The 288,358-nt window shown below is 44.1% G+C and overlaps 1 protein-coding gene across 1 annotated transcript; it reads right to left on the bottom strand.

Moving 5' to 3' along the window:
* Positions 1-93,797: 93,797 nt before the first annotated feature.
* KLHL13 (kelch like family member 13) lies at positions 93,798-286,384 on the bottom strand. Its single transcript, XM_030209395.1, is given in 11 exon segments — positions 93,798-95,534; positions 98,508-98,621; positions 131,054-131,849; positions 145,743-145,939; positions 163,608-163,740; positions 177,530-177,567; positions 177,570-177,639; positions 177,641-177,671; positions 233,952-234,064; positions 234,559-234,603; positions 286,250-286,384. Coding segments are annotated over 9 exon segments (1,965 nt in total). The 5' UTR covers positions 234,050-234,064; positions 234,559-234,603; positions 286,250-286,384; the 3' UTR covers positions 93,798-95,046.
* Between the last annotated feature and the right edge of the window lie 1,974 nt (positions 286,385-288,358).

Below are 288,358 nucleotides of genomic sequence, written 5' to 3'. Positions count from 1 at the left end.
GGCACTGGGGACAAAGAGAGGGAAGAAGATGGACAGAGTAATATAGGGACACAGAGAAAAGGAGATACTAAACATGGAGGAAGATAGAGGTACAGAGATGGAAGAAGATGGAAGGATGGCAGAGAAAGAGGGAAAACAGATGGAAGGATGGCAGAGAAAGAGGGAAAACGGATGTATGGGGAGAAAGACACTGGATGGAAGGATGCAGAGAGAAAGGGGAGAGACTGGAAGGATGTGGAGAGAGAAGGGACACTGAACAGAAAAGGGTATAGAGATAGACACTGGTTAGAAGGAGGGAGAGAGACATTAGATGGAAGGATCAGGAGAGAGGGTAGATGGGTAGAAGGATGGGGAGAGAAAGAGGGAAGACGCTGGATGGAAGGGTAGGGAGAAAGAGGTGACACTGGATGGAAGGATGCAGAAAGAAAGAGGGGAGACTATTGGAAGGATGGGGAGAGAAAGGGGAGACACTGGAAGGATGGGGAGAGAAAGAGGAGAGCTGCTGCATGGAAAGGGGGAGTAGTGAAAAACTGGAGAATAAGAGGAAGGGGCATGGGGAGAACAAGGGTGAGAAAAAGATGAAAAGCCATAAGTAGATGAAGGAAATTAAAGAATGGATAGTAAGAATGAATTAAATCTGGACATAGAGAGAGGCAGAAAAATATTGAAGAAAGCAAAGAAAAGGAGAGAAAAATGACAAATGCAGAAGAGATAAGCGAAAATGAAGGAAAGCAGAATCTAGAGACTGGGAGCAACACAATGAGAAAAAGTAAATGGCCATACAACAAAGGTAAAGAAAATAATTTTATTTTTAATTTAGGATAAAGTAATATGGTGTTAATAAAGTTTCAGAGACCAATACTTCCTTCCTTAGGTCAGGAGAGGATACCGTAACAGCATTATACTGACCTGAGGCAAGAGGTTTTGGCCTCTGAAAGCTCACTGAAAAGGATTAGGCTATTAAATAAATTGTCTGAAATCGGATGCACTGAAAAGCAGCACTTTACCCTGTGTGACAAATGCATCTGATTGTGACTAAATTTTGCTGGGGGGGGGGGGGGGTACAGAGAAAATGTTGTGCCCACCCACTTTGGTGGGTTCAGGCCTACCCAAAATTGTCAGTCTGGCTACGCCACTGCTTACCACATCCTAACTTGGGACTTTCCTGCGCACTAAACCCATTTCTGGCAGAGCTGTAAATTCGGCCTTTTTACCTTTTTCTGGCTGTGCAATAATTTTAGTATAATTTTGGCATCCGCACCATCACCAATCTGTGCATTCAACAACATAAAAATTTAGTTTACTCAGTCAATTGATATTGAAAACTATTAAGTAACGAATCTTGGCCGCAGTTTTATGAATACTAGAATTGCATGTATTACATTATAATCACTTCTACTTTCATCCTGGGGAACTGAGGAACTGAGTTCGATTCCCACTTCAGGCACAGGCAGCTCCTTGTGACTCTGGGCAAGTCACTTAACCCTCCATTGCCCCATGTAAGCCACATTGAGCCTGCCATGAGTGGGAAAGCACCGGGTACAAATGTAACAAAAATAAAATAGATACTATTGGAGATTCTACATGGAATGTTGCTATTTCGCTAGCAACATTCCATGTAGAAGGCTGCGCAGGCTTCTGTTTCTGTGAGTCTGACGTCCTGCACGTACGTGCAGAACGTCAGACTCACAGAAGCAGAAGCCTGCATGGCCACATTGGTGATCTGCAAGGGCCGACTTCTACATGGAATGTTGCTAGTGGAATAGCAACATTCCATGTAGAATCTCAAATAGTAGCAACAATGGAGGAGTGGCCTAGTGGTTAGGGTGGTGGACTTTGGTCCTGGGGAACTGAGTTCAATTCCCACTTCAGGCACAGGCAGCTCCTTGCGACTCTGGCAAGTCACTTAACCCTCCATTGCCCCAGGTACAAATAAGTACCTGTATACAATATGTAAGCCACATTGAGCCTGCCATGAGTGGGAAAGCATGGGGTACAAATGTGACAAATTAAAGTGGAGTGGAGGAGTGGCCTAGTGGTTAGGGTGGTGGACTTTGGTCCTGGGGAACTGAGTTTGATTCCCACTTCAGGCACAGGCAGCTCCTTGTGACTCTGGGCAAGTCACTTAACCCTCCATTGTCCCATGTAAGCCACATTGAGCCTGCCATGAGTGAGAAAGCGCAGGGTACAAATGTAACAAAAATAAAAATTAATCACATCAACTCCTCTTTTATTCCCAGCCTGTGGTGATGCCAGACTGCATATCACGCCAATCACTTCTCCTTCCTTCTCCCTTACCATGTAAACATGGCGGTGTTGCACATGCCCTAGCGCCTACACTTCAAGTATCTACCCCTAACAATTTAACCTAACACCTGAGCAGCAACAATTCGTACAATTCCCACAACCAACCAACCTAACCACAACTCCCCACTCACATGGAAGGTGGTCGGGCAAATTACTTATTTATTCTTATGAAACCTAAACCCGCTAAAGAGCTTCCTAAACCATTATTGTGTCAGCTCTGCGGCTCCCTCAAAATTCGACATCCTCACACAGATACCTTCTCGCCTTTCCACGTACCTCTCCCACTTCAAGCAATCCCCGTTTCCCTCTCAAAACGCTATTCCCTTTAACTAATGCTAAGAATAATATAATAATATAATAGCACAACTCAGATTTAAATGGATGTGCTCAGCCAAGTTATGTGCCCTTCCTTCAGTTAAGTTGGGCTATCTTAGCACTTGGCCCCTGAAATAATTAATACAGGAGAATTTGCCATCTCCTATTTAGGAAGAGCTAAGAGCTCCCGAGTTAAGTCCGCGTTATTGGATTATAATTAGTGTTTTAATTGTTGTTTTCCTATTTGTTTCTCTCCTAGACTTTTTCAGCTGAAAATGATCATGTTCACTGCTGTGCTCCATTGTGGATCTGCAGCCATGCTCCACTAAAAGATTGCATTTAATCACACCTTGATTCCCTGTGGGATTCAGCGACCTGTGGGATCCTGAAAAACAGATTGCTGAATCTTGTGGTAAAAGAATAACACTACTTTCAAGTCACCTCACAAGTAACTTTATTCTATGTGCTCAGGGACATCAGGCCACAAAGACGTGTCCTGATGCTTTAGGGCTATATGTAACACCCTATTCAGCCCCCTCCCCCCAAGCACTATCCTCCTTCCCAATCCCCCTAGGCAGCATTCCCTCTTCTGATCTCCCCCCAGGTATCATCCCCTCTTTTGTTTCCCCCCACTTTCCTTCCTGATCTGCCCCCCATCTCCATGCAGCATCTTTCTATCCCCAAGGCCTCCCTGTCCCCAGAGAAGGTTTCAGGGTTCTTAGCTGGTGGTCCAGTGGTTGTCGGGCAGGTCCAGTGGTCCAGTGGTTGCCCCCCCTCACTCCTGCCCAGCCAGTGCTGCATCCAAAATGGTGTGACTGCTGCTAGGGGTCATATTTCCATATAAGACCCTCTCTGGCCTTGGGGAGACTGTGTAACCAGCAGTAACTTAAATATTGCTGCGGTAGTTTTAGTCAAGTTGCTTTAGGACCATTGAAATTGCGTTAAGGACCATATAACATGATTTAAGGCCTTAACGCAGCTTGATGAATTCCCCCTGAATCACACAGATTTTAAACAAGGCAATGCAGTGGTATCAAATGGTAAATTGCCTACATTTTACTGCAGCTTAGTAACTACACTTCTAAATATTTAAAAGTATTGAAGACACTGCAGATAGTGCAAGAATTTAAAGGAGATGTTTCTAGGCCATCTTGTGTGCTCCTTCATGAAAGATGAAAAAAATTATGAGATACCGGTACAGAGAATGAGAGGTCTCTTTAAAAACATAAATAAATAAAATTGTTGTATCTTTAATGCTATGTATCGCCTGGTTTCTGTTTTCATAGTGAAAACCATGCAGATTGTCTTTATAGTATAATAAAATTCATGCTGTCCTTGAAAAGAAAGTCCCACTAGATATATTTTGATAACTGTGGTTAGCGTCATCACTTCAAGCATCTTACCCAAGGCCCCAGACTTCTCTTTATTTCCCTCATTATTAATTCTCCATTTCTCCCACTAGGGTTGAAGTCAGACAAAGTATGTGCACCTCTGAATAAACGACTAATTAAAATTAAACTTTAGAAACAAAAAGGAATTAGTTTCAAATTATTAAAAAATATTAAAACAAGATCTATCACCTTGGGAATATTATCTGGGGAAAGGAACAATATTAAGATGGCACAGAGGACAAAATATGTCATCGTAAAAAAAAAAAAAAAAAAAGAAAGAAAAAACACAGAACTGCTGCAATAATGAATGTTTTTCATATTGTTTTTTCTCATCCTCCTTTTTGTTCCCTTTGCACCTTTTAACTTTACATTGTACAGGGCCCTGGGCTAACTTTTGTGGATTGGCCTCCCCAGGTGCGGCCCAAGCAATCTACTGCCTGAGGTGAGAGATGGGATGGTGGCCCCCCCCCCCATTACCAAGATTGGGGGGGGGGGTTCTTCCTCAGAGCGTAAGAGGGTTGAGAGTCATAGATAACAGCAAAATTAAAGGATCCAACATCACCATAGTAGCTAACGAAAACGGAATGCAAAGCTATTATAACGAGCTAATTACTATACAAATGTGCTAGCGAGGCAATGCACAGCCGTTTTCTGACTGGATGCACAGAAGCAAACCCTACCGTCAGCACTGGAATCTTAACGTGAGGTCTGGAGCTGTCGGTCCTGACAGTTCCACAGCCACCTTTGCCACTCTGCAGGAGGAGAAGGACCCTGGAGAGAGGAAACACGACGGAGCAGGGAAGGCAGGGAAGTGTTTGGAGCCCGGAAGGATAAAAATGCCTGCTAAAGAGTGCCTTCCACCTGTGTGTGTAGCAAGCAGTTTAATCACCACTGTTCTCTCCCCCTAATGGAACAGTTTGCTGCCCCTCAAACACAGCAATTTAAAAAAAAAAAAAAAAAAGTTTTGCAAGGCTCAGCTACAAAAATCCCCCACTCCGGAGCTCTGCTGCTTGTTCCGCCTCCTCGTGTTCCAGCAGCCAATCACAGCGCGTTTAGCTTCTCTGGTGTCAGCTAAACTCGCTGTAATTGGCTGGCAGCAGGAACTTCTCATTAACAACCGGAGGAGTGATTTGCTGCCTCGTCTGTTTGCAGCACAACAGTTCCCCAATACTGTATGCTGCTCAGCAGTTTTCAAGAACAGTTTTCAAGAAAAATAGAAGCTTTATACGGCTTTCATACACGCAGCTTCTGTGCATGTATGAAAGCCGCTCTGAGCATGTGCAGATCAGCTGCGCTTAGCAATTGGTTGATCTGCGCATACTCAGCTGATCGACTGGCTTCTCCCCCAAAGAAGGAAATCGCATTCAAATGAGCTAACAGGGAACAGCTCATTTGCATGCGATTTCCTTCATGCATGCCCAGCTTTCTCAGAATTGGTTCACAGCAATGAGGATCACTAAGGTAAGAGCTTTTTGCGGGGGTTTTAGTGCATCTGGCTCTAAATGGGGTCTTAGAATGTTTAAAAAAAAGGATCAAGACACTACTGATAACATTGTTTTACTAGTAGTGCGCTGCAGAGATTGCTTCTTGATATGGTTCTCTAACATTTTTGTGAGTAATATTGCTAAGGTAAAAGCATTCTTCTCCTCCAATTCGACATGTCGAGTGCATTCGACATGGTAAACCACAATACAGTGGCGTACCAAGGGGGGGGGGCGGTGGGGGCAGTCCACCCCGGGTGCACGCCGCTGGGGGGGGGGTGCCACGCGCCGGTCAGTGTTGTTCGTTTCCATGCTCCCTCTGCCCCAGAACAGGAAGTAACCTGTTCCAGGGCAGAGGGAGCATGGAAACGAACGACACTGACCGGCGCGTGGCACCCCCCCAGCGGCGTGCACCCGGGGGGAGGGGGTTCTTTCACCGGGGGGATGTCCTTTCACCGGGGGGGGGGTCGCACTGCACGGGGGGGGGTGCTGCACCCGGGGGGGGCAGGGCGCATCGGCGATCCGCCCCGGGTGTCAGCGCCCCTAGGAACGCCACTGCCACAATATACTACTAAGACTCCTTGGCCACTTTGGGATTGATGGAAATGTACTTAACTGGATCAAGGGTTTCCTAACCACCTGAACATACCAAGTAAAATCAAACTCAAACATATCACCACCGTGGAAAGCAGCCTGTGGAGTACCTCACCATTATCACCAATACTCTTCAACATAATGATGATCCCACTGGCAGTCCCTATCCAATCGAGGCCTCAATCCATTCATCTATAAAGATGACGTTACAATCTACATTCCCTTCAGACATGACATGACAGAAATAACCAATGAAATCAATGACGGCCTGAACATCATGGACTCTTGGGCAAATTCATTCCAACTGAAACTGAACACTGAAAAAACACACTGCCTCATCCTCTCATCTCAACATAACAAGTACAAACCCACAACCATAAACACCCCAGGACACATCCTCCCTATCTCAGACAGCCTAAAAATACTTGGAGTCACAATCGACCGCAACCTTACCCTTGAGAGCCAAGTAAACTCTGTAATAAAGAAAATGTTCTATTCAATGTGGAAACTTAAACGATTAAAACCTTCCTTCCCGAGAGATATTTTTTGAAACCTAATACAATCAATGGTCCTAAGCCATGCAGATTACTGCAACGGAATGTACGTGGGATGCAAAGAACAACTCACGAAAAAGCTCCAGACCGCCCAAAACACAGCAGCCAGGCTGATTCTTGGTAAAACATGATTCAATAGTGCTAAACCCCTCCAAGAAAAGCTGCACTGGCTCCCAATCAAAGAAAGGATCATCTTCAAAATCTGCACCTTGGTCCACATAATTATCTACGGAGTAGTCCCAGGATACATGATAGACCTCATAGATCTACCAACCAGAAACAGAATCAGATCATCACGATCATACCTAAACCTACATTACCCAAATTGCAAAGGACTTAAATACAAAGCAACTTACGTATCCTGCTTCTCCTACATAAGCGCACAACTATGGAATGGACTCACAAAAGCTGTAAAAACAATCCATAACCACCTAAACTTCAGGAAATCACTAAAAACCAACCTCTTCAAAAAGGCCTACCCCACCGATCCACCGTAAATCCCCACACCCAGCAACACAGCATAACCAATGATCGTACTGGACAATATACAATCTTCATTCCCTCGACCCTCATGATGCCTGATGCACACCTACCTCATTCGACCACAATATAACCTTGTATTTGTTATCAACCGATTTGGCGAACGCCATTACGGTACTATGTAAGCCACATTGAGCCTGCAAAAGGTGGGAAAATGTGGGGTAGAAATGTAACAACTAACTAAATAAATAAATAAATAAAGGGCTGTCTAGTAAGTAAGGTTTACCTTTTTGCAGATGGTGCGGATAACATGGAGAAGGATCTAGCCAAGTTTGAAGAATGGTCTAAAATACATAAACCACAGATATTGTATATATATTATATGCATATAAAACCAAAGTTAAACAATCTGATGGACTCAAACCTTACACAAGAAAAATATCCTGTCCATTTCACCAGGTTGAATCCTCTGGTGCTGACAGCTACCAGGGCATAGCTGAACACCTGCAAGGCCTGGGCTGAGGATCACAAGTACTCACAAAGAAGTGGGAGTGGAACTGTGGTGCTGGGAGAGGCTTGGATGGGCCAGATTAGGGAGTAGTGGCTGCTCTGCTCTGTTCCAGGCTCAGCACCTCCTCTCATCTTCCCTGCAGGCTGGTTGGAAGGGATGGGACACAGAAGAAAGCCCCTGCAGCACCGGAGTCTGAACATAACTGGTGGAACTGTGTTCTAGGCTATTCCCCCACAAATTAAGCCCTGCTCAAAGCAGAAATTAAACTACAAAAATGCATCAAAAGGGTCTCTGTGGTAGCAGAAGGGGTCCAACAGTGTCTGCAGCTGCCAAAAGAGAAGCTGCAATCCAGTAGCAGAAAACCCATGTCTGATAGCTACGTCTTGCAAGGTTCCGCGTTAGGAGTTACGGATCAAGAAAGGGATCTGGGTGTCGTCGTCGATGATACGCTGAAACCTTCTGCTCAGTGTGCTGCTGCGGCTAGGAAAGCGAATAGAATGTTGGGTGTTATTAGGAAGGGTATGGAGTCCAGGTGTGCGGATGTTATAATGCCGTTGTATCGCTCCATGGTGCGACCGCACCTGGAGTATTGTGTTCAGTACTGGTCTCCGTATCTCAAAAAAGATATAGTAGAATTGGAAAAGGTACAGCGAAGGGCGACGAAAATGATAGTGGGGATGGGACGACTTTCCTATGAAGAGAGGCTGAGAAGGCTAGGGCTTTTCAGCTTGGAGAAGAGACGGCTGAGGGGAGATATGATAGAAGTGTATAAAATAATGAGTGGAATGGATCGGGTGGATGTGAAGCGACTGTTCACGCTATCCAAAAATACTAGGACTAGAGGGCATGAGTTGAAGCTACAGTGTGGTAAATTTAAAACGAATCGGAGAAAATTTTTCTTCACCCAACGTGTAATTAGACTCTGGAATTCATTGCCGGAGAACGTGGTACGGGCGGTTAGCTTGACGGAGTTTAAAAAGGGGTTAGATAGATTCCTAAAGGACAAGTCCATAGACCGCTATTAAATGGACTGGAAAAATTCCTCATTTTTAGGTATAACTTGTCTGGAATGTTTTTACGTTTGGGGAGCGTGCCAGGTGCCCTTGACCTGGATTGGCCACTGTCGGTGACAGGATGCTGGGCTAGATGGACCTTTGGTCTTTCCCAGTATGGCACTACTTATGTACTTATGTACTTATGATACCACAGAAGTTTTAAAAGAAAGCCAATGGGGAGGGGGGAACACGCTGATAGGGCAGCTCTAACCCCAGCTCCCACCAAGATTTACACTTAGACAATTTTATGTAAGTTATACAAGGGATACTTTAGAGCTCATCATACAAACTCTGATTTCAAAGAAGTGATAGCATCAAACTTCCTCTATTACCAGACACTAACAAAACTTTGCCAACTAGAAGCCTACCATACTATTCCATCACCAAGATAAGAACTCTAACTACACCAACCATATCCATAAAAACTGAGAGAACAAGAGGGGCCTTTGCTCAATCTACCATGCCAGACATGCTTTCTTTGTAATGCAATCCGACATGTAAACTGTTAAGGCGAATGCCATAACGATACACTGTAAGCCACATTGAGCCTTTTATTTGTCAGACGTGCTTTTATTTGTATGCTTAACTCTACCATGCCAGACATGCTTTCTTTGTAACACAATCTGATATCTAAATTGTTAAGGCGAATGCCATAATGATACACTGTAAGCCACATTGAGACTGCAAATGGGTGGGAAAATGTGGGATACAAATGCAATAAAATAAATAAATAAATAAATATAGGATGCATAACAAAGAATAATGCATAAGAAAGTAATTTGTTGTAAGAATCCAATTTTACAATACAATACCATAAACGTACTGAGATAGCTATGGATGTTTAACATTTAGAAAATCTATTAATGAATGAGAAATTGTACATGAAGCAAAAGAGAAGGTTAATGGTAAATAGAGCAATAACCAATACAGGTAATAATTAGTTGTTTGAGATATGGTTGTTCTTTGTGAGGGATTCTTTGAATAGGAACAATTTGAGAATTTTGCGGAATCTAGTATATTCCTGTATATTTCTTATTTTGGGTGGTAAGGAGTTCCACAATTTGGTTTCTAGGTAAGTGAAGTCTGCAGAGTGGACAGTTTTGTAGATCACTTTTTTGCAATTTGGGAAGTGTAGTCTGAGATAGTTTCTTGCCTCATATTTAGTGTTTCTTTGAGGTAAGTTTATTAATGGTCATATAGTCTGGAACTGTTCCATTTCGGATTTGAAAGATAAAGGTACATAATTTGAAGGCGATTCTCGCTTTGATAGGAAGCCCGTTTAATTTGATTAATAAAGGGGAGGCACTTTCAAAATGAGAGATTTTGTATATGAACCTGGCTGCAGTGTTTTGAGCTGTTTGGAGTTTTTTCAACAGGTACTCCTTACAGCCAACATAAATGGCATTACAATAATCAAATTGGGATAATGTTAATGATTGTACCAATGGTCCAGATGTTTCTGATGAGAAAGTCTGATCCTTTTTAGTTTCTAAAGAGACCTGAAAGATTTTGTGATTACTGAGGAAACTTGAGTATCAAATGTTAAATGTTTGTCTATAATTATACCTTGAATTTTCAGATTATTGTCAATGGCGAATGAAGTGTTGTCAATTGTGAAACTGTTGTAGTCGTTTTGGTCAAAAAGTTTGATAATGACCATGAATTTAGTTTTCTCTTTATTTAGCTTTAGTTTGGATTCTGAGGCCCAGGTTTCTATCAAATTTAAGCCAAGTTTTGCCTTTTGTAAGATGTCTTGAATGTTCTTTTTGAAGGTTATACATATGGTAACATCGTCAGCATATATGAATGTTTTGAATGCTGCTATTTCTAGTCTGTTACCTAGTGGTGACATCATTGCATTAAACAATTTGGGCAATAGTGGAAAGCCCTGAGGGACGCCACAGTCCGGTAACCAAGGAAAGGATAAGGTTCCTTTTATTTTCACTTCGTAAGATCTTGATTTCAGGAATTCTTGAAACTATTTTGTGGACTGTACCACATATGCCAAAGTTGTCTAGTATGTTTAGTAGGATATTATGATCTACTACATCGAATGTGCTACACAAATCAAACCACATTATTAAGATCTTAGACCCTAAGCTAATTTATTTTCTGAGATTTGATACTAGGGTAGTAAGGACAGTCTCGGTGCTATAGAATGGTCTGAAACCTAATTGCAATTTGTGTAGTAGGGAGAAATGTGAGTCCATATTAATTAGAAATAAGGGACTGCCTATGTGTGGTCCTTCTGTAAAAAAAAGTCAAAAGCTATTCTAGTTGGATAGGCAGCACCTTAAAAGATGGAAGACAAAGAGGGGCATAATCGAACAGAAACGCCTATCTCCATGGGCGTTTATCTCCGAGAACGGGTCCGTGAAGGGGCGGGGCGGATCGTATTTTTTAAAAGAAAAAGACGCCCATGTTTTATTCGTCAAGGTGTGAGCTGGGCGTTTTTGCTTTTCAGCGATAATGGAAAATGAAATCGCCCAGCTCAAAAACGAATAAATCCAAGACATTTATTCGTGGGAGGGGCCAGGATTCATAGTGCACTGGTCCCCCTCACATGCCAGGACACCAACCGGGCACCCTAGGGGGCACTTTTACAAAACCAAAAAAACAGGTAAAAGAGCTCCCAGGTGCATAGCACCCTTCCCTTGGGTGTTGAGCCCCCCAAATCCCCCTCAAAACCCACTGCCCACAAGTCTACACCATTACTATAGCCCTAAGAGGTGAAGGGGGGCACCTACATGTGGGTACAGTGGGTTTGGGGGGGTTGGACGACTAGTAGCATTAAGCAGCACAATTGTAACAGGTAGGGGGGGGATGGGCCTGGGTCCACCTGCCTGACGTCCACTGCACCCCCTAACAACTGCTCCAGGGACCTGCATACTGCTGCTTGGGAGGAGGGTATGACATTTGAGGGTGAAAGTAAAAAGTTGTGAAACATCATTTGTTGTGGTGGGAGGGGGTTAGTGACCACTGGGGGAGTCAGGGGAGGTCATCCCCGACTCCCTCTGGGGGTCATCTGGTCATTTAGGGCACTTTTGGGGGCCTTATTCGTGAAAAAACAGGGTCCAGGAAAAGTGTCCTAAATTCTAGCTCAAAACTGTTCCATTATCGGCGAAGGGCGCCCATCTCTGTTCGCCCGATAACCACGCCCCAGTTCCGCCTTCACCACGCCTCCGACACGCCCCCGTCAACTTTGTCCGCACCCGCGACGGAGTGCAGTTGAAAGCGTCCAAAGTTCGGCTTTCGATTATACCGCTTTATTTGTTTTTGTGAGAAGAACGCCCATCTCCCGATTTAGGTCGGAACTTGGGCGTTATTCTCGTTCGATTATAAGCTGGAAAATATGTTTTTTTTTCTTTTGTTACATATTTGACAGCTTTTTAATTTATTGGAAAGTACCCCTATATAGATATAAATAACATGAAATAAAAAATTGAATATCACTATAACAGCTTTAAAAATATATATATAGCTGGTAGAAACAGCAGTTATAAAATCTGTATTTTCTGCTGATCTTTCTACACTGTTATATACAATACAGATGGCCAAATTTCAGTGAGGATATCCTGTTTACTGATGGGTTCATCTTAACTGTTGTAATCTGCCTTGAGAAGCTTGGTGTTATAAAAATGAAATATATTGGCATTAAATGGAAGTAAAATTAAACTCTCCTTTCATTGGGGCACATGGAATCACATCATCATCTGTTTTGTAGAAGTTAACATTTTAGATAGATTTTTCTGTTTTGAACATGTATCAGGGACAAGTGGTTTAATAAGTCAAAATAAAAATAAATATTTTGTTTCATGCAGATCTCTTTTGTTGAAATATGGGAGCAAATAGCTGGATATGTCTGAAACATTTAACAAAGCTGAGATTAGCATATATACCCAACTGGGTGTTTAAAAGTCTGTCTAATGATGCTGCATGTTCAAAAATCATAGTCATAAGAATAGACAGTTATTCAAATATTATCATTTGCATACATCAGAACAGGCATCCATACACACATTGTACATCCATAATTTAATTTGTATTTCTCATTTTCATCTTCCAAAATTCTAGACAGCAGATGCACAGATCAGTAGTACCCAAAGAAGTCCAAAACAAGTAAAGTCAGAAACACATAGTTTATACCTAATTATTCAACCACCCTTAGGATTCACCTTTGGGTTTAAAAAGCAAAAGCCATGTGCATGTAAAGACTGGATAAATGAGTTAAAATAAAGTTTAAAGCAAATGCCCTTAACATGTAATACTTGGTAACAATAATGAAACAGTGATGGAATATTCATATATGGGTCCTTTTACTAAGGTGTGCTGAAAAATGGCCTGCACTTTTGTAGGCACATGTATTAGATGTGTGCAGGTCCATTTTTTGGCGCACCTGCAAAAAAATGCCTGTTTTGGCTAAAAATGGATGTGCATCAAAATAAAAATTGGTGCGCGTCCATTTTGGGCCTGAGACCTTACCGCCACCCATTGACTTAGTAGTAAGGTCTCTTGCATTAACTGGCAGTAATCGTCAACACACGTACACAGCCGATTACTGCCTAGTTAGCACCACCACGCGGTAGAAAATAAAAAATATTTTCTACCTCATATATTGGATGCACATAAAAAATGGAATTACCGCCTTAGGCGGGTGGTAAACAGGCAGTAGTTCCAAATTGACGTACGTTGGATGCACATAGGTGCCTACGTGCCTTAGTAAAAGGGCCCCATAGCAATCAGCCTGAGCCAACAGATTTATTTTCCAATGAACATAATTAACTTTGTATAAACTTGGAGGCTAATAGTGTGCTGAACTGGACAATGTTGGCACATTTAGACTGACTCTGGACAGAACTTCTGCATGAAAGAAACCCTTCCCTTATTATTCAATATCTGGCTGTGAAATAGTAGATTAAAAAGGCAAGTGCATTTTTAGAATATTTCACTGCAATACAAAAAACAAAGGAGCAAGTTCCCACATGCCATCTTCTTCTTTTGGTGTAAGCATGGGAAATAAAGATGTTAAATGCTCCCAGGTTTCAACCTAATTAATGTTGTGGTTTTTTTTTAAATTGTACTTATGAATAGTAAGTCCATTCTCATAACATGTCTGTTTTGGTGGCCCTTTACTAGGTGAAAACATCGCTGTGTGAATACAAGGAGTCCCTTTACTCAGCCCCTTCAAATGACACGATTTAAAATTTAGAACTAATTACTATTTTAACCGATGAAACCAATACTTACTCTGTGTATATCCATATGCTGCACAAGCTGGCATAATTTAAAATATAAGTGAGATCAAATAAAAATGCTATCAACAATAAAGAACGGCATGTGAAAAGAGCAGCTCAGAGGTTTGCTGGGTTTTTTTTTGGTGAACGGGTTGACGACTTCATGGAGGAGAGGGAAAAGCAAACTAACCTAATTGGCTTCAACTTTTTGATGTCATCCCATCTCTGGTTATCTAACCTCCTTGTTCTTAACTGGCAGCAGTGATTCCCATACACTGGCTTCCAGGTCTGGGATTAGTCTTCTCTGTATGGGGTCCTGCTCTCTGTGATGTCATTTCCTGTTTCCTCAGGGGCGGGACCCTGTATAGAGGAGACTGATGCGGAAGCCAACAGCCTATGGGAATCTGCCAATTAGGTAAAAAGAAGGAAGGAGTTGGAGAGCTACCGGACCTTAAGGGGGGGGAGGCAAGAGTAAGGACGGAGACTTGCCATGGGAGGTGGGGTGGGGTGGCAGAATTATGGTCACGGGAGGGGGGGACTTGATGATGATGAATTACCATCATCACAGGATAAATATCATGGGGGATTGACAGAAGGAGATCTGTCAGGAAGGCAAATTATGAGACCTCTCACGGGGAGGTGAAGCAGCAGCAGCAGATACTCATATGAGGACAGGCAGCAGCTGGATGGGGCAACAGAAAAATCAATGGGCTACAGCCCAAAACTTGCCTGGATAGCTTTAGAAGGCAGGCAGCAGCAGCTTCAGAAGGTGGGCAGTGAGGCAGCAGTGGCAGCACAAGGCAGACAATGGCCAAGCTAAAGCAAAGCAGGAGCAGTGACTGCATGTATTAGCATGTGTTGCATCTGGCTCCTCCTCTTTGCTTGCTGCTCTTTTATAGTCTCTTTGTGCACCTTTCATTTTGATTGGCTGATGACTGCCTGTGATGCTGCTCCCTGAAACCTGCTGCCTGAGGCTATGGCCTCAGTTTGACTCATTATAGGGCCGCCCATGGGCGCCCCCCTTCAGTCCAGCAACTCAGCTTCCTTAGTCCCCTGCCAACCAAGCCACTTCCTGCGAAAAAACAACCCACAAGCATATGTGGAGCCATTGTCTGGGTCCCCCTCATCTTCCTTTTCTAGTACTGCCCTCTGGGTCCACATCTCCTTTTTCCAGCATTGCTGTATGGGTCTCCATCATTTTTACTCATGTATCTTATATAATAAACCTGTACAGTGCAGCTCTGTGGCACCATTGGCCAAACTACACCCATGAGTATCTTACACTTTTTTCAGCATCTCCCCTCTGTGGCCCTGTCCCTATCCCCCCACTCCCATGTCCACCACCTGCCCTTTCAGTGACCCTACCTCTCCTCCTCCTTTTTTTTCTGCATTACCCCTCTGTGTCCCTATCTCCACCCAGCATTGCCCTTCTTGCCTCCCTGTCCTTATGGTCCCTGTTTGCCCAAACACTTTTCTATGTGTGTGTTTATCCCCATGTCCAGCTTCTCCTCTCTCACTTCCTTTTTTCCTGCATCCTTCCTCCTCTACACAAACCCCCTTTTGTGATCTTTCAGCTTTGTCCCTCTCTTTTCCTCCTCCACTCTGGCCTCTTTTTTGCTTTGTCTCTCGTCCCTCATTCCCCCCCCCCCCCATCACAACTCCTGCATCTCCCACTCCTCCCCCCTTGGCGGTCCTCTGTACTTCAATTTCACAGGCAGAGCCAGTGATTAGGACAGGCTGCCGGTGTTGGGGCCCTTTCACTGCCACATTCTCCCAAAGCAAATCAGAATAGGTAGGACGTGGCAGCAGAAGGATTCCAATGCCGGCAGCCTGTCCTTATCATTGATGCCATCTGAGAAATTAAAGAAGTACTGAGGAACATGGGGCGGGGGAGGTGGCAGAAGCAGGACTCACAGGGTAGGAGGGAGAGAGACAAAGTAAGAGAGAGAGACCAGACTCTGAGCTAATCTCACCAATGGGCAACTATGTAGCTGGGACCCCTCTATGTAGGGGCCCATAGAAACTGCTCCCTTTGCCCATTGGTAAAAGCAGCCCTGATTATATTTGTTCACTGGTTCACACCCACACTCCACCCAGACGCCACCCATGTATGTGCCCACCTTCAAACTACACTCTATCATATTTAGACACCATTTTATAGAATAGTATATAGCCAAAGTATTGGAATTCACATACATACATACATGCCCACATACATGCATAACTGCCAGTGTTCTGTTCATTAACATGTGTTCTTGAATGCTAAATGTTAGTGGCTTCTTTACAGCATTATATCCTTTGTGCTTTTACAATGCTACCTTGAATTCTTTTTTTTTTTTTTAGAAGCGCTGGCAGCTTCCTTTTGCTCTCTTGTGCTTTCAGCTCAATCAGAAACAAGACTGGGGATCCATAAGCATGAACCATCTTCACAACTATCTGTTAATTATTCTTCTGTTTTGTATTCCCTACAAACTCTCCTAATCCAGTTACTGTAGCAATAGTCCTCAGTCAGGGGCTAGGATCTTCTAATCATGGATCCCTCCTGAGGGTTGTGAATATTGCCTCTGAACCATCCCTATATTCAGCCAGCCCACAAACTGCAAGATCCAATTCAGCAATCAAGTTCACATCTCGCTTCATAGCCACGGAACCACCGGGCCATCTGGGCTTGCTTGATTCTATTATTGATTTTGCCTCAACTACCTCTACTGTGAGGTCATTTCATGCACCCACCTCCTTTTCTGTGAAGAAATATTTTCTGATCTTGCTCCTGAGTTTCATCCTGTTTCCCCTTTCTCCCACTCCACACCCCAACTGTACTTAACAAATCCTATTCTTCATGGGCAGGGTACAGGAGTTCACAACATTTGTGTGGAAGAAACATCTAGTAACTATAGAGGAAATCTGAAGAGAAATAAAACTATATTGTAGGCACTTTGCTTTAATAACAAGAGTTCTTAGTGTGCCGATAATACATGTTTGTTCACATAGATATTGAATAAGCTTTGCATAACTAATTGACCTTCTTAAAGATGAAAGAGGAGATTGCATTAGCTTTTTCCCCTTTTTCCATTGGAACATTTATTTATACAATGTAGAGTTAGTTTTGGTGTAATACATAATTTAAAATTGGCTGCCCTTTAGCTTACAAACTTTTCTAGGCAGATACACGGTAATTGTAAATGATTTTTTTACAGTGCTGTGTATATTGGTGACCCTACGCATACCATGCAGCAAATTTCGAAATGCCAGCAATCATATGAATCCTGTGGTGTCCTGAAGTTGCCATGGAAACTTGCATTCTGCTCCATAAAAGGGACAACCACAGATTGCTTGGCAGTTTTGAATAGCTGGATCTATATAAATAGCAAATAATTTAATAAGACAATAGGACTGGTAGCTGTACCCATTTTCTTTTAGTTTATGTTTTGTATCCAGGGAGAAATATGAACTGTAGCGGTCTTTCCTATTGTATCGGTACACAATGAAAGGTTTAATGGAGCTGCATGTTCTACAGAAAAGTGAAAAGAGAACTAACCCAGGGGCTCCTACTGTGTAAACCTGAACGAATGTGTGGTTGTCACATCCTGTTATTATCAGGGAGGTTAAAACTACTATGGCAGAACAACCTTAATCTATACAGAACAGTAAAGCACGCCTAGGAAAGTAGCTACAAAAAAAGTAAAGATTGTCCATATCTTCACTATGCAAATGATACCCCTTTTTAATGTTTCTGCTTTCGCTTCACTGATTCCATTCTCTACTCCGTTGCCTTTTGTTTACCAGCTGTTTCCTGATTGGTATCATAACATTATCTTAAATCATAAGCTGCCATAGATGTTTTCCCCATGCTACATCCACTTTCTTTTTTTCCACCTACGGTCTGGTCCCTTGTTCATTTGCCAACAATTTGTGAATTTTCTTAGATCCTTTTTCATTGTCAGAATCAGAACGCTCTCTTCAACTGACACATGGAAATCCTTGGTCCATGCCCTTATAATATCCCAAGCACTGGCTGGTTTCCCTGCATCCAAGGTCTTCCTTGTTTCCACATTAACCCAGTAAATGATAGCAAATAAAGACTTGCATGGCCAGTCTGCCCAACGAGGTGGCCAGAGCCACGACTGCCACTCTGTGCAGCTCCCAGTCAACCAAGCTTAAATGCTGGTTGTCGAGTCTCCATGATGCCAACCATATAGGCAGCCAAACAGGATGAGGATGATATGTGGTCATAACCAAGACTCCAAGTATTGCTGACAGTATTCAACTTACCAGCTAAGTTGTCTTCCCCTCCCCGCTGAGCTGCACAACAATCTCACTTGCAGCATGTGACAACAAAGTGATCTACAATACTGGAGTTGCCAAAGCTACACCAGGGGAAGGCAGTCGGAAATTAACAACTACTACTACTACTTATCATTTCTATAGCGCTACTAGACGTACGCAGCGCTGTACACTTAGACATGAAGAGACAGTCCCTGCTCGACAGAGCTTACAATCTAATTAGGACAAACAGGACAAACAAGAGATAAGGGAATATTAAGGTGAGGATGATAAAATAAGAGTTCTGAACAAGTGAATAAGGGTTAGTAGTTAAAAGCAGCATCAAAAAGGTGGGCTTTTAGCTTAGATTTGAAGACGGCCAGAGATGGAGCTTGACGTACCGGCTCAGGAAGTCTATTCCAGGCATATGGTGCAACAAGATAAAAGGAACAGAGTCTGGACAATATTTCTGCTATCTATTCATTAAATATTGCAAGCGTTCTTCCTCAGTGCCTAGAAAGTTAATACCAACATCTTAAACTTTACTGGCCTCCATAGGGAGCCAGTGCAGCACCTGTAGCAAAGAAGTCACTTGTTCTCTTCTTGCTTTATCCAAAATAACAAGTTTACCAGATGCTGACATCAACAGTGCATTGCAGTAATCCAAGGGCAAAGCTTTTACATCAACAGCTGTTCCCGCTCTCCGAGTCGGTGGAGCAAGGACTCAGTGAGAACGCTGACAAAATGATAAAGATACGTTTAAGTTTACAATTGATTGATTGATGGATTATGCTAGTTTAAAATATTGGTGTATCACTATAAGACACGAATAGCACGCACACAAAAGAAAAAAAACAGTAGCCCGATGAAAGAAGTGCTATACCACTGGGCAACAGTAAATCTGGTAGCCTATAAACAGTGGAATTTACTGAGGGCACTCTTATACAAAATTCATTTGAAAAAAGAAAAAATATATTAGTATGTTCTAGCAGTGTGGTTTTGAGAAATTGCCAGCTATTTGTCTAGGTAGCGGTAGTCTTGGTTCTAGCAGAGCACACCTGTCTTTTGCCATTTGCAGCCAAACAAACAAAGGGAATCCAAAGTACAGACAGTGAAAAGAAGTACAAAAAGCACAATGGGCCTTCTAAATTGGCTACTGTCAGAAAATATTTATTCATGAAGCACCCGACATGGGCAGTGTTTCAGCAGATTCTTGCGTCAGGGATCTAACAAAAATATTTATGTAACAAATTAAAAAGAAATCCCACGTAGAACGTAATCAGTAGACAAAAGTGGGAATTGTTTTTACACTTGAACATTTCACTCTTAATTTGACCACAAACACAATGTGAATCATTTTATGGTAGACGGAAGAAGTAGAACATTCTGTTTTTCAATACTTTTCGAGTATAGTCCTCTGTATTTTTTTTTCAGGTCAGGAAACGATATACAGATGCTATTGGCATCATTTATATATATATATATATATATATATATATATATATATATATATATATATATATCTTTATTAAACTAGCCATGGACTCATTCATCCATTCATATATGAGTTAGAATTGATTTTCTTCCATTTTCTGTAAATAAACCAACACCTGTCACTCCAAAACAATCACATAAGTTCTTACATAGCTTTTTATGACATTCAAAAAAATCGTTCTATCACGGATTTTATTTACATATGTATTATTTTTCAACACATACCATCTATACACAGGTCCAGTTACATCCCTCTTGCATTATTATTTTACTAGTAAAAAAGGCCCGTTTCCGAAACCAATGAAACGGGCGCTAGCATGTGGTTTTTTTTTGTGTATGTGTGTGTATGTGTCACAGAGTTATTTTGTGTGTGTGTGTGTGTGTGTGTGTGTGTGAGGGTGGGGTGTGTGTGCAGGTTGTTGATGTGTGTCTTTTTTTGTTTGTTTTTTTGCTTGGGGGGTTGGGGGATGTGCTGTGCTATGCTGGCAAAGTGGGATGGATTGGTGTGTGGCTTTGAGGGTGTGTGTCTGTTGTATTGTGTGTGTGTGGTTTTGTCTGTCAAGGAGGTTTGTGGAGGGGGGCTTTCTGTTGGTGAAATGTAAACGTGGTTGTAGGGGGGTCAGCCTTTGCTGAGTAGTGGATTGTTTTTCCCGTTTGTTTGTTTTTTTTGTGTGTTGTGCTGAGGCAGCAGTGTTGTTTTAGATGGGCGGAAGGTAGAGGAGCACGTTCTTGGTCTGTCGGTATTTTTTGGCCGTTTAAGGGCTGCTGTAGGGGAACACTGGAAGAGAAATGTGCTGTGGGAAGCAGCGCCGTCTTTTTCCGTTGGGCTGGGGTTCTGGGCATCCTGGAGGTGGGAGACGGCTTGCCTGAGGATGGGGATGGTTGTTTTAAGTTGGCAGAAGGGAGAGGAGCACGGTCTCGGGCCATCGGGTGGTGATCCGGTATGTTCGGTCTATTTCAGGCCGGCTGCAGGGGAATGCTGGAACATGCGCTGCGGGAAGCTGCGCCGTCTTTTTCCGGGTGCTCAGGGAATCCCCGAGGTGGGAGACGGCTTGCCTGAGGCTGGGGATGGTTGGGCACGGCCGCTTTGGCAAAAGGGGAAGAGGAAGGGGGTGGGGAGTTACCTGTAGCTGCGTGAGAAAACGGGTATTCTTTGTTTTGTATTATTAGTTTGCATTTCTGTTGAAGAAAGAGTGGATGCCTTTTGAATGATGGAGGTGGTGCGTCGGTGTGCGGTTGTTTCATTAGTTTGGCAGCCAGTCTCCAGCGATTCCTAGGCAGGGGAGGAGTAGGGAAACACGCTCCGCGTGTTTCCCTACTCCTCCCCCTTCCTTGGTCGCTGTTTGCTGCTGGCTGGGTCGCGGGTAATCCTTCCAGCTGGGCCGCAGCTTGTCCTGTTCGCCCACGTCCCAGATGGTGACGGGCACGTTGTTTTCCGGCTCCTCTGACTCCATGTCAAGCGATCCCAAATATAGTCTTTGCTATGGGCCCTCTGGCACTCTTCAGTACTGGCATTAGGCATTTAAAAATTTCTCCCCCCCCCCCCCCCCCCCGGTCTATTTTTGCACATACCCACAGCAGGAATATTCTTCTCTCGTTCCAGCGGTGGTTCTGTGCTCTCCGTGCTGCACAGATAATGAGCCATTCTGCTGGGGAATGCTCCTCCCTTATTGTCACGTAGTTTCCTCTGATTGGTCCATCTTACGTTGCCTAGTGTTGCCTGGGAACGGTGTTGTGATGGTCCTTTGTGTTTCAGAATGTTGAGGGTGTATTTTCTGATTGGTCCGTCATGCGGGGCGGGGCAGAGAGACATGGTCAGTGTTGTGGCTTCACCACCATGAATCCATGAACCCTTCAGGGAGTGACTGAGTGACTTCAGAACGTTGTCTTCAGAACGTTGAGGGTGAGTTTTATTATAGTAGATGAAATAATATGTATGTTTTGTAAGAGTGATTATTTATTTACATATATTATTATTCTTCAACACATACCATTTACACACAGGTTCAATCATATCCCTCTTGGATTATTATTTTATGTAATAATATGTATCTTCGGAAGCATAATTTATATATTGTTCATATTTACATTTTGTCCACTTGTATTCATTTCTTATCATTTTATATTTTTTACATTTTTGATGTTTTATATCATACTTTATTTATGTTTTATGTCTCATAGACCCCTGAGGCAGGCACTTAGTGCTGAAACACGGTGCCGTGTCAGGCCTTGCATGTATTTACATGTATCAGCAATAAAGTGTTCTGATTATTGATGGACATCTCGTGTCCCTGGTCTTTCTCAAGCCTTCTCCAAGTTCCCACTAAAAGTCCCAGAAAACAGATGGGCAAGTGATCTACAAAATCCAAGATGGACAACAATACAGCAGATTGATAGTGCAAAGAAGGGTCCAAGATTATTCACAATGTGAAAACATAAATAACTAAGGAGTCCTTTTACCAAGCTGCGGTAAAAAGTGGCCAGTGATAGTGTGGGCACGTCTTTTAGGTGCGCGCTGGGCCATTCTTTTACCATTGCTGGGAAAAAAGGCTATTCTTTAATGGGCCTGCGCTAATATTTAAACAAGTGCACACCTATTTATGGCCTGAGCCCTTACTGCCAACCTAGCGGTAAGGGCTCACGCAGTAACCATGCAGTGCACGCCAATGTGGGCATGCTGCCGTTTACTGTCAGGAAAGCCCCTGCAGTAGAAAATAGAAAATTCATTTCTACCACGGGATTTGACATGCACCAAACTTGGAATTACTGCCAGGTGCACGCGCCACCCCGGTAGTGTCGATTGGGTGCGTGCTATCTGTGCATTAGCCCTCCCGCTCCTTTGTAAAAGTGCCCCTAAAAGCCCGACACAGCCATGTTTTGCCCTTTCCAAGGGCTGCTTCAGGACCTATAAAAACTGGCAATAAATCCATGTTTCACCTTTTCCAATGGCTGCATGCAGAAGCTGTAAAAACTGACTTATGATTTTCCTGTTTATTTATATGTTATATTAGTTTTATTATTTATACTAATATATGTTTTCCTATATATTTATTGGCAGTTTTTATAGCCTCTGATGCAGTTTTCAGACTATTTTTTCTAGCTAAAGTAGTGGAAACAGTTGTTTTTGATCAACTCCAAAATGTTGCTGAAACTACAGTGCTCTACATCCTCGACAGTCTAGGTTTAGGCTTGGTTTCAGTATGGGAACGGTACTCACTGCACTACTGAGCAAACTCCACAGTAATCCAGAATATGGCAAGGTAGTTTTGGTAGTCTCATTAGACCTCTTGACAGCTTTCAACCTAATTAATCATGACCTCCTTTTGCATCAGATGTCATTTTTAGGTATTGCTGGTACAGTGCTTGACTGGTTCACTTCTTTTCTCACACAATGTTCTTTTAAGGTTATTCATTCCTGTTCACACTCTGCCTCTTTCTTGTTATCATGTGGGGTACCCTAGGGTTCAGTACTCTCACCACTGCTCTTCAAACTGTTGGTCAGTCCTCTAGCCCTACTGATCCAGTCCATTGGGATTAGCGCTTATTCCTATGCAGATGACTTTTTACTAATATTGTATACTTATTTTACTATTGTTATGCTGTTAACAAAATTGTAACTTTGATGTTAAACTGTACCTACTGTACACCGCCTTGGGTGAATTTTTTCATAAAGGTGGTTAATAAATCCCAATAGAGATAGATAGTGCACTCACCATTGATTTACAGCCTTTGCAAAATTGTCTTCATTCAGTAGCACAATGGTTAAAGGACCATCACCTTGTCTTAAATCCAGAAAAAAAAACTGTGGCATGCTGGATCAGGGGCTCAGTGTCTCCACCTTCACTTATTCTTGTTTTGTTTGATAGGCAAATTGCACCAGTGTCATCATTCAGATATCTTGGAATCATTCTTGATTCAGCTCTGTCGTTTTCTCTGCAGATCTCTCAGGTAGTCATGACTGTTTTGTTCTTTTTGCGAAGAGTACAATCTGGTCGGTCAGTACTAGATTTTGTCTCTTTCTGCACTCTATTCTATGCCTATGTACATTCCAGATATGATTACTGTAATATTATTTATGCTGGCATTACAAAAACTAATCTCAGATGACTACAAACTTTGCAGATTACAGCAGCATGTATTATCTACAAGGTAAGATGTCATGATCACGTCTCTCTGCTTCTTCGTCATTTATACTGGCTACCAATTGAGTATAAAGTTACATTTAAAGTTCTCACTTTGACACACAAAGTTCTATATAACAATATTCATGTGCATTTGTCAGCTTTAATAGTTCCATACACTCCGGCATGCACTTTACGTTTCCTAAGAGATAATAGACTGGTGATTCTCAATCTCGCAAGGGCAAGGTGGGAATCTACAAGGACTACTGCCCTCTTTTTTCTTGCACCTGCTTTATGGAATTCACTCTCACAAAACCTTCAACTGGAGACCTTCTATTCCTCTTTTTGCAGTGGATTGAAGATGTTCTTTTTAATCTTGCTTTTGAGGCATGATTATGACTGCCCCTAGTCTTTGTTACTTTGACTACGGCTTTTCCTGTGACAAGGACAAATGTGCTTAGATCCACTGATTGGATTCTTACACTCCTGTCTACTTAGTATGAATGAGTTACATATAGGGTACTGCACTGTCGGAATGTGTGTCTCTGGTGTGTCTGCTTCTTTACTATCTTACAATATGGAGTTCTTTTCTATTTCTTATCATTTTTGGTAATGTAAACCACTTGTTTTACTGTTCTGGGATCTTGCCAGGTATTTGTGACCTGGATTGGCCATTGTTGAAAACAGGATACTGGGCTTGATGGACCTTTGGTCTGTCCCAGTATGGCAACACTTATGTTCTTCTGTTCATATGGAGTATCCCCCTAGTTTCTGTACTTTTTGATTGAGTAAACAATCAATTTGCATTTACCTGTTTCACTCTATTCAGCATTTTATAGATCTCTATCATATCATCCCTCCTGCAATGTTTCCCAGACAGTAAAAATATGTTGGACATTTCAGCAAGACCACCATTTGAAACATACTTCAAAATGAACCATGAAGTATTTACAGGAAAGAAGGAGGAAGGCTTCTGAATTGCCTTCAAAGTCCCCAGACTTGAAGGTTGAAAATAATTTGGGAAGTCTCATATATGTAGCATATATAAGGAGGTATCAAACTTCCAACCCTACCCCACTACCCCAATCATATCCTTGTATACCCCCCCCCCCCCCCCACCCATCAACAGTGTCAACACAGCACATACATAAGAACATAAAAATAGCAATACTGGATCAGACCAATGGTCCATCTAGCCTAGTATCCTGTTTCCAACAGTGGCCAATCCAGGTCACAAGCACCTGGCAGAGACCCAAATAGTAGCAACATTTCATGCCACCGATCCCATAGCAAGCAGTGTCTTCCCCATGTCTATCTCAATAGAAGACTATAGACTTTTCCTCCAGGAACTTGTCCAAACCTTTTTTAAACCCAGATAGAATAACTACTGTTACCACATCCTCGAGCAGTAAGTTCCAGAGCTTAACTATTCGTTGAGTGAAAAAATATTTCCTCCTATTTGCTCCTATGTCTTTTTTTCCCCACACAATCACCCATGATGCATAGTGCCTAATCAGTCTCCCACTAATGCTAATTTAATCATACATTTTCTATGCAATCTTTTCCAGTTTTTCCATTAATGAATTCCTCTTGTTTCCAGATAGCCTACATCCATTTTCCATGCTATTGCACCATTAATTCTTTCACATCTTATGAATTGGAATAATGGATAAATACCCAGCATAAATTTATAATGCAACTGATGAAATAATAGAGAAAATGAAATGTTTCTGAGAAAATAATTGTATTAAAATGTACTTTTTAAACTGCTAACAGGGTGCCTTCATATATAAACAAATGTTATGCCTTTGTTTAGAATCCCTTCTTTAAAAAGGGAACATGTGTGGTGTACTTACAGCATCATAAATTTATTGGCAGTCAGTTATTCCTTTTGTGTTCTATCTCATCAAAGTCATGAGTGCCTATTAAATATAATCACATAAATTATTTCCCAGATGAGGGTTATTTTAAGAAGACATTTTTCCATTCTAATATAATTCCGACTTGCATTCTTTAGATCAAACCTTGCTTATATAATTTATTTTGATGTTTATATGGCACTCTAACTATGATACAAATATAAAAAGTGTAAAAAAATGTGTAACTGAATGAAGCAGGAATCTTAAATAGATTTTATCAGAATAAGAGAATACACCCTTGATGGTTAGCGGTTCAGGAAAGTTTCCTTGGACAGATGGGTTGTGATGTGAAATCAGTCCAACATAATCCTAAATTGTTAATGCAGACACTAGAAGCCAGACTAACACTCCCTGCTCATTTTATATAGGTCACTGGACAGCACTCAGATAATACCTTTTTATCAGCACTCTCAGCTCGATTTGAACTACTGACCCAGAGACGAAAAGCTCTGAGAAGCATATATTGTTCTACTGAAGCATCCCATCCTCTACAGCAGGGGTTCTTAACCCATGGTGCTCACACTCCCAAAGGGTGCAAGAAGAGGTCAAACAGGGTGTGGGGAAGGGTGTTAAGTTTGAGAAAGTTATTGAAACTTTCTAGTCACCACCTTGGGTGAATCTCTTCATAAAGGCGGTTAATAAATCCAAATAAATAGACATAGTGAAGCATTTGTTAGGACAACTATTGGCAGTATAGCTATGTACTACTGTAATTTTAGCAGCTCTGTTATCCCTGGATTCTATATAGTGCACCTAGCATTACATGCCGAAATACAAGCGTATTCCGTAACAATGCAGGTAACTTAATTGGCTTAACAAGCCAATCAGCGTTGTTAACAACACTTAACAAGCAATAAGGAGCACTATTTGGCAATAAATAGAATTTACGTGCACATTTCCCTAAATGTATTCTGTAACACCCTGCACCTAAATTTTAATGTGTGCAGGCAAAAAGGGGCATGGTTATGGGTGGGGGAAATGGGCATTTTTAGGGGGGGGGGGGTTCCAAAATTTACATGTGTTGTTATAGAATATGGCCCTCTGTGCCCAAATCTACGTGACAGGATTTACATATTTTCGTTGGTATAATTAGAGGTGCGTGGTTTTAGGCGCTAGGATATCAACTAAGCGTATTTTATATACCATACCTAAATCTAGAATATAGAATACGCTTCAGGGGAAATGTTTTCCACTAGGATTTTCTAGGCACCATATATAGATTCTGGCCCTTAGTAGCTAACAAAGACATATGTAGCTGTCAACAGCCACTAATGGATATGTGGTTTAGGAACAGGGTGTGGATGTTTCATTGATCAGTCAATGGGGTGCAGACCCAAAAAAGGTTAAGAACCTCTGCTCTACAGTAACGGAAAAGTAGAAATGAAACAGTGGCAAAAGATACCTAATCCTACTTAGGGAATTAGGGGCCTGGGAGGATCACTGATTTTTAACATATTTATAAATGACCTACAGATGGGAGTAACTAGTGAGGTAATTAAATTTGCTGATGACACAAAGTTATTCAAAGTCGTTAAATCACGGGAGATTTGTGAAAAATTACAAGAGGACCTTACGAGACTGGGAGACTGGGCATCTAAATGGCAGATGATGTTTAACGTGAGCAGGTACAAAGTGATGCATGTGGGAAAGAGGAATCTGAATTATAGCTAAATAATGTAAGGTTCCACTTTAGGAGTCACTGACCAAGAAAGGGATCTAGATGTCATCGTTGATACGTTGAAACCTTCTGCTCAGTGTGCTGCGGCGGCTAAGAAAGCAAATAGAATGTTAGATATTATTAGGAAAGGAATGGAAAACAAAAATGAGGACGTTATAATGCCTTTGTATCGCTCCATGGTGCAAACACACCTCAAATATTGTGTTCAATTCTGGTCACCGCATCTCAAAAAAGATATAGTGGAATTAGAAAAGGTGCAGAGAAGGGGGTGGGACGAATTCCCTATGAGGAAAGGCTAAAGTGGCTGGGGCTCTTCAGCTTGGAGAAAAGACGGCTGAGGGGAGATATGATAGAGGTCTATAAAGTAATGAGTGGAGTTGAACGAGTAAACGTGAAGCGTCTGTTTACGCTTTCCAAAAATACAAGGACTAGGGGGCATGTGATGAAGCTACAGAGTGGTAAATTTAAACGAATCAGAGAAATTATTTCTTCACTCAACGTGTAAATAAACTCTGGAATTCATTGCCAGAGAATGTGGTAAAGGCGGTTAGCTTAGCAGAGTTTAAAAAAGGTTTGGCCGGCTTCCTAAAGGAAAAGTCCATAGACCATTATTAAATTGGACTTGGGGAAAATCCACTATTTCTGGGATAAGCAGCATAAAATGTTTTGTACTTTTTTGGGGATCTTGCCACGTATTTGTGACCTGGATTGGCCACTGTTGGAAACAGGATGCTGGACTTGATGAACCTTTGGCCTGTCCCAGTATGGCAATACTTATGTACTTATATACTAAAATGGAAGAAGGAGATTGGAAGCTGTCACAGGAGTGTTCAATGAAAACAAAATGAAAGAACATAAACCAAACAAAATTTATTTGGTTTTATTTAAGTGGTTAGTGTGTAATTTAAATGTTGTGACTTATTTGTCATCACATCTCCAAGATACTTGAGATGGTGATGTTGTTTTGGCTGGAAAAAGAAATAAAAACAAAAAATGTGGTATTTTCCACTTTTCATTTCAAACAATAGCACATCCCAAGCAGAAATTGTCTCCTTCTGCTCAGCTAAAAATACATGCATGTGGGCTTCCAAACCTTGTGTACTGTTAGCCAAGTTTAAATGAGGCATTTCCACAAGCACTCAAACGCACATACATAAACATAAAACACGCAAGTGCTGAAATACATGTAGAAACATTCAAACACATACAACTACAAATATACACAGACACACCAGGCTTTTTTTCAGGGGGTATTCAGGGGTATTGAGTTCCGGCACCTTTTCCATTGCCTACTAAAATCGACCCATTGTCCTCAAGAATTAATGAAAAATCCCAGGCTCTGCACAACACTAGATTCTGTGACTGGTTACAGGGTCTGACTGTTGTGGAGTGGGTCCCTCAGTGATTACCCCACTCCTGAAAGATGGCTTGGCATTTGAGTACCAGCACCTTTTTTTCCCTAGAAAAAAGCATGCTGCAGACACACATAAAAACATGAGCAGATGCAGGGTAATTCTGTATCTATGGGCCTGATTGGTTCATATTCTATCATTTATGCATTATTTATGTGCCTGCTTTCCTTTCTAGCAGTGTTTCCCAAGTCCGATCCAGAAGAACCCAGGTTTTCAAGATATCCACAATGAATATGCATCAAAGATATTTGCATATAATGGAGGTAGGGTATGCAAATCAAGTTCATGCATATTCACTGTGGATATCCTGAAAACCTGATTGGCAAGGGGTACTCCAAGACTGGACTCAGGGAAACACTGCTTTATAGAAAACTAAAGTAGCTGGGAATGTATACATGAATGTGCTTAGGTGTGCCCACTTGTGCCAGCCACAAAGCTGTTGTAAATGTTTGCACCCATGTTCTGAAAATAAGTACTTAACTTACAATATTGTATAAGTTATGTGTATAAGTATGCACCCCACCTACCCTACAAACTATGTGCTATAGGAAATATGTGCTTAGTTATACAATAGCTTCGAGTAGAGATGGGCAAACTCGGTCCTCAAGGACAACCCACATATTCTATAATTTACATAGTAACATAGTAGATGACGGCAGAAAAAGACCTGCACGGTCCATCCAGTCTGCCCAACAAGATAAACTCATATGTGCTACATTTTGTGTATACCTTACCTTGATTTGTACCTGTCCTTTTCAGGGCACAGACCGTATAAGTCTGCCCAGCACTATCCCTGCCTCCCAACCACCAGCCCCGCCTCCCACCACCGGTTCTATATTCTATAATTTATGCATTATTTATGTGCCTGCATTCCTTTATAGAAGTGTTTCCCATATACCTGGACCCATATGTTTAAATTGTTTTTATTAATGCTACATTACTTACAGCAACCAACAGTACAAATGCCTGGATCCATATAATAGTCCTGCAGAGGTGATAAATAATTTAATCTTTCAGCCTTTAGATATTCCTAGATCACAAAGGATTAGGACCAGGGCACCTTGCTGGAATTCACAAAGTAGCTTAGATTCCATCTTGAAACTGTGCCCCATTGTATTTAGGTGCCTTTCTATAGAATTGCACATAGCCAGAATATTGGGATTTATATACATATGTGTACAAATATGCATGTATATATCTTTATTCTGGTCATTTATAAGCATACTTGGTGCCTAAAAGTTGGTGCTCACTTGATAGAATTACCCCCGATATGCCTGTTACAGTATGCATGCAGTGGCATTATGCCAGTTTGGGAGGACATACACACCTATTCTTTTTCTTTGAGGGTTATCAGTACCGGTTAGCATCACAGCTGATACGGAACTACCCAGGCTGTCATTCGGGGTACACTGGGATGGAAAGCACAGCTGCACAGTTAGAGGAAAAATAGCAACCTCTACTGTAATGAAACATTTTTCTCCAGTGAGATTTCATGTAGGTATCAATTATCCATGTACTTATCTTTGCTATTACAGTGAAATGTCCTATTCAGGCAGATTTACAGCAGCTGGCAGAGGTCGAATAGTTGTACTGGGGAGTGATTACACTGCAGCAATATGTGGCTGTAATTCAGAAAGGAAATTCTACAAGTTAATCAAAGCTATAAATGCACTTTGTGTTCACATACAACGCTAAGGGAAATAAAAAGAATTTCCTACATTGTTTCCGTATTCAGCATGCCAAACAAACTTAGGACCCCGTTTACAAAGGCATGGTAGCGCACCTTTGTAAACAGGGTCCTTATTGATTTGTGTGTTTTTTATCTGCATGCTAATTTAATAGTGTCAACATATACTATGTCATTATTTAATCGGTGTTGTCTTAACATTATTTTGTTGTTTTGTATTTTTTGTCAACTGTAGTGTTCTTACTTGTTGTTTTAATGGGCCAGCAACTTAAAAGCAAGCTTAATTTACAAAACTCTAAGAGAATGCATTGGATTCTTTGAACGCAGTGATTTCCAAAGGTTCAGTGTTGCTTTGCAAAATGGTGCCTCATCCACTCCCAAACAAGATTAATTTGGAGTGTGCTATAATCGGAGAAGAACTGCAATGCACTGTATCAGGTTTTAATGCAAATCTTGGAAGGCACTGAATGATGGCTCAGTCCTGAGCAAACAGGCTCATGAATGCATTGCCTAGGGACACGGCCTAGGGAGCCAACCAATAACTTTACGTTTCTGTACTGCTATTGCCTTATTCATAAAGCTGAGCAGAAAACTGCTGATTTGACACTTCTTTGTTGAGGGGCAGCTGAATTTATACACCGTTTTCTTCATTAAGGAAAAGAAAAAAGAGCAAAACAAGAAAAGTGCAAGCTACTTTAGCTTTTGTGATGTCATGATTTACGTTTCGCATTAATGAATTGTGTACTCCCACTAAGCAGAAAATTAGAGTGGCATTTTCAAGACATGAACACTTGTTCCAGCTTTTCTGTCTAAATTAGCCATAGGACCCTCAGAGCTGCCAGACTTGACATGGTGCACTTAGAAAATCATTATTCATGCCAGCACAAACTTTTCACCTTGAATGACAGGGATAAAGTACCAGACGACATACACACAAACACACACACACATAAAAAAAAAATACAACACACACCGAGCTTAATCATATCTGCCTAAGGAAATGAAATTAGCTCTAACAGATTTCTTTTAATATTGAATCAAAGGTAGAATTGAGTGCTATAATTGAAAATGTTAAATGCAGCAGACCAGAAAAAGAACACCATGGAAAGCACTTGCTCATTAAAAATACAGTTAATGGCCTGCCATGATGCCTTCACTGCTTCAACCCAGCACTGAAATTAAATTATTTTGTTCCTTTCTCTTGCACATTGGCATTTTTACATACTGCATGCTAGTTAGCATTTTCCAGAATGCTATTTTTTTTTTTACTTTCTCTTTTCATAGGATTACCAATGAGTGCCTTATGGCAGTTCCAACTGATTCAAAATACTCCTGAATGAATAAGATGCATCAAGAAAATCACAAACAACCTCATCAAAAAAAATGGAACATAAGAAATTTGTTTAACCAATGTAATATCTACCAATGGTGGAAGGAAAGGTTTGAGCCTTGTTGGACATTTATAAATTAAAGGTTAGGACACTTGTAGCCTTGGTTTATGGGAATATGGAACGGCACATTGTAATGATATCCACGAGTGGAGGTTTATTTCTTCCTGTGATGAAACATGTGAAGTACAGTTGTGTAATCTAAGAAGAACTTTGAGGCTTTTTCCTCCACCATTGGTAAATATAACATTGGTTAAACACATTTCTTATGTTACGTTTTTTTTTTTTTTGTGAGGTTGTTTGTGACTTTCTTGAATTATTTTATTCCTCACTTCTCATTATTTTTGTTTGCAAATAAGATGCAGAGGGATCATATTACCTTAGTGTTTTGTCATCTTCATTGATTGCCTGTCCCTGAAAGGTCAAAATTTAAGGTTATGAGGGTAATTCTATAACAAAGTACTCTTATAAGCACTAGTTATGGTGACTAAGCCTATTCTATACAGACAACTAGCCTCCCAATATTTAAAATCATTTAACCAGCCAAAAATGGCTCCTGGCCAGTCAAATGGCCCTTAACTGGCTATCCAGCAATATTTAGTGGGAGGTAGCTGGTTATCTCCCATGGAATATTGCTGGTAAGTGCTTAGAGGATAACTGGTTATACTGTGCGATATAACTGACTATCCATTAATATTCGGTGCATCACCGGCTAAGTCGGGCTGCCAAAATAGCAGGAATATCTTTGGCCCATTTAAACTTAACTGGCAAGTGTTGAATAACAGCTTGGCCATTTAAATTTAAAGTGGTCAAAAAAGGTTTAGTTTTGTGTCATACCTGGGAGGGATAGTTCTTTGGTAATAGGGGTGAGAGCATAAGAGGGGGAGGGTTGAGGGGGAGGGAATTATTGAACTGTTGTTTTATATTTTTGAGATATTGATCCACAGAGTCCCCCTACTTGATTAGGCTCTATGACATTTCTTTTCTATGTTGTTATTGTGCCTTACTTACTGTTCATGGGTTCTTTGAAATTTCAATTAAAAAATACTTTGCAATAAACTGGTCAAAAAACACCCAGACATTCAATGCCGGTCACAGAAATGGCTTTTACTTTCTTTTACTTTCTTTGGATTTAACCACCACAAAAAAAAATGGGCACTAAGTCTATTCTGTAAATGGCGCTCAAAGTTGGGTGCCATTTATAGAACAGCACTTAGAAGCAAGATCCACACCCAATTTTGAGCATGAGAATTTATACCCACTGAACCCTTGTGTAAATCCTCACACGAAAATTAGGCATGGATCTCCTGAATTCTATAATACTGCGTGCAAATCCTAGAAATGCCCCTGACCCAGCCATGCCCCTCCCATGGCCACACTCTCTTTTCAGATCCACACACACGTCTTTATAGAATAGCAACTATAAAGATGCTCACATTTTTGCCAATTAGCACCAAAAATTGATTGTTAGCACCCAATTATCGACACTAATTAGCTAATTAAGCAATTAAATTATACATACAATTTTGAGCATTATATATAGAAACTAGGAAAAAAGGCCCGTTTCTGACACAAATGAAACGGGCGCTAGCAAGGTTTTCCTCGGAGTGTGTATGTTTGAGAGAGTGTGTGTGAGAGTGACTGTGTGAGAGAGAGTGAATCTGCGAGTGTGTGTGTGTGTGTGTGTGTGTGTGTGTGTGTGTGACAGAGTGAGTGAGACTGTGTGCGAGTGTGTCTGTGAGAGAGAGTGTGTGTGCCTGGGGCCCCTCCCCCTCCCTCCCAGTTCCAGAGTTTTTCTCCACCCCCTCCCTCCCAGGGTCATCCCCCTCCCCTACTCCCTCCCAGTTCCAGGGCCTCCCTACCTCCCAGTTCCAGGGTCGCCCTACCCCCTCCCTCCCTCCCTCAGTCACCTTTGGAGGCATACCTTACTGCAAGTCCCTGCCTCATCTGACAGGATTCTGTGCTCTCTGCTTGGCTCTCTCATTCTCTCCTCACTTTGAAAAAAAAAGAAAAAAATCTGCGAACCATAAAATTTATTTTAAACAAAGAATTTGCGGAGAGTTAGGGAGTTAGTTCCTGTCTGACTGACTGCTGCTGTTTTCAGAGCCAGAGCATTTCCTTTGGCTCCCACTGTCAGTGCTGCGCTGCAGGGGGAAATCAGCTGGTAAGTGCCGGCTTTGGGGGGGGGGGGGTTGTAGCGGCGGCATGGCGATTCGGGAGGGAGTCGGTTGGGGAGGAGGGGGAGGTCCGAAGTCGGAGAGGAGAGGGCGGGTGTATGAAGTCGGACAGGAGAGGGAGGTCTGTGGCAGTGTGCATTAGTCCGTTGGTGTGCCTCGTGCTGCTTTCATGTGGTTGGTCAGTGTCTCTGGTGACGTACCAGGAAGTACTTGTTGGAATGTATTGTATTTTACATGCATTGCCTGTCACCAATTTTGTCTCTGTGATTACTCTGTGACCTCTGATGTGAATTACTTAGAGAGGTCACACCCATGCAACTTCCTGTGGGGGTTAGGCACAGCACATGGAGCTCATGATCTCTCCTAAGCTGAGAGGATCTATGGTGGTGTGAGCATCCATTACCATCTAAGCACATGGAAAGAGCTGATAATCCAAATGTATAGTATTATGTATATATAAGCCTGTCTGAATATAATCTAACTACAAACTGTGAGTAAACAGATGTTTTGTTACTTCAACTTTAAAGTGACTCAGCAGTGAATTATTCTGGGGTGTATGAGAGAGATGAAGAAAAGAAATTAACATTTCTAAAGCTGTAGCGGTGTGTATAAAAATCTGCTAATTATTTACTACAAATAATCCAACAAAAGGGTTATGGGCCCAGGGCCAGGAATTGAAAAAGAAGAGAAATATTACCAGGCAGTAAAAAAGCCACATTTTTCTCTTAAGTTTTAAAAGAAAGATTCAGTCTGTCTCTCTCTCCCCCACACACCAGACAGAAGGCTAAGAAAATGGCTGAGGGAGGAAATTCACCATTTTTCTACTCTCTCAAGGTGCCTAAATTAACTGAATTTAATTATCAGCAGTGGGAACTAAGATTCATATGTCTCCTTCAAGCAAAGAAATTAAATATATGCTTAGACCAAAACAGAACAGCTGAAAATATGGCTGAATGGGACAATGCAAACTATTATGTGAAGTGCATGTTTTTGGAAGCTCTCTCAGAGAAACAAGCCATATTAGTGGAGGCAAAAGATACAGTGAAGGACATTTTACATAAACTGAGAACTATGTATGCAACTACATATGCAAAACAGCAACCAATTTTGTTAGCAGAGTTGAATGAAACCAAATTAAGGGATAAAAGTAAATGTAATGATCACATTATGCATCTTATGTCTTCATTTCAAAAGCTAGAACTTTCTGGAATTCCCATGTGTGATGCATTGAAAAGAGCATTTCTTTTTACCTCACTATCAAAGAAGTTTGATGTTTTTAGGTCTGTAAATGAAGCCATTGAAGGGCAATCTTTTGAACAGGCAGCATCAAAACTGAGGCAGGAATGCATAATTAATGATTCTGAGGAGAAGTGTTCTCAAAGTCAGTCAGAGAGAAATGAAACAAATTTCTTGGCAAAGAACAGAGGAAGGCGGAGCTATGGGAAAACTCCACCCAAGGGCAAGCTGATTTGCTACTCATGTGGAAAGGAGGGACATGTATCTAAATGGTGTAAGGAAACACAAAACACTCCCTCTAGCTCACCTAAGCCAATGGAACAAAAGAATTCTCCAACCAGGAAATGTATGAAAGACAATGATAAACATAAGGGCTTTCTAATGGCAGAAAAATCTTTGACTATGGTAAATAATAATTCAAATGAAAGTACTTGGATTTTGGATTCGGGGAGCACATGCCATTTAACCAATTCTAAGGATTTCTTTCAGGAAATGTGTCCAGAAGAAGGTATTCTTCAAACTGCAAACGCAGGGACTACTCAGATCCAAGCAAAAGGCATTGGATTCTTAAAATGCAAAGTGTCTAATGAAGTTAAAGAAATTCCTGTAAGTGATGTCTTGTATATTCCCCAAGCAGTTTGCAATATGCTTAGTGTATCTACATTAGATAAGAAGGGATTTGTGATTCATTTTGAAAACAGTAAGTGCACAATCTCTAAAAATGATGAAGTGTATGCTGAAGCTTTTATGCATAATGATATTTATAAACTGAGCATTTCAGGTGAAGCCTCACATATGGCGCAAGTAAGGAAGAATGATGGTAAATGTATTCTGGAAATCTGGCACCGCCGCCTGGGACATCATGATTTTAAGGTGATCCAGGATCTTCACAGTGGGCAACTAGCCACTGGCATTCAAATCAGTGCAGGTACTGGTAAAATGGAGAAATGCATAGACTGTGTTACTCAAAAAGGTGTGAGACCCTCATTTCCTGCATACACAGGAAATAGGAGTAATAAAGTACTGGACTTAATACACAGTGACTTATGTGGACCGTTTAATATCCCATCATTGGGAAATAACAGATTTGTGCTAATATTCTTGGATGATTTCTCTAGATATTGTGTGGCCTATTTGCTGAAAGAAAAAAGTCAAGTCACAGACATGCTGAAGAAATACGTAGCCATGGTGAGCAATAAATTTGAAAGAAAACCAAAGGTTCTTCAGACCGACAATGGTGGTGAGTTCACTTCACAAAGCATGCGCACATTTCTAGAACAAGAAGGCATTCAGCATATCACAACAGTAGCTTATACACCAGAGCAAAATTCTGTTGCAGAGAGAAAATTTAGGTCACTTGTGGAAATGACCAGATGTATGCTGTCAGATAGCAATCTCCCTAAAAGACTATGGGGGGAAGCCATTCTCACAGCAGTGTACCTACAAAACAGAATGCCAACTAAAGGCGCTGAGCGCACACCACATGAGACATGGCATGGTAGGAAGCCAAACCTGTCACACATAAGAACATTTGGAAGTACAGCATATGCTCATGTACCAAAGCAAAGAAGGCATAAGCTGGATTCCACAACAGAAAGGGGCATTTTAGTTGGCTATGCTCCAGGACACAAAGGATATAGAATTTTGAATCTGAAAACTGGCATTGTTGGCATAAGACATGTTACATATTTTGATGAAAACAAAAGGGTTGATAAAGGCTGGATTATCCCAGATGAGCCTTATCATCCAGAATATGAAACTAGAACCATAATAGACATGCCAGTGTATATAAATGCCATACCAAGGCAGATGTCTGAAAGCAACTCATCTGTATCTAACGAGGAACAGGCAGAGGAAGCAGACACAGAAACGATCATCGCAGGAGACAGTACAGTTGGAGAAGGGGAATCAATTGGAGAAGGACTCTCAGATTTAGAGGATGCGGAAAGGTCAGACCAACCTGTTGTCAGACGCTCATCCAGGGAAAACAAAGGTGTTCCACCCCCAAGACTGTCTTACCTAACAAAGTCAGCAGAAGCTCAAGAGCCCTTAACATGGGATGAGATTGAGAAAATGCCAGCAGAAGAAGCTGCTGAATGGCATAAAGCAGCACAGGAAGAAATTGATGCATTGCATAAAAATAATACTTGGATTCTTACAAAATTACCTCCTGGCAAGAAAGCTATAGGATGCAAATGGGTATTCAAGTTAAAAAGGAATGCACAAGGAAAAGTGGAAAGGTATAAAGCCAGATTAGTCGCAAAGGGATATCTTCAAAAATATGGAGAAGATTTTGATGAAGTGTTTGCACCTGTAGTGAAACACACGACAATTAGAACACTTCTGAGCATTGCAGTCTCAAAAGGCATGCAAGTCAACCACATTGATGTGAAAACAGCATTTCTTCATGGAGATATAACTGAAGACTTGTACATGGAACAGCCAACAGGTTTCATAAATACAAAACAAAGACAGCTAGTGTGTAAATTGAACAAAGGTCTTTATGGATTAAAGCAAAGTGCAAAATGTTGGAATGACAAATTGCATGAAATATTGACAAATTTAGGATTTAAGCAAGGTGAAGCAGATAAATGCTTGTACACTAGGTGCAGAAATGGACAATATGCATACATTTTAGCTTTTGTTGATGATCTGCTCATTGCAAGCGAAAGTGAGCAAGAGTACAAGGACATTGTCAAATATTTAAACCTGAATGTTGAGATAAAAGAACTTGGTAATGTGTCATACTATCTTGGTATAGAAATTGAGAAACAAAATGATGGTTCTTATCTTCTAAGCCAGAAGCAGAAAATAAATGAGCTTATTGAAAGTTTAGGTATGCAAGATGCCCAAGTTGTAAGCACTCCCATGATCACTGATTTTCTGAAGGATGAAACAGTAAGAGAACCTTTACCAGATAACATCCAATATAGATCAGCCATAGGTAAGCTTTTATATCTGACTACCACATACAGGGCTGATATAGCAAATGCAGTAGGAATTTTGAGCAGAAGGGTCAGCTCACCTACCAAATCAGATTGGACTGCAGTTAAAAGGATGGTAAGGTATTTAAAAGGTACCATTGATTGTAAATTAAAGATTTCAGCCAATAGTAATCCAAAACTAATATGTTACTGTGATTCAGATTGGGCAGGGGATCATTCTGATTATAAATCCACAAGTGGATATGTGTTTATGTATGGAAATGTACAAATTTCTTGGGCCAGTCATAAACAAAGTATTGTGAGTCTGTCTTCTACAGAAGCTGAATATGTGGCTGTATCAGAAGCATGCAGAGAACTGATGTGGATTGAAAAACTTTTGCTGGATTTTGGAATAGCTGAACAGAGACCAATCCAGATAATGGAAGATAATCAGAGCTGCATCCGACTGTCACAGAATGACAAGGTTCAGTCACGCACCAAGCACATCGCAACGAAATACCACAACGTGCGAGAGTTGGCGAAAGAAGGGGTCATCAGTCTACACTATTGTCACACCAGTGAGATGACAGCTGACATCATGACCAAACCGTTACCCAGAGAACGTTTTGAGAATCTGCGTATAAAGCTTGGACTTTGTGTGAATTAATAATTGCATGACAGTTATGCATGAGAAGGGGTTTGTTGGAATGTATTGTATTTTACATGCATTGCCTGTCACCAATTTTGTCTCTGTGATTACTCTGTGACCTCTGATGTGAATTATTTAGAGAGGTCACACCCATGCAACTTCCTGTGGGGGTTAGGCACAGCACATGGAGCTCATGATCTCTCCTAAGCTGAGAGGATCTATGGTGGTGTGAGCATCCATTACCATCTAAGCACATGGAAACAGCTGATAATCCAAATGTATAGTATTATGTATATATAAGCCTGTCTGAATATAATCTAACTACAAACTGTGAGTAAACAGATGTTTTGTTACTTCAACTTTAAAGTGACTCAGCAGTGAATTATTCTGGGGTGTATGAGAGAGATGAAGAAAAGAAATTAACATTTCTAAAGCTGTAGCTGTGTGTATAAAAATCTGCTAATTATTTACTACAAATAATCCAACAGTACTGACGTCAATTCATGAGATGGAAAGCACGAATGCCTCAAGGTTTAAGTGCCACAGAGTCAGCTTCAGAACGTTGGAGGTGCTTTTTATTATATAAGATAGGTAGCTGATACTTGCAGTAAAATGTAAAAAGAGAAGCAAGACAACCGACCACTCCTTGGCAAACCAAATGGAGCAGTAAAACCGGAATAGGATTTTGCTAATGAAAACCTTGTCAAGCAAACAATGGATCGTCTCATCTTAAATTTTGCTGTTCAGGGAATACAGCCTATGAAACAGTAGAGTTGCCTGTGTTTGTTGAACTGGTTACTGGTCTCCAGCCAAACAGAATAGTGATGATTCGGGCCACTTTGAAGAGAAGATGAAGTTGAAGATGGTTGTAATTCTTGGTGAACAGACGTAGCCCAGTGGTAGTTCCAGACTGGCACACACCAACCCTTTAATAAAAAGGGCCCCTTAGGGGGTACAAGTTGTCATTTGGGTTCAGGTTGTGATCAGAGAAATTTAGGTGGTTTGCTGCAGCCATACCCACTCTTAGGGTCCCTTTTACTAAGCTACGGTAATATTCTAGTATTTGCTACTATTCTATACGTTTATGAGCATCATGCATGCATAAATGTGAGCACCTAGGTTAAAATGTTTGATAGCATATCAACTGTTGCTTTTTAGAGCCTATTGGTTGCCAGTGAAAGCACATAAGTGTGTACTGTGGTGTTTAAGATTCTTTATGGTCAAGTCCTACAGAATATGATAAAGATTGTGTCACTACCATCATCTCAAGGTATGTTGTGCCAGGGCATGATAGATATATCTGACATCCAGTTGTTACACTTTCCAGGTGGAAAAACTTATGTAGAGGCAGAATTTTACATCTACATTCTCTTATCAAGTAATAAAAATTTGGAATGATCTTTCACAGAATATTAGAACCTCTGTTGACTATTTGCAGTTGAGAAAACACTTAAAACCTGACTATTTCATAAATTTGTATTCTAGAAAGATATTTTGATTTATTCTGTATTATACTTTTCTCTGGGTATACCTGGGCTCTTATAGTTTGTTAACTGTATTGAACTAATTAGGTATATGCAGGATATAAGCATTGCATTAGCATTAGAATTAGAATTGACCCCCTAAATATTCTTTATTATACAAGAACAAGTGGTCCTAATACACATACAAGAAGGTAATTTCCCAGTGATGAGATGTCCAAAAACAAATCCAAACAGTAGCCAGCCAAGGCACTACAATTAAGCACCAAACAGGTCATATTTTGACATCTGAGAACCAAAGGAGGTACTGCATTAATGTGTAAGGCAATCTTTCAACTGAACACTGGGTCCTTGCAAGGTTGTTCCACAAAGACTTTCATATGCGCATGTTAATTCTGGCCCTGCAGCTATTCTTATGCAGAACATGAATTTAAAGTGGAAAATATGCAGCTAATGAAGTAATGAGCATACAGTGCCAGTATTAATAAACATGCCAATTGAATAACATGGGCAAATAATGTTAACATTAGCTCAAATGAAATTTTCACACTGCATTAGTTTGAGAGGAGGGGAGGTTTCACTTACAACATAAAAGATTTTCAGTTTTGCTTATACATTAAATTATTGGCATGAAAATCTCCAGTATAAAACCAAAGTAACATTTCTGTAAAATAATCTTAATTTTGAAAAGGAAAGTATTCCAGTGCATTAGTGTTTTAGAGCTGTCAGAAGAACTAGTCCCCACCAGCGCTATGTTGTAATATTAACCCGATAGGGCAGCACAATTTAGAATCACTCATGTACCATTTACCAACCACATGGGTGGGGTAATATGGGCCTTGGAGATAAGGGGAGGCTTCAGTTTTCAAATTTTGGGTCATCATAACTGGTTAGTTTCTTGACAGAGTGGAGGGAAAGGAATGGATAATGTAAAAAGAATTTAAATGTTGTCCATATTTTTTTTTAAAAGATGAAATAAAACAATGGAAAATTCCATTGAAATGTCCTAGTTTGTGTCAACAAATGCACATCCCTAGCAAACAAAGTATAGGGTCAATATTCAACCTGCGGAAGTCAGCATTTCTGTAAATGCCAGCTGTCATGGGCTTTTTTTACCCAGATATTCACTGCTAGTACTTGGATACCAGTCAGGACTGAATATTTGAGTATAATTAGGGCAGTACTGCTGGCAATATTCAGATCGGTAACCAGATAAAGTTAGAACAGCCTTGTTGCTGTCCTAACTTTTTCTGGGCAGTCACCATTAACTGGTATCTCCAAGCTCTGCCTGTGGACCGCCCTGGCACTGCCTGGATAGTGCTGAGGTGATCTGACCAGATTTTCAGCAATACTATTCAGGTAAAAGCCACTGAAAATCTGGGTACAATCCAGTCAGTAAAAGTTAACTGGTTAGGAACTGTTCCTATCTAACTCCCACTGAATATGGACCCCAGTATTACTACAGCTGTTGTAATCCCTTGCTAGGTACAGTAGTATCATGCACATGCACTGTTAACAGATTTGCAAAATACCTTTAATTTGTCTAAAAATGTATTTATTTTAAATAAATATTTCAGGATTAAACGCTTTGTAGTCCTGGTCTCACAAATAGGTAAATACCACGATAGAAATACCTAACAAACCATTTTGAGGAAATGCCTTTCATTTAGATTTTTCTGACAATTACACATAGAAATTTCAGTTAAGGTAGCTATCAGAATTGTTTTGGTGAACATATGGATTGGTTTAACTTTATATTTGATACTCCCTTTAGACTGTGGCTGATGGAAGAAATTGAAATTAGTTTACCTCCTTCTACATTGTGGCAGTTACATAATCTTTAAACACACCACAGGTTTAGAATTAATTTACAGAGCAAGTGAAATGGTAAACAGCTCCATGGCAGGTGCTGCACATTAATGCACTGTTTCTGGCATTGCCCTTCAGGTTTCTGATGCTTCCCACCAGAGTGTCAGCAGGAGAAATTGAAAAGAACATGACTTTGTCATTGGCAGTAGACTGCACTACTCAAAGATAAGAGAGGAGATTAGTCCAGAAAGGCAGAAGAATAGAAATGAAATCTATTTCCATACTGTGTTTTAGTTTTTCACTTACCGTTTTTAAGAAACAATGGAAAAAAATGCTTCTCAGTTGTAGATGTTTTAGGGGGGGGGGGGGGGGGGGGGTTCCAGTGCATTTCAGAAATTCAAAATGTGTCATTCATGTTTATGTAATCATCTGTGTATCACAGGAACTGTCCAGACCATGGTGCTGAACAGCAGTGAAAAATGTTTAAATAAACCCCTAGGTTATAGCCCCAATTTCCTGTGGAAGTTCAAGGGTCAATTATGCAGCTACAGTTGGAAAATTCTGCAGCAATTATGTAGTACATGCATATTAAGCAGTGATTATGTCGCATATTAAGCAACAATTATGGCAAATGCATATTTGCATACTATGGGGCCTTTTTACTAAAGCTTACCATTTTGTGAACGCTAAGCTTTTGTTATGTAAAAACAAATCAAAGTCATTCTCTGATATTTCTTCTGTTGCCAGTTAATTTCTTTCATCCTTTTTTGGAAAACATGAATGTAGTAATCAGTGCTGAGAAGGAAGGGGTGGACTAGTGAAGATGGAAGGGGGAAAGGGTATAGAAGCTGAGAGAGATCTCAAAGGAAGGAAATGGAGAAAGGATCTCAGGCAGTGGGGGAGAGGAATAGGGGATGGAAGGGTCCCCCCGCCAGCAAAGGTAGGCGGCGGTGGGGGAGAGTTGGCGGCTGGAGGGGGGGTCGAGAGGGTTGTCGGCGGGGGGGGGTCAAAGTTGTTGGTGGTGGTGGCGGCGGTGGGGGGGTCAGCTGCACCGGGGAGCTAAAATGTGCCCCCTCACCTCGGGCTCTGGACCCCCATCCCACCGAAGTCTGGCTATGCCCCTGTCAGACTATGTTTCTAGACATTTAAAGTTTAAACTAGAGGGCAAGGGTGACAAAAGGAAACAAGGTAATTCAGAAAGGTGCAGAGAGAAGGAAGGACGGGGGAATCAGAGCACACAATAACCAGAAGGAAAGGAATCAATCAGATTGTTTGGCAGAATTTGGTAAAACCATGTGCTTCGGATCCTTCAGCAGTGACTCCATTATATTTCCTACCACCAAGGTGAGGCTTACTGGCCTATAGATTCCCACTTCTTCCCTGTCACTGTTTATGTGAAGAGAGACCACATTCGCTTGTCTCCAATCATGCAGAACCTCTACCATCTCTAAAGATCTGTTAAATAAATCCTTAAGAGGTCCCAAGATTTCTCTGAGTTCCCTCAGTATTCTGGGATGTATCCCATCTGGCTCCATAGCTTTGTCCACGTTCAGATTTTCAAGTTATTTATAAATGTTTTCTCCTTTCCCCAATATATCTGAAAAAAGTCCTGTCACCTCTCTTTATATCCTTAACCATTTTATCTTGTACCTGAACATTTGCTAGTCATATTTCCATCTTCACTTTTTTGAGGTTAATCCGTAAATCTATATTTCTTGAACGCAGTCTCTTTTGCCCTTATTTTTTCAACCACTTCTTTGGAGAACCATTTAGGCTTAATTTTTCTTGTTTTTTCCTTATATAAAGATGTGACCCTATTTATAGCAGCTTTCAGCTTGCACCGCTGCGCTTCCACTTCTCCTATGCCTACCCATGCTGTAAGCTCCTTTTTCAGGTATTCCCCCATTTTACCAAAATCAGCACATCTTGAAGCCAGTACTTTGAGTTTTGCACATCTGCACTCTGCTTTTGCTCTTATACCAAACCACCATATCGTGTGCTGATCACTATTGCCTAGGTGGACACCCACTTGGACATTGGAACCACTTCCTCCATTTGTGAGCACTAGATCCAGCAGCACCCCTTCCCTCGTAGGTTCCGTCACCATTTGTCTGAGCAAAGCAAGTTGGACGCACACCCATGATTTCTCTGCTTCTTTCTGATGCTGCAGATGGGACATTCCAATCCACATCAGGCAAGTTGAAATCTCCCAGCAACAGCATCTCCCCTTTTTTTTCCAAGCTTATGGGTATCTTCAGTAAGATCCTTGTCCATCTTCTCCTTTTGTGCCATGTAGATGCAGATTCCATCTTCTCTTTCCAGGATGATCCATATTGCTTCTTCTTTTATTTTATTTTTGTTACATTTGTACCCTGCGCTTTCCCACTCATGGCAGGCTCAATGCGGCAGGCAATGGAGGGTTAAGTGACTTGCCCAGAGTCACAAGGAGCTGCCTGTGCCGGGAATCGAACTCAGTTCCTCAGGACCAAAGTCCACCACCCTAACCACTAGGCCACTCCTCCACTCCAGGTCCCCTGCATTTCAGCTACTTTGATATTGTTTTCCACATACAGTGCCACTCCTCCACCTCTTCGGTCCTCTCTATGCTTCCTAAAAAGATTATAGCCCAATATGGTTCTATGATGAACCATGTCTCTGTAATACAGTGGCGTAGCCACAGGTGGGCCTGGGTGGGCCGGGGCCCACCCACTTAGGGCTCAGGCCCATCCAACAGTAGCACATGGTAATGAAAATGCTGCTCTCCACAATACTGGCACCTTCGCATGCTCAGTTTTCAGCGCATGCCTGCTACAGACTACCAAGGTGGAGACCGGAGAGAAGCATTTTCCCACCAGCTGAGATATTTTTTTTTATGTGGGGGTGGGGGAGAGAACATTTTGTGCCCACCCACTTCTTGCCTAGGCCCACCCAAAATCTGCTGTCTGGCTGCGCCCCTGTTTTAGGATTTAAAGTAGTCTGGAGGTTAAGGGGAAAAATCCTATGTAAAAGGGAGAGGAAATTTCTGTTTTCTGTGTGAGAGGAGAAATGTTAGAAATTAGAAGTCAGATTCAGTTGGTGAAAAAGCTCTGAGAAAGGTCTAAAAGGCTTAAGAATTTAGCGAAACTATATTCCACTAAGGGACTAAACAAAGGGATGATTTTGAAAAGTTATTTATTCCATGTTTCTGTACCAGAGGGAAGCTGGGCTCTTAAGAGGCTGTGTTCTAAGAAGAGCCTTTAAAACTGCTTCCAGGGAAGTGAAACTTAAAAGAAGAAATTGTGATTTGAAAGAAAATTCTAGTGTTTATCCTGAATTTCTTAAGGGCTAAAGTAGTTCAGAGCTGGAAACAGCTTCAAAATATTGAGGGCTGCATAGAAGCTACAGAAATAAAGAGCTGAGACAGTTTGGAATTTGTGTAGTGCAAGAGAAGTTCAGCTGCTTAGAGTCTGACAGTGCCTGAGACTTGTCATCTTTGCTGAACTCTGATGCAGAATTCAGACAGCAGTAGCGTAGCTACGTGGGGCCACGGGGGCCTGGGCCCCCGTAGATTTGGCCCTGGACCCCCCTGACAATGACCCTCTCGATTCCCCCACGCCGCCAACACGCCGTCACCACAGCCTACCTTTGCTGGCGGGGGACACCAACCCCCGCCAGCCGAGGTCCTCTTCTTCCGGCGCAAGGCTTCGTTCTGTACGTGCAGAATGTCAGACTCAGAAACAGAACACAGCCTTGCGCCTGAAGAAGAGGACCTCAACTGGCGGGGGGTTGGGGTGTCCCCCACCAGCAAAGGTAGACGGCGGCGGGGGAGGGTTGGCGGCTGGAGGGAGGGTCGAGAGGGTTGTCGGCAGGGAGGGTCAAAGTTGCTGGTGGTGGTGGCGGTAGCGGGGGGGCGGCTGCGTCCGGGGGGGGGGGCTAAAATGTGCTCCCTCACCTCGGGCTCTGGACCCCCCTCCTGCCAAAGTCTGGCTACACCCCTGTCAGACAGTATGTTTCTAGACATTTAAAGTTTAAACTAGAGGGCAACGGTGACAAAATGAAACAAGGTAATTCAGAAAGTCACCTCCAGCAAAAACATGACATTAGTGGGATAGATAAAGTTAATATAGAAAACCATCTAAACAACTCACTTAACGCATGGAAAACATTGAGCACAAACTTTGCCAGCCCTGGTGTTTGAGGCAGACTTGGATATTGTTGCTATTAAAATCAGAGACCTTTAACCAATTTTTCCTTTAAATACTGTTAAAACCCACGCTGCACTCACACTTGCCTCTGTCTCTCTCCAAGTCTTTTCCCAACTGTCTTAACAGCTATTTTCTGGTGACATCACATGTTCTAATCCAGGTTCAGACGTGAAGGTTCCAAACATTGCAGAAGTAATCACACTCATACTTCACAGTTCTGATTCATACACTCAACCAAATACATACACATACAGTTTTTTCAGCTCCTAAGCCTTCAAAGTCTCCCCAGCTCTGGCCATCCTGCACACTCCAGCTCTCAGCCCACACACTTCAGCACTGCCTCCCAGCCATCTCTCTCACACCTCTCAACACTGCAGTAATAATGCCCTGCAGCATTTCAGCCAGCCACTGACTGCTCCTGACTACCCCTGAGCCTGGTAAAGCTTAAGGGACTTTAAAAAAAAATCAGCTGCGCTGAGCATGACTTGTGTTAAGCTGATAACCTCCTTTCCTGCAACTGGGACTCTGGCTCCGTGCATGCGCATGGCACTCACTTGCCTCCCCCTTCCCCCCCCCCCCCCCCCCCATTGCTGCGTGCTCTCATGCCAGTCAAGGTAATTTATCCTGGCGCTTTTCATGCCACTGACATCCAGGGCTTTTCTCTGCCCCCTTCTTAATTGTTGGGCCCGGCTCCCTGCTCTGGTGCTTTCGCACCACACACATCCAGGATTCAGGCCAGGTCCTGCTCCTTACCCCCTCCCTCGGGGCCTCTCTCCTCCACAAGTGCATGTGCCAGTAACATGACTCCCATGGCCCCGGCACTCAGAACCACCATGGCCCTCGCTCCGCTGCTACTCTGGCTCCCCTCACTGGCACGGGAACACTTCCAGTTTGCAGGTACCCACAACTCCGCCCCCATGCCAGCACTAGTGCAGCCTGAACCCCCAGAGCTCAGGTGAGCACTTCATTTTTTACCCCCATATAATTGTTTAAAGTTAATAAACAATAAAGCCCAATATAGCAATTTAAAGCTGGATGGTTGCAAACTTTTTTCCACAACTGTGTTTTGTATTTTGAACTTTTATGCATATTTGTATGTTATATTCTTTTAATTAATGTGAATTATTCCCCCTTTGTAAGACTTTGCTGCTGAAACATGGCTATGTAGGATTTGTATTTTATTTTACCCATTTATACAAATTAAAGTGGTCCTTTTACTAAGCTGTGATAAGCACTAATGCATGCTTACCACAGATTAAAATGCACTACTGCAGGATGCGCTCGGGGGGTCTTGCGGTAGCTTTTGCATGTGGGCACTACCCATGTGCTAAAATATAACATTAAGTTTTTAGTGCTAGGGGTATGATTGGAGGTGGAGAGTGGGCATGGCTATGCTAAACAGGATATTGGCATTGCCACCCACTAACTGATTAGCACATGATTAGCGCATGAACCCTTACCACCTACAAAACAGGTGTTGAAGTGCTCACATGATAATGGGAAAATTAGCACATGCTATCAACAAATTGAAGGAAGTGATATTCTGTAGCACATTCATCAGAATCAACTATATATTTTCACAAATTTTACTGACATCAAAAACTATTGAAATTCGCATGGAGGAAAAAGCCTCAGCAAACCATGACCAAATGTTCCCAATGGGCTTAGTTGCAAATCATAGGCACAAAAAAAAACTCCAGTATCTTCTCAGTAGCACTTTAAATCAATCTGTGGTTAGTATTTTTAATTTATTTTTATTATTATAAAATAAACACTTAGGACTCTGTTTACTAAGGTGTGCTGGCATGTTTAGTGTGTGCTAAAGTTAGTGCTCGCTAAAGACACCCATACATTCCTATAGGTGTCTCTAGCGTTAGTGCATGCAAATTTTTAGCACAAGCTCACAACGCTAACATGCCTACAGTGCAACTTAGTAAACAGGGTCCTTAGCTTCTTCAGAAGTGGCCATAGGCACAGCAGCGCATCTAGCATGGAATCCGCAACCAACGGTGGCCAGCGTTTCGAAAAACTTCATTAGGGATTAGCAGAACCCTTTTCACTAGGAGCACATTATTTACTCGCTCAATTTGCATAGCTGTCCTTGTGAAGCAGTGATGCAAGTCAAGCAAGTAAAAGAATGTGCTCCAAGTGAAAAGGTTCCGCTAATCCCCGACACAGTTTTTCGAAAAGCTGGCCACCGTCGCTTGCAGATTCCATGCTAGATGCGCTGCTGTGAATATGGGCACTACTGAAGAAGCTAAGGGGTCCTTTTACAAAGGCATGCTAGCATTTTTAGCACACACTAATGATTAGCATGCGTTAAATGCTAGAGATGCCCATAGGAATATATGTATCTCTAAATACTCAGCTTCATAGGTAATGTATCAATATCTACATACGAAGATCTAATGCATCAGTAGCGTTTTAGCAGAATCGTCAGATCAGCGTGCCTGCCTCTATAATGGCTGATGATTGTATGAGCCAAGCATATTTAAGAGGCAGTACCGCAATCCTCATTGATCCCAATTTTTTGATTTTTACTTAATTTCTCACTTTTCTTAAGTTTTCCATATTTATTATTATCTTTAAATTCCAGATTAATACTTAGCTTTCCAGCCTCAGTAAGCAGTATACAATGGAGACATAAGTACATAAGTACATAAGCACTGCCACGCTGCGAAAAGACCAAAGGTCCATCAAGCCCAGCACTCTGTCTCCGACAGCGGCCAATCCAGGCCCCAAGAACCTGGCAAAAACCCAAAATTTAATAACGATCAATGGACTTTTCCTTCAGGAATCTGTCCAGACCCCCTTTAAACTCAGCAAGGCCAGCTGCCGTCACTACCTTCTGTCATTGTATACCACTACCCAATGTCATTGTATACTGCTTACTGAGGCTGGAAAGCTAAGTATTAATCTGGAATTTAAAGATAATAATAAATATGGAAAACTTAAGAAAAATGAAAAATTAAGTAAAAATCAAAAATTTGGGATCAATGAGGATTGCTGTACTGCCTCTTAAATATGCTTGCCTCATACAATCATCAGCCATTATACAGGCAGGCACGCTGATCTGACGATCCTGCTAAAACACTACTGATGTATTAGATCTTCATATGTAGATATTGATACATTACCTATGAAGCTGAGTATTTAGAGATATATATTAACTGTACACTCCCTTCTCCATCTAAGTTTTACGTGTGCCTTCTGAGTACTGTCATAGGAATATATGGGCATCTCTAGCATTTAGTACATGCTTATTTTTAGCACGCGCTAAAAACGCTAGTGTGCCTTTGTAAAATGACCCCTGTTTATTTTATAATAATGAAAAATAAATTTAAAATACTAACCACGGATTGATTAAAGTGCTACTGAAAGGATACTGCAGGCTTTTTATGCCCATGATTTGCAACTAAGCCCATTGAGGACTGTGTTGCATTTGGTCAGGGTTTGCTGAGGCTTTTCCCTCCATGTGAATTTCAATAGTTTTTTTGATGTCAGTAAAATTAGCACATGGCCATTATTTCAGAAGTAGAAAAACTGCCCGTTTGCCGTCAGCGCTAAAAGTGGCCTTAGCGCACGGGAAAGACCCATGCTGGGGACAGTGCAAGCCACTCTTTAGCACTGCTTAGTAAAAGCGCCCCGAAAATGTTTATAGAACACCACTGATTTATTCAGTTTTATGCTTTTAAGTAGCACATTATAGAGTTTTGGAATTATATCATATTTCAGTTTCACCTAGTATGTAATTTTCTTTCCCATCACTCTGGAATGACTGATGGCTGGGGGCAAAAGGAGAACAGTAAATAGCCTCAGGGGAAGATAAGAGAATTCTCCTTAGAGCACTGAGAGGAAAAGTCTAACCTGAATACCATTATAATTAAAAAAAAAAATACTCTTTAATTGAACAAATGGGTGATATTTAAAAATAATAATAATTTATTTGACCCAAGATCTGATTTAAAAGTGTTGTAATAAATGGGTCCAATCTAAATGTAGCAAAGCTCAGAATTAAACATATCGCTGATGTATTTCTTAACAGTTATAATGACCTGTGTTTGTGCCTTTCCTAGTAACATCATGCTGAGTTAATAGGGTCTTTTGTGCTAAAATGCTGGAAGGCTTTTTATAAACAGGTATAGTGTAGTAGATTACCACACAATAACAACCTAAGCTAGCCAACTGCTTAGTTTTGAATTGTGCAGTTTTCCAGCCAGTTATACTGTGAACAACTGAAACAGTTAACTCAACATTGTAATCTCTGGTCAAGCAACAACACAGGTACACATCCAATAGGAGCCTGTGGGGTTCATTTTCCAAGCACGTAGACTTACAAAGTTCCGTAGGTTACCATGGGGCTCATTTTCAAGAGAGAACAATGTCCAAAAAGTGGCATAAGACTGTATTTGGATGTTTTTCTCACAAAAAAACATTCAAATTAGTATTTTCTAAACCAATTTTTAGATGTTTTTCTATGAAGTCCTCCATTAGAAGTGCATTAAAATCACAAGAAGGTGTGTCAGGGGTGTGTTAAGGGCGGAATCTGGGCATTCCTAACACTTGGATGTTTCTCTGCCATAATGGAACAAATCAAAAACATCCAGGGCTATAAGTTGGATGCTTTGGTCTAGACCTGTTTTATTAATAAATAATCCATAAAAAGCGCCTTAAATAACCAGATGACCACTGCAGGAATAAAGGAATGACACCACCTTACTCCTTCAGTGGTCACTGACCCCTCCCCCCCTCCCACCCACCCACCCACCCCGCAAAGATGTAAAAGAAACAGTACATATCAGCTTCTATGACAACTTCGATGTTATGGCCAGTCCTATTACAGCAGCAAGAAGGTTCCTGGAATAGCCTAGTGGTCGGTGCAGTGCACTGTAGAGAAGATGACCCAGGCACATAATCCACTCTAACTATTACACTTGTGGTGGAAAGTGTCAACCCCCCTCCCCCCCCCCACAAAAAAAATAACAAAACTTACTATACCCACATATAGGTGACACCTGCAGCCATAAGGGCTATTGTTGTGGTGTACAGTTGGGTACAGTAGCTTTTGTGGGTTTTGAAGGGCTCACCATACAATGCATGTCAAAAAGGCGGCGTATGGATACTCATCAAGTCACATCCTTCTCGTCCTCCTCCTTCTCTACCACCAGATATCAAGTTGCTAATTTGAACCTGTACAGTGCAATTGTTGTGGGGGAGGGGGTGGGTGGGAAAGAACACACAAAGGGGTTTTTCATGCATGAGGGTGGGTAGATAAAGGGAGCAGCTGAGGGGATTTTTCTGGTATGAGGAAGGGGAAAGAAGATAAATGATGACAGCTGCTACTGGTTATGCTGAAGTCCTTTTTCCAGTGCAGATTTCTGCACAAATTCTGCCACGGGCAGTTTACAGAATGCCCCTAGGAGTAGCAATCAGTTGGATTTTTTTTTTTTTCTAAGGCAGGGATGTGACAGTTAATGCTGATTGCAGATCACAGCTGCACTAGTCTAATCTGAAGTGTTTCTGTTTTGTTCCAATTTTAGTCTAGTAGAACCAAAGGAAAATTGCTTGTTGTGTTGTTTTCCATTCACCCCCTCTGTGCTCCCTAGACTGTCTAGGCTTACAGATTCTTTTTTTCCATTTCTCTGTTTTTGACTCTTTTATTGTCTGGTACACTTTCTATTTTTGTAATCTGCTTTGATGTTCTTCATTGAATGGCAGTATACCACACAGCACAATAAGTAAATAAATAGAAGGTTAAAACAGAAGACTTCAAGCCAATACTTAGACCTTATCTGCTGATTCTGTAAATTACTATTGTGCGGTATCAAATCGCTCAGAAATAACTTTATTAAAAGCATTCCTATCAATATTATCTGTTTCATAAGGACCTTTAAAATATGGAGTAACCCTTAAAGGACTCACAATTCTTTCCACCATGGCATTAATTGCCAAGCAGTGGCCTTCCTGTCAGTCATTATTTCAGATACACAATACAATGGTAATTTTATAAAAGCTTTTTCACATGTATATACATGCAAAATGCTGTTTGCAAAATTATCCTCGTGTAAGCACACATATAAATGTACACAATTTGGATGTACCATGATTTACACAGACAATTTATATTAAACATGCAATTGGGGATATTTATGTGAGAATATTTACACCTGCTTCTGAGCAAGTGTAAATGTCCACAGCTTCATTTTGAGGGACATTTTCAATAAGACATCCAAATGTTGAAATAAACATTTATATGAAAACATTTGAAAACGTGAGTCCATAATGGAATAAATAAATGTGTTCCGATATTTGAAAAAAACACAAGAAAAACATTTAGAAAGAGGACGCATTGCAAACATCATAGATGTTTTAAGGTAAATGTTTCTGTCAATCAGAAATACACTATACAAAATGTACAGCAGCTATGGCAGGGTAATTAAAGTTGTAACCAGAAAGACCCACTGTGAGAATCAAACTCACATCCGCTGAATTGAGAGCCCACAGACTTAACCCCTACACCACACATGTACCTGACAAAGGAGTGTGCAAGGAGGACATTACACTGACCACAGAGGGCTATGAGAGCACAAGTTGCCACCTAAATGGATAGCCTTGCATGGGCCAGATGCCACATTGATTGTATATCTAACAATCAAAACAATTGGCCCGGCGTCTTAATTACATAGAGTAATTAAGTTCACTTCATAAAGCTAGCTTAGCAAAAAAAATTGTTTTATATATAGAACTCTTCAAGCAACTGGAAAATAAAGAACTTCTTATAAATTATAAGACGCTGGGCCAATTGTTTTGATTGTTGGACATATCATCACCCCCCCTCCCCCCTCTTTTGAATGAGATGGATCTTTAAGTGTATCCATTAAAATTTGATTTACATTGATTGTATATAGCATTGTGATGTCCAAAGTTAGGTATGCTGCCCTGTGAAACATCAATCAAGGCCCAAGCTGAGGCCCTTCAAACCTCTACATGATAGTGGCACACAAACCCCTCCTTAGGGAAACCCCGGCCAATGTGTACCTCTCCCCACCCATGCTCACCCCAAGAGCATGCCCATGAGTCAAGGGGTAATGTGCATCTGAGAGGGCCCCAAGCCAGTGAGCCTGATTACATCACAGAAAGATGCCCCCAAACCTAGGTTTGCTACCTTGCAGTAAGTAAAATGCCTTTCTCAAGGGGGTCCAAGCATAGGACCCCCTTGGCCAGAAGGATGGGACATCAAACAGGGTTCCTTGCCATTTGCCACTCAGCTGTAGGTCACATAGGCATGGAGACTCACAACCCCCCAGATCCCTGTAACAATGACCACAGCCATGCAACAGAGCAGTGGCACACTAACTCTAAGCCAGTGCCTGGTCACCCATGGCCCTCTAGCATGGCCAGGACCCATTTTGCATAATATAAGGAGACAATCATCTACCATACCCTTGGCTCTGGGGTTCCCTGCTATGTCATCTCATTGGTGCCACAGACCAGAGATGTCCCCTGGGTAACAACCAGCAGCCCCCAGTTGTCCCTGTCTCTGCCTTCTGACAGTCAGTTGCATTATTATGCAAGCCATGTAGGATGTGTTGATCTCAATTGCAAACATTTTAAACACACAGGTCACCCTCCAACTGACCCACAGCCTGCTCTGGGCTCAAAGCAGCCAGCCCCAAACCACCCTGCAGCTGAGAGGGCCTGGGAGGAGGTGGTCTTGGACCCTGGCTCCTTGAAGGTGCCTGTCACCACATAACAGGGCTATACCAAAGCAGGGGGACGTTGAGCAGGAGGAGGATCCCTGGAAGGACATGCCCCCACTGGAGGGAGACGGTGGAACAACAGACCCACCACGCAGCATAGCACCTGCCTGCATCTCAGCCCCCCTCTCCCGGAAACAGCTGACACACTTGTTGCCAAGTCCACTCTCTCAGCCACTAACCCCCTCAGCCATCCTAGGCCAGTTCCTGCGGCAGGTCACATGCCTGCACACAGACATGCAGTAGGAGCCGGGAGCCATAAGAAACATACAGGAGCAAATCCTCAACAAGCTGAGGATGCACTGTGAAGAGCGGCAGCAACCTGAATGAAGGCCATGAACCGATGTTTGTTCACATTAATACTGTCTGCATTTTTATTTATTTCACAATGTTCACAGTTATTTACATTCAAAGATCTTTGCCTCTACTCTCTAAAATAGGTGCACATTTCCTGATCTGCAAGGCTAACAACTGCTGTGGTTTAAACAGCCAAGCCCTGGGAAAGGGAGACTGTAGAATGAGGGAGGGGGGAAAAAGGTGTCCAAAGGGCCCTCGGTGGACACATTCAGAGCAGCTCCTCCTTAATGTCAAATGCTCTATCAGAGGGCTGCCTAATCAAGAGGGATCCAATGTACTCTGTATCACAAGAAGGCCCAGTGGGCCTTGAATCTCCAACCTCCAGGATGCCACACCACACCCCAAACCATTATGCCAAGCCTCCAGTAGCCAGAAAAAAGGTGACAGGGAATGTGTAATGGGCTGCCATAGTCAGCAATAGCTTTTGAGCCTAGGTTGCCCACTCCAGTATTTGACAGATGTGTAAGATATATGGAAGCTGCTACCAGGTTCCACAGGGGGGGGGGGGGGGAGCAAGCACACATGACTGCATTCTCCCTTTCTACTCTCTTCTCCCAGAACATGGCTTTAGGGCACCTGTGAGTGGGGCCTTTCCTGAGACAAGAACTTGGGCCAGATATTCCCATGCCTGCACATCTCTCTCAGGCAGATTCTTTGGTCATCTCCTCAGGAAGGAGGAGCAGCTACTGGTGTCACCCAGATTTGGCCCAACCTAAGCATTACCATGTCTGTGCCAATCAGCTTGCAGTAGGTGTCCAGCCCCATATTCCCCCTCCACCCTGCAGACCTACACCCATTTGCTTGACTGCATACAGCTAATCTTAGTAAAGGTTTGTTGTCTTGCACTAGCCGCCAATGTGGTATCAACCAGCTGGTGTTCCTAGGCAGTGCCCAGACTAAAGTTCACTCTCTGTTCAGCATGCTATCTTGCACACAACCAGCATGGCTGAGGGCTTAGAAAGATGAGCAAACAGCTGCTTTCTATCTACATATTTATATTTTAAAAACAACCTATAAAATTATAAAACACCTGAAATCGCCAAACCCATCTAAGAATCTTTATGCCATTTACCATCATCTTAGACATCCTCACACTTCACAAATGCCAATTTCTACACCTTCGGTTGACACACTTTCTTTATTCTTTATTAATAAATTTGACTCTTTCACGGTCTCTCACCACAATACCTGGCCCATCTTCTACTGACTAAGTAAGTCCATCTTAGCGCTACCTTAATGCCATTCAGGAGCATCCACCTGGTCTTCTTTTCAACCACAAACTCTATGTTCCTTGCAGAAGATTCTAGCCAAAATGAGAACCAGCTACAACCACTGCAATCCCCTTCCCTCCTTTTGGATAAAGTCATCAGAATTAGGTCTACTACTGACTCCTCTGTCCCTAATTAACCTCAGTTTATCAACTGGCCAATTCTCAGATCTACTGAAATCTGCCGTAGTCCATCCCATTTTGAAAAAGCCTTCTTTGGATCCCACTATTCCTAACTACTATCATCCTGTGTCAAATCTCTATTTCACATCTAAGGTTCTGGAAAAAGTAGTATTCGACCAACTCATCTCATTTCCGAGAAAATTCTGGCCCTTCACCCTCACCAATCCAGTTTCAGAAAGTATTTCAGTACAGAAATAGTGATGACACAGCGCTGCGTATGTCTAGTAGTGCTATAGAAATGATACGTAGTAGTAGTAGTAGTACACTCACACTTTGAGGATCATAGAATTGTCTTGTCTCTTTAGATCTAGCCGCAGCTTTTGACATTGTTAACCATTCCTTTCTCCTTTCCAATCTATTATCTTTAGGTATCTCAGATTCAGATTTGTCTTGGTTCATTTCCTTCTTATCATGTCGCTTTTTGCAGGTTATTACTACTGGTGCAATCTCTGAGAAAAGGGAACTGCACCGTGGAGTTCCCTAGGGTTCAATTCTCTCCTTTTTAATCTTATTTCTAAGTCCTCTTGCTACCCTTATTTGATCCTTTGGTATACCTGTTCACATCTATGCTGATGATATCCTTTTGCTCTACACTACTTCCCCTCTCTCTCCCTCAATTCGTCCCCTTCAAACCTGCCTTGAGTCAGTCACTACTTTGCATAAGGATCACCGGTTAGTATTAACACTAACAAAACTGTCACTTAATTGTATTCAAATACATCGGTCATTCCTTCCTCCCCCATTTAGCTTTTTGGTACATCAATCACCCCAGTGCCGAGCTTCCACTGCCTTGGCATAATCCTGGATTCTTCCCTTTCATTTCAACCTCAAATCTCACATTTGTCTATGGTGAGTTTTCTCGTCGTTCTTCTACCATAATCAGTTCCCTTCATTTATTCTCTCTTTCTTCACCTCATAACTCAACTATTGTAACATAATTTATGCTAGTTTACCTCATTCATCTTTAACTCCAAACCCTTCAAAATTCAGCTATAAGACTACTATGTTCTGCGCATCGTTTTGATCATACAACCCTTTTATTGAAAGAATATCACTGGCTACCTGTTCAAAACTGCACCATTTATAAAGTGGCTATCCTTACATTCAAAGCCTTCAGATGTGGCTTTCCCGATTATCTATCCTCTCTTACTATCCCCTATTCACCAGCCGGAGTTCTCCGGACAATCAACGATGATCATTTGATCCTTCCAAGTCCTAAATTTGCTCGTCTTGAATCTACTAGACATACTGCCTTCTTTTTCTTATCATCAAACATTTGGAACAATCTTCTCCTTCTTTGTAGTAACCTCTCTTTTTGTAGTTTCAAATCCGAACTGAAGATGTGACTATTTAAACAGGCCTTCAGAGACACAGACTGACAGGAGTCACCAGCAAACACCCTCCCACCCCCACTAAGAACAATTCTTTACCTTCTCTTCCCTCCCACTCTCTCTCTCTCCTCCCTTACTTCCTTTATCCCTGGTTTTACATTCCTTTAGTGTGATAGTTTTATCTTTCCTATTATTGATGGTGTTCCTTTCCTTTTCTTAATTGGTAGTATGTAAACCATTCTGCTCTGCCTGTCAGTTAGGGAGGTATAGTAAATTATAATAGGCTATAACTATAAACTATACAGGTAAGGGAAGGGAAAACAACTATATACAAATATGAGGGATATATACATGGGGAGGGAAAGGAACTATTATACACATGTCTGTTGTCTCACAATAGTGACCAGTCAAGCACAAACCTGCAGGCCTCCTTTGCCATCACACAGACTAACATCTACTCTGTGTTCAGTAGGCCAAAGTGAAGGGAATAGTCTAGGCACAATGTGCACACTGAGGCCTTGTCCAGCACACTCCCCCACCCCAAAAGGTGCATAACCCTCCTCACTGGAACCGGTGAGGCCTCCACAGGTATCTGCCACCTCTGACAGCGGATGGGAACCAAGTAGGTCCTATGTTACCTCAGCAGCAGCTTCAGGGAATCCTAAAGTTAGGACAGGGGCCCTGACCTCAGGGTCTACTGAATGTGAGGGCCCGAACAGGGATACATGTACACGATACTGAACATTGTAAACCTCAGTGCTGAGAATGGTTGACCATATGCCCCAAGCTTAGTGGAGGTTTAACACAAATGGAAATGTTGAGGACTGGTAAAAAAAAAAAAAAAAAACAGGATGCAGCTGAAGAGGTAGGTGAAGGGCAAAGCTGGAGAGAATCCACCGGATGCGGACCCTGTAAACCTCAGCCCTGAGGATCACAGGGTGCACAGACCCATTCCCAGGCACTCCAACACTCAGCCAGCTTTGAAGGCAGTCCACTGCTGTACAATCTGCATATATCCACACAGTTACTTTGTTTCAATCTTAAAATAAGAAATACATAAATAGGATAGAACGGTGTGTTGCAAAGTTCACTGCTGTCCCTTGTGTTGCTGCTGACCAGTGCCTGTGCTGCAGGGCCACCAAGAGACACAACCGGGCCTCGGGCAGGACTGGACCGCCACACATGTACATGCATGCAACCCCCATGCCCCCCTCACCTGGGCCGCCACTGCTGCACTGCCCTCCCCCCCTTTCTGTCTGCTCCCTCACTCTGTCCTCTCCTGTCCACACAGGAGAGGACACACCTGGAAGCAGGCAGAAGAAGCTTGCAGGTGCCAGACTTGAGGCCAGGCCCATGGAATTTTGCTCCCCACCTCTCGGGCAGTGCCTAGGGTCTCTGGCGCCCCCCTGCAGACTATCAGTTGGCGCCCCCCCCTGCAGACTATCAGTTGGCGGCGGCCCCCCTCCCCCGTGAAAATGATCGCTCACCACTTGCCACACTGACAGGAATTGTCAGCAATATTCTTAGAAACAAATTGCTATACATTGCAAAATAAGATAGCAGATGTAAATTCTCAAAGTGGACATATTCCAAACACTAAAATGAAAATAAAATGATTTTTTTCTACCTTTGTTGTCTGGTGACTTTCTTTTTCTGATCATGCTGGCCCAGTATCTGATTCTGCTGCTATCTATCCTCTTAACTCCGTTTCCAGGGCTTCCTTTCCATTTATTTCTTTCCTTTCCTCCTTTCTTCTTCATTTCTGGTCCTCAGCTTCTGCCTATTTTCTTCATCCATTACGTCAGAAGAAGGCGGAACACAGCGAAGGGAAGGCTAGAGACGTCGGGAGCGCCGCCTCCTTCACTGATGCTGCGCTGCCATGGAGGTAAATTTAAAAAGAAAAAAAAAAGAAAAGGGATGTTGGGGGGGGGGGGAGAAGAGGGCAGGAAGTTGAACAATGGGAGCGGGAGGGTGAGCGAGGTGAGCATGGTGCGGCGGCACCCCCCAGAGGGAAGCGCCCCCCCCCCTGCCATGCTTACCTCGCTTACCGTGTTGGCACGGCCCTGCTGCTGTGCTGTATTTTGTCCAGCAGCCAAGTCCTGCAAAAAGGAAGGAGTCCTTGGTTAACAGAAACATGGAGCAGGCCAGATCTCAGGTCCTGTTCCTAGCAGAAGAGGAAGGGTATATTCAGAGGTCTTTGCTTACCAGGATACAGTGGCAAATGGGGACTCCAGCTGGCTCATGGCTCCCAGGGTTCAGCTGCCTGATGCGGTGGGGCAGAAGAGTCAGTTTTCCAAGTGTTTAGAATTCCTGGCTGACGATAAGCCACCTCTCCCTTAGCAACATTAAGGCAATGATAGGGTCAAAAATGACATCCAAATTGATTTGATTAGACACTGTGTCTGGTGTTGGAATAAAAAACACTGACTGCAATGTTTAAATATTGCTCTGCACAGCTGAAGAAGGGGCCAGTGCAGTCTGGAAAGCTCATGTCCAGTATCTTTTGGACAATTAGTAGTCTGCCTTTTTAAAATCTATCAAACAAAATAAATTCACTGTCAAATATTCCTCTATATTTTCTCCTAGACCATTGCTAAATATTGCTGTCAACATATATTTCTACAAATAAAGCGAAAAACTTCAGAATGTAATGGTTTAATTCAGAAGGTGCTCTCACTGTTCCTCTGCAGGGGTAGATTGTAGTCAAAAATCATGAGGATCCTGAGCTTGACCCCTCCTTTCCCCCTCAGTTTCTCTCTCCTCTTCCCACCTATCCCCGATGATGCATCCTCTAGTACTGCAGACCTCTTCCCTCTACCTCATCGGTCTCATCCCTGCATGAACCATAGGAGACAACTTTTCCAAATTACTAGGGGGTGCTAAACTCAAAACAAATTGCCCCTCGTTGAACACAGTGATGGGGTTTGCTCAATATTGGGGGTGCTCAAGCACAGAGCTGGTTCCTATGGCAAGAACTACTACTACTACTTAACATTTCTAAAGCACTACCAGGGTCATGCAGCGCTGTACAATTTAACAAGGAAGGACAGTCCCTGCTCAAAAGGAGCTTACAATCTAAAGGACAAAGCTTCCTGCCTGCAATTGATGTAAACTAACAGCAGCAGGTCCTCCGAGTCTGCCTTCTTAAAGGCACAGGGGTTTATGGGTTGGCAGCTATTTCTATATTGCTGGCCTGCAAACCTCTGCATCTTAAAGCAGACAGACTTGAAGGGGACCTATTACTGCAATTTGTTTACATCAGCAGCACATAGCAGGATGCCTAATCTCCCAAAAGGGCAATCTGTCCTGTTACTCTCACATTAATCTTATTAATCTTTTCAGCATCAGCAGCTAAATTGAATTCACAAGCCCCGATGGCAAATGGCTAGAATTAACTGTGAACAAAGGTCACAGTGCCAGCACAAGATTGTGCTAGTGCAGTTTCATATAAAAGTTCACTGAACTTCCAATGCGGCCCTCATTTCGCTGCTCACAGTTGCATCTGGGTGAAGGCTTTTTTTTGTTTGTTTGTTTTTAAATCTAACCAATAATGATAACAATTGAGAGTGAGGGCCTTTAATTGGTAATATTAGTTATTAAGGAAAATAAGACACTGAAATTATAACAAAAACAAATCACAATTTAAAAGACTCAGTTTACTGAATCAAAAATGTGTTAAAGAGAAATGTTTTTAGGTGTCTTTGAAAAGAAGAACAGGAAGGTTGTTAGATCATGAAGGAGCAAAAGGGGCACTCAGGGAAGACAAGGCCATTCTTCACTTCTATCTTTATGGAAGTAGATGTAAGAGATCTAGCTGTAGCAGAAATGGTTTTCAAGGGCGATGATGCGGAGGAACTGAAAGAAATCTTGGTGAACTTTAAAGATGTACTGAGCCAAATTGACAAATGAAAGAGTAGTAAATCACCTGGACCAGATGATATGCGTCCAAGGGTACTGAAAGATCACAAAATGAAATTGCTGATCTGCTGTTAGTAATATGTAAACAGTCGTTGAAATCATCCATAGTATCTGAAGATTGGAGGGAGGCCGTATGTGTAAGAAGAAATCCGTCCAAAGACGGAGAACTCAGAACGCCCCATGGAAAACAACAGTACAACAGAAAAAGTGGGAGGGTGACCAAGGATACCAAAGACTGGAAGATGTATATTGGTGAAAGGAGTTTATTGAAGTAAGAAGACTCGACACAACATTGTGTTTCGGCCGTTAGGCCTGCATCAGGAGTCTATAAAATGTGTATTTACAATAAAAGTTAAAAACAAATCAAATACAAAACAATATACATGTAGAATATACATAAATATATGCAAAACTAAATTCAAAAATAAAACAACTGTATTTTTGAAAAGGGTTCCAGAGGTGATCTGGGAAATTACAGACAGGTAAGCCTGACATCAGTGCCAGATAAAATAGCGGAAACTATCAAATAAAATTACAGAACACGTAGATAAACATGGTTTAATGGGACAGAGTCAGCATGGATTCAGCCAAGGGAGGTCTTGCCTCACCAATTTGCTTCATTTCTTTGAAGGTGTGAATAAGCACAATGGATAAAGGTGAGAAAGTTGATGTAGTGTAGCTAGATTTTCAGAAAGGTTTTGACAAAGTCATGGGTTAGGAGGCAAGGTTCTGGTGTGGATTACGAATTGGTTATTGGACAGAAAACAGAGGTTAGAAATAAATGACCATTTCTCTCAATGGAGGAGGGTGAATACTGGAGTGCTGCGGGGATCTGTACTGGACTACTGCTATTTAACATATCCATAAATGATCTGGAATACAGAACAACAAGTGAGCTGATTAAATTTGCAGACAACACAAAACTATTCAAGGTTGTTAAAACTTATGTGGACTGTGAAAAATTTCAGAAAGACCTTAGGAAATTGGAAGACTGGGCATTCAAATGGCAGATGAAATTTCTTGTGGACAAATGCAAAGTCATTCACATTAGGAAGAATAATCCAAATCATAGTTACCTGGTACTAAGGTCCACCTTGGGGGTCAGCACCCAAGAAAAAGATCTAGGTGTTGTTGTAAACATTAAGCTAAAATCTTCTGCCCAGTGTGCAGCTGCAGCAAAAAAAAGCAAACAGAATGCTAGGTATTACTAGGAAAGGGATTGTAAATAAGACCAAGAATATTATAATGCCTCTGTATCTCTCCATGGTGCAACCTCACCTTGAGTATTGCATTCAGTTTTCTGGTCACTCTATCTCAAAAAAAGATATAGCGGAATTAAAAAAGGTTCAAGTAAGAGTGACCAAAATGCTAAAGGGAATGGAACTCCTCTCATATGAGGAAAGGCTAAACAGGTTAAGACTCTTCAGCTTAGAAAAAAGACGGCTGAGGGGAAATATGTTTCAGGTCTACAAAAATCCTGAGTGGTGTAGAACGAGTAGAAGTGAACTGATTTTTTTACTCTTCAGAAAGTACAAAGACTAGGGGACATTCAATGTGGTTACATGGTTATAATTTTAAAACAAATAGGAAGAAATATTTTTTTCATTCAGTGAATAGTTAAGCTCTGGAACTCTTTGCTGGAGGATGTAGTAACAGTGATTAGAGTATCTGAGTTTAAAAAAGGTTTGGACAAGTTCCTGGAGGAAAAGTCAATAGTCTGCTATTGAGACAGACATGATGAAGCCACTGCTTGCCCTGGGATTGATAGCATAGAATGCTGCTAATATTTGGGTATCTGCCAGGTACTTGTGACCTGAATTGGCCACTGTTAGAAACAGGATACTAGGCTAGATTGGCCTTTGGTCTGACCCAGTATGGCTATTCTTATGTTAATATTTGAAGGTAAACTTCTGTATACTTGCTGCCTGATAAGGGAAGGAACCCTCTAAGATTCATTTAAATCAAGTTCTCTTAGCAGATGGAAATGTCAATAAGAAACGATCCAATGAGCTTAAGACCATTATTGTGGAACATAGAAAATCAGGGGTTTGGCCATAACATATTTTCCAAACTGTACATGCCACCTTGAAGATAATATAAGTCTGTATAGGCAGTCAATGATCTTTTTAGCTTGTAAATCAGCCTGGAGGCTATAATCTCCAAAAGCTGAATTTTTTTCAGCAATTTGATGGAAATACCAGAATATAACGAATTACAATAATCTCAGTTGTATAGCTATTAATGGCCTTAGGAAGAGCAAATAGATCTTCTCAAACGTTGGAGCAAATGGACATCAATCATTTTAACTTAAAATTAATTTTTCCTGTATGAATTATTCACTTAAGGTTTCATAGATATTGTATAAATCTAAGAACCTCCAAAACCTAAGATGATTTTTTTACTGGTAGTAATTCACCCTTGTTTACCAGAACATAAGATGGTAAAACTTCCAAGTTATTATTAAACTAAAATAGATTACTAATAGACTACAGATGGCAATGTTAGATTTTCAAACCAAGCTATGCTAACTGCTTTCACCACATCTCTGGCAATGAGTTCTAGAGCTTAACTATTTGTTGAGTGAAAAAATATTTTCTCCTATTCATTTACCCCCCCCCCCCCCCCCCCCCATTTACTAAGCTGCATGCTAATGCCAACACAGCCGATTCACTTTGAATGGGCTGTCAGCATTGTCATGCGACTTAGTAAACTGGGGGGGGGATTAGTCTGTTTTCTAAATGTTACAGCACCATCTGCTTAAATGAAGGGAAAAACCTCAAATTTTAGTGGGTTAATTGAAGAGGTTCATTTGGCACAATTATGTTAGACTGAGGAGAATGATTTTACTCTTAGCCAAATGATATTTTTGTTTTAGTGCCAGTACCGTACGAGTTATCCCACCCTTACATTTGCATACAGGACTGCATTGAAAAAATATGGATATCTGCCCATTTATTGAAACAACACAGAAAACTAAACAGCACGTTGCTTAGTAAACAGAGGGTAAATGAATAGGAGAAAATATTTTTTCACTCTACGAATAGTTAAGCTCTAGAACTCATTGCCAGAGATGTGGTGAAAGCAGTTGGCACAGCTCGGTTTAAAAAGGGTTTTGATCAGTTCCTGAAGGTAAAGCCCTTAAACTATTAAAGTAGATCTGAGGACAGTCACTGCTTATCCCTGGAGTGGGGAGCATTGAATCTTGCTACTTCTTGAGATTCCATCAGATACTTGTGACCTGGATGGGGCTACTTTGGGCTAATCCATTATGTCAATGCTTATTTTATTACAGCAAAGGTTAGAGGAATTTTTGACAGTAAATTTATATTTTGTTTCTATCATATAAAATTTCACTAATATCTTTTTGAAGATTAATTCATAAAAGAATTTACCACAACCTGCCAAAAAAAAAATCAACAACAGTTTGCACAAAAGTTAACACCTCATTCAGCCAATTCAGAACAGCTGATATGAAGTATTTGAAATACAATTACATGAATAAAAGCTTAAACTAAGATTTTGCATTATATTCAGATTTCTGAGTATATCCATCAAGAATCTAACATTGGTTGCCATCTGTAGATTATTAGTAATCTATTTTAGTTGCTATGGATACCAATTCAGCACAGGCTGATAAACATCTTTATTCAGGACATGGTTCATGTTTCATTTCTTAAATGTTGAGTTTCCAAGAGTCAGTCACAGTAGCTCTCTGCTCTCTCAAGGAGTTGGGGGGGGGGGGGGGAATGAGGCAGAAAACTGTATGAGAATTAGACGTGGTAAACAAGGAGGAGAAGAAATTAAATGCCTTTTTCTAGGTTAGTCTTGGAAACAAACTTTGTTTTACTGTAGATGCTCCATGAAAGTTAAATATTAGGGCAAGGTACTTCCAAGGGCTTGAACTGGGAGTCCTATGCTTTAGATCAGATAATAGCCCGGAGCATGCTGAGGTTAATATAAAAATGTGTCTTAAAAGGGGGTTGCTAGAAAGAAGATAGCTTTACTGCCATTTTGGCCCACTCACCACTAGCATACATCTGATTACTTTGCCACTTCAGCCCCTTCAAAACCAGTACATATCTAATTGTGCTGCCACTGCTGGGGCATTTTGATGACAAATCAGGACATTTGGCCCCACTTGAATTGAGCCCCATAAGTACCACAGCGGCACAACCCTGACACTATTTTTGATCTACAGTCTTGTATTAATCTTTACCATAACCGGAATCAGTATAGTTTGGCTGACTGCAACAAAAAGTATATGTTAATATTTTTTTTCAACTTGAAAACATGAAGAAGTACTACCCCCAAAACAGTAGTGTAACCCAAGTCTCGCCTCCAGCACAGTGTCCTGGGGCACTGACTAGCTCACAGGGTTGGGCATCCCTGACCCGGGCCACAAAACACATCTCAATCACACAGAGTTCAGTCTTTCTTACTTGAGCTTGGGCGTAGGCCAGGCCGGACTTACTCCAGTAGGCCGTAGGGCAATAAATTGGGCTCTACTGGGTACTCTTTGATAGTCCTGGAGCAATCACTTTACCCTCACTTCAAAGAAATACTCGTTACTCCAAGGTTTGTATTTTATGCAACAACAACTTTACTAACTTCTGCAACAGGCAGTACAAATCCTTCATCTCCAACAGTTACATTGTAATCCAACTCGATATCAGATGCAAACAACTTCAGCGGCAACCAGTGCCGTACCTCAGGGTGGGTTGCCACTACATTTCCCCCCCCCCCCCCCTTGGCACATCACCCCCTGCCCCCCAAAGTGCATTACCCACCTCCTCTTCCAAAGCGCATCATCCTCACCACCTGGCGGTACACGGAGCAGTTGCGGCTGTCAGCTCAGTCTGTCCCCTGCCCCGGAACAGAAGTAACATCAAGGGGGACAGGGAACTGGAGGAGCCGACAGCCTTGCGACTACTCCATGCACCCCCTAGCTGCCTGCACCTAGGGCAGACTGCCCCCACCGCCCTGCCCTTGGTACACTACTGGAGCCAACTAAGAGATATGGTATATCTTCAATGCAATTTATAATCCTACAGTATGTACATATTTACAGCTCCTCCTGTCCATACCCATGCCTTCTGGGTGTAACAATCTAAGGCTGTGCCTGCAACACTTGTGCAACAAGTACATCTTCCTTTTTGGACCAGACCTCCCTGTCTGTCCACACTCTCCTCCACAGGAGTACCTCGCCGAGCTACCATCTTTGGATCCAGACAGATCTTTCCTGTTCCTGCTCCCGGGCTGGGATCCCCTATTTCTCACCTGGAGCATTCCTCCACTTCACGGTCAATGCTTCACGGGTCCCTCTTTGGTCAGTCTTAGATTCTTGAACCCATCTATGACACACCCCTCACCACAAGGGTCCTAGTGAGGATTGGGGCAACCAAAGACCTCATGTAAACCCGAACAACATTATTTATTAACTTCTAACTCCTCCCCTATTGTCATTCAACAATCAGAAATATTTTCCTCTGCAACTTACCTAGGAACCCGCCCCCTTGGGCTGGATTCTTTCCCACCCAGAACCTCAGAACCTCTGGAGAGTTCACTCATGATCTTTAGTAATCTCCATTATAATGGGGGATTACACTAGCATCTAACATATATTTGCTATAACAATTTATTACACACTAGTAAAAAAGGACCGTTTCTGACACAAATGAAATGGGCGCTGGCAAGGTTTTCCTCGGAGTGTGTATGTTTGAGAGAGTGTGTTGAGAGTGACTGTGTGAGAGAGAGTGAATGTGCGAGTGTGTGTGTGTGTGTGTGACAGAGAGAGAGTGAGACTGGATGCGAGACTGGGTGCAAGTGTGTCTGTGAGAGAGAAAGTGTGTGTGTGAGCATGAGAGTGTGTGCCAGGGCCCCCTCTCCCTCCCAGTTCCAGGGTCTCCCCTCCCTCTGAGTTCCAGGGTCATCCCCCCTCCCTCCCTGCCTCTGAGTTCCAGAGTCGTCCCCTCCCTCCCTCCAAGTTCCAGGGTCATCCCCTCCCTGCCTCCCTCCGAAGTTCAGGGTCCCCTCCCTCCCCTGCATTATGCTCTCTCCCCTGCATTCATCCATATACAGGCAATGTCCTCTGTGCCCTGCCCCCTCCATCCATCCATGTGCAGCATCTCTCCCCTGCCCCCTCCACCTCCCTCTGAGTTCCAGGCCCCCCCTCCCTCCCTCCCCCTCCGAGTTCCAGTGTCCCCCTTCCTCCCTCCCATTTCCAGGGTCCCCCCTCCCTCTGTCCTTCCGTTCCTCCCTCCCAGTTCCAGGGTCCCATGGAACTGGGAGGGAGGGGGGACGGAGAACGTTGGAGGAGTGACATCAGCAGGTGGTTACAATCCCAGTGAGACACATTGGAATGTCGGAGGAGCAAATTATTATATTAGATAGAGGAAGAAAAGGGAAGGGATGGTGCATTCATATTTGGGGATTACAGGAAATTTTCCTGAAATAAAATGTATATATAATGCTTCCCATCTGATCCCCACTTAAGTAGTCCCCTAATTCAGTTATTCTTATCATATCTAGTTTATTAGCATTCTGGGCCGCTGATACTCAAGTATGTTTACTATTCCCAACCCAATTCACCTGCTATTTTGCTATTTTTTCCAAGAAGAGCTTTTATTCTTTAAAATAACTTCTAGACATAAATGTAAATAATACTCATAATCAAGAGTATGCAAACAAGTTGAAAATTTAAAGGTGGACAAAGCCATGGGACTGGACGGGATCCATCCCAGGATATTGAGGGAGCTCAGAGAGGTTCTGGCGGGTCCTCTTAAAGATTTGTTTAATAAATCCTTTGAGACGGGAGAGGTTCCATGGGATGGGAGAACAACGGATGTGGTCCCTCTTCACAAAAGTGGCGATAGGGAAGAAGCTGGAAACTACAGGCCGGTAAGCCTCACTTTGGTTATTGGAAAAGTAATGGAAGCGATGCTGAAGGAAAAGATAGTGAATTTCCTGGAAGCCAATAAGTTACATGATCCAAGACAACATGGTTTTACCAAAGGTAAATTGTGCCAAACGAATCTCATTGAATTCTTTGACTGGGTGACCAGAGAATTGAATAATGGACGTGCTATAGATGTAATCTACTTAGATTTCAGCAAAGCTTTTGACACGGTTCCCCACAGGAGGCTCTTGAACAAACTTGACAGGCTGAAGATAGGACCCGACGTGGAGAACTGGATTAGGAACTGGTTGACGGACAGACGCCAGAGGGGTGGTGGTTAATGGAATTCGCTTGAATGAGGGAAAGGTGAGTAGTGGAGTGCCTCAGGGATCGGTGCTGGGGCCGATTCTGTTCAATATATTTGTGAGTGACATTGCCGAAGGGTTAGAAGGTAAAGTTTGCCTTTTTGCGGATGATACTAAGGTTTGTAACAGAGTGGACACCCGGGAGGGAGTGGAAAACATGAAAAAAGATTTGCAGAAGCTAGAAGAATGGTCTAAGGTTTGGCAATTAAAATTTAATGCGAAGAAATGCAAAGTGATGCACTTAGGGAGTATAAATCCACAGGAGACGTATGTGTTAGGCGGTGAGAGTCTGATATGTACAGACGGGGAGAGGGATCTTGGGGTGATAGTATCTGAGGATCTGAAGGCGACGAAACAGTATGACAAGGCGGTGACCGTAGCTAGAAGGTTGCTAGGCTGTATAGAGAGAGGTATGACCAGCAGAAGAAAGGAGGTGTTGATACCCCTGTATAAGTCGTTGGTGAGGCCCCACCTGGAGTATTGTGTTCAGTTTTGGAGGCCATATCTTGCTAAGGATGTAAAAAGAATTGAAGCAGTGCAAAGAAAAGCTACAAAAATGGTATGGGATTTGCGTTACCAGATGTATGAGGAGAGACTTGCTGACCTGAACATGTATACCCTGGAGGAAAGGAGAAACAGGGGTGACATGATACAGACGTTCAAATATTTGAAAGGTATTAATCCGCAAACAAACCTTTTCTGTAGATGGGAAAGTGGTAGAACTAGAGGACATGAAATGAGATTGAAGGGGGACAGACTCAAGAAAAATGTCAGGAAGTATTTTTTCACGGAGAGAGTAGTGGATACTTGGAATGCCCTCCTGCGGGAGGTGGTGGAGATGAAAACGGTAACAGAATTCAAAAATGCATGGGATAAACATAAAGGAATCCTGTTCAGAAGGAATGGATCCTCAGAAGCTTAGCGGAGATTGATTGGGCAGAGCCGGTGGTGGGAGGCGGGGCAGACTTCTACGTCTGTGCCCTGAAAATGGCAGATACAAATCAAGGTCAGGTATACACATAAAGTAGCACATATGAGTTTATCTTGTTGGGCAGACTGGATGGACCGTAAGATCTTTCTCTGCCGTCATCTACTATGTTACTTTAAATGGCATAACTGCTCTGGAATCAGTTGAATTACTTTTATTTAGTGCTCACACACCCTCCCCCCCCCCCCAATTAATGTTGCTTTGCATCACAAAGATGTTAGCACTTACATTACATTACCATTCATTCTTCTTGACTTATTTGTTGCCTAACATCATAGAGTAGGGTCTAAGTTTTAAGCAGAACACAGTCCCTTATTGTCCTTTGGACTAAGATCCAGATCCTGTACAATATGGTGGTCAGTGCCCTGCTAGCTGATCCCATTGGAGAAATATTTGTATTACCATCATTGACAAAGTATGATTAAAACTCTTTCTTTAGTTATAGTTTATTCCACTTGCTATACCGCCAGGCTTAAACATAAGATCACAGCAGTTTACGATCCAATAAAACATAAAAGCAATCTAAAAAGGAACTCCAATAAAAATAGGACAGACTTACTCAGACAAGATCATACACAGTTCAACCACAACCACACAAAAAACAACAACCCACAAATAGCAAAAATGCTATAAAAACTAACTAAACAGACTCCTGGGCTCAACCCCCCCCCCCCCCCCCCCCCCCACACACACCCAAGTTGCTTCTACAAAAGAAAATACAGCACACACTCATAAATGCAGACTCAAGGCTGTTGGTAGAAAGAGGCAGTCAAGCATCTTGGGGGCACTAATATACCTCATTAAAGGGTGAGGGTAAGAACGAATGTTCCATACTGCTATTGTAGAGGCAGGAGTGCTCCTCAGCCGTTAAGCAGTTACTAGCAAATAACTGTGTTATCAGAGACGCTGTTGAACCAGTCATGTTCTTGAATTTTTGGTTTGCTGTAGTAGTAGATATTTTTCATATGGTTACATCATCAATAGAAATCATCTTACATTGAGCAGATGTCATGGCTCTACTGTTTCTCCCACCCCGACTCAGCTCCTTTGTTCCGGGACTGGGTCCCGCAGTCTTCTTGGGCTTTGGGCGCCGGTGGGGTCAGTCCTCCCAGGCACATGCATGCAGGAAACCCTACTTTTAAAGGACTTGCCGTACAAAACCTTGGGAATGCCTTTCCATGATGTCAGAGGTTATGTACTTGATAAGGGCATCTGGGACACTGCTACAGTGTCTTTACAACAGGTCTCCAGAGGCTGTATCTTGTCTTCAGTCCCAGCCTTGTCTTCTGCTTGGTCTTGGCTGGTTCTAGTTCTTGCCTTGATCTGCCTTGCCTTGTCTGGATCCAGTTCTTGCCCTGTTTACCTTGCCTTGTCTGGATCCAGTTCTTGCCTTGTCCTGCCTAGCCTTATCTTCAGCCAAGGCCGGCCTTCCTGCCTTGTCTTCAGCTCAAGCCCTGCCTAGCCTTAACTACAGTTCAAACCCTGCCTGCCTTGTCTTCTGCCATGCCTTGCCTGCTCTGCCTATCTCCATGGCTGAGCCTGCCTTGCCTAGTACTTTGTCTAGTGCTGTGCCTAGCCCGAGTGACTCGCTTGCCACTAGCCGCTTCCCAGCTATGACCGAAGGGCTCACTTCCGCTGAATCCATGCCATATTGCAAAGGCCATAAGCCCCGAGTCTTCCATGTTGGGAGAGCAAGGATGCCATGGATCATCTACAGGGAGGGAGGCTTCCCCAGAGTAAGGCTTTTTCATTTTCTGCTTTCAAGATTCAGGCCTTGGCCAGGAATCTTCCTAAGGAATCTCTTCTAGTTTCGATGTAATGTTCTGTGCCCGAAGACTGATTCCAGAAGGACCTACAGTGTCAACAAGAACAATTCATGGAAGTCTGTTAGTCTTGTTACTGCCCTCCTGAGAAGGTTCTATCATTAGTCTCTCAAGACACATAACCCTGGATCGAGGGGAGGAGGCCCCTTAAGTAGGGAGTACTATCATGGCTCTGCCATGCCTCACCTCCATTGCTCTGGGATGGGGTCCTGTGGTCTTCTCAGGCCTTGGGCATACCTTACATTCTGGGGTGCCCTGTGGCCCAGTGTTCTGCCTTCTGTGCTGCAGTGGCAGGAGTAAGTCCTCCTAGGCGCACGTGCATGTAGGAAGCCCTACTTTTAAAGAGCTGGTGGTGTAAAATCCTGGGAATGCCTTTCCATATTGTAGGAGGTTGTGCCCTTGATAAAAGGCATCTGGGACACTGCTAAAGTGTCTTCGTAAACAGGTCTCCAGAAGCTGTGTCTTGTTTTGTCTTCAGTTCAAGCCTTGTCTCATGTGTCTCCTAGTTCCTGCCTTGCCTGCTGTGTCTCCAAGTTCCAGCCTTGCCTCCTGCTCTAGTCTTCGCTTGTCCTGCTTGGTCTTGGCTGGATCCAGTTCTTGTCTCGTTTGCCTTGTCTGGATCTAGTTCGTGCCCTGTTTGCCTTACTTTGCCTTGCCTTGTCTGGATCCAGTTCTTACTCTTTCTGCCTTGTCCTACCTAGTCTTTTCTGCCTTGCCCCATCTGCCCTGTCCTGCCTAGCCTTGTCTTCAGCTCAAGCCCTGCCTAGCACTTTTCCTAGTGCTGTGCCTAGCCCGAGTGACTCAACTGCCTCTACCTGGCTACGGCCTAAGGGCTCACTTCCCCTGAGTTTGTGACAGCAGAATAACTAAAACAAACTGCACATGTTGCTGTTTTCTACCTTTTGCAATTAACTTTCCAGGCTTTAAAAATGTTTTGAAAAGTGATTAGGGAAGGGTCTGTTCCTATTAAAGTTTACCAGGCAAACAGGTCTTAATATGTAGGTGTGGAGAGCACTATTAATAAGACTGAAGAGAAGAAGAAAAAATACAGAAAACTGGATAATATTGTTAATATACGCCAGTAGAAAAAATATTCAAACTAGATATCTGTCAAATATTTTTTTAAATGGATTCCTGGGAAACACCTCTATAGATTTCAAAAATGTATTTTCTTCTAATATGAAGAGGGAGTGATAATGATTATTTTAACCCTGTGTGTATTTTCAGTGTGTGTTTTGATTTTGTATGGTGAGGTACCTGATTTTTATGTTACATGTTTTTATCTTTTATCAGCAACTATTAATAGCAAAAACAAGGATGTGGAATCAAAAAACATCTATTAGCAAACACAAAACAATATGTTCCACTTTCATATCAATGGAGACCATGTCAAAATAAGAAGGAAAAGCCTCAAAGAGCTCTAAACGAAAGATATATAAAGCTAGATATGATCAATAAGATCTGCTCTTCATCAGCAGCAAAAACCTGCCATTTATGTATAAACGTTTCATTAAACTCTTCAATGTGAGTATTCCATGTTCCACATAACACAGTTCTATTAGTGCATCTATTAGTGCATATATTCAATGTGGACAATGTTTAGCAGAATTCAATTCTCATTAATGCACAGATTTTTGATAACAGACATTGCATTTAGGTACACTATAACGAGCCAGCTTCTTGAAATTCAATCGGATCACCATGTTTTTATCTTTTAACATGCAACATCATTAACCACATATAATAGATTCCACTGAGAACTGGTAATGACAATAAAATAAAAATATATTATATCTAAAATTCAATATTGTAGAATTCATAAATTCATTCACATTGCAAAATCACTGTCACCTGCAGTAAAGTTGCACACATTGTTTTCTACCATTTCCTTGAGGTTATGGAGATCCAAGACAATCTATATAAACATTTAGGGTGTTGTTTACTAAGATGCGCTAGCATTTTTAGCACATGCCTAAAATTAGCATGCACTAAACGCTAGAGACACCTATATATTCCTATGGGTGTCTTTAGTGTTTAGTGCGCACTGTTTAGCGAGTGCTAAAAACGTTTAACATGGCCTTAGTGCTGCTTAGTAAACAGAGCCTTTACTCTTCTCTTGTCTCAGGATGTTACTGTTCCAAGCCTATGAGATTGTGTACACATACACACTGTCAACCTTTCTTTTGGATATTTTTTAAGTCTGCTATAATTATCTTCCTCTTTGGAATGTGTGTACCAAATATTACCACAAAAGGTTTATTGAGGAAACACCATCTAACTTTTAATGGTTAATACCTTCTTGAAGTCTTATGTGTTAATGTTTCCTTTCTGCAGGTAATGGTACTAAAATTACAGCATTCATGAATCAAAGTGTTATCTACAGTAGAACAGAACAAAGTCATATTACTTATGCCTACAGTCAAGTACTATAGCACTAATATACACCCTCACTAACTACACCATCTCCAAAAGACATTACACGATGTGATACCCGCAAGCGAGCCTTCTCCAGAGTAGCCCCCACACTCTGGAATGCATTGCCTGAAAGGCTCCACTTAACACAAGACTATCTGTACTTCAGGAAGCAGGTGAAAGCTTGGCTCTTCAACCAAGCCTTTAATGGAAGAAGTAACTAACTTGTTAGTTTCACTTACACAAACAAGGAGGGCTGCACATACTGCAGCGGGACATGTTTATCCACTCCTACCCTAGCTGAGTTGATATTTAACCATCTCTCTGACCTCATGTGCAACTTTCTTCAAATCAGTCACATTACTTTCTAATTCTTCCTGCTTTCTTGCTCATCTATGTGTTAAAACTTTGCCTTACCCTTCACTGCCAATTGTAGTGTTCTATTGTGTATTGTGTGGTCACTGCGGGTAGCATGCCATACTTTGTATTGTTACTTGAATATTTTTACTGCTGTAATTGCCTATTGCTCATGTTTGATCTATTCTTACTGTACACTGCCTTGAGTGAATTCCTTCATAAAGGCGGTAAATAAATCCTAATAATAAATAATAATATAAATGTATCTAATTATAACTGGTTTTGAAACTTGTACAGAAAAACAAAGCGGGGTTCACACTCTCCACAGCAATCGAACACAACAGAAATAGGGTGGAGAGGGCCCAATATCAAGAGATCAGTCACCACACACAAGGGTAAGATGCTCCAAAAAACTTTAATCAGGACCCAACATGGTCTGTGTTTCGGCTATATCAGCCTTCCTCAGGGGTCAATCAATTGGGATTCAGCAATACATCAACTGAAGGAGCATTTAATAATCAATTAGTAATGATCACAAAAACCCTTACTGTTGAGTCACAGTATTACAAACCACAGCACCAGGCAGCATGTGGGTGTGTCGGTCGTTGACAACTTGAAACTTGTACACCATGCAACGTATCAATAGATTTTTGAAGTGTGGGATCAGCAGTATTGTGCAACTCTCTTCAAGGCATGAAATAATTTATTCTGTTGAGTTATGGCAAAAAAAATTATATATATATATATATATATATATATATATGTATGTATATATTTTTTTTTTTTTTTTTTTTTAAGGCTTCGAACAGTAGCATCCTGAGACAAGAGAGAAGAGTAAATGTTTATATAGATTGTCTTGGATCTCCAGAACCACAAGGAAATATATTTATTTGTGACATTTATATCCCACAAATTGCCCAAACAAGTTTGAGTTCAATGTGGCTTACAATAAACCGTATAGGACACATAACAAAGAATAATGCATAAGAACATACTGGGATAGCTATGGATGTTTAACATTTAGAAAATCTAATATGAATGAGAAATTGTACATGAAGCAAAGAGAAAGTTAATGGTAAATAGAGTAATAACCAATTCAGATAATTAATTGTTTGAGATATGGTCGTTCTTTGTGAGGGTTTGCTTGAATAAGAATGATTTGAGGATTTTGCGAACTCTAGCATATTCCTGTATATTTCTTATTTTGGGTGGTAAGGAGTTGAACCATTTGGTTCCTAGGTAAGTGAAGTCTGCAGAGTGGACAATTTTGTAGATCATTTTTTTGCAATTTCAGAGGTGTAGTCTGAGATAGTTTCTTGCCACATATTTATGTGGGTGTGTGTATGTATGTGAGCTACACGATACCTTACACGATACTGCTGATCCCACACTTCAAAAATCTATTGATACATTGCACGGTCTACAAGTTTCAAAACCATTCAATCATAATTAGATGCATTTATACTAATGCTATAAATACTTCACTGTAGGCATAAGTAATTTGCCTTTGTTCTGTTCTACTGTACATGCACTTTGATTCATGAATGCTGTAATTTTAGTACCATTACCTGCAGAAAGGAAGAATTAGTACATAAGACTTCAAGAAGGTATTAACCCTTAAAAGTTAGAACGTTTCCTCAATAAGGGCCCTGTTTACTAAGGTGCGTTAGCATTTTTAATGCGCCTACAATTAGCACGCACGCTGTGTAGGCGCCTATAGGGATATTGTAGGTACATAGATGGTTAACACGCGTTAAAAGACGCTAACGCACCTATAACACAGCTTAGTAAATAGGGCCCTAAATCTTTTATGGTAATATTTGATACACATATTCCAAAGAGGAAGATAACTACAGTAGCCTTTAAAATATCCAAAAGAAAGATTGATAGTGCTCAATAACTTTATGAGGAGGAATGAGCTTCCACCAACTCATTTGCCAACAATTATAACAAACACATGTGCATATTTTTTTATGTATTTTCACCAAATTGCTTAGTAACTTCTCAAGCTTGTCACAATCTCTCGACATATCTCTTTTATTTCAGATTTTGCCTCAGAGGTGCTTAATTGTCATGTTTCTGGCAATTACTTTAGCACCAAGGTCTTCATCGGCTTCTGCATAATTTTTAGAAGTATTTAAAGCACTTAAATATGCTCGGACTGGGGGCTCAACGCTGTCTGACAAGCATGTTTCGCCTCCCGGCTATGTCAAGGACTTCCCCCCTTATGCCGCTACTAGCGCCAGCTTGACTCGATTATTTCCGGGATTACACTTGGGACCAGAGGCAGAGCTGAGAGAGAAGGGAAAGCAGGCTGAAGCACCGTGCCAGCTCACCTTTCACTGCTGCCGCCGAACCACGAGGTAAGAACTTTTAAATTCTGGGTGGCACACAGGAAGGCGAGGGGCAGGCAGAGGACTGAGAGAAGAGGGCGGGCAATGCAGGTCGGGCTGCCACTTGGAGGGGAGAGAGAGGGAGGGAGGCGCGGGGGTCTGGAACTCGGAGGGGAGGGGAGGGAGGGGGGCATGAAACTTGGAGGGGATGGAGGGGGCCAAGCTGGAACTCGGATAACCTTGCTAGTGCCCATTTCATTTGTGTCAGAAACGGACATGTTTTACTAGTATAGAAATAAAGTATACAACACAATCGAGTAACCCCAAGTAATTATGAATCGAGTGGCAATAAAGAAGATCCTAAAGCACCAATAAAATCAGTCCGAGACCAAAAAAAAAAAAGTGTTAGAAAGTTACAGAAATATTTCCTATCATTTTGAGTGCCAAAGGTTTGAACCAAAAAGGAATTTCCAAGCACACCTGATAAGGGGGTCTTTTACTAAAGCTTTGCTCGAGTTATCTGCAGCAGGGCCCATAGGAATAAATGGGCCCTGCTACAGATAAATCGAGGTAAGCTTTAGCAAAAGACCCCCTGGGTTGCCTATACTTGCTGCATCTTATGAACTCCAAGCATTAGCAACAAATTTGACAGAAAGCTCATATTCCACATACCCTGGTTTACGAGTGAGGTTCATTCCTGTCATAGTACACACAAAACTGATTTATTATAGCTTGAAAATTGAGCAAAGTTGATGCTATTTTTGCAATTTTTGATATTACATGTGGTAGGTGCTTTTTTCCAGTAGTGTTTTTTTCTCTCCTATTTGGGAGTTGTTTTCCACTGCAGTTTTTGCAATTTGCCACAGTGGATGAGTTAGCCTTACTGGGTTACAGTCTGTAAAAGTCAATGACTTTTCCCAAGGCAGTAGCGGCTCAAGTTTATTAAGGTTACCTATATATAAGCAAGCACTTTATCAATTTTTAAGAGCAAAGAATTTTTCATATTTGTAGTAATACACAAAAGTAACCCATTTGAAAAAATTGCCCCCAAACAGTGTTTGATTTACAGTCAATAATCTGCTGTACACCACCCTGGGTGAATTTCTTTATAAAAGCAGTTAATAAATCTCAATAACCAGTGCATGTTTTCTAGCAAAAAGGTGCCGGTACTCAAATGCTAGGCCATTCTTCAAGGGTGGGGTGATCACTGAGGGACCCACCCCACAATAGCCAGGCTCCCTGCAACCAGTCAAAGAGCTTATGACAAGGCAGAATTGGCGCGTAGAGCCTCAGCTCTTTCATTAAAACTTGGGGTCCATGGGTCAATTTTAGCAATGGAAAAGGTGCCGGTACTCAGTACCCCCATGTACTTACTCCCTCAAAAAAATGCCCTGCCAATAACTAAATAAATAAATACATGGGCACATAGTTGTGTGCAATGGTTCCTAAGTGAATTCCTAAGAGAACTGAAGATGATACAACCAGTGCAAGACATAAAATTAAAACATGACATCTTTCTCCAAATGTTAATGCATAATCACTATTTGTGCATGGGAATTGTTTACAGATTTAAAATTAAGCAATAAAAACAGCATGTGAAAAAGTTTGGACACCTTCCAGTCAATACAGTGTACCATCTTGTTAGGCAGAAATAACACCTTCCAAATATTTTCTCGACTTAGGATGAGTCTTTCTATTTTTGCTTTTAACAATTTTTCCCCATTCTTCCTGGCAGAATTTTCTAGCTCAGAAATATCCTTAGGTCTTCTTGTATATACTCAAGTCTGGGTATGGTGAAGGCTATTCCAAAACATTCATCTTTCTTTCCTGTATTTCATAATTATACTGGGCTCAGTTTAGTTTAATTTATTATAACTTACTACACTGCCTTTTGGGTGTTTTAGATTGCTGTCTTGCTGAAATATCTTCACTAACCGTGTGTGGTAAATTAGCTTCTAGGATGTGTTGGTACTTGGCTGAATCCATTATTTCTTCCACCTACATATTTTGTGTCCCAATGACTACCACACAATTGCAATGTATTCTAGATCCACTACAATGCTTCATGGTTGGCAAGGTTTTCTTTTCTTCAAATGTTTCTAGCTTTTACCCACAAACAGATCTTGTGTAGCTGTGGCCAAATGGTTCAATTTTCATTTCATTGGTCCCAAGTATTTTGTTCTGTTCCAAAATATTTTAGGCTTATGAAATTTTTCTTTTGCATATTTTAGATCAGCAGTTTTTCAAGCGGTGTGCCGCAGCACATCCCATAAAGAATGGCCAACTTAAGTATGCTGCGACAAACAGCTGACACGTGCATCGTGATGAACAGCTGAGCAGCAGGAATCCTGCGGCATATAAGTAGTTCCTGAGAAGTTTTTGATGGGAACGGGGAGCTACGGTAAACTGCAGTAAAAACTACAGGGACATGCAGCTGCCCTCCTCCCATTCAGCTGCATGTCCCTCCCCCCTGATGCACAGCCTCTCACTGACACAGCACAGCCAAATAATGGTCTTACTGCTCCCCGTCCCTGCGCATGACATCATCATACGAGGACCACCATGATTGCCCTCTTCTGCTGCTACACTGCCTACCACTGCAACCACACAGCTAAATAGTGTGCCTCCGGGGCACGCCATTTTGTGGGTTTGAGAGTGGTGTGGTGTGGTGTGGTGAGGCGAGTAGTGTAGCAGCGATTAGTACTGGGTGAGCAAGTATTACTGTAAGAGTAGGCAGCGAGGAGCAAGGACTCAGAGTGGAGCAAAACAGTTGACAGTGGAGCAGGAGTTTTCATAGAATCAACTTTGGAGACTACAGTAAGGGTCCCCCCACCACCCTACCCCCGACTATGACTTTTGCTCTCCCTCCATTGCTGGGACTGGCTGTATGCTGCCTTCCCTCTACAGCCATATCTCTATCCCCTTCTCCACTCATTGGAATGCCTCTCTCTCAAGTCTATCCCCCCCCCCCCCCCCCCCATTAATAGTACCTTCCTTTACTCTCTCTTCCTATGTTTTTCCTGATACCCACCGAATTGCCTTCCCTCTCCAGCCATCTATCCGCTTCTTCACATCTGAATACCAGATTGTCTCTAAAGTCTCTCTCCCTCTGTATCCTCTCCCATGTTGTAACAGCAACTTCTTCTGCTCTTCCTTCCTGCTTGTGCTTCATAAAATTGCCTTCCCTCTCCAGCCATCTCTGTTCCCTTCTCCACTCCCGAATGCCAGACTGTCTCAAGTCTCTCCCCCTTTGCCCCTCCCCCTACCATGATGTAGCAGCACATTATTTTACTTTCCCTCCCTGTCTTTTGCCTAGTTCCTTAACAAATCCCTCTATAAGACAAAAGACAGAGATGGCTAGAGAGGGAAAGCAGCAGCACACTAAGATGTTTTCTTTTTAGGAGTCTGACCTAAAAATGTCATAGCGGACCCTGTTTCTCCACCTTGGTGGTTGACCTTAGCTAAAAATACCAAATTGCCAATGCCACAGCAACACTGGAAAAAAAAAAACTCCTGTAAACCTATGCTGCCAAGGGAAAGGTAGGGGAAAATTGATTGTTTAAAAATATAGTCAATTCTTTTGAGATACATCCAACTTATCCATTCCCAGGAAGTGGTGTGGGGCCAGGATACTTTTAGCCCAGTCCTAGTTTGGAATTTACTTCCCAAAGCACTGTGGGATTCACTTTACAACTGTTGTTTTTGAATGCATGTTATGTGTGACTATAAAGATAACATGATGTTTAAAATTTTAATTATTGAACTGTAAACAATCTTACTACTCATTTGTTAAATGATTTCCTATATAATAATTCTCACCTCCAACGTTCTAACCTGCCTGGGACCGTGGCTCCCTCGGAGTTGGTCTGCTAGGCACATTAGAACACACTGACGTCACTGGCCACATTATGACGAGCTCCCAGCAGACCAACTACTGACGCAGGCAAAACAGAACGTTAGAGGTGAAAACTACTGGTAGTGCTGCTGGAGCTCCGACAACGGTAATGGCACCACAAACACCCCCCCAAACCCCCTTCTGACGTTTCATGACCCCACTCCCACTCCACCCTTCTCTCGCCCTCCCCTTCATAACAGCCACCTGCTTAAAAGTTCTTAACTCCTGCACGTAGGGACGCCGCTTCCGACAGTTTTTTTTCACTTGTGTTTCAGCTGTTCCTGTGGTCCCGGGCGGGACCACAGGAACAGCTGAAACACAAGTGAAAAAAACTGTCGGAAGCGGCGTCCCTATGTGCAGGAGGCTACCTACCCCCTCCTCCTCTTACCGGGGTCCCGGCGGAAGCATTGAAGAGCGAGCAGGCTCAGCGAGTCTGCTGCCTCCCCTTCTCTTCGCTCTGAGCTCTGACTCTGGTCCTGCCCTTGCGGAAACAGGAAATGAGGGCGGGACCAGAGTCAGAGGAGCTCAGAGCGAAGAGAAGGGAAAGCAGCAGACTCGCTGAGCCTGCTCGCTCTTCAATGCTGCCACTGGGACCCCAGTAAGAGGGGGAGAGGGGGGGTTGGTGATTTTGGAGGGGGGGCGACGTGCACGTTGGGGGATGGGGAGGGAGAGGGGATTGGAACTCGGAGGGAGGACAGAGTGAAGGAGAGTGACAGAGGGAGGGAGGAAGCCATGGAAATCGGAGGGGAGGAAAGGGGGCCGTGGGACTTGGAGGGGACAGAGGGAGAGAGCGAGGGGGGGGGGGGAACCTTGCTAGCGCCCGTTTCCTTTCATACAGAAACGGGCCTTTTTTACTAGTTATATATATATTTGTGCCTTGTAAGTGTGCCATGAGGTGAAAAAGGTTGAAAATCACTGCTTTACACAATCACGTTTGTGATGAGCAGTATTGTTCAAAGTACTATGTCAAAGTACTTAGGTAAAAGTAAAAATAAATGCATATTTTAATACTTAAGTAAAAACTACAGTGAATAACACATTAAAAAATTTACAAGTAAAAGTAAAAAAAGTTATTGCCTAATATAATACTTTGTGAGTAAAAAGTAAAAGTACCACAACTACAGTGCATGCAACCATTGTTAATGTTTTTCTCCCAACAACTTTATTGCTCTACAGTTCAATCCATTTTGCTTTTAGTAAAATTAAATTTTTGAAAATGACTGTCATTCATTCGAGTGTGCTTGTAAATCATTAATCCAGCAGAACTAAAAAGGTTCAACAACTGCACTAGCATTAAGTGGATTGTTCAGTCTGATAAACTGTTCCTTCTGATGTCTTCTGACTGGGTCTGCAGGTTATGGTCAAAGGACTCTCTAAAACACTGGACTTCTATATAGCAAAGAATACTTTATCATCAGCATTAGAAGTAGTGCTAATTCATCACTTGCATCTTCATTTTTATCTTCATTATCTCCGTCATGCTATCCAATTACAAAGAAGGCTTTCACAAAGCTGGAATCATTGTCTGTTGTCCTAATAATTTTTAATCTGATGGCAAACTCTACTTGAATATGTTAAGATCTGATGCAACATCATCAAATGTGAGAACCCTTTAGTCTTAAGGCCCAGGCAAGCAGACTACCTCCCTAAAGACTTATCAATCCAGTGGACAGTTACCTCAATGTAAAGTTTTGATGAGCAGTCTGTTGTGGTAGAGACATATGCCTGTTCACACATAAGCGCAACGAGCTTCAGCTTCATCTTCACTTTAAAATGACCCAACTCATCACTGTTCTGTGTGGCTGGAGACTAGTAACCAGCTCAACAAACACAGGCAATTCCAGTGTTCTTATAGGTTATACTCACTGAACAGCAAAATTTAAAATACGATGATCTACTGTTTGCGTGACAAAGGTTTGCAATAGCAAAGTCCTGTTCCCAGTTTTGCTGTTTCATTTGGTTTATTGAGGAATCTTCATTTACATCTCCATTCCATTTTTATTTTTTTACTTTTAGTTGCAAGCATCAGATGTAACTAAGTAGTAAAACTTGGTAAAGTACAGTAACTAGTTACATTTCCTTACTGCCCCACCCTTTTACAAAGCCTCGCAGCAATGCCAACACAGCACTTTGAATGGGCCATCAGCATTACTGTGCAACTTTGTAAGGGGGGGGGGGGGGTGTTAGTTATTATATAACACAGGTGATGAGATCATAGAACAGCTTTCTGTCTGATGTCTTTCCCAATCAGAAAATTGAAATTACTTGCTGGAAATGTTTTTTAAAAATTTGCAGCCTTTTTCTGCTTTGTAAAAGTGGATTATTAGGAAAGGTATGGAAAACAGGTGTGAGGATGTTATCGTTGTATCGCTCCATGGTGCGACCGCACCTTGAGTATTGTGTTCAATTCTGGTCGCCGCATCTCAAGAAAGATATAGTAGAATTGGAAAAGGTGCAGCGAAGGGCGACTAAAATGATAGCAGGGATGGGACGACTTCCCTATGAAGAAAGACTAAGGAGGCTAGGGCTTTTCAGCTTGGAGAAGAGATGGCTGAGGGGAGACATGATAGAGGTATATAAAATAATGAGTGGAGTAGAACAGGTGGATGTGAAGCGTCTTATCACACTTTCCAAAAATACTAGGACTAGGGGGCATGTGATGAAACTACAGTGTAGTAAATTTAAAACAAATCGGAGAAAATTTTTCTTCACCCAACGCATAATTAAACTGTGGAATTCATTGCCGGAGAACGTGGTGAAGGCGGTTAGCTTGGCAGAGTTTAAAAAGGAGCTAGACGGTTTCCTAAAGGACAAGTCCATAAATCACTACTAAATGGACTTGGGAAAAATTCACAATTCCAGGAATAACATGTATAGAATGTTTGTACATTTGGGAAGCTTGCCAGGTGCCCTTGACCTGGATTGGCTGCTGTCGTGGACAGGATGCTGGGCTCGATGGACCCTTGCTCTTTTCCCAGTGTGGCATTACTTATGTACTTAGCTCCATTTTCAGATATTCACACTACTGCTTCCAGGAGCCCATGGTTGTTGAAATCAGACAGAATAATCACAAGCTGAGAGTGGAGTACTTGTTCAACCATTGATACGTCATCATCTGATTAATAGAAAGCTTAAAGGAGTCATTAACATTTTGGGGCCTTATTAATGTTTAAAAAAAAGTAGTAAAGAAATCAACTAGAAGGATACCTAAACTTTTTGCAATTGATATTTTTTATTTAGAATCAATAAAAAAATGCAAACATTAATTATGCATTAAAACTTGCAGAATGTATGTCAGAGTGCTGCCATGACCCCAGCCCCAACCCCTGCCGCACTTAACCCCCGGAGTGGCCCGTGGGATGACATCCACGTCCTTTTGTGACGACATGGGGTACTTTTAGGCAAGCCCAGCCCCCACCTCGAGTGCCTTCACAACTGGTTCCGTTGGTCTCCTGGTTCCTGCTTGCAAAGTCCAGCATATCCCCTGGTTCCTGCTTACCAGGTTTTGCTGGTCTCCAGGTTCCTGTTTGCCAAGTTCCACTTGTCTTCTGGTTCCTGCTTGCCAGTCCAGCCTTGTCTCCTAGCTTCCTGCTGTGCCTAGCTCTTGTCTTTCCTCTTCTCCTTCAACTCCAGAAGTGACCTGTCTGCCGTGATTGGGAATCTGGCTACGGTCCTAGGGATCACCACAGTTTGCAAAGGCCATGAGCTTGACAGAGTCACCAGCCCTGCAGTTGCTTCAGCAGCTTGCGCTTCAGCTCCAACAGCTATCCGGGGCTGTGCAAATGTTGACCCTCCCAATGGACAATATCCAAGGGCTGGATGTAGCTCTATTGGCAGCCCTGCCTCCTGTTGCAGAACCTGTACCGGCTGTTATCCCCAGTGGTGTGTGGATCTAGATCACCCCACCTCCTCACTTCTATAGGAAGCCTAAAACCTGCTGGGGGTTCTTGAACTCATGTCAAATTGTATTTGAATTACAAGCATGAGACTTCATTTCTAATAGGGCCAAAGTGGTCTATTTCACTTCTCTCCTTACTGGCCCTGCTCTCACCTGGGCCTTCCCTATTTGAGAGAGGAATGAGCCTATACTGAACAACCTGGCAAAGTTTCTCATTCATTTTCATAGGCTTTTCGAGGAACCTGGCAAAGCTACCTCAGCAGCCACGGATCTACTGAGCTTACAACAGGGATCACAAACTCTGGGTGACTGCCATTTGGTTCACGACCCTAGCGGCTGAGCTAGAATGGAGTAATGTCCTGTGTTCTGACAAGGCGTATCATCACAGATTAAGGACAAACTGGCCAGATGTGAGCTCCCTACAAATTTCAACTATGCACTCAAGTGGATATCCCCTTCTGTGAGTAAGCCATGGAATGTCAGGCCAGTCTCAGGCCTTTTCAGTTGACCCCCACATTCCAGCATAAACCTGCGCCTCCCCCTTCGCAGTCTGCTTCACCCATCAACAATGAGGAACCTATGCAGGTGGATTGGCTGGGGCTTTTTAATCAAGTGAAACATCACAGATGGGCACAGGATTTGTGATTGTACTGTGGTGAAAAAGGGCACTATGCCCTCCAGTACTTAAAAAAAAACATGAAACTTGCTAGCTCTGGCTGGGGAGACAGGACTTCCAACAAATGTCCACACCCAGTTATTGGTTCCAGATACAATTGATTTGGAACCCGAGTTCTTCACTGATGCATTCATAGACTCCAGGGTAGGAGGCAACTTCATTGATGAGGCCTTGGTCCGTCAATATCATATTCCCACTCAAAACTTGCCTCAACCCATCCCTGTGTCCTCTGTCTATGGGCACATTCAGGGAGTCATCAAGACCAAAACACTCCTGCTCAGTCTCCAGATTGGGGTGTTATATCAGGAGGCCATAATGCTGTATGTTTTACAAATGGCCATGAACCCCATCATACTGGGCCTCCCATGGTTACAGTGGCACAACTCCCAGATCAACTGGGATCAGGGTGAAATGGCAGCTTGGGGTCGGCCCTATCAAGGATTGTGTTTGAGCTCCATTACGCTCCCATGTTAATGGCCGTTAATAAGCTGGAAGTCAGGAAGACCCTACCTCGGACCTACCAGGAGTTTGCAGATGTTTTCTCTAAACAATGGGAAGAGACCCTTCCACTACATCAAGTCTACAACTGCCCCATTGAGCTGTTGCCTAGGAAGACACCCCCAGAGCAGAGTTTACCCACTATTGCGCCCTGAGACTGAAGACATGTCTGCCTATATCAAGGATCTGCACCAGGGGTTCATCCCTCTATATCCCCGGTTGGGGCAAGATTCTTTTTCTTAGGCAAGAAGGATGAGGGGCTGCGGCAGTGCATTAACTACAGGGGCTTAAACACAATTACTCTGAAGAATAAATATTCCCTACCACTCATCGCTGAACTCTTTGACCAACTCCAGGGCACCTGTCTCTTCACCAAATTAGATCTACGAAGAGCCTAACACCTCATCCATATCCGGGAGGGGGATGAGTGGAAAACAGCCTTCAACACCAGAGATGGGCAGTATGAATATCTTGTTATGCCCTTTGAGCTGGCCAATGCTTCCACTGATTTCCAGAACTTCATTAATGATATATTCCGAGATCTGTTGCATTTTTGTCTCTCTCGATGACATCCTGATCTTCTCCTGTTTGCTGGAACAACATAGGCAGCATGTCAAGATGGTGCTCCACCGTCTGCGCCTAAAACGACTATTTGCCTAATTGGAAAAATGTGACTTTGAACACTCCAAATGACCCTTTTTGGAGTATATTTATTTCTTTTTCTGTTCAAATATGTTATTGAAATTTTAAGACAAAAAAAAATCAACGTCAATGGAAGATACATTTGCTGATGTACATAAATATAAAACAAAAAAAATTACACAGGCCTTAACTTAGCATATATTAAATAATAAATGTTGCATAAATAAAAGGATAAAGTTAAAATAGAAGAAAAGAAAATGTAGCTTTTATATGACTAATCAATATATTCATTAAACTGTACAGTCATAATCATGTGTCATGTAATCAAAATCAGAAACATGTCATATATGTGAGTCGTATACACTATGGCAAACAGCAGGACTATATATTTACCATTAAATTGTCCTGATGCTCGTTCTGAACTCAATACATAAGGTTTTCAATGGCTACCGTCTTCTATAAAATATTTGGGTGTTCAATTTGGCCCCACAGTGAAAATGGAAACCGAGGACGCCCATCTCAAAAACAACCAAATCCAACTCATTTGGTCATGGGAGGAGCCAGCATTCATAGTGCACTGGTCCCCATCACATGCCAGAACACCAACCGGGCACCCTAGGGGGTACTGCAGTGGACTGATGCACTAAGTGAACAAAAAAAGCCCTTCCCTTACCAATCCGGAAAGGAATGGGCATGCATGAAGGAAATTGCATGCAAATGAGCTGCTCACTGTTAGCTCATTTTCACATGATTTCCTTCCTAAGGAGGGGAAGCCAGTGTACATGCCAAAGACGGCTTCCTACATGCAGACAAGCTGCGTGTATAATAGCTATCTACAACCTTAGAAAAATACAAGTCCAGGTGAAAACGTCCAAGTGCTCGTCAGGGACGTCTTTTTTTTTTTTTTTTTTTTTAAGAGTATGGGTGAAGGACATCCTTCACTATGCCTCTGTCCCTGCAACGGCAGTTGAGGGCGTCCAAAATGTGCATGTTTCTGTGAGAAGTCCACTGCAGTGCCCCTTAAGGTGCCCCACTGCTCTCTTGGGATGTTTGTATGCCCAGTCTTCTAAGAATACTGGATCCTCCTACATCCCAACAACTTGAAACATTCTCTCTGTTTGTAAGTATCAGGTCCAGAATAGCTCCATCTTCTAGTTTCCCCCACAACTCAAATTCACACTTTTACACAGTTTCCCGTTTGTGTTGGGTATCCTCCAAGCAAGGCATCAGCTACAGCATCCACCTTAGATTCAACTTCATCTTGCCGCTGGCCGGTTTAATTTTGGCCCGGAAAGTTTGTACTTCTGCCTCAAGCTCCATGAGAACTTGGATAAGATTCCCCGAGTCCCATAGGAGCATTGTGACTAGCATCATTGTGTGATCCTTCTCTCTGGGTTGCAGCACTCATATGATCTGTCACAGCTGCCATTTTATGGTCCATGTGGGCAGCAACTCTGGGGCTCCTGCTCCCATCTTGCTGCTTGTAAACTTGTAGCTTTCAAGCTTCTACCTAGTAGACACGCCACTCTATTGCAGGGTATCCACCACTTTTTAAACCCGGAAGATGCAAATGGAAGGAATTATTGCATACACCTTGTGTTGCCCCGGCGGAGCTACACACCAGCATAACCATCCACAGCAGTGATGTAATTTCCTCTGAACAGATAGATTGAGAAGGGGGAACCAATTTTGTCAAGGCCAATGAGGTGCTATTAGTTTCATTTACTGTTTGCTCTGGAATTTTTGCAAAACTATTGCTAGGAAAGGTACAGAGGGCACATATACAGGAAGTCTATGGTTAATGCATGCTGGAAAAGGCAAGTTGAAGGCAGGTGTCTTGAGCAGTAGAAATGCAGCTTCACATTTTTACTGCTGGCAAACAAGTTTACTTGAGGAGTTTGAAGACTGGAGAACTTGTGGATCCTAAAGGGCTGTCTGGTTTAGGATCATGGAATCCCATACTAGTGCTGCCCCTCAGAGAAATTCTGCTCCTCAGTGTTCCTCTCTGTTTGTTGATACAAAGCATTAGCACCTGATTATCTGTTTGAACCAACACTGACTGACTGTGAAGATGGTGAGCAAAGAACTGAAAAGGAAAATATTGCTCTCACTTCCAGATGATTGATGTAGACTTATATCCTGCTGTCCACCAATAGATACAAAGCATTAGCACCGGATTATCTGTTTGAACCAACACAGACTGACTGTGAAGATGGTGAGCAAAGAACTGAAAAGGAAAATATTGCTCTCACTTCCAGATGATTGATGTAGACTTATATTCTGCTGTCCACTGAGAACACATACTACAAAGCAAGCAGCTCCACCCCTCCTCCTCCCCCCCCCCCCCCCCAAAGGACAAACACATAATTAGACATCATCACATCAGGATACCCCTAGCTACAAAGTGAAGGGCTTACGAATAGGCAGGCAATATTTTTGTTCGCAACAGGCCTTTTATTAGGTTTGTTTGTTTTAAAACAAAGGCAATGAAGAAAAGAATGGGCCCTAGAGAGGAGATGCAGTTGGATTCTATCTGTAAGATTCCAGAGGACAGACTGACCAAACCTACTGTCATGCCAGGAATGCCTTCCCAAATAGTAATGAGATGTGAATGTATGGACTGAAGTCCACATCACAGCTTTGGAAATCTCTAGGGAGGCCACCATCAAGAAGGATACTGCCATATCCTTGGCTCATACATTATGAGCTTTGACATGAATCTCTTAAGGTCAGTCTTGCTGAAGCATATGCGCAGGAGATGTAGTCTGCTATAGAAATGGATAGCCTACACTTGGTAACAGTCCTAGACTTATTGAGATCAAAAGAAGCAAAAAGATAGATGGACTAAGGGCTTTAGTCTGCTCCAAGTGGAAAATTACAGCTTGTTGGCAACCTAAAATATAGAAAATATATATTTAGCTATATGGCTTAGGGAAAAATGTTCATGGGGGACTGGTTGGTTGAGATGAAAATTAACTCCAGGATGAGTATACAGAACCATCCTTTTTATCTGGGGTTTTGCAATACTACCTTTCACATAAAGAACAAAGTGGTTTGCATAGTTAATTTTAAAAGAAAGAAAAAGAAACCAGGGTCAGAAAAGAACAGCAGAGAGAAAAGAAGAAATCCTCCCTGTGGCTGCCAATCACAACCCAGCACAGTATAAATGGATCAGTCACTAAAGCCTGGAGTTTATTCAGTCCCAAAGTTACTGCTACCGAATCCGGAACCTTCCCAGAGGTATTTTAGCTCACAAAATGTTATTCTCTTAAAGGGCACTTTCCTGAGCTGGGTTAGAACATTGATATCCTAAGATCAGATGGCTTGAGCCTTCAATAGAAGCAAGCTGTATATAAAGTGAATTAATGGCTGAACAGAAATGTTTCCCTTCTACATGATAAACACCAACTGACCTAAGGTGAGCCCTGTGTTGTTTTTTTTAAACCTGCCTCAGAGAGATATAGAAAGTATTCAAGCATTTTGTTGTGTAAGACTTTAGATCCTTTTTCACTACACAGTAAACCTCATCCATTTAAAAAAAAATACAAACACATAAAAGTAATTTTTCTTAGAAGCCAGAAGGATCTTCTGTGATAGGCTATTAGAGTGATTGACAGTAGATAATGCTACCTTTCAACATACAGGCTGCAAAGGGAAATGGATATGATGTTAGGATGCACTTGAATAATCAGTACTGGATTATTCCCATATCTGATTGGTTCTGTATGGATAACTCCTGAAGGAGAAGAAATCAGGCTTGTCTCAGTCAAAAAGGGATAAGAGCAATGGTTCCCTGGGTCCTGTCAAGAGTTTTGGCAAAGTTCTCGCCAATAGCAGAATTGGACAATATGTGTGAAGACTCCCCTCCCCCCCCCCCCCCCAATCTAGAAGGAAACTGTCTGATGTTAGTCTGCTGTGGAAACCATATGCTGGACCAAAACATGTCCACCTTGGATCCTCCCCACTCACAGAAAATCATCTTTACTACCCTTGTCCAGAGACTACTCCTATGATTGGAATACTTGGCTTAGTTTGTCTGCCAGAACATTCTTTCCCTAGGATCATTTCATGAAAAATGGCCAAATTCCACATTCTGACAGTCTACCCAACACAGGAGGCACATACCTGTTCTTCACTGCTTGTTTATGCAATACATAGTTAGGTGATTGTCCATCTGGATTACAAATTTGTTGGATAACTAATCTTTGAAAGCTTTTAGAGAGTTTCATAAGCCCTTCCACTCTAGGAAATGTATTTGATGAAGTGTCTCTAGGTAGACCAGGTTCTCATCAAAGTAGTCAAAATCCTTCCCTGGGGTTCTGGCTGAAGAGCAGAGTGGGGTTTCATGATTCTTTACTATCCTGGATAAGAACTATGTCTGTTTGCCAGGAATGAAAGGGGTAGATACCTACATTTTTGACCTAATCTCAGAAGAAATTCTCATCCCAACAAGGCACTTCAGCAAGTTCTTCTTGCACATAACAAAAGTCTGAAGTCCATAGCTTTGACAGTTTGCAAGCTTCAATGTCTGTGCAGAAGTTGAGACATCTTGAAAGCAAAGGTTGATTTGACCATGTGCTTTCCACACTTCATCATACTTTCAGTAGAGTACCAGCCTACTGATTAGAGCAGCAGCTAAGAACCAGGGAAGACAGCTAGTCAAATCCTGCTCCTTGTGACCTTGGGCAAGTCACTTATCCTTCCATTGCCTCCATTTGATTGTACACAACTGTATGTACAGAGAGATTGATACTAACAAAATCTAGGAGTAGCCTAGTGGTTAGTGCAGTGGACTTTGATCCTGGGGAACTGAGTTTGATTCCCACTGCAGCTCCTTGCGACTCTGGGTAAGTCACTTAACCCTCCATTGCCCCTGGTACAAAATAAGTACCTGAATATATGTAAACCACTTTGAATGTAGTTGCAAAAAACCTCAGAAAGGCAGTATATCAAGTCCCATTTCCCTTTCTTAAAAGTTATCAATAGAAAACAAAATAAAACATGGAAAAGAAAATATGATGATACCTTTTTTATTGGACATAACTTAATACATTGTATTAAGTTATGTCCAATAAAAAAGGTATCATCTTATTTTCTTTTCCGTGTTTTATTTTGTTTGATTTCTATTGATAACCTTAAGAGTGGACTAATAGGGCTACCACACTCCTCCCTTTCTTAAAAGAAATTGAATACATTTATCTTTATGCACTCCCCAGAGAATGAAATTAATTGCCTACTGCTCAAAATTTCTATTTTATATTCATTTAAACCTGGCATGATTTTGTAGTACAGACAGACTGTAAGCCCTCCAGGGATAGGAAAACATCTAGCGTACTTGAACGTAACTCACCTTGAAAGGCTAAGAAAGGTGTGAGGTAAATTCAGATTCCCTTCTTCCCTTTGCCAATGATATGAGCTTAACAGACTTGTTTTAAAAGCAGGACATCTGTTAACTCTATTGTATTCAAAACAGTCTTGTACATACAGACCCACAAGAAACTGGTAAGAAGCTATGTGAGAAGAAATCACAGCAGTCTAAAAAAATTCTCCCAAGAAAATCCAATGTGCTAGCATCATTCCCCAAGGTACTGGGGAGTGAGACTTAGAACTTTTAGCTCTCTTGACAGCAGATTTGACCATCACTAAGTGGTAAGAACAGTGATGCCTCTTGAATCTGAAAGCTTTCTTGTATATGTATATGGAATCTATATTCTTGTTAACAGGATGCACAGAGAAGGGAGTTCTCTCATATTTTACTGTATGTCCTTCAGGATCTTGTGAACGGCAACTGCATCAGGGTGATCAACTCAGAATTGATAAAAACACCTACAAGAAGTGCATGGGTCTCCAGCCGTGGCTGCACAACCTAAGCAGATTGATTAAATGCTTTAGTTGTAACTGTATCTATCTTCCTATTCAGTCCCTATATAGAATTTTGCCTTTAAGAAAATATCATTTTCTTAAGCAGAATTTTCACTATGACATCGGCTCCACAAGCCTTGTTATGAATTTTCTCATTATAATAGGCTTGAACACAGATAATGGATTATCAGTTTCAATTTTTTTTTTAAATCTAGCCTTTTCAGTAGTTCAAGGCAAGTTACATTCAGTACAGTAGGCATTTATGGGGTATAAATCACACTGGGAGGAGTTTCTCATAGGAGGTAAATAGATTGAATAAGGAAGTGGAATCATATGCTGGTGATTGTAGTTCTTCCAAGTCTTCTAGAACAGTCTGGGAGTGTGCTGATAAAGGCAGCAAGAAATGGATCTTGAAACTCAGAATCTGGTAAAAAAAAAAAAAAAAAGAGAGGGAAACCATTGGATCATATGAAGATTGTGCTCCACTCTGCACAAGGTCATCTACATTGACTGAGAAGGATGTGGTACAGATTGAGAGGGACCTCAATAAGACTTCTGAAATAGCCTTACAATAAACCTTATACAAAATTACTAACATTTTTTGTAAAAGAAATTGTTACTTTGGCAGTAGCAAGGATACTGAATGGGGAGAAATCAATACTATAACCAGAACCACCCCCCCCCCCCCCCCCAAATAAATAAAGAAAAACTTGTGGATTCTCCTGCACAGGGGGTCTGCACCAAGGAGGAGCAAACTGCATATTTTATACAAGCAAGGCAAACTAAGATGTTTGTGCTCAATTCTATGCTGAGGTACTTATGGCAGAGACAATTTAAATTGCTTGCTGGAGAATCTTGATCTGTTCCAGGATGAGAATGATGGTTTCTTCGCACTGGCTACCGTGCAGTGCTTGTGGGCCTTTGTATATAAGCACTGCTCATATGCTTCCTTGGAAGCATATGTTTTGGCAGTTTGCTCCTGCTCAGTTCTATGAACCATCGCAGAGATACTCTATTGATGCTCAAAATATCACTTACCAAAATAGGTGCCTGCTCAGAAAAGGTATAGCTCTATCTTTTTTTTCTTGGTTGGGTTTTATAGGCCACTACTGAGGGGATGGAGACAACATCCAGTGACGACGACCCACTAGACTGCACAGAATCAACCATCCTCTGAAACAAAATTTTTTTTCTTTATTTTCAAGCACTGAACTTCTCCCTCAATGTTCTCAGAGCTGAAACAGACACCGTTTCTAGGCTCTCAGGGCATTTATCTACAGTCATAGCAGTTCTGCTGTTGGCAAGTTTGGCTCACAGATGGTATCTCCTGTATCATGCATGAACCATTTTTTGGTGCAGTCGGAAAGGCCCCAACACCTTCTCTGGCCTGCGTCATGGTACCACAATGAAGCAACATCTATACAAGTTAAATCTGAAGATTAATACATTTTTAAAGAACTAATGAGAAGTAAAAGGATGAAGAAAACAATGAAAACTGTATCAGTAGAACACAAAGAAATTCAACAATTTCTGGGAAAACCTTTTCTTCACATCTGTTCAACAGAGTGGAGAACACAAAACTGAAGAGACTACTGTACATAAGGGCCATATACTTAGAATTTTATACTAGTTCCAAGCACTGGTAGAAGTGTTTCATCTTGGCACCAGACATCACCTACTTCAGTGCCAGATTCAAAACTTGCTTGTCAATGAAGTAAAACAAAATCCTGATTACTCCCAAATGGTTTTTAAATACAGTCAAATGTTTTAAAATGAATTTCTAAACGGCATCAAATTTGCATACAGAGAACAAGTTAAGATACAGCAGTTTTCTAAATGTAGGTCACAGCAGTCATTGAGGTTCATTTGTGCATTGGTTTCCTTGCAAATGAAGCTGCCCACATAGATACGGACTGCACGTATCTTAGCAACGAAGCTGCATAATTAAAAAAAAAAAAAAAAGAAGAGCATTAATGAAGTATCTAAGTCTGAATAATTGCAGTTAAAAGTTTTATTGAACAAAAGAAGTAAACATGGTAGAATTCACTGAGCAAAAACAGCTCTCCGGCAGAAGCTGCACTTTGTGCTAAATAACCTTGTTAACTGAGACTGTACAGAGGACAAAGTAGTATGTGCAAGCCATTTCAACAGGATAGGAGAAAAAGTAGACTAGATTTAATCCTACGAACAATTTGGTCAGAAGACAAATTTTCTTGCTGAAGATTAACATATTTCTAGCCCTTATCTAACCAGTATCAGTACAAATGTACAAGAAGCCTTACAGATATACTGAAACGCTCTATAAATTATGCCCTCACTCAAATATAAGCAAAAAGAGCAACAAATATGAAGGAGACAGGTTTCCCTATCCCCACCTCGATACAGCAGTTCAAAATCTGAAAGGTAAATGTATCCCCTGAAAGTAAATGCTTCATTTAGATGGGCAATGAACACAAAATTAATATGCTAAGTAACAAACCTAGCTACATGGTATAAAGGGCCAAATCATTTCATTAGCACTATGAAATAGTTTTATTCAATAGTTCTGGTTCCTCCTGTCTTCCTAAAAATATAAATGATTCCCCCCCCCCCCCCCCCCCCTTTTTACAAAGATGCACTAGCGGCTGCCGGTGCAGTAATGCTGACACAGCCCATTCAAAGTGAATGGGTTGTGTCGGCATTGCTGCATGGCTTTGTGAACGGGGGGAGGGGGGAAATATGTCCTCATGGCCCCAGAACAATAAGTTGGGTCACGTAAACAAACATGTTAAGAAGTCCCGAGCAAAAAAGAGGGAGGTAGCTCATACCAGTTGACAACCCATTGTTCCATTTTAGTGAGGATTAGACCATCTCTGTTTTTTGCAGTCACACACAAAAAATGTAATCTAATGCAACAAGCTATAAGTTTGCTACATTCTCTCCCTGGCTTTATTTATTGGGCTTTCTAATGTAAGGTACCTCTCATACTCAGACCACATTAAGACGTACCTAATTTTAACATTTGATAAACAATGCCTTATTCATTTGATAAAACATTTGGCTCTGTTGAATACAATTTTCATTGTGTTTACTGTTTGATAAACATCCTAGGTAAACCAAACAGTACAAGCAATTTCACAGTCTCTTTATAAAAGACATTGTACCGACTGCTGTAGGCTATGCCTTACAGATATGACTGATGGAACATTATAAAAGATCCATGATACAGTGCAAGATATTATTACATCTTAAGTCAAATGATGTTTCTAAGGTGCTGAAAGAGGAGATTCCCTAGAGGGTGAGCCCATGTTGTCCTCTGGTGGAAAAACCGTAAGAGTACACGCTCGAATACCACCAAGGGATTCTGGGAGGTCAAAGACTTTGTGCCATTCATCCTTTTCTGGATCATATTTTTGGACAATTTCCACCATACACCTATTGTTCCAGGAATATCCGCCAACAACATAGATTTTATTTTCAAAGACCGCCACACCAACATCACTCTGTCCTCGTAACATAGCAGCTATCGGAGTCCATTGATCTAATGATGGTGAATAGTATTCACAGCTTAGAACATCATCATAATCGCTAGTTCCTCTGAAATGATTTCCACCAATGACATAAAGCTTGTCACCAACAGTACACATGCAGTGCAGACCTCGCACTGTGGTCATTGGAGCTTTCTGAGTCCATTTATCTGTATCCGGGTCAAAGCACATGAGCTCCTTTTGGAAAGTATCATGGGTAATTCCTCCTGCAAAGGGAAAAATGCATTCAAGTGTTAGCAAAATTTACATTAAACCATTAAAAGATGGATCACGCACTACAGAAAGAGCAGTCATGGAGGGCTGCAAACAGGGTCTGGGTTTTAGATACCACCCTCAGTTAATGATATGCATTTACATACACATAGTTTAAAAAGTCTAGCTTGCATAATTTCAGTTATTAATTGTATGGCCCAAGTTGAAAATTCATTTGCTATATTACTGGGTTGGTCTATTAAGATAACTAGAAGATAGTAAAGGTAGCAGAATAACTGATATATTTGTTTTGTTTGGAACCATATGGAACTCTCTGCAGTACTTAAATCTATCAGCTTTAGGATATGTAAGATTTGGTACAATCCTAATTAGGCAACAATCAGAAAAATAAAATACAATTTTAACATTTGAAACATTTTATCTAATCATAGCAAGCAAGCTTGTTTGCTGATGAGCATGGGCACAGTGTGCATATAAATCTCTTACATAGACATTAACTAGTGCTGTTAATTAATCACCATTTAACATTTGCAATTAACACAAATGTTAATGGCAATTAAAATTAACACCATTAACACAGACTACCACAGACTCTTTTGAGCCCCCCAGCCTGGAGGCCTAGAGTAGGATGGGCCGAGTGATCCCCAGTCACTCCTGCCCATGCTAACTTGGGTCCAAAATGGGAGCCATGACCTGATACTTGGCTTAGCCTGAAGGAAATTTTGGGGCATTGAGCTGCAAGCCTAATTAAGTCGGAATTCAGCAGCTGGGATGGAAATGAGTCAACCTCAGCTTGCAAATACCCTATATGTGTTACATGTAAAACTTATAAGCAAAATAGCTTACAAATACAGTGCACTCCATTAAAGAGCACGTCAGATAAGCACATGCTCTGTTTAACTGCATGCCGTACTTCGGTCCCATTTCTGGCGCCATCAATTTCTATGGGGACAAACTTCGGTTTCGCGCACCACTGATAAGTGCAAGATTTGCTTATATGCATGGTTTAAGACTGCTCCTCTGCAGGAAAGACTCCGCATAAGCGCACGCATGGAATATGGAAGCCGATTGGCACGCAACAAAGGGGCGATAAATTTGAAATCTCATTGGTTAACTGCCACAGGCAGAATAAGCGAAAGAATGAGTGTACACTGGAGTCATTGTCGTTATGCAACTGTAAGACTAACACTGGCTGAACGAATAGAAGTTCTTAAAAAATTAGAAAACAAACAAAGTCAAGCATCTATTGCTAAAGAATATGGTGTCAATCCCAGTCAAATTTCACGTATCTTGAAGCAGAAAGACCAGCTTCTGGAAGACTGGCAAAACAATACAAATCCACACAGGAAACGAAAACAGGCGGGGAAAGCTGAGGATGTAGAAGATGCTCTTCTTCGGTGGTTTTCTCAAGTCAGGAGCAGACAGTTTCCTGTCAGTGGTCCACTGCTTATGGAGAAAGCTAATCAGCTAGCTGAAAGTCTTGGACTAACTGAATTCAAAGCCACTGTTAGATGGTTGGAAAGATGGAAGGAGAGGAACAACATAAAATTCAAGAAACAGCATGGTGAAAAACAAGACGCTGATGACTTTGGTGCTGAAAATTGGGTTGTTTCAGTTCTTCCTACCATCTTGAACGAGTTTGCACCTCGTGACATTTTCAATGCTGACGAAAACGGTCTCTACTGGCAAGCGATTCCTGATGGAACATTTGCATTCAAACAAGCCAAAACTACAGGAGGTAAAACGTCGAAGGACGGACTGACGATCCTCCTTTGCTGCAATATGGATGGGAGTGAGAAGTTGGAACCACTCATCATTGGAAAGAGCAAATAGCCCCATTGCTTCAAGAATGTTAAGCGACTTCCTGTGTCATACAAGGCTAACGCAAATTCATGGATGACTGGGGAAATTTGGAAGCAGTGGCTAAAGAAGTTAGACACTAGAATGCAGGCACAAAAGTGTCAGATTTTGTTGCTTTGTGATAATTGTGCTGCACACAGTGATGTCAGGCTGTCTAACATCAAGGTGGTCTTCCTGCCACCAAACACTACCTCTCTGATTCAACCTATGGATCAAGGCATAATAGCCAATTTCAAGCAACATTATTGGGCTCTTGTGCTATGTCGTCTGATGAGAATTATGAATGACCAGACTGGCAAGGATAAACGTGCTGTTGAACTGGCTCGTAATCTATCACTGTTGGATTCCTTACATATGCAGAAAGAAGCCTGGAATCATGCTACTCAGGCAACCATTGTGAACTGCTACAAGCGGGCAAGCTTTGTTAAGGATGTGGAGAGGGACGAAACAGATGAAGCTGTTGCAAACGTGTCAGATGAACAGACATCTCAGTCGGTGTTATTGAAGAGGAGTTTTATCACTAAGTAGCTGTTGATTACAATCTACAAACAGCTGACGGACAGCACTGATGTCCAGTTATGTGCCTACACGCAGACAATGGCTGATGATAAAACAGATGATGAAATGAGCAGTGAGGCACATGCAGACGAAATTCAACAACCTCCTGTCACTTTTGCAAGAGCGCTGGAGAGTCTCAACACCGTGTGGGCCTATCTGGAGGCCACTGGATGTCAGTGCTATGACAGTTTTTACTGTCTGGCAGACGTAGTTTATGGTAATATTTAAAGACTTAAGACTGATACATTTTGCCATAAAAAGGTTGGCATATTATGGTACCTTCCTAGTACCCATAGTGGCACCCATGGCTTGTTGGTAGATATTGCAATAAAACAGACTTGTATATTGCTTTGGATGCTTTTGGAACTGGGAAAGCAATATATTTAGCTTTTTAAATAAATAATTTGAAACAGGATATAACTGTTAAACATTTATAATCAAACAGAATACAAAACTTATTACACATATTTCTATACCTCATTCTTCTTGAACAATTTACTTTTATGTGATACTAGACATATCAATGGCTTATAAAAATGTTTCCTTACCTGAAATATACATCAAACCTCCATAAACAGTTCCGGCATGACCATAGTGTGGTTCATTCATTTTTGCAACATAACTCCATTCATTCATTCTTGGATTGTAACACTCCACTGTGGCTGTTGAGGAAATCGTAATTTAAAAAAATAGGTGAACAGAGTAAAAATGTATTGTGCATTCAGAAATAAAAGGGTAGCTAGAAATTCATAAAACATACAGTTTATAAATGTCAAGACTCTGCAAAATGATTTTTGATAACTGACCAGATGAGTAGCTCAGATATCTAACAAATCACATTTTATACTTTATAGAGGCAAACTACCCTAGCACTTTTAATATACTTAAGGAAGATTTCCTAACAATAAACTACCCACTTTGTTTCTCTTTGAAACTTATCAAGTGCACCTATTCAGGTACATGAGGGATTGGGGGGGGGGGGGGGGGGGGGGAGGAAAGAACAGAGTGCATACATTTAATAATAAAAAAAAAAAAGCTGCCTGCAATTTTATAATGTCAAAGACAAAGTAACAGTTGTTCCGAAATCATAGAACTCCACATGCAGATAATGAGTCTTAATATAAAATCAAGCTTCGCATATATCCTTCCGAGCTGAATATCATGTTTGACTGCTTGCGTGGCAACACTGCGCGGCATAAAGAAGGCTTCCGACAGAAACCGAAAAGGTCAACTCAATGATATGACTTTATAAATTGCAGGCAGCTTTGTGAAAACTGCCCGTGGCAGCCACTTTGGAATTTTGTTTGAACCCAATGCATGGAAGGAGCATTTTATAACATCAAAAGACAAAGGAAGAGACTGGATTTGAACTCCAAGTATAAGCATCAAAATGTCTTGTTAGCGTGCTGTATTATGCAGGTGGGTTTATAAGTTTGTTGTGCCTGTGTGGATGATGTTGTGAAAGGCATGTGGAAGTGAGTTCCATGGAAATTGAGTAAGTTTGTTGATAATATATGTATATATATTGGTAATAATTAAAATGTTAGTGTTTAAGTAATATTGGAGTACTTTTGTGGTAGATTGTACTTAAAATTTAAAGCCAAGAAGTGCAGTGATGAACTTGGGGTGCACAAACCCAAAAGAGAGATACCAGATAGGAGGGGAGAAATTGGTAAGCTTGTGGTGGTGGTGTCTGAGGATCTGAAGGTGAAGAAACAATGGGACAAGGTGGTGGCCATGGCCAGAAGAATGCTAAGCTCCATAGAGAGGGGTATAACCAGCAGAAGAAAGGAAGTGTTGATGCCCTTCTACAAGTAATTAGTGAGAATCCACTTGGAGAATTGTGCTCAATTTTGGAGGCCATATCTTGCTAAGGATGTAATAACACTTGAAGCGGTGCAAAGAAAAGCTACAAAAATGGTATGGGATTTGCGATGCAAACCTTATGAGGAGAGACTTACTGACTTGAACATACATACACTGGAGGAAATAAGAAACAGGGGTAATATGATACAGACATTCAAATATTTAAATATTAATCCACAAACAAACCTCTTCCAGAGACGGGAAGGCGGTAGAACTAGAGGACATGAATTGAGGTTGAAGGGGGGTAGACTCAGGAATAATGTCAGGAAGTATTTTTTCAGAGAGTGTGGTACATACTTGGAATGCCCACCTGCGGGAGGTGGTGAAGATGAAAACAGTAATGGAATTCAAAACTGCGTGGGATAAACACAACGGAAACTTGTTTAGAAGGAATGGATTCACAGTAGTTTAGCGGAGATTGGGTGGCGTGGGAAGCAAAGTCAGTGCTGGGCACACTCCTATGATCTGTGCCCTAAAAATGGCAAGGACAAATCAAGGATTGGTATACAAAGTATCACATACGAGTTTACCTTGTTGGGCAGACTGGATGGACCGTACAGGTCTTTATCTGCCGTAATCTACTATTTTACTTACCACAGGGCATGCTCAAATGACCCATGGTAGGTTTTATTTTTGTTACACTACCCAAGCGCAAAAAATAAAACATTTTTTTTAGCACTGGGGGCAGGTCTGGGGGTGGAGAGTGAGCACGGCTATGCTAGAAGCGTGCTGATTAACGCAGGAGTAGCTGTGACTCCTTACTACCTACAAAACAGGTGGCGGTAAAGGCTCACGTGCTATTGGGGAAATTAGCACATGGCCATTATTGAAAAATTGAAAAATCTGCCTTTTACTGACAGTGCTAAAATTGACCTCAATGTGCGAGACCGAATTGCGCTGGGGCTATTGCAGGCCACTTTTTAGTGCTGCATAGTAAAAGGGCCCCCATGTAAGTAATAAACTAAGAAAAAAATCTATTTTACACAACAGTACAGCAATTTGTAATCTGATAAAGAAGCAGTATTAAAAGAGTCAGAATTTAAAACCACCATTTATTGCACTAGTCAACATTACTATTGTCTTGAGGGCAAATTAATGATCTGCATTTGAGCAGTTTAAAGGCTGTACTAAACATTTTGTTATTGGATTAAATCCTTAACAAGTGAATATCAATTTCTCTCTCTACCACAGTTCTATGGTTTTGATACTATTGTGTATGGAAAGCAGTAGTTTTAAACACATGCTTTTCAGTGCAAACAATGGAGAATAAAGCAAAGTGCTATGCAAAATATTTATTCTGATCAATACAAAAATGAAGTGCATATTCCAGTGCCTCTTACATCATCAAAACTATTTCAATGTGTTGCACAAGACTAGTTTTACTATTTCTAATAAATGTGAAATGTTTTAAAACTTAGCATGACTACTTAGCAGCAATGATGGCCACCACTCATGATTCAGTCTTAAGAGTTTATTTTTGGCATAGAATACAGTTCTCAGTACTTTGACATTTAAATAGTGAATTGTAAGCAATTCAAAAATTGCTGTGAAGCTTTTTCAAAAAGCAGTACAAATCAATGTGTATAGTTAATATAATAGCATTATCGAGAGAAAACGGATATCACTGTAGAACATACCAGTATAGAACATCTTTAAAAAAAACCTGTCATTTTTTATTTAAATTAAATTTTAACAAACACAGAGCTAACAGTCTAAAACAGTGGCACAGTCAAAGGTGGGCACAGGCCCACCTACCAGTAATGTGGCTGGCAGGGATCCCCAAATCCCATCAGCTGAAGACTCCCAACATATCTCCCTCCAGGAGATGGGGCAAGAAGTCACTTAACTCCACTTCCCTGACCCCCCTTATCTTTAAATCCTTTAGGTCTTTGCAAGCAGCAACACATTCCCCCTGCTTGTGCTAGCCTGAGCCTGTCCATTGACAACTTTAAAAAAATTTCTGTGAATTGATGCCAATGCATAGATTTTTCTCTTCCCTTCCCCCATTGCATATGCATTTACAATTCTTCACTTTGTTGGTACGTGTGGTATTATGGTTTTTATTCCATATTTTGTACTATGCTCTTGTAGCTTGTTAGCCACACTGAACTTGAATTTTTGCGGGAAAATGTGAGGTATGTCATAAATAAGTAAACGAACTTCCTCGAAGCCCGCATGAGCAAGGGGAATGAGTTGCTGCTCGCTACCGGTAATGACCTAAATGATTTAAAGTGCTAGTAGTTAAGTGACTTCCTCTGATCAACTGGGGGGGGGGGGGGGGGGGGGGGGGGGGTTAGAGAGAAGGAAGAGATGGTAGTGGGCAGGGTTGTTGTGCCCACCCAAAATTGGGTGTCTGGCTCCGCCCCAATCTAAAAAGCGAAGATACTTACCTGTAAGTAGGTATTCTCCAAGGACAGCAAGCCTTATATTCTCAAGAGTGGGTCATGAAGGCCGCTCTGTTTGGTCCGAATCTTATGATAAACATATGAAGAACTTTGTGGAACATGAGAAATGCTCCCTCACACATGCCCGAGTGCCTTTCCGCCTGCCACATGAACGAGGTCAACTCAGTTGAGTATAACAGTAAAAATGGAAAAATAATAATGGAGACAACTTCAAGGGAAAGTGGGAGGGGTTGTGAGAATGTAAGGCCCGCTGTCCTCAGAGAATATCTGCTAAAGGTCTAAGTATCTTTGCTTTCTCCGAGGACAAGCAGGCCTATCTGTTCTCAAGTGGAGAATCCCTAGCATCCAGGCTCACCAAAAACAACAAACATTGGTCAATTGGGCCTCGCAATTGACCAATCTGAATGAGAGTGCAGCCTGGAAAAGAATAAAGTGGGCCTAGGAGGGTGGAGTTGGATTCTAGACCCCAAACAGATTCTGCAACCATGTCTGCCTGAACCAGGTTGGGTATCTTGGTCAAGGCAGTAGAGTGATGAGAATGTATGGACTGAAGACCACGTCACAGCCTTGCAAATTTCTTCAATGGAGGCGGACCTCAAGTGGGCTACTGACGCAGCAATGGCTGACACTATGAGCCGTGACATGACCCTCAAGGGCCAGTCCAGCCTGGGCATAAGTGAAGGAAATGCAATCTGCCAGACAAATTGAAACTGTGTGTTTCCCGATGGCGACTCCCAACCTGTTGGGATCAAAAGAAACAAAAAGCTGGGTGGACTATCTGTGGGGCCTGGTCTACTCCATGTAGTAGGCCAATGCTCTCTTGTAATCCAAGGTGTGAAGGTGCTTTTGCCAGGATAGGCATGAGGTCAGGGAAAGAATGTTGGCAAGACAAAACGACTGGTTCAGATGGAACTCAGACACCACTTTCAGCAGGAACTTAGGGTGCATGCGGACTACTCTGTTGTGATGAAACTTAGTATAAGGTGCATCCACCTCTAAGGCCTGAAGCTCACTGATTCTACAAGCTGAAGTAACAATCACCAAGAAAATGACCTTCCAGGTCAAGTACTTCACATGGCAGGCATTCAGTGGCTCAAAAGAAGCTTTCATCAGCTGGGTGATGACGACATTAAGATTCCATGACATACAGTGGGGGAAATAAGTATTTGATCCCTTGCTGATTTTGTAAGTTTGCCCACTGACAAAGACATGAGCAGCCCATAATTGAAGGGTAGGTTATTGGTAACAGTGAGAGATAGCACATCACAAATTAAATCCGGAAAATCACATTGTGGAAAGTATATGAATTTATTTGCATTCTGCAGAGGGAAATAAGTATTTAATCCCTCTGGCAAACAAGACCTAATACTTGGTGGCAAAACCCTTGTTGGCAAGCACAGCGGTCAGACGTCTTCTGTAGTTGATGATGAGGTTTGCACACATGTCAGGAGGAATTTTGGTCCACTCCTCTTTGCAGATCATCTCTAAATCATTAAGAGTTCTGGGCTGTCGCTTGGCAACTCGCAGCTTCAGCTCCCTCCATAAGTTTTCAATGGGATTAAGGTCTGGTGACTGGCTAGGCCACTCCATGACCCTAATGTGCTTCTTCCTGAGCCACTCCTTTGTTGCCTTGGCTGTATGTTTTGGGTCATTGTCGTGCTGGAAGACCCAGCCACGACCCATTTTTAAGGCCCTGGCGGAGGGAAGGAGGTTGTCACTCAGAATTGTACGGTACATGGCCCCATCCATTCTCCCATTGATGCGGTGAAGTAGTCCTGTGCCCTTAGCAGAGAAACACCCCCAAAACATAACATTTCCACCTCCATGCTTGACAGTGGGGACGGTGTTCTTTGGGTCATAGGCAGCATTTCTCTTCCTCCAAACACGGCGAGTTGAGTTCATGCCAAAGAGCTCAATTTTTGTCTCATCTGACCACAGCATCTTCTCCCAATCACTCTCGGCATCATCCAGGTGTTCACTGGCAAACTTCAGACGGGCCGTCACATGTGCCTTCCGGAGCAGGGGGACCTTGCGGGCACTGCAGGATTGCAATCCGTTATGTCGTAATGTGTTACCAATGGTTTTCGTGGTGACAGTGGTCCCAGCTGCCTTGAGATCATTGACAAGTTCCCCCCTTGTAGTTGTAGGCTGATTTCTAACCTTCCTCATGATCAAGGATACCCCACGAGGTGAGATTTTGCGTGGAGCCCCAGATCTTTGTCGATTGACAGTCATTTTGTACTTCTTCCATTTTCTTACTATGGCACCAACAGTTGTCTCCTTCTCGCCCAGCGTCTTACTGATGGTTTTGTAGCCCATTCCAGCCTTGTGCAGGTGTATGATCTTGTCCCTGACATCCTTAGACAGCTCCTTGCTCTTGGCCATTTTGTAGAGGTTAGAGTCTGACTGATTCACTGAGTCTGTGGACAGGTGTCTTTCATACAGGTGACCATTGCCGACAGCTGTCTGTCATGCAGGTAACGAGTTGATTTGGAGCATCTACCTGGTCTGTAGGGGCCAGATCTCTTACTGGTTGGTGGGGGATCAAATACTTATTTCCCTCTGCAGAATGCAAATAAATTCATATACTTTCCACAATGTGATTTTCCGGATTTAATTTGTGATGTGCTATCTCTCACTGTTACCAATAACCTACCCTTCAATTATGGGCTGCTCATGTCTTTGTCAGTGGGCAAACTTACAAAATCAGCAAGGGATCAAATACTTATTTCCCCCACTGTAGGTGGAAGGTTTAGCAGGGGGGCTTTGACAAAAGCAAACCTCTCACGAAGAGAACAACTAGAGGCTATCCAGAGCTGGGCTTACCTTCTACACAGTGATGGTAAGCACTAATTGCACTAAGGTGAACCCTCACAGAGTTGGTCTTGAGACCAGACTCCGAGAGGTGTAGAAAGTATTTAAGAAGGTCTTTGTAGGGCAAGCAAGGGGATCCAGGCGGCAAACCTCCTCCATTTGAAAGAATAACACTTCTTAGTGAAATCTTTCCTGAAAGCCAGCAAGATTCGGAAGACACCCTTTGAAAGACCCAAGGAAGTGAATTCTAGGCTCTCAACATCCACGCTGTGAGAGCCAGAGACTGGAGGTTAGGATGTAGAAGAGACCCCTTGCTCTGTGTGATGAGGGTCGGAATACACTCCAATTTCAACGGTTCTTTACTTCTGGAGTTATCCTGCGAAGAACCGTTGAAATTGGAGTGTATACCTTAAGTGGTGAAAAGTTTGTTGAAATTCGAGCAAGACCACGGAACCATGAATTCTGATCACTCCATACTGGCCGCAGCAGATATGGTTCCCTCTACTTCTGGAGTTATCCTGCGGAGGGAACCATATCTGCTGCGGCCAGTATGGAGTGATCAGAATTCATGGTTCCGTGGTCTTGCTCGAATTTCAACAAACTTTTCACCACTTAAGGTATGGGAGGATACACATACAGAAGACCTGCTCCTCAATTGAGGAAGGCATCTGACACTAGTCTGCCTTGGGCCTGAAGCCTGGAACAGAACTAAGGGACCTTGTGGTTGATGTGAATGGCAAAGAGATCCACTGAGGGGGTGCCCCAAACTTAGAAGATCTTACGGGTAATGCCCATTTTGAGAAACCGCTCATGTGGTTGCATTATCATGCTCAGTCTGGGTGTTTTTGCCTGCCAGACAAGTGACTCAAAGGAACACACCACGCTAGCGAGCCCAATGCCACATTCGGACGACCTCCTGAAACACAGTCTTATCCGATGCCCATCTCCTTGTTGGTGTAATACATGGCAATCTGACTGTCTGTTTGGATGAGCATAATTTGATGAGATAACCGATCTCTGAAAGTCTTTAGAGCATTCCAGATCATCTGGGGCTCTAGGAGATTGATCTGAAGATTTGTTTCCTGGGTGGACCAAACACCTTGGGTGTGAAGCCCATCTACATGAGTCCCCCAGCCCAGGAGAGATGCATACATTGTCAGCATCTTTTGCGACCAAGGAATTTGGAATGGAAGTCCCAGAGTCAAACTGGATAGAACAGACCACCACTGAAGAGAGCGTACAAGCTCCAGGGACACTTGGATGACATCTTCCAGGTTCCCCATGGCTTGACACCACTGAGAAATCAGAGTCCACTGGGTTGGTCTCATGTGAAGACGTGTCATGGGTGTAACGTACACTGTGGAAGCCATGTGGCCTAACAATCTCAACATCTGCCGAGCTGTGACCTGCTGAAAGACTTGAACCCTGGAAGAGTGTACGACGAGTGTCTGCTCTCGTCACCTTCTGTGTGTTGAGCAGTTCTCCTATGAATTCCAATCGCTAGGCAGGGCGAAGATGGGTCTTGGGGCAGTTTAAAACAAACCCTAGTAGCTCAAGCACCTGAACAGTCCTCTGCATGGACTCCTGAGCACTGTCCTTGGGGAAGTGCCCTTTAGCAGCCAATCGTTGAGATATGGGAACACAGAAGGCCTGAGTTCCTCTACAAGTATCTGCCTGTGCTTCAGAAAATGGAAGAAAGAACTGACTGAAAATAATAAGAAACAGCATAAGGAATGTCAAGTAAAATACAAAGCGCTGATTGTGTTGGAAGTAAAAACACATAGTAAAAGTTTTTTAGGTATATTAAAAGCAGGAAGCCGGCAAAAGAATCAGTTGGACCGCTAGATGACAGAGGGGTAAAAGAGGCAATCAGGGAAGACAAAGCCATAGCGTAGAGATTAAATGAATTCTTTGCTTCGATCTTCACTGAGGAAGATTTGGGAAAGATACCGGTGCCAGAAATGGTATTTGAAGCTGACGAGTCGGAGAAACTGAATGAATTCTCTAAAAACCTGGAGGATGTAATGGAGCAGTTCTACAAATTAAAGAGTAGTAAATCCCCTGGACTGGATGGTATTCAACCCAGAGTACTGATAGAACTGAAAAATGAACTTGTGGAGCTATTGTTAGTAATATGTAATTTATCCTTAAAATCAAGTGTAGTACCAGAAGATTGGAGGATGGCCAATGTAACGCTGATTTTTTAACTACTACTACTACAAGTCGTATGCAGCGCTTCACAATTTTAAAAAGGTTCCAGAGGAAACTCGGGAAATTATAGACCGGTGAGAGTCTGACATCGGTGCAGGGCAAAATGGTAGCGACTATTATAAAGAACAAAATTACAGAGCATATTCAAAAGCATGAATTAATGAGACAAAGCCAACATGGATTTGGTGAAGGGAAATCTTGCCTCACCAATCTATTACATTTCTTTGAAGGGGTGAACAAACATGTGGATAAAGGTGAGCCGGTTGATATTGTGTATCTGGATTTTCAGAAGGCGTTTGACGAAGTACCTCATGAAAGACTCCAGAGGAAATTGTAGAGCCATGGGATAGGAGGTACTGTCCCTATTGTGGATTAAAAACTGGTTAAAAGATAGAAAACAGACAGTAGGTTTAACTGGTCAGTATTCTCAATGGAGAATGATAGTTAGTGGGGTTCCCCGCCGAGACCGCTGCTTTTTAACATATTTATAACTGGCCTAGAGATGGGAGTAACTAGTGAGGTAATTAAATTTGCTGACAACAACACAAAGTTATTCAAAGCCGTTAAATCACGTGAGGATTGTGAAAAATTACAAGAGGACCTTATGAGACTGGGAATCTAAATAGCAGATGACGTTTAATGTGAGCAAATGCAAAGTGATGCATGTGGGAAAGAGGAACCTGAATTATAGCTACGTCAGGCAAGGTTCCACATAGGAGTCACCGACCAAGAAAGGAATCTAGATGTCGTTGATACATTGAAACCTTCTGCTCAGTGTGTTGCTGTGGCTAAGAAAGCAAACAGAATGTTCAGTATTATTAGGAAAGGAATGGAAAACAAAATTGAGGACGTTATAATGCCTTTGTATCGCTCCATGGCAACGAAAATGATAAAGGGGATAGGACGACTTCCCTATGAGGAAAGGCTAAAGCGGCTACGGCTCTTCACCTTGGAGAAAAGGTGGCTGAGGGGAGATATGAGAGAGGTCTATAAAATAATGAGTGGAGTTGAACGAGTAGACGTGAAGCGCCTGTTTACGCTTTCCAAAAATACTAGGACTAGGGGGGGCATGTGATAAAGCTACAAAGTAGTAAATATAAAACGAATCAGAGAAATTATTTCTTCACTCAAAGTGTAATTAAACTCTGGAATTCATTGCCAGAGAATGTGGTAAAGGTGGTTAGGTTAGCAGAGTTTAAAAAAGGTTTAGATGGCTTCCTGAAGGAAAAGTCCATAGACCATTATTAAATTGGACTTGGGGAAAATCCACTATTTCTGGGATAAGCAGTATAAAATGTTTTTTACTTTTTTGGATCTTGCCAGGTATTTGTGACCTGGATTGGCCACTGTTGGAAACAGGATGCTGGGCTTGATGGACCTTCAGTCTGTCCCAGTATGGCAATACTTATGTACTTATGAGAGCTGAATAAGTGAGTTCTGAACGGGCAATTTGGAGGATTATGATACTAACTGAGGACATATCCGAGATGGACTATTTGAAGAACCCACTGGTCGGAAGTGATACAAGGCCATCATTCTTGAAAAAAATTTCAGCCTCCCTCCCATCAGCAAAGTCGTCTGGGACGGGACACTTTTACTACGGCTATGGTCTGCTACAGCTAGTAAAAAGCTCATCCCTTGTTTTGCCTTGGGAGCAGTAGGGGCCTTAGGCAAAAGCTGTTGATGTGAATGAGCTTGCTGGGGCCGAGCCCGAGCAGGCTGGCAAGCCGAAGAGGTTGTACCTACGCCTTTGATAGTAATAGGGGCTCCTCCTTGGCTTGCAAAAAGTCCTCCTAGCTGAGGAGGTAGATGCAGAAGGCGCCTGGCAGGAGAGAGAAAAGAGATAGTATCTGTATGTTTCTTGATTTGGTCTGCGACTTCGTCAACATTCTCTCCAAAAAGGCTATCCCCCCGGCATGGGGCATCTGCCAGCAGCTGCTGAACAGAATGTTCCAAGTCAGAAACATGCAGCCATGAGTCTGTACATTGCTATACTCTGAACAAAGATCCTGGATGCCACATCAAAAGCGTCTTAAGTGCCCCTGTCCATGTACTTTCGACATGCCTTCTGCTGTTTGGCCAACTGGCGAGGAGACTCAGCCTGATCTGGAGGAAGCATCTCAGCCAGGTCCATCAACTTGCGCACCACGTTTTGCAAGTAGACGCTCGTGAAGAGCTGGTAGGATTGTATTCGGGAGATGAGCATTAAGGCCTGGAACATCTTTCTCCTAAAAGAATCCAGGGTTATAGCTTATCTACCTGGGGGCACCGAGGCGTAGTCCCTGAACTCCTAGCTCTTTTGAGAGCAGATTCCATCACCATGGAATTGTGAGGCAACTGAGGCTAATCAAATCCATGTGTGCTGTGGATCCAGTATAGGGAATAGATCTTCTTGGGCAGTACCAGGTGTTCTGGAATTTTCTGGCCTTTTCTTTTGGGTCTGCTTATTTCTGTGTGTTTCTGTAAGCTTCCACTGACAGCTACAAGACAGGAATTTCTGGCTGGTCAAATGCTCTGATGGGGTCTCAAGTTGCTAAGGCAATTCAGATACCTGGTATATCCTGTTACAAAAGTGAGTTAGAGGTGTGGCAAGGACAAATTGAAAGCTTCCAGCACATATGAAGTCCCAATTACAAGTCTCCAGCCCATAAGCAGCACCTATGATTGGTCCTGGGTAGAGGAGAGGTGGATGCTCACAATAGCCTATAAAACCCTGCTGCAAACAAAGGAACTCTGAAAAACCAGGCATGTTTGGAGAAAGAGTGTTTCAGATCCATCCAATGGCCTATGGTTTTTCCCAAGGGGATTTTACTCCCCCCCCCCCCCCCCTTGATAATAGTAGTGCTATTAAATGACATACTACTGCATAGGCAGAAAAATGACTGTTTAATGTTTACATGAACTTGCTATACATTCCCAAACAGGTAGGTTTACAGTAGTAATAAAACTACAAACAAGGCGACCAGACCAATAATTAGGAGACGGAACCAAGAGAAGAAAGAAACACTCTGACCTGGTAAGGAGAGAGAGGCCCACCCCAAAGTCTACGCTCCAAAAGCTTGCTAAATAAAACCATGCTTGTTTGTCCAGATTTGAATTTAGGCTGAGAAACCTCAGTTTGCAATAAAAGAAAGATATCTGGTTCCACAGATTTGGTTCTAGGGCTGCTAAAGCAGCTCAGTAAGTGACTTCTAGACAAATGAACAGATGTGGCAGAACAAAGCGGGTGCTGATGGAATGAGCTGAGAGGCTGAGTAGTAGGAGATCAACCAGAATAAGAGCAACATCACTGGACCTGCAATAAACAAAGTTTTGATGGCTATCTTTTCTATAAGCTGGAGGCACCTAAGATGAGACAGAGTTGTAATCTAATTAACTCACAACAGGGTCAGATTTACATATAAAGCTAGAAAATCTACAGCTTAGGGCAGTTTTCTTCAATGCAAGACCCAGCGGCTATGGGCCCCATCATTCTGTTTTTGCTTCACTACTCTCTATCTCAATTCCTGAGCTTGTGAGAGAAAGCAGGAAGTAGATGGGAAAGCGCCACATGCTTGAACAAGGCATTTCTCAACAGAAGAGAATGCACTTGGAAAAGCCCACCTCCTTAAGGATACTCCACTGAGAGTGGACTAGAAGGTACGAAAGTCATTGTCACATGCTTGTAAGTAATTTCGGTCCCACATGGGAAGATATTTGGTGGCTCTCCTTCAGCTCAATTGGATCCAAAGTGGTCTCAACTTGAAAATTAGTGAAGATCACTGGCTTAGGGCCTCACATCAGAAGAGCCTTAGGATTTACTAGCCTGGAAGTTTATTAAATCTAAAATTTACTCCCTTCTTAATTGAGGTGCTCTGCTTAAATGTTACAGCTTGGAGGCCATAATGTGCATAAATTCAGCTCACAACCAATGAGAGGAGCAGAATGTTGATATTGCTACCAGAAAGATTTGCTTGAATGGATCATGTCATAGTGGAAATCGGAGCTCTAAAACACTTCAAAATCAAGCAAGAAAGAGAGAGCCAAGTGATAAAGAAGCTGGAAGCATGTACTGCTATTTCCAGACCATTGTGTACTTTGGAACAAAACCACGCTGTCATAGAAACTATTACATCGAGGCAGATACTGAGTGAGCCAAGACCTGAAACATAAGACAAGGTCAAGCATACTAGCTCTTATGTCACTGACATATATGTAAATGCTGACACCAAGGGACTAAATTAATGTTACTAGTTGCAAAAGGAAACTATTGAGCAATAAATATTTTTTCACTCATTGCATAGTTAAGCTCCGGAATGTTTGTCACAGAATGTGATAAAAGCAGTAAATGTTTGTCACAGAATGTGATAAAAGCAGTAAGCATAGCTGAGTTAAAAAAAATGTCTGGACAAATTCTTGAAAAAAAAAAATCCATAAACTATTACAAAGGTAGACCTGGGGAAAGCCACTGCTTGCTCTTGGATCTGTAGAATGGAATGTTGCTACTAAGCCAGGTACTTGTGACTTGGATTGCTCACGGAAACAATATGCAGGGGCTAGATCGACCTTTGGTTATACCCTATATGGCAACTCCTTTTTTCTTAGGTAAAGGGGGTAGTATCAAGCCCTGAGAGACTCCACATGAGAAGGGACATGGCTATAGAGAACCTGAAGAAACATGGATGGTAAAGAAAAAAAACCCAATGAAAAACAATGCTATAAATACTTATTTCCCATAAGCAGGTTAACAGTGAGCAGTCAATGAGATCAAAAGCTACAACGAGGTTAAGAAACATCACAGTGGCAATCTTCCCTGCATCAAGACAAATCTCATTCATTAGTGGCAATGAGTAGAAATTCTGTATTATGCCCTGGAGAGAAGTCTGACTGGAGTGAGTGGAGAGTATGTGTTTTCTTTTGGAAAGAAAGAAACCACATGAAAACAAATTTCTCAAAAACTTTAGAGATGAATGGAGACTGCAATATGGGCTGACAGTGAGACTGATAAAGGCTTCTTCAAAATTGGCTTAAAAAGAGCTATTTCCCAAAGACAGGGAAAAATCTCAGATTCATGATGGTTCTGTATAATAAGTAAAATAAAAGGTGTAAGAAATCAGAAAGGATTTAACTTGAAATGAGCACATGAGATCAAGCCAAACAAAACAAAGGGTAATTAAAAGGCGTTAAGAGATGAGAAAGGATTTAACTTGAAATGAACACATGAGATCAAGCCCACAAAATGAAGGGGTAAAAACCCCACTTTCATCCATATCAATAAATGAGTGAAGAATATAAAACCTGTGCAACCAAAAAGGTGCAATACAGTCTTCATAGAAGATTAGAAGTTCTGAGAGAAGAGGACATTTCTCTGGTAAGTGAACGCTACTTTGCTTTGTGCTTTGGGAACTTAAAGATTGGGGTTTAAAGGAGGAATTGTAGGTTAGTGTTAGGCAAAATTAAAAAGCAAATTTCAACAGCTAACAGAAAACAGCTAATCTCCATAGTCTTTTCCACTCAGGCCCAGATGCAAACAAACAAACGTAACAAAATCTAAATCGTTAAAGTCCTTAACGATTTTGAAAAACCGAAGCATGCACCAAAAAAACAGGTCAAACATGTTCGTTGCAGTATCCAGAAGTACAATGTATCACTGAATCGTAATCCCCGTCGTAATCGGCCCCTAAATCATGCACAGAGCAGCCAAGCGTTATGCTGGCTGCTCTGCGCATGCCACAAACGTCCAAAAAAAACCACAACAACACAACATGTGGCTCCCCACTTCCCCCTGCACTAACCAAAAAATTTAAAAAATCCAAATAGATCGGGAGGGGGCAAAGGCGCTCGTCAGGAGCGTCCTGTATGGGCGCCCTTGCCCCCCCCCCCCCCCCCGAGATCACCGCTGTTCCCCGCTTCAGCCGGTTGTAATAAAAACAAATCTCCAAATTTTCTCATCCCCGGTCCCCCTCCCTTCCTGTGTTTCCTGTCCCTTGCTCCAGGGCTCCACCTCCCGCCATCCTCTGCCTCCGCCCCGCCCCCTGGGATCGTCGCCGCCGCTCCCACCCTCCACCGGACCCCCCCTCCACATTACCGTCCCGTGCAGCGCCTCTCACCTATATGCGAAGGTGCTGCATGGGATAGAACATCTGATCGCCAATTGCTTCTCCCTTCTCCGACGTTGTTCCTGGGCACGCCCTCCATTGACGTAAGTTACCTACGTTATCTGGAGGGGGGGTCCGGTGGAGGGTGGGAGCGGCGGCGACGATCCCAGGGGCACGCCCTCCATTGACGTAAGTTACCTACGTTATCTACGTAGGTAACTTACGTCAATGGAGGGCGGGCCCAGGAACAATGTCGGAGAAGGGAGACGCAATTGGCGATCAGATGTTTTATCCCGTGCAGCACCTTCGCATACAGGTGAGAGGCACTGCACGGGACGGTAATGTGGAGGGGGGTCCGGTGGAGGGTGGGAGCGGCGGCGACGATCCCAGGGGGCGGGGCACGGGGGCGGAGGATGGCGGGAGGTGGAGCCCTGGAGCAAGGGACAGGAAACACAGGAAGGGAGGGGGACCGGGGATGAGAAAATTTGGAGATTTGTTTTTATTACAACCGGCTGAAGCGGGGAACAGCGGCGATCTCAGGGGGGGGGGGGGCAAGGGCGCCCATACAGGACGCTCCTGACGAGCGCCTTTGCCCCCTCCCGATCTATTTGAATTTTTTTTTTTTTGTTTTAGTTAGTGCAGGGGGAAGTGGGGAACTACCGGTTTGCGTTTTTATATAACTTTTTTTTTTACATGCCAGCTTGCATTTTTAAGGTGCAGGAGGGAGCGGGGAGATGACAGCTCAGGCCTGAACGACAGGTCTGAGAGCTCACTAAATTTGTCACGTTAAATGATTCGTTAGAATCGTCGGTATGGTTAGTGCACAGCGAATTGTCCACATTTCAATGGTAGTTTCTGGTTTTCATTCCGTTTTCGTTATCTGCTAGTGGCTTCAGAAAAAGGCCTATAATGCATGCAACGGCTGCAAATTTTGTCGTTAGAGGGTCATTAATGGGTCGTTAGAGTTTTGTGCATCTAGGCCTCAGTTTTAAAAGCTTTGTACCACAGCATTAACAGATAGAATCTAACAGCCACTGCAGGATCTAATTTAGTACTCCCCCCCACCCTCCCCAACACCCACCCACCCCTAGGACAACTCCTCATTTATAGTCAGTTAGTGTAATTAGGGTAACAAGCAAGGAGTGCTCTTATAGAGTTTTAAATACATTTCATCACCATCTAAGAAGGAAATACTAAATAAATCATACAATATACTATATAAAGTAAAAGACACTTTTATATTAGGCTAATATCCTTAATACTGTAGCAAGTTTTAAATTATTGTAAAACTCAAAAACACTAAAATGGAGTCAGCAGTACAGCAGCGAGAGGGGTGCTATCCAGTCTTTTGCATTGAGTGTCATATGTATGATTATCTCCCAGTTGGTGAGATGTCATATGTTTGAGCCCGATGCAAAGAGCTCCTAGCTCTTAGAAAACGTGTCCGTTCTCTTGAGGCTAGAGTAGCAGACTTGGTGGAGCTGAGGGAGACAGAGAGGTACATAGAGGAGACCTACAGGGATGTTGTAGAGAAGTCCCACCTCCAGTCTAGTAGCCCTTGTGCTACCTTGGAAGAGGGAGGTCTCCTAGAAGGAGAGCATCACCCTGGTGAAGTAGGAAGTACTCCTGTAGCCAGGACCTGCCCACCAGGGGATGTACTATCCTCTCGCACCGAGGATATGTCTCCGAGTGCTGCCCGGGAGGGAAAGGTTAGGACAGCTGTTGTAGTTGGTGATTCGATCATTAGGCATTAGGCATATAGATAGCTGGGTGACTGGTGGACGTGAGGATCGCCTGGTGACTTGCCTGCCTGGTGCGAAGGTGGCGGACCTCACGCGTCACCTAGATAGGATTTTAGATAGTGCTGGGGAGGAGTCCGCTGTCTTGGTACATGTGGGTACCAATGACATAGGAAAATGTGGGAGAGATGTTCTGGAAGCCAAATTTAGGCTCTTAGGTAGAAAGCTCAAATCCAGATCCTCTAGGGTAGCATTTTCTGAAATGCTACCTGTTCCACGTGCAGGGCCCAAGAGACAGGCAGAGCTCCAGAGTCTCAATGCGTGGATGAGACGATGGTGCAGGGAGGAGGGTTTTAGATTTGTTAGGAACTGGGCAACATTCTGGGGAAGGGGGAGCCTATTCCGAAAGGATGGGCTCCACCTTAACCAGGGTGGGACCAGGCTGCTGGCGTCGGCATTTAAAAAGGAGATAGAGCAGCTTTTAAACTAGAAATGGGGGGAAGGCCGACAGTCGCTCAAAAGCGCATGGTTCGGGAAAAGGTATCTTGCAAAGATACCTCACAAACAGGGAAGATAGGGTTTCTGGATAGTGAGGTTGCACAACAGACCGTGGTAGACCAGGTGCCCTTAAATACAACTAAAGATCAGACAAAAAATGTCAAATCAATAGTGTCAGGTACTAAGCATCATACAAATAAGAACAACAAACATACTCTGAAATGTCTACAGTGGGGGAAATAAGTATTTGATCCCTTGCTGATTTTGTAAGTTTGCCCACTGACAAAGACATGAGCAGCCCATAATTGAAGGGTAGGTTATTGGTAACAGTGAGAGATAGCACATCACAAATTAAATCCGGAAAATCACATTGTGGAAAGTATATGAATTTATTTGCATTCTGCAGAGGGAAATAAGTATTTAATCCCTCTGGCAAACAAGACCTAATACTTTGTGGCAAAACCCTTGTTGGCAAGCACAGCGGTCAGACGTCTTCTGTAGTTGATGATGAGGTTTGCACACATGTCAGGAGGAATTTTGGTCCACTCCTCTTTGCAGATCATCTCTAAATCATTAAGAGTTCTGGGCTGTCGCTTGGCAACTCGCAGCTTCAGCTCCCTCCATAAGTTTTCAATGGGATTAAGGTCTGGTGACTGGCTAGGCCACTCCATGACCCTAATGTGCTTCTTCCTGAGCCACTCCTTTGTTGCCTTGGCTGTATGTTTTGGGTCATTGTCGTGCTGGAAGACCCAGCCACGACCCATTTTTAAGGCCCTGGCGGAGGGAAGGAGGTTGTCACTCAGAATTGTACGGTACATGGCCCCATCCATTCTCCCATTGATGCGGTGAAGTAGTCCTGTGCCCTTAGCAGAGAAACACCCCCAAAACATAACATTTCCACCTCCATGCTTGACAGTGGGGACGGTGTTCTTTGGGTCATAGGCAGCATTTCTCTTCCTCCAAACACGGCGAGTTGAGTTCATGCCAAAGAGCTCAATTTTTGTCTCATCTGACCACAGCACCTTCTCCCAATCACTCTCGGCATCATCCAGGTGTTCACTGGCAAACTTCAGACGGGCCGTCACATGTGCCTTCCGGAGCAGGGGGACCTTGCGGGCACTGCAGGATTGCAATCCGTTATGTCGTAATGTGTTACCAATGGTTTTCGTGGTGACAGTGGTCCCAGCTGCCTTGAGATCATTGACAAGTTCCCCCCTTGTAGTTGTAGGCTGATTTCTAACCTTCCTCATGATCAAGGATACCCCACGAGGTGAGATTTTGCGTGGAGCCCCAGATCTTTGTCGATTGACAGTCATTTTGTACTTCTTCCATTTTCTTACTATGGCACCAACAGTTGTCTCCTTCTCGCCCAGCGTCTTACTGATGGTTTTGTAGCCCATTCCAGCCTTGTGCAGGTGTATGATCTTGTCCCTGACATCCTTAGACAGCTCCTTGCTCTTGGCCATTTTGTAGAGGTTAGAGTCTGACTGATTCACTGAGTCTGTGGACAGGTGTCTTTCATACAGGTGACCATTGCCGACAGCTGTCTGTCATGCAGGTAACGAGTTGATTTGGAGCATCTACCTGGTCTGTAGGGGCCAGATCTCTTACTGGTTGGTGGGGGATCAAATACTTATTTCCCTCTGCAGAATGCAAATAAATTCATATACTTTCCACAATGTGATTTTCCGGATTTAATTTGTGATGTGCTATCTCTCACTGTTACCAATAACCTACCCTTCAATTATGGGCTGCTCATGTATTTGTCAGTGGGCAAACTTACAAAATCAGCAAGGGATCAAATACTTATTTCCCCCACTGTATATGCAAATGCTAGGAGTCTAAGAAATAAGATGGGAGAGTTGGAATATATTGCACTAAATGAAAAATTGGATATAATAGGCATCACTGAGACCTGGTGGAAGGAGGATAACCAGTGGGACACTGTCATACCGGGGTACAAAGTATATCGTAGTGATAGGGTGGACCGGACTGGACTGGTGGAGGGGTAGGCATTGTATATTAAAGAGAGCCTTGACTCAGATAGATTACAAATTCAGCAGGACACAAATCACACCTTTGAATAATTGTGGGTTGAAATTCCATGTATAAAAGGGAAAAAAAACGGTGATAGGAGTGTACTACCGTCCGCCTCGCCAGGATGAGCAGGTAGACACAGAAATGATAAAAGAAATCAGAGACGCGAACAAAATAGGCAATGTGATAATAATGGGTGACTTCAATTATCCAATTATAGACTGGGTAAATGTAACATCGGGACATGCTACAGAGATACAATTCCTTGATGAAATCAAGGACAGCTTTATGGAGCAACTGGTACAGGAGCCGACGAGAGGAGGAAAAATTCTAGACTTGGTCCTTAGTGGAGCGCATGATCTGGTGAGGGACGTTATGGTACTGGGGCCGCTTGATAACAGTGACCATAATATGATCAGTTTTGATATTGACCTTGAAGTAACTGTACACAGAAAGTCAAATACGTTAGCGTTTAACTTTAAAAAAGGAGACTATGATAAAATGAGAAGAACGGTAAAAAAAAAAAAACTTAGGGGGGCAACTGAGAGAGTAAAAACTGTACAACAGGCGTGGACGCTGTTCAAAAATACAATCCTGGAGGCCCAGGCCATACATATTCCACGAATTAGAAAAGAAAGACGGAGCTCCAAAAGACAGCCGGCCTGGTTGAAAAGTGAGGTGAAGGAAGCTATTAGGGCTAAAAGAAACACCTTCAGAAAATGGAAGAAGGAACCGTCTGAAAATAACAAGAAGCAGCATAAGGAGTGTCAAAGCAAATGCAAGGCGCAGATAAAGAAGGCCAAGAGGGATTACGAAAAAAAGATAGCATTAGAGGCAAAAAAAACATAGTAAAAAATTTTTTCGGTATATTAAAAGCAGGAAGCTGGCAAAAGAATCGGTTGGGCCGCTGGATGACCGAGGGGTAAAAGGGGCGATCAAGGAAGACAAAGACGTAGCGGAGAGACTGAATGAATTCTTTGCTTCGGTCTTCACCGAGGAAGATTTGGGTGGGATACCGGTGTCGGAAATGGTATTTCAAGCGGACAAGTCGGAGAAACTTACTGACTTCACGGTAAACCTGGAGGACGTAATGGGGCAGTTCGGCAAACTGAAGAGTAGCAAATCTCCTGGACCGGATGGTATTCATCCTACTGATAGAACTGAAAAATGAGCTTGCGGAGCTACTGCTAGTGATATGCAACTTAAAATCGAGCGTGGTACCGGAAAATTGGAGGGTGGCCAATGTAACGCCCATTTTTAAAAAAGGCTCCAGGGGAGATCCGGGAAATTATAGACCAGTGAGTCTGACGTCGGTGCCGAGGAAAATGGTAGAGGCTATTATTAAAAACAAAATTACAGAGCACATCCGAGGACATGGATTACTGAGACCGAGTCAGCACGGCTTTTGTGTGGGGAAATCTTGCCTGACCAATTTACTTCAATTCTTTGAAGGAGTAAACAACCATGTGGACAAAGGGGAGCCGGTTGATATTGTGTATCTGGATTTTCAAAAGGCGTTTGACAAGGTACCTCATGAAAGGCTACAGAGGAAATTGGAAGTTCATGGGATAGAAGGAAATGTCCTATTGTGGATTAAAAACTGGTTGAAGGATAGGAAACAGAGAGTGGGGTTAAATGGGCTGTATTCACAATGGAGAAGGGTAGTTAGTGGGGTTCCTCAGGGGTCCGTGCTAGGACCGCTGCTTTTTAATATATTTATAAATGATTTAGAGATGGGAGTAACTAGCGAGGTAATTAAATTTGCTGATGACACAAAGTTATTCAAAGTCGTTAACTCACGACAGGATTGTGAAAAATTACAAGAGGACCTTACGTGACTGGGAGACTGGGCGGCTAAATGGCAGATGACGTTTAATGTGAGCAAGTGCAAGGTGATGCATGTGGCAAAAAAGAACCCGAATTATAGCTACGTCATGCAAGGTTCCACGTTAGGAGTTACGGACCAAGAAAGGGATCTGGGTGTCGTCGTCGATAACACGCTGAAACCTTCTGCTCAGTGTGCTGCTGCGGCTAGGAAAGCAAATAGAATGTTGAGTATTATTAGGAAAGGTATGGAAAACAGGTGTGAAGATGTTATAATGCCGTTGTATCGCTCCATGGTGCGACCGGACCTTGAGTATTGTGTTCAATTCTGGTCGCCGCATCTCAAGAAAGATATAGTAGAATTGGAAAAGGTACAGCAAAGGGCGACTAAAATGATAGCGGGGATGGGACGACTTCCCTATGAAGAAAGACTAAGGAGGATAGGGCTATTCAGCTTGGAGAAGAGACGGCTGAGGGGAGACATGATAGAGGTTTATAAAATAATGAGTGGAGTGGAACAGGTGGATGTGAAGCGTCTGTTCACGCTTTCCAAAAATACTAGGACTAGGGGGCATGCGATTAAACTACAGTGTAGTAAATTTAAAACAAATTGGAGAAAAGTTCTCTTCACCCAACGTGTAATTAAACTCTGGAATTGATTGCCGGAAAATGTGGTGAAGGCGGTTAGCTTAGCAGAGTTTAAAAAAGGGTTGGACGGTTTCCTACAGGACAAGTCCATAAACCGCTACTAAATGGACTTGGAAAAATCTAAAATCCCAGGAATAACCTGTATAGAATGTTTGTACGTTTGGGAAGCTTGTCAGGTGCCCTTGGCCTGGATTGGCCGCTGTCGTGAACAAGATGCTGGGCTCGATGAACCCTTGGTCTTTTCCCAGTATGGCATTACTTATGTACTTATATATTAGTCTGGCATAAAAACTCTACAGAAAGATCTGACACAAAATCAATTGAGCCAAATAAACAAAAGCAAAACAGCTTCTGGATGTGGTCTCACCTTCACCAAGGCAAGAGGGAATGGATTTAAGTTTAACAATAAGCATTTGCATACTGGAGCTAATGCTTAGCATTTCGTTTCTTCTTTCATATAGTATCTTTAAAATACAAGGCTTTGGAGACTTCTTAGCAAAACAATGGGAAACCTCACTTAATGTTAATCTGATTTATGATAGATCTAATGTACTACAGTCCAATTTCAAAATTAATATATTGTGGTCACTTCTTTATCTTTTATTAAAATTTTAAATACTGTTCCTCATTGAGAAACAAATAGAAACGGTTTACAAAAAGAAAATATAAATTAAAACAAAGAAAGGAATGCCAATGTACCGATTGGAAAGCACAAAATTCAATATATATTAATAAACTCAAGTTATCAAATAAAAATCCCTATGGGGTTCCCATTTCATCCTAAAGCTTCTTCAGGGGAATTTACATGCTTACACAAAAAGTAGCACATATGAGTTTATCTTGTTAGGCAGACTGGATGGACCGTGCAGGTCTTTTTCTGCCATCATCTACTATGTTATGTTACTATGTTATCAATTGAATTGGTGTAGCTCACACTACTTCATTGAACTGAGTGTGAAACTATATATCTGCTATTGAATGAATACCCCTTTGTGATTTCAAATTAAATGTCAACTGCCATTTGGATGCCCAGTTTCCCAGTCTTGTTATTTAACAACTTTGAATAACTGTGTCATCAACAAATTTAATCACCTCACTTATTATACCACTTTCCAGATCATTTATAAATATGTTAAAAAACCGCAGTCCCAGCACAGATCCCTGGGGAACCCCACTCTTTCCATTGAGAATATTCAGCATTCAACCCTATTTTCTGTTTTCCATCTTTTACCCAGTTCTTAATCCACAATAAACAAACAATAAGATCTGCTGTCAGAGAAAATGACTACTTATGGCCAAATATTGTAACACAATAGCGGAAAAAGCCTCAAGAAGCTTCTAGGTCTTGACTTGACCTGAAGAAGCTATATCGGGTCAAAAAGACCCTGCTTTCATCATAGGCATAAAAAACTGCTACTGCTACACTATTTGAATATTGTCAATTTTACTTAACTTTTTAAATTATATTAATTGTACTCAACTTATAATAATCTCTATGTTAAATAAACACCACACTTATCTTTATGGTGGGTGCTTCATAACATTGGATAGCGTGAAAATGCTGAATTCTTCTCTCTCCACCAGTGCGGGGCCGACGATGGCCAACGTTTCGCAAGGCTGCTTCTGGGCCTCTAACGCACTATTAGGAAGAGGGCTCCTTTGGGACTATTTATTGTATAATTAGACCCCGTCTGTTTGATGAGATAAACCTTTAAAGTGTGTCCTTTGAAGTTGATTTACCTTTTACCCCTTGGTCATCAAGTGGTCCAACTGATTCTTTTACCGGCTTCTTGCTTCTAATATACCTAAAAAAGTTTTTAAAATCTGTTTTTTGCCTCTAAAGCTATTCTTTTCAAAGTCTCTCTGTCTTCCTTATCAACACTTTACATTTGACTTCCCATTCCTTATGCTGTTTCCTATTATCTTCAGTCAGATCCTTCTTTCATTTTCTGAAGGATGTCCTTTTAGCTCTATCCTCCATCTTACTTTTTAACCATGCTGACTGTTGTTTGGCCTTCCTTCTGCTTTTATGTATAAAGATATTTATTTATTATGAGACACTGTCAAACTGAGCATTATGTCAATATTCAAACAGTTACATTAATCATCTAAATACAAGTAACAGAGAAATGTAAAGGGTTCTATGACCCACCTTCTCTCATTCTGATGCAACAATTTAACTCACAGACAAGATTAGGGGATACAGTTGTTGTAAGTTCAGTACTCTGCTATGAGCCTGCGGTATTAAAAATTCCCAAACAATTCCCAATTACTTTGAAATAATTTACCCTTTCCAGATTTTATATCACCAATATCTAATTTTTCATAATTTAGCAAAGATATCACCAAAGCAGACATGACCCATATGTTTTTGTCATGCTCAAAGATAACGGTGTTTTGATATTCCCTCTGTATACATATTTCCCCGCATACATGCCTGGCGGATTTTCACGTCCCCTGTGATCTTATTTGATGGACCTTTAGTAACTCATTCTCTGCCTAGGGGTTTTTTTTTTTTGAAACACACTTCCTTGATGGCAAAGAAATGTATCCTAGTACAGTGGATGCATCCAGAAGCGCCACTACTTTTACAATGGAGATCTTGCGATTGCAAGCATCTGATGCAGTTATGTTCCCTTACTGTCATCTTAAATGCCTTGTATGGCGTACTATAAAGTCAGTGGATGAACTTGTATTATGACTCTCAACATGAGATATTTTTAGTAATAGAGAGTATACCCCACAAACATGACATGCTCCACCAGAACATCCTGAGTTAGATCACTGATCTTAGTCCTGGCCAAGGGATCACAGTCCAATTCTGGGAACTTGCTCTGCAGGCATTTATAGTGATACCTGAAAGGCACTTTAGGTTGTGCATCCAACAGGTCCACCTCCCACTGGCTCATCCTTAAACCAAGCCAGTAGGTAGTAGGGGAGCAACACCCTATGATTCCCCCCCCCCCCCCCCTTCAAGTTCCTCTGTCCCTACTATAGCCTACTATCTATTACTTCAAGTTGAAATTCTGCAGCCTCAGCCTGCTCTGGCTGTCCTCTATCCTCAGCTCTGGGTGAGACCAGTGCTATGTGCCTCCACTTTTCTGGTCTTCTGTCTGGACTGCATATTGTAGCTGGGTGACTGACTAGACCTAAAACCCAGGGACTAGTAGGTCTCTGCCAAATCCATCTGATATAGTGCTTCAATGATGATTCATTTTCTACCTCTATCATATCTCCCCTTCAGCTATTTTCTCTGAGCTGAAGAGCCTCTTTAGCCTTTCCTCATAGGACAGTTCTTCAATCATCTTCATCACTTTGGTCACCCTTCTCTGTATCTTTCCTAATTCTAGTATACCTTTTTGATAGACAGTGACTAGAATTGCACACAACAGTCAAGATGAAGTTGGTCCTTGCATTCTATCTGCTTTCTTTGCCACTGCCATATACTAGAGTAGAGGATTTTAACATACTGTCCACAGTGATGCCTGGACCCTGTTACCAAGTAGACACCCCTAATGTGGAACTGTGCATTATGTAGCTACAGCTTGAATTGTTCTTCCCTACATGTATCACTTTGCAGTTGTCCAGTTTAAAATTCATTTTCCAATTGGATGCCCAATCCCCCAGACTTGCCAGATCCTCTTGCAATTTCTCACAATCCTCTTGTGATTTAAGAACTTTCACTAATTTTGTGTCATCTGCAAATTTGATCTCACTTGTTCCCATTTTTAGATCATTTATAAAAGTGCTATAAAGCAGTGTTCCCAGTACAGATTCCTGGGAGCTCTACTATTCACCTTTTTCCACTGAAGAAATTGACTATTTAGTGCTACTTTTTCTTTTCTATATTTAAAAAAATTCCAAATCAACAAGTACAACATGCCTCCTATATGGTTACAACCTGTTCAAAACTTGTGCATTTGAGGCCCATGCTTATCCTAAATACATGGGATTTCTGATGCATTGCACTCTGGACTTGACTACAGCAAAGGTTATCCTGCTAGGGTGTGAAGAAATCATTTGTCCTTTGTTCTCTACAGTGTATGTGCCAAGACTAGGGATTTTTTTTCAACTTAGTCCTGGAAGACCTTGACATGCAACTATGTTGCTTACCAATATTGCTTCATCTGCCTTCTGTCTCTCATGAATAAGGACATGGCTCATCCACCTGCCACCTAATGGCAAGTGTCTGATCAACTGAATGAGTCACGCTTACTGACTCCAGCAGAGCCAGGAAAGCTGTTCCCTGGGCTTGAGCTGACATCTGCAAGAGACTTGGTATACCTCAACATACTTATTAGCTCACCCACAGCTACACCAAGTTTATTATTTAACAGCTTTATGCTCATTCTAACTGTTGGCCAATGTAATCTACATAAATTTCTTCAGCATCCAGGTAAGTTCCACTATATATCATTTATAAATGCATTTAATTACTGTGGCTTAAAGCGAATGCTACATACCTGTAGAACGTATTCTCCGAGGACAGCAGGCTGATTGTTCTCACTGATGGGTGACGTCCACGGCAGCCCCTCCAATCGGAAACTTCACTAGCAAAGTCCTTTGCTAGTCCTCGCGCGCACGCGCGGCCGTCTTCCCGCCCGAAACCGGCTCGAGCCGGCCAGTCCAGTATGTAGCAAGACAATACACTTCAAGGGAAGACACAACTCCAAAGGGGAGGCGGGCGGGTTTGTGAGAACAATCAGCCTGCTGTCCTCGGAGAATACCTTCTACAGGTATGTAGCATTCGCTTTCTCCGAGGACAAGCAGGCTGCTTGTTCTCACTGATGGGGTATCCCTAGCCCCCAGGCTCACTCAAAACAACAACCAAGGTCAATTGGGCCTCGCAACGGCGAGGACATAACTGAGATTGACCTAAAAAATTTACCAACTAACTGAGAGTGCAGCCTGGAACAGAACAAACAGGGCCCTCGGGGGGTGGAGTTGGATCCTAAAGCCCAAACAGGTTCTGAAGAACTGACTGCCCGAACCGACTGTCGCGTCGGGTATCCTGCTGCAGGCAGTAATGAGATGTGAATGTGTGGACAGATGACCACGTCGCAGCTTTGCAAATTTCTTCAATGGAGGCTGACTTCAAGTGGGCTACCGACGCAGCCATGGCTCTAACATTATGAGCCGTGACATGACCCTCAAGAGCCAGCCCCGCCTGGGCGTAAGTGAAGGAAATGCAATCTGCTAGCCAATTGGATATGGTGCGTTTCCCTACAGCCACTCCCTCCTATTGGGATCAAAAGAAACAAACAATTGGGCGGACTGTCTGTGGGGCTGTGTCCGCTCCAGATAGAAGGCCAATGCTCTCTTGCAGTCCAATGTGTGCAGCTGACGTTCAGCAGGGCAGGAATGAGGACGGGGAAAGAATGTTGGCAAGACAATTGACTGGTTCAGATGGAACTCCGACACGACCTTTGGCAAGAACTTAGGGTGAGTGCGGAGGACTACTCTGTTATGATGAAATTTGGTGTAAGGGGCCTGGGCTACCAGGGCCTGAAGCTCACTGACTCTACGAGCCGAAGTAACTGCCACCAAGAAAATGACCTTCCAGGTCAAGTACTTCGGATGGCAGGAATTCAGTGGCTCAAAATGAGGTTTCATCAGCTGGGTGATAACGACATTGAGATCCCATGACACTGTAGGAGGTTTGACAGGGGGCTTTGACAAAAGCAAACCTCTCATGAAGCGAACAACTAAAGGCTGTCCTGAGATCGGCTTACCTTCCACTTGGTAATGGTATGCACTGATTGCACTAAGGTGAACCCTTACGGAGTTGGTCTTAAGACCAGACTCAGACAAGTGCAGAAGGTATTCAAGCAGGGTCTGTGTAGGACAAGAGCGAGGATCTAGGGCCTTACTGTCACACCAGACGGCAAACCTCCTCCAATGAAAGAAGTAACTTCTCTTAGTGGAGTCTTTCCTGGAAGCAAGCAAGATGCGGGAGACACCCTCTGACAGACCCAAAGAGGCAAAGTCTACGCCCTCAACATCCAGGCCGTGAGAGCCAGAGACTGGAGGTTGGGATGCAGAAGAGCCCCTTCGTCCTGCTTGATGAGGGTCGGAAAACACTCCAATCTCCACGGTTCTTCGGAGGATAACTCCAGAAGAAGAGGGAACCAGATCTGACGCGGCCAAAAAGGAGCAATCAGAATCATGGTCCCTCGGTCTTGTTTGAGTTTCAACAAAGTCTTCCCCACCAGAGGAATGGGAGGATAAGCATACAGCAGGCCTTCCCCCCAATCCAGGAGGAAGGCATCCGATGCCAGTCTGCCGTTGGCCTGAAGCCTGGAACAGAACTGAGGGACTTTGTGGTTCACTCGAGATGCGAAGAGATCCACCAAGGGGGTGCCCCACGCTTGGAAGATCTGGCGCACCACTCGGGAGTTGAGCGACCACTCGTGAGGTTGCATAATCCTGCTCAACCTGTCGGCCAGACTGTTGTTTACGCCTGCCAGATATGTGGCTTGGAGCACCATGCCTTGACGGCGAGCCCAGAGCCACATGCTGACGGCTTCCTGACACAGGGGGCGAGATCCGGTGCCCCCCTGCTTGTTGACATAGTACATGGCAACCTGGTTGTCTGTCTGAATTTGGATAATTTGGTGGGACAGCCGATCTCTGAAAGCCTTCAGAGCGTTCCAGATCGCTCGTAACTCCAGGAGATTGATCTGTAGACCGCGTTCCTGGAGGGACCAGCTTCCTTGGGTGTGAAGCCCATCGACATGAGCTCCCCATCCCAGGAGGGACGCATCCGTAGTCAGCACTTTCCGTGGCTGAGGGATTTGGAAGGGACGTCCCAGAGTCAAATTGGAGCAAATGGTCCACCAATACAGGGATTCGAGAAAACTCGTGGACAGGTGGATCACGTCCTCCAGACCCCCAGCGGCCTGATACCACTGGGAGGCTAGGGTCCATTGAGCAGATCTCATGTGAAGGCGGGCCATGGGAGTCACATGAACTGTGGAGGCCATGTGGCCCAGCAATCTCAACATCTGCCGAGCTGTGATCTGCTGGGACGCTCGCACCCGCGAGACGAGGGACAACAAGTTGTTGGCTCTCGTCTCTGGGAGATAGGCGCGAGCCGTCCGAGAATCCAGCAGAGCTCCTATGAATTCGAGTCTCTGCACTGGAAGAAGATGGGACTTTGGATAATTTATCACAAACCCCAGTAGCTCCAGTAGGCGAATAGTCATCTGCATGGACTGCAGGGCTCCTGCCTCGGATGTGTTCTTCACCAGCCAATCGTCGAGATATGGGAACACGTGCACCCCCAGCCTGCGAAGCGCCGCTGCTACCACAGCTAGGCACTTGGTGAACACCCTGGGCGCAGAGGCGAGCCCAAAGGGTAGCACACAGTACTGGAAGTGGCGTGTGCCCAACTGAAATCGCAGATACTGTCTGTGAGCTGGCAGTATCGGGATGTGTGTGTAGGCATCCTTCAAGTCCAGAGAGCATAGCCAGTCGTTTTGCTGAATCATGGGGAGAAGGGTGCCCAGGGAAAGCATCCTGAACTTTTCTTTTTCGAGATATTTGTTCAGGGCCCTTAGGTCTAGGATGGGACGCATCCCCCCTGTTTTCTTTTCCACAAGGAAGTACCTGGAATAGAATCCCAGCCCTTCTTGCCCGGATGGCACGGGCTCGACCGCATTGGCGCTGAGAAGGGCGGAGAGTTCCTCTGCAAGTACCTGCTTGTGCTGGAAGCTGTAAGACTGAGCTCCCGGTGGACAATTTGGAGGTTTTGAGGTCAAATTGAGGGTGTACCCCTGCCGGACTATTTGCAGAACCCACTGATCGGAGGTTATGAGAGGCCACCTTTGGTGAAAAGCTTTCAACCTCCCTCCGACTGGCAGGTCGCCCGGCACGGACACTTGGATGTCGGCTATGCTCTGCTGGAGCCAGTCAAAAGCTCGCCCCTTGCTTTTGCTGGGGAGCCGCGGGGCCTTGCTGAGTCGCACGCTGCTGACGAGAGCGAGCGCGCTGGGGCTTAGCCTGGGCCGCAGGCTGTCGGGAAGGAGGATTGTACCTACGCTTGCCAGATTGTACCTACGCTTTCCCCCGAAAAATCGTCTACCTGTAGAGGTAGAAGCTGAAAGCTGCCGGCGGGCGAATTTGTCGAATGCGGTGTCCCGCTGGTGGAGAGACTCTACCACCTGTTCGACTTTTTCACCAAAAATATTGTCCGCACGGCAAGGCGAGTCCGCAATCCGCTGCTGGATTCTATTCTCCAGGTCGGCGGCACGCAGCCATGAGAGCCTGCGCATCACCACACCTTGAGCAGCGGCCCTGGACGCAACATCAAAAGTGTCATAAACTCCTCTGGCCAGGAATTTTCTGCACGCCTTCAGCTGCCTGACCACCTCCTGAAAAGGCTTGGCTTGCTCAGGGGGAAGAGCATCAACCAAGCCCGCCAACTGCCGCACATTGTTCCGCATGTGTATGCTCGTGTAGAGCTGGTAAGACTGGATCTTGGACACGAGCATAGAGGAATGGTAGGCCTTCCTCCCAAAGGAGTCTAAGGTTCTAGCGTCCTTGCCCGGGGGCGCCGAAGCATGTTCCCTAGAACTCTTAGCCTTCTTTAGGGCCAAATCCACAACTCCAGAGTCATGAGGCAACTGAGTGCGCATCAGCTCTGGGTCCCCATGGATCCGGTACTGGGACTCGATCTTCTTGGGAATGTGGGGATTAGTTAATGGCTTGGTCCAGTTCGCAAGCAATGTCTTTTTCAGGACATGGTGCAAGGGAACAGTGGACGCTTCCTTAGGTGGAGAAGGATAGTCCAGGAGCTCAAACATTTCAGCCCTGGGCTCGTCCTCCACAACCACCGGGAAGGGGATGGCCGTAGACATCTCCCGGACAAAGGAGGCAAAAGACAGACTCTCGGGAGGAGAAAGCTGTCTCTCAGGAGAGGGAGTGGGATCAGACGGAAGACCCTCAGACTCCTCGTCAGAGAAATATCTGGGATCTTCCTCTTCCTCCCACGAGGCCTCACCCTCGGTGTCAGACACAAGTTCACGGACCTGTGTCTGCAACCTCGCCCTGCTCGACTCCGTGGAGCCACGTCCACGATGGGGGCGTCGAGAGGTAGACTCCCTGGCCCGCATCGGCGAAGCTCCCTCCGCCGACGTAGTCGGGGAGCCCTCCTGGGAGGTGGCCGCGGTCGGCACCGCACGCGGTACCGACGTCGGGGACCTCAACCTGGGCGATGGGCCAGCCGGCGCCACGCTCGACGGTACCGGAGGCGCAAGCACCGCCGGTACCGGAGGGGTAGGGCGCAACAGCTCTCCCAGAATCTCTGGGAGAACGGCCCGGAGGCTCTCGTTCAGAGTGGCTGCAGAAAAGGGCTGAGAGGTCGATGCAGGCGTCGACGTCAGAACCTGTTCCGGGCGAGGAGGCTGTTCCGGGCTGTCCAGAGTGGAGCGCATCGACACCTCTTGAACAGAGGGTGAGCGGTCCTCTCGGTGCCGATGCCTGCTGGGTGCCGAATCCCTCGGCGACCCAGAGCTCTCGGTGCCGACACGGGGAGGAGACCGGTGTCGATGCTTCTTCGATTTCTTCCGAAGCATGTCACCGGAGCTCCCCGGCACCGACGAGGAGGACGTAGAATCCATCCGTCGCTTCCTCGGGGCCGAGACCGAAGGAGGTCGGTCTCGGGGGGGCTGTACCGCAGGAGCCCTCAGGGTAGGAGGAGACCCACCCGAAGGCTCACCGCCACCAGCAGGGGAATGGACAGCCCTCACCTGCACTCCTGACGATGCACCACCGTCCGACGACATCAGCAGACGAGGTCCCGGTACCACCGACGTCGATGCAGCTATCCGATGTCTCGGCGCCGATGCAGAGGCCCGATGCCTCGATGCACTCGATGCAGGGGCGGCCGAGGAAGATGGTCTGGACGCTGACGACGTCGATGCACTCGAAGATCCCGGTGCCGATGCCGACGAAGAGCCCGAGAACAACACGTTCCACTGGGCTAGTCTCGCTACCTGAGTCCGCCTCTGAAGCAGGGAACACAGACTGCAGTTCTGAGGGCGGTGCTCGGCCCCCAGACACTGAAGACACGACGAGTGTCGATCAGTGAGCGAGATAACCCGGGCGCACTGGGTGCACTTCTTGAAGCCGCTGGAAGGCTTCGATGTCATGGGTGGAAAAATCACGCCGGCGAAATCAAAATCCGAAATGACGGAAAAAGAGCACCAAAACTTTAGAGGGAGAAAATCTCGACCGAGGCCGAAAAGAGGCCTACCCCGACGACGAAAGAAAACTTACCGGGGCAAAAAGCTGGAAGTACGGGGAGGATTGACACGAAACCCGGTGGAGGGTTTCCGGAGCACTTCCCGACTTAAGCAAAAGCTTTTCCGAAGAAAAAACACGCTCAAAACAATTTGGACGCGCGAGGTCGACTTTCCGGGGCTCGACACGGCGAAAATACGACCGTACCGAGTGCGGACAAAAGAAGACTGGCCGGCTCGAGCCGGTTTCGGGCGGGAAGACGGCCGCGCATGCGCGGTGCGCGCGGGCGCGCGAGGACTAGCAAAGGACTTTGCTAGTGAAGTTTCCGATTGGAGGGGCTGCCGTGGACGTCACCCATCAGTGAGAACAAGCTGCCTGCTTGTCCTCGGAGAAACTGTATGACATTACTAGCTGTGGTATGTTTATTCAGTAAAGGGAGTTTGAAACAAACACACTAAAGGTTAATTTACTTAGCAATGACAAAGAAAGGTTCATATAAGCATGCATATTTAACCACAGAATGCAAAATCTTCCACCTTATAAAGATTCAGAATTTATTGTTTTTTTTCCCATTACATTATTCTAACAATATAAACAAATAATTGCTTTGCAGAATTTCATACTTTGGAGGTGCATAGATAATTTGTATTGAGAAATAGACCTTCATAGCTTAATGTGCTGTATGAAAAAAGGCAAAGACATCCCAATTTTTTAAAAACATGTAAACACTTACCTAGTTCACCAGCTGCATTTCGACCACCAACTGCATATAAATGGCCTTTGAGGGCACTTAGGTGGAAGAATGTACGCTTTTCATTCAAAGATGCCACTTGCATCCATTTATTATAACGAGGATCAAATCTGAAGACAGTGTCAACTGCTGTCTTTCCTTTTGTGTCATAATTACTCTGTCCACCAACTACATAAAGAAAATTTCCAATTACGGCAATACCATGTTGGTACCTTGGTGCATCCATGGGAGCTAAAGATTTCCATTCGTGTGCTTTTTCATCATACATTCGTAGTTCTTTGCTAACAACTAACTGTTGCCTTAAAACTCCACCCAGTGTAACTAGATGAGAGCTGTCAGACCGAATAGCAGTTCTCTCCGACTGCATAACTGGTTGCATGAATGGCATCATTTGGTAGTTGCTGGCTTCCAAAAGTAAATTCACACAAGTATTATCAGTTCTCATGAAATCCACCGTTTGTACATGGTTAATAAGATCCTGTGGTGTCATGAGTGGAAATCTGATGTTCTTCATTAGTTTTGCAGCATATTCCATTCGGGGCTCTTCATACCGTAGCCATCGACAAGCAGCCTTGAAGAGCTCAAGCTCAGTACAGTGCTTAAGGCTATTACTTGAAAGCACAAAGGCAAGACGATCAAACGGGAGCTTCACAAACTCACCAGTACTTAATAAAGGAGGAAAATTCTTCAGGATGAAATTATTGACATATTTATCCACCTCTGTGAGGTTGTAGGTGTTAGCAATTCGTCCAATCTCCACACAATTTTCTAAAGATACCTAAGTGCAGAACAGAAAAAAGGGCTATTGACATCTAGAAAACAAAATTATCAGTTAAACAAAAGTAATAAAACCCAGTCAATTTTCCAAGCCATATATTTCTGGGTATTATATCGCACATGACTGAAGATGATTCAGGTTTACAAAGAGGCATATTTTCAAAGCACTTAGCCTTCCAAAGTTCCATAGGCTTCTGCACTTAGGTATCTACCTTTAACCAAGTGAAAGCACTGAGAACCTGCGCCTTTCTTTTTAATGAGAACATTTCCATTACAAGTTAACATATGCTAACCATTAGTAAATGGCTCCCATAACATGTACATGTATAAAAAGTAAAATGCACTGGACATATTCTTAACATCCACAAATTATTAATAACTAGTTAACTAATGGGTGGTATATAAAAGTTATACATAAGATAGATGCTCATTGTGAATTCTACTAGTCCATAAAAAAAAAATCTAACAGGAATATAACAAATATTCTAATACAAAGACCTATCTAAGCAGAAAGAAATCTACAACAAAGGGTCACAATATGATACACCAAATATTGATGAAAAAGTTCAGCCTTTTAGACATGGTGCAAACAAAGGTATCAGAATCCAAAAAAGTATGGAATACATCTAAAAAGCATCTGTGCTTAAGGATGAAGATTGATGTTAGGCTGGAGCAAGAAGGGAAAATAAGCACACTGCATAAGAACATGGCGTGTGCTTTATTGGGTCACCTCAAAAACTCAATCAACACCAGCATTCTGTCTCAACAGTTGAAAAACATCTCAAGTACCTAATAAGATCCCAATGAGCAGATCCATTTTTAGTTACTCACATCCTCAAATCTACATGGCTTAGGGCTTTGTGGTGCACTAGCATTTTTAGCATGTGCACAAAATTAGCACATGCTGTGCAGATGCCCATAGGAATATTGTGGGTGCCTACACAGCACACACTAAAAACACTAACGTGCCTCTAGCGAGGCTTAATAAACAGAGCCCTAACAGTTTAATGATTTTTCCTCCAGGAAGTTCTCGAAACCTTTTAATATTAAATTCTTGACTACATACCTAACTGGGAACGTAGGACAACATAAAAAGCAGTCCCATAATAGCAGTTATCAGCACCGAATATCATCCGGCATCTGCATTACCTTGAGGTCCCCCGATGACCTGGATATTCGATGCTGATGCCCAGAAATGGACTGGCATTGAAATATTCGGTCTAATTTAGCTAGTGGCAGTCAGTGTTTTAAAAAAACACTGATCGCTGCCAGCTGAATATTGACTTGTTACTGTAGTTCTTTATTCCATTAATCTGAATAATATTGTTGAACATTACTGTGCTCATAAATATTCATCTTGATAATAAAGGTCAAATAACTCACTATAGTGTACAAAAGACTGCCAAGAAGAAATGATCTAATGTACCTACCTTCCTACTACATGTATTACATATCTACTATAATAAAACTCACCCTCAACGTTCTGAAGACAACGTTCTGAAGTCACTCAATCACTCCCTGAAGGGTTCGTGGATTCATGGTGGTGAAGCCACTCCACTGACCCGTGCCCCGTCCACGCGTCAAACATCAGAACGTTGTCTTCAGAACAGTAAACTAAAGGAAGAGAATGGGGATCGCAACCAAGCAGGTGGAGAAGTAGGGAAACACGCGGAGCGTGTTTCCCTACTCCTCCCCCTGCCTAGGAAACGCAGCCTACCAAACTCCCAACCCACCCGCAGAAAAAATCTGGAGGGAACCCACTTCCAAAGCTCTGGAGTCCAAATGACTCCGGACACCAGTGTTCGAGGTCCAAACCCCCTCCCCCAAGCCACCCACCAAAGCTGCAGTTGAAAAGAAGCCCCGCCCACAGAATGCAGGAGGTGCAACACCCCCCCCCCCCCCCCCCCCCCACCGTCGCGTTGCTTTGCCGGCGGGGGACCCGAAACCCCGCCAGCAGAAGTCCTGTGTTATCTGCTGAGTCTCACTCCAGCGATCTTCGGCGTTGCTAGCCTGTGCAGGCAGGGCTTCTGTGCATCTGACGTCCTGCACGTCCAGGACGTCAGACGCACAGAACCCCGCCCTGCACAGGTAGCAAGCAACGCCGAAGATCGCTGGAGTGAGACTCAGCAGATAACACAGGACTTCTGCTGGCGGGGTTTTGGGTCACCCGCCAGCAAAACTACGCGACGGTGGGTGGGATGGCAGCGGGGTGGGGGGGCATCGCGCTGAGGAGGCGCTTCCTTCTTTCTTCAAAGCAGGATCCCCCCCCCCCCCCCCCCACAAAACTGAACTATACAACACACACACACTCATCTGGCAGCGCTTCCTGACCCCCCCCCCCTCCACACCCACTTACTCACTCTCATTTGGCCACACTTCCTCAACGCCCCCCCCCCCCAACACACACACACTCTCACATCTGCCAGCGCTTCCTGAAACCCCTGCCCCCCCACTCACTCATCTGGCAGTGGTTACTGAACCCCCCCCCCCCCACACACACACACACACTCATTTGGCCACACTTCCTCAACGCCCCCCCCCCCAACACACACACACTCTCTCTCATCTGGCAACCCCCCCCCCCCCCACACACACACTCACTCAGTCTCTCATATGGCAGCGCTTCCTGAACCCCCCCCCCCCCCACACACACACTCATCTGGCAGCGCTTCCTGAACCCCCCCCTCCAACACACACACACATGTGGAAACGCTTGATAAAACGCCCCCCCCCCCCCACACACACACACTCACTCACTCATCTGGCAACACCACACACCCCTCTTCTTCCAAGCTGAAACCTCCAACACACACACACACACACACACTCTCATCTGGCAGCGCTTCCTGAACCCCCCTCCCCCCCACACACACTCTCTCTTTCTCATCTGCCAGCGCTTCCTGAAACCCCGTACACACACACACACACTCACTCTCTCTCATCTGGCAGCGCTTCCTGAAACCCCTGCCCCCCCCCCCCACACACACTTACTCTCATTTGGCCCCGCTTCCTGAACCCTCCCCCCCCCACACACACACACACACTCTCACTCTTCTGCCAGTGCTTCCTGAATCCACGCCCCAAACACACACACTCTCATCTGGCAATGCTTAATAAACCGCCCCCCACACACACACTCACTCATCTGGCAGCACTTGCAGAACCCCCACACCCCTCTTCTTCCAAGCTGAACCCCCCCAACATACCCACACAACACACACACCCTCGCTCTCATCTGGCAGCACTTCCTGAAACCCCATACACACATACACACTCACTCACTCTCTCAACTGGCAGCACTTCCTGAACCCCCCCCCCCCCCCCCCCACACACACACACACTCTTTCTCATCTGGCACTTCCTGAAACCCCTGCCCTCCCCCCCCCCCACACTCACACTCTCTGTCATCTGGTAGCGCTTCCTGAACCCCCCCCGCACCCCTCTTCTTCCAAGCTGTACCTCCCCCAACACATCCCCCCACCCCCCCAACACACACACACTCTCTCTCTCTCCCTCCTCCAGCACATCAATTGCTTGGGTGCAGTGGCGGGAATCTCAGACAACAGAGAGGGGGGGGGGGGGGCCTGACACCAGAGAAAGAGAGAGAGGAAGGGCGGTATCTCTGTCACACACACTCTCTCTCTCTCTCACATACAATGTCTTTCTGACTCTCACTCTCACACACTCTGTCTCACACTGTATCACATTCACTCTCTATGTGTCACACAGTCACTCACACACTCGCTTGATCTCATACACTCACTCTCACAGAGAATCTGTGTCTCACACACACACTCTCTCTCTCTCACACTGTCTCTCACATACGCACTTGCACACACTCTCATTCTCACGCACACACTCTGACAGACACACTCACACCCAGACTCACTCTCTCTCTCACACACACACACTTTCACTCTCACATACACTCTCCCAAACATACACACTCCGAGGAAAACCTTGCTAGCGCCCGTTTCATTTGTGTCAGAAACGGGCCTTTTTTTACTAGTGTACAATGTTAGAGCATTTAAAGCTATCTTGAGCTATATACATTCTCCGTAAAACTGCAATTCATGTAGTACCAAATCTTCTGTAATAGTGTTAATGTGATTTATAGTAGTAGTAGTAGTAGTAATACATTTCAAGCTCAGAATCAAAATTTGCTAAAGGAAAGTTTCTGCAAGTCTCTTAAATACTCTCTTGCAAATTCTCTGTTTAGGATGTATCATTCCTGGAAGACTTGGAATGACATCAGACAACACTAGATATTCTTTCACCTTGAGATACCTAAGTTTTATTGGGAAGGGGGAAGGGAATGGGACTTATATACCGCCTTTCTGTGGTTTTTCCAACTACACTCAAAGCGGTTTACATATTATATACAGGTACTTGTTGGTACCTGGGATAATGGAGGGTTAAGTGACTTGCCCAGAGTGACAAGGAGCTGCAGTGGGAATAGAACCCAGTTCCCCAGGATCAGAGTCTGCTGCACTAACCACTAGGCTACTCCTCCACAGGTAGACTACACACCTAGACATGCCTAGTTGAAAATCTAAATTTCTATTCAAGGGAGACAGAATCTCAGTGACAATAATGTGATTTATGATTCATGAAAACACCATGTTCTTCTAGTTGAGTTTGACAGACAGCTATCCTTCAGTTTAAACGGTAAGCAGCTGCATGTGAAGTTTTAATTTTAAAGGTCCATCAGATTATAAGAGATACTGAAGATTATGAGCCTGAATATAGGCTCCTAAAGTGGAGTAGGTTTAGGTCCCCTTTCTCCCACAGTTTAGTTCTGTTTAACTCATTTTCTGTACCACCTTTCAAACATGAAGGCAGTGGTAAACTCTCACAAAGTAGGAGACTGTGTGTGGGATCAATCTACTCTTGTAGAGAAGCCTGATCATGTTAAATCAATGAAAAAAGTAAGCAAAAGTTTGCGTTTCAGATCGAATATTTTACAATTTCTACCTGTGGAGGGATTTGACTGGCTTCAATCTTGTTTGATCTTATGTTCTCACTAATGCATTTTCCAGCTGAGATTAGAACCATAGTTTTGAGACCTACCTTAAAGGATAGCACTAAACCTATGGATCTATGTTCCACAAAGATCGATACTGTCACCTATTCTGTTCAATATATATCTCAAGCCACTAGCTGAGCTGATTCGGTCAATGGACACTCGGTTCTTCATCTATGCGAATAATGTGTAGCTACTCATACCCATTGAACCTGACTTACCTACAGCCCTGAATAAACTGATTACCTGTCTAACATCAATTCAAGAGTAGGCTAAACACAACAAACTTTGCCTGAACCCAAGTAAAAACGAGCTTCTCTGGGTTCCTAACACAAGTGGATATATACCTGACATCAAATCCCTTTTGGGAAGTATGAACTCCCCCTCAAATCACAAGTCAGGAACCTTGGAATTCAGTTAGATTCAACACACACTGATTCCCAAAATCCAAGCAATCTTCAAGAGCTGCTTTTACTATTTGCAACAGCTACGCTGCCTCTCCTCCTTACACCGAGAAGGTAAATCTTATCCCAGTTGTGCATGCCATGGTAACATCAAGACTGGATTACTGCAATGCACTATACAGTGGTCTGACTACAAAGGGCCTGCACCAGCTCCAGTTGATTCAGAATGCAGAAGCAAGACTCATAGAAGGTTGCAAGTGACATGACCACATCACACCATTTTTGCAAAAACTTCATTGGCTACCAGTACAATACAGGGCTAAATTTAAAACTCTATGTCTGATCTTCAAGGCCCTGAAAGGAAATGGTCCTGGGTATCTGAAGAATAGGATGATCCTCTACACACCGCCAAGGAAACTAAGATCCTCTCAAGGATTTTCACTAACTACACCCTCTCCAAAAGACATTACACGATGTGATACCCACAAGCGAGCCTTCTCCGGAGTAGCCCCCACACTCTGGAATGCATTTCCTGAAAGGCTTTGCTTAAAGCAAGTATATCTCTACTTCAGGAAGCAGGTGAAAGCTTGGCTTGGCTCTTCAACCAAGCCTTTAATGGAAGAACTAACTAACTTATTAGCGTCACTCACACACACAAGGATTGACTTGGGTTGCACATACTGCAGCGGGACATGTTTATCCACTCCTACCCTAGCTGAGATAATATTTAACCATCTCTCTGACCTCATGTGCAACTTTCTTCAAATCAGTCACCTTACTTTCTAATCCTTCCTACTTTCTTATCCATCTATATGTTATAACTTTGCCTAACCCTTCACTACCAATTATAATGTTCTATTATGTATTGTGTTGACATTGCAAGTAGTATACCATTCCTGCTCTATTTTACTTATGGGGTCCCTTGGTTCTAAATCTACCTCTATAACGTTATGCCAAGAGAAACTCAAGTGTTCTCCCAGCGTGTGTCTGCCTTAGCTTCACTTATTTTAATTTATTTTAACTGGACCTCAATGCATCCACTCTTGGCACTTCAAATATTTTTCCTAAAAAGGGAATGCTAGCTACTGGTCGATAATTTTATTTATTTATTTATTAGGATTTATTTACCACCTTTTTGAAGGAATTCACTCAACGGTGTACAGTAAGAATAGACCAAACATGAGCAATAGGCAATTAGAGCAGTAAAAATATTCAACTAACAAAACAAAGTATGACTTCTACCTCTATAACGTTATGACAAGAGAAAATCAAGTGTTGTTCTCCCAGCATATGTCTGCCTTGCTTCACTTGTTTTAATTTATTTTAACTGGACCTCAATGCATCCACCCTTGGCACTTCACCTTTAAGGCAAACAAACCCTTTCATTACAAAAGGACGCCAAAGTTATCAATGGAGCTGATCCTATCACTGGTCCCTTTTTTTTTTCTTTTTTACCCCGACGGTAGTTCAGATACCAATGTAAAAAAACTCCTTTACTGAGAAAAACAATTGGATATCCTACTATCTGTCTCCTTGCAAATAAACAGGGTGTGTTCATTTGCAAGGAGACTGATAGTAGGATATCCAATGGTTTTTCTCAATAAAGGAGTTTTTTTTACATTGGTATCTGAACTACCGGTCGGGGTAAAAAAGAAAAAAAGGACCTGTGATAGGATCAGCTCCATTGATAGCTTTGCCGTCCTTTTGTAATGAAAGGGCTTGTCCTGAAAACTCCGCAGCGCATTCACGACTGCTCACAACTCCAGAAGATTTATCAGCCAAGTCGCTTTGACAGGGGTGCACTATCCCTGGGCTACTCGATGAAGACAATGGGCTCCCCAGCCCGCAAGGCTGGCATCCGTCACGACTACCACCCAATTGGGAGACGCCAGAGAAACACCCTTCTGCAAATTGGCTGACCGGAGCTACCACGCAAGACTGTCCCTGGCTTGGCTTGACCAAGGAAAGCGCAGTTGGTAATCCACCGACGTCAGCAACCATCTGCTCAAAAGGAAATTCTGAAGAGGCCGCATGTGAGCCCTTGCCCATGGAATGACCTCCAAGGTCGCCGTCATGGAACCGAGGAGCTGAACACAGTCCCATACTCGGAGAGCATGACGACTCAATAAGGTCCATACCTGAGAAAGCAATTTGATCCTTCACCCCTCGGGGAGAAACACCTTCCCCCACTTCATATCGAATTGCACTCCAAGATACTCCACACTCTGAGTAGGAAGATGACTCTTGTCCATATTGACCACCCAACCTAAGGATTGCAACACCACAATCACTCAGTCGGTGACCACTCGACTCTCCTCTGCTGCCGTCACCCGAATCAGCCAGTAGTCGAGATATGGATGCACTCGAATCCCCTCCTTATGCAGGAATGCCGCCACCACCACCATGACCCTGGAAAAAGTGAATGGGGCAGTGGCCTTTCCAAAAGGAAAGGCCCGAAACTGGAAGTGCTGACCCAGCACCGCAAATCTGAGAAATCTCTGTTGGGGCTGCCAAATGGGAATGTGCAGGTAAGCTTCCCTCAAATCGAGAGCCGTCAAAAACTCGCCTGGTTGAACAGCAGCAATAACTGCCCTTAATGTCTCCATGCGGAAATAACAAACCCACAAAAACTTGTTTACGTTTCTGAGATCACGAATAGGCCGAAAAGCCCCTCCCTTGTTTGGAACCACAAAGAAGATGGAGTACCAACCTGTGCACCTTTCGAGAGGAGGCACAGGCACAATAGCCCCTATCCTTAGCAGGTCTCGCAAACACTGCAGAACCGCTGTCCTCTTGGCCCACGATACACAGAGGGACTCCAGAAAAAAGTCTGTGACGGGAGAGAAGAATTCTAGCTTGTAACCTTCTCGCACCACATCGAGGGCCCACTGGTCCGAAGTAATTCTGGCTCACTCTGGAAGAAACAGAGAAAGCCGACCACCGATCTGCTCTCCTCCCGAGTGGACCTGCGCCCCATCATTGGGAGGCCCGAGAAGGAGCCCCCTGACTAGAGGGGGGTACAGCCAGACGCTTCTCGTTGCGAAAGGAAGAACGCTGCTTAAAATGAGGACGCTGAAAGGCTGCGTTGGACTGCCCCGGGCGATACCGTCGTGTCTCTCTGAAGCGTGACCTCGAGGCTCCCTGCCTGGAAGTAGACTTTGGTCTATCCTCCGGAAGACGCTGAGATTTGGAATCCCCCAAATCTTAACAATCTTTTCTAGGTCTTCCCCAAAAAGCAATTTCCCTCAGAAAGGCAATTTAATAAGCCGTTGCTTAGAGACCATAACTGCAACCCAATGACGGAGCCACAGAAGACGCTGAGAGGAAACGGTCAAGGCCATGAGTTTGGCCGAAGCACGGACCAAATTATACAAGGCATCCGCCAAGTACGCCAGCCCAATATCCATCAGCGACATCTGAGGAGTTCCCGGCATATCAGACTCTGAAATCGAATCCATGACAGAATGTAGCCAACTGAGACAAGCTCTAGCCGCATAAGAACTACAAACATAAGCTTGAAGTGTCAAAGCAGCCACCTCAAAGGCACATTTTAAAGAAGCCTCTAGCCGTCTGTCTTGCATATCCTTAAGTGCCACACCACCTTCCACTGGAAGAGTAGTCTTCTTAGTGACCGCCGTCACCAGGGCATCCACCCTAGGTAGAGCAAACTGCTCTAAACGGTCCGCTGAAACTGGATACAGCCTGTCCATAGCCCTGGCTACTTTCAGCCCCCCATCCAGATCCGTCCTCTGGGCCGAAATCAATGCTTCAATAGCATCATGTACCGGAAAGGCCATAGAAGGTCGTCTGGTACTAGCCATCTTGGGGTTGACCGCCTGAGAAACCACAACATCAGGGTCCTCTATATTCACAGAGATAAAGGAGGACAACTACTCCTTATGGAAAATCCTCATGGCGGAACAGTTCTTCAGTTGGTCAGTGAGGACACCGTCCTCCACCCCCGTCTGCTCCGAGAGAGCCACCATGGAGGAAGCTGCAGGTGACCGTATGCAGGACCCCCTCCTCAGACCCCAAAGAAAGACTAGGCTTTTTAAGGGAGGAAAAATCCTCTAGGGAAAAACCCAAAATCTCTTTGTTACCCCCAGACCCTGAGAGGATCAAAGGCCGAAACTGTCACAGCCGCGTGGGGGGGCAAGGCCCTTTTCAACAAAAAAAGCCTGATGGAGTAGCAAAATAAACTGGCGAAAACCCCTCCCCCGCAACGGAGGAGGTCGCAGCCATGGCACCTGCACCAACGCCCACAGTGCCTGAAAGCACCCCCCCCCCCCCCACCAAATCCCCTACCAGCGGAGAAGAAGCTTTGCCCAAAACCGCTACCGGAGCTGGCTCCATGACCGATCGCAAAATGGCGTGAGAATCGCCAGGCTCCAGATGGGAAAGCACGCTCAGGAGAGGGGGTCACCGCTCCATCAAGTCCCGCCAAATCAGCACACCCCGTGCTGCAAAGGCCCGCCGCTGAATGCCGTTTCCCGCATCGGGAACAGCGTTTTACTACCTCTGCTACCATCGCCCGCCCCCAAACAGGAACCCAGCAGGACTTACCCTGACCGGGAAAGCGCGGGAACTGACAGCTGAGCCAAAGAAAAAAACTCCCCGACTCCACTTCGAGGTAGGCTCAGACAAGCAGGCAACAGAAAACAGGACTCGGACAGCAGAAACACAAACCTGCTCTCAGTAAAAACACACTTCCATGTGCATCTCTGCTTCTCTTTTAAACAAATTCTATGGTTCTCCTTTTTTTTTTTTTTTGTGAGGAGGCAGAAACAAACAGAGAAGGAACAGCAAAAGCATGTTCAGAGGGAACCTGAGGTGCAGCAGGGACCCAGCAACTGCGTATGCTGCCAAAGGGAACACCACCAGTCCGCCACCCCCCGGCTCAAACTGACCACCAGTCTGCCACCCCCAGCTCAAACTGGCCACCGGCCCAGGAGCACTCTCAGAGGCCTTGGGCCCAGGAGCTGGAGAAAAAGCCGTCCACCACCTGCTGAGATAGAGACATACTAACTGAGGAAGGAGCTGGCCGTCTGGCATCAATGCCTTTAGTTTATCTCTATCTCTACCTGCTGGTAGGCGGACTTAACCCACTAGTTCCAGGATTCATTTGCTGCAAGTGACAAGGAATAAAGCCCATTCAGGTATTCCCTGTTCTTTTTACTGAAACCTATACCTCACAACAGATGGCCAATAAAAAAAAAGTGGACTTGATCTGCTTTTGTTCTTAGGGGCTCATAGGGTTCTATGTATATGACAAGATAAGCAGGTCAAAGAGACAGAACTGCGGTTTTCCCTAGGCACAGTAACGGACATCTAAGTAAAATATCCTACTGCTAGATAAAGTGAAGGAACAGCTTGTATGCCAGAATTTATACAAGATTTGGCTTACTCAAGTTCAAGTTAGGAAGCACAGTGTGGTTGGAAAAGCATATTCCTGGAGGGTAAGATAAGGATAAGGGAATCAGGTGATTGTAGAAAGAGGCAGTAGACTGGACTCCATTCTTTGTAAAATGGAACACAGATCAAAGACAAAATATCCTTTTTAAAGGGTTATAATAAGAGTATATATAGAATTACAATAGTACTCAAATGCAGTAAAATACCTAATTGTAACAATCAACATTAGAGAATAAGGGGTGGAAGGAGAGAGTTATCACAATGTGGTTAAAAGGTGTGCTTTAACCACATCTTGATTTACTAAGAGAGTCACCAACCTGTAGTATCTCTGTACCATAGACTGCCAACAGCCCAATGCTGCCAGGTTGGACTGGCACAAAACACTGATATATTGCTTATTTATGTAACGTCCTATGAATACTGGAAGTAAGTTTTCTTTGGTACAGTGCAGGTATTAAGGCAAGCACTAGAAGTAAACTGAGATCATACCTAACATATACTGGCTTAGGAGCGACATTCACTGCAGTGCATACTACTCACTTGCAGATACCGTGGTCAGACCACTATAAAGCATACATCTCACTCCAATGGCGCACGAAAGACTCAATTAACAAACAAGAACGAAAAACTTACACCACGAGAGGAAAAATAGACCCGGTAACATTCTGGCAACAGATCTATCACAATGGATGGACAATAAAAACAGATACAAACCTATTCCTACGAGAATGGGACGATAGATGCAAATCAATATTAGACAACATCGCCCCAACTCAAACCAGAACTTCACGCAGAAAAAAATCAACACCATGGTTCAATGAAGACCTGAAAAAACTCAAAACACAAGTTAGAAGATTAGAACGTGCATGGTATAAAAAGAAAGACAAACCCACACTCAACGCCTGGAAACTACAAAGAAAATACAAATATACCATAAGACAAACTAAAAGACTATACTACAAAACTGAAATTGGATCAAACTACAAGGACACACACAAACTCTTCCAACTCGTGAATAAACTAATAGATACCACACCAGTCACTACCAACAACGAAAATACACCAGGAGCAGACAACCTTGCGAAATACATCAACGAGAAAATTGTACAATTGCGAAAAAAAAATACCTGTCAATACCATCAACTACGCCGAACTCCTTGACCACCTAGACCCAGACCCTGGTGTTTATCCAGCAGACAGAATCTGGACCAACTTCGAGACATTATCGGAGGAAAACACCTTCCAAACGCTCAAAAGATTTGCCAAATCTCATTGCAAATTAGACACATGCCCAAACAACCTTATGACATATGCCCCTCAACAATTTATAACGGACCTAACGAATCACTTGAACTATGTTACAAAATGGACTCTTCCCGAAGGAGAAAGGAAACATTCTACTTATTCCTATACCCAAAGATGCGAAGAAAAGTGCTAGTGAAATAACCAACTACAGACCAGTAGCATCCATTCCTTTAATAACCAAAATAACGGAAGGGATGGTGACTAAACAACTCACACACTACCTAAACAAATTCTCAATATTACACAACTCCCAGTCAGGATTTCGCTCAAACCACAGCACAGAAACAGTACTAGTTACGCTCATGACTAAATTCAAACAAATGATTGCAACTGGCAAGAACATACTACTTCTACAATTCGACATGTCTAACGCCTTCGACATGGTTGACCATGGAATACTACTACATATCCTTGAGTACTTCGGAATCGGAGGCAACGTTCTCAACTGGTTCAAAGGGTTCCTAACCACAAGATCATACCAAGTGACATCCAAATCAACCACATCAGCCACATGGATACCTGAATGCGGAGTCCCACAGGGATCCCCCCTCTCACCGACTCTATTTAACTTAATGATGATTCCCTTGGCCAAACTACTATCAAACCAAATTTGCAACCCATACATTTACGCAGACAACGTAACGATCTACATCCCATTTAATCAAGATTTAAAGGAAATCGCCAATGAAATCAACCAAAGTCTACAAATCATGCACTCATGGGCGGATGCATTTCAGTTGAAACTCAATGCAGAAAAAACCCAATGCCTAATACTCACCTCTCAACATAACACGAACAAATTCACCAACATAAACACAACTAAACTGAATCTTCCAATCTCAGACACCTTAAAAATTCTTGGAGTCACCATTGACCAACACCTAACACTTGAGAACCATACGAAAAACACAACCAAGAAAATGTTCCAATCAATGTGGAAATTAAGAAGAATAAGACCTTTCTTCCCAAGGTCCGTCTTCCGTAACCTGATGCAATCAATGGTACTCAGTCATCTAGACTATTGCAACGCACTATACGCTGGCTGCAAAGAACAAATAATCAAGAAACTTCAAACAGCCCAGAACACTGCAGCTAGACTCATATTCGGTAAAACAAAATACGAAAGTGCTAAACCCCTACGAGAACAGCTACACTGGCTCCCAATCAAAGAACGCATCACATTCAAGATATGCTCCCTAGTTCACAAAATAATTCATGGGGATGCACCAGCCTACATGTCAGACCTGATAGACCTACCACTCAGGAATGCTAATAAATCATCCCGCACATTCCTCAACCTTCACTTCCCCAACTGCAAAGGTCTAAAATACAAACTAACGCAAGCGTCAATCTTCTCCTACCTGAGCACACAATTCTGGAACGCGCTGCCGCGTAACTTAAAAACAATCTATGAACTTACTAACTTCCGCAAACTACTGAAGACCCATCTCTTTAACAAGGCATACCACAAAGACCAACAAATGTGAACCTTTCCACATATATCCAGAATACACTTATTATATCTGCTTGTTAGACTACTATCATGTCTTATCATAATCATGTAACCCAAGATTTGTCTGTAATACTAAATATCTATCTTGTCATGTATTTCCACTATTCATGATGTATTTGTAAGCCACATTGAGCCTGCAAAAAGGTGGGATAATGTGGGATACAAATGCAATAAATAAATAAATAAATACTGTCCCATGAAAACAGAAAATGAGGAAGCTAAATGTGAACATCTTACCCCAGATATAAGAAACACTTTACAGAAGTCCAAAACAGGCAAAATCTGCAAAAAGCTGGCAGCTTCTAATGTATCCTGAAGATTGTCCATATTTAGAGACAGCTTTGCAGTATAAATGAAATCAATAATCTTCTTTAGACCAATTTTGTTCACACCATGAAGCTTAATGCACAGTAAGTCTTGCTCTTTCATTCCACCTAAGCAAGAAAATAATCACCATCATATTAAATTACAATGAATATTAAAACATTTTATGAAATACTAGAATATGCTAAATGCAACAATAAAGTTACATGACAAGTTATATTTCAAAAATTAAAAGTTTTTTTTCCAGTAAACTATAATATGAATGTTATGATTGTTGTGGTTGTCTGGGACTTGGCGTGATAGTGGAACTGATATTTCAGCCACCGTGCTGTGGCTTTCTTTAAGGCAATCTGGTGAGTTTAGAGATATTTTTCCCATAAAGCTACGTTATATACTATTTTCACTTAAGCTACCATGGCTGGTGTCATGATTGTTGCAATTGTCTGGTTTTGCCACATCTGATTAATTGGAACAGACACTGGTCACTGCACGATGGCTGAAAACATTGGCTCCACTTACTAAAATGTGGCAAGAAATGGACAACTACAACACTCATGACACCAGCCATGGAAGCCTAAGAGAACATAATATGAATGTGGCCTTTTTTTGTGCTTTCAACTAAGCACCACACTAGCTGATTAAAGGTAATAAACCTCTGTTTCACAATATGATAAATGGAAGACAATGCACAAAAATACACATCTTTAAAAGGCGAACATATGCAATTTTGTGAGAAATATATAAAGAGAAAAAAAATTGGCATGAGCGAGGAAGAATGTTACTTGTAAGTGGCTGATCCTTTAGTTTCAGGTATTCATGGGAAGGTCCCACTTAAAGAACTTAACACTTGAATAGAATTTCTGTGTGTTAAGCTACTTAAATATTTATGAGATATTTTGCGGTGCAGTTTTAATTTACTAGGCACAATACTTTCTCATCACTAAGTTCCAAGTGGGCATAACCAAAACATTCATTAATGCATGGCGAGCAATGAATTGAGTGCCTAATGTGCATTTGCACTGTTTTGTACTTAGGCTGCCTAAGTTACAAAAAAAAACCAAACACAAATCTAGCAGTACTGCTTTACATTTATTTTCATATTTTTCCATAAAAGCTTGCTAAAACAGCATTTTCACTTGCTTCAAAGGAGAAATGTTTTCATACCTGTTAATTTCCTTTCCGCGAGTCCTACTACACCATACCAAGTCAAAGGGTTCTGTCCATTCCTCACCAGCAAATGGGAAATAGACACATTAATATCACTGGTTTAAGTTCTGGTGCAGGCTGGAACCATTAGGTATGTGAATGCCAAAGCTGGATAGGGCTATGTATTTTCACTAATTTTCAACTTTAGTAAGTGACTGCATAACAGGGATTTTTTTTTTCTTTTAGGAAACATCTGCAAAAAAAACTACGCATTGTAAATTCCCCTGAACAATCCCCTGGAATTGCAGGGGAACAGACCAAGGAACTGAATCATCTCATTGATTCTGTGTCCTCAGCCATGCGGGTCTCCCCTTTCCTGATGGCAGGAGCAGCCCCATGATAGGAGTCCCATCTTGGATGGTCTCCAGAAGAACCCCAAGGTCTTTCTCCTCTAAAGGGCTTTGTCACAAATGCTCCTAGCTGAGTGGGAGGCCCCAGAGAGACCTTCATGGATACAAGGCACCTGGTGAGGCTGTTACTCTTGCAGCATGACAAATTAGAGAAGTTATTCTGCCTCCAGAGGGTGGATGGGAGTGTCTGCCCTGAAGGACAACACTAGAAGGTGATTTGGGGGTACAGGTCTCAGTTTGTACAAGCTATGTTGCTCAGGCCCTCCTCCTTTGGGCACAGCAGTTCCTAGCTTTAGAGGCTTTAGAGAGGGTGGCATGCCTAGAGTCAGGCAGCACCTTCCTAGCCAATGCTTTGTAGAATTTTATAGGCATTTCCTCTAAGATTCAGATTCTCTCTGCTAAACAGTGTCGCCAAGAAGGAATTGTCATCCTCCCCTGGGTACAGATCATCTGCACTAAAAACTCATCCCTCTCCCCTCCATGAAGGGGACAATAGGGATCTTCCCTGGATTCTGACATATACTCTATGGGAGACTACAGGAGAACAGGGACCCAGATCTGCAGACTTATGGTCTCTGTGTGGCCCCTTCCTCTTGACCAACAGGACCTTCTCCAACTCCTGAGGGCCATGAGCCAGGGCACCTGCCACCACAAGGGCAAGAAATCCCTGCACAGGCCTCAAGCCCTCTGCCAAAAAGCCACACACATAGTCTGCAATGGCCTGTGCCATTTTAGGCTCCAGGGCCCTAGAGGAACTCCCAGAGAAGCTCTGCAGCATATGCACCTCTACTGAGTAAGAGAGGGACACCATTGGGACTCCTCTTCTGCACTGAAAGCTACCTTCCTGGGTCCTTCTCTGTTCTTGCAGGTCAGCACCACATCGTAGAGCCCTGTATGTGAATCGACACTGTTGAGGACGATGATTTGAAACAAGTGGGAAATCTATATGGACCCTGGGAGCGTCCAACAGTGACTGTGTATTACACCTAGGCAAATGACTTTTTATACTTGCTTGTATACAATTTGTATGATTGGTCAAGGCTAATTATATTATAATCTAACCTAGGTAGTATATGTGTCTGAATGGATAATGAATTGATATTGCATGTGCTAACTCATATCAGTTGAGACAATAAATAAGTAATTTCACAGTTTCGTTCAAAGTAGATGTTTAATAGATTACCAACATTTGATATATGATTAGATCTAGAATTATTGTATGGTGTACTGTGCTTAGTTAGTAAAGATTAGAAATTAGCACACCACTGTGTATTAGGTTCTCAGATATTTAGGGATTAAATTTTAACTGCCAGACCCCTCGACCATTCTTCTAACGTTTGGAGATCCCTTCTCATTGTTTCTACTTCCTCCAGAGTATCCACTCTATTGGCTATCTTTGTGTCATCCGCAAAAAGGCAAACCTTTCCTTCCAACCCTTCAGCAGTATCTCCCACAAATATATTAAACAGAATCAGCCTCAGCACCAGCCCCTGAGGAACTCCACTGCTCACCTTCCTTTCCTCCGAGTGGATTCCATTATCACCACCCTCTGCCACCTGTCGATCAACCAATTTCCTATCCAGTTCACCACTTTTGGTCCTAAATTCACCCTTTCAGCTTATTCACTAGTCTTCTGTGGGGGACCGGATCAAAGGCCTTGCTGAAATCCAAGTAGATTACATCTAGCACACATCCTTCATCCAGTTCTTTGGTTACCCAGTCAAAGAAGTCAATAAGATTTGTTTGGCTCCACTAGTGATTTTCTCGGATCCAAGATGGCAGAATGAACCTGACGCTGATCTCCGCGCTCCTCGACAAGCTTTGAGTTTTCTTGCTCTCTTTCTTCGTTATGCCGAAACGCAGAGGGAAATCGGCTGCCGCTGTTCCCCCAAGCCGATCTTCTACTCAGGTTTCGGGTACTTTAGATACCTTTTTGCGGAGATCCGGAGTTCAACAGTGGTCGGAGAATGGCACGCTTGTGACGCCTGGAATAGGTGAAAGTTCCGAGACGCCACTAGTGCATGACATCTCTCTTAGTCCTGACCAGCGTGCTCGCCCCCCGCAACCCCTGGGCGTCTCTCCCCCGGCGGCGGCGGCGTCTCCTCTGCAAGCCGGATGTGTTCTAGCAGCGGAGCAACGGGAGAACACAATAATCTTGCCGGAGGATACGAGTGTGGAAGGGAACTCTATCCCTTCTTTAGCCCAGGAGTCTATATCTTTGTCTGCGGGATCCCCTCTGAGATTAACGGGAATGCAACCTGTAAGTACTTCAGCTGAAGGGCAGCAGACTTTAAACACTTTAGCGTTTTTAGAAGTTAAACCACCAGAAGTGACCCTGGACAATTTATGGCTTCTGATAGTTAATCTAGGAAAAGTTATATGTCCTCAAGTTCAAGTATTAGAATCTCGAGTAAAGAAATTAGAAGAAACAGTTGTTACCGCGGAAATAGAAAGGAAGGATATATTAAAGGAGGAAAAAAATCAACTGGAACTTACAGAAAAAATACAAGAGACACAAACAACTTTAATTAAAGACTGTATTAATATGAGACGGAAGATTGAATCTCTGGAGAATTCCCAAAGGGCTAATAATTTGAGATTTTTAAATTTCCCTAGGGCAATTACGACTGCGCCTAGAGAACTGTTGAAAAAATATTTCAAAGACTCTTTGGGGATGCCGGAGGACTCTCTTCCTCCTTTAATTCAAGCATATTATTTACCAACTAAAATGCCTGGAAATACTTCAGATCAACCGTTAGATGTTTCCGCTGCATTAGAGGCTCCAACTGTTGAATTAGTGTCTCCAGCAACATTATTGGTAACAGTTGCCTTTCCTCCAGATAAAGCGTGGATTATGAGACAATTTTTCAAAAATAAAGATAAAGAATTTATGGGTTTAAAAATACGTATATTCCCTGATGTTTCTAAGGAAACACAAAGAACACGTAGACAATTTTTGCTCTTAAAACCAGGTGTCCTTCAGTTGAGAGCTACCTTTTACCTACGTTACCCTTGTAAGTGCGTAGTTTGTTACCAGTCAGTGAAGTATGTTTTTTATGAATCCTCACAACTTACAGAATTTCTCGTTACCAGAAGAGTTTGAGATCTTTAGGGAATATAGAGCTATGATTGAAATAGGAACTCTCTGTTTAGTCAGGTTTAATAATTCTCAATATTATACTCTTCTTTATTTTCCACATGTGTAATTCTTGGATCACAAACTGAGGACTCGAGTGTACTTATCTGTTAACTCTTAATTGTGAATTAAGGATGTATTTGGGTTTTTTTTTCTGTTTCTTTGATGAAGTACCTTTTCTGTTCAAGATGTAAAGCTTGATGAATAATGTAAAAATTATAAATAATAAAAAAATAAAAAAAATAAAAAAAGATTTGTTTGGCAAGATTTTACTTTGGAAATAAATGTTGCCTCGGGTCCTGTAGCCCATTGGCTTCTAGGAAGTTAACTATCCTTTCTTTCAGCAGCGACTCCATTATTTTTCCTACCACTGACGTGAGACTTACCGTTCTGTAGTTTTCCACTTCTTCCCTATCTCGGACCACATCCGCTCGTCTCCAATCTCTCGGAACCTCTCCCGTCTCTAAAGATCTATTAAATAAATCTAAGAGGTTCTGCCAGGACCTCTCTGAGCTCCCTCAGTATCCTGGGATGTATCCCATCCGGCCCCATAGCTTTATCCACCCTCAGATTCTAAAGCTTTTTATAAACTCTTTTCGCCATAAACGGCACAGTATCCACTTCATTTCCAGATGTTTCCTCAACAGCTGACCGCAGTCCTTCTCCAGGATTTTCCTCCGTGAACACCAAAGAGAAGTTAATTGTTTAGCACGTTCGCTTTATCCTCCTCACTCTCCACATAGCCATTCCCATTATCATTCAGTCTTGCAATTCCATTCCTTTTCTCCTTTCTCCAATATATCTGAAAAAGGTCTTGTCATCTCTCTTTACATCTTACAAAATACCAAGAAGAAATCAGTCCTCGAAATTGAGTGGTGTACCTGGGACACAACGTATACTCCTGACCATACGGATGCAAGATTCTTCACGGATCAATAGGATCTAAAGAAAGCACAAAATTATTCTCATCTTTTGGACTTTTATAGCCTCTGGTTCTTAGGTTGACTAACCAGGAATTTGTTACTTGATTAATCTCCTGCCAGAAGTACAGACAGGTGCCTACTGTAATACAATAGTGGCAAGATTCTTGAAAAGCACAGATGAGTTCCAATGAGGAGTACAAATGTTAAATAAAATCACCTTTTTGTCTCCTAATTTAGGGTTAATTTATTTGTTACATTTGTATCCCACATTTTCCTAACTATTTGCAGGCTCAACGTGGCTTACATAATACCATAGGCATGCGCCAAGCCGGTAAGGAACAAATACAAAGTGGTATTATGGTAGAATAGATACTTGTGTTACAGACATATTTGGGAATCGTAGCGAGGAGGAGTTGTGTTTGAGTCCAGTTCTAGCTTTAGTTAGTTGAGTAGCAGGGTTCAGTCTTTTAGGTTATGTCAGTAAGGTATGCTTTTTTGAATAGGTAGGTTTTTAGTGATTTCCTGAAGTTTAAATGGTCGTATGTTGTTTTCTCGGCTTTTGGCAGTTCATTCCACAGTTGTGTGCTTATGTAGGAAAAGCTGCTTGCATAAGTTGATTTGTATTTGAGTCCTTTGCAGCTTGGGTAGTGAAGATTTAGATATGTTCTTGTTGATCTGGTTGTATTTCTGGAAGGCAGGTCTATGAGCTCTGTCATATACCCTGGGGCTTTGCCGTAGATAATTTTGTAGATAGCCATTCCACCCTTTTTATTTACAGCCATAGAGTGATAATAGCCACTCACTCATCTCGTTTGAAGTTTAGCTGACTCTTTAGCAGAAAGATAAGCAGACATCTCCTTTGCCCTTTAAGAAATTAAAAACCTTTTTGCACTTAACAGGATAGTTGAGACTGTTTACATCAGTGCTTCCCAAACATTTAACAATGATGAAATCCCTACAATATTTTTTCATACAGCAAGGACCCCCCCCCCCCCCCCCCCACCCCCACCCCCCCCCGCCCCGGTCATATGCAGCTTCTGCTCCCCTACCCCCCCCCCCCCCCCACAGACTGATCTCTCTTCCCTCCTGTCCTCTCACATAGTCCAGCATCTCGGGTCTTCCCCCCCCCCCCCCCCCCCACACCCTCAATTTGACATCTCTCCTTCTCTCTCAGACTGCATTCCCCCTCCACCCCACACACACACCCTCTATCCATCATCTTCCCCTTCCCTCGACTACATCATGCTGCTTTGAAGGAGACTACCTTAGACTTAAATTAGCTGAAGAGCTGTGCTGCCTGAGCAGTAAGTCGGCAGTGTGCTTTAGCTGCTAATGCTAGCACTCCCGTGCATGCTTAATTCATGCTGCTGAATGGAGCATGTGCAGGAGTACCAGTGAGTGGTTGAAGCATGCTGCCAACTTCCTCGCTTGTGGAACCCCTAAAAAGAGCTCACGGAAACCAGTTTGGGAATAACTTTTATATTAAATGAATATAGATGCAAAGGTCTCATAAATCACCTACTCCCTATTCATAGCTCATGGTCTAGCTGGAGCTGAAAACCTCCAGATCATTACAATTCCATACCATATCTTGCTGAATTCATACTAAGTGAAAGGATGTTTCTATTTGGAGCTCTGCACAAATATTCTGCCCCACCCTAAACCTACATCCCATTAACACACCATCCACATCCTCTTACAACATTGACACCACTATGTACTGTACACCAAGGGTTTCTCCCGCCATTACCAAAAATTTATCACAGCACCCTCTAATTCTAAATCCAAAACATGAATGAATACTGCACTAGTCATATATGTACATTTTCATGGCACACAATCATTTCCAAGCAGCACTCCTCCTTCTAAGGTGTCGAATCAGCTGCATGGACAACCATAGCAGTGCATATAAAGTCATAACTGAATGCTGTGAGGCTTAAGTGGTGTACCTGTTGCACTCCTGCAGGAAATTTTATTAACATAGCAGGGCCCTCAAAGTTGCATGTCTGAGGTGCACAGGGTAAAACATTCCATTCTGGCACAAAGCTGTTCCAATTGCGGCCTAATTATGCAAGGAGCTGTTCGTGCTTTTGCACTGTGATGGAGAACAAGTCCAATAAATTACCAATCTCGCTCTTTGCCACTTCAAATCAGGCCTTTGTTAAAAGCTCCAGCACTTGCAGATATCTAAGAACCTTGAGAATAAAGGCCAAGGGCCTTGGTCATTATGGTACTCATGACTTGGGATCCTTTTTGCCCTTTCAACTTCAAATGGGCATAGCAAGTGAAGATGCAGTAGCTTTGGGAGTAGTCCTTCAATTAATTCTACTGGCTTCATGCCTTCAGCTCTCTCAGGATGATGTAATATACATTTCTGCATCTTTACAAATCATTTTGCATTCATGCTGGTCTTGCTATAATCCCCCTTCTACATCAAGAATTCACACCTGCAGTTGGTTTGTGTGCTCAGAGCAAGAATGCAATTGCACGCTTAGGCTTGTTATCACCCATCTTAATTTGGATATATTTGTAGCACTTTCTTGCATCAATTTGCCTGGACCAAGCTCAGACATAATTGGATCTAATATACCTTGCAGCTCCCATGGTGATGCCATCTGTATGGGAGTCAGGACGTCCTTTTAAGATCACTTGCTACTCCAACCATCAGGAAAACAGAGCAATTTATTTTGTTTTGCAACTGACATCTGGAGTTCTCAAAAACAGACACTTACAGCACAAAGGTGATCAGTGCAGCAAGAAAATAAAATATTAGAAGCACTGCAAGACAGCAGGCTTAAGCATCCATTTTGATGTGCTTCTGGAACAGAAGTTGAATCTCACTGACCTCTTTGACAGGGTGCACAGAAAACCAGATAAAGGGCATGTGCTGAATGTGGTATACTTGGACTTCAGAAAAGTTTTTGATAAGGCTTGTCATAGGAGGCTTAGAAATAAACTGAGCAGCATACAGATGGGTCCTAAGGTGGTCAACTGGGTAAAAACTGACAGATCACAGAAAGTAATGGTAAATTGGCCTTCACTGGGAAGTAAAACAAGCAAGTAGTGGAGGGCCTCAAGGTTTGATCTGAGGGCTAATTCTATTCAACATCTTCATGAGTGATATCTCTAAAAGAGATAAAAGGAAAAACTGCCATTTTCTGGAGGACACTAAGATCTGCCACACAGGGGAGAGGCATATGAGAAGACAAGGCGAGAAATCTTGGCGTGACACTGTAACTACCTTAAGTCAGCAAAAGGTGGTGGTAGCTAAATCCAGAAGAACTCTAGGCTGCAAGGCCAGAGGCATAATGAGCAGGAAGGAGGTGGCCATTATGCTCCTTTACAGGCTATCATTGAGGCCTCATTTGGAGTACTGTGTTCAGTTTGAAAGCAATATCTCACTAAGGGCATAAAGAAACTGGAGTGGGGGGTCAGAGGAAAACTAACAAAATGGTAAGAGGTCTCCATCAGAAGACAAAGAACAGACTACACTTTCTAAGGTCTATAAAATCTTGAGTGGAGTGGAACAGGTAGAAGTGAATTACTAGTTTATCTTTCTAAACATACAAGGAATAGGGGGCATGCAATGAAACTACTAAGTAGTAATATTTAAAATAAATCCGAAATATGTCTTCATTCAATGTGTAATTACGCTCTGGCATTTGTTGCCAGAGAATGTGGTAAAAGGGTTTAAAAAAAAGATTTGGACAAACTCTTAAAAGAAAAGTTCATAAACCATTAAGTTGAACTTGGGAAAATCCACTGCTTATTTCTGGGATAAGTAGCATAAAATCTGGGATCTTGCCAGATATTTGGACCTGCAATACTCATTGTTGGAAAAGGATGCTGGGCTTGTACCTTTGGTCTGTCCCAGTATGGCAATGTTTATGTGCTCATGAGTGGAGGGATCGAGGGGATAATACAGACCTTTAAATACTTGAAAGGAATTACCAAAAACAACCCAAGTCTCTTCCAAATAAGGAGCAGCAGCAGAACTAAAGGACAAGATATGAAGCTACAAGGAGGAAGAGACACAAGCAACAACAAGAAAGGGCAGTGGATGCCTGAAATGCTCTCCCAAAAGATGGTGGAAGCAAAAACAGTGCTGGAATTAAAAAAGGAGCGAGATATACAATATGGATCCCTAAAAGACAAGATGATGTAAATCGAGCACAGAGCAGTTCAGCTCAAAACACTTTTGCAATACTTCAACGAAATAATGGAGGAATTAATCTACTCTGTGCAACAGGTACAAACCGAACATCACAAGCATGGTGAAAGTAACATACACTGCTCAGCAGGTATACCATTCTAAACAAACTGGATGGGTCATGTAGGTCCTTTTCTGCCATCATTTACTGGTTACTATATAGAGGAAACCATTTTTTAATTTAGTGCACAATTAAAATATGAAATGTGTTGCCAGGAGAACAAGACAGTTGGCATAGCTCGGTTTAGACAAGTTCTTGGAGAAGTCCATAAATTAGCAGTCACATGTTCACTTGTTTATTTATTCATAATCTTGGTTCTTGTGACCTGGAATAGCCATTGCTGAAGACATGATGCTAGGGTTCATCGCATGCACTATACTTTCTTGCTTTCCTTGTAGCTTCATATCATTTCCTCTAGTTCCACAGTTTCTCCTCATTGGAAAAGATTTGGGTTGTTTTTGGTAATTCCTTTCACGTACTTAAAGGTCTGTATTATACCCTTTCTTCTCTCATAAGCATTGCCATACTGGGACAGAACAAAGGTCCATCAAGCCCAGCTGGTTGCCTGTTGAAGCTCAAATTATGTTTAAGCTCTGTTTAACTTTTACAATTTTACATGGGTTTTTGCCAGAGTGCTTTTTAACATCGATTCATTAGCTGGGTAATGCTAATAGTTGTTGAAATGCTAATCGCCTCCTTCTAGCATTTCATTCCGTGAAAGGAGCAAGTTAAATCTGTTCACAATAAATCCTTTAGTTATCTTTCAGTGAAAGTATGGAGATCTTTGCCTTTCAATATAAGGCTGCCTATAAGTACATAAGTAATGCCATACTGGGAAAAGACCAAGGGTCCATCGAGCCCAGCATCCTGTCCACGACAGCGGCCAATCCAGGCCAAGGGCACCTGGCAAGCTTCCCAAACGTACAAACATTCTATACAGGTTATTCCTGGAATTTTGGAGTTTTCCAAGTCCGTTTAGTAGCGGTTTATGGACTTGTCCTTTAGGAAACCGTCCAACCCCTTTTTAAACTCTGCTAAGCTAACCGCCTTCACCACTTTCTCCGGCAACGAATTCCAGAGTTTAATTACACGTTGGGTGAAGAAACATTTTCTCCGATTTGTTTTAAATTTACTACACTGTAGTTTCATCGCATGCCCCCTAGTCCTAGTATTTTGGAAAGCGTGAACAGACGCTTCACATCCACCTGTTCCACTCCACTCATTATTTTATATACCTCTATCATGTCTCCCCTTAGCCGTCTCTTCTCCAAGCTGTATAGCCCTAGCCTCCTTAGTCTTTCTTCATAGGGAAGTCGTCCCATCCCCGCTATCATTTTAGTCGCCCTTCGCTGCACCTTTTCCAATTCTACTATATCTTTCTTGAGATGTGGCGACCAGAATTGAACACAATACTCAAGGTGCAGTCGCACCATGGAGCGATACAACGGCATTATAACATCTTCACACCTGTTTTCCATACCTTTCCTGATAATACCCAACATTCTATTCGCTTTCTTAGCCGCAGCAGCACACTGAGCAGAAGGTTTCAGTGTGTTATCGACGACGACACCCAGATCCCTTTCTTGGTCCGTAACTCCTAACGTGGAACCTTGCATGACGTAGCTATAATTCAGGTTCTTTTTTCCCACATGCATCACCTTGCACTTGCTCACATTAAACATCATCTGCCATTTAGCCGCCCAGTCTCCCAGTCTCGTAAGGTCCTCTTGTAATTTTCACAATCCTGTCGCGATTTAACGACTTTGAATAACTTTGTGTCATCAGCAAATTTAATTACCTCGCTAGTTACTCCCATCTCTAAATCATTTATAAATATATTAAAAGCAGCGGTCCTAGCACGGACCCCTGAGGAACCCCACTAACTACCCTTCTCCATTGTGAATACTGCCCATTTAACCCCACTCTCTGTTTCCTATCCTTCAACCAGTTTTTAATCCACAATAGGACATTTCCTCCTATCCCATTGACCCTCCAATTTCCTCTGTAGCCTTTCATGAGGTACCTTGTCAAACACCTTTGAAAATCCAGATACACAATATCAACCGACTCCCCTTTGTCCACATGTTTGTTCACTCCTTCAAAGAATTGAAGTAAATTGGTCAGGCAATTATATTAGGCTGCCTTCTAGTTATATTAATTTTCTAAAGATGCTAAAAATTTTATTTCATAAATCCTATTTTTTGTAATTTTGTACTGTAATATTGTATGCTTACATTTTTGGTTCTGATGCTGTATTTAGTTGTATGATTGTTACCCACCTTGAACCTGCTTCATCAGGAATATAGTGGGATATTAGTACAGAACATAACATATAAGAAGTAATTTTATAAAAGGTCATCTATGTGATAAATCCAAAAAGATGCCAGTCTATAAAACAGAAGCCTCTACATGGCTTTATAAAACACATGGGTAAATTAGGCCTTACCTGCTAATTTGCTTTCCTTTAGTCCCTCCGGACTGGCCCAGAATGTGACTGATGGGTTGTGCATGCCTTCCAACAGGTGGAAACTGAGAATAAAACTATGACTAGCGAGCCAATAAGAGCCCTTGCCAGCCAGAAAAAGATCCAGTAATAAAGTACCAAAGCAGAAGTAAAGCCAGGAAAGAAATACATAACCTGTGCATTCAAAAAACCTAAGCAGCCACCGGCACATTGCCAACAAAAGGTGAGTGCCTGCAAACATATCAAGGTCCTATAACCAGGACATTTTAGACAGCCAGAAAAACATATTCCTTGATTTATTTTATTTTATTTCTTTTTTAATAGAGAAATAAACTAGCAACACAGCTCCAAAAAATAACTTTGAACCTCTGAAAACACAGATATCAGAAGGGAGGGATCTGGGCCGGTCCGGAGGGACTAAAGGAAAGCAAATTAGCAGGTAAGGCCTAATTTACCCTTCCTTAGCGTCCCTCTGGATCGGCCCAGAATGTGACTGATGGGAAGTAACAAAGCAGTGAAATTATGGGAGGGACTGTAACAGCCCCGCCGACAAAACTCGCGCTCCGAAAGCAACCTGTCGACGACTGAGGACATCTAAACGGTAGTGCTTAGAAAAAGAATGCAAGTACGACCAGGTCGCCGCCCTACAAATGTCTTCTGGAGGAACCAGACAATGCTCTTTCCAAGAAGCTGCCTGACCTCTTGTAAAGTGAGCCTTAACATGCTCTGGAACAGTTTTCCCAGAAAGAAGATAGGCTGAAGCAATCATTTCTTTAAGCCATCGAGAAATAGTGGGCTTAGAGGCCATGAGCCTCTTACGCGCACCTCCAATCAGAAGAAACAAATGATCAGATCGCCAAATGTTATCCGTAGAATTAATATAGTGCTTCAACACTCGTTTGACATCCAAGCACTTCAAACTCCGCTGCTCCTCCGAACTGGAGAAAGAACCTAACACAGGCAATACAACCGGCTGAGAAACATGAAACCGAGATACCACCTTGGGAAGAGAAGACGGAACTGGCCGCAAAACTACAAAATCGGAACAGAACTCCAAAAAAGGAGATCTACACGACAACGCCTGCAACTCCGAAACTCACCTAGCCAAAGCAACGGCCACCAAAAACACTGTCTTCAGAGTTAAATTCTTTAAAGTAAAGGACGATAAAGGCTCGAAGGGAGGCTTAGTAAGAACTGAAAGCACCAAATTCAGATCCCACCGAGGAAACGAACATTGAGAGGGAAGATGATGATTAACCCCTCTGAGGAAACGCACCACATCCGGATGACTAGCCAGCGACTTCCCTTGGATACAACCACAAAAATACGTCAAAGCCGCAATCTGCATCTTAAGAGAAGACAAAGCCAAACCTTTGTCAAAACCTCGCTGCAAAAAATCCAAAATTTGCAGAACCGAAGTCCTAAAAGGAGATAGACTAAACTCCCTACACCAATTCTCAAATATCCTCCAAGTGCGCACATAATTCAAAGAAGTAGAACACAGACGAGAACGCGTCATAGTAGCAATGACCTGAGCGGAGTAACCTTTTTTAGTCAACTTAACCCTCTCAAGAGCCAGGCCGTAAGACAGAATCGATCCGGATCTGGATGAATGACCGGACCCTGTGACAAGAGATCTTGCATGACCGGAAGCCTGAAGGGAAGATCCACCAGAAGACGTTGAAGGTCGGCATACCACGGCCTTCGAGGCCAGTCAGGTGCCACCAAAATCAGATGACCCTTGTAATTCTCTACCTTCTGAAGAAGACGCCCTACCAGAGGCCAAGGAGGAAAAGCATACATTAGCCCGTCCGGCCAGGATTAAAGAAGAGCGTCCACTCCCTGTGCTTTTGGATCTTTGCGACGACTGAAGAACAGAGGAAGCTTTGCATTGACTGCAGATGCAAACAGAGCCATCTTGGGAGAGCCCCAACGATCAACCAACAGACGAAACGCCACTTCGCTTAGCGACCACTCTCCGGGATCGAGCATGTGACGACTGAGAAAATCTGCCTGAACGTTTAGGGCCCCTGCTATGTGAGCCGCTGACAGAGCCACCAAGTTGACTTCCGCCCATTCCAGAAGCAACGCCGCCTCTTGCTCTAACGGCAGGCTCCTCATCCCTCCTGGTCGATTGATATATGCGACCGCCGTGGCATTGTCTGACATTACTCGCACTGCTCGGCCTCTCAGAAGATGAAGAAACCTCCGAGCGCCAGACGGATGGCCCTGGTTCCAACAGGTTGATTGAACACAGCTTCTCCTGATGAGACCAGAGACCCTGAGCAACCTGCCCCTGACAGTGAGCACCACAACCGTGGAGACTGGCATCTTTCATTACCACAGTCCAAATGGGCTGATCCAGAGGCATATCTTTGGTCAAATTGGCCTCCCGAAGCCACCATTGCAGACTGGTCCTCACCTGCAATGAAAGTGGCAACCTGTGATGAAGCGAACTGGTCTGGGACGACCATCTCGACAGAAGCGACCTCTGCAAAGGCCTCATGTGACCTCTGGCTCAGGGCACCGTCTCCATTGCCGCCGCCCTTGAACCCAGAACCTGAGGATAGTCTCTTGCAGATAGACTGCAAGTCTGCAAGAAGAGTCGAATCTGAGTCTGCAGTTTGAGGACCCGAGCCGGCAGAAGAAATACACGACCCCGCTGTGTGTCGAAGAGGACTCCCAGATACTCTAAGGACTGAGAAGGCTGAAGACTGCTCTTCTGGACATTGACTACCCAACCTAGGGACTGCAAGAATTCGACCACCCGAGCCATCACCTGAACACTCTCGTGGAAAGACTTTGCCCGAATCAACCAATTGTCTAAGTAAGGATGGACTAAAATGCCTTCTGTTCTGAAAGCCGCAGCTACCACTACCATGACCTTGGTAAACGTACGGGGAGCAGTCGCAAGCCCGAAGGGAAGAGCCCGAAACTGAAAATGGTGGCCTAGCACTGCAAAACGAAGAATGCATTGATGTGCAGGACAAATAGGAATGTGGAAAGATCGAGAGAAGTCAGAAACTCCCCGGACCGCACCGCAACAATGACGGACTGTAGAGTCTCCATCCAGAAGGAGGGCACTTTGAGGGCTCGACTGACCGCCTTGAGATCTAAAATCGGACAGAAAGAACCCTCTATCTTGGGCACTAGAAAGTAAATGGAGTAACGACCTTGACCCCTCTGCGCCAAAGGCACTGGACGAATCGCTCAAAGATCCAGAAGCCTGCGGAGAGTAACTCGGACAGCTCCGGCCTTGATGCGAGAACAACAAGGGGATTGCAGGAAAGCATCTGACAAAGGGTGAGCAAACTCTAATGCGTACCCATCTCGAATAACCTCTAATACCCACTGATCTGAAGTAATCTAGGTCCACCTCTCTTGAAATTGCGCCAACCGAGTGCCCACTTGGATTAGAGGCTAGGCCCGCACACCTTCATTGTTAAGAGCGGGAAGAGGGGGAAAGGGAACCCCCTGCCCTCTCGACCTCCCCTACGACCTCCTCAAAAGGACTGAGTCCTTTGGAAGAATCTGGAGCGTTGCACCTGAAAAACTCTGGTTGGCCGAAAATGACGAAAATCACGGCCTCTGCCAAGAGGTGAGAAATGACCACGAGCAGAACCTCTAGGACGATCCTCCGGCAACCTCGGAACCTTAGCTTCACCCAGGCTATTCACCAGCTTGTCCAATTCTTCACCAAAAAAGAACCCTTAAAGGGAAATTTACTAAGTTTAGACTTAGAGGCCGCATCCGCTGACCAACCACACAGCCAAAGCGTACGGCGAGCCGCAACAGAAAAAGCCATAGACTTGGAAGAAGCTTGAAGCAAATCATAAAGAGCATCTGCCAGAAAAGCTGAACCCATTTCCAGCTTGGCCAATTCATTATCAATAGCCGAAAGATCATCTGAAGAACGGTCTAACACCTTCTCAGACCAACGGAAACAAGCTCTCGCGACCAAAGAACCACAAATGGCAGCCTGCACGGCCACGGCCGAAACATCAAAAACATTCAACAAGGATTCAATCCAGCGATCCTGGGGGTCCCACAGAGCCATGCCACCATCTACCGGAACCGTATTACGCTTAGTAACCGCGTAAACCACCGCATCCACTACAGGAGAGCGTAAGAGATCTTTATCTAATCAGGAACCGGATAAAGCCTGCCCATGGCCCTAGCAAGCCGAAAAGCAGAATCTGGAAGCTCCCACTGAGCCTGAATAATATCTCTAATATCCTGATGCATGGGAAAAGACTACCGGCCCTGCGAATACCCTTGACCAGCAAATCCACCTTTCTAGGCTCGGCCACAGGGCTATCCTGGTCGTCAAAACGGAGAGTAGACGAAACTTGAGAAATAAGCTCATGAAGGTCATCCTTATGAAAAATTCTTACCACCGAAGGATCCTCCCCCACAGGAAGCGATTCTTCTCCATCTACTGCCTGATTAAGATCCTCAGGAAAAACCTCTTCAGGAAACCATGCCTCCTCTGCCAAAGGCAGCAGGCTCCTGCTCAGGACCAAAGGAATCATCCTGCTCTGCCTCCACAGATTACCTGACTCTCTTTAAAGGCACAGAAGAACCCTCCAGAGATCTCTTTGCTGGAGGTTCAGCAGGAGCCGTTTTGTGTAACAAGAAGGCTTGGTACATCTGTACCACAAACTCAGGAGGGAAACCAGCTTCCCCCCGAGGCAAAATAGGAGCTGGAGCCGCAGACAGAGAAGGCAGAGAGACCTGGAGGCATCTGACAAGGAAATATCCAAAATGGCGGAAGTTCCCGCCAAAACCGGCATCGAGGGAGCAGGAGATGGGACCACATTACAGACACCCGAATCGGCCCCTCCCCCACAGAAATGCCAACATACAAATTACATAAAAGTTCTTACAATAGTGTGCTACTGTAAGTGTATATACCCACAAGTAAGTTTTAAGAGAGCCAGTTTCAATATGTAAAACATGCTTTACACATGGAAAAGTAAAACTACCCTCTTATGATCTTATGTACTATGGAGGCATCCTGCTGTAAATGTTTTCCTACTCCTAGTAATCCCTAAAATGCCATAGCGTTCACACTGCAAGGATTGTTTGAAATACTACAACCTCCCAACTCACTATCAGCTAGTGCTCCATGATAGAACATCTCTATGAACCTTCCTTCTGTCAATACAATACAAATCCTTCAAAATACTATTGTGCTTCTCTCCCAAGTTTTCCCCTGCACCTTCACACTCCTACCCAACTTTCCCCTTTAACTTCATCCTTCTCATGCATTGTCAACCTTCCCCTTCTGACTCTAAACTTCCCCCTCCAGCTCATTTTTTCTGTTATCCATCAAACTCTTGCATCCATAATTTCTAACTCATTTTACTATCACCTCTATGTCTAACATCCCACAGAACCCTGCAAACTCACAAAGCTTGCTTATATATAGTGAGTGGGATTCTTAAAACAAATTGCTACATGAAAAAAAAACAACAACAATACCTACCTGTGAACATGGCCTTAAAGTAATCACTAGATGATGCCATCATAGCCCTGTGAACAGGAAAAACCTCCTCTCCATCTCCTGGCACCAACGTAACATCACAGAGGAGGCCTTCAATTCGAAGTTGGTCAAACCCCTGAAAAACAAAAATGACAAGAGAAACCATCTGTTTCATTGTCTAAACTTAAATGCCTGACCCTTTTCTTTGTCTCTCTCAATATTTCATACCATCTCTACCTGGAGAGATGACTGTCCCTGTCAGATTACTACACCTATAATTTCGTTTAAAAAAATATAAATAATAATAAAAGATCAATATTAAGACATATCACTGTGGGCTAGTCCTTTGGGAGTGTGTTTTGTGCTCCAGTAACCCTGTTAATGTTTGCATCAGTTACAAGATGGGTGTTTTTCACTCTTTTTTTTTGGGGGGGGGGGGGGGGGGGGGGAGCTGTTGTACTGTGGAGTAGCAGCCTACTGGTAAGTGCAGCAGCCTGAGAACCTGGGAAACTGAGTTCAATTCTCACTGCAGCTCCTTGTGACTCTAGGCAAGTCGATTAACCCTCTATTGTCCCAGGTACAAAATAAGTCAGGGCCAGCAGAACACGGTTAACAAGGTATGCACGGCATGGGAGCACCAACAGTCGAGGGCCACCAGAAACTGCCATGCATACCCGTTGCGCTGCCACCATACACTACACCCTACCTTGTAGGCCAGTGCCCACCCTGGTGGTGTAGAAGAATCTGCAGTTATAAGAGCAAAAAAGAATCCCACTCTTTCATGCCCGCTGCCACTAATCAGTCTCTGCTTTGCTCTTCTGAGCCGCAGGCGGCTCCACAGTGTTTTAAAAATGGCTGTGAGGATTCCGGCAGCAGTCTACCAGAAGTCTTGGCAGCCATTTTTTAAACACAGCCACCTGTGGCGCAGAACAGCAGACTGAACAGTGGCAGCGGGCAGGAAAGAGTGGGATTCTTTCCTACCCCCCCCCCCCCCCCCAAGGCCACTACACCACCACAGAAGGTGGGCTCTTCAATGTAGGACTGTAGTGTGTGCGGCTTGTGGTATATGGGAGGTGGATGGCGGCGATGATGGCGGCAACTGCAGCGGTGGGGGGGGGGGGGGGGGGGGGGGGGGGGGGAGGGGCAGGTTTTGGCACAGTATAAGATAAACCAATGGACTGCATTTGGGGCTTATAGCCCATTTAGTTATGTTTAAGCAAATGAGAGATCTGCATGAAAAAATTATTATTTTGACTTATGAAAATCATTTGTCCCTCAAAACATGCTCAAAACAGAATAATCCATTTGTACAAAAGAGATGAGGTGAAGATGTGATTCCATGTGTCCCAATGAAAGGAGAGTTTAAGTTTATTTCCAATCTTTATATCACCAGGTTTCCCAAAGCAAATTACTGCAACAGTTAAGATGAACCCATCAGTAAACAGGATATCCTCACTGAAATTTGACCATCTATTACTATATTGTATAGAACAGTGTAGAAAAAGGAGCACAAAATATTGCCTTTATTAGTTCTGTTTCCATCATCTACAATAATGTTTTAAGCAGTTTTAGTGATATTCAACCTTATTTCATGATATTTATATCTACATATGGGAAGCTTTCAAATAAATGAAAAAGCTGCTGAGTAAAAAAAAATAAAAAAACAAAAAAAACCCCAAACTTTTGTTATTCACCTTTTAAGGTACTGGGCTGAAATAGGGGGCGGGAGAAAAGAGAAAGGAGATGCTGGACCGAGGGGGGGGGGGGGGGCGCAAGAGACCTTAGAACTGGCCCTGGAAATATGTACCTGTATATAATTTGTAAACCGCTTTGACTGAAATCACAAAAAGGCGGTATATCAAGTCATCCTCTTTCCCCTTCACTGCTAAATCTTTTCCTAGATTCAAGAAAAAAAAAAGCAGAGGCTTGATGAATCAGGGTTTGCAATTTGTTATTTTTATGCCCTCTCCCCTAGTTAGTAAAAAAATTTTCTAACCCTTCCAAGTTTGGTGATCGCTTCCTCGACATTGCTGAATGGTCTGACATACTAGTTTTTTATGTTTTGCTTGGTATTGGATTTTGCATCATTTTATTTTTTGTATGTACTTTACAGTGCAAGCTTTGTACTTAATATCTACTAATTGTATATAAAAAGTAAAAAAAAAAAAAAAAAAGATAAAAATTGAAAAAGGAAACAAAATTGTAGGGGAATAATCTATCTACAGGGACTTAACTATTCATGTCATTAACCAAAAGATCAGAGTCTGGGTTTATCATGAAAATACTTGGTTGTTTAGAGAGGGGGGGGGGGGAACAAACACAAACACAAAAAAAAACATATCCAAGTGGATTCCCAAGGGGGGGACCATCTACAGAGAAGTAAATTGTCTGAGGCAGTAATCTGATCTATCATACTAGAAAGATAGCAAACAGATTAATTTGTTTGCACTTCTTGCTATGAATAGAAACATCTCTACTAATAGAAATGAACAACCTATACTGGCAGTGAAACCTGGCATTGCAGAAGAAATCATTTGAGGGACAGCCAGAATTTCTGTCAAAAGGGTCAAGGTACAGAACCTGTAATGTAGCAAGTGGCATTTGAAACAGAAATCCATACTCATCAGCAAAAACAGAAACTGAAGGATGCATTGTTTGACCTAAGACAGGAAAAACAAATATGGAAAAGCAAAAATGTTCCGTCACCAATGTGGTATTGAATATTGAGCACAGATTGTGACTCTGAAAATATTCTGGAAAATAAATAGTATGCTGATGGATGCTAAAAAAAACTGCTCTGGCAACCCTAAAATTTTCAGTGGAATGTAGCCTCCCCCATAATTTGGACATCATGTTTGTACAAAATACAGTGTAGTCTCGATTATCCAACGTAAATGGGACCAATCCATTGGCAGTTAAGTGAAAAATTGGACAATACGGAAAACAATTGTAACCCCTTACAAAATGTATAGAAAACATACTTGATGCATAAAGGACAGGCATAGGGTATCTTTAATTAAAAAATGTTTAATGCTAATCAGCAATTTAAAAAATGGAAAACATTGTACAGCAGAATTTGAGCACAAATACAGTACAGAGCAGTATACAGTACAGTAATTGTACAGCAGGCAGTGTGAACAGAAATCCAGAATTGAGCAAGGGAACCATATTTATGTACTGCATGTTCAGCCTCACTAGAGTTGTCTTCTCCAGTTAATAACAGTTTGAAGCAGAAATCAATGCAGCAGAAATGAAACTGCAAACCCTCTGGATCTATGAATGAATCAAGAAAGTGCTGTAAACTTCAATGAACAAACAGGAATAGTGTACATACAGTACTGTACCACATAAAACTCATTGTGCACAAGAATCTTACCATGGTTCACTTGCAGCAAAAGCATGGTCTCAGATTAAAATTGGTTCCCTGGCAGGAAAAGCAGGCTCTCGGCTCATAAGTGCAGCATGTCAGGTTCAAAAATTTTTGCAAAAGCAGTCTCAGATCAAAAATGGTTCCCTGGCAGGAAAAGTAAGGTCTCCGCTCAAAGTACTTTTAAGGTTCACTTTCTGCAAAAGTTTCAGCTCTATAGACAAAACAACTTTTTCCTCTTTTGATGGGCCAAAAATTTCTGCCGTGCTGTAAAAGCAAGATCTCTGCTTAAAACTTCAACAGTTCCCTCATTGCAAGAGCTGAGGTCCCAGGTCCAAAAACTGCTACAGTGCTGCCCTGTTGTAAAAGCAAGGTCTCAGCTTAAAATTCCTTTAACAGCTCTCTCACTGCAAAAGCGGAGTCCCAGCCCAAATAATTTCTGTCATGCTGTAAAAGCAAGGCCTTGGCTGAAAACTTCAACGGAAAAGAAGCCACATGATGACATCACCAAGGGGTCTGTCAGATATGTCGGTTTGAGACTGTACTGTACATGAAAGGGGCAATTCCAATACAACTGCTTTCATATTTATCATATTTCCTTGGATTTGTAACCAGTTGGTTATGTTCATGTCTTTTCACTGATAATTGAAGTATTTCCTTACCCCAGAGGGCTCAAAGGGCCTGATATTCAAAGTGATTTAACCAGACAAAAAAGCCTCCTGCCCAGTTAAATCAATTCTGCCTGTCACTGGCGTTCCTAGTGGGGCTGACACCCGGGGAGCATCGCCGATGCGCCCCCGCCACCCAGGTGCAGCGCCCCCCCCCCCCCCGGGTGCACGCCGCTGGGGGGGGGGGGGGTGCCGCGCGCCTGCCGGCTCTTCGTTTTCATGCTCCCTCTGCCCCGGAACAGGAAGTAACCTGTTCCGGGGCAGAGGGAGCATGAAAACGAACAGCCGACAGGCGCGCGGCACCCCCCCCCCAGCGGCGTGCACCCGGGGCGGACCGCCCCCCCCCCCCCCCCCCCTTGGTACGCCACTGCTGCCTGTCTATCTGCTAATATTTTGCAGTATTTGTACTCCCATTGTCAAGGAGGTAAATGCTTATTTGAGAAGCTGCTCCACCTTTCTTTCATGGGCATCCTTCAGCAAAGAAACCTCTTTGAGGGGAATAGTCGTCATCTTGTTTGCTGCATTGCGCAGACCCAACGATCTTGGGGAGACAGAACAACCTATTCAGCTCCTTGAGTGATAAAGGATAAGAACATAAAAATAGCCAAACTGGGTCAGACCAATAGTCCATCTAGCCCAGTATCCTGTTTCCACAGTGACCAATCCAGGTCACAAGTACCTGGCAGAAACCTAACTAGTAGCAACATTGCATGTAACCAATCCCAGGGCAAGCAGTGGCTTCCCATGTCTATCTCAATAGCTAACAATGGACTTTTCCTCTAGGAACTTATCCAAACCTTTTTAAAACCCAGATACGCTAACCGCTGTTACCATGTCCTCTGGCAGCGAGTTCCAAGGCTTAACTATTTTTTGAGTGAAAAAATATTTTCTCCTATTTGTTTTAGAAGGTAGTTCAATGTAATTTCATTGAGTGTCCCCTAGTCTTTGTACTTTTTGAAAGAGTGAAAAAAAATCTATTCAGTTTACCAGTTCTACATCACGCAGGATTTTATAGACCTCAATCATATCCCCCCTCAGCTGTCTCTTTTGAAAGCTGAAAGCCCTAACCTCTTTAGCCTTTCCTCATATGAAAGAAATTCCATCCCCTTTATCATTTTTGGTCGCTGCTCTTTGAACCTTTTCTAATCTGCTATATCTTTTTTGAGATACGGTGACCAGAATTGAACGCAATACTCAAGGTAAAGTCACACCATGAAGCAATACAGAGGCATAATAATATTCTTGGTCTTATTTACCATCCCTTTCCTAATAATTCCTAGCGTCCTGTTTGCTTTTTTGGCCGCCACCACACACCAGGCAGAAGATTTCAATGTATTGTCTACAATGACACCTAGATCTTTTCCTTGGGTGCTGACTCCTATACACTGGACCCTAGCATCAGGTAACTATGATTTGGATTATTCTTTCCAATGTGCATCATTTTGCATTTGTCCACATTAAATTTCATCTGCCATTTGGATGTCCAGGCTACCAGATTCCTAAGGTCTTCCAGCAATTTTTGACAGTCCATAAATGTTTTGACAACTTTGAATAGCTTTGTGTCATCTGAAAATTTAATTTTTATGTGTTATCACTTCACTCGTCGTTCCGATTTCCAGATCATTTATAAATATGTTAAATAGCACCAAACACAGTACAGATCCCTGCAACTCTCCACTGTTGTTCAACCCTCCTCCATTGAGAAAAGTGGCCATTTAACCCTACCCTCTGTTTTCTGTCCAATAATCAATTCCTAATCCACACCAGAACCTTGCCTCCTATCCTATGTCTTTTTAATTTTCTTAGGAGTCTTGCATGAGAAACTCTGTCAAAAGCTTTCTGAAAGTCTAGATATACATCAACTGGTTAACCTTTATCCTCATGTTTATTAACGCCTTCAAATAAATGAAGCAAATTGGTGAGGCAAGACTTCCCTTGGCTGAACCCATTCTGACTCTGTCCCATTAAACCATGCTGGTCTATGAGTTTTGTAATTTTATTCTTTATAATAGTTTCCACTACTTTGCCTGGCACTGATGTCAGGTTTATCAATCTGTAATTTCCCGTATCGCCCCTGGAACCCTTTTAAAAAATCGGCGTTACATTGGCCACCCTCCAACCTTTAGGTAGTATGGACGATTTTGATGACAGGTTACAGATCACTAACAGCAGATCAACAATTTCATGTTTGAGTTCTTTCAGTACCTGGGGTGTATACCATCTGGTCCAAGTGATTTATTACTCTTGACCTTGTTGGTTTGGCTCAGTATCTCTTCCAGGTTCTTCAAGATTTCTTTCAGTTCCTTCGCATCGTCACCCTTGAAATCCATTGCTGGTACAGGTAGATCTCTCACATCTTCTTCCGTAAAAACAGAAGCAAAGAATTCACTCTTTGCTATAGCCTTGTCCTCTTGGTGCCTCTTTTTCTCCTTCATAATCTGTTAGTCTCACGGATTCCCTCACAGGCTTTATGCTTTTGATGTACCTGAAAACACGTTTCTACGAGTTTTATTCACTGCGGCAAGTGTTTCTTCATATCCTTTTTAGCCTGCTTTATAGATGCTTTGCATTAGCTTGCCAATGCTTATGCTGCTTCTTATTTTATTCATTCGGATCCTTGTTCTATTATTTGAAGGATGTTCTTTTGGCTCTACTATAGCCTCTTTCACTTCATCCTTTAACCATGCTGGCTGTTTGTTCTTCTTTCCACCTTTGTAAACACGTGGAATACATCTGTTCTGGGCTTCCACGATTGTATTTTTAAACAACGTCCATGCCTGCCCTAGAGCTTTGTAACTCAGATAACTCTCCAGCGTTTCCCACTCAGCCAGAATCCAAAGGCCTTCCAGAATGTTTTCCCATCTGAGATCTCTGCTAGGGTCATCGATGAAATGCATAAATCTGAGCTTACCGAATAAATAAGAAAATAAGTACACAAATATTGCCATACTGGGACAGATTGAAGGTCCATCAAACCTAGTATTCTGTTTCTACAACAGTGGCCAATCCAGGTTAGAAGTACCTGGCAAAATCCCAAAACAGTAAAATAGATTTTATGCTGCTTATCCTAGCCATCCTAGCTACTCCATGGTAGGAGGCAGAAGAGAAAGCTGAAAGACTACCAGGTGTGATATTAACCCTTGAGAAAGCTGGAATTGCAAAACAGGCACCTGTCGGGTTGCGGCCACACCTGGGCACACAGATAAGTGCAATACAGTTACCTATGTTAGCACGAGATGTGAAAGCTTCTCTACCATAAAGGATGTTAAATGACAGCATGTTAGAAGTTAAATAAATTGCTATGGTATGATGAGCCACAGCAACAAAGGATATTAACTCACCAAATAGAAAAATAGAATTGAAAAAACAAATAGAAAAAATAAGAATAGAAGACTGAATTAATCCACACTAAGGAGAACAGTACTAATCACTCTGCTAAACAAATTCAAACAAGCAATCGCAACTGGCAACAGTGTACTTCTCCTACAATTTGAAATGTCCAGCGCATTCGACATGGTCAGCCACAAAATATTACTAAACATCCTAGAATACTTCGGGACTGGAGGAAATGTTCTTAGCTGGTTCAAAGGCTTCCTAACCGCAAGAACATACCAAGTGATATGTAACTCGAAGACATCAGCACCCTGGAAACCAGAATGCGGAGTACCCCAAGGATCACCGCTCTCACCGACCCTTTTCAACCTAATGATGATACCTCTGGCCAAATCATTATCCAACCAAGGCCTTAATCCATACATCTACGCAAATGATGTTATGATCTACATCCCGTTTAAACATGATCTAAAAGAAATCCCGAATGAGATCAATCACAGCCTCCAAATCATGAACTCACGGGCGGATGCATTTCAATTAAAACTTAACGCAGAAAAAACACAATCTCTCATTCTCTCATCACAACACAACATGAGCAAACCAGCCACTATAAACACCCCAAACCTGTTTCAGATAGCCTGAAAATACTTGGAGTCACAATTGACCGAAATCTCACACTAGAAAGCCACGCAAAAAAAACAACAAATAAAATGTTCCAATCAATGTGGAAAGATTCCAATCAAAAGAGTAAAACCTTTCTTCTCAAGGGAAATATTTCATAATCTGGTACAATCAATGGTGCTAAGTCACCTAGATTACTGCAATGCACTCTATGCTGGATATAAAGAACAAATCATCAAGAAACTCCAAACAGCCCAAAATACAGCAGCCAGATTCATATTTGGAAAAACGAAATACGAAAGTGCCAAACCCCTATGAGAAAAACTTCACTGGCTCCCACTTAAAGAACGTATTATGTTCAAAATCTGCACTCTGATTCATAAAATCATCTACAGAGAGGCCCCGGTCTACATGTCAGAACTTATAGACTTACCACCCAGGAATACTAAAAGATCAGCACGCATATTCCTGAACCTCCATTATCCCAGTTGCAAAGGACTAAAATACAAATTAACACATGCATCCCGCTTCTCCTACATAGGCACACAGCTATGGAATGCATTACCACTCGCTGTGAAAAAAATACCTGACCTAATTAATTTTTGGAGATCACTGAAGACCAGCTTGTTCATTAAGGCATACCACAATGATCCATCCTAATTACCAGACAATGAAACTCACGCCTGAACTGGACAAAACCTAACCTTTCATATTTGAGTACTAATGTCTACTCTACCACGAACAAACTTTAACGCAATACCACCCTCTCTCTTATTCCGAATACAACTCCTTATACTTGAATGCTTAATCTACTATGTTAATCAAGATCTTTAATGTAATGCCACTTGTATCTCTCACTGCGGAAATGGCGATCACCATGACGGAACAATGTAAGCCACATTGAGCCTGCAAACAGGTGGGAAAATGTTGGATACAAATGCAATAAATAATGAATATAATAATCCTTCTTCCATTTTCTGAAATATTTCCTTTTAGCTCTAATAGCTTCCTTCACCTCACTTTTTAACCATGCCGGCTGTCATTTGGCCTGCCTTCTTCCTTTTTTAATACATGGAATATATCTGGCCTTGGTTTCCAGGATGGTATTTTTGAATAGCGTCTACACCTGATGTAAATGTTTGCCCATCTAAGGTTTTTTTTTATCATTCTCATTTTATCATAGTCTCCTTTTTGAAAGTTAAATGTTTACATATTGGATTTCCTCAAATCTTGGTACAATTAAGAACTCAAAGCAGTAAAAACAAACTGCAGAAGATTGGAACGTGCATGGAAGAAAAATAAAAATGAAACAACCAAAACTGCATGGAGGGAAGCATGAAAACAGATACAAGACCCAAATGAAACAGGCAAAAAAGAAATACTACAAAGAACAAATAGGATCAGACTACAGCGATAGAAAGAAATTATACAAAATTATAAATAACCTAACACCAAATGTCTAATGACAACAAAGACCCCACCATCAGCAAACAAACTCGCCAAATTCTTCGAAGAGAAGATCCTTAAACCAAGGAACAGTATAACCCACAACGATACAAACATCAAACCCTCATAGATGAACACGACCATCCCTCAGAAGAAGTCTCAGCAGACGGGATATGGACTACCTTCACACAATTCCCAAAGGAGACAGTAAAGAAAGCACTAAGAAAATACTCCTCCGCTTACTGCATGCTGGTTTTAAATTCCCAATCACATAATAAAAGAGGAACACAGGGAGGAATACCGGATGAAACTGAAAGAAGCCAAGAGAGAGATATGTCTGGCAAAAGCGCAAGAACAAATGGCTAAAAAATGTAAGGAGGGGTGACAAAAATTTCTTCAGGTATATTAGTGAAAGGAGAATGACTAAAAAGGGAATTGTGAGACTAAAGGATCATGCGAACTGCTATGTAGATAATGATGAAGAAAAAGCAAATTTGCTAAATAGATATTTTTGTTCTGTTTTCACAGAAGAAAATCCTGGGAGAAGGGACCGCGAAGGACTGGCAAAAGTACATTTGAGAATGGAGTGGATATAACACCGTTCACGGAAGAGTGTGTGTATGAACAACTTGAAAATCTAAAGGTGGACAAAGCCATGGACCGGACGGGATCCACCCCAGGATATTGAGGCTCCTCCTCAGCACTGTCTAAAATCTTATCTAGGTGATGCGTGAGGTCTGCCATCTTCGCACCAGGCAGGCAAGTAACCAAGCGATCCTGAAGTCCACCAGCCACCCAGCTATCTACATGCCTAATGATTGAACCTCCAACTACAACGGCAGTCCTAAACATTCCCTCCTGGGCAGAAGCCCCTAGAGAGACATCCTTGGTGCGAGAGGATGTTGCATCCTCTGGAGGGCAGGTCCTAGAGAGATCCTAGAGAGACATCCTTGGTGCGAGAGGATGTTGCATCCTCTGGAGGGCAGGTCCTGGCTACAGGATAACTTCCTGCCTCTCCACAGTGATGTTCTCCCTTCAGGAGACCTTTCTCCTCCATGGCAGCACAGAGACTGCCAGACTGGAGATGAGACCTCTCTACTATGTCCCTGTAGGCCTCCTCTATAAACCTCTGCCTCAGCTCTGTAGGGCTATTTCCCTGTGAGTCTCACTCTGCTGGTCTCAGCCTGTGAATACAACTATATCAAGATGGAGTCTGTGAACTATGACCCTGTACTTCAGTGAGCAAGCAGATTCAACTTTCTGTTTGTATCAGCTCTCTGCTTGTGGTAAATCACTGGCAGGCCTGGAAAAACTCAAGGACATGCAGTGGGCTACCTGCCCCCCTTTTACCTCCCTGATAAGGAAAAGGGAGTAAGACCATGGCGCCAGCAAGCCTGATGAGAGACAGGAATGCCCATCACAATGTACAATTTGAAGGTCAAGAAAAGGTAGTTTCTTGCTCAGGGAAGGAGCTGGACAAGATCATGATTGGTTGCTGTCTGGTCACCTGAGAATTGGGGACTGGAAGAGCGGGAATGAGAGGATAAGAAACGGGTCTGGCAGAAGTTGTCGGGTTCACCTGGAAGACGGTGTAGCTGGAGAGAAGACCAGCGAGACCTGAAGTGGTCCACAACCTTGTGAACTGTCTATCTGAAGAAAGTACCTGTTGGTCCAGCTGTACCGGCCAGAGTGACTGTAATCCTGCTTGCTGCAGAGAGCCTGGGCTATTCTCTAAGTCTGACTCGCTGTGGAAGACAGTTTGAGTCTAAGGGGGAAAACCTGTGCCAACCTCATCTGAGAGACCACTCAAGAGTCAGCTCGGTGAGAATTACAGGGATTTATTTCCGATTAGTCTGGGATTAGTGAGTGGGTTCTTAACTCAGGCGGGTTAGGAACTGTGGTCAGGAAGATGTGCTGCTAATTGTATTACTTCATGACCTAGTCAGTTACAAATCAGGATTGTGTATAACCTAGTAACCAGTGATAACAGTGTTTTAGTTAGACACTACATTCTATAGTTTTCTTATCAGCATAAGGTCTCTATATTTGTACCTAAGCCTTATTGCAGAGTGTATCATTTATATTTCTTATCTTTATAACAAATTCTAATATATATCAGCTGTGACTTTTCTTTATCACAGTTCTCTACAACGGAAGGAAAGTTCTGGTGTAGGCATCAGAAGAGGCAAGTTCCTGTAGAATAATACCCCTAGGCAGAGCTAAGAAGTTGTTTAGCCAGACTTCTGTAAAACGGGAACCTGGGAATTGCTCATTGGGTAGCTTTTCCCATAAGAGTTATTTATATATACATGCCTACAGCTCCTCCAGGTCTGCTATTCCAGCCTCCAGAGATCGGACCCGTTCTCTGAGTGTTAGGAGCTCTTTGCATCAAGTACACACATATGACTTCTCACCAACTGAGAGATAAACATGTGACACTCAGTGCAAAAGACTGGATAGCCCCCATCTCGCTGCTGGATTGCTGCCTGCATCCTATTATTGGTTGCTAATGGAGTGGAAATATATAAACTAAAGCCCCCTAAGATTTCTAGTTATATGCTATGCTAATATTTAGTTTTTATTTATTATTATTATTGTTTTAATGATATCAGTAGGTCCCCCTGTTTGGATCTAAGTAGACTGCATTTCTAAGAGCTAAATACTGGCTGACAGAGATGCCCTAATTTGTAGCCTCCTAATTGGTTCAAGGGCCAATAAATCAGAATTCAGGCCAGGGAATTAAAAGTCTAAACTGGGGCTCCCTGTGCCGATTAGCTGCGTTTTATATGGATACTATAGTAACTGTATATAAAGGGAAAAAAAAGCACCCTTAAATGCTAGCATAAGGAACTGTAATAGAGACTTTATATGCTAACAAAACTCCTTTACTAAGTGAGCAGAATAATTCAAAAATAAGGCCCCTGAGGTTACCTATTTAATTCTAATATACCTTTCTCTAAGTTTAAAAGCAATTTCCCAGCAAACTCTTACCAAAGGCAGCTCTCTTTCTCTGGAACTATTCTCACAGCACCTCTTCTGGACCGACTAGAACCTAGCCCTGCTCTGCCCTACTCATGGTGTGTGTGTGTGTGCTTCCTTTGTGATTCACACTGCAATCAGGGCCCTTCAAACGTTTTTCTTTATCAGTCAATGTGGTTTGATCAACTGAAAACTGAACACAGTGCTTCCCTTGGTACCGAAAAGGAAAACTCTTTGCAAAGGTTCTCTGTAAGGTTTCTCTCTCTAGCAAAGAAGTTTAACTAGATATTCACAAGTATGAGCCTACCTTTCTGTTTGTATTGATAGAGATGTCTTTAAAATGTCTAAAATGAGGTGGTTGCGCTCCACTTTTTCTAAATAACTAAACCACTGAAGCCCCCGCCCCCTTCCCTAATGCTGATGTCTCCAACAGATGAAAAGGGGCAACCATCTGCTTCCTCCATCTTGTAGACCTGTTCCTCCAGCCACATGAACTTTGGCAGAACACCTGCAAAATGACTGCCATTTCTGCCTAAGTCAGGAGCACTGTAGCTGGTGTTGCCGGACTGGGAGGAGGCTCTGCACTGCATTAGACCCCCTCTAGGAAGTCCCCAGACACCCAACTGAGAACAGACAATGCTACTCCATTAGTGGGAACTGGCGGCACTGGTTACCCACTGGGTCTCACAGGCCTTACTGCTCCTTCCTTCTGGTATCGCATAAACAGCTGCCATGAAGAAACAGACCCTTCTCCCCAACTCACCAGGAAGGAATTTCAGGCCTGCACAGTTCAGTCCTGTTCAAGCATACAGCCCTGTGGAGACCTCTTGCCAGTAAGCTTCATTGAGCAAGACCTCATGGGCTAACTAAGGCTTAGAGGGGTTGTGGGTTGAACCCCTCCAGGCTCGACTGGAATAAGAATTGTGGCCCAACCATATCGGTTTACAAATATTATATGGTACTTTCTCTGTCTCTAATGGGCTCAAAATCTAAGTTTTTGTACCTGGGGCAATGGAGGATTAAGCAACTTGCACAGGGTCACAAGGAGCTGCAGTGGGACTTGAACCTACTTGCCAGCACACTGCACTAGCCATTAGGCTACACTTCCATCAGCCAAAGGACTCAACCTTGAGGGATACAGGCAGTGAACTGTAGAGTCAGGCCTAGACAAAGAAACCCCACTGCAGCAGTTCAACCTGTATCAGATGCTGAAAGTAGAGAAATACTGAAAGGTTCCAGGCTGTAACAGCCCTGGTAAGGGTGATGTCACAGAAGAGTTCAGCTTCTCTACCTCCATCTGCTACTATGAAGATTTAACCCATTGTTCTGGACTAGTCCAGAAGGTTGAAAGGAACTGTGTATTGTTACTGGATCTCATCATATCTGCTCATTTTATATTGTTACATGATTATTATAATAAAATATAATTCAATATAAATCAAATTAAATTTTTCTTAGCAGTCTGAAAATCCTATAAAGCCATGGTTGAATATCACTGAAGAGTAAATTACCTGCAACACCACAGAACTATGAGTATTGCTGGTGAAAACCTTGTGGTCCCTGTCTTTGAAGTCTGGAGATGGGCAGACACACCCATATCGTTACTCCCAAGAGAGATTTTTCATGTGAGGGTCTTCCTCTTCGACCAATGATCTAAAAAATAATTTAAAGTAATCTTTTATCTGTCCAAACACAGATGTTTACACGAAAAACATACCTCAATTTCATCTACAAAGAACTTTAGTTCATTAAGGGATCTTTTTACTAAGGTGTGCTGAATTAGCGCACACTAATGAATTAGTGTGCATCAAGTGTCATGTAGCCCATAGGTATACAATGAGCTGTGAAGCGTTTAGTGTGCATTAGTCGTTAACACACTTTAGTAAAATGACCCTTACGTTATTAAACATTTATGAAGTGCAAACTAATAAGTCATATAAAGTACCCATATACCAAATATATATGGGGCAGTAATTCAGGAAAACATAAAAATCAAAAAGTAATTATTGCATGTAAAATCAATATTGGGGACCAAAGAAAGGGCAATAAGAAAAAAAAAAAAAACTCTGATGCATGGTGTGCAAAATGCAATGAGAATTCATCTTCTTCATGAAGGTTCAAAGAGGAGCAGCTCATTCCAGAAAACTGGATTTAGTGTATAAAAGGCTCTGATCATACACTTTGCACCAATGAGCAGAAGACCAGCAAGCTGACAATGAGGAGCTATGTGGAGCTCCCTGGAGGGAGTGTATTTGTTCAGTGAATGAAAAAATTCTACTTACACATTTTCAAATAAATTGGTGTCAGTGGCAACTGAAACATAGTATACAAAACTGTATAAACTGGTTTCTCCTATATGAAAATTTAAGGCTTGCTACCAAAAATGAACTAATCAGCTTTCAAACCGTATAAAGCACAGCGCATAATTTTATAAAGGGGTGTATAATTTAAGCAGTAAGTACATACCCGCTTTAGGGTGTTTGCACATGGATGTGACAACACATGTGCATAAATGACCCTTACAGAATACCAAATAACTAAAAATATGTACCATGCCATGATGGCATACACTGCTGTGGAGTTCGAGCAGCACACAAGTACCGGCATAGATTATAAAATACTATAATTTAGGCATATGTACAACTATTGGCATTTATATTTATACCTGCACTAGATGCAAGTGCATATACCTGCCACTTATGCTAGTATTTCATAAAGAAATATAGGTGCCTTTTTAACCCTCAGCACCCATTGTACCATCTGAAATATACAGGGAGTAACTTTATGAAGATTGTTCTACATATAAAGCCTGGTTTACATGTGGAAAAAGGGCTTTTATAAAATTTCACTTACTGCATACACATATAAAATGTAAGTGCATGGAAAGGGTGCTCCTACTTTTAAATGATTTCTGAACAGGCATTCTCAAAGGCATGGTTCAGGTGGAGAGGAGGCAGAGCTGTGATGTAAGAGTATACACACATATTTACAGCTTTTACGGATGGGTGTAAATTTGTGCATTAGCATTTGAATGCAACTGGGGCTGTTTCTGGAAGCCTATTTTGTAAAGGCCTATAGTTGCTCAGTTTGCCTTTATAAAACAAGGAGAAATTAGGAAATACCTGATAATGTTCTTTCCATTAGTACTCCCCACTATTCCAGAACCCGTGGATTGCTGTGTCCATCAATCAGCAGACGGAGATAAGAGAACTGAAAAATGAGCCTAGACATATCTCTTGGCATCCAGTCCAGCTCCTCAGTATTTACATAGACAAGCAGTAAGGAGAAACTCAGAATAAACACAACAACCTTAAACAGCTAGCTAGCTAGCTAACCTAAAACTAACCAGATGGGCAAATATGTGTGGACCTCTCTCATCTCTAGATAACTTGTAAAGAACAAGAGATAAGCAGGAGGCACCATGCAAGGTGACAGCCGGTATTTGACCTTTACTTCACACCGACTAACATCTCAGAAGCCTCAGGAAGGCCTCTGGAATAATGGGAAGGACTAATGGAAAGAACATTATCAGGCAAGACCTAATTTCTTCTTCCATTACGTAGCTTCCCACTATTTCAGAACCTGTGAGACATTTAAAAGCAATTCCTAGAGTGGGTGGGATCCTGGCACACCACACTAAGGTCCCAAAGCCCCAAAACTGGCTTCCCATCGCACCGCAAAGTTCACCCTGTAGCACTTAGAATGTCACTGTCTTGCAAATATCTGCCGGAGACAGTAAGGTAACTTTCACCCAGGATATCACTGTACACCTTGAAGAATAGCCTACAAGGCCTGAGGAACCCGATTCCCTGCAAGCAAATAAGCTGATGTGTTAGTCTCCTTCAGCCAGCCATCTAGCCAATTGTGGGCTTGGAAGTCATGAGGCCAAGCCTCTATTTACCAAAAAGCACAGTGATTGCAAAAATTATTCATGACTTCCAGATATCCAACGAGGACTCTACATACATTGAGAAACTTCATGGAAGAATACTGAGCCTCTTCATCTTCTCTGTGAAAGGTCAGAAACTCCACAGATTGGTCAAGATGAAATGCGATACCACTTTCTGATGCAAGGAAGGAACCGTACACAAGGAGACCCCCTGCCTCCAAAAAGTGAAGAAAGGGATCCCAACAACAGAAACCTGAAGCTCTGAAACCCTATGTGTCAACACCAACAGCCACCAAGAACACAATCTTTAGCATAAGATCTTTCAACAACGTCCTCAAAGGAGGCTTCTGAAGAGCCTGAAGGAGTAAATTAAGGTTCCACTATGGACATCTTGTATGAAAGGGAGACTGCAAGCACCCCGCTCCCGCAAGAATCAAACGAAATCTGGGTAAGCCACAAGAGACGTATTCTATAATTGACTCCTGAAAGAGGCCAAAACAACAGCTTCAACATTTAGAGAACCCAACGCAAATCCTTTCTGAAGACCTGCCTGGAGAAACACTATGATGTACATGATTTGAGCAGAGAAAGAGCGATGTTGTGTAAGGCATCCCACACTGCCCTGAGCTCCAGCGATTTGATCGATCACTGAGACTCCTGCTCTGTCCAGGTGCCCTGTAACAGATGAAATCTGCAATGATCTCCTCAATCCAACTTGCTGGCATCCGTTGTCACACACTTCCCATTATGTTATTGGAAAGGGGACTCCGCCAATTTCCTGGGCAACAACCACCACTGCATACTCTGTCTAGCAACCAGCATCCAAGAAAGATATACTTCTGTGACACCGGAGACCAGCAACTGAGAAGAGACTCCTGTAATGGCTGCATATGAGCCCTTGCAAATGGCACCACTTCCATCACTGCAGTTATTGACCCCAGAACTTGAATGTGGTCCCAGACCCTGGGCCTGCCTTGACTCAGATGAATCTGTTGAACTGCTGCATCCTATGAGGAAGATCATCTCCCTTGCTGCAAAGAACACCCAGATGCACCAACATCTGCGATGGAGTTAGAATGCTCTTCTCAAAATTAATCACCCAACCAACGGACTGCAGAAGATGGACAACTGTCAGTCACCACCACGCTGTTCAAACAGGATGACGCACAAATGAGTCAGTCATCAAGATATGGGTGAACTCTACTCCCTGGCGCCGAAGGAAGGCCAAAACCACCACAACCACCTTGTAAACATTCTTGGTGTCATGCAAGACCAAAGGGCAAATCTTGAACTGGAAGCATCAGCCCAACACCTCAAAACTTAGAAACCTCCAATGCAGTGGCCATATGGGTGTATGCAAGTACGCCTCCTCGAGACAGAGGGCCATGAGAAAATTCTCCTGCTTGAACCGAGGCTATGACTACTCTTAGTGTTTCCATGTGAAAGTGAGACACTCAGAGGCAGCGGTTAGACCTTTGAGGTCTAAGACCGACAAAAGGTGCCTCCTTCTTTGGGACAATGAAGTTGATGGAGTATCTGCCTTGCTGCTGTTTGGCTTGGAGAACTTGAACAATGGCACGGGGGCGCCAGCAAGGAATCTACAGTAGCCTGAACCTCAACTACCTTGGTTCCCTTTCGACAAGGAGACTTCAAGAACAATCAGGTGGGAGAACTCCAACTTGTAACCTTCTGTAAGAATATCCAGAACCCACTAGTCTGAGGTGATTTGGCACATTTCCTCCAGTGGGAGGATGTCTTCAGGCGTTTTAGGAGGAGAGAAGTGTGGACCAGCCTCACATCACTGCAACGTTCGGGAGGCATTGAATACTCTAGCTGACTGAGAGGAAGACTTCCTGTCTGCACAAAAGGAAGATTGGCATGCCTGAAAGCGGGACTTCTGACCATATTGCTGACGACCAGGCCAGTACCATCTGCCATCTCAAATTCTGAAGACGGATGACCAGAGGCTTTCGGTTTATCCTCCGGCAACCACTGTGGTTTAGTTTCCCCCAGTTCTTCACCAAGTACTGAGATATCTTCAATAGTTGCTTGCCCCGAAAGGGGCAGTTTAACTAGATAAGACTGATAGTGCATCCGCTGCTCAATGCTGGCAACCAGAGTTACCAATGTGTTGTGACAGCCAAAGACATACTGTGGGCTGCAACACGCAACATGTCATAAGTAGCATCCACCAAGTAAGCCAACCCCACTTCCAGCTGGGCATTATGGAATACATCTTGTTTTGCAGACTGCTGATATCACTTCAGTCATGCTCTAGCCATGAACAAGGTGCACACTGTTGCTTGAAAGCCCAAGAGGTCACTTCAAAGGCTTGTTTCTGTGAGCTTTCTAGCTTCCTATCCTCTTATCTGTAGGTTACTTAGGGCAATGCCCCCCTCCAATTGTAAAGTGGTCTTCTTAGTCACCACCTAAGGGAGTCCACCCTGGGAACCTGCAATTTCTCTGTCTTCTCCAGAACAAATGGGAAGAGGTGAGCCATAGATCTTCCCCTCTCAGCCCTGCGTCTGGTGAGACCCACTGTGCTGTAATCAGGACTTGAGTGTCTGGATGCGTCGGGAAGGCCTTAGAAGGACCTCTAAGCCCACTCATGATCAATGAAGTTGGAGCTCCTAACACCAAAGTAGAAAGCTCCTTAATGGAAAGCACCTCCAATGCCTCAGAAATAAGAGTTCTGAGCTCCTCTTTATGAAACAACCTCAGTACTTTAAGGTCACTGTAGGGATATTTCCCTGTGTATCTCAACTTGCTGGTCTTAGCCTGCATAATCCTAATACATCAAGATGGAGTCTGCAATCTACGACCTGCACATCAGTGAGCCAGCAAATTCAGCTTTCTGCTTGTGGAAAATCACTGGCAGGCATGTAACATCCAAGGACATGCTGTGGACAACCAACCCTCCTTTTATCTCTCCGAGAAGCTGAAAAGGGAGTGAAACATGGCTCAACAAGCCGGATGAGAAACAGAAATGCATACCAAGAAGTAACAGTTTCAAGGTCATGAACAACAGCCGTCTTCTTGCTCATGGAATGAGCTGGACAAGATCAGGATTGGTCCACGCTGGTCACCTGAGGAAAAGGGGCTAAGAAAGCAGGAAGGAGAAGTTAGTTAGTCGGAATCCATAGAAGAAGTTGGAGCTGGCAAGAGGACGAGTGAGACTTGATGTGGTCCACAACCTTGTGAACTGCCTATCTAGAGAAAGTACCAGTTGGTTCAGCTATACCCGTACGGAGTGACCCTGCTTGCTGCACAGAGCCTGTCCTACTTCTGAGACTAAGACTCGCTGGGAGAGACAGCTCGAGTCTGAGAAGAAATCTGGTGCAACCTCATCCGAGAGACTGCTGAGAGACAGCCTGGCGAGATAAACAGTGATTTACTTCTTATAGCCGGAAATTAGTGATTGGTGTTTACCTAAGCAAAGGCTGGTTAGAGTCATAACCCGTGGTCAGGAGATAACCGTATTTACCTCAACATAGTTTCAGTATTACAAATTAGGTTGTGTAATTTACCTAGTAACCAGTCAGAATCAGACTGTTTAGTTAGTGACACTATATATTTTTTGTTTTTTTTTTTATTATTTTATTTTTCAAATTTTTTCATTATACATATTCAATCAATCTTGAATATTACACGATACATGCAATAATACCATCTTTAATTACAAAATCATAATTCTAAAAAGCAAATAATGACTATCGTCCACAAATAAATGTAATTGACCCAAAATGGAAATATATATATTTATGAGCTAATATAACACAGCTCAATCAATTATAATTATCAACAGATTGCGTCATATTCAGAATGACCTATTCCAAGCTGCTAACAGTGTTACATTTGGTTCTAAATTCTCACAATCACACCCTCTTTGCTTTTCAAAAAATCCTCCAATGACTGGGTTCAAAAAAACTGAAATTGCTTTGTTTGGTATAGAATCCTGCAAACACAGGGAAACTTTAATTGAAAATTTGCACCAAGTGCTACTACCCTGAACGCAGTAATAAAAATAATTTTCGTCTCTTCTGGGTTTCCCTGGAAAGGTCCGGAAAACCCTTACTTTTGAGCCCCAAAAATAAAGAATTTAAATGTCTCAAGGACAGCCTGAGCACTGCATCTCTATCTATCTCGAGGGCAAATGTCACCAACAAAGTTAACCTTTGCGTGACCACCTCCAGAGAGGATTCTAGGAACTCAGTTAGATTCATTCCACCTGAAGGATTTAAATTATCTAGTACTTTACCAGTACTCTGTAAATAATATGCTCTTGTAATAGGTGGCAATGAACTATCAGTCATTCCCAGAACCTCCACAAGATATTTCTTAACCATTTGTACTGAAGTAATAAGTGGCGATTTTGGAAAGTTTATAATACGCAGGTTAAGTCTCTTTGATTGGTTCTTCAAATACTCCAAGCGCTTAGAGGAAAAACACCTGTCCTTAATCAAAGATTGTTCCACAAGTTCCATTTTTGCAAATTTTTCAGATAGAGTTTTAACCTCCATGGCTTGGTAATCATTAATTTGTAATTGTTTTAATGCAGTTTCGGCTATGGCCTTGATACTTTCAGTATTCTTTGCTATCAAAGTCTGTAAGCAGAGAGAGTGGAAGAATTCAGTTCCCAAAGTGACTCTAGCGTCACTACAGCAGGTTTTCTTTTCCCTCGAAAACCAGTTGAGATGCTCTAGCAGTTTGTTCCAGGATACTCACAATTGTAGTAGAAACTACAGGAGCAGAACTACCCTCTGGTATATTCAAGCTGGCAGCATTTGTTCCGGCTTCGTGTAGGTTCCCTCCCTGAATGCTCTCTCTCTCCCGTCGGGGTTTGAGCAGCAGGACTCATCACGAAGCGCTCACTTCCTGGTTGAGGGGGCGCTGCACGCAGAACAGGGCTCAAGGAAGCCCGTTGACACTGTCGGCCAGCTCTGATACGCTGGCTCCAGCAGCAGGGGTAGATGTCACTTCTGAACCGGAGGCGATTCCAAACCGCTCGATCGTCGACTGTTGGAGCGGGGGTCTACTTCCAGGGAGAGAGGGAATCTCCCTGACCTTCCCCCGTCTCTTACCCATCGCAAACGGCAGGTAAGGCTCTCTTTCCAGTGTTTACTAGAGCCGGATTGCAACGCGTCCGCTGACGCCGATCATACCGCGGCCATCTTGGATCAGCCGGCCTTAGCACATGCTTACCGTGACAATATATTTTTGTAATTCTTTTACCAGCAAGTTATTTTTGTAATTAGCTAAGCTTTGCTAAAGAGTGGTCTATTTTGTATATCATATTATCAATAATAAATTCTAATATATTAATCAGCTGGCTTCTTCAGTTTCGTTTCTATCGGAAAGTACTGGCTTGGTGCCAATCCAGGTTCCCTCCTTCCCTAGACAGAGAACAGAGTATTTTGATCGCAAATAATTCTGTATGGAATCTGGGCGCAGATGAGACTGTTGGGAGTTGTTTTCCTGTAAGTATCATTTGTGTTTACCTACATCACCCCCCTCCTCAGTAGGGCATTCTCCCTCCTCTAACGGCACCTTCAATGATGGCTCCTCTGAATAGACTGAGAGAACATCAGATAAAAGGGAGAAGCAGAGACAGACCTCCAGGAGTGAGCAGATGAGGCTAAATGAGATCTCTTTGGGAGCTGGAGGGACAGCAGGACAAGAAACTGAATCATCTAGCAGTAACTTTGTCCCTGCTTCTGTAAATAGGTCTGGTGTAAGAGCAATATTTTATTTATTTATTGCATTTTGTATCCCACATTTTCCCACCTATTTGCAGGCTCAATGTGGCTTACAAAGTCCCATTATGGCATTCGTCATTCCAGCGTGAAAGATACAATTGGTGTTACATATATAAACTCTGGAGAAAACAAAGATCCCGATGCAACTAAATGCTCAGTCAGGCCCTAAGGTTGTAAAATGATGGCTGTGTTTTGCACATGATCAGACAGAGGCTGTTCCTCACTGCTAGTCAGCCCCACAAAATTGAACCCATTCCCACGCTCTCTTGCATCAAACTGCACACTGGCACATATCCAAAGACGTGCTGCTGCCTATAGTTTTCCAAAAGTCCCTCAGGATTCTTGTTTTGCACACACTGCAATGCCCTGATGCCAGGTGGGTCCCACAGTGAGAAAACTGCTTTACTACCTCTGCAGGAGTCGCCTTCACCCTGACTGGCACAAGCGCAGCACAACGCAATCCCAAGAAGCAAGTCTGTATGTCTCCCCTATACCAGGCAGAACCTGAAGCCCTACAAGTGGTTCAGAGTCCAATTTCAGTTGGACTTACCACAGTCAGCTGCTCCCCTCAAACTCAGTCTCCACAAGTCCTACCCCAGATGAGAAAGAATCAAGACTGATACTCTGTCCCATGCTCTCCACTAAACCTCTTTCCTTCTCCCTTCTTTTTTTTTTCTTTTAGGTTGTTGTGCTTGAAAAGGAGAGCTCCACAAGAAACAGGGAAGAGGTGAATGGCAGGAAGTAGTAAATTCACAGACACCAGAGACGGGATCTGAAGACCTCCAGATACGACTCTGCAAACTCAAGCTATCCGCAAAGTTCAGCTGGGGACCATCTGACAATCACAAGCAGAAGCTGGACATAGAAAATACTGAAGAGCTGGCCTGGACACAGAAAATACTGAAAAGCTGTATGGAGGTGTGTGTGTGTGTGCGTATGCATCACTCCAGCCAGGCACCTCTACCTTCTGATCTGTCTTACCCCGGTGTCACATTACTCACCGCGCCTTTCCCCATTATACTTCTAGGACATTAATCGTTTGACCCCGGACATGCTGTGTTTTTATGTGGGAAATTGTGGGATATAAATGCTGTAAATATATATATATATATATATATATATATATATATATATATACATACACACACACACACACACACACACATACACACACCTCCTTTCTCCCTTCCACCATAAGCACTGAACGGGAGAAGCTTCAAGAATAATGCCCTGTTTCTAAACACCACTATACAACTTGCTTCAATCTTATTGATGAATTTGGAATCTACCAAGTATTTGCGACTTGAACTGGCCACTTTTAGAAACAAAATGCTGGGTTTGATGACCTTTAAGCTGAGAACAAAAACAAGGAGAACAAATAGCTCCGCCCTTTCTGCCTCACCTCACCCTATGCTTGGAATAAACTCCCTGAGCCCATACGCCAAGCCCCCTCCATGCCCATCTTCAAATCCTTGCTCAAAGCCCACCTCTTCAATGTCGCCTTCGCGCACCTAACCATTATACCTCCATTCAGGAAATCTAGATTGCCCCAATTTGTTTGACTGCACTTTTTGTCCTTTAGATTGTAAGCTCCTTTGAGCAGGGACCGTCCTTCTTTGTTAAATTGTCCAGCGCTGCGTAACCCTGGTAGCGCTTTAGAAATGTTAAGTAATAAGTAGTAGTAGTAGTAAATAGCCTCAACAGTAGATGCACCAACGAAAAAAGAGTGAGGTCCAACAAAAAGAAGAATGCAACATGTAAAAGTCACATCAATTTATTAATACTACTACTACTACTATTTAGCATTTCTATAGCGCTACAAGGCGTACGCAGCGCTGCACAAACATAGAAGAAAGACAGTCCCTGCTCAAAGAGCTTACAATCTAATAGACAAAAAATAAATAAAGTAAGCAAATCAAATCAATTAATGTAAACGGGAAGGAAGAGAGGAGGGTAGGTGGAGGCGAGTGGTTACAAGTGGTTACGAGTCAAAAGCAATGTTAAAGAGGTGGGCTTTCAGTCTAGATTTAAAGGTGGCCAAGGATGGGGCAAGACGTAGGGGCTCAGGAAGTTTATGCCAGGCGTAGGGTGCAGCGAGACAGAAGGCGCGAAGTCTGGAGTTGGCAGTAGTGGAGAAGGGAACAGATAAGAAGGATTTATCCATGGAGCGGAGTGCACGGGAAGGGGTGTAGGGATGGACGAGTGTGGAGAGATACTGGGGAGCAGCAGAGTGAGTACATTTATAGGTTAGTAGAAGAAGTTTGAACAGGATGCGAAAACGGAGAGGGAGCCAGTGAAGGGTCTTGAGGAGAGGGGTAGTATGAGTAAAGCGACCCTGGCGGAAGATGAGACGGGCAGCAGAGTTTTGAACCGACTGGAGAGGGGAGAGGTGACTAAGTGGGAGGCCAGCAAGAAGCAGATTGCAGTAGTCTAAACGAGAGGTGACAAGGGTGTGGATGAGGGTTTTGGTAGAGTGCTCGGAAAGAAAGGGGCGGATTTTACGGATGTTGTAAAGAAAGAAACGACAGGTCTTGGCAATCTGCTGGATATGAGCAGAGAAGGAGAGAGAAGAGTCAAAGATGACCCCAAGGTTTCGAGCTGAGGAGACAGGGAGAATGAGAGAGCCATCAACAGAAATAGAAAACGGGGGGAGCGGGGAGGTGGGTTTGGGGGGGAAAATGAGAAGCTCGGTTTTGGTCATATTTAATTTCAGGTGGTGTTGAGACATCCAGACAGCAATGTCCGACAAGCACGCTGAAACTTTGGTTTGGATGCAAGGTGAGACATCAGGGGTAGAAAGGTAGATTTGGGAGTCATCAGCATAGAGATGGTAGGAAAAGCCATGGGATGAGATTGTAATAATTATACTATCCTAATATGGCACTTTAAACTCACAGAAACTAAGCACATAAGGCAATTATACATTCTGACATGGGATCAATTAAACTTAAGAGTGTTAAATTCATTCCAAACTCTTCTTATATCCTTTATAACAATTATCTCCTCAATCAGTGGTTCTATGAGATCCCTTTTGATGAAAATAGAGATTGGTAACAAATTTTAAGATAACTATTTCATAAGACATGAATCTATAGGGAATAATTACTTACCTCACCTTTTTACTAAGCAATGCTAGTGGCTGACGGTGTGCTAATGCTGACACAGCCCATTCACCTTGGGAGCGGTCTCCTCAGCTTAATACTATAGCAAAAAATAAAGTAAAAAGTACAAAGGAGACAATTCCAAAGGGAGATGGGAGAGATTCTCAGAATATAAAGCCTGTGTCCTCAGAGGCTACCTGCTACAGGTAAGTATCTTTACTTTCTTCGAGGACAAGCAGGCCTCAATATTCTTCCAAGTGGGGAATCCCTAGCATCCAGGCTCACAAAAAACAACAAACACCGATCAATTGGGCCTCACAACGGCAGGACATAACACAGATTAACCTGAAACTATATACAATCTGAATGAGAGTACAGCCTGGAGCAGAATAAAATAGGCCTAGGAGGGTGGAGTTAGATTCTAGACACCAAATAGATTCTGCAACACTGAATGCCCGAACCAACTGTCACGTCGGGTATCCTGCTCAAGGCAGTAGTGTGATGTAAGTGTGTGGACTGACGACCAAGTCGCAGCCTTGAAAATCTTTTCAATGGAGGCCGACCTCAAATGGGCTACCAATGCAGCCATGGCTCTGAAATTATAAGTCGTGACATGACCCTCCAAAGCCAACCCAACCTGGGCATAGGTGAAGGAAATACAATCTGACAAATTGAAATGGTGCACATCCCAATGGGGACACCCATCCTGTTGGGATCAAAAGAAACAAAAAGCTGGGCGGACTGTCTGTGGGGCCTTGACCACTCGATGTAGTAGGCCAATGCTCTCTTGCAATCCAAGGTGTGCAAGCTACTTTTGCCAGGATGGGAATGAGGTCGGAGAAAGAATGTTGGCAAGACAATCAGCTGGTTCAGATGGAACTCCAACACCAATTTCGGCAAGAACTTGGGGTGTGTGCGGTGGACTACACTGTTGTAATGAAACTCAGTATAAGGTGCATCCACCACTAAGGCCTGAAGCTCACTGACCCTACGAGATGAAGTAATAGCCACCAAGAAAATGACCTTGCAGGTCAAGTACTTGTAAGATCTGTCAAGCAGGGACCGTCTCTTCATGTTCAAGTGTACAGCGCTGCGTACATCTAGTAGTGCTATAGAAATGATAAGTAGTAGTAGTAAGTACTTCAGATGGAAGTAGTAAGTACTTCAGATGGCAGGAATTCAGTGGCTCAAAAGGAGCTTTCATCAGCTGGGTGAGCATGATGTTGAGATCCCATAACACTTGTGGAGGTTTGACAGGGGGCTTTGACAAAAGCAAATCTCTCATGAAGCAAATGCGATGCTGTGCAGAGATGGGCTTACCTTCTACACATTGATAAGCACTAATTGCACTAAGGTGAACCCTTATGGAGTTGATCTTAAGACCAACTCTGATAAGTATAGAAGATGTTCATACAGGGCCTGTGTAGAGAAAGTAAGGGGATCTAGGGTCTTGCTCTCACACCAGACAGCAAACCTACTCCATGTAAAAAAGTAACACATTCTAGTGGAATCTTTCCTGGAAGCCAGCAAGACTCTGGAGACACCCTCCGAAAGACCCAAGGAAGCGAATTCAAGGCTCTCAACATCCAAGCTGTGAGAGCCAGAGGATGGCTGGGATGTAGAAGAGACCCCTCATTCTGTGTAATGAGGGTCAGAAAACACTCCAATCTCCATGGTTCTTCAGAGGATAACTCCAGAAGAGGGAACCATATTTGGCATGGCAAGAACAGAGCGATCAGAATCATGGATCCGTAGTCTTGCTTGAGTTTCAACAAAGCTTTTCCCACTAGAGGTATTAGGATATGCATACAGAAGACCTCTCCCTCAGCTGAGGAGGAAGGCATATACTAGTCTGCCTTGGGCCTGAAGCCTGGAACAGAACTGAAGAACCTTGTGATTGATCCAAGTGGCAAAAAGATTTACCGAGGGAGTACCCCACGCTCAGAAGATCTTGTGGACTAAACCTATATTGAGAGGCCACATGAGGTTACATTATCCTGCTCAATCTGTCAGCCAGGGTATTGCTTCGCCCGTCAGTAAGTGGTTCGAAGGAAAATGCCATGTCGGCGAGCCCAATGCCACATCCAGCCTCCTGACACAGAGGGCATGATCCAGTTCCCCCCTGCTTGTTGGTGTAATACATCGCAACCTGTCTGTTTGGACGAGAACAATTTGCTGAAATAACCCTTGAATGCCTTTAGAGTATTCCAGATTGCTCGAAGCTCCAGGAGGTTGAACTGAAGATTTTTTTTCCTGAGAGGACCAAGCACCTTGAGTGTGAAGTCCATCTACATGAGCTCCCCAGCCCAGGAGAGATACATCCCTTCATCAGTTGAGGAATTTGAAATGGAAGATCCAGAGTCAAACTGGATCGAATGGTCCACCACTGAAGAAAGCGTACAAAGCTCTGGGGACACTTGGATGACATCTTCTAGGCTCCTTATGGCTTGATACCACTGAGAAGCTGGGTCCATTGAGATAATCTCATGTGAAGATGTGTCATGGGTGTAACGTACACTGTTGAAGCCATGTGGCCCAAAACTCTTAACATCTGCCAAGCTGTGACCCGCCGAGAGGCATGACCCTTGGATGCAAGTGAGACAAGATTGTCCGCTCTTGTCTCCGGGAGGTAGGTTTGAACCCTCTGTGTGACTAGCAAGGCTCCTATGAACTCCAATCGCTGGACACGGCGGAGATGGGACTTGGGGTAGTTTAAAACAAACTCTGGTAGCTTGAGCACCCGAATAGTCATCCACATGGACTCCTGAGCACTCTCCTCAGAGGTGCTCTTTACCAGCCAATTGTCAAGACATGGGAACACATGAATTCCAGTCTGTGTAGCAATGCTGCAACTACCACTAGACACTTGGTGAACATCCAGGGCGCTGACGAAAGGCCAAAAGGTAACACGAGGTACTGAAAGTGATGTGTTCCCAGCTGAAATTGAAGATACTGCCGGTGGGCTGAAAGTATTGGGATGTGAGTATATGCATCCTTTAAGTCCAGAAAGCATAGCCAATCATTTTTCTGAATCATTGGGAGAAGGGTGCCTAGGGAAACCATCCTGAACTTTTCTTGGACTAGGAAATTGTTCATGGCCCTTAGATTTAGGATGGGACGCATCCCCTGTCTTCTGCACAAGGAAGTACCTGGAATAGAATCCCAGTCCTTCTTCCTCTTGTGGAACGGGTTCGACCGCATGGGCCTTTAGAAGGGCGGAGAGTCCTCTGCAAGTACCTGCCTGTGCTGAGAACTGAATGAATGAGCTCTCGGTGAGTAATTTGGAGGTTTTAGATGTCAATTAAGGGCCTCTTTGAAGAACCCACCAGACGGAGGTTATAAGAGGCCACCTTTGGTGAAAACATTTTAGCCTCCCCCGACCGCCAAGTCATCCAAGGACAGACACTTTTACTGTGGCTCTGTTGTGCTGGAGCCAAACAAGCTTGTCCCTTAGTTTGACTGGGGAGCAGCTGGGGGCATTAGGCACACAGTGTTGATGTGAACAAGCGCACTGGGGTTGAGCCTGAGTAGGCTGGCGAGCCGAAGGGTGCCTAGGATAGTAATAGGAAATCCTCCTTGGCTTGCCAAAAGTCCTCCTAGATGAGGAGATAGATGAAAAAGGTGCCCGGTGGGAGAGAGAAGAGATGGTATCAGTGTGTTTCTCAATTTGGCCAGTGACCTCTTCAAGCTTCTCTCCAAAAAGGTTATCGCCCCCAGAAAGGGGCATCAGCCAACTGCTGCTGAACAGAATGTTCCAAGTCAGAAACACGCAGCCATGAGAGTCTGCGCATTGCTATATTTTGAGAAGAGATCCTGGATGCCACATCAAAAGCATTGTAAGTGCCTCTGGCCAAGAACTTTCGGAACGCCTTCTGCTCCAGAGGGAGTGTGTCAACTAAATCTGACAGCTGTCGCACAGAGTTTCACAAGTAGATGCTCGTGAAGAGCTGGTAGAATTGTATTCTGGAGATGAGCACTAAAGCCTGGTACATCTTCCTCCCAAAAGAATCCAGGGTTCTAGCTTCTCTGCCTGGGGGCACCAAGGCATAGTCCCTGGAACTCCTGGCTTTTTTGATAGCGGATAACACCACCATGGAATTGTCAGGCAACTGAGACCTATCAAATACAGGTGCACTGTGTATCCGATACAGAGTGTCAATCTTTTTGGGCATGACAGGGACCAACAAAGGAGACTCCCAGTTCCTGACAAGGACTTGAAGTACCTCACGGAGAGGTGCAGTCACAGACTCCTTAGGAGGAGATGTATAGTCCAGAAACTGAGCATCTTGGCCCTGGGCTCATCCTCCACTTCCAAAGGAAATGGAATAGCCTCAGGCATTTCCTTTACAAAAGATGGAAATGAAAAGCACTCCAGTGGAGACCATCTTCTTTCAGGTGGAGGACAGGGTTCAGAGGGAATCCTATAAGACTCATCTGAAGAAAAGTACCTGGTATCCTCCTCTGAATCCCATAAGCACTCCTCTTCTGTGTCAGACAGTATCTCCCTATGGATTGCAGAGACCATATCTGCCTCAATGCCGAGGAACCATGTATTTGAGAGCGGTGTTGAGAAGTTGACTCCTACCTCGACTCCGGTGAAGCTTCCTCCACCGACGTCGAGGGAGTGCCGATTTGGGTGGCAATCGACACCAGGGCCGCAAATGGCGCCCGTGTCAGAGGTCGCACCACAGGCTGAGGGCCAGGTGGGGCCACAATGGGATACACACCACTGCATGAGGCCATCCAGCAGCTCAAGGAGCATTATAGTATTTTTGGTCTTATTCACCATCCCTTTCCTAATAATTCCTAGTATCCTGTTTGTTTTTGGCTGCCGCACCAAACTGAACAGAACAAAACATTTCAGTGTATTATCTACAGTGGCACCTAGATCTTTTTCTTGAGTGCTGACCCCCCAAGGTAGACCCTAGCATCAGGTAACTATGATTCGGATTATTCTTTCCAACGTGCATTACCTTGCATTTGTCCACTTTAAATTTCATCTGCCATTTAGATGCCCAGTCTTCCAATTTCCTAAGAACTTCCTGCAATATTACACAGTCTGCTCATGTTTTAACAACCTTGAATAGTTTGTATCATTTGCAAATTTAATCACCTCACTTTTCATTCCAATTTCCACATCATTTATACAATATGTTAAATAGCACCAGTCCTAATACAGATCCTTGCGGCAAACCACTGTTCACCCTCCTCCATTGAGAGAAATTACCATTTAACCCTACCCTCTGTTTTCTGTCCAATAACCAATTCCTAATCCACACCAGTACCTTGCCTCCTATCCCATGACTCTAAATTTTCTCAGGAGTCTCTCATAAGGAACTTTATCGAAAGCTTTCTGAAAATCTAGATACACTGTATCAACTGGCTCACCTTTATCCACATGTTTATTCAACACCTTCAAAGAAATGAAGCAAATTGGTGAGGCAAGCCTTCCCTTGGCTGAACCCATGCTGACTCTGTCCCATTAAGCCATGTTTGTCTATGTGTTCCGTAATTTTATTCTTTATAACAGTTTCCACTATTTTGCCAGGCACTGACGTTAGGCTTACCGGTCTGTAATTTCCCGGATCTGGAACCCTTTTTTAAAAGCCGGCATCACATTGGCCACCCTCCAATCTTCAGTTACTATCGACAATTCTAATGACAAGTTAGATATTACTAACGGCAGATCAGCAATTTCAAGCTTGAGTTCTTTGAGTACCCTTGGATGTATGCCACCCAGTCCAGGTGATTTACTACTCTATCAATTTAAATCAGTACATCTTCCAGGTCCACCGAAATTTCTTTCAGTTCCTCCACATCAATTATCCTTGAAAACTATTTCTGGTACAGGCAGATCTTACATCTTCTTCCGTAAAGACCGAAGCAAAGAATTCATTCAGTTTCTCCGCAATGGCTTTGTCCTCCCTGACTACCCTTTTGATTCTTTGTGATCTAACAGTCCCACAGATTCCCTCACAGGCTTTCTGCTTCCGCCATGTAGACAACTGAAAGGTCTAGCTAAAAAAGCATTTAATGCTTTCTTGAACTTAGCTTTGATGTTAAAATGTGATACTCAAGAAGCAGTGTGTTCCACAGGGAAGGACCTACATAGCAAAATGTTTCATCTCTTGAGATACTGAGTCCCAATTGAGGTAGACAAGGCAGTACCGATATACAACCAAACCAAACAGATCCTGTACAAGGTTGAGAATGCCGAACTCACCATCTTGTCAACAAAAAGATACAACAGCTTTTGATTAAAGATGTTCCCAAGATACACAGGCCGTCGCAAAAGGGCACTGAGAGAATTTTGACGGTAAAAGGAGGTTAGACTAGCTGACTTGGAGTCTGGGAAAAGAACTGCTTCACATTTAGAAACATTTTTTAAAAGTCCATTATCAGCAAGCCAAGTAGTAACAGCATTCAAACACAATTGAAAAGTCAAAGCATAATTTAAGGCAGACAGGACAAAGTATGTATATGTTGTTCAAAAATCAATAAAGGACTACACCCCAATGACTGAATCAGCTAGAGTAATGGTGAAATAAAAATATTAAACAGTAAAGGGGCCAGTACTTCTCATCTCTAGCCCCTGCAGGTTCCTATGCATAATCATCTGTGCTCTGACAGACCTGGGCAAAACTTAGATCAACTGTGCACACAGCAATCAAGATTCATTTTATACTGCTACTAGTAAAAAAAGGCCTGTTTCTGACACAAATGAAACGGGCGCTAGCAAGGTTTTCCTTGGAGTGTGTATGTGAGAGTGACTGTGTGAGTGACAGTGTATGTGCGAGTGTGTGTGTGTGACAGAGAGAGAGTGAGACTGGGTGCGAGTGTGTCTGTGAGAGAGAGAGAGAGAGATAGAGAGTGTGTTTGAGCATGAGAGTGTGTGCCAGGGCCCCCCCCTCCCTCCCAGTGCCAGGGTCCCCCTTCCCTCCCTCCGAGTTCCAGGGTTGTTGTCCCCCTCCCTCCTTCCAATTTTCAGGGTCCCCTCCCTCCCCTGCATTCATCCATATGCAGGCAACATCCTCTGTGCCCTGCCCCCTCCATCCATCCATGTGCAGCATCTCTCCCCTGCCCCCTCACCTCCCTCTGAGTTCCAGTGTCCCCGTCCCTCCCTCCCATTTCCAGGGTCCCCCCTCCCTCTGTCCCTCCCTCCCAGTTCCAGGGTCCCCCTCCCTCTGTCCCTCCCTCCCAGTTCCAGGGTCCCATTGAACTGGGAGGGAGGGGGACGGAGAACGTTGGAGGAGTGATGTCAGCAGGTGGTTACGATCTCAGTGAGACACACTGGAATGTTGGAGGAGCAAATTATTATATTAGATAAAACATAGCTACATATCCATGACAGTATTTCAATACGGAGTGGCCTAGTGGTTAGGGTGGTGGACTTTGGTCCTGAGGAACTGAGTTCAATTCCCACCTCAGGCAAAGGCAGCTCCTTGTGACTCTGGGCAAGTCACTTAACCCTCCATTGCCCCATGTAAGCCGCATTGAGCCTGCCATGAGTGGGAAAGCGTGGGGTACAAATGTAACAAAAAAAAAAAAAAATACACACAACTTTATGTCACCTGTAATAAAAAGCTGCTTTAGCATCTATTCAACAACAATAAAAGGTAACATGAGCACCTATACTTTGCTAACAGTTCAAAACTACTTAAAAAATAGAATCAATGGAACTACCATACTAAGTATTTACAAGCCTAAGAAGTGCTATTCGGGATTTAAAAATAAAATTAAAAACATGTCATATGTTTGGTTCAGTTGTATTTGAAGTTGTGTTTTGACCCTTAGCCCAGACAAGAGGAGCTTAAAAAGGTTAGGACTTTAAATCAGGCATGGATGTTGTTTAAAAGCACAATCTAGGAAGCCCAGATCATATGTATTTCACGTATAATAAAGGTGGAAAGAAGAGCAAACGACAGCCAGCATGATTAAAAGGTAAAGTGAAAGGGGCTATAAGAGCCAAAAGAACATCTTTCACAAAAATGGAAAAAGGACCCAAATGATGAAAATAAGAAGCAACATAAACACTGGCAAGTTAGATTCAAAGAATTAATAAAAAAGGCTAAAAGAGAATATGAAGAGAAACTTGTCACAGAAGTAAAAACTTAAACGCAGAAAGCCTGTGAAGGAATCCGTAGGAACATTTGATTAACAAGAAGCAAAAGGGGCACTCAGGAAGGACAAAGCCATAGTGAAGAGACAATGAATTCTTGTTAAGATCTACCTCTACCAGAAATGGTTTTCAAGAATGATGATGTGGAGAAACAAAGAAATCTCTGAACACAGAAGATGTACTGAAACAAATCGACAAATTAAAGAGTAGAAAATCACCTGGAACTGATAGTATGCACACCAGGCTTCTGAAAGGACTTGAACATGAAATTGCTGATCTGCAGTTAGTGATCTGTCGATAGTACCTAAAGATTGGAGGGTGGTCAATGTCATTTTTAAAAAGGGTTCCAGGGGAGATCCAGAAAATTACAGACTGGTAAGCCTGACGTCAGTGCCAGGCAAAATAGTGGAAAACTATTATCTCTCTATATAAAACGCACCTCCAACGTTCTATGAAGCCTCTTTTAGCCAAAAGTGAAGGGGGTGAGATCGCATTGTGTCTGCCCCGCCCACGCGTCAAACGTGATGACGTCGAGGGCGGAGCAATGACACTCAACCAATCGCATCGCTCGGCAGCGAAGCGTCAGGGAAGGAGGCGGCGCTCTCGACGTCTAGCCTTCCCTTCGCTGTGTTCCGCCTTCTTCTGACGTCAAGGATGACGTCAAAAGAAGGCGGAACACAGCGAAGGGAAACCTAGACGTCGGGAGCACCGCCTCCTTCCCTGACGCTTCGCTGCCGGAACCGCCACGGAGGTAAATTTTAAAAGAAGAAAAAAAAAAAAAACGCATGCATGGATGCGAAGGGGGGGAGGAGAAGAGGGCGGGCCAGGCTGGGACATGGGAGAGAGAGGAGCATGGATGCGAGGGGGGGTCATGGAAGGGAGAGAGGGGAAATGCTGGATAGGGATGAATGGAGGGGGCAGGTGACAGAGTAACATGGATGGCCATGGATTGGGACGGCAGGGCTCAGGGAAAGGGGAATTGCTGGATAGGGATGAATGGAGGGGACAGATGGGCATGGATGGATATGGATTGCAGGGCAGGCCTCAGGCACAGAGGGGAAATGCTGGAAAGGGATGAATGGAGGGGGCAGGGGACAGAGTAACATGGATGGCCATGGATTGGGAGGGCAGGGCTCAGGGAAAGGGGAATTGCTGGATAGGGAGGAATGAAGGGGACAGATGGGCATGGATGGATATGGATTGCAGAGCAGGCCTCAGGCAGAGAGGGGAAATGCTGGAAAGGGATGAATGCAGGGGACAGATGGGCATGGATGGATATGGATTGCAGGGCAGGCCTCAGGCAAAGAGGGGAAATGCTGGAAAGGGATGAATGGAGGGGGCAGGGGACAGAGTAACATGGATGGCCATGGATTGGGACGGCAGGGCTCAGGGAAAGGGGAATTGCTGGATAGGGATGAATGGAGGGGACAGATGGGCATGGATGGATATGGATTGCAGGGCAGGCCTCAGGCAAAGAGGGGAAATGATGGAAAGGGATGAATGGAGGGGGCAGGGGACAGAGGAGCATGGATGGCCACACACACACACTCTCTATCGCACTGTGTCTCACATACACACTTGCACACACTCTCATTCTCACACACACACTCTGTCACAAACACACTCACACCCAGACTCACTCTCTCTCTCACACACTCACACTTTCACTCTGACTCTCAAACAGTCACTCTCACATACACTCTCCCAAACATACACACTCCGAGGAAAACCTTGCTAGCGCCCGTTTCATTTGTGTCAGAAAGGTAAAATTATGTATAATCATACCTGATAATTTTCTTTCCATTAATCATAGCTGATCAATCCATAGACTGGTGGGTTGTGTCCATCTACCAGCAGGTGGAGATAGAGAGCAAACTTTTGCCTCCCTATATGTGGTCATGTGCTGCCGGAAACTCCTCAGTATGTCGATATCAAAGCTCCATCCGCAGGACTCAGCACTTAGAGAATTACACCCACAAAGGGACACTCTGCCCAGCTCACCACCGCCGAAACGGGGGAGGGGAATTAACCCAGCTCATCCCCACACAAGTGGGGGAGGGGAATCCGTCCAGCTCATCCCCGCGGAGCGGGGGAGGGACACCACACCCGCCGATGCGGGGGGATCTGGCTTATCCTGCAACCGCAACCGCGGGAGGAGCTGACTGACCCTAACACCGCCGAAGCGGGAGGGGTACAAAACTGCCCTACAGCCGCACGAAGCGGGAGGGAGTGCCGGCAGAATTTTAAGTCTCAATCCAGCCCCGTAAAACGGAGGGGAGAGGAATGCAGCAGCTCACTGTAACACAAACTCGTCTTAACTCTTGAAGAATCCAAGTGAAAAAACTTGAACACGAAGTCTTTCTGAAGTAACTGAAGACTGAACTTGAACCTGAAATGCAACCAGAATAAAAACAGTACAGATATCTGGGAGGGGCTATGGATTGATCAGCTATGATTAATGGAAAGAAAATTATCAGGTATGATTATACATAATTTTACCTTCCATATCATCAAGCTGATCAATCCATAGACTGGTGGGATGTACCGAAGCAGTACTCACCCAGGGCGGGACATAGAAATCCCTGACCGCAACACTGAAGCTCCAAACCGGGCCTCCGCCCGAGCAGCCACAGTCAAGCGGTAATGCTTGGAGAATGTATGGGCCGAAGCCCAAGTTGCCGCCTTGCATATCTCTTCCAAGGAGACGGAACCGGCCTCTGCCATCGAGGCCGCCTGAGCTCTTGTGGTGTGAGCCTTCAGCTGGATAGGCGGCACCTTCCCCGCGGCCACATAAGCCGCTGCAATGGCTTCCTTGACCCATCTTGCCACTGTAGGCTTAGCAGCCTGCAGACCCCTACGAGGACCTGCATACAGGACAAACAGATGATCCGATTTCCGGAAATCATTGGTCACTTCCAAGTATCTGATGATGACTCGTCTCACATCCAGATATTTAAGAGCAGAGTACTCCTCTGGGTAGTCCTCCCTACGAAAGGAAGGGAGACAGAGCTGCTGATTCACATGGAAGCGAGAAACAATCTTGGGCAGAAAGGAAGGCACTGTGCGAATAGTCACTCCTGCCTCAGTGAACTGCAGAAAAGGCTCTCGACATGAGAGCGCCTGGAGCTCGGAAACTCTTCTGGCTGAAGTGATAGCCACCAAAAAGACTGCTTTCAACGTCAGGTCTTTCAGAGATGCCCTTGACAAGGGTTCAAACGGCGGCTTCTGCAATGCTCTTAGCACCAGGTTGAGATTCCACGCAGGCACCACTGAGTGCAGAGGAGGGCGCAGGTGATTAACTCCCTTGAGAAAGCGCACCACATCTGGCTGCGAAGCCAGGGAAGCACCCTTCAGGCGGCCCCTGAAGCAAGCCAGAGCCGCTACCTGGACTTTAAGGGAACTGAGCGACAGGCCTTTGTCCAGACCTTCTTGCAGGAACGCCAACACTGAAGAAATTGGAGCAGTGAAAGGAGAAAGTGAGCCTGCTTCACACCACGCTGCAAAGATACGCCAACCCTGGCGTAAGCAGTAGAAGTAGAGCGCTTCCTCGCTCTCAGCATAGTGGCGATGACCTTGTCTGAGAAGCCCTTCTTCCTCAGACGCTGCCGCTCAATAGCCAGGCCGTAAGACCAAAGGGGGAGGGATCCTCCATCACCACGGGACCCTGATGTAACAGGCCCTGCTCCACTGGCAGCCGCAGAGGATCGTCGACTGAGAGCCTGATCAAGTCCGCATACCAGGGACGTCTGGGCCAATCCGGACCCACCAGGATTACCCTGCCGGGATGCTTTGCCACCCGGTCTAGCACCCTGCCCAACATGGGCCAGGGCGGGAACACATAGAGAAGCTCTTGTGTCGGCCACTGTTGGAGAAGAGCATCTACTCCCAGGGATCGAGGGTCCCGTCCTCTGCTGAAAAAGCGCGGCACTTGGCAATTGGCCGATGACGCCATCAGATCTAGGCTCGGCTGGCCCCAGCGCTTCGTGATGTCCAAGAACGCCTGAGCAGATAGCTGCCACTCTCCGGGCTCCAAGGTATGGCGACTGAGAAAGTCCGCCTTGACATTCATGACTCCGGCAATGTGGGCCGCTGACAGCTGTTCCAGGTTCGCTTCTGCCCACTGGCATAGACTCATAGCCTCCTTGGCTAGAGGGGCGCTCTTGGTACCTCCCTGGCGGTTGACATAGGCCACAGCCGTGGCATTGTCCGACAGGACCCGTACAGGCTTCAACACCAGTACCGGGATGAACTCCAAAAGCGCCAACCGAATGGCTCTGAGTTCCAGGAGGTTGATAGACCACTTTGCCTCTGCAGGAGACCAGAGCCCCTGCGCTGTCCTTCCCAAACAGTGGGCTCCCCAGCCCGACAAGAGGCGTCCGTCGTGACGACAATCCACTCTGGGGTCACCAGAGGCATTCCCGCAGACAACTTGTCTGTCTGCATCCACCAGCTCAGCGCCTTGCGCACTGCTGGATCCAAGGGAAGGCGCACAGCATAATCCTCCGACATCGGAGTCCAGCGCTGCAGCAGAGAGTGTTGAAGTGGTCTCATATGAGCCCTGGCCCAGGGCACTACTTCCATCGTGGCCGTCATAGAGCCCAACAGCTGCACATAGTCCCAAGCCCGAAGAGGAGAGGCTACTAGGAACTGGTCCACCTGAGCCTGAAGTTTGACAATCCGATTGTCTGGCAGGAACACTCTGCCCACTTGGGTGTCGAATCGAACTCCCAGATACTCCAGGGACTGAGTCGGGCGCAGCTGGCTCTTCTCCCAGTTGATGATCCATCCCAGGGAGCTCAAAGAGCAACTACCCGGTCCACAGCTTTGCCGCACTCTGCATAAGAGGGGGCTCGGATCAACCAGTCGTCCAGATAAGGATGGACTTGTACTCCTTCCTTTCGCAGGAAGGCCGCTATGACCACCATTACTTTGGAAAAGGTCCGCGGAAGCAGTAGCCAACCCGAACGGGAGGGCTCTGAACTGGAAGTGTCGGCCCAGGACTGCAAAACGCAGAAAGCGTTGATGAGGAGGCCAGATGGGAATATGCAAGTATGCTTCCTTGATGTCCAAGGATGCCAGGTACTCCCCTGCCTTCACTGCCGCTATAACAGAGCGGAGAGTCTCCATGCGAAAGTGCCGCACTTTCAAGGCCCGATTGACCCCTTTGAGGTCGAGGATAGGCCGGACAGAACCTCCTTTCTTTGGTACCACAAAGTAAATGGAGTAACGCCCCTTGCCAAGCTGACTTTCTGGCACCGGAACGACCGCACCCAGGCGGATCAGATTGTCCAAAGTCTGCTGCACTGCCACAGCTTTGACCGGAGACTTGCAGGGAGAGAGTACAAACCCGTCTCTTAAGGGTCGGCAGAACTCTAGCTTGTAGCCGTCTCTGATGACTTCCAGCACCCAAGCGTCTGAAGTTATTGTGGTCCACTCGCCCAGAAACGAGGACAGCCGTCCTCCAATCTGCACTGGGGCGTGGACCAAGACCCCGTCATTGGGTACGAGACCCTGGGGGAGGACCGGAGGGAGCACCTCCGGGACGGTGGTCTCTGCGAAAGGAATGCTGCTTGGGGGAGAAATTCCTCTTAAAGGAAGAGGGGGCAGAAGAACCCGACCTGCCCGGGCGGTACCGACGGGCTTCCTGAAACCGTCCTCTGGAGGTAGCGGGACGAGCACTAGCCCGAGCCCTGACCTCTGGTAACTTCTTGCCCTTAGACGTGCCGAGATCGGTCACGATTTTGTCCAGCTCGACCCCAAAGAGCAGCTTGCCTTTAAAAGGCAATCTAGCCAGGCGGGATTTAGAGGCGTGGTCAGCAGACCAATGTTTCAGCCAAAGCCACCGCCGCGCAGAGACTGTCTGAGCCATGCCTTTAGCTGAGGCTCTCAAGACATCATACAGCAAGTCTGCCAAATAGGCTAAGCCCGATTCCAGGGCCGGCCAATCAGCCCTCAAGGAATGATCCGAGGGGGAAGCCCGCTGCACCATAGTCAGGCACGCCCTGGCCACATAGGAGCCGCAAACTGAGGCCTGCAAACTTAAAGCAGCCGCCTCAAAGGACGACCTTAAGGCCGCCTCCAATCTTCTGTCTTGGGCGTCCTTTAGGGCCGTGCCACCTTCCACCGGCAACGCCGTTTTCTTAGTCACCGCAGTAATTAAAGAATCCACGGTAGGCCACAGATAGGCCTCACGCTCACTCACAGCCAAAGGATAGAGGCGGGACATAGCCCTAGCCACTTTAAGGCTCGCTTCTGGGGCATCCCATTGAGCCGAAATTAAGGTGTGCATGGCATCATGCACGTGGAAGGTTCTAGGCGGGCGCTTCGTCCCCAGCATAATGGCAGAGCCAACAGGGGCTGAGGGAGAGACATCCTCCGGAGAGGAAATCTTCAAAGTGTCCATGGCCTGTAACAACAGGTTGGGCAAATCCTCTGGGCTAAAAAGCCGCGCTGCAGAGGGGTCATCCGCTCCAACCGAGCGGGGATCCGTCTCCTCCAAGGAATCCACAAAGGACCGTTGGGAGACCTCAGACACGCTGCCCTCATCTACATCGGAGGAGACAAATTCCTCCAAGGCCTGGGAATCAACCCGAGGGCGTTTGCCTCTGGGAACCTCAACCTCTTTACCAGACGAGGGAGCAGGGGCAGCGTTGTGCATGAGGAAGGCCTGATGCAGCAGCAAAACAAACTCGGGGGAGAAAACCCCCCAGACTGTGCACTTCCGCAGCCTGGGCAACAGCCCTAGAACGCACTCTCAACCGGCGCTCGAAATAGCGGGGGAGAGGACATGCTGCGCATCCAAAATGGCGTCCGGCGCGAAACTCCGCGAAGGAGCCGCGCGGGAAGAACGGCTCTTAACATTAGCCGGTTTTGTGCCGTCGCCCAAATTAAGGGCGTTCATGGCATTAATGTCTCCAACCTCAAGGGCGGCCCCCGAAGAAGCCGTCCGAGCCGCGTGGCCGGCCAAGATGGCGGAGGCGAGGAGCGGGGGATGGGCGTTTATGGCGGGAAAAACCGCCACGCCGGAGGAAGGACCGGGACATTCATCGGTCACTAAACTGTCACCCATCAAGGGCGAATCAGGCTGTAAAACCCCCGCATCCCCTCTAGAAGCGCTCCAGCGATCCGGGGAGCGACCCTTTGCGCCCTCGCCCTCCGACGCCATATGCCACGAGGAGAAGAATCGGGGAACCCCCTGCCCGCTATAAAACGGTAAAATTACCTGCTTGCCGCTCCGAGCTGTAACGAACTGGTGTCCCAGTGAGTAGCTGCAATGAACGTTTAAATAAACGTCAAAATAAACGCCTTTAAAGACGTTTAAAATTTTTTTTTTTTTTTTTTTTTTTTAAACGGAGCCAGCGGGAGGGGGGAGAAAAGGAGGGACCTGGCACCACCAGGTTTGCACTTGCTCAAAAGAGCCCTCAACCCCAGGCCTCAACAAAACCTAAGGATTAGGCTTGGAGGCCTAGCCAGAGCTGCTGCTGTGTGTGACCACCACCTGCTGAGATAGAGAACATACTGAGGAGTTTCCGGCAGCACATGACCACATATAGGGAGGCAAAAGTTTGCTCTCTATCTCCACCTGCTGGTAGATGGACACAACCCACCAGTCTATGGATTGATCAGCTTGATGATATGGAACGGGCCTTTTTTACTAGTAAAGAATAAAATTACAGAACACATAGACAACCATGGTTTAATGGGACAGAGTCAACATGGATTCAGCAAAGGGAAGTCATACCTCAACAATCTGCTTCATTTCTTTGAAGGCGTGACTAAACCTGTAGATAAAAGTGAGCTGGTCGATGTAGTCTATCTAGATTTTCAGAAAGCTTTTGGCAAAGTTCGCCATGAGACTCCTGAGAAAATTAAATTTAAAAAGCATGGGTTAGGAGGCAATGTTCTGTTGTGGATAAGGAACTGGCTAATAGATAGAAAACAGAGGGTAGGATTAAATGGCCATTTTTGTCAGTGGAAGAAGGTGAAAAGTAGAGTGCTGCAAGGATCTGTAACTGGGACCAGTGCTATTTAACATATTTATAAATTATCTGGAAATTGGAACAGATGACAAAACTATTCAAAATTGTTAAACCATGCGAACTGTGAAAAATTACAGGAAGACCTTAGGAAATTGGAAGACTGGGCATCCAAATGGCAGATGAAATTTAATGTGAACAAATGTAAATGAACATTGGGAAGAATAATCTAAACCATAGTTACTTGATTCTAGGATCCACCTTAGGAGTCAGCACCCAAGAAAAAGATCTATTCTAGGTGATCATTAGTATATAAATGCATAAATATTGCCAAACTGGGACTGACCGAAGATCCATCAAGCCCAGCATCCTGTTTCCAACGGTGGCCAATCCAGGTCACAAGTACCTGGCAAGATCCCAAAACAATACATTTTAAGATGCTTATTCTAGAAATAAGCAGTGGATTTTCCCCAAGTCCATTTTAATAATGGTCTATGGACTTTTCCTTTAGGAAGCCATCCAAATGTTTCTTAACCCCGCTAAGCTAACCACTTTTACTACATTCTCAGGCAACGAATTCCAGAGTTTAATTACACATTGAGTGAAGAAATATTTTCTCCGATTCATTTCAAATTTACTACTTTCAACTTCATTGTGTGCCCCCTAGTCCTAGTATTTTTGGAGTAAACAAGAAATTCATGTCTACCCTACTCCAGTCATTTTATAGACTTCTATCATATCTCCCCCTTTGCCATCTTTTCTCCAAGCTGAAGAGCCCTAGCTGCTTTAGCCTTTCCTCATAGGGAAGTTGTCCCATCCCCTTTATCATTTTGTCACTCTTCTCATTTTCTCTTCTCTTTTCTAATTCCACTATATATTTTTTGAGTTGAAGTGACCAGAACTGAACACAATATTCGAGGTGCGGTCACACCATGGAGCAATACAAAAGCATAACAACATCCTCATTTTGTTTTCCATTGAAGACAATACACTAAATGTTCTGCCCAGTGTGCAGCGGCAAACAAACAGCAAACAGGATGCTAGGAATTATTAGGAGAGGGATGGAAAATAAGACCAAGAATATTACTGTATAATGCTTATTGCTCCATTGTGTGATCTCACCTTGAGTATTGCATGCAATTCTGGTCGCCGTAACTCAAAAAATATATAGTGGAATTAGAAAAAGTTAAAAGAAAAGAAAAAGTTAAAAGAAGGGCGGCCAAATAAAAAAAAAGGGGGATGGAACTCCTATTACTACTACTACTACTTATTTCTATAGTGCTACTAGACATACAGCGCTGTACATTCATATGAGTAAAGATTTAAAAGGTTAGGTACCTTCAACTTGGAGAACAGAAGGCTGAGGTACAAAGACTAGGAGACACTCAATGAAGTTACATGGTAATAATTTTAAAATAAATAGGTGGAAATATTTTCTCATTCAAGGAATAGTTAAGCGTGACCGTTCCCGCTCAGTTGAATGACAAGCAAAAATGATCAAAACGCAACTCCAAAGGGGAGGAGGGAGGGTAGGTGAGAACAATCAGCCTGCTGTCCTCGGAGAACACCTGCTACAGGTATGTATCATTCACTTTCTCCGAGGACAAGCAGGCTGCTTGTTCTCACGACTGGGGTATCCCTAGCTCTCAGGCTCACTCAAAACAAGAACCCAGGTCAATTGAACCTCGCAACGGAGAGGGCATAACAGAAATTGACCTACGAAGAACAACTAACTGAGAGTGCAGCCTGACCAGAATAAATTCGGGTCCTGGAGGGTGGAGTTGGATTTACACCCCAAACAGATTCTGCAGCACCGACTGCCCGAACCGACTGTCGCGTCGGGTATCCTGCTGCAGGCAGTAATGTGATGTGAATGTGTGGACAGATGACCACGTCGCAGCCTTGCAAATCTCTTCAATAGTGGCTGACTTCAAGTGAGCCACCGACGCTGCCATGGCTCTGACACTATGAGCCGTGACATGGCCCTCTAGAGTCAGCCCAGCCTGGGCATAAGTGAAGGAAATGCAATCTGCTAGCCAATTGGAGATGGTGCATTTCCCGACAGCGACCCCTATCCTGTTAGGGTCGAAAGAAACAAACAATTGGGCGGATTGTCTGTGGGGCTGTGTCCGCTCCAAGTAGAAGGCCAATGCTCTCTTGCAGTCCAATGTGTGCAACTGACGTTCAGCAGGGCGGGTATGCGGTCTGGGAAAGAATGTTGGCAAGACAATTGACTGGTTAAGATGGAACTCCGACACCACCTTCGGCAGGAACTTTGGGTGAGTGCGGAGCACTACTCTGTTGTGATGAAATTTGGTATACGGAGCATGAGCTACCAGGGCTTGAAGCTCACTGACCCTACGAGCTGAAGTAACTGCACCAAGAAAATGACCTTCCAGGTCAAGTACTTCAGATGGCAGGTATTCAGTGGCTCAAAAGGAGGTTTCATCAGCTGGGTGAGGACGACGTTGAGATCCCATGACACTGCAGGAGGCTTGATAGGGGGCTTTGACAAAGCAAGCCTCTCATGAATCGAACGACCTAAAGGCTCTCCAGAGATGGCTTTACCTTCCACACGATAATGGTAAGCACTAATCGCACTAAGGTGATTCCTTACTGAGTTGGTCTTGAGGCCAGACTCTGATAAGTGCAGAAGGTATTCAAGCAGGTTCTGTGCAGGGCAAGAACGAGGTTCTAGGGCCTTGCTCTCACACCAAACGACAAACCTCCTCCACTTGAAAAAATAACTCTTTTTAGTGGAATCCTTCCTAGAGGCAAGCAAGACACGGGAGACACCCTCAGACAGACCCAACGCAGTGAAGTCTACGCCCTCAACATCCAGGCCGTGAGAGCCAGAGACTGAAGGTTGGGGTGCAGCAACGCTCCGTCGTTCTGCGAAATGAGAGTCGGAAAACACTCCAATCTCCACGGTTCTTCGGAGGACAACTCCAGAAGAAGAGGGAACCAGATCTGACGGGGCCAAAAGGGCGCGATCAGAATCATGGTGCCGCGGTCTTGCTTGAGCTTCAGTAAGGTCTTCCCCACCAAAGGTATGGGAGGATAAGCATACAGGAGGCCGGTCCCCCAATGAAGGAGAAAGGCATCCGACGCCAGCCTGCCGTGTGTCTGAAGTCTGGAACAGAACAGAGGCAGCTTGTGGTTGGTCCGAGAGGCGAAAAGGTCCACCGAGGGGGTGCCCCACTCTCGGAAGATCTTGCGAACCACTCTGGAATGGAGCGACCACTCGTGCGGTTGCATGACTCTGCTCAGTCTGTCGGCCAGACTGTTTACGCCTGCCAGGTATGTGGCTTGGAGGAGCATGCCGAACTGGCAAGCCCAACGCCACATCCCGACGGCTTCCTGACACAGGGGGCGAGATCCGGTGCCCCCCTGCTTGTTGATGTAATACATTGCAACCTGATTGTCTGTCCGAATTTGGATAATTTGACAGGACAGCCGATCTCTGAAAGCCTTCAGTGCGTTCCAGATCGCTCGGAGCTCCAGGAGGTTGATCTGAAGATCCTTTTCCTGGAGGGACCACAGTCCCTGGGTGTGAAGCCCATCGACATGAGCTCCCCACCCCAGGCGAGATGCATCCGTCGTCAGCACTTTCGTGGGCTGAGGAATTTGGAATGGACGTCCCAGGGTCAAATTGGTCCGAATGGTCCACCAGTGCAGTGAAGTGCGGCAACTGGTGGAGAGGCGGATCACATCTTCTAGATTCCCGGTGGCTTGAAACCACTGGGAAGCTAGGGTCCATTGAGCAGATCTCATGTGAAGACGAGCCATGGGAGTCACATGAACTGTGGAGGCCATATGACCCAGAATTCTCAACATCTGCCGAGCTGTGATCTGCCGAGACGCTCTGGTCTGTGAAGCCAGGGACAGAAGGTTGTTGGCCCTCGCTTCGGGAAGGAAGGCCTGAGCCGTCTGAGTATTCAGCAGAGCTCCTATGAATTCCAGAGACTGGGCTGGCTGGAGATGGGACTTTGGGTAATTATCACAAACCCCAGCAGCTCCAGGAGGCGAATAGTACACTGCATGGACCGGAGAGCTCCTGCCTCCGAGGCGTTCTTGACCAGCCAATCGTCGAGATATGGGAACACGTGCACTCCCAGCTTGCGTAGATACGCCGCTACCACCACGAGGCACTTTGTAAACACCCGTGGGGCAGAGGCGAGCCCAACGGGCAGAACACAATACTGAAAATGTCGTGTGCCCAGGCGGAATCTGAGATACTGTCTGTGAGCTGGCAGTATCGGGATGTGAGTGTATGCGTCCTTTAAATCCAGGGAACATAGCCAATCGTTTTTCTGAATCATTGGCAGAAGGGTGCCCAAGGAAAGCATCCTGAACTTTTCTTTGACCAGGAATTGTTCAGGCCTCTCAGGTCTAGGATGGGACGCATCCCCCGTTTTCTTTTCCACAAGGAAGTACCTGGAATAGAATCCCTGCCCTTCCTGCCCGGGTGGTACAGGCTCGACCGCATTGGCGCTGAGAAGGGCGGAGAGCTCCTCTGCAAGTACCTGCTTGTGATGGGAGCTGAAGGATTGAGCTCCCGGAGGACAATTTGGTGGCAGGGAGGCCAAATTCAGGGCGTATCCGCACCACACTATTTGGAGAACCCACTGGTCGGAGGTTATGAGAGGCCACACCTTTGGTGAAAAAATTTTAACCTCCCTCCGACCGGCAGATCGTCCGGTACGGACACTTTGAGGGCGGCTATGTTCCCATGGATCCAGTCAAAAACCCGTCCCCGGCTTTTGCTGTGGAGGCACAGGGGGCTGCTTAGGCGCACATTGTTGACGAGAACGGGCGCGCTGGGACTGTCCCTGTGCCTGACGAGGCCTTCGGGCCGGCTGGGTGTACCTACGCTTGGTAAAGGCATAGGGCGCAGCCTGCCGGGCCCGGGAAAAACGTCCACCTGCTGAGGTGGATGCTGAAGGCGCCCGGTGGGAGAGCTTGTCGAGGGCGGTTTCCCGCTGATGCAGTTGGTCCACCAGCTGCTCGACCTTCTCGCCAAAAATATTATCCCCCCGGCAAGGGACGTCGGCCAGTCTCTGCTGGGTGCGGTTGTCCAGGTCAGAGGCACGCAGCCATGAGAGCCTGCGCATCACTATACCTTGGGCCGCAGCACGAGATGCCACGTCACAGGTGTCATATATACCCCTGGACAAGAACTTCCTGCACGCCTTCAGCTGCCTGACCACCTCCTGAAAGGGCCTGGACTGCTCCGGCGGGAGCTTGTCAACCAGGTCCGCCAGTTGCTTCACATTATTCCGCATGTGGATGCTCGTGTAGAGCTGGTAAGACTGGATGCGGGTCACGAGCATGGAAGATTGGTAGGCCTTCCTCCCAAACGAGTCCAGAGTGCGAGACTCCCGCCCCGGGGGCGCCGAGGCGGTATCCCTCGAACTCCGTGCCCTCTTGAGAGCAGAGTCCACGACCGCCAAGTCATGAGGCAATTGGGGCCGCATTAACTCTGGGTCCGAGTGGATTCTGTATTGGGACTCTGCTTTCTTGGGGATGGTGGGATTAGATAGTGGTCTCAACCAGTTCCGAAGCAATGTCTCCTTGAGGACATTGTGCAATGGTACCGTGGAGGACTCTCTAGGTGGTGATGGACAGTCCAGGACCTCGAGCATCTCAGCCCTCGGCTCATCCACGGAGACCACGGGAAAGGGAATGCAAATAGACATATCCCTGACGAAGGAGGCAAAGGAGAGGCTCTCAGGTGGCGAGAGCTTCCTCTCTGGAGAAGGAGTGGGGTCGGAGGGAAGGCCCACAGACTCCTCTGAGGAGAAATATCTGGGGTCCTCCTCCTCCCCCCACGAGGCCTCTTCCTCGGTGTCGGACATGAGCTCGTGCAGCTGAGTCCTCAACCGGGCCCGGCTCAACGTCGAGGCACCGAGGCCTCGGTGGCGTCGTCGAGCGGTGGACTCCCGCGCCGGCGGGGATGAAGCTCCCTCCATCAACGTCGACGGGGACTCCACCTGCGTGGCGGTCGAGACCGGCGCCGCAAGCGGCGTCTGCGTCGAAGGCCTCTGCACCGGGCTAGAGCTCGCCGGCGCCACAGTCAACGGCGCCGAGGGCGCAAGCACCCCCGGCGCCGGCACAGTCTGGCGCATCAGCCCTTCCAGGATTCCCAGAAGGATGGCTCGGAGGCACTCGTCCAGGCCCGCTGTCGGGAAAGGCGAAGGGCCGGTAGAGGCGTCGGTGCCGGAAGCTGTTCGGGTCCAGGAGACTGCACCGAAGTGCTGGCACCCTGACGTGGCGGTACCTCTACTACAGAGGGGGACCTCTCCTCTCGACGCTGCCGCTTCCTCGGCGTCGCATCGTGGGCGACCGATGACGGTGCTTCTTCGCCCTTTTGCGGTGCCCGTCATCGGCGCTGGGTGGAATTGAGGAGGAGGAGGTCGATCCCCCTCGGCCTCGAGGGACCGGGTCCGACAGGGTTCGGTCCCGAGGGCCCTGGGTAGAGGGAGTGACCGGGGCCGATTGCCCACGCGGCCTCTCACCCCTGCCTTCACCAGGGGACCGGCGGGCCGACGGGACCTGTGCTCCTGGGGTCGATGCCATCGGTGCCAATTTCGTGGACATCGATACCGGTACCGAAGAACCAGCCGTCGATACCGATGCCGTCGACGTCGAGGGGCCGGCGCAAGTTCCAAAAAGACGGTCCCGAAGAACTTGCCTCGCTACTTGAGTCCGTTTCCGGAGACCGAGACACAAAGTACACGTCTTGGTATCGTGCTCCGGCCCGAGGCACTGGAGGCACCAAGCGTGAGTGTCGGTCTGCGAGATATGCCGGCCACACCGACCACACTTTTTAAATCCACTCGGGACCTTCGAGGACATAGACGGAAAAATCGCGTCGGCGAAATCAAAGTCGTCGATGGTGGCGGTAAAAATCACACCTCGAAAATAAACCGACCGCGTGGCCACAAGGCCGCAACGCGACGCCCCCGCTAAGAGACGAGGGAAAACAAAGTTCAGCGTTTTATTTTTTTTTTTTTTTGTAAAAGAAACTAAAAGAGAAACGCGAACAACGAAAAAAGAAGAAGAAGATGATTTGCGCGAAAACGCGATCCGGTTTCTGGGGCTGACAGAGAAAGAGACGAACACGGCTCTCTCCAGCGCGGAAAAAGAAAGACTGAGCGGGAACGGTCACGCACGGGCAGGAAGACGGCCGCGCATGCGCGGTGGGCGTGCCCTGCGTGCGGGACCACCCGCGAAATTTTGTTCCGGTTGGTGGGGGCTGCCGTGGACGTCAACCCCAGTCGTGAGAACAAGCAGCCTGCTTGTCCTCGGAGAATACCTTTTTACACCAGATGTCCAGAGCCCAAAATATAGACTAATATAGAGGTAATAACTACAGATGACAAATGCCAAAAGTCATTAATGCTATTCAATAAGGAAGTATGCATTTTGAAAACTTGTTGAAATGTTTTAAAATTTTAAATATCTAATCACGTATAGGAGAAAGTGGGATGTTTGACCATGGAACAACAAACACCGGATTGATCTTAAAAACACTTATTGATGAAAAAAGACTCGACACAAACGTTGTGTTTCGGCCGTTAGGCCTGCATCAGGAGTCTACAAAACACATATATACACGTATACATTAGTAAAAAACATTGACTATACAGATAATAAATCTAAAACACAAAAAAAAGGAATCTAAAATATTAAAAAACTCAAATATTAAAACAACTAAAAAATTTTTATGATAGATAATACAGACTAGGAAAGAAATTGAAACGATAATCAAAAGAAATATATATATCAATGAAAGAATAAATTTTTTATATATATATATATATATATATATATATATATATATATATATATATATATATATATATAATTTTGTGTATATGTGTATATGTGTATTTTCACATAAAATACTCTGTCAACCATAGAATGGTACATGGAGGGTGAACAGTAATATTACATTAGATATGTGTGCAATCCCTTATGGGTGAGTGAATAAAAACATTAATGAATGAATAAAACAGAGGTTAAAACATAGATATTAAAAATACAAGGTTTTACAAATATGTATTTCTCTCTCTCTCTGTATGTATATACACATATATGCATTCATATATACTTGTACACATATGTCTTTCTAAACCTATGCACATCATATATCTGTATAAATTCTACAAAATGTACAAAAAATATATCTTGGACTATCACGATTACTTCAGAGACACTATACCTTATAGACCAATGCGGAGAGTACCTGTCATCTGACTGGTAGCATGTGATTTCATAAATACTGACAGAACCAATTAGAAAGAACTTTTTAAAGAGTTCAGACAAACAGCACCAATACTGAAATGTACTAATTGCTTTGCAGGGACTAAGATTTAAATTGCTCTTACTCACTCTTAAGGGCTCTGCTTCACATGAAAAATTACTTTCCTGCTTTGGCATCTGTCCATTTGTTTATTTCTACAGGCATTTGCCCAGGACATTAAAGGGCACATGAACTTTCAACTACCATCCTTGGTAGTCAGCCTGTTTAAAGACTTCGCCTGACATTCTGTCTTGCTGCATATCTGCCCCTCTGCTCAACTCAGCTCCTCTGTTTGCTAATAACAGGTCAGCTGGAGACTGTAGGGAAGACACTGATCCATTGATAATAGACCACAGAAGTTCTGTATTTGGAGCATCCACTAAAGGGTTATAATGGCATAGTTATGTAAACTCCCAGAAATCAGGATGTTGACAAATTAATTTGTCTGTGAAGTGTGAATCAAGCTGAGGATAGTACTATCCTGTTAGAAAATGTGAGTTCTGCCTTTTGTCTATCTTAAACATGATTATGAGTGATAGGATTTGTAACTGAATTATTTCTAGGAATTTACTTCTATTACTGCTTATGTTGCTATACTAAATAAACTATTTTTCCAAAATCTCTGGAGGTTGACTTTCATTATAATCAATAGGGGAAGATAGTGAACTTAGGGACCAGGAAACAGGTATGATCTTTCCCTAGAGATATACACACTCCCTATTACCCCCACCATCTGTTGAAATTTAATCTGTGTGTGGAAGCAGCCAAAAAAAGCAAATGGTTATTTCTGAAGTTATTAGGAAAGGAATAGAGAATTATGATGACATATATTAGCATGCACTATCTCCATTGTATGCAAATAGATCTCATGCATATCAATAGGGAAAGCCTTACAAACCTGACTGTGATGTGGTCCTTGAGGACTAGCCACTCTAAGTAGGACCCTAGCCCTCTTTGCCCTAGGATGTGTTCCTCTGGCCACTTCTGCTACCATAACTAGAAGAGAAGAGGACTGTGTTAACAAAAAAGCTCTGTACATAGCCAAAATTATCTCAGGAAGGGAATCCCCCTTCAGGGACCCCCTTCCCTGTGGTCCTTCAAACTCTCCCGAGCCTGAAAGCAGCCCGGCACAAGAGCTTCCCTACAGTTTGATTTCCATTGGTGCCTGATCCAAAATGGCGGACGTTCCTGCCAAACTGGAGCCGAATTGCTGCCGGCCACCGCCTAACCAACAAAGACCTTGCCCCCGCACCTCCTGATGCCGGTACAGACAGATCCAATACTGTACAAATTTTATATACACCCACAACGATAAGACTACGCCGCTGACAAATGGTACACCGTTTCAACTTTTCAGCCATAATAAGAGCCCAGTTAGCATCTATGAGGAAACAAGTCACTGATACAGCACAGACACTAAAAGATAAACAGGGCAGCGTTAGTCTCTTCGTTTTTGTTTTTACTGTGCTCCGTGCAGGCTGAGCCTGCTGTCAGTAAAGATTGTAGGGGGGTTTTTTTTTGGGGGGGGGGGGGGGAGGTTTTGTGACTGCACTGCAACACCCTTCCTTCAAAGGGGTGGAGGTTAACAAAAGAGCTCAAGACTAACTGGCAGCTCTGGGAAAGAGAAGGGAGGAGGGATCCGGCCACCCAAGTTTACACCCCCCGAGGCACCAGAGAACCGCCGTGGGCTTCAGCCTCTGCAGCCAAAGTTACCCAAACGGTGCAGAGAGAAAAGAAAGAGAAATAAATCCCTTCTTTTTTTTTGTTTTGTTTTTTTTAACAGAAAAATGTATATTATGGGTACAGTTATGAACTATGAACCATGGTTAATGCCTGTAAGAGCTAAGGCTTAACAGAACATATAGGCTGATAGGCCTAAGTATTTGAGTGCCTCTTAGTTGACCTCTTTACTGAATCACAGCTCATGGTCTGCTAGCACCTAAGTAAACACTATAAACTTAGTTGTGCACCCTAGAGCAGAGTCAAACGGGCAAAGGCCATAAATTGTGAGGCCCAGGAACTTATGATCTGATAAGATATTCCTACGTGCAAGCTGGCATGGGAAAGGTGTAATTACAGATGAACAGAAGAATGTGAGATTTAGTGACGTGGAGATAGATGATGTGAATAGAAGACAGAATGATTTCTCAGGAAGATAAAAGTGTTAGAGCCTTGCTTAACACAAAAGGTATAAAAACAGCTGTATCAGAGCATTACGTTGGGGAGAGACGGAGGTAGACCACATGTTTGGGTCCCCCGCGCTCCCCATGAGAAACTAACATTTGTATTTGTACCTTTATTGCCTTTCTCATACGCTGGGCCTCAATCTTTTATCTCTCTCTAAATTGCGGGTGGTTGGTGAGAGGTGATACAAGCAGCCATTCATTCCTAAAAACAAAAAAAAAGGGATATAAAGAAGGCGACTGAAGGGCTCACCACGTCTTTCACCTGCTGGAGACTGAGAATACTGAGGCTTGAAGGAGCTGAGCTGGGCTCTTATTGGCTCTCAAGTTTCAATGTTCTCAGTCTCCACCTGCTGGAAGGCGTGCACAACCCACCAGTCATGCTGGCCCGGTCCGTTGGGACGATAAGGAAAGAGCCATTACTACCCCTCCTACAAAAATCCAGGATCAGATGTCATAAGATTATAAAGGTTATAGACAAGGGTCAAATTTACTCTTTATAGCCAAGATTTTGGAAAGGATAGTCTACTGGAAATCTAGGATTATAAAAGGTAGGTGTCATATCAGACCTTCCTTCTGAATTCTGTTGCCATTACTACAAGTGTATCAGTTTCCTGATAACACAAGAAAAGGAATCGATTCTGCTTGATTTGACCTCTGGTTTTAATTTGGTTATTTCTGACTTATCAATCCAACATTGTAGTAATACTGGTATTGTAGGTGTAGTGTTGAACTGGCTGAGTTTTTTTGTTTGTTTTTTTAACTGAGCCTTCAGGTTCAAGTGGTGGTGAATAATTTTAGAAATGGGCTTTTTTTATCCTGTGGAGTACTGCAGAGATTATGTTTCTCTCTCTTACTTTTTAATATCTTTTAAGACCCTAGGGTTGTTAAATAGAAAGGATGGACTACGTTGGATTTATTTATGAAGATGTTCAAATCCTTTTGCCTCGGAAAGTTGAAAATGAGACACTCAAGGACAAACTAAATACTAACCTGCATTCTATTAAATGGTGATTTGGTGGTTATATTATAGTGGCCTGGGTCTTAAAAATAGAAAAAAAAGAGGTTATGCCAATTGGCAGTCATTCCGTTTGAACTCCTTTCATGCTCACTTTATGTTGGGAACCATATGTGGTGGCCTAAGGTCAGAAATCTGAGGTGGCATTAGAATTACATCTTCATAGGTGAATCTCAAATATCCTGTACAGTCAATGTTATTTTCTTTATTTAAAAGCACTATGTAGATTAAATGTGTTCTTAACCAATGAATTTGTTTCAGTCAGTAGTACAATTATCTGTCCTTCCAATTTTGGATTTACTGTAATGTTCTTTATCTTGAATTGCTTAGACAATTAATATGCCACCTTCAGGTGGCCAGAATGCACGTCTGATTTAAAGATTCCCATGTTGGCTTTCTGCTCACCTGTTACTGGAGGAAACTATATTGGGCTTCCCACTAAATCAGGGTTCACTTTAAAGTTTTAAGATGTTAGCAATGTGAGTACTTTATATCTTGCCTGACAGCTGGTTTGCTACTCTCTTATTCACTACCTCTGTTCTAGTGAGAGTTCACTGCTAGCAGTTCCTACCTTATGGCAAATTAAAAGCTTTCATCTGAGACAAGAGCACAGTTTGGGTAGCTGACCCCATACTGTGGAATAATTGATTATGAGCTCTGCAATTTAGATTATAAAGGCCTCAAGAAAGCTTTAAAAATCTGGTCATTCCTATATAGTGTAGCAGAGTTTCACTGGAAGACTGCTCCTCGCCTGGGGCCTGTAAGTGAGTGGGTGTTTAATGACTTAATACATATGACAGTTAGTATAGGAATCAATTATTTTGTTTAGTGTTGGGCATGTTCTAACATTGCTTGGATTTTATACTGCTAAGTACGGAATGAAAATGGGGGGGGGGGATCTTTACTTTTTATTTTTGATGGATTTGGGAGCTTAGAGGGGAGGCGCAAATTGATTATTATTACACTCCACTTTGATAGTTTTCTGCTAACTTGTAAATGGTGTATAAAAATGCCACACAAATAAAAATCTATAAAATAGAAGCAGGAGCTACAATTTCACTTTATCCTGATGTATTATGTTCAGCCTGGACAGGCCACTGAACCCAACCTTTCTTAATAAGCATTAGCAATACATTGCAATCCTTAGTCCTAAGAAACCTCTGCTTAGTAAAGAAGCTATCACTCTCCAACATTATAGTCGCCACAGTGAGGGATAAACTCCCACTGAGAAAAATTCATTAATGACTTGCCAACGAGTAGAGCAATTTCCATGGATAGCAGCATGAAATTCATCTTCAAATGTTGTTTCTTTCTTCAACGAGAACTGAGTTGTCTCCTTCAAGAAAGTTCAACACAAAGTTGTTTACAGCAAAACTACAACAGGTATATAATACAATATTACAATAAATATATCATTGTAACGTATCAAACCTATGTTCAATCAATATAATACAAAATTCATTATTGTCTAGAAGTGGCTCCCAACCTAGTCCTGGAGGCACCCCAGCCAGTCAGTTTTTGGGATATTCACAATGAATATTCATGGAAGATATCTGCATGCACTGCCTCCACTGCTTGCAACTCTCTCTCATGAGTATTCATTATGGATATCCCAAAAACCTGACTGCCTGGGGTGCCTCCAGGTGTAGCATGATGAGGTTAATTGTCAGAATTATTGATTTTGCTGGATCAGATACAAATTATATATATAAGATGCAGCTGCAAAGACTTTACTTCCCCCCTTCCTTCTGGAAAACTACTGAGAGGAGTGGCCTAGTGGTTAGGGTGGTGGACTTTGGTCCTGGGGAACTGAGGAACTGAGTTTGATTCCCACTTCAGGCACAGGCAGCTCCTTGTGACTCTGGGCAAGTCACTTAACCCTCCTTTGCCCCATGTAAGCCGCATTGCGCCTGCCTTGAGTGGGAAAGCGCGGGGTACAAATGTAACAAAAAAAAGAAAAACTAGCTGGGTGGATACCTAAGGTCATCAACACCTTTCCAAAGACAGCAGCACTTAACAAACGACTATACCTCCACCTATTTTCAGACAAAGACTAAGCCCATCTAAGCTCAATCACTCTCAGGACAATGGACCAGCAGATGTCCAGGAAGAAAGTCTTATGATGTCATTGAACACGTGACCTGTTACCATGCTCCATCTCAAAACTAGATGAAACCAGGTTTCAGCTATCCCTGAGTTTTCATTGGATCAAGCACACCCCACCTGACCTCAGCCTATATAAAAAGCCAGTTACTAAAAATAGATGAGACCATTTTTACTGGAAAAGGAGCTGAACCTGCTGCTGGAGCTAGCTCTCTCTTCCTCTGGACACTGGGCTCAATGGATTCCTGACCGGTCGCTCTCTTCGCTCTGCCTGCTGCTGGACAACACACACATCCTGACAAGACTCCTCTCCAGACTCCAGCAACCAACTTTGCAGGAAAAGACTTCTGCTCCAGCAAGGATTCCTTCTTCACTCCAACCAGCTACCAACTTCTAGCCAAGTGAAATACAATATCCAACATAATTTATAATTCAGACTTGATATCTTGAAGCTCATTTCCGCTTGTGATAAGATTCTTAAAAACTACCTCTCTCTTGTAACATTATTACATTACCTGTAGTGTAAATAAACTTTTTTTTAAGTAAAATATATGGTCTTGCACATGTCCTTTCAGAGCACATGTCCTTAAGCCTTGCAGTGCAGGTTAATGTAATTTAACAAATGTAATATTTAATTCCCCCTTTTCTTACATATCCTTATCTTACTACCTTATAGGTAATTGGTGGAGAATAGAATCAAAATATATATTATCATCATTACATTTTACAGGATCAGGTTTGGGAACCAGACATGATCAAAAGATTCTGACAGTACTGAGTGCTTAAGCTTGCAGAACCAACAGAGGATTCACTAGGCTCTTTTCCTCTTTGAACAGCTGCCTGCTCCATAAGCGAAGAAAACCCTGAAAATTTAAATACCTTTAAATTATACCAAACTGAGCAACTGTACCACCTCCTGTGGCAATACAGGAACTACAAGGAGTATAATATATTTCATTCCATTACTATAAGGAAATCTCATAACTAACCAAAACTGTACAAAGTTTTCACTATCCAAATGGAAAGGGGGGGGGGGGGGGTAACCCTGATATCCCATTAGACTTTGCAACCATAAAATTAAAATTATATCCCATGATTGTTCTCATTAAGTATTAATATTCCCTAACTCTGTCCAACTATGAAAAATGTACATGCAATGACATCATTAAAAAGATGAGGTTTCAATATATTCAGGTAAATCAGACTGCCAGGGGTGCCATTCTTCCTCCCAAGTTACCACGCAACACAATGTTTTACCACAAGTACAGCAGTAACATTTAAGCTGAAATCTGCACAACCTCAAAAAAAGTATTATAGACAGGATAAGCAGGCTACAACAGAAAAGTGCAAATTCCAACCCTGCTCCAAAATACTATGGGAAAACCTTAAGGCTATTATATTTAACAGGTATTATGCAAGCTCTTCAACAAAGAAAAATATTTTGGTACTTTAATCTAAGTCATCTACATGAACTTCAAAGAGCATAATGCTCCCAGCACACTAGTTTGAAAATATGTGCAAATTAAATTTGCTTCCAAACAAAGTTGTAGAAACTTAGAATACATTATACTACTGTTATAATATACAAGTGCAAACAGGAAATCCAGGACACAGTTTAAAATTTGTGGATTTTTTTATTTTTGGATGACAAGTTTAAAAAAAGATTAAACACACACTGGGCCAAATCCAGTGATACTGTGTTGTGTGCTACCATGCAGAGGATATGGCTTTAATTCTGGGGTAGGGACTCTACTTCCTGGGCCACTCTGGGCTGAGAAAGGTATAAAGCGATATTCAAAGTTCCTGTGAAAAGAAGTCCCAGTTACTTCACACACCAGTGATGCCATGTGACCCAACCTAGTTCTGGAATCAGTTTTGGAAGGTATCCCGTAGCAAGGCCCTTGGGTGAACTCTGTAACTGGAGTACCTGTGCAGAGTTGGTAGGAGATATAAAACAGAGTAAAAATACCCTGGTAGTTGAATATGGAGGCTTGCAAGTGGGATTCCAGCCCTGCTTCCAAATGATCCTAGAAGGCCAAAAGAGTAGAAGGAAACAAAACCAGAACACTACATGTACATTTACTTTGCATATACTGGCATAGGCCAGATTTAGCCGCTACTGTCTAACATGAAAGTAAAGACATACTGTATACCATAGGTTGAGAAAACTCTACTCTGCATATCCTTAAGGGTATGCCTGCCACAAGGAGAGGGTATGCAGGTAGAAGCCCTACTAAAACAGCACTTTCTTTCCCTGCCATGGGACAAGAATAAAGCCAACAGCAGGCACAGAAGCTGCACATTTCATCTTTATTTGATATACTGCATAGCTGTAGGAAGGAAGATATGAGGAGCTGTTTTGTGCCTTCTATGCCTCATTCCTTATGTTATGTATCTCATGCTGAAGAGGGCTGAGCCTACAGCCACTCTGCTGACTCCTAGACTCTAGCCTCTATGCCCCTCTCTCTCCTCCCCACCCCAAAAAAAGTAAAAAGTAGAAAACAACAAAATTGCCAGGACAGCTGCCACTGGACTTTGTTCTACCCCCTTCAAGAAGAGGACGGAAGGAAGGAAAAGGAGAAATTAGACCTTACCTGCTAATTTGCTTTCCTTTAGTCCCTCCGGACCGGCCCGGGATTGTACTGATGGGTTGTGCACGCCTTCCAGCAGGTGGAGACTGAGAAACTTCTGACTCTAGAGAGCCAATAAGAGCCCTGGACATGTGACCCTAGCCTCAGTATTTGACTAACAAAGCAGAAAAGAAGAGAAAGACCAACCTTCTGTGCCACCTGGAATCTAAGCAGCCAGAAAGCACTCATAAAACGTGCTTGAACGACGGCAAAGCCGTGTAGTAATGCTCACCAACAACTCCGCAAAGGAGAAGAGGTATGGCTTAACAAATTTTTTTTTTTTTTAATGAACTGTCAACTCGCAGAGCAACTCTGTCATAGGACTGATAACAGAACTCCGGAACAATATACAAGCAAGCACTCAAAGAACACGGGAGGGACCTAGGCCGGCCCGGAGGGACTAAAGGAAAGCAAATTAGCAGATAAGGTCTAATTTCTCCTTCCTTAGCGTCCCTCCGGACCAGCCCAGGATTGGACTGATGGGAAGTAACAAAGCAATTGACCTAAGGGAGGGACCCCAGCAAACATGCTGTGAGCACCCAAGTTGCAAAAATCGCTTCCTGCCGACACTGTACATCCAGCCTGTAGTGTCTAGAAAAAGAATGCAGAGGCCCAAGTCGCCACCATACAAATGTCTGCAGGCGGCACCAAGAACCGCTCTGCCCATGAAGCTGCTTGTCCCCTCGTGGAGTGAGCAACACCTTCCGGGACCGATCTCCCAGCCAGCACGTAAGCGGAAGCTATCGTCTCCTTGAGTCACTAGGAAATATTGGACTTAGAAGCAGCCAAGCCCTTACGCCAACCGGCAAGGAGTATCCATGCGCCGAAAGTCGTCAGTAACCCTCAGATAGCGCTTAAGAACTCTCTTAACATCCAACGTATGCAACTTCCTCTGAGACTCCGTACCTGAGGAAGACCCCAGGACAGATAGGAAGACCGACTGGGCAAGATGAAACCGTGAAACTACCTTAGGCAAGAAAAAAAGGCACTGGGCGCAAAACCACTTATCCTTAGAAAACTCCAAAAACGGAGGCCTGCAGGAAAAGGCTGCAGCTCCGAGACTCTCCGAGCAGACGCAATGGCCACTAAAAAATCTTGAGAGTTAAGTTCTTAAGGGAACAAGAAGACAACGACTCAAAAGGAGGACCCGTCAATGCGGAAAGCACCAGATTGAACTCCCAAGCCGGAAAGGAAGCTCTGACTGATGGACGAAGAAGGCTGATCCCTTTCAGGAAACGCGAAACGCCAGGAAAACTAGCCAACGACTTACCTCACACCCGGCCTCGGGAACAGGACAAGCCACCACCTGTACCCTAAGGGAAAAGAGAGATAATCTTTTATCAAAGCCCCGCTGCAAGAAATCCAAAATCTCCACCACCGAAGCCCGGAAGGGAGAAATACCACCATCTGCACACCATGCCTCAAATCTCCAGGGACGTAGACCGACAACGCAACCGGAGCATGGTAGAAATCCCCGGAACGGAAAAACCTCTCTTAGTTAAGCGAGCCCGTTCAAGGGCCAAGCCATAAGACAAAATCGAACTGGATCTGGATGAAGGACAGGGCCTTGAGACAGAAGATCCTTGAGAACAGGGAGACGAAGAGGAGGCGCAGACTGAAGGTCTGCGTACCACGGACGACAAGGCCAATTGGGCCCCCGTGAGCTTTGATTCTTTGTAAGTGATGACCCAAGAGAGGCCACGGAGGAAATGAGTATAGAAGACCGGGAGGCCACTACTGTAAGAGGGCATCTATCCCTGCTGCTCTTGAGTCTCTTTGACGACTGAAAAAGCAGGGAACCTTTGCGTTGAGTCCGGAGGCAAAAAGATCCAGGACTGGAACGCCCCACTGATCCATCAATTGAAACGCCCGAGGGCTAAGAGACCATTCCCCTGGATCGAGGGTGTGACGGCTGAGAAAGTCTGGCTGAACATTTCTGGCTCCCGCCACATGGGAAGCCGAGGTGGCGGTCAGGTGAAGCTCCGCCCATGCCGAGACTCACCGCCTCCCATTGCAAGAGTCGACTCTTCGTTCCCCCCTGGCGGTTGACCATAGCCCACAGCCGTGGCATTGTCCAATAGTATTCGCACCGCCTTGCCCGCTATCAGGAAACGAAACTCTTCCAGAGCCAGACTAATTGCCCTGGTCTCCAATCAACTGATGGACTGGGATGCTTCCATGGGAGACCAGAGACCCTGTGCAAGCTTTCCTAAGCAAAGGGCTCCCCAGCACCATAGGCTGGCATCGGTAGTTAACGCTATCCACTGGAAGGACTCCAGTGGTATTCACCTGGTAAGATTGCCCGCCCGCAACCACCAGACGGGGCTGCTGCGCTCTTGGGAATGCAGGGGCAACCTCACCTGAAGGGAATCCGTCTGAGGGGACCATCTGGACAGTACAGAAGATTGGAGAGACCTCATGTGAGCCCTGGCTCAGGGAACTACCTCTATCGTCGCTGCCATGGAACCCAGAACCTGAAGATAATCCTGAGCACAGAGGCCATGTCTGTGAAGTAACCCCTAAACCTGAGATCGCAGCTTGAGCACCCTGCCCTGCGCCATGTTGAAGGTAACCCCTAAATACTCCAGGGACTGCGACGGTACCAGATGGCTCTTGGCTGAATTGACCACCCAACCAAGGGACTGCAAGAAACTCATCATCCAGCCCGTGACCTGCAAACTCTCCTGATAAGATTTCGCTCTGATGAGCCAGTCGTCCAAGTACAGGTGGACTAGGATCCCCTCCTTCCTGAGGGCCGCTGCCACCACTACCACCATGACCATGGTGAAAGTGTGAGGAGCTGTAGCCAACCCGAACGGCAGAGCCCGAAACTAAAAATGCCAGCCCAGAATGGCAAACCGAAGGACCTTCTGGGGACCAGGCCGGATAGGAATGTGCAGATAAGCTTCCATCAGATCTAAGGCTATTAAAAACTCTCCCGTACTGACGACAATGATGAACAACCGAAGGGTCTCCATTCGAAAACTTGTGACAGCTTTGAAATCCAAAATAGGAAGGAAGGATCCCTCCTTCTCGGGGACCACAAAGTAAAAGGAATACCGGCCTTGTCCGCACTCTGGAGGAACTGGGCAAATGGCATGAAGGTCCAAGAGCCCCTGTAAAGTGTCCTGAACTGCTCCGGCTTTGAGGCGAGAGCAACAGAGAGACTCCAGAAAGGCGTCTGAAAAAGGCCTGGTGAATTTTAAGGCATACCCGTCTCCAATAATTTCAAGACCCACTGGTCGGAGGTTACGTGGGACCACCTCTGAAAGAACTGCGACAGACGAGCTCCTACAGGAATCAGAGGAGAGACCCGCGCACCTTCATTGGGAAGGACAGGAAGGGGAGTGAAAAGGGGCGCCTGAGTCCCGACCTCCCCTACGGAAACCTCAAAAGGACCGAGTTCTCTGGAAAAACCTGGACCTCCGAACCTGAGCTCCCCGGCCAGTGCGAAGCCTACGGAAATCCTTCACCCGACCAAGGCCAAACAACCCCGACTAGTCGGACGAGGCCTATCCTCTGGGAGACTAGGAACTTTCGTATCTCCAAAAGAACGCACCAATTTATCCAAATCCTCCCCAAACAAAAAAAAAAAAAAAGAACCCCGGAAGGAAACTTGTTCAACTTAGATTTGGAGGCTGCATCCGCCGACCAACCCCGCAACCATAGGGAGCGGTGGGCCGCAACCCCCAAAGCCAAGGGCTTGGAGGATGCTCTTAGAATATCATAAAAGTCATCTGCCAAAAATGCAGAGCCCATCTCAGTCTTAGGCACCTCTGCATCGATGGAAGTCAGATCGTCCAAGGACCTATCTTGTAGTCTCTCCGCCCAGCGGAAGCAGGCCCTGGCTACCAAGGAACAGCAGATGGCCACCTGTACTGCGAGAGAGGAGATCAAAACTGTTCTTAAAGAGAGCATCCAACCTCCTGTCCTGAACATCCCCAAGGGCTGTACCATCGTCCACCGGGACAGTGTTACACTTTGTAACCACTGAGACTATCACATCCACTACTGGGACCTTAAGAAGGGCCCTGTCTCTGGTACCGGGTAAAGGCGGGTCATTTATCGGGCCAGACGAAAGGCAGAGCCAGGAAGATTCCACTGCGTCTGAATAATATCTTGAATGTATTGATGCATGGGAAAAGTTCTCCCCGAAGATCTGCTACCTTTGACCAAGAGGTCCACCTTTTGGACTTCGGATGCCGGGGTCTGTTCCTCTTCAAATGAAGAGTGGAGGAGACCAAGGAGATGAGTTCCTGAAGGTCCTCCTTATGAAAATTCAGACTACAGAAGGATCTTCTCCAGGAGGGCAAGGGGTCTGCGCACTAGGCTCAGAAGGGAGCTGGTCCTCCCAAAAATCTTCTGCTAATCCTTCCTCCTCTCCCAGGAAAGGGTCCAGCTCCTGGTCTGAAGCTGCTGGGTCCTCCTCCAGATCTAAGCAGACTCGAGCTCTTTTTGGAGGAGCCAACGGTCTGGAGGCAGACTCCCCTGCCAATGCGACTCCAATCCCTGACGTTTTCATTAGAAAAGCCTGGTACATCTGGAGGACAAACTCAGGGGGAAAACCCTCTCTCTGAGGCCTCCAGAGTGCACCAGAGAGACTGCCTTCGCTTGAACTGGAGGCTGTGCAGCAGAAGGGAGATCGCGCGCTGCAAAGCCTGCAGCTGCAGACAAGATGGCGGACTTCCCTGCCACACCCAAAGGTACAGCCACCTCCGCGGAGGAACAGGAAGACGATGAGGCAGCGGGAGGAAGCGGCGTCGCTGGAACATCAATCGCCGTACAAAATTTACACACCCCGAGTGAACTCACTCCCCTGTGCTGGCAAACAGAACATCTGTTTAATTTCTCCGCCATCACCAAGCACTCTTCCCCTCCGTGCCTCTTTTGAAACTTTTTTTTCACACACACACCACCGCTGCCAAACGCAAGGGAGGGAGACCAATGAAAGGAAAACAGAAATCACGGCAGAGCAGCTTGCTTGTTCGTGCCTCGGGGAGGTTGTTTTTTTTTTTCTAACGGAAACTGAGAGGCAGGAGGAACTGAGGAAAGAAGACTCCACTCAAATTAACACACTAGTACGATGGAGCTACTTGCTCGTTTGTACCTCGGGGAGTTTTTTTGTTTGTTTTTTTCCCAATAGAAAGAAAGTGGCTACCTCTCCCAAAGGCTAAACACCTTTCCTCCGAAAGGGTTAGCCCTTCACTGCACCAAAGGGAGATGGGGAGGAATCCGGTGACTCCCGAGTTTAGCACCCCAGAGATTGGAGAAGAAACAAATTGCTATCTACTTAGCCTCTTTAACTAGATTCCCCAGGTACAAAAGGACTTTTTTTTTTAACTACAGAAAGAGAAAGAGAGACTAATGGGCTCACCTCCTACCACCTGCTGGAAACTGAGAATACTGAGGCTAGGGTCACATGGCCAGGGCTCTTATTGGCTCTCTAGAGTCAGAAGTTTCTCAGTCTCCACCTGCTGGAAGGCGTGCACAACCCATCAGTCCAATCCTGGGCCGGTCCGGAGGGACGCTAAGGAAATGAAGGTTAAAATTTTGATGCCTTGATTCCTGCTAGACCTGTCCAAGCCTATGAGTTATTTCCCCTTAGAACCAAATGGAGGCAGAGTCTCTGAAGATTACCGTGGCATCACCAAAATAACACGAAGGTACTTACCTGTAGCAGATATTGTTGGAGGACAGTAGGCTATATATTCTCACATGTGGGTAATGCAGTCCCATGTTGCCTAGTCCAGAGGAGCTTGTATGAAACTTTTAAAACAAAATCTTTTGAGTGTGAATCACACTCCACTGAGCATGTGCAAGTGCCTTCCCAGCCACCGCGCGAACGCAGGAGCATCTGTACAATACTAAAGCATAAAAGAAAAAAAAGGAGACAACTTCTAGGGGAGGTGGGAGGGTTTATGACCCTAGCTACCAGGCACACTGGAACCAACCGTCAATGATGAATTGCGCCTCGCAAAGGCAAGGTCTGAACATAGAGAATCGGAAAACACATGCAATTCTCCAGAAGTGTAGCCTGGGACAGAACTAAAGATGGGCCAAGGCGAGTGGCATTGGATCCCAGAACCTCCCAAAACCCAAATGAATTACATACGTCCATGTAAGCAAACCAACTGTTACATCGCACAAGAAGCAGAAGGTATGCTACTTGAATTAGGAATAAGATAAGTATCTGTGGAATGAAGACCACACAGTAACCCCACAAAGTCACAAAAGCCAGCTAAGAGCTGAGCTCAAGCATTACAAGCTGCAAGAGGATCCTCCTGGATAACACTGCTGAGGGAAGGGAAAAGAAAGGAAGAAGACAGTGAATTAGAAATTGCAGATTTTCAATGGCAACTAAATAAAAGATTGGCCAACGATTACTTACAGTCCAAGGAATGTAGCACACACGCCAGGGCAGATGATCACGGAAAGGATTCAGGCAAGAGAATTACGCACTTCAGATAAAAAAACCAAGAGAAGCTGAGATAAGAATTAGCGTTCGTGGGAAAATCATTTGAGTGCAATAAGAAAGGGAAAAGCAGAACCATCATTAGGTTCAAAGCGGACTGACCCTGCAATCCAAGTTAGGTACACCAAACCAGAAACCAAGTAGGTAAAACCCGTGAGAGAGCAGGAAAAACAAGCAGCTGACAATGACCGCCTCTGCAGCTGATAAGGACTGCTCATGGAAAGAAGAGATGGAAATGGAAGCTCTATCTCTAACAAACACATGGAGATGCGAGTTCGGAAAGTGAGAAACCACACACTATGAAGTGAAAAGTCAGAGAACGACCAGAAAAAAAAAAAGGGGGAGGGGGAAAGGATCCCTTACAAGAGGGAAAAGAGCACTGGGTATAGCGACATGAGCCCCCAGGCTCAAACTACATCCAGAAAGATGTAGAAAGTATCGAAACAGGACCCATGCAGGAAAAAAAAGGAGATATAGTGCCAGCTGGTATACCCAATGGCAATCAGCCTCCAACAGAAAGAGTAGCACCTCGTAGTACAAGCACACTGTGTGAACATCCAGGGTGTAGAGGCCAGAGACCAGAAGACAGAATGAAGAAAACTCCTCAATCTGCATGATGAGGATTAGGTAACACCGGAAAGAGAACTGAAGAAATGGAAAGCAAATCCACGAGGCAAGGAAAAACTGAAGAGAATATCAAGCCCCACAGTCCAGCCAAGCCTGAACCCTTGGATGTGGTTTCGCTAGATTATGCGTAGGGAGAGTGGGAACCACGTTCATCCATTCATGTGTGTCACTACTCAGATGACGAGGCAGTTGGATACCTTAAGAGAGTCATAGGCACTCTCGAAGTCTACCCGCTGCTGTAGAAGAGAAAAAAAAATATGAAAAAAAAAAAACCGAACTCTTAGGAAGAGGGCAGTTCATTGAGGACTAGTGCAGCCTTGGATCCTGAAACAGAACTGAGGAATGGCAAGATGAAAGAGCAAGATATCTAAAAATGGCAAGAAAGCTAGTGAAAGAGCCGCCCATAGGTGGAAGATGTCATAAATAATGCTGATGTGAAGAGGCCACAATAAACATGCTCAATGCTACACAGTTGCATGGGAGCCAAAGTCGTCTGTAAGACGCAGGGAACAGAGGATAAAGCCTAAAGGGAGTGCCCCCCTTGCACATCCAGATGGTCCCTTGATCCAGTGTGCGCAATTCAGTGGCCACCTGCAGGCTAAGAACAAAGAGCCACGTACTTGTTTAGGAGAAAAGTATTAAGCAGCTGAAGAACGGATCACTATCAATCTTGTACAGCAACCAGATGATCCACAATTACCGAAGGGTGAAATGGAGAGTTGACCCCCTGGCTGATCAAGCACTTCGCATGTGCAGCGTGGGAAAGGTACTTCACACCATAGGTGGGATGCATTCACCGCCTGCATCATGCGAAGATAGGAACCCAGGAATAAAAAGAACAGAGTCCCCACCAAAAAAAAAAAAAAGAGAGCAAGGTGTGAAGAGCACACGGCCTATATCATACAAAGGTATTGGGCCCAATAGCACTTGAGATACCAGGGTCCAGATGGCAGTTTGCACCTGAAATGAGGCATGAGTGTCACACTGCATAGAAAATCTCCAGCAACTATCGAGGAGTGGCCAGCAGACGGGATGGAACCAGGGTGACAAGTGCAACAATATTGGGTTCCCTCCAGGTACAGGGAGGAACGGCAACAACGCTAGGGGAATTAACCTCAGGATTACTTGAAAACAAACCCCAGGAGCTACAATCACATAGAAATGTACCTCAAATGAACCTCTGAGCAGCGATCATGAATGTGCCCTCCACTAGCCAACCAGCTAGAAAACAAAAGGCTTCAACTCACAGGCAGCACGTGGACACTGCAATTACAGGTAGACAAATGGTGAAAACCCTGAGAGCCGATGCGAGGTCAAAAGGTACTACAAAGAACCGGAAGTGGACTGCACCCAGGTGCAAGAGTAAACAGCTGTCATGGAGAAAGACGGTTCAAGTAGAAGTAAAGAACAACTAGAACCACAAGTCTGAAAGAAGCTGCTCGCACAGAGCTGAAGAAAGATGCTCTCAACGGTAAACTCAGCAGCCAGGGCCGTGCCCCAAAAAACAGCAGCCCCCATCGATAGGTTGTCCAGGATGGCGCTAGCACTGCAGCCAGTATCTCCAGAGAAAGTGAAAAGCTCGTCCCTTGCCATGGCTGGAGAATTGACTAGGATTAAGGTGCAGGCCAAGGACGAGAAGAAAAGTGCTAGAGTCAAGCCCAAAGAGTAGAAATGGTGTACCCACTCCACCACAAATAGGAGGGAATGCTGGCCAACCTGTTGACAAAAACCTCTTGGATAAACATGGGGTGTATCATTTAATGGGTCAGTCACTGCTGTCAGTGTGCCCGAGAAAGAGGTCAACCCCTGGCACTTGCACCCACCCACTTCCTGAGAAAGATCAAGGGAAGATAAAAATGAGCAGCCATGAAGGTGAGCGCAGCCTCTCACTGTGAGCTGAGATCCTGGAAGGCACAGCACCAATGTCACTTGACCAAAATAGAATTACGCTGGGTACGGTCTGGCCAACCCACGAAGTGAATAAATCAACTTGGCGGGAGAGAGAGATTGGTAAACGTAGCATGAACATACCAGGTTATTCAAGAATACACTCATGGAAAACCAGTATGGCTGAAGACTGAAAAGCAGGCAGAAGAATGAAACCAGGGTGGTAGCCACGGCCACCCGGGGGGGGGGGGGGGGGGGGGGCACACAGCCTAGTTGCTATAACCTCTAACTCACATGGACAAGAAGGCTACTGGCTTACAAAACTAGGAAAGACACAAAATAGGTGCAGGGATGCTCTCTCCCTGGGAGGAACAGTAACAACAGAAGAGACCCCCAAATCCTCTCGAAACATCAGGGAGAGGTGAAGGAGGAGAAGGCGTACACCAATTCCCCCAGAAGAAGATGGGGGAAGGCTAAAGCCGGACGGCTAAAGGCTAAAGCAGCTAGGGTTCTTCAGCTTGGAGAAAAGGCGGCTGAGGGGAGATATGATAGAGGTCTATAAAATAACGAGTGGAGTTGAACGGGTAGATGTGAAGCGTCTGTTTACGCTTTCCAAAAATACTAGGGGCATACGATGAAGCTACAATGTAGTAAATTTAAACGAAATCGGAGAACATTTTTCTTCACTCAACGCGTAATTAAACTCTGGAATTCGTTGCCAGAGAATGTGGTAAAAACAGTTAGCTTGGCGGGGTTTTTAAAAAAGGTTTGGATGGCTTCCTAAAGGAAAAGTCCATAGACCACTATTAAAATGGACTTGGGGAAAATCCACTGCTTATTTCTAGAATAAGCAACATAACATGTATTGTATTGTTTTGGAATCTTGCCAGGTACATGTGACTTGGATTGGTCACTGTTGGAAACAGGATGCTGGGCTTGATGGACCTTCTGTTATGTACTTATGGTGGGGTGGGGTGAATGGAGGTCTTATTGCTAGGGTCATCAAGCCTTTTTCACACTTCAGAACCTATGCATTAAAAGGAGAAGAAGTAAGCTCTTTCAGCAGGGACTGTCTTTCTTCTATGTTTGTGCAGCGCTGCGTACGCCTTGTAGCACTATAGAAATGCTAAATAGTAGTAGTAGGATGCAGGCAAAGGACTGTGTGGTAAGGTAACAGTTGGGAAGAGGGGAGGCGGGGTTGAGGAAAGAAATGGATAGGCAGGAGATGCTAGTGCTGAGTAAAGGGAGGAAACAAAAGAAGAGAAAGAGTGGTGAGCAGAGGGAATCAGAATGTAGTGAAGAGGGTAACTACTGGGCATCGTACACAGAAAGAAGACTGATGGGAGAATACTGCTGCTGGGCGGGAGGGGGGGTTGTAAAGGACATGAAGAAGATGCATAGCATACAGGACAAGGAGACTGGTAGGAAGAAGGGAAATGGAAGGCAGGGGTGAGAGAGAAGCTGTTGGACATAGTGTGCTGGAGAATAGGATTAAATGGGGGGACAGTGATACTAGGTAGAGGATTACAACAACAACAAAAAAGGAATTGAAATGAGCAATAGAAGAGCAGGGAAGGGAAAAAGGAAATGAGCACATAGAAAAGAAATGGGAGGCAGAATGGGGAATAAAAGAGGGGGGAAGATGCTGAGCACTGTGTGCAAGGCCTTTGGTCTTCAATCCCAGACCTCGAGAGATGCCAAGGGGTCAGGTTTTCAAGATATCCCTAATGAATATGCATAGCTACTACTCCCTTTGTAAGTAAACCAGATGACAGCTCTGGAGGACTGGGAGCGAAGACTAAGGATGTAGGGGAAAAGGTTAGGGAGATACTACTGCCGGGGAGGTAGCAAGATGGAAGTGAGAGGAAAGAAAGAGGGGGTGAAGCTGCTTGGGATAGCATGCAGAATGAAAGAAGATGGGGGAGTAAGGCAAACTGATGGTAGTGTTTATCAGGAGATGTGCTGGAGCCATAGAGCCCAAATGCTTCAAGCTAATTATTTATAGATATATAACAACATGATAATAAATTGATCTGTTTTGCCTTCATTTCAACTGTTTAACACATAGGGGCCCTTTTACTAATCAGGAATAAAAAATGGCCTGCACTAAGACTAGCATGTGGGATTTTCTTTCACAGAGGCCACTTTTAGCATAGCCCATTTTCTCTTTTTGCAATAAATAGCTATGTACCATTTGTCCCATTGGCGCATGAGCCCCTAACTACACCTATTTTAAAGGCTCATACACTAACCATGCACTTATCGGTTAGCACATGGCGATGTAGCTGCAGTAATTAGCACTAGGCATGCCTAATCTTGGCCCCCAAACACACCCCAGTGCTACAAAAAATATATATATATTTTTTTTTTTAGCACGTGGAAAGCAAGTGCAAATTCCAAAACTACCTTGGGACACCTCAGCGCACCCAACAGTAGTGGTTTTTAAAAGCATGCTTAGTGCTTACTGCAGTTTAGTAAAAGGGCCCCACAGCATGATAATACAATTTTGTGATGGCTTCAAAAAATTACCTTCCCTAGACTCTAAATAGTTTCTGCAGGTGAATTATTTCCACAGAAATTTGCAATTTTTGCATACTTTATCTGCATATCAGGCAGACATGTACTGCCTGTAAGCACATACCTATAGTGAGCAGAGCCGTTTAAAACATTACATGCATAGTATTGTAAATTCAACCATATACTGTACATGTCAAACAAGCAGGTATAGATGTGCACACATGTAATTTAGCTTTGCCAGAAAACCTAAATAAATTTTGATAATATGGGCAGTTCTAAGTTATCCCATTATATTCTTTTTAGTTTGCCTCTACCATAAACTGCATACACTATTATCCAATATCGATTTGAACCAGGAGAGGTATATAGATATATATAGATTAGGTGTCCTACTACATTAGAAAGGTGCTTAAATAAGTAAAACAGTGCAAGTAACAAGCACAAAGCAGAAAATATATTCAAGGAAGAGTGACACTGAATCTCCATACTTCAGTTAAGGCAAACCATAAAAAATGAGTAGAACAATTTCAGGCTTGGCACAAATATAAATTACTTCCTATGAAATTCTCATCTTGCACATGAATTGTTATTTTTTTAGTTTTTAATTAGGTAGCTACATTTTTTTTTTTGTTTGATTGCCAACATTTCTGCTTACTAGACAAGGAAACTATAATGTTTGGCTCTTCAAAAGGATTGAGCATACTTGGCACTAACGCTTGATACTGAAATTTATTAATAGCGCTACAGCAAAACAATGTATACCCGAATATTACAAGGCAAAATCCATTTACAAATAATGTGGTATTCCCTGAAACTTCTGAAAAATCCATGGACAAGGTACATATACAGATACATGCATTTATTTTTAAAAGTGTAACATGCATAACATCAAAACTAAGTTTTTAAATACTCAAGTCAACAATTTGGAAATAAGTTCTTTACTAAATATACTATTTACAAATCACATAGAAATAACTAACATTTCCAAATATACTACCGAAAACAATTTTGCCAACTGCCTTTTTTTTTTTTTAAATAATGTTTCCCTTGACGTTTCTATGCTCCATAGAAGGCAACTCACTATGCTAATTATTATTACATTAACACCGTTAAACATATGTTATACTGAATGCTCAATAATTTCTTCATTTGTACAGTTTAACAGACTACACAGCATTAATGAATAGTAATAATGGTATTTTTTTTTACATGTTTTTCTGTAAAATGCATACTAAAAATCAAAAGTCCAACACTCAATGTTAATGTCAATAAGAACACAACATGGCATTTGCCACAGGATATTCTCTTGAAATTAGTCCCACCTTGGTGTCCTCATTTCTCACTTACATGTATGCTGGAGAAAGTGGCGATGACCTGGTTGTTTTAAGCACAGGAACTGGGAATTTCCAGATAGCAGGAGAGCTCGTTTTCCATTTCAATGGCATGTTGTCACCACGGTACTACAATAACAGCAAACAGCATTTCCATAACACACTACCAACTAGGACTTCCATCCCACACACAACTAACACAGCAGTGAATGCTGCTGCTAAGAACAAGCAAGTGATTCTGCCAGTGCCCTTAAACCGATACTTCCAATCTGTAAAACAGGACTGCAAGGCATCTACTTTTAAATCCTCCTGTCCCCTAAAGCGTTGTGATGATTCTTTCATTCTAACTCAACAATAGTGCCACCTCGTTAGGAAAGCGCTGACTGCAGTATCTGTTTAAAAAAAAAAAAAAAGACTGCACTGTGCACACCAGTACAATGCAGCTTTATTTACTGAAAGCAGTTAAATGTAAGAAAAGAGCAATACGATTGTTCTGTCTCAACAGGAATAATGCAGCATTGGACTACATTCTGCTACTAAAGCACTAACCTGATTCTGACCAGCACTAAGCTAGGGGGGAAACAAAAAACAGATGGGGTTTGTATGAATATAAACCAACATACCTACTTAGAATACACTTGTCATCGTCTGAACAGTCTTCCTTTGAGCTGCAGCAATACAAATGGGATATAAATCTCAGCATAGCCTTAGGCCACGGCTAATAGATCAGTGACTAAATTCAGCAGCCTGTTTTCCTCCTGTGCAAGCTCTGTCCAAAGAATGCCATTATGGAAAAGCCCATTAAATAAAAAAGCCAGTCCTTCTAATCCATAGTTAAGAAGGGAAAATATATATAAAGACGGAACTGCTGCAAATTTCTGCATACTCTTGCTGTAGCTTCTGATTCAGGTTGCTCTCATTTTCTCATTATTTTTTTCCCAAGCTGGATGAGCCAAATCTCGTGCATTTAACAAGCTGTGGTAACATGAATATCACTCAGTCTTCTGCAGTACAGAAGCACAGAGAAGGGTGTTCTTGATAGCGTCCCTACAAGGACCACTATTAACAATCTAATTCAAAATCCCCCCCCCCCCCCCCCCAGATCACAAATTGCCTGAAGTACTGATGAAGCAGGCAGTCATGTAGGTGTCCATCTGGGACCACTGCAGCTTTCTGGTCTGCATGTTGACCTCCAGGGGCTGATAACCGACACCGAGGTTTAAAAACGGAGCTGGCGTAAACAGCAATTCAGGCAGCTAATCAAGAGTGGTGCAGAAAGATCAAAATAGAAGAGAAAACAATGAGAACAACTGATCTAAAAACTTGTCTGAATAAGGCCAGGTAGTTTGCTTATTTTTAAACTGAAACTAATGTTTATCAATAAAACTAGTAAAAGCAGAAACATGTCCTGAGCTCGCAAGTTCAAAGTAACCTATCACTATAATATTTAAATCTTCAGGATGTAAACTATTCACTTCAAGATGTGTGGATCACCATTACTGCCCCAGTTAGGGCTGGGGCTTTTAAATATTAAGAATTACTAATACTATTTTATGACCAATACAGAAATATATGTATTTTTTTAAATAGTCTAATAATATAAATCTAAATTGCAAACACATATACACACAAGTATATTTAGACACCATGAATAAAATATATAACCAGCAGTTTTGCATGGTATCAATAAAAAAATAAAAACAAAACAAAAACAACCTTGCACAGTAAGATGCATTTGATAAGCATCTTAATCATAACGTAATCCTAAAGGAATGTTCAGACTGGTTGTACTACAACTGGCATCTTTAAAAGCCAAAAGCACCCCCCCCCCCCCCCCCCCCCCACCCACACAAACATGTTAGCCTTACATAATCTTTGCCATGGATCTCAGAGTGACCAAAATACAGGTCTCCCTAATTAACCCAATACAAAATCTGCTGGTTGTTAAGTTAGAAGAGTGATTTTTGGCACCTAACGTCACTATTTATCAGGTAGAAATCTATCCTGTTTATTGCTCCATAACAAAAGGTCACAGATGAGAGTGGCAGGTACACTTTAATAGTTTTGACAGTGGAGGAGTGGCCTAGCTGTTAGAGCACAGGTCTTGCAATCCAGAGGTGGCCGGTTCAAATCCCACTGCTGCTCCTTGTGATCTTGGGCAAGTCACTTAACCCTCCATTGCCTCAGGTACAAACAGATTGTGAGCCCTCCTGGGACAGAGAAATATCCAGTGTACCTGATAACTCACCTTGAGCTACTACTGAAAAAGGTGTGAGCAAAATCTAAATAAACAAACACCATTTCAGTAAAAGCTCCTAAGAGGTAGTTTACAGTAATAAGTTTTACAAAGATAAAACACCAAAATTATTTAATATACTGAGAGGCTGCAGCCCATCAACATATTCCTCCCAGCTTCGTCTGCGGCACCTCCCAAATCCATCATGACCTAGCAGGACATCTGTGGATGATACTTTGTGCTCCATCTAGATACTACTACTATTTATCATTTCTATAGCGCTACTGTACGTACGCAGTGCTGTACACTTGAACACGGTTTACTACCAACCAAATCTCGAACAGGACCCCGGAAGGGAATAAGGAAACCTTCCCTAAAGCCCTGCTCCAACTGTATTGCAGCCTCCCTATCCCTGTAAAGGCAAAGCCAAGAAACCATTGCTTCAATAATGCTGGCGGGGGTAGGTGCCCGAGCAAATGTCAGCTCACTTCCCGGAACATTTAAAAGCTGAGTGACCCTGTCTGCACTAGGCGCAAGAATGCTGGTACAGTTCGGAAAAGGACAGGAGGATTTGTTGAAGTACCAGCACACACTGGCAGACCTCCTCAGCTGCACCCAATCTAAGAGCGGCTGCAGCATGAAAGGACTTGCCAGCCAGCCCAGTCGTTAGCCCAGCTTTATCCCCAAGCCCCTAGACTGCACACTAGAACCAAGCATGCAGCCATGTGAGTAAGCCATAGATTGATGTCCTGAGTGCCCCAGGACATATGGAAGTTCTCCTCCATCTTGTCCTGGAACACCTCATCATAATTCAACCAAGCCCACCCACCAAAGCACTAGTAAGCATCCAGCACAGAGTCCAGGTAGGCCAGAAGAATCTCAGAGTGACCTGGTTAGCTGTCTCACACACACTAGCTAAGTGGATGAAAGAGCACACCCAGTTGACTATGGTCTTGAACATCTTCCTATCTGGACTGGTCATTCCATCCTGCTTGGCTTTTTTCTTCCCTTCCCTTGACCATACCCTCCATCAGTTTAAAGATGTCAATACATTTACGCTTTCTGATTTTTTGTTTTGCAAGGGAGCGCAGGACCTGCTCCAACAGTTGTCAGGGCCACTAAAGCAGGTGCACCCCTAGATCCATCTACAACCACTCCTGCTACCCTGCCCCACCACCCGAAGCAGAAGGAGAGGATGTATTAGAGGAAGAACCCATACATCTCATGCCCCTCCCCCTGCTTTTTTTCTTTGCTGCTCCTGAAGACCCTGCACTTGCGGCAAAATCATTACCCGCAGTTGAGCATCCACCTCTCGCAGGTCTGATACCAGAAACAGCAGCTCCTTTCAAAGCTGCTGCCCCACCATCATTTGACTCCAGCGTTGCTGAAGCTCCCTCAAGTCTCTAGCCTCCCACCAACTGCCTAAGCAGACTGCCCCTGCTCAGGGAGACCCTACACCAGGGCCTCACCCCTTTTTCACCGGCTGCACCGCAGAATCAGACCCAATCCTAAGGGAAGACCTGCAGCTTCCAGCCCAACTCCGATCCTATCAATTGGCACTAAGTGAAACAAATATCTTGGGAAGAGTTGCTGCATCACCCAAATGGAGTTCCCCTCTGGGAGCCGCCGCAGGAGACACAGACAGCCCTGGGAGACACCCAAAGTCAGACCCTGCAGCCTTGCCCCAGTCTGCCAAAAGCCAAAGCATCCCCTGCCTCGCAAAGGGGATCACGCCGACTTCCCAAAGCAACACGCACCCCAGAGGACTTCTTGCCCTGCTTACTGTCCGCACCTCCAAGGCCGCAGCCAGAGCGTCAGAGAGGACGATGAGAAGGATCACCATGGAGCTCTTCAGAGTTGCCGGCAAGAAGGGACACTTCCTCCTCCATCTCGTCACCTGGGGCGCTCTGTGGTGAGTCCGCCATGAAAGCCAGCAGGAACACTAACTAAGCCGCCTCTGAGGAGTAGAAAAGGACTCTGCACCTCGGGGGCACCCACCTTTTATTCCCAGTCCTTCCACTCATTCCCCTCAAGGGGATCCTCCAACCCTGACCCGGATCCTAGGAAGGAAAGGTCATTTACCAATGAATTAGCCAATCCCTTCAAGGCTCCATACCACCCCCCCTCCCCACTTCTTGCTGCCTGTTCCTAACCCCCCCACCCAGTTCCCTGTGGCACCATGAAGGCTGCTGGAGTGGGCAACCAATCCCCAGGTTAAACTCGCCCCTAAAGAACAGGGGCTCTTGGGCTCATACTTACTGCTACAACTTCCCTACATATTATCTTGTTCCTTTGCCTCCTCTTAGCTAGGGATATCAATCCCTATCCTGACTTTCCAAGGCTACGCTCACCTATCTATATATATATATAAAATGGTAGCCCCCTTCAATATTATTAATTCCTCTTTTTCCTTCCTCTTCTGTCCCTTCCTCCTGCTCCCATGGAATGTCACCTTTATCTATCTTTCATACTCGACATCACCTTGCTTTAACTGAGGATTGGATTTACCCTGCCCCCCGTCACAGATGTTCTCTCTTCTCCCATAACTTTGCCTGGTTACATATGGTGATGGTGTCTGATTACTATCCTATATAATAATTCTCACCACCAATGATCTAATGTGGGACTGCCTGTGTCCGTGGCTCCTGGAGTTGCTGAGCTAGGCTCCGTAGCCAGGTGACGTCACTCACAGCTGATTCCCCCCCCCCCCCCCCCAACACTGGCACGTGCAAATTTGCACAGCAAAACGAAAAGCTGCCTCGTGCCCATCACCTGACACTCACTCTGTCACAGCAGCACGCGCTACAAAACTGAGAACCGGGAAGCGGAGACAAAGATAAGGCTCGTGCCCATCAGCTGACACTCACCCTGACAGCGCAGCACGCGCTACAAAACTTAGAACTGGGAACTGGAGACACAGATAAGGCTCGCGCCCATCAGCTGACACTCACTGTCAGAGCAGCACACGCGCCACAACGGAGAACTGGGAAGTGGAGACAAAGATAAGGCTCGAACATTTTGCCAGCCCTTCCCTGCTAAGCTACACAAAACGCTACAGAACCCGGCGACCGGCAGAAGCACAGCACAGGTAACGGGCAGGCAGGGGGAGGAGTAGGCAAACTCGCGGACAAACATTTGCACACAATCAAAAAAGGTATCACGAGGGAGGGAAGGAGGCAAAGTACATGGACCTGGAAGGGGGGGGGGGGAAGAAACGTGGAACTAAGAGGGAAGGCAGGAAATAGGGGGTACCCTGCAAACCGGTAGGGAGAGGAAAAACCTGGAAATGGGAGGGGGGGAAACATGGAACTAGGAGGGAGTGAGGAAGGGAAAAGGGGGAACCTTGAGGCTGGTATGGCCCTAAAGTAGGCAATGAACCTAGAACTGGGAGGGGGGGAACAAAGCTGGAACTCAGAGGGAGGAAAGAAGGGAGGGGGGCACCCTGGCACTCTTATCTCACACACACAATCTCATTAACACACACACACTCTCACTCATACACACACTCTGAAACAGACTCACTCTCTCACACACACTCACATATTCACTAACTCTCTCACACACAGTCACTCTCTCACACACTCACTCTATCAAACATACACACTCCAAGGAACAACCTTGCTAGCACCCATTACATTTCTTACAGAAACAGCCTTTTCACTACCACCGACGTGGACCACAGCCTCGCTACAAAGTTACCACTGTGCAGGGCATCGCACTCGAGTACAGAGTAGCCCACACGAAAACCACTGATGTGGACCACAGCCTCCCTCCAAAGTGCAAGGCATCGTGCTTAACTACGGAGTAACGGTAAGGCGGGACGGGACGCTCGCTAGGTTCTAAGGCTGTTCTCTATGTTCACACAATTTCATTCACCCAACCCCATGGCACCGCCTGCCACTGTGGAATTTACAAATAATCAATGAAAAAACAAACCCTTCACAATTATTTTACCCTCTCATTACAGCACTTTTCAATGAACTGTTGGGTTAACAACAATCAACATTTGAATATAACCTTGCTAGCGCCCGTTTCATTTCTTACAGAAACGGGCCTTTACTACTAGTGAACAATATTTCTTTTACAAATGAATCAGAGTTAAAAATTGGGGGTATAGTCCTGGATACTGGTTTCTCCTTTGAGAAACATGAGGCACAACTAACTAAAAAAGTATATTTTTTTTATTCTGAGAAGGCTAAGGAGGATTAGACATTGCTTTGAATCCCTACAGTTTAGGTTGGTTGTTCAGGTCTTGATGTTAAGCCAGCTAGACTATTGTAATGTACTTTTTATTGGATGCACGCAACTAATTTTAAAGAGATTGCAAACTATGCAAAATGTAGCTGTTTGATCTATTCTACTAAGAAGTATGATAGGGCATCTCCCCTCTTGGTGAGGGCCCACTAGCTTCCCATTAAAGCTAGGATATATTTTAAAGCTTATACAATCATCTTTATAACTTTACATGGTCTTGCTCCCAAATACATGCTATCATTATTTATTCTTCCTTGTCGGGGCAACACCATAAAACTATGGAATATTTTACTCTTACATCTCCCGACCTCAAAATTTGTCAGATTTAAGTCAGTTTTCCAGTTCTCATTTGTTTTTATACGAATAAAATCTTGGAATGAGCTCCCGGACATTTTTAGATCTTTTGCTATTTAGAAAAACCCTTAAAACATGGCTATTTGAGAAATGTTTGAATTAAGTTTAAATACTGGATTCTCTTATATAAATGATTTGATTTTTGTCATTTTTCTTGATTGTTACTTCTTTTTGATGTAAACCACACAGAACCTGCAATGTGGTTGCGGTATAAAAGCACTATTTAGTTTAGAAAAGGATGCAATTTGATCTTTTATTCACAATTTTGTGTTTCCTCACCTGAACTATGGTAACATTAATCTAAGTGGGATTAAGCTTAAATTATTAAATCACGATTACAGTGGCTAAATGTGTCACCTGCTCTAGTTGTAAAGAAAAGAGAGTAAAGTAACCCACAAATCTGCTTTTTATATGTTGGCACCATCCTGTGGAACTCCTTTCCATATCAATTATGCCTGGAGTCCTCATCATAAGTTTAACAAAGTGAAGAAATGGGTCTTTAAGACTAAGGCCTTTGGAGAGATCCTGGACTAGGGAACTTGGATTAGTCTAAGCACAGTTTATTTATACAAATTTATTTCTTGGAGTCACAACTACTGTTTATTTGCTAAATTTATATTCTTGTGTCTTGCTTGTTAGGGTTTTTTATTTCCAATTATAAAAATTAAAGTCATCCTAAAATGCATATTTCCTTTGCTTCCATGCCAGACTAGTCCAGACGAATGGGTAGTTGTGCTCATCCACAACTATGGAGAGACATAAAAAGTAGATCCATGTGATTCGCCCTCTTATGGCCCTGCGCAGCTGTAGAATGCTCAGTATGTTCTGACTCCAGCTGATGGTACACGCAGCTCCCATCTGTGTGGCTTGGTCAGCTCCTGATCTTTGGGGAGATCCCTCTAGAAGTCGAATGAGCAGCACTTCAGGGCACAGGAACAGGCTCCCTTTTCAACTGCAGGGCAGTGAGATGCATATGAAGCTTGGGGGGGGGGGGGGGGGAGAGACACCCGGTGCTGGAGAGTTCCTGCCCCACTTTCCTTCCTGCCGTGAACTTCGCTGGAGGCAAAGTGGTACCAGGAACTGTTGGGTGTTGGACACACACTGTGCTCATGATCTGGTTTCAGTCTATTAAAAAAAAAAAAAAAGAATGAAAAGCAGCAGCAGCTTGAGGTAAGTTTTCAGCACCATTCTTGTCGGATTTCTCAGCCTCGGCTGTCTGGAATGCGGAAGCACCCGCTCTGGGGAAACGCTGTCCTCCTTTTGGTGCCACTTTCTGCTTCACAGCCACCACTACACTGGCAGCGCAGGGCGGCATTCATTTGCCGGTTTTGTTCTTCACCTTGCAGGGTCGAGTGTCTGTTTCTCCTGGCGGTCACTTCTGTTGGCAGTTCAGCTTACAGGAGTTGTTTTTAGCCTGATGTGTCTTTTGCAAATAAATAAAAACTCGACATCTGTACTATGGCCAAAGTGGGGGGTCACCTTCCTTTCCTGCTTGTGTTTTTGTAGGGACCAGGAGGTGTCTTCAGTGTCCGTGGGAGGTTCCTGCAGCACGGTTCTTGCTTAGCCGCAAGTTCTTTTTCGTCCGCTCGTGACTTGGAAGAGGCAAGGGCTCGCCAGGCTGCAGGCTGGTTGTGTCAGCTGAAAGCCTATCTGATAATGTTTTTAGAGTGACACTGGTCTTCTCTGTTTTTTTGTTGCCCTTCCCCTGGGTTGCCTGTTTTCAGGAGTTGCAGTGGTCCCCTCTTGTTCAAGTCAAAATTTTCCAGTGCTGCTGAGCTTCCTCCGTCTCTTCTTGGCTGGGGAGAGAGATCCCCTAGGTTGGAGAGTATCAGTAGTCTCTCAGAGGTCACAGTTTTTTCTCTCTAGTGGGTTTCTTTTTAACTACCTCTGTCTCCTCCTTGGCCCAGGGAGTCAGGCCAGATGTTTCTTGGCTCTGTCAGTTTCCTCTCTTCAGATTAGTAGCCACTGCCTCTGGGGCTACACAACAGCAGCTTCTTCTCGGTGGCGCCTCTTGCCTTTCTGCTGAGTCCCAGTCTGGGCTGCAGACTAGCCTAGTGGTTAGTGCATTGGTTTGTTATTCAAGGGAGCAGAGTTCTACTCCCTTTTTTTCCTCCCGAGGTGCAACATTTCTGGTATTTCTCTCCTACTCCAGTCTCTTTTCTTCTGCATAGAAGCTCTTTCCGGGTTTCTCAGCTGCATTGGTCTCACCTTGTCCTGGGGCTTTAGGTCAGTCTTCTGTCTGGAGTTGTGACCTTCTCTAGGGTTTCGAAACTACGACAGCCTCCAATTGTTGGGGTTGTAGTTTCTCAGTTGTTCCACTTGGGCACTAGTCTCCTCCCTTCAGGATTGTAGACCTTTCCGGTATTCCTTGGTTCCCCAGATCTTTTGTTTTTGGGGTGGTGGGCAGCTCCAGGGGCTTCCCGGCTGTCCCTTTTGACCCTCTTCCTAGTGGCAGTCTCTCAATGGAACCCGTCTCCTTTCTTCGGAGTTGCAGACACTGCCGGTATTTCAAAGCTGTGCCAGTCTCTTCTCTTCGGGCTTTGCACTTTGGACGTCTCTGGTATTTTGCTGCTACACCAAGCTCCTCTCTTCGAGGGTGTGGGCCTCTACTCCAGAGATCTTCTTGCCTGCATGTGATGTTTTTCATATCTCTCCACTACCTGCATCTCCTGGAGTCAGCGCATCAGGACAATGTTTTGGTTCTCGATTCCTCCTGTTTCCAGTAGATTGAGGCTACTCTGTTGTCCTCTACCCCTCTGAGATACAGTTAAGTGATTTGGCCATGTGGTATTGGCCTCTTTGGGGTGGTGGTGCACCACCATGCTCTCTCCGTTAGCGTTCTGAGCACGCCAGTACAGTGCAGGCTAGGTGGAAGCCAGCAGCGCTTCATCCCTAGGAGCCTGAGGGGTCTGCTTTGTTCAGTGTGACTGCCCTGCTTCACCAAAGCTCATCTCTCCTTCAGCTCCAAGAGACTTTACATTCACCTGGGCTTGGCCCTTACCAAGGGATACGTCAACTCTTCTGTCTCTGTTTGGGTCTGGTCCTACAACATGGGCTACTCCTGGGAAGGGAAAATTCTTGAGCCGGCACCTGAGCTTGGAACGTCCAGTTTTTTCTCTGCCCAGTTCTGGGTCATATAGGTTCAGCTCAATGTTCTTAGCAAAATCCAGGTTGTCTGGATTTTCCGCTTTTCCTCATCTCTGCTATCAGAGGAGATGGTCCTTCATTTTCTCTCTCAGGTTTCCAGAGGGGCCTTTGGTCTCCTTCCTTGGAGGCGTCAGCAGTCTTCCAGTACTGGGCAGCTCGGTAAGGCTTTCGTGTGTGCTCTCTCTTGCGTTTCCTGTTCTTTTGCAGCACAATGGATTGTCAGCTGCCCCTCCTTTTTCTTTCTGGCAGTTCCACTCTTGGTTCCTCTGGGGAGGTTCTTCTCAAGCCTGCCAGTCAAGTCAGCAGCATTTTTAGCGTACCTCCCCACAGTCTTGAGTCTGTTTTGTGCACCTCCCGCAGTGGTAGTAGGCCATAGCATTTGACTGGATTGTGCTCATCAGCTGAAGCCATGGGTGTCTGTGTATCTGTCACCTCGAGTTGTGAGCCTGCCCTGCTGGCATGTCTCAATTGACAGTTTTTTTTTTTTTAGGGGGGGGGGGGGGTTTGGTTGGGCTACCTCATCCCTCTTTCTCTGTTAATTGCTCTCCCAGCGCTTTTGCAGTTGACCCTTTCTGGGGGTATTCCAGTCAGGATGCCTTTGAGTCACTAGCTGAAGTAGTGGTGGGGCTGTCACTTCCACTCTAAGTTGGCAGTAGTTTTCTTTGCAGACTGCTGAGTCACATAACTAGCCTTCTTCCTGGGCTCCATTTGCCTTTTGGCCTTGGGAGTTAGCTGCCTTGGTCTAGCATGGTCTGTTGTGTTTCTTACGTGTCTGCCTCATTCCTATTTCTCTGGACCAGGTGTGGCCTGCTGTTGTGATTCTTTGGGGCTGCGGTCAGCATGGTAGCCTCACCCTATTTAGGGAATTGCTTTGTTACATCCCATTCGTCTAGACTGGACAGGCATGGACACAAAGGAAGGAAAAATTTATGTCTTACCTGATAATTTTCTTTCCTTTAGTCCTACCAAACCAGTACAGAACCCTCAATGTTGTCTGGTGGTTTTGCAGGTTATGTTTTCATGTTGGCCTTCATGCTTCATTTTCAGAGGTACCTCATCAATCTGTGCAGTGGTGCCTTATGGTTGCCTGCAAGCCTACTTTGGCAGAAAGGGACCGAGGGAGTGCCTCCTGGCTCAGTGCACCAGTCTTGTTTGTGCAGAAACTGGGTCTCCTGACTCTGTGGAATACCTGTTTGTCGGTGGAGAGTTTGCCATTACTTTTAGTCGCGTTTTAGCTGTCAGCGTGCCGCCTGCCTTGGTAAAATACCTGTTGGTCAGTGAGGGCTACGATTGCCTGCTTCGGTATTGTGCAGGCTGTTTGTGCCACTCCTGACTCAGTGAGTCTCTGGAGGTCAGTTGAGCATTTCATGCTGTCTGCAGTCATATGCTGGTGGAGATGGAGGTTCACTCGCCTTTATTTTCTTGCCCGATTGCTCAGGGTCTAGCACCATGGCTTGGGTAGACGATAACTGAGCATTCTACAGCTACGCAGGGCCTTAACAGGGCGAATCACATTGATCTACTTTCTATGTCTGTCTCCATCTGCTGTTGGATAAGCACAACTACCCATTCATCTGGACTGGTCTGGCAGAACTAAAGGAAAGAAAATCATCAGGTAAGACCTAAATTTTCTATTTTTTTTCATTATTATTATTATTTTTTTTTACTTAAAGGTCCTGTTTACTAATCTGAACTAGCATTTTAGCGTACAATAAAAATTACCACGAACGCTAGAATTGCCCTTATAGTTCAAACGTTTTTTATTGACATTGTATCAACACCAACATTGTCATGCAAGCTCTGTTTCAGTCTAAATATACAACAATTGTTAACTAGCATACAGCATTTATAAATTTTTGCCAACATTATTATCCCCTCAAGTATACCAATCCTCCCCCCGCCCTCTCCCATTCCCTCCCTTCCCCCCCCCTTTTACCCCAGACCTGGATATCCATTCAGTTCAGCCCGTAGAGTTCACCTTGTATTTAAAAGCAAACTACGGCCTCTATGGCTTAGACTTTGCAAATAAGGGCCCCAGATAGCCAGAAATGTAACTCTCTTTTTCTGCGAGAACCTAGATTCCCCTGCCTCCCACGATGCCAACTGATGTAGCTGATTTCTCCAGTGCCAGTATGCCGGAGGATCTTTGACCGTCCAGTACTGTAAAATACATTTCCTGGCCAAGAGGCTCATCTTACGGAGCATTAATGTTTCAAAACGATTCTGCCCTCTAAAGGACCCCGGAATGTCTAAAATCAGTTGCTCAACTGTCCCCAAAATCCGCAGCCTTAACCGCTCCTCCCAAAATCCTCGAACTCGAGCCCAGAACCTTTTTAAAATTGGGCAGCTCCAAAACATGTGCAGCATTGTGCCAGGATGTCTTCCACATTTAAGACAGTCCGGGCTTCGATTTCCTCCCATATGTGCTAATTGAGCTGTAGTCACATATCCCCTATGGATGCAACGATAGGCACATTCTCTCAAACGAGCATCTGATACTAACAGGGGTATTCGTGCTATTGATTTAGTGATGTCCCAGGAGGTCACTGCAACTCCCAATTCCTATTCCCAAGCACTCCTCAGCTGTCTATAGTCCCTGGGGGGCAGCCATCCTGATATTGTTTTATAAAGTGAGGATATTGTGATTTCTCCCTCACCAAAGGAGTGAAAAAATTCCCGTATCCTTTCCCCCAACTGAGTTCTCAAAGGATCTGTCGGTAAAGAAGTGAGGTAATGTCGCACTTGACGTATAGCAAATCTATTCCCCCAGGAGTCGCCCACCTTTCCAATAACTCCTCGTCGGTAAGAGGCTGCCCATCTTCACCCACCAGGTGTTCCAATTTAGAAATTCCCCGTCTAGCCCATTCCACAAAATATCGGCTTGACAGTCCTGGTAAAAATGCCCTGTTCCCTCGTATGGTTATCAAATCTGTTGTTGTTGGGTCCCCCCCCAGTTGACGAATAAGCACTCCCCACACCTCTCGGAGAGAGCGCAACAACACACTTTTACTGAATCCCTCCGGTAGGTCTCGTGTTTTGTGGTGTAAAAGCGAAAAAAGATGATGCGGTTCCCAAAGCGCTGCCTCCAGCGCCGTAGGAGTGTATTGCTGCGTGTCTAAACACCAATCTCCCAGATATCTCAAATGACATGCTTTATTGTATAATTCTAAATTTGGCATGCCCATTCCTCCTCGACTCCAGCTCCCCACTAATCGTGAGAAGCGAACCCGCGGCTTCTTGCCTCTCCAGCAGAACTTTGATGCAAGCTTGTAAAAACTCTTTAGGTCTTTCCGTCGAAGCCAAACTGGGATGGTCTGCATCACATAAAGCCATTTGGGGAACAACACCATTTTAATCATGTTTACTCTCCCTAACACTGAAAACGGCAAATCCATCCATCCTTGTAGCACCTGCTGGGTCTCCTCTAACAACCAAGTAATATTCAGATCATACAACCGCGAGAGATCCATAGGCATCAAGATTCCGAGATACCTAAAAGAGGTTTGTGCCTTTCTCAGAGGGAACTCGCCTCTCCACCGCCTCCACACGTCCTCTGAGGAGGCCAAGGCCTCCGATTTTTCTAAATTCAAGCTGAGGCCCGCATAGTCTCCGTATTCGGAGAAGATCTCTAATAGAGCGTTCAGGGATTCTTGTGGGTCTGTTAAATGGACCAAAATGTCATCTGCGAAAGCCGCTACCTTAAAGACCTCGCTTCCTATCTTTACCCCTGCCACCGCTTTCTGTTCCTCAATTTCTCTCAATAAGGGATCCAGTGATAGCACAAATAATAACGGTGACAGAGGGCAACCTTGGCGTGTTCCCCGGCCTATTTCAAAATCTTGTGTCTCAATCCCATTTACCGATATTCTAGCCTTTGGCGCTGAGTACAATGCTTTGATCCCTGATAGAAATCTATCCGTGAAGCCATATTTCTGAAGAACAGCATATAGGAAATTCCATTTTACTTTATCAAAAGCTTTTTCAGCGTCAAAGCTTATTAACAAAGAATTTTCCTTCCCTCGACATCTGGCTTCTAATGAGGCCAGCACCTTGCAAACATTCTTAGTGACTTTCCGTCCCCTCACAAACCCCACCTGGGAGTCGTGTATAAGGTTCGGCAAAATTCTCGCTAATCTGTTCGCTAAGATCTTAGCCATCAATTTCACTTCATAATTTAACAGCGAAATGGGCCTATATGATTCAACTAGTTCCGGGTCCTTCCCTTTCTTGGGGAGTACTATAATACAGGCTGTATTTAAATCCGGAGGCATCCTTTCCTGCTCTATTAATATGTTAAACATTGCAGCTAAGGGCTCAGTGATCTCTTCTCCCATGATCTTGTAAAACTCCGCTCGGTAGCCGTCTACTCCCGGCGCCTTAAGCAGTGCACTTTGATTAATCGCCAGAAACACCTCGTCTGGTGTAATGGGAGTATTCAGTTGTTGTGCCTCCTGAGGGGATAGCGTTGGTAAACCCATCTGATCTAAGTAGGAGTCTCCCGTCAGACCATCATCTGGCGGGGCCTCATACAATTTTTTGTAATATTGGTAGAAACTCTCGCTAATTTCCTTGTCCGTGTGGACTCGCTCTCCTTGCCTCTTCTTCATAGTCAAAATCCTGGTTTTCCCCTGTTTGGTTGCAATCAGGCGCGCCATCAAACGACCACACTTATTCCCATGCTTATATAATTGATATTTATAATAAATTTGCGATTTAACTGCCTTATAATGAAGTATTTCATTTAATTTAGTCTGCAAGAGCATCAAATGTTGTCTATTCTCAGTGGAGGCCTGTTGCCCATATCTTCTCCGAGCCTGGCATACTAATTGACTCACCCTCAATATCTCTCTATTCCTAGCTTTACGTTTGTGAGCCATATAGCTAATGATGTCTCCTCGAAATACTGCCTTAGCCGCCTCCCAGTACAGAACCGGATCTTCAACGTGCATTGCATTGTGTACTTTATAATCCCGCCAACTCTGATGTATGGAGGCCCTGAAACCCTGATCCCGATATAGCTCTGTGGGAAATACCCATCTCTGTGCCCCTCCCCTCTCTTCCCGAGGCGTCCAGCTCATTTCCACCCAAGCATGATCCGATATCACATCTGCTCCTATTGCAGATGCCGTCACTGAATTGAACATCTGTTCTGAAATCAACAAATAATCAATTCTAGCCTGTGTGCCGTGCGCCCTCGAGAGGTGTGTGTAATCTCTCCCCTGCGGGTTGAGAGTCCTCCAGACATCCACTAGCCCCACCTGTCGGCAAAGATTACGCAGCCCCCACGACTCCTGTCTAAGCTCATTCCTCCTAGCCCCAGTACTGTCAATCGAGGGGTCCATCACCATATTAAAGTCTCCCCCTGTTATTATGGGCAAAGATTTGCTCAGCAACAGTCGCGAAGTGATCATCTTATAGAACTTCCGATCATATTGGTTCGGAGCATATACATTGCCAAACAACATAATTTGGCGCTGCACGTGGGCCTCACACAGCAGAAATCTACCCCCTGGATCTGTGAAGTTCACTTCCACCTTATCCACTATTCCTTTTCGAAACAGGATGGCAACCCCCCCTTTCTTTCCTTGTGCCGCTGCCGATACACAATCCCCCACCCACCAGGTTCGCAATTTAGCATGTTCCCCAGCCGATAGATGGGTTTCTTGAAGGAAGGCTATATCTACTTTATGTCTTTGTAAATGTTGTAAAATTTTTGAGCGTTTAATTGGGGACGAGATCCCTCCCACGTTCCATGTAACTATTTTTAGTGGACCCAGGTCACATAAAAAATCTGATCCCAAGATGTATACCATTTATTCATAGAAGAGGGATGTCCCAGCCTCCACCCCTCCTCATGCACTATCCTTAGCCATTTTAGTTTATTCTCAAACCCCAGTCGCCGTCTCTTCCAGGTCTCAATCCCCCCCCATCCCCCAAATCCCCCCTCTTCCCCTTTATGAACCCCAACTATCCCCTTAAACCCCAACTTCCCTTCTTCTAAACCCAGGCCTCTAAAAGAGACCATCACGTTTAACACCTCCTACCCCCCTCCCTCTCGTAAACCAACTAGCACAAAGTGTTTCCCCTCGACTTCCTCTCCTCAGTATGACTCTAATTTATGATTATGTAACTTTTCCAGTTTGTCCAAAAAACAGCATTTAACAAACTACACAAAACCTTATTCCAGAGTTCTCAGGCTGTCTCTCTGATCTGTAGGGAGAATCCTCCGCAGCCCTCTGCGAGAATATCCCCGGGTTGGCCTCCTGTAGTGTCCTTCTGATATTAATCCAAGCCGCTTGGGCAAAAATCGCCTCAATTCTTCGGTGCAGTGATTATGCTTCGATGCTCTGTAGTATTCTATGCAATAATCCCAGACTTCTGCCCAGTCCATTCTGCAGCTCGTGCCCAAGGAATTCTAGTTGCCTAGTATGTTCTCCCAGGCTGCTTCCTGTGGCCACAATCCCATCGAACCATCAACTCCGCCCATCAAATTGGGTCTGAACATCTTCCGAATCTAATTAACTTTTTGTAATCCAACATATTTTATCCATGTGCCCCTCGATCTCATCTTCCATTAGATATCTGCTGAGCTTCCATTTAACCTCTCTGTCAGCGGTGTTCCACAGAGTTCAAAAAAGCTTGTGCTTGTTCGGTCGTTGTGTAAACCTGTGTAACCGCTTGATAGGTGACTCTTAGTTTAGCTGGATATTGCAGTGCAAATCGAATTTTCTTTTCAAAAAGTTTAGTGCATATAGGCGAGAACTTCCTTCTCTGCATCGCCACCGCAGCAGAGTAGTCCTGGAAGCATAAGATCTTTTTGTTCCCATATTGCAGCTCCTGATCTTTCCTCAAAGCTTGCAGTATTGCCTCTTTGTGCGCAAAGTTTAAGATGCGGCAGATCACCACTCTCGGACGTGTAGCTTCCACAGGCTTGGGCCCCACTCGATGAGCTCTCTCTATCTGGAGAGTTCTCAGGGCTTCTGGGAGTTGTAGTTGTTCTGGCAGCCATTTTTCCAAAAATACCCGCAGGTTTACAGTCTCCAAAGCCTCAGGCAGACCCACCAATCTTAAGTTATTCCTCCTTGATCTATTCTCGAGGTCTTCAAGCTTTCCTTCATAGCTTTCCACCATGGTTTTAAGCTTAATATTTTCCTCCTCCATTTTGTGCACTCTGTCTTCGAGAGCTCCATGACGTTGCTGATACTCCGCCAGTTCTTTAGTAAGCTGTCCCAAGTTTTCCTGGACCAACGTTATTTTACTGTCGATGGGCCCCAATCGTCGATCCAGCAGAGGCTCCATGGCGGCCGTCACCTCCGCCGCCACCTCCGCTACCCACACGGAGCTCAAGGCCGTTGCCGCCGGGCTCGCCGGCGCCGCCATTTTTTCCTCGCCGGCCCGCATCTTTTCTTTGTCTCGGCGGACACTTTTCGCCGCCATGGATTTTTCCGTAAGTAGCGCCGATTTAATTACCTTCCCTTCTTCTTGCGGGTTAAGGTGTCTATCGGTTCTTTACTGGGGCGTTTCCCTGGATTTTGAGGGTTAAGTGGGTAAGCTGGCCGGAGCGGAGGTTTCAACAACCGCTCCTGGTCATGGCGTCACGTGATCTCCCCCTAGAATTGCCCTTATGTTCCTATGGGTGACTTAGCATTTAGCACGTCCTAATTAGCGCACACTAAAAACGCTAACACACCCTTAAAGCTGATCAGTAAACAGTACCACCTTATCTCCCTCCTGCTTCGATAACCAAGCTACTTGAATATGCTGTTCACCTCCACTGTCTTCACATTTTTCATCTCAAACAATTTTTGATCCATTCAAATCTGGATTTCATCCTCTACGTGCTATAAGCCCTTGCCAAAGTCTCCAATGACCATTCCTGGCCAAATCCAAGGGCCTTCACTTGATCCTCACCCTTCTTTACGTATCATCTGCTTCTGGTATTGCTGATCACCATATACTCCTTAATAATCAGTTATCACAGATTCTGGGATCGTTCTTTCTTGGTTTTCTTATATCACCCATATATTTTTAGTGTACATTCTGGTGGATCCTCTCCACTGCCATTCCATTATTAAATTAGTATACCTCAGGGTTTAATTTGAGACCTCTTTTCTCTCTCTGTGCTTGTTCTCTTGGTGTTCTAATCTCATTCCATTGCTTTCGGTACCATCTTTATGCTGATGGCGCCCAGATTTACCTCTTTACACCAGAAATCTAGCCTGAAATTTAAGCCTGCTTGTCTGACACTACTGCCTGATGTCCCACTGTCATCTTAAACTTAATATAGCTAACACAGCTATTCATGTTTTCTCCTATATCCACTTTTCCACTTACCCCTTTCTGTATTTCTTTGGAAAACACGTCTACTCATCCTCCCAGTCCCCTCAGCTCATAGTCTTGGTGGGAGGATGCCATCTTTGACACCTCTTGCTATGAATGTCCAATATGCTGCTAAAAAGGAGAAATTAGGACTTATCTAATAATTTTTTTTCCATTAGTTCTTCACACTATTCCAGGACGAGTGGGTAGTTATGTCCATTGACCAGCAGGTGGAGATAGAAAATACGGAACACTACATAGCTCCCTGCTAGCAGCTCAGCTCCTCACTATCAGTCCTCAAGCAATGAAGAAAGAACGCCCAATCAGGAGCTGGGTCAGCAACCAACACATCCAGCCCCAAGAACCATTCGATGACAAGGTCCCTGGAAAACAGGATACAAAGACAGTGCATAGAGCCACCAATGAGGTTGTCGAACCACGGGAGGGATCCTGGAATAGTGTGATGAACTAATGGAAAGAAAATTATCAGGTAAGTCCTAATTTCTCCTTCCATTATGTTCATTCCCACTATTCGACTGTTCAAAAGCTATCCCTATGAGGGTTGGAAGCCGAACCTGCCACACGCAGAACCGATGCCCCAAATGTAGCCGCTGCCTGTGAGGCCCCCGCTATACCATCATGTTTACTGAAGGCAAGCAGAGAAGCCCACGCCTCTGCCCTACACATATCCATCAGAGAAGACAATGAAGTCCCTGCCCAAGACTTAGACACACGCCCAGGAGAGTGTGTCTTCAAACCCAAGGAGAATAGCCTCCCAGAATACAGGCCAAGACCACAGCCTCCGTCACCCACCAGGGAAAGGAAGCCTTGGATGCGGTGAGACCCAAATGCTGTTAACCGAACTGCACAAAAAGGTACTCTATACAAAAGGCAGAAGACATCAGGAACCAAGAAAAAACACAAGAGAGCCCTGCGAAAGTCCAGAAGCCTACAAGAGGCATATAGATGACTAAAAAAAAAAAAAAAAACAACAAGCACTCGGGCAAGAAAGACGGTACTGCCCGAAACGAGACCCCCCGCCTCCAAAACAAAAATGGAGAAAGGGTCCTACTAAGAAGGGGCCTGAAGTTGCAAGAAGCAACAGGTCAATGGAAGCGCCCCAATATCACCAAGTTCTACGTGAGAACTATCAGGATCACCTAGCGACAGGGCACAAATGGAGAGTGCTGCAGCACCCGAAGGTCCCGCATAAAATCCCATTTGGAAAAGGTACACGAAGGGCAGCATAAGCGACCCACACCTCTCTGAAAATGAAACACAACCAGAAGAGCCATTAAAGAAGAGGTCTGCCAACGACCCTGAAAGCAAGCCAGGACTGCCACTAGAACCCACAAGGAACCCAGTGCTAGCCCTTGAAACTCCCTACCACAAAAATGCCAAGAAATGGCCCAGGGAGGGAGCAAGTACTGGCAGGCACCGAGGAAGATGAGTGCTTCCTAGCCTGCAGCAGGGAAGCCATGAATAAATCCAACAATTCTCCTTCCTCAGCCGAGCCCTCTCAAGGGTCAGGCCGTAAGATCAAAGGAAGAAGAATCCTCCATGACCACCAGGCCCTGACAGAAGAACCTCGAATCTGAGGGAATCGCAGTAACTCCCCAACTAGGAGCTTCACGAGATCTGCATAGCACTGGAGCCGAGACCAGGCTGGAGAACAGGAGCACTGTATCCCGAAGATCTGCCACTTTCCCCCACTCCCTGCCTAACTTCAGCATGGGGGAAGACGTATGGGAGTCCCTCGCTCAGACCCAAACACAGTAGGGCATCCAGACCCAGAGAGTCCTCTTCCCTGCGACAGCTGAAGAACTGAGGAACCGTGACATAGGAATATGCCAAGAGAACTATGCCCATCGACACATCATCAGCTGTAACAGCTCGACCGACAGCTCCCACTTGCTGGAAGTCCGATCATGCCTGCTAAGAAAGTCAGTCCCCACGTGAGGGACCCCTCAAAACAGCCAAAAAGCACAACCGGTGTCTCTCTGCCCCGGCCAATAAACAGCTGGGCTCCAGAGCCAGCATACTGCTAAGAGACCCCCCCCCCCCCCAGCTAGTAGAAGAGGCCAGTGCCACAGCAATGTCCGAAATGCCCAAGCAAAAGCATTCCCAACAGCGGGGCAAAAGCCTCCAGAGTTAAGCGCGCCACCCACGCCCGCAGCCAGAACTGACGCTTCGTGACTGAAACACTAAGAATGACCTACACAGTGGCCATCAGACAGGCTAAGCCCGCCTCCATCCAGGCAGCCCGGGGACTGCCCCGGGAAAAGGGACTGCTGATGCCACTGCAAACAGGTCCGTGCCACCAAAGGGCTACCAATAGAAGCCTGCAGCTACAAAGCAGACACATCAAGGTGCGCTGCAAAGCCCGTTTCGGCTTCCTATCTAGCAGATCCCTCAAGGTAAGGCCGTCAACCACCGGGAGGGTAGTACTCTAGGTAACTGCAGACAGCAAGTCCAACTTAGGTAAGGGAATGTCTCCTCAGTCTGGCACCAGAGAAAAAGGACAGGCCACGGTCCTCCCAACCTGTAGGCCTGTGTCAGACGCACTCCACACTGCGGCAAGCAGGACCTGAATGTCCAGTGGAATGGGGGAACACCCTGGACGAGCCCCTGAGGCCCTTCCTAAGGCTAGCCGCCTGACTACCTTCCGGAAACTCCCCAAGGGAGCGCTGCAAGTGCCTCTGAAATCAGGGGCCGCTTCCTAGCAGCCCAACTACAGTGAAATCTGAGACTAAGTCTCCACAGGGCAGCAGCCGCGATTCCCTGGGAACAGGCAGGGAGATCACCATCTCCTCTCTCTCTCTCACCCCAGAGCTGCCAAGACTGCTGGAGAAAAAGCTCCTAGCACCAGTACAAGGCCTGAAAGAGCAGACAAGGGCTGGCCCTGGCCCAGGCCCCCCCCCCCCCCGCCTATATAGCTGCCTGCGCGGGGGCTTCACTGCTGCCAAAAAAAATCCAAAATGGCCACTATTCCCACCGCCTTCTGAGGCAAAGCACCAAGGCCCTGCACCGGGAACTGGAGCCAAAAGAAACGCGCTGCTGTGACCAAGCACGCCCTGTATGTACGAGCCCCGAAAGAGCTCCTCCACTCGGGAACCGGACTGCATACCGTGCAGCGGTCCGAGGAGAAACACCACCTACTGTAAGACAGTAAGCAGGGGCTGCCATGGCAAGAAACATGAGGTGCACCGCGCTACACACCCGATTTTTTTTTAAACCGGATCACAGCACAAACAAGCAAAAAAAAAAAAAAAAAAAGTGTTTTTTTTTTTTTAATACATTCAGGTATATTAGGCAGTTTTCTGTCTTTGGAGGAATCACAGTCTGATTGTATCTACCAAAGACCACCAGGAAAAGTAGTGAGATTTGAACCAGGCTCCCCTGGTTCTCACTCCACTGATCTACTACTACTACTATTTAGCATTTCTATAGCGCTACAAGGCGTACGCAGCGCTGCACAAACATAGAAGAAAGACAGTCCCTGCTCAAAGATCTTACAATCTAATAGACAAAAAAAAATAAAGTAAGCAAATCAAATCAATTAATGTGAACGGGAAGGAAGAGAGGAGGGTAGGTGGAGGTGAGTGGTTACGAGTCAAAAGCAATGTTAAAGAGGTGGGCTTTCAGTCTAGATTTAAAGGTGGCCAAGGATGGGGCAAGACGTAGGGGCTCAGGAAGTTTATTCCAGGCATAGGGTGCAGCGAGACAGAAGGCGCAAAGTCTGGAGTTGGCAGTAGTGGAGAAGGGAACAGATAAGAAGGATTTATCCATGGAGCGGAGTGCACGGGAAGGGGTGTAGGGAAGGACGAGTGTGGAGAGATACTGGGGAGCAGCAGAGTGAGTACATTTATAGGTTAGTAGAAGAAGTTTGAACAGGATGCGAAAACGGATAGGGAGCCAGTGAAGGGTCTTGAGGAAAAGGGTAGTATGAGTAAAGCGACCCTGGCGGAAGACGAGATGGGCAGCAGAGTTTTGAACCGACTGGAGAGGGGAGAGGTGAGTAAGTGGGAGGCCAGCAAGAAGCAGATTGCAGTAGTCTAAACGAGAGGTGACAAGGGTGTGGATGAGGGTTTTGGTAGAGTGCTCGGAAAGAAAGGGGCGGATTTTACGGATGTTGTAAAGAAAGAAACGACAGGTCTTGGCAATCTGCTGGATATGAGCAGAGAAGGAGAGAGATGAGTCAAAGATGACCCCAAGGTTTCGAGCTGAGGAGACAGGGAGAATGAGAGAGCCATCAACAGAAATAGAAAACGGGGGGAGGTGGGTTTGGGGGAGAAAATAAGAAGCTCGGTTTTGGTCATATTTAATTTCAGGTGGCGTTGAGACATCCAGACAGCAATGTCAGACAAGCACGCTGAAACTTTGGTTTGGATGCAAGGTGAGATATCAGGGGTAGAAAGGTAGATTTGGGAGTCATCAGCACAGAGATGGTAGGAAAAGCCATGGGATGAGATTAATGAACCAAGGGAAGAAGTGTAGATAGAAAAGAGGAGGGGACCAAGAACAGAACCCTGAGGTACGCCGACAGGCAGAGGGATAGAAGTAGAAGAGGATCCACCAGAGTGGATTAAACATTAAACATTAAACTGCTCCTCCACTTCCACCATGTTCCTTTTTTTTTTTTTTGTAGTACTGACACGCAGTGCTCCCATCGACATTCCGAGACCTGAAACACAGCAGAAAGAACCCACCAACCTGGGTCCACAGTCCACCCCCCCCCCCCCCCCATCACAGTAGGGCAGGGCAGCAGTACTGGCCTGCCAGACTCGCTGTGTTTCCTGCGACTCCTCATCTTCTGAGTAGGCTGGTTGCTGAGCAGGCTCTCACATAGAGGAAAAGCAGGGAAAAGGCGCAGAACACCCCAGGGGAAGGCACGACAGACCCAGCACCACCAGGTATGTCTGCTCAACTGGGAACAAGCTGACCAACTGGACCAGGAGCAAGGCCTCAGAACCAGAGACAGAGGAAGTCTGTCCATTCACCTGCTGGAGATAGAAGATACTGAGGAACTGAGCTGCTTGCAGGGAGCAATGTAGTGATGCTCAGTTCTGTATTTTCTATCTCCACCTGCTGTTCGATGGACATAACTACCCACTCGTCCTGGAATAGTGGGAATGAACGTAATGGAAAGCTACAATTTCTTTCACTATAAGATCACCAAAAGCCAACCTTTCCTTTTTAAAGCACACTACCAAGGCCACTATCCAAATTCTCATTACCTCCTTAACCTACTGCAACCTGTTCCTCATAGGTCTTCCAAAGAACTCGTTCCACTTCAAAATTCAGCTGTATGCATAACTACTACTACTAACTAGCATTTCTAAAGCGCTACTAGGGTTACGCAGCACTGTACAATTTAAACATAGAAGGACAGTCCCTGCTCAAAGAGCTTACAATCTAAAAGACAAGAGAACAATCTAAAGACAAGTGAACAATCTAGAGGACGAGTGAACAGATAATCTGATAGGGTGGATAGATTGGAGGACGAGTGAGCAGTTAATCTGATAGGGTGGATAGATTGGGCCATTTCATATTTCTAGAGCGGTTAGGCGCCGAAGGCAGCATTGAAAAGGTGAGTTTTAAGCAGAGATTTGAAGATGGGTAGGGAGGGGGCATGGCGTATGGGTGAGGGAAGATTGTTCCAGGCATAGGGTGAGGCAAGGCAGAATGAGCGGAGCCTGGAGTTGGCAGTAGTGGAGAAGGGTACTGAGAGAAGGGCTTTGTCCTGTGAGCGGAGGTTGCGGGCGGGAACATAGGGGGAGATGAGGGTGGAGAGGTAGTGAGGAGCCGCAGACTGAGTGCATTTGTAGGTAAGGAGGAGGAGCTTGAATTGTATGCGATATCTGATCGGAAGCCAATGAAGTGATTTGAGGAGAGGGGTGATATGAGTATATCGGTTTTGGCGGAATATAAGACGTGCAGCAGCATGCTGAACGGATTGAAGGGGGGATAGGTGGCCGAGTGGGAGGCCGGTGAGGAGTAAGTTGCAGTAATCAAGGCGAGAGGTAATGAGAGCGTGGACGAGGGTTCTGGTGGTATGCTCAGAGAGGAAAGGGCGAATTTTGCTGATGTTGAAGAGGAAGAAGCGACAGGTCTTGGCAGTCTGTTGGATATGCGCAGAGAAGGAGAGGGAGGAGTCGAAGATGACTCAGAGGTTGCGGGCAGATGGGACGGGGAGGATGAGGGTGTTATCAACAGAGATAGAGAGTGGAGGAAGAGGAGAGGTGGGTTTAGGAGGAAAGACGAGGAGCTCGGTCTTGGATATGTTCAGCTTCAGGTGGCGGTTGGACATCCATGCCGCAATGTCGGATAAACAGGCCGATACCTTGGCCTGGGTCTCCGCGGTGATGTCAGGTGTGGAGAGGTATAGCTGGGTGTCATCAGCATAAAGGTGATATTGAAAACCATGAGACGAGATCAGCGAGCCCAGGGAAGAGGTGTAGATTGAGAAGAGAAGGGGTCCAAGGACAGATCCCTGGGGAACTCCAACGGAAAGTGGGATGGGAGTGGAGGAAGATCCATGGGAGTGTACCCTGAAGGTGCGGTGGGAGAGATAAGAGGAGAACCAGGAGAGGACAGGGCCTTGGAACCCAAAAGAGGACAACGTGGCAAGAAGTAAATCATGATTGACAGTGTCAAAGGCGGCGGAAAGATCGAGGAGGATGAGGATGGAGTAGTGACCTCTGGATTTGGCCAGGAGCAGGTCATTGCAAACTTTAGAGAGTGCCGTTTCAGTCGAGTGCAGGGGGCGAAAACCGGATTGAAGTGGATCGAGGATGGCATGAGAGGAGAGAAAAATCAAGGCAGCGGCTATGAACGGCACGCTCAAGTAATTTGGAAAGGAAGGGTAAAAGAGAGATGGGGCGGTAGTTGGAGGGGCAGGTAGGGTCAAGTGAAGGTTTTTTGAGGAGAGGTGTGACAACGGCGTGCTTGAAGGTGTCAGGGACAGTTGCATGGAGAGAGAGAGGTTGAGGATGCGACAGATGGCGGGGGTGACAGTATGGGAGATGGTGTTGAGTAGGTTGGTGGGGATGGGATCAGAGGAACAGGTGGTGCATTTCGAGGAGGAAAGAAGGCGGGAAGTTTCATCCTCGGTGATCTCAGGAAAAGAGGAGAAAGAGACCTGGGTAGGTTGGTTGAGGGAGAGGGTTAAAGGGTGAGGAGGTGGTGGTGGCTTGGTCTTGAACTCGAGGTTGATCTTATGCACTTTGTCGCGGAAATAGTCGGCCAGTGATTGAGGAGAGAGAGAAGGGGGAGTAGGAGCAGGGGGCACTTTTAGGAGGGAGTTAAGGGTGGTGAAGAGACGACGAGGGTTGGAGCTGAGAGAATTGGTCAATTGGGTGTAATAGTCCTGTTTTGCACGGAATAGGGAGGAGTGGAGGGAGGATAGCATGAATTTGTAGTGGAGGAAGTCTGAAAGGGTACGAGATTTCCTCCAGAGGCGCTCAGCGGATCGGGTGCAGGAGCGAAGGTAACGGATGCAAGGAGTCAGCCAGGGCTGGGGATTGGTGCGTTTTGTGGGACGGGAGATGGATGGCGCGAGGGTGTTCAAAGCAGAGGAGAGAGTGGTATTGTAAGCGGAGACCGCTTTGTCGACAGATGCGGAGGACGTAATGGAGGGGAGGAGATTAGAGATAGTAGATAAGGTGGAGGGGTCAATAGCCTGGAGGTTCCTAGAGGTGGTGGTTAAAGTTGGACGGGGTGGAGGGGGGGTGAAGAAGTGTGAATGTGATCAGGTGATGGTCGGAGAGAGGAAGAGCTGAGATGTGGAAATTGGAGGGTGAGCCGGAGGAGGAGAGGACGAGGTCAAGACAATGGCCGTCGCGGTGAGTAGGGGTGGTGGAGCACAGCTGGAGGTTGAAGGAGGATGTTAGGGTGAGGAACTTAGAAGCATGGGGGTCGGATAGGTCGTCAGCATGTACGTTAAAGTCTCCGAGAATGAGGGATGGAGATGAGGGGTCAAGAAAGACAGAGAGCCAAGCATCAAAGTCGGTAAGGAAGGAAGGGAAGGATTTATCAGGGGGGCGGTAAATGACTGCCACTCTGAGTGGTAGCAGGTAGAATAGCCGGATGGAATGGGCTTCAAAGGATGAGAAGCAGTGAGACTGCGGAAGGTGGAGGGGTTGGAAACTACAGGAGGGTGAGAGTAGTAGCCCAACGCCTCCGCCACGGCCAACTGGGCGGGGCGTGTGGGAGAAGAGATAGCCTCCATGGCAGAGGGCTGCAACTGAGGCAGAGTCTTCCGGGGAGATCCAGGTTTCGGTTAGGGCGAGCAGTTGAAGGAAGCGAGAGATAAAGAGATCGTGGGTGAGAGGCAGTTTGTTGCAGACTGAGTGGGCATTCCACAAGGCGCATGAGAAGGGGAGGGAGGAGGGGGGAAGGAGGGGAATAGAGACGAGATTGGAGACATCCCGGGATCGTTCACAGGGATAGGATGGGGACAAGTGAGGGGGACCTGGATTAGGGTTAATGTCTCCCGCGGATAGCAGGAGGAGGAGCAAGAGAGTGCAGAGGAGGGTGGGGGAGGTTGGGCGACGAAGACGGGGTGTACTTAGGAGGAAAGGGGATGGGTTAATGGCAGCATAAGAGTCACTACACTCATACATAATGCCTTTTGAAGTTATTTCAATGACTATATCAGTCTCCACATACAGTTTGAACTTCTTACTCATCTACAAGGGCATTCATTCTACAGATCACTACTCTTCCTTTCTTCTCTTCTTACAGCCTTCTCAGGAACTCTGCTTATCAAGTAAATCAAACCTTTGCCATTCTCTTCCACTGCCAGATCTTTGCACCCTGCTGTGCCTAAAAGCATACCTTTTGATGACAAATCTTAACTCATTATCCTCCTATTCATACCCATGTTGTTTTTAACCATTTCTCTTGATAAGTGTATTTTTTTTCAACAAAAAAGGTACCAATGAAAAAGGTACCAGTACTTAAATGCTAGGCCATCCATCAGGGGTCAGGTGATCTCCGAGGGATCTGCTCCTCAATAGTCAGGCCCCCTGCAACCAGCCACAGAATCTATAGAAAGGCAGTACTGGTATGCAAAGCCTGGGCTCTTTCATTAATACTTAGGGACCATGGATCAATTTTAGCAGGGAATGGAAAAGGTGCCAGTACTCAGTACCTCGAGTACCCACTGAAAAAAAAAAAGCCCTGCTCATAATAAATTCCACTTCTGAAATCCCTTATTATCTATTCCGTTTGCCTGTCTTCAATATGTTGTAAGCTGTACAGAGCAGGGACTGTCATGCATGTATATAGCACTATGTACAATTAGTAGCACTACAGAAATTCAAAACAGTAGTAGTATACAATAATTAAAGTGTAGTAAGCATTCCAAAGAAATCAGAGCCCATCCTTCCTAATCCTATTCCTCAATATAACAGCAATGCTGAATGATTCTGGTATCTTATAAAAAGCACCAGTGAGGCAAGCATTAGGAGCAAAAAACAAAAACACAAATGTACTGCAATAGCTTCTGTGCAATATGCAGTACAGATCGGGTTTTAAAAAATGGAGCTTTAACAGTTAAAATCAGCAATGAAAACTCATATGACAGGATAAGAAACTGTAGCTCTAAAAGTATGTATTAATTCATAGGTTATTTGAATTTAAAGCCAGAATAAAATCACTGGAAAAAAATGTTCAGACTAAAGAGAAGTAGAACTGGATGGCACCTGGTGATTTTCAAATAATAGATTAGTCAAAATAGAATTAACTTATGCATATGTCTTTATGCACTAAAGATGATAATTTTACATAACAAAATGTTGAGAAAAGAAGTTCCGACAAACCAAAAAATTAAAATAATTCAGACAAAGTTGAAAGCGTAACGGATAATTTTATTAGACACTTATGAATCAGGTCTCTCGATTTGTTCTGTATGTCTGTCTCTCCCTTTTTGCCTCTTATTTTTTTAATCATGTAAACTGCTTTGATTCATTCAGCTTGGGTAATATATCAAATAAAAATGAACATGGAACATGAACAAGTGACTGAAGTTGTCACTTTCACTTTCTATGTATCACTGTAAACAATCAACCAGAAAACTAATGGGAAAGGGAAATGGGACTTGATATACCACCTTTCTGTGGTTTTTGCAACTACATTCAAAGCGGTTTACATAGTATATTCAGGTACTTATTTGTACCAGGGGCAATGGAGGGTTAAGTGACTTGCCCAGAGTCACAAGGAGATGCAGTGGGAATCGAACTCAGCTCCCCAGGATCAAAGTCCACTGCACTAACCACTAGGCTACTCCTCTACTCAATGGGGATTGAAATGAAAGGAATAAGGCACGACACAAGCTGGTAAGTCTTAATTCTATTTTTCATAAAGAATTTAAGTTATTTCTAGTTATAAATAGCATCCCTGCTGACTTGCTCCAGTTGAAAGAAATAATGTGAAGGACCTAAAAATATTAATGCAACTGAAGCAATTCTAAGTATGATTATACTTTATAAATTACATTTTTTTAAAATGTGTTGGTGATTACCCCAATATTAGCACAAACATAGGTAAACCTATGTTATTATATTACCTGGACTATAGTCTGTTTACCTAAGCCTCCTCCCACTCACACTCCACACAGTGGAAAGCCTTATTAAAGTAGACCTTATAAAGCATTCAGTCGACAAGCTAAGCTGAAAGTCACCCAAGGACTGAAATTTCAAAAGCTGCAATTGTGTGAATCTCTTAATAAAGGTTGCAGATAAAATAAAAGCCACATTTATTCCCAAAAACAATGATCATGCACACATTAACTAACAAACACTGCCACCTTTAGATGCTGGTCCGAAATCCTACTGAATCACATTCACTCCAGTGCAATTAAAAGCAGCTTGTCCCAATGGTATTAATTCCTTCATGATCTGCCATATTGCATAGTATGGTATAAATTTATTCCTGAACTAGAAAAACACAGCCATGGCAAACTAAATATGATTTTTCACTCCTGATTGCTTTATGAGAACAAATCATAAAAGCAATCCACCACAAAAAAAAGTGGGAAAAAAAAAGAAGACAGGGTTATAAGTCACAATACATGCTCCTTCACAAGTTAATGTAACTCACTAATTCTGAGTAGAAAACAGTGTTATGTTCCTTCTACTAAAGACCTACCTCCATAAGTCTATCAGCATTAAGTCCATCCATTTCATAGTTATAAAGGGATAGGGACACACATGAACACACAAGCCACAAACATATCTAATAAGAAAACTTAACTGTGTTCCCCCAAAGATCATTATTCAACTTTGATGCGAAAAAGCAAGTCTGCTTCCATAGCGTCCCCAGATCAATCCAGAGACTTGTGGGTTATGTCCCTCCACTAGCAGGTTAGATAGAGAGCACACCGAAGTTCGCCCACAAGAGGGCATGTGCAGCCAGCTTACTTTCAGTGTTCTCTCTATCTAGCAGGTGAAGAGACATGCTGTACAGCTCTGAAGTGATGTGGCTACTATCCCATTCCCTCGGGGGTTGTTGAGCTTGATTTGGGGTTGAGGTGCTTTGCGCACGTTGGGGTTACACCTGGTGGTGCCAGGTCCTTACCCGTCTCCCCCCACCAGCCTACTGCTGCTTAGGGATTCGTCTGTCGGTGTTTCTCTCCTGCCTCTTAAAAAAAAAAAAAAAAAAAAACTTTACAGAGACACAAACACAGATCCCTACAGGTTAAGCAGTGTTTTCTCAGTCCTCAGAATTCCAGGCTGCACAGGTACATGAGCGCTAGGCTGGGAGCCGTCTTAGGGCCAATGTAGGCGTCCGAGTCCGTCAAAAGGTGTTCGCGCTGCGGGGCGCGTTGGATGGTCATATCTGTGCAGCTCTGGATTGATTGGCTCCTGGCCTGGTCCCCTGGGTCTAGTTGAGTGGCTAGGGTCTGAGGTGTCCTGGTCATGGGACTTGGGTGCACACCTGGTGGTGCCAGGTCCCTCCCTTCCTCCCCCTTCAACCCCTGTTCTCTGCCTGACTGGGGTTTGTGGTTCTCACTCTCCTGAGTCTGAGGTTTCTTTTGCTCCGGCGTCCTCTCCTGCCTTAAAAAATAAGCATGCCAGCTTGCAGTACCAGCTGAATGGTGGGAAGACCGGCTTGGCATGTGTCAGCGATTCCCGAGGGGGTGAGTACTCACTATCCTATCTGCGCCAGTGGGCAGAGCAAAAGCGGCTCCCAGTGTGAGAACCACTGGGCTGCTGCAGTTTCCCGTGCTGGGGTTCCACTGTACAGCCCAACTCCGTGCAGCGGTGTGCTCCATCCCTCCCAGCTCATTTTGGGGGGGGCGCAGGGCAGTTGTTTTCTTGGGTGTGCATGGGCATGTGATGGCGCCATCTTTCTTGCCACTCCACATGGCAATGCTGAAGCCCCAGTGCTCCCCTTGGCCCTGATGTGCTTGCAATTCAGGCAGTTTTATATGTAGACTAAAATGTTCTGAGCACAAAATAGTTCCCTCAGTTTTTCATTAGTTTAAAGCTCAAAATCAACTCTTGGGGAGGCAGAAAGAATTGGGTTTCTTATTAGTTCTGCTGTCTACTATGAATAGTCATTACAGGTAAGCAACTTTGCTTCTGTCAAAAAGCAGAATTGAATCAGCCACACAGGTTGCTCAAATACACTGAAGCTCTAACCCTAATTCAAGCTCAGGATTACTTTAGCATCTAAGAGAATTGTTCACTAATGAGGAACAACCCATATGGACAGACAGCAAAGATACTTTTACCTGTAGCAGGCTTTTAATTCTCACAAATGGGTAATACCGACTTGTGTCACCCAGTCCAGAATTTCCCACAGCTAAATGAGAGCTTTATGGAGCACAAGATGTGCTCCAACGCACATGCACGAATGCCTTCACGCCAGCCGCTAGAACGCAGTCTCCTCAGTTTAATACTATCAGGTATCCTGCTCAAGGCAGCATTGTTATGTGAATGTGTGGACTGAAGACCACGTCGCAACCTTGCAAATTTCTTCAATGGACGCCGACCTCAAGTGGGCTACCAACGCAGCCATGGCTCTGACATTATGAGCCGTGACATGACCCTCAAAGGCCAGCCCAACCTGGGCATAACTGAGGAAAAGCAATCTGCCAGACAAATTGAAATGGTGCATTTCCCAATGGCGACCCCCATCCTGTTGGGATCAAAAGAAACAAAAAGCTAGGCGGACTGTCTGTGGGGCCTGGTCCACTTGTAGTAGGCCAATGCTCTCTTGCAATCCAAGGTGTGCAACCTGCTTTCGCCAGGATGGGCATGAGGCCGGGGGAAGAATGTTGGCAAGACAAGACGACTGGTTCAGATGGAACGCCTAAACCACTTTCAGCAGGAACTTAGGGTGCGTGTGAAGGACTACTCTGTTGTGATGAAACTTAGTATAAGGTGTATCCACCACTAAGGCCTGAAGCTCACTGACCCAACGAACTGAAATAACAGCCACCAAGAAAATGACCTTCCAGATCAAGTACTTCAGACGGCAGGAATTCAATGGCTCAAAAGGAGCTTTTATAAGCTGGGTGAGGACGACATTGAGATCCCAAGTCATAGGTGGAGGTTTGACAGGGGTCTCTGACAAAAGCAAATCTCTCATGAAGCGAACAAGGAGAGGCTGTCCAGAGATGGGCTTGCCTTCAACATGTTGATAAGAACTAATTGCACTAATGTAAACCCTTACGGAGTTGGTCTTGAAACCAGACTCAGAGGTATAGAAGGTCTGTGTAAGGCAAGTAAGGGGATCTAGAGCCTTGCTCTCACACCAGACGGCAGACCACCTCCATTTAAAAGAACACCTTTTAGTGGAACCTTTCCTGGAAGCCAGCAAGACCCAGGGAGACACTCTCCGAAAGACCCAACGAAGCGAATTCTAGGCTTTCAACATCCATGCTGTGAGAGCCAGAGACTGGAGGTTGTGATGTAGAAGAGATCCCTTGTTCAACAGTTCTTCAGAGCATAACTCCAGAAGTAGAGGGAACCATATCTGCCATGGCCAATATGGTGCAATCAGGATCATGATTCCGCGATCTTACTTGAGTTTCAACAAAGTCTTCCCCACTAGAGGTATGGAGGATATGCATACAAAAGAACTGTCCCCCAATTGAGGAGGAAGGCATTTGACGTTAGCCTGTCATGGGCCTGAAGCCTGGAACAGAACTGAGGGCCCTTGTGTTTGATATGAGTGGCAACAAAATCCATAAACATAGCAAACATCCAAAAGAAAACACAACTGTAGATCTCAACTGTCATAAATTCAAGCTGCTGTTTATTTATTACATTTGTACCCCGCACTTTCCCACTCGGGGCAGGTTCAGTGCGGCTTATGTTAGTGCATAGTTAATCATCTATATCATTTCTCTGCACAAGATGGGGATAAGTCAAAACAAAAAAGCAAACAACTTTTTAATGGACTAACAATGCATCTCCTTACTACCTTTTGGTGTTCACGCTCCTTTCTTCAGGTACAAATAGAATGAGCTGATAAGAACAAAAAGCATGATACAAGTGAATCACAGAAAATATTATTATTAGTGCGACTGAAAAAGCAGGGGGGTTGATGTGTTTTGATAAGGTAAACAGAGGGAGCAGAATTATTTCTGGAAGTGAGTTAGTCTAATATATCCTTTTGTCATTCCAAGGTGTGCAATCATTTAACTTCAGATGTTTTTAAGTTCCTAGACTGTTTTGAATTTACCTTTTACTAACCTATCAAAAGGCCAATGATGCAATGGTCCAGTATGCAGAGCTAACTCTTAAAGCAACTCAACGAGATATATTTACTGCTTCTATTCTAGGTGTTTAGAAATGCAGGTGTATTTTCCAGCTAACCAATGGATTTTAAGGGGACAAAGCAGAGGTTTTATAGAAAAGGTACTATTGTTGGGTACTTTTTCCAGTGCAATCAAGTTATATATGCATGTGTCACTGGAGTTGTCAGTGCAGAAAAGGCACAAAAATTGAGTTGATTCAAAACAAGCCAGGGAAGGAGGGTGACAGTACTAGGGAAAGTAGTATTTTTTTCCAGTGACTTCCAATAAATACCCGTTTTATTTTGTATCAAGAGTATATGATCTTTGGTTTATCAGTTAAAACCTAAAATCAAAAATCCTAAATTTTGACTAGTGTAATATATCACATTATAATAAATTTGTTTACCCTTATTTCCATGCACTCAAGCAGACTAAGCAAGCACACTTCCCCTCGTTCAGGTCTGCCACCATCTGGCAACTATATGCTTCCTTAGCGTCCCTCCGGACCGGCCCAGAATGTGACTGATGGGTTGTGCACGCCTTCCAGCAGGTGGAGACTGAGAAAAAAACTGTGACTCTAGCCAGCCAATAAGAGCCCTTGCCAGTTAGAGAAAGACCCAGTAATCTCAGTCTCCAGCAGGTGGAAGGTAGTGAGTCCTTCAGTCTCATTCCTTTTTGTCTATTCTTTCTTGTTAATTCTTATTAATGTTATTTTCTGCTGAAAGGTTCAGGTTATGTCTGTGCATCTTTAAAAAAAAAAAAAAAAAAACCTGCTTGGTAGGGGCTGAGGTCCGTGGGGGCCTCTGTTTGCCCCGGGGGTGCCACACTCGGGTAGTCGAGTGTCTCCCCCCTGTTCCTCCCTGAAGTAAAAGCATTCTTTGCTAAATTCTGATGCTTTCCATAGCAGACTGTTGTCAGGAACAGTCTGACTGAAGTAAAAGCATTCTTTGGTAACTTCTGATGCTTTCCTTAGCAGATTGTTGTCAGGAACAGTCTGACTGAAGTAAAAGCATTCTTTGGTAAATTCTGATGCTTTCCATAGCAGACTGTTGTCAGGAACAGTCTGACTGATGTGAGTTTTCCTCCAGATCTTAATTGTAAGAACTGTGGAGGCAGGGAGAGGCAGCTACTCAGTTAAAAAAAAAAAAAAGCCTCCCGGTCTGCTGTCTTGGCAGAGCCGTTTCTGGGCTGTAAAAACGAGCAGGGCAGCTCCGTAGCGATCAGCTGTTGGCTGATCAGCTGTTTTCTATTTTAATTGTTTTTCGCAATGTCGGGGAGCTCCGTGTCTGGGCAGCTGTGTGGGCCGATGTTCCTTCACCTGTACAACCAGTACCAGGCTGCTGGTATCGATGTTTCGGCAGCGCCATCGGAGGGGTGTCTGAGTTCGTTGTTTTACCGCCGGTCGCGTGAGTTCGTTGTTTTACCGCCGGTTGCGTCTTTTCTTTGGGGCCGATTTCGTTTTACCGCCGGTCGCGTCTTTTCTTCGGTGCCGATTTTGGCGGGAAACGCCGCCATTTTGAATCTGTTTATGTTGGAAAGGCTAAGAGCTGAACCTAGTGAGAGAGAGCTGTCTGTGGCAGAAAGCCTCATGCTTGTTGTTTAAAAAGGGAGCTGCTAGCTGGGGCAGTTTTACCCTTCCTAAGCCTCTTATGTGGGACGCTTATGGGGCATATAATCAAGTGGGCAGCAGTGCTCAGGACCTTACAGGTTCAGCTCTGGGCATAGCACTCTCGGCATTAGGTGATTCAGCTTCTATTTTTGCCCTCTCTGGGAACTATGGCGACATAACATCTCAGCAGGGTAGGCTAAGGTAATGTGTTTCTGGCTTCCTAACCAAAATATTTCTGATGCCCGTTTGTTTTATGCTATGTCAGCCAACATTTGCTCTGAAGCATGTTTTGCATGGCATCCTCAGTTAATAAAATTAAAAAATAAATAAATAAAAATAATAATAATAATAATAAATACATAAATAGAATAAATAAATAAATAAAATGGTTTCTCACTGTTTTCAGCCATGTTTCCTTCTATTTTCTTCTCAATGCTGTGTCTAGGTTACTTTTATGGTGGGCCAGTTAGGTTGTAGACTGGCAGGGATTACCTGGTGGAGAGCAGTATATAATCAGCTTGTCTCAAGCTCATCTTTCCTATCCTCTCCCTCCCTCCCTCCCTACCTTTGCCACCTTGCCTGAGGGTGCGAAGGTCTGGAATAAGAAGCTCTTAATGTAGTTTTCAAATTTCAGTTTACAATTTTTCTTATGATTTTACTCCAATGCTGGACCATGTCCAGAAGGCAGCAGCAGCATTGCTTAGGTATGAGTGGACTGCTGTTTTCTACCGGTATTCGTTTCTCCTCTCCGTCCAAACTAGACTGTTCAATTCAGCCATGGGTAGAGCTTGTTGTCTCATTTGTCGGGGCACACTCATCCGATCAAGGCTGAATGAGACTATAAGAACATCAGTGTTGTCATTCTGGGACAGGCCGAAGGTTTGTCACGCTCAGCGTCCCATCTCTAACAGTAGCCACCTCTGTTTCCAGGCTCTCCGCTGATTCTCCACTGAATGGTCTTGGGTTGCCCAGTTTAGTGCAGATGTTCATCACCACTATCCAGTTTTAATCTCTTTGTATACTGTTTCCTTTGGGGTTATCCTCAACAGGTCACCTAGGTACTGTAATGTTGCAGTTACAGGAGTTATACCTAGTTCACAATTTTAGCATAAGTCTGCTGTTATGTGTCTTTCTGCTGTCTCACACATAACGGTTAGTGCTCCCGCTCTCAGTAATGAAGTGGTGCGGGTTCAGGCTCTCCTTGCTCGTAGCGCTCAATTTGTAACATTTCAAGAGAGGTGGGCCCAGATGAGAAGGATATGCATTCAGGTTTGTTCATCCTTTGTCAGATGTTTTCCTAGAATCTCGTTGCCGTTTCCGCATCACATGCCGGGGCCGTCAGAGCTACTCTCTGCAGATTTCTGCTCCTTTGAGCAATTTTCTCCTGTCCCTCGGGCGGATCAGTGGCCGGGGCCGTCAGAGCTACTCTCTGCAGATTTCTGCTCCTTTGAGCAATTTTCTCCTGTCCCTCGGGCGGATCAGTGGCAATTGATCGTTACTCCATTTACTTTCTGGTTTCAAGAAAGACAGTTTTTTTCCATCCAATTTTAGATCTCAAGGCGCTCAGTCAAGTCCTTTAAGTGCTCTCCTTTATGGCTGTGCGGTCAGGGGAGTTTTCTGACTTCTCTCGATTTTACAGAAGCCTATCTTCACATTCCTATTCGTTCTGCACATCAACGTTTCCTTTGTTTTCTTTTGCAGTGCTAGTCCACCATTTTCAGTTTCAGCCTCTTCCCTTCGGGTTGGCATCTACTCTTCGTAAGTTTACCACAGTCAGGGTAGTTGTGGTAGAGGCTCTCACAATGGAGGGCATTTTAGTGCATCCTGCTTTGGATGATTTGTTGATCCGGGCATGGTCTTCCCACAAGTATCTTCAGTTGGCAGCTTGGGTGGTACCATTCTTGCAGGTCCTAGATTGGGTAGTTAATGTGCAGAAGAGCAGTCTTCTGCCTTCTCTGTCAATTATGTATCTGCGGGTCAGGTTCGACACAAGCCACGGTCGCGTGTTCTTCCATCGACTCGGGTCCTCAAGTTGCAGACTCAGATTTTGTCGCTTCGGCCAGATTTTACTCCTTCGGTGGGATGTTCTCTACAGCCTTGGGAACCAGTCCGGCAGTTATCAAGGTGGTGGCCCGGCCAGGACTCACAAGAGATCTCTTCAGACCTAGTGGTTGTCGAGATGGTCATTTCAGAAAGTTTCGCTTCATCAAACTTTGCCTCTCTCACTCTAAGTGCAGACATGTTTATATTGGTGGTTTTGGGAGTCCAATTTGTTCGAAGGTATGCTTCTAGATCAGGCCAGATGGTCTGTAGTGACGACAGATGTTAGTTTCCTCGGCTGGGGAGCTCGCTGTCAGGGGCAGTTTCCTCAGGGTCTCTGGTCTCTTCAGAAGGCATTAGGGACCAGAGCAATTTCTTCTGGGGCTCCAGATGTGTTTTTCTTCTGAGAAGCCGAGCAGTTCCACTATGGTCAGGCAATGCCACAGTGGTCGCAATTTTCAATAGATCATAAGGTACGGGTAAGTCTGCCGTTGCTGACGGCGCTCCTGCTTCATTGGGCGGAGGTCCATCTGATGGTTCTTTCAGCGGCTTAAGTAGCAGGGGTCCTAAATGTTCACGCAAACTTTCTCAGTTGTCTTCTGCTCCATTCGAGAGAGTGGTCGCTAAGCGAAGTTGCGTTTCGGCCGTTACTCGTTTGTTGGGGGTGCCCGGAATGCTTCGGTTTGCTTCTGCCAGCAATGCAAAACTTCCTCTGTTCTTCAGTCGTCAAAAGGCTCCCTTAGCGCAGGGAATGGACAATCTTCTACAATCCTGCGCAGCCGGTCTAAGGTATGCTTCTGATATGTCGCTTTCTTCAGAAGGTAGAGACGCACAGGGGAAGTCTGGTTTTTGTGGTACCGGATTGGCCTCAGAGGACGTGGTGCGCCGATCTTCGACGTTGTTGGGATGGCTTTTTCTTTAGACTTCCGGTCCAGCGAGTTCTCTGGTCGCAGAGTCCTGTCTTGCATCCAGAGTCGGATCGATTCGGTCTTATGACCTGCATCTTGTTAGTGCTATCCTGGTTAAGTAAGGTTATTCTGCTCAGGTCCTTGCGTTTATGCTTTGCTCTTGTCAACGTTCTACGTCATTGATGGAGATGCGCACTTGGAGGAGATTGGAGTACAGAGGTAAAGGCTTTGGGCCTATCGCTTTTCTGTGCTTCGGTTTCGCATCTTTTGTTTTTTTCGCAGCAGGGCTGTGATATAGGCCTTCTTTTGGTTTCTCTTAAGGTGCAGTTTCCGGTTTTGTTACAGTTCCGTGGTCGTATCCGAAGGAGGTCTCTAGTTAGTCTTCCGGATGGGGTCCGTTTTATGAGGACGGTTATTGTCCTTTACCCTTCCTCACAAATTTCTTTTCCTCGTTGGGATCTGACTTTTTGTGTTTAAGGTTCTTACAAAGACCCCCTTGGAGCTTTTGTTATCCTCTACTTTGGCGGTCTTGTCTCTGAAGACAGTATTTTTGGTGGCTGTTGTTTTGGCTAGACGAGTTTCACAGTTGCAGGCGCTGTCGTGTAGTTCTCCGTTTTTAGAGTTCTGGTCCGATTGGCTAGTGTTATGAACCGTCCCTTTCTTTCTTCCTAAGGTAGTGTCTCGGTGTTTTATATTTCTGAGCCGGTGCTATTGCCTGTCTTCGGTTCGCTTTCTGGTTCAGAAGAGCAGTGGTTTTTGAAGTATTTGGATGTCAAGCGGTGTTGTAGCACAATATTAGGTCTACTGATGACATCCGGTGATCTGATTGTTTGTTTCTTTTTTCTAACCACTACAGTTTAGATGTTCTCAGTCGTCATCAAGTTGTTTAGAGAACGCGTTTTATCGGCGGGGCTTCTAGGGTCCCATCCCATATTTTCACTGCTTTGTTACTTCCCATCAGTCACATTCTGGGCCGGTCCGGAGGGACGCTAAGGAAGGGTAAATTAGACCTTACCTGCTAATTTGCTTTCCTTTAGTCCCTCCGGACCGGCCCAGATCCCTCCCTTCAGATATCTGTGTTTGTTCGGAGCTGTGTTGTTAGTTTCTTGATCTATATAGTTAAAAAAAAAAAAAAAAAAGAGAGTTTTCTGAAAGGTCCGGTATGAAGGACCATGATATGTTTGAAGGCACGCACCCGTTGTTGGCAATGTGCCGGTGGCTGCTCAGGTTTTTGGATGCACAGTTTCTGTATTTCTTCTATGACTTTCCTTCTGCTTTGGTACTTTATTACTGGATCTTTCTCTAACTGGCAAGGGCTCTTATTGGCTGGCTAGAGTCACAGTTTTTTTCTCAGTCTCCACCTGCTGGAAGGCGTGCACAACCCATCAGTCACATTCTGGGCCGGTCCGGAGGGACTAAAGGAAAGCAAATTAGCAGGTAAGGTCTAATTTACCCATGTATCCAGTTAATTTTTAGAGTAAGAAAATTGCTGTAGTCAAACTAATTATCAGCAAGAAAAAAAAATGATGCGTGAAGGTGCCTATTTTGTACTGCCATACATGAAAAAGTAAAACTATGCTAAGACTGTTAAAATCACAGCCATGAATGAACAGCTAAATACTAGGTTTTAACCCTAGAACGCATATTGGGGGCCTTTTAGGCCCCCATGCTTACATTTTTGCTATTATCTGCAAAATTACTTTAGTTAGAATTTTGAAACTCAAGGTATTACTCAAGTATGTCATTGTTGATAATATCCAGTTGTTCATATAATTTTTTTTCATAGGCATTATGGTGTAACAATGCTTGTTTGGTGAAAACTACATCTGTACGAATTGGGGGCCTTTTAGGCCCCCGCTGTTTTTATCATGTTCTCAGAAGTGTTTGTGTCTCAAGTTACTTTATTTGTACTCAGTAATGCTGGTGGAGGGGCCAGGGTGTGGATAATAACATGTGAGGATGTCATGTGATTTTTGGAGGGAGTGATAAGGCCATGACATCACCTCAGGTCCTCTGAACACTGAGGACAGTATACAGTGTGAGCTAATTGCTGAAGGACCTGTGATAAGATAAGCTGTTGAGAGGAAATCTGTTTCATTTTCTAACATCTAGTCAGCAATGGCACAGTCTTCCTCCAAGTGTCTGACTGACCAAGAGATTGAAGCGATTATGTTTCAAAGCGATGATGAAAGTGAACTATCTTTGTCTGATGAAGAATATCTGCCACCAGCTAATCAAACATCCTCATCCAGTGATTCTTCTGATGATGAAGAAGTGAATCTAGTGGATCCTCAAGAAGTGATAAGTAGAACATCCAAAACTAATGTTTTTTGGGACAGTAATCCTACATTAGTCGGACGTACTCCAATACACAATATTGTGAGACAGGCTCAAGGAGCTGTGGGAAGTCCCAGTTACTTTACCCCTAAAGATGTATTCTGTACTTATTTTTCTGACAATATTGCAGAAGAGGTCCTATTATGTTCAAACCTAGAAGGAAGACGTATCGCTTCAGCAAAAAATAAGTCCTGGAAAAATATCTCAAAAGAGGAACTTTATGCATATATTGGACTTTTCCTGCTGGCAGGGAGTCAAAAATCGTATGATGTCCCAATACGAGAATTATTTCTGGACCCACTTTCTGATCCACACTATAAGGCGACAATGTCAGTGGGCAGATATGAGGAAATTAGAAGGATCATTCGCTTTGATGATAAGCGAACTCGTGCAGCGAGGTTTGAAACAGACAAATTAGCCCCTATCAGTTATATCTGGAACATATTTATCAAAAATTGCACAAAACTTTACAATCCTAGTACTAATGTTACTGTAGATGAGCAACTTGTACCGTTCAGAGGACGCTGCAAATTCATACAATACATGCCCAGCAAGCCAGCCAAGTACGGTATAAAAATCTTCTGGATGTGTGATTCTGCAAATTATTATGGCATAAATGGCGTAATCTACTGTGGCAAAGAGGTTGGTGCACCAGTACAGAAGGATCTGGGGTCTGAAATAGTCAAAACTCTTGCTGTTCCAATATTCAATTCAGGTAGAAACATCACCATGGACAATTATTTCACCAATGTTGAACTAGGCAATTTTCTGCTTGCAAAAGCTATTACACTTGTTGGTACTATAAAGCAAAACAGACGAGAAATTCCAGCAGCACTCAAACACAATCGTCAGCGAGCACTTTATGAGAGTGTCTTTGGATTCAATAACAAAGCGACTTTGGTATCTTACAAGGCAAAGAAGGAGAAATCTGTAATTTTACTCAGTACCATGCATCATGATTGCAGTGTTGACAGCAATAACCAAAAATTGAAACCAGAAATCATCCTGCATTACAATGCAACAAAAGGAGGTATAGATAAAATGGATGAGATGGTGGGAGAATATTCGTGTAAGAGGCAAACAAAACGATGGCCTGTAGTACTATTTTCAAATATGCTTGATGTAGCAGCCCTAAATTCATTCATTATTTATACAGAAACTCATCCTGAATTTCATGCACAGAGGAAGGACAGGAGACGCTTATTCTTGAAGTACCTTTGTCATGAACTTGTAATACCTCACATGATAGAACGAAGCGACTTGAAATGCTTGCCAAAGAAAACTAAAGAAGCAATGAAACGGTGTGGCGTACAGTTTCAGATTACTCCAGAGCCAGGAGAAAGAAAACGAAAGCGTTGTTTCATGTGTCCAAGAAACATAGAGAGGAAAACTGAGCGATATTGTTCCACTTGTAAGGAAACTGTTTGCAAAGAACACTCTTCTGAAAAAATAACATGTCAGAATTGTTTGGAAGACTAATATAATAGAAAAGAAAGTTAGAATAAAAATGTAGCTGCAGCTAGTTTGCTATAGATTTCTATGCATTTTTGTGTGTTTTCATGTCTTTGCGTGAAATTTGGGAAAAAAAAGATTTTTTGGTGTTTTCTGTGAAAAATTATAATTAAAATGTTGTCCACTATTCATATTTTATTGAGCAATTTTGAAATAAACTTGTGAAAGTTATTTAAGTGTGTTTTTCTACATTATGTGCATGGGGGCCTATAAGGCCCCCATGACGTTAATATGTATATTTTTAACGTCATGCGTTCTAGGGTTAAACTTGTACATACAAATAATTTTTAGCCTTTTCATTGGTAAGTCAATCTGAAAACACCTGGGGCACCAGGAAATGTATTAATCCACTACAATAAAAATGCTTTCTAGTATATTAATATACCCTTCCTGCTTCTAAATGGTGAAAAATAAACACAGAATTCAGAATAACATTTGCTCAGGCTACCCTCAATATCTTTCCATTCTTGGTATCGACCCGATTCAGTAGCATAACAGAGTGGCTTGTTTGTGCTCAAATAGGTCAAAGACGCCTAAACTTTATCCATCTGCATCTAAAATTAATAAGAACAGAAGAGCTACTATCTGGGTCAAACAAAAGGTCCATCAAGCCTAGTATGCTGTTTCCAATAGTGACCAATCCACAAGTTGGTGCTTACAAAATCTACACAGAATTTGTCCAAACATTTTTTTAAACTACCGTATCTACACCACTTTGCCTTATCTTGCTAAATCAGTTGAGACCTAGGGGTTATCCCCTAACAGATTTCAATGACATCATCAGTATAACAGATGTTGCAGACAGGAATACTCCAGTATCTAAAAGCCTTCAGCAGATGGTGCAAGTGGTTTGAACTTTTCATTTGACCTGAATAGTTTCTTTTCAAGCCTTTGGAGGTCCTCAGCATCAGGACCTCCATTAGCTGGACATTTGCACATTATCTGCTACTTGGATGTCACATCCTTTTTGTATGCTGATCTTCATTGACCTCTTTTATGGTCCTTGCAAGAGACATGCAGCCTCAAGGAATGATTGTGCACTGGATTAGATTGACTATTGAGTTAGCTTAAATTCTTCAAAAGAAAAAGGCTCCTCAGGGCCTTTAGGTTCATTCTATCAGGTAACAGAATACATCCTGGACTGAACCTGGGGATGACCCCCCTTGGAAGGTATTTGGAAGATTGCAACATGGTGGTCCTCCCTCCATTCTTTTGGCAAACATTATAAGCTTGATATTTGGGCTAGGCAGGACAGTGCCTTTGGTAGGGCAGCCTCAGTGGGATAAAAGCTCCAATACATTCTATAGGTCTGGACTGGTCTAGCAGAATAAGAAAGATTAAATTTGTCCTGTTTCGTTTTTAGACAAACTTGCTTGGCCTGATCTTTTTGACAAAACGTCATTCTGTCTTCCTGTACACTCTAATCTTTACTATTGCAACTCTGCTCCACAGCCTACCCCAAAATCAAATTTGCCACCTGCAAATTATTCAAAATAACACTATTCAGCTAACATACAGAGCCAGAAAATTTGACAGTGTCTCTCCGTTACTTTGTATTAAACACTGGCTACCTATTCAGTATTGAATTCACTTTAAAATATTCAAATATTCATTCTTACCTTCCAAATTCTTCACTCTATAGGCAACTTATTCCGTACACACCAGCACTCCCTTTGCAATCTTCACATCAGCACCTTCCGGCAGTCCCCACATACCTTCAAATCTGCTCACATCTTTCTAGAACCTCTGCTTTATCAGTTGTTTGCCACCACCCTTTGGTACAACATCCCTCTCCACCGATGAACTGAGTTGTCCCTCCTTTGATTTAAAAGGCTATACTCAAAGCCCACTTTCTCACAAGCATTTCCTCCTGAAACAACATGACACACAACTCAATGTTCCCCATTTCACTAAAACAGTATGACTGGGAAGCTCATCCTTCACCGCCCCACTGCAGCAAATTACCCTTCATACCGTCCTGTGATTTCTCTCCACTGCCCCTCCCTTTCGTTTGTAGCATATCCTATTTAGCAAATAATTGACCTACTACTACATTTATATATTTGTTTCATTATAATTTAGGCATCCTTGGGTTTTCCCACCTCTTCCTTCCCCTTAACTATACTTGATTATACACCACTTAGATAATTGTTTTTATTTACAGTATGATAAAATAACTGAACTGTTAATTTTCTTTTCCTCAAGACCCGCTGGACTACTCCAGAACCCATTTCAGAAGAATGAGAGATTCAGGAGATTCCTGGGTGCTAGGTCAGCCACCTGCCTGTACAAACTCAGTTTTTCAAAGTTGGTCCCACGGGGCCTCTGTTCTGGGTTCAATTTGGTTCTGTTTTTTCCTCTTAATTGTCTTGGTCGCTCTGAGACTTTGGCATTAGAATACTAGAATGTTCCTGGTTGTACCACCTGTTCTCCAATTTGTTTTAACTGCATGCTAAGTAGCAATTTAATAGTGCAATCAACTAATTTGCACTTAACCATTCCACGACACTTGTAAATTTATAGTACTCTATGAGGGGCATAATCGAACGCGAACGCCCATTTGTAAAAACGTCCATCTCCGAGAACGGGTCCGTGAAGGGGCGGGCCGAACTGTATTTTCGAAAAAAATGGACGTCCATCTTTTTTTCGAAAATACATTGGATTAGGGCGTTTTTTTGAGCTGGGCGTTTTTGTTTTTTAGCGATAATCGAAACCGAAGCGTCCCAGCTCAAAAACGACCAAATCCAAGGCATTTGGTCATGGGAGAGGCCAGCATTCGTAGTGCACTGGTCCCCCTGAGATGCCTCTATGCCAGCCTCAAATATCATACCTAGCTCCATGACAGTAGTATGCAGGTCCCTAGAGCAATTTTACTTTAGTTGGTGCTGCGCAGGACCCATGCAGAGAGGAAAAATCGGAAGAAAAAATAAAAACAAGCAAGCAAGTGCAGTCAGGGACGTCCAAATTAAAAGATAGTAAAAGGGGGAATTGAACCAGCAACCTTTTGATTACAAGCTCAGTGCTCTAGCCAGTGCACCACTGATTAGACGTCCTTCCCTTTCCATTAAGTCCCTCCAAGTTTCTGTCAGCCAATCACAGCTCATTTAGCTGACATCTGTGTCAGCTAAACAGCGGTGATTGGCTGACAGAAACTTGGAGGGACTTAATGAAAAGGGAAGGACATCTAAGCACCTGAATAATGTGGTTCACTGGCTAGAGCACTGAGCTTCTAATCAGAAAGTTGCTGGTTCAATTCCCCCTTTTACTATCCTGGTAATTTAGACGTCCCTGACTGCACTTGCTTGTTTTTTTTTTTTTTCTTCCGATTTTTCCTCTCTGCATGGGTCCCGCACAGCACTAACTAAACTAAAATTACTTCGGGGACCTGCATACTGCTGTCATGGAGCTGGGGATGACATTTGAGGCTGGCTTACAAGTTGGGAAAAAAGTATTTAACATTCGTTTTTTTTTGGTGGGAGGGGGTTAGTGACCACTGGGGGAGTCAGGGGAGGTCATCCCCGGTTCCCTCCGGTGGTCATCTGGTCATTTAGGGCACTTTTTTGGGACCTGTTCGTGAAAAAAACGGGTCCAACAAAAGTGACCTAAATTCTCTCTGAAAACGCCCTTCTTTTTTCCATTATCGGCCGAGCACGCACATCTCTGCTCAGCCGATAACCACGCCTCAGTCCCGCCTTCACCACGCCTCCAACACGCCCCCGTCAACTTTATGCGTTCCCGCAACGGAGTGCAGTTGGAAACGCCCAAAATCGGCTTTCGATTATACCGATTTGGGCACCCACAAGAGAAAGACGTCCATCTCCTGATTTATGTCGGAATTTGGGCGTTTTTCTCTTTCGAAAATAAGCCTCTATGTCTTTCCTCAGCTGTCTGTTTTCAAAGCTGAAAAGCCCCAACCTCTTTAGCCTTTCCTCATAGCAGCGTTGCTCCACCCCTTTATTATTTTTGTGGCCCTTCTCTTTGAGATGAAGGCCAAACTGTACATAATACTCAAGAGGCAGTCACATTATGGACCAATAGATGCATTATATCATTCTTATTAAAAAAAAAGGGATGGCAAATTATTCCCAAGATTGTTGGCTGCTACACCACAATGAGCAAAGGATTTCAACATATTGTCTACATCACGCCTAGATCCTTCTCCTGGGTGGCGACTCCTAATACAGAACCCAGCACCATGCTGCTACAATTTGTATTATTCTTCCTTATACATATCACTTTGCACTTCTCCAGAATATCAAAAAAGAAAAAATATTGAACACACATTGGCCCCAGTAGAGATTCCTGAGCCACTCCACTATTTATTTTATTTAAAAATTAAAATCCCACATTATCTAAATCACACAATATATGCATATTGGACAATATAACAAAACAAACCATAACAAATCACCCAAGACACCATTATCTTTCTCAACTGAAACAACTGACCATTTAGTCATAATGTCTTCTTTTAACCCATAATAAAACTAATACCTGCCTTCATGACATTGCCTCCTCTCACATTAAAATCCTCAGGAGCCTCTCAAATCACCATCATAGAAACTCTGGTTTTACGAGGAAGACTGTAGGCCAATACCCTTGCCAGAAACAAAAGAATTTATTTCCACTATCACCATATCCATTATTATTATTGCCTCTATGGCAAGATTCTTTTCAAGTTCTCGTTTGGCTTTAATGCTTTACACCCAGTTTGCCAGTTCTCTATTTTCATTACTTGCATCCATTTTTTTGAAAAAGTCATCTTTTTTTAATTTAATAGCTTCTTTCAGGTCACCTTTTAATTACTGCAGCATTTATTTGGTATTCCTTTGATTTCTAATACATGGAAAGCATCCAGCCTACTTCCAAGATAGCATCCACATCTTTTCAAAAACCTTTAGCCTCCACTATCACTCTTTTTACATGTATAAGACAAGAAACTTTGACTACAAAATCCTATCAATAAACCAGGGTCGTCTTATTTATGGGTCTCTCTCATCAGTCAGTCAATCTTATTCCGTAGTAGCCAAAATAAAACTCAGTGCACAGCTATCTTCACAATTACTGACAAAATATACCTTAAAAAAAACTGAATCACTGCATCCCCCAATGTCTTATCAAACTGTAACAGATGGAGAAAAAAAAAGCCTCTTAAGTAGCAGTAATAACTCAGTTCAATAGCTGCCTTCATTCTTATCATCAGCATAAAAAACTCCATCAGTTCATACAGACTAAAAAGGGGAATTAACAGCAATACATCCCAGGAACCACAAACTTATTTGCAGCAGTCCGTTGATCAACTGCATTTCTCCTAAAAACTTGAAAAGTTTCAAAAACCTCAGACAATCCTGGGTACAGCAAAAGTACTTACCTGTAGTAGTAGGTACTCTCCGAGGACAGCAGGCCTTATATTCTCATAGGTGGGTAATGCAGGGTCTGTGTTGCCGGTCCGGAGTTGTAACAAGCTTAAAAATAGGTCTTTGAACGCAAGACACACTCCATCGCGCATGCGTGAGTGCCTTCCTGCCCACCACAAGAGCACGGAACCAGCAATACAATATAAACAATAACAAAAAGGAGACAACTCCAAGGGGAGGTAAGGAGGGTATGTGAGAATATAAGGTCTGCTATTCTTGGAGAATACCTACTACACGTAAGTACCTTCACTTTCTCCAAGGACAAGCAGGCCTACAGTTCTCATAGATGGGAATCCCTAGCTATTATGCTCACCAAAAACCACCACCAGTGGTCAACTGGACCTCACAACGGTGAGGGCAAAAATTTAACAAATATCCCTTTGGGGCAGGGTGGAAACAAGCAATTTGGTCAAAAAACATAAGAGGAGCCAGTCGGCACGTCAAATGCCACAAAACAGACACAAAGTGCTACCTCGTGCCAAAATACCTGTACACCTGAGCAAGCCCAGAACATGTGACCTAGGGTAGCAGGACCTTGAGCTCATTTAGGTTAAACAGCATCTGCCTGTAGCATAGCTAAGAAGGCATAATAGGGGGACACATATAGGCGCAGCAAAAATCTATATTGCAGCTCTCCACAAATTACATTTCTTGTCAACAGTCCGCAATTTAATAAACAATGTTTGAAATGCTCAATAGAGAGCTGAATTCCCAGGTCTGCTGCCCATCTCTGTGAAAAACAGGCATAATCTAACTCCGGTAACTTATCTTGAAGGTCCTTATGATAACATCTGAGTGGGACCAGCTGTTGAGCATATAACCAAAAGGCTTCAAGCAGTTTCTCATGAGAGGGTGCAGAAACAGCACCAGGCGGTAATGTCAATACATAACGACAAAACTGAAAATAAAGGCGCGTCATCTAAACCATAGCTGTCTGAAGATCAATGAATGACTTAAGATCCCCAGTTTCTGTCAACGCTTGAAACAAATGTATCACCCCGCACCAGACCCAACACAAAATGACTGTATCTAATAAGCCTGGAGGGGTAACATGCGAGTCCAATGCAAGCAACGTATTTACCCTGCGCCAAGTGACAAGGATGATTATAAAAAAAGGGAATGAGAAAACTTAGAACCTCACGCAAATGGAATGAGAAAACTTAGAACCTCACGCAAATGATGTCCAAGGAACTTTTATTCCAAAAATCTTCAGAAACACCAAAAGAGATCAGACACAACTCGTGTTTCAGCCCTACTGGCCTGCATCAGGGGTCTAGAGAAAATACATAATACACAAAGATATAGAACACAGATAGGAATACTTAATACAATATACAAAAAGACCATGGTCAGAAACAAGGGTCTCTTAATGTTTCTGAAGATTTTTGGAATAAAAGTTCCTTGGACACCATCTGCGAGAGATTCTTTTTTTCCTCTACTGTTTTATATGTGGTATACTCTATCCGTGGAGGTGTTCTCTTCTGTTTTGTGACTGTGCTTTCGACATCACCAGGAGTACTTTGTGAACATTCACAACAGAGTGTCTACTCTGGATAAAACCAACCTGATGGTCTCCAATCAACAATGGTAACAGGAGTGTGAGATGGTTAGCCAGTACTTGGGCCAAAATCTTAAGATCAATATTCAGCAACGAGATCAGAGGATAATAATCACATTGTGTAGGGGGTTTACCTGGTTTAGGAATGTTGGGCAGACTGGATGGACTGTGCAGGTCTTTTTCTGCCGTCATCACCTATGTACTATGACAGAGATAAGTAAATCATTTGCACATAGCAGAAATGAACCATTATCTATACCCGCTTGGTAACAGGCTAGCAGGGGTCCAGGCAGAGGGGCTGATAGCATTTTTTACATTTCTGTAGAGAAACCATCTGGCCCTGGAGCTGTCTGACTCAATTTCTTAATAGCCAGTTGTATTTCTTTCACTTGGAGAGGTGCGGTCAAATGAGCCCGATCAGATGGAAATAAAACTGGTAATCCCAAGTCTTCCAAATAATCCAACTGGGACGCAATCTATTTTTTTTTTAAGTTTAAAAAATATATACTCAGCACTCAATGATCTAAAAATCTTAATTTTACATCCATTTATAAAATTTTGCACCGACACAACTAGTCTAAACTGAGCAAATTAGACCAAAATTTTCACTTTAAAAAAACACACAGCTTTTTTTAATGAACTTAGGGTTTCTTTACAAAGCTGTGCTAGTGATTCTGGCATGGCAAATGTGACGAAGACTATTTAATTCCTATGGGCTTCATCACATTTGCTGCACTGGAATCAGTAGCACGGTTTTGTAAAAGGAGCCCTTAATCTATTCCTGTATGCTTAGTTTTCTTAACAAGATTTGGTATCTTATTCTTCTTGACAAATGGAAGTAATCTTCAGAAATGCCTCCTGCAATGGAACAATCAAAAGAACGAAAATTCTATCACAGTCCTTGAAAGCTCCAGTCAGATCAGACTTTCAGGATATCCACAGTGGATATGCATGAGATAGGTTTGCATAGCAAGGAGGCAGTACATGCAAACCTATTTCTTGCATATCCACTGTGGATATCCTTAAATTTGACCTGCCTGGGACTCTCAAGGACTGGAAATGCCTACCCTTGCTCTAGAAGACATGATCTCTTCAACAATACACTACTGAGAACAGGGGTATTTTGGGTAATGTTTCATGCAACCATGTATCCATAGAGAACAATGTAAAACATGATTTTGCTCTCATTTGTTGAATCAACTTTATTAATCTTAAGTACACCAACTAAGGCTACCATGCCCTTACTTGAGATTTGGAAAAATTAAGTCTAAAATCCAGATCCAACACCAGCTATTTTCCTGCTGATGTGGGCCTAACATAAGCTGTACCTGAAGCAAGGGAGAATGAACTGAATTGCCCATGTAACAAGAAGTCTCAGGTGTACTAGAACCGAGCTTCTCAACCCAGTCCTCGGAGCACACCAATTCCTATTAGGTTTTCAGGATATCCACAATGAATATGCATGAGATAGATTTGCACACCAAGGAAGAAGTGGGTATCCAGAAAACCCAATTGGACTTGATGTGCCCTGAGAACTGGGTTGAGAAGGCCTCTACTAGAAGAATTTGAGCCTGCTGCTCTATCCACAAGCAAGGCCAGCACACGGGCATCTGACACCTCTAGAAGCCTCTTCATGCACATCTCCCTCCCCCAGAAGGGGTTCAAGACCATACCCTGCCCCTCCCCCAGAGGGCAGCACCTCCATGACTTTGGGCAAGTCATTTAACCCTCCACTGCCCCTAGTACAAAGTAAGTACCTAAATATATGCAAACTGCTTTGAATGTAGTTGCAAAAAAACCTCAGAAAGGCAGTATATCAAGTCCCATTTCCCTTCCTACCCACCTAGGTGACTAGCAACGCCCCCCCCCCCCCCCCTTCCCCAATCTAATCTCACCATCCCCTTCCAGTAGAGGCCAACATTAAAGTACTGCTGCATCTCAACATCCCCTTGACAAATTTCCTGTCAGGAGAGAGGCAACACTTTGGCACAGGCCTCTACTGGAAGGCCCTGTGCCAGCATGGAGTGCCTTTTTAGAATGGCCTGGGATGAGGTAAGGCAACAGTGGAGACCAAGGAAAGGGCTGGAGGGAGGCGTGGACCATGGGACTGAAATAGGGAAGGGGATACGAGAGGATGCTCTTCTGCTGTGGCATCCCTCCTCCAAATGCTGCTACCCTAAGCAGAAGCTTCTGCTGCTTTGTGGTAGGCTAGCTCTGACCATAGTAACATAGTAGATGACGGGAAATAAAAACCTGTACAATACATCCAATCTGCTCTTCTGCTATATGTGGAGAATAATGATATTAAAGTTATTTCAGAATTGTATTTAATATTTTTTTATACCACTGCTTAGGCTGCTGAACCCTCTTTTGGGTTGGCCATGAGAATGAAAAAACACCTGATATCCCCATTCATTGTTCTTACAATGTTCAACTTTTAACATGTCCTCAACTATATAGCTAACAATCCTTGTTTATTTCTACAACTTATAATAAGTAATATAAAAGCCAAAGTTATACTCATCTATGAGCTGAGTTAGTTATATATCTAACATGAAGCGAGAGAGAGAGAGAAAAAAAAAAAAAGAGTGTGTGACTGTTCTTTTATGGATTTAAAACAATAATTCAGGGCTGAAACGTTAAAGTTGATTGTTAAAACTTTAAGAAAGACACGTGCAACAGAAGGAACGATGGCCACAAATTTCGGAACTCAAAGCTTTGGTAATACATAAAAAGAAAACTTTAAATTAAAAATACGCAAGTGCCTTTTTCAACTTCAGAGCTATCAAAAACTTGTGCCGCTTTAAGTATGGCATTTTTTTATCCTTATAATGTCAAAGTTCTGAAACTCAGCCACCAGAAACTTTAAACAATTTTCCCGAAAAAGGGACTTCAGTAAACGAAGAGAAGCACAAGTGACAAAACGTGACCCACAATTTGCAACTGTGTTTTCAGAGATCAGTTATGGACTTGAAAGCAATGTGTTGGGGGTGAGCGGAGAGAAAGAGGAAAAACAGGGTGAGCAAATAATGACAAGTTTAGAACACAAAACCACGGGTCTCGTTTACATTTCACACATACACCAACTAAAAGCATCTGGCTGACCCTCTCTTCCCCAGGCCCGAGCGAGGGGGCTGCACAGAACAGAAGCAGCCAATGCGTGGCCCCAGGTTTCTCGGCCACTGAGCTGCTGAGCACAGGCGCATACCTGTCATGGAGCACCGCTGACATCATCTCCCCTCTGTGCACCGGGTGATCCATGCCGTCTGAATGACGTTAGCAACAACCCTGTCAACGAAAACCAAACAACAACACCGTCAGCCGCACCTTCCCGCTCAGGCCGCCACCAGCCACGGGCCGGACTCTCATGAGTCCTCCCTGATCAGCTCTACACCGTATTTCCACCAAAATAAATAAATGCACAGGGTAAAAGGAAAAAAAAATACAAAAAAAAACCAGTTAATAACTAGTAACAGTCCCAGCAACCGCTGCAAAGTTATACCTCCGAAAACTGACCGGCCAGCTCCGGGACAGGGGGAGCACGCAAGCGCGCTGCGCTCCCCAACCACGCGCAAACTATGGAGCGCGCAAGCGCGTCAACGCGCTCACCATAAGCACACTGAGCTGTGAAGTACCGCGTGACGGAACGGGCATGATGAGCGCGCGCGGGAGGCGGAGTTGGAAAAGCCAGGCGCTGGGTTCTTAACCTGCTGGTGTCAAGTTTATTTGGTTAGGAGTCCGGATTTTACTCCATTGAAAGCAATGGAAGTAAAAACCCAGTCTGACTTAATGTGTCCTTCTTTTTCTGGAGTGATATGGTAAATCCTTAGAGGTGCAGATTACAAGTGAGGTAGAAATTACAAGAACTCACGTTTGTAGTGGTAGTAAAGGAAAGAGAGGCCACGGATCTTGAGTTTGACTAGCGCTGCTGAGCTGAAGCAGGAGTGGACGAGAGAGAAACAAGAAGACCTCTCATAAGAGCCTGATTGGTGTGCAGGCTAGCGGGGTGGAGCATTTGTGTACAGGTGCAATTTGTATTGTGATGTTCCTGCCCAAGTATGTTTGATTGAGAACAGGAGACGGCCTGACGTCACAAAGTTGAGGCCACTGAAATTAGTCTGTTTCCCCTTTCCTACGCAGCCGTCGTTTTGCGTACACTCAAAACAAACAAGCATATGAGCTGCTTCATCCACGTTGTCGGTCTTTATTGTTGGTAGCATTTTTATTTAATCTCACCTATATTTTCAAATATGGCAGCTTGTGCAGCATACGGATGTAAACAGAGGAAGTATAATAACGGAATAACATTTCATAGGTACAGTAGTAATTTGTTCTAAATTGTAATCAGTGTGTTATTATTATTATTATTAGCATTTGTATAGCGCTACCAGACGCACACAGCGCTGAACACCTGATACAAAGAGACAGTCCCTGCTCAAAAGAGCTTACAATCTAAATTCTTTTGGAGAGGCTGGTTATAGGGACACCCTAGCACATGTTATATTTGTGCACAGATTTTTTTTTCTCCTGGTAAAGGGCCACTAAGACAGACATCATGTTTTGAGAATCAAGTGCTCAACATTTATCGTTTCTATCTATCTACTTACATACATCCCACAGTTAACATGAACTAGGTTCAAACCTAGGAGCATTTAAAACCTTTTTTTTTTCCTATGCCTAGATCAAAAGAGAAAAACGGTTTGTAGGAACTTGCTCCTTTTGTTTTGGGGAATGCAATGGTATATTATAAAAATGCACTTAACAATGTTTATTACTTCTATTTAAAAGAAAGATATTTAATCATGAGGGCAGTGCTACCTTCTTGCAGAAGTCCAGAGTCAATCTAAATGTGTCACCGTTTTCCAGTTCTGTGATGTATATTTATTTATTCTTCAAGTGAATTTTCAACAGCATTTTCTCAGTTATTACCCAAGTGCAAAGACAATTATAATGCTAATTAATAAGTTTCGGATGGTACTGATTTCTATTATTCTGTCTCACTGTCGGGCCGATGATCAGAAGCTAACACAGGCACTAGAGGCTGGTAACACCATACTAGCGCCTGTGTTTGCTACCGCTCCATGATCAGAGCTCCCCGAGCACATGAAACAATGCGCTTGCGAGCTCTGAACGTAACTAGCATGCAAATGCATGCAAAACATATTCATCCCAAATGATCAGCGACCAACACACCAAAGATTGGCCATATAAGAGTTCCCTTATATGGTGTAAAGACCCGCCCATCACATCCCAGGAAGCACTGGGCAGAGCTGGGCACCGCCATGTTGCAGGCGGCGCCGATGGAAGAGGAGGGAGGCCACCTCCCTCCTTCAACTCAAGGTAGGGGAGTGGGGGGATTGACTGCAGCCCACTGAGCCAGGGACCTTTCAGGAACACTGGGAGGGGTTGGGGGGGCTGGAGCCTTCCAGCCCCCTATCACTGGGGGAAAAAGGCCTCAGGAGGCTTTTTGAGGCCTTTTTTCCTGCTAACTGTGTAGACAGCCTTTTTGTAGGAAGTTTCTGTCATTCATTAGCAGCAGATCCCAGTTTTTGTATTTGCTGTTAAGATTAACCCATCAATAAACAGGATATCCACGCTGAAATTTGGCTATGTATTACTGTATTGTATAGAACAGTGTAGAAAGATGAGCACAAAATACAGCCTTTATTAGTGCTGTTTCCACCAGCTACAATAATTTTTGAAGCTGTTTTAGTGACATAAATATCATGAAATCAAAACTGAATATATGTGGGACACTTTCAAATAAATTAAAAAGCTGTCAAATAAGTAAAAAAAAAATTATTGTCCCAGGCAATGTAAGGAGAGCATCACTGGAGAAACGCTTCAGCTGGCGGGGGTTGGAGCATAGGAGCCAACTTTTCAAAATGATTGGGGGTGCTGAAATTTTTTTTTTACAGGTGGTGCATTCCCCCTCCCTGTCCCCTCCCCCTCCCCCTATCCCCCTCCCTCTCCTCCTCCC

The sequence above is a fragment of the Microcaecilia unicolor genome, chromosome 7, assembly GCF_901765095.1.
Source record: "Microcaecilia unicolor chromosome 7, aMicUni1.1, whole genome shotgun sequence".
Lineage (NCBI taxonomy): Eukaryota > Metazoa > Chordata > Amphibia > Gymnophiona > Siphonopidae > Microcaecilia > Microcaecilia unicolor.
Note: the sequence above shows the minus strand (reverse complement) of the source record. Positions and strands in the feature narration are given on the sequence as shown.